General features: G+C 41.8%; 1 protein-coding gene and 2 long non-coding RNA genes across 7 annotated transcripts; 1 reads left to right on the top strand and 2 right to left on the bottom strand.

Annotated features, from left to right (window-relative positions):
- Positions 1-15,391: 15,391 nt before the first annotated feature.
- On the bottom strand, positions 15,392-17,270 carry LOC144588610 (uncharacterized). The gene is made up of 2 exons (XR_013544232.1): positions 17,155-17,270; positions 15,392-16,810 (listed from the first exon to the last, which is right to left on the bottom strand). It is a non-coding gene; the product is annotated as an uncharacterized LOC144588610 (long non-coding RNA).
- A 148,335-nt stretch (positions 17,271-165,605) lies between these two features.
- On the bottom strand, positions 165,606-243,511 carry BASP1 (brain abundant membrane attached signal protein 1). Of its 5 annotated transcripts, XM_078391711.1 has the most exons (3): positions 226,441-235,724; positions 222,383-222,550; positions 165,606-167,431 (listed from the first exon to the last, which is right to left on the bottom strand). In XM_078391711.1, exon 3 carries the CDS (start codon positions 167,420-167,422, stop codon positions 166,676-166,678), a length of 747 nt encoding a protein of 248 aa, XP_078247837.1. In that variant the 5' UTR covers positions 167,423-167,431; positions 222,383-222,550; positions 226,441-235,724; the 3' UTR covers positions 165,606-166,675. The 5 variants fall into 5 exon arrangements, with proteins under 5 accessions (XP_078247837.1, XP_020636955.2, XP_078247836.1 ...); XM_020781296.3 differs by lacking the exons at positions 222,383-222,550; positions 226,441-235,724 and adding an exon at positions 243,215-243,511; XM_078391710.1 differs by lacking the exons at positions 222,383-222,550; positions 226,441-235,724 and adding an exon at positions 241,821-241,892.
- A 212-nt stretch (positions 243,512-243,723) lies between these two features.
- Positions 243,724-286,028, top strand: LOC144588609 (uncharacterized). The gene is made up of 2 exons (XR_013544231.1): positions 243,724-245,345; positions 265,663-286,028. It is a non-coding gene; the product is annotated as an uncharacterized LOC144588609 (long non-coding RNA).
- The last annotated feature ends 2,330 nt before the right edge of the window (positions 286,029-288,358 follow it).

The raw sequence follows: 288,358 nt of genomic DNA, 5'->3' as shown, positions 1-288,358 counted from the left end.
TTTCCATTTTCAAATTGATTTTCCCATGAGGGCTACATTAGAAGAAATGTAACACAATAAATAACAGTACTAAAACTGAAGCATTGAAAACACAGGACGGCACTGAAAAAATGCAGCAGGATACAGTAAAACAGGCAATGATCCTGAATAAAAATGGGGGGAAAATCTAAAAATGAACCAGGAGATTCATCCAAAATCACGAATTCATTGGTTTGGAGCCAAACTGGAGAACACACATTTTCCCAAACCAATAAATTATGGAGCCAACACATGAACCAGCCAGGGGCCATCTGTGCATGTCCCTGCCTTATCAGCTGATATATCGTTAGTTAGTTAGTTAGTTAGTTAGTTAGTTAGTTAGTTAGTTAGTTAGTTAGTTAGTTAGTTAGTTAGTTAGTTAGTTAGTTTACCGGCATGTCAACTGGGTGGGGGCCATCTATGCATGTCCCCACCTCTGGGAGAAAGGAAATTTCCAACTGAACGGAAGCATGTTCTTAAACAACTCAAAGACATGTTAACTGAATTCTTCTTCTGGGACCCTCTTGTCTAGTGGGATGGAAACGGATGGGCGGGGAGTAAAATAAAAACAAAGATTGAGCTGCTAATGCAACAGAAGAAGAAATGACAGCTGAAGTCCCCAATAAATTGCAGGATCTCTCCTGGACACTTCCACCACTGAGACACGACGGAGGGATCAGAGTGAGACCACCACATGCTATATATCTCATGCAGCTGCTCCATCAACCTCTTCAGATAGATGTAGGGAAAGTGAAAAATATGTATCATTGGTGCTAGCTAGGATTCACATTCTAAGATTTTCTTCTCCCTTTCTTATCTAGTTTAATCAGATTGCTGAAGATATTACTACTAGATTTGTGGGTGGGTGTGACTATGAATGAATGCTTATTTTGTGGGAGCTCTAATTGGCTAGGTCAGATTCAGTTGCCCAGGGTCTGGCTTTCCTCCCTTTCACTATTGACTTTTTTTGTTCTTTGACAGGCGCAAGTCCCACTGCCTGCTTGCCTTTACACAATTACTAGAAGGGTGCCTGTGAGTAGAAGGAAACTCCTTCTGTCTATCACGGTGCTGATAGTGTTGTGTACCCCCACTCAACTCCACACAGGTCATGGGCATTTGAGTTTTCAGCATTCATGGGGATGGAAATTAGTTCACAGAGATATGGAAATGCACAAATATTTTACTGATCCAGACAAGAATCAGGCTGGAATGTTGTCAAAAGGGCACAGGGTAGGCCAGCCCCAAGCTATGTGCTTTTTATTTGGGCTTGGACCAGCTCAGGAGACATACACGTATCCCTAATTGCTACTACTGTTCTTATTGTGGTGCTTGTGGATGCATTTTTTATTCTGCCTTTCCACTAAAAATGGTACTCACAGCAGCTGATGACATTACTGGCTTAGGTATCTGGCTGCTGAGCCAGAGATTGGGAGTTCGATTCCCTACGTTGCTTCCTTTACTGAAGCTGGACTTGATGATCTATAGGATCCCTTCTAGCACTTCTAAGATGATGATCATTAGAAAGAATTCAGAACAACAGAACAGTAATGCCATTATAATGTGGTAAACCAGCAGATCTTAACCTTTTCTTTACCACAGACCCCCTTTCAATATATTTTGTTGCCGTGGGTCTCATTGACATATATTCCTCGCTTCCGAAGATGACAGGAAGAAGTTTTGTTTTGCTTTGAACAGGATGCACCCTCACCAACAGCATCAGTTCTTTTCCATTTCAAATTCAGCCAGCGGTAGGTTAGATAAGCCTTTCCAAAGGCAGCAAGAACAGGAAATGAGTGCAAAATAAGGGCATAGTGCTTCACCAACTTGGAGCAACTCATAAATTCTTTATCTGCTACCCTTTGGAGAAATCCCAAATAATCCCCCAAGACCTTTATAGAATACAACCTGCAATCCTCTGCTATACAAATGACAGTATATGGCTCAAGAGAGAAGGTTATGGAGAGTTTTATTTTTGCAATAGAACTCCTGGAATGCTCCAGTCTCAGGCTATCATCCAAATAAAAAGCATGACAGCCCTAGTTCCAATTTCTGCTACCAGGGATGGAAGGGCAGGGGGAGCTCATTCCTAACATTATACCCAAAGACAAGTTTAAAAAGCCACAATTTGACATGGTCATTGCAGTGGCATGGTCTTAGCAGATTGGCCTTTTTCTTGAGAAAGAGGAAAGCAAGGAGTGAGTCAGTAAGAAAACAGAAGGCTAGGGGATTAATGGGACAGAGCCTTTCCGTCACTGCAAGGCAAATTGCCATGATGAGCAAGTGTGCAATGGCCGTCACTGTCTGCTCTTACAGAGCTGATTTAGAACTCCCAGCTGAGAAAGCAGCTGGGCAAAGCAAGTAACTGGTGGGCCCTGCAGGAGGTCATGTACTGCTCAACAAAATTAATGCTTTCTTTCTGCTGTCATTAACCATGCCAGCCATGTGGAGTGTTTTCTTCTGTAGTCGCACAAAGCGGAGATTGGTTTGGCCTTTTAAAGGTTTGGAAAGCCTGGCAGTGCTCCCTGTATATTTATGTGCTCATATATTTATACGCAACCGGCAGGCAGGATCAGGCACCACTTCCAGGCAAACCAAAGGAGAAGGAGCTCTTTTATGAAAAACAGGATTTCATAAAATTGGGAGGTGGTTAAGCTAAAGAGATTGATACGTTGTTTACTTGTGTGACAAGAGAAACTGAAAAGGAGATGTTGAGGACAGATAAAGACTCCCATGGTGTGGCATAGGAGTCTTTATCTTTACTTGCTCTAGTGACTTGCTCTTTTTCCTTGATCTACTTCCCTCTCTACCAAGGACTTGCTCTTGACCCTGCTGAGACACGCTGGCCGCACTGTTGGCAAAATAAAGCTCTTGCCTCAAATGGTAGATGCTGAGAGGCAACAAAGGGGTGGAGGAGAGGGCTTTGTGCTCTGTGGCTTGCCTACACTTCCAAATGTAGCCTGATATTATCCTGCCACCAGTGTTGAAGGAAGATTCACCTGGAAGTCCACTCAGTTTCTAGATATGAAATGGGGAAGGGGGGCATCTTCTCCTCTCCCTCTGGCAACAAAACACCTTGGGCCAGTCCTCTGGAGATGAGGGAGGAAGTATCAGTGTGTTGGTGTGTCAGAGCTGTTCAGCAATAGGATAATCATCATCTCATTATTTATTTATTTATTTATTTATTTATTTATTTATTTATTTATTTATTTATTTATTTATTTATTTAAATTCAACTAAAGCATCAACATCCAAAAAAACAAAACAGAGCAAGAAAGAAGAAAAGAACAGAAAAAAAGGAAAAACCCAAAGGAAAAAAAGGGGGAAAAATCCTTCTGCTAAACTAATCCCTCGCCCCTTTGGATCATCAAGTCCAGCCCTTGTCAGAGAGGTACAGTGTGGGATCGAACTTTCGATTTCTGGCTCCACGTCCAGATACCTTTATAAATTTAAATTATACATTTTTCTTGAACTTGTTATCCTTTATGTTGTAAGCCACCTAGAGTGGTCGAAATGACTAGATAGGCGGGGTATAAATACAATAAATACAATAAATAAAATAAATAATAAATAAAATACCTAAAGCACTTAGGTGAATTGTTTGTGAAAGCTGGCCCAAAATGGAAGGGATTATTTGTGAGAGCTGTTCAACAATGGACTGGCTAGACGAGTGGTCTGCTCCCCTTCATTAGAGTTCATTTTAGCAGAGTTTAGGTAGCCAGTGGTCAGAGATGCTTTAGCTGTAGATGGCCTCCTTCAGCAGGGGGTTGGACTCAATGGTCTTTGGCATCCATTCAAGCTGTACAATTCTATGATTCTGTGGGTGATGTGGGGTTTTTTACTTAATCTTTTCATTTTCATGGAGCAGTGAAAATGTTGTTACAGAGTGCAGCACATAAGAATGAGAATAAAAGAGAATAACAGGGAACAAAAAAAACGAATGGGAAAATTGGAGTCCATTAGTCCAGTTTTCAAGTGCATATCTGCCAAACTTCAGCTCCTCGGTGGGCAGACTGCATGATGGACAAGTCTCTTGGTTAGCATTTATAATAATAAAAGTGTGTGTGTGTTTATCTGTTCATATAGGAGAATGAGCGATTGACTATCTTTTTCTCACCATTTTGTCTATCTCCACCATAGCTGCAAGACCATAAAACCTAGGCACTAAAATTAGGCCTGTGTCCGACCTACAGGGTCCTGAAGCTTTGCATCTGAGAGTTTTTCACTTTTTAAAAATGCATGCAAGGTTTTAAAACTCTTAAAAGTATTCCTTCTTTGTTATCAATGTCAGTCCGTCTCTCACATGCACTACCACACTGAGTCACAAACCAGGCTTATCAGGAGTAAGAGGGTGCTTTTACAAAGTAAGAGGGCTTCCCAAGAGTGGAAAGCCTTGAGATTTGGTCTGAAGCCTTGCAACTGGTTTGGGGTGGATCTCTGGGGGTCCAGAATGCTTAAGACTTCACTTCTGGTTCTTCTACAACTTGAACAACACAGGTGTTACACATGTGTAATCCAGCTGCCTGGTGACCTTGCCTGCTTCTAACTCTTTATGTGATAGTGTTCTTGGGTTACCAGCATCCCATATGACATTTCTTGAGAATGTTTCTTTGAACTGAGCTGTGACTGGCTTAGGCTTAGCCAATGGTGGAATGTAATGGAAACTGCAGTTCAAGAACCTTAGAGGACCATAATTTGCTTCAGACCCCCGTCTTACCTTGTGGAAAAGGTCCATTTTGTTCTCACTAATTATTAAAGAAAATCATGTTGAGATCAGTCTCCTAGACTATTTCCTGGCCATAAGCTGTGCCATAAGCAGTTTCAAATAAGCAAATTGCCATGATGAGCAAGTGTGCAATGGCCGTGGGCGCATCCTATTCTAATGTGACATAGTAGATGTGAGAGATTTTGATTGAGACATCAAGAAGGAAGACAAGACTGTTATAAACCCCTCCACCCCTGGCATCAGCTTAAATCTGCTACATCCTCCCAGCTGTTTTCCTTCCCAGGTTTGACACCACTACACCTTGTTGCTCTTATAGCAACACACTGATGCAACAAGTAATATGCATCAAATGTTTTATCGTTTCTGTAACAATGCTATCCTGTATGTGTCTACTCAGTTGTGTCCCATTGAGTTGAATGGGGATTAAACTAAGGTAAGAGTTTGTGATTGCTGTTTCAGAACAGTATTGGTAGGATACAATACCAGGGAAATATTGGAAGTTCTAAGGGCTACCTCAATCACAATGCTTTCCCTATGTAGCTCTAGAAAGATGTACAGGAATATATATATCACATATAGTCATGTGAGGATAGATATGTGTTTATTGTGTCATATGGGCAAGGATTAAAATGATACATTTGAAAGCAAAGGATGGGTGAGATGGGGTGGGTGTTTGGTACATCCCTACAAAAGAAACGTATGACGTCATGTCTATTTTTAACAACTACTTTTCTTACAAATCATGCATATCCATTATTAAGATTACCAAAAACAAAACAGGTATTTGCCGAAGGGAGCAGCAAGCTAAATTTCAGTAGCTAGGGAACCACCAGAGGCAAAGAGCACAGAAACAAAGCTAAGAATATGCAGAGATGCAGTTATATATAGTAGGATGTTGCTGCTGTAGTTACCATGCAAAAATAAGCTTTCTTTTCTGCTTCGGCACTGAAGCAACAAAAAAGTCATAATCATTTATTTTCAGCCAAGAGATGTATCTTTGCATCTTCACATCTGTTTTGCACAAAAATCAGAATTGTAGTGTTGCATTATATTGACATGACTTCATGAGCAAGAACTAGAGATAATTGGCAATGTCTCAGCTTGGGTTGCAAATCCTCGCTCCTTAGGCCATTAGATTTATTTCACTCATGTGATGCTACGCCCCGAAGCTATACACCCATTGTAAAGAAGCCCATTGTGTTTGTTCTGGAAGCACTGAGGCAAACAGAAACAAAAACAAACCAGTTTGTCAACAATTCAAAGACATATTTGACAAAAGGGTCATTATTCTAGCATTTCACTTGTTCAGAAAAAAAAAATTCATATTGATCTAATATATTCCTGTCAAGGAGAGTTGCAGGTCACAGACTAGTACAAATCAAATCACAGATAACACAATGTGAACTCAGCTCCCCAGTTTTTATGCACTGCACTAGTTTTCCAGCCCCGGTGCTAACTGACATTATTCAAGCCTCAATGGGAACGGGTGAAACCTTTCAATTAGAAACCAGAAAAATTTAGCATATCTAATAAACCTTTATGATGAAAGGAAACTGCCCAGATTGTGGCCTTTTCAGAAAGCAGCGTGGCAATGACTGACAATATTTAATTAGAGAAAAATTATTAACATTAAACTGACATTATTAAATTGAATTAAAACATTACATTAGTGATAACGACCAGCACCCAGTTGATATTGTTAGACGTTAATGCTCCCTTTGCAGAATTTTCTACAACCTCCAGCTTGCTGTTGTGTAGGTTCTTGCGTGAATTAAGGGGATGAGGATTCTGCATATTATGGCCTGCAAAGGAATGCATTTACTCTAACAAATGAAAATTAATGAAGTATTTCCAAACTCTGTTGAGAACTTACCACGTTCCAACAAATGTGAATATAGCTATGTGTGCACATATTTGCCCGTGCTGAACAATTTGGCCTAGGAGCTGGAGGTACACATGATTAGCGCTCACTAGATTAGCTAGTAATTATTTCTTCAGGGGGAGAAGATACAAACAGAAGGTGCATTTGCTCCTGATAACATCCCTCAAACATCTGAGGTCTTGGCTATCTAAGCAGACCAAGCCAGGGCATGCAGCTTCAGCTCCTGAATTAGACATTTTAAACTACAGACAAAGAGAACTTCCCTTATATATTGCTTTTTATATGAAATGTGCTCTAAGTAGTTCACAAGGAAGTCTGACCAAAATAATTACATCACTATGAACAGAAGCCAATTAAAAACAGTAGTAGTAGCAGTAGCAATAGAAGTAGTAGTAGTAGTAGTAGTAGTAGTAGTAGTAGTAGAAGAAGAAGAAGAAGAAGAAGAAGAAGAAGAAGAAGAAGAAGAAGAAGAAGAAGAAGAAGAAGAAGAAATAAAGTGCCATCAAGTCAATTCAAATTAATGGTGACCCTTTTCACAGTTTTCTAGGTAGTGACTACTCAGAAGTGGATTTTCATTTGCGTCCTCTGAGGATGCACAGCTTCTTCAAGGCTACACAGGCTGGTTCTTCTCCAGGGAGACATAGTGGGAATCTAACTCACTGAACTATCCAGCCAGCCCAATTAAAATTAAATTAAATTGAACTAAATTTAAAGTAGTTGCCCATGAGAATATTATGTGCCTACACTTTTTAAAAATTATTAGGTAGTTAATTGGTGTCAGCAGTGACAAATGAATTGATCTTAGCTGAAGCAGCAGAATGAGATATAGAGTGATGTCCCAAGTCACAGGTAGAAACAAGGTGAAATGTCCGCCAGCCTAGCTGGTAAACAGCAGGTCAGAAATATATGTACAGTTTCTCTTTTCACACTTTTGCTCTACTAAACTGGAATGAAAAATACCAATGATGTGTGAATGTTATATCAAAACTGATAATAGCTTGCTTCAGGTAAATAACAGCTAAGAAGCAACAAACAAGCTGTAATTGCATGGAACTCGTCGTCGTCGTTTAGTCGTTTAGTCGTGTCCGACTCTTCATGACCCCATGGACCAGAGCACGCCAGGCCCTCCTATCTTCTACTGCCTTCCGGAGTTGCATGGAACTAGTATGGTGTATAATGCAGAAGCATTGGCAAAAGTTAAGAGCAATGTTAAGTTATTGTACTTTAACAGAAAATAATGCTCCGCAACTGGTCTACAACCCAATTATTAGGTGCTTAGAGACAACTACAAGTGAGCAGATACTTGGGTAGCACTTGGAGCCAAAAAGCAGGTATTTACCTAATAGAACTTGTGACTATTGCTGTAAGAAAACAGGAACAAAGTTTATAATTAAATTGAAATGGGGACAACCTAGAATAAACCATATATTAATAAGTGATCATGAATTGATCAGAACAAGAGTAGGGCACATGTGGTCCTCCAGATATTATTAACTTCCTGGTACTTGCTCCCCAGTAACCTAGACAAGTTTGCAGGGAGCAGGAAAGGAGTTAACTTGGCATAAACATGAAGAAAAAAAAAGAGTTTTGAGACCATTGTCTCATCCTACTTGGCAAGCAGCTCTCCAGGACTGTAGTACCTCGAGGAGCAATATTGCAAGGCGTCACATGAACAAAAGGTAATCAGCTGTATTTGACAAGATATCAATATTTATTCTTAATTTTAACCAAGAGTTAAAACCATGGATCAATGCATAAAGATCATCATCATCAGTATTATCTGAATTGAATCAAGGATTTGAATAAAGGAATCAAACCATTTCACTTAACTTTAGCATCCTATATTGAAAAAATGTATTCAGATGGAATGGCTCTAGGATCTATTCTTGCATGATCATAGCCTCTCTCTTCCTACTCCATTTTTTCAAGTGATTTCACTGACAATTGTATTTGCATGACATCTTCCATACAATATGACACGGTTAGATTAGGCATGTGACTCTTGAGGTCAATATAACAAAAGGCATTCTGCCACATCAGTAACAGTTCAAGGCTAGGGTTCTTAAAGTTCTTCTGTGCTGAGCTGCCATCAGGAGGTAAAAGAAGACAAATTATATGTTGGCAGCTTAGAAAAACATATGTCTGACTAGCAGACTAAGGGGAATCATTTATTACAATGAACACCTGAAAAAGAAATATTAGAAGATACTAATATATCAATACTGAGGGATGAAATAAATGAGGCATGGCATTCATTTGCCTGCCAGCCCAATACATGTGGAGAGTCATACATCCCCACCTTTGAACTAATTGTTTGGCTCTAGATCTGGACCTTTGATAATCATCAAATAGTGAAAAGATGATGACGGTGGGCACATTTTAGAGGGGTAAACTAGCAAGTAAGAACCAGATTACTTAACATTTCCTCAAACTAATGTTTTTCCCCTACGCATTCACCACCAACCGGAGTTGCTGGTTGTAGATTGGTCTCTACTGAAGCAGGTGATTTAGGAAGAAGCAGCATATTAAGGTGAAGAATTAAACTACCTGTCCATTGACTTACTCTTCTCCCCTCCATCTTGCCTCATCCTTTTCCTGCACTTCAGCTGTTTCATGGGACAATGTGCTCCCAGAACCCAAAGCTGCCTCTAAATCCTGCTCAAGCATTCAGAAATAGGATGATTGGAACATATGGGGTGGGTAATGCTAATCCCATTCACTTCTTCTTCTCTCCGCCCCCCCCCCCCCCCGCATCAGTGGAGAGTTGACAATATGAAGAGAAGATCATTTGTTATGTGTGGAAGCTGTCCACATGAACTGAGACTCTGCAAAAGCAGGTTGCATTGAAGAGGCTCCATGTGTAGAGTGGACACTGTTCTTCAGACTTTTAACTTCCTTCCATAGAGGACAACATGGGAGCTGGACTAGAAAAAGATAGGGCTTCAGTGTTTAATGTACTGTAGAGTGTTATATTAAACAGAAAGAAGGAAGTACTTCAGTCTGGAGAAGAATGACTTCACATTTAATTATAGGGAAACTATTAATCTTATTCATAACCTTCTAAAGATATGAAATAAAATTGGCATATGATCAGGAGTCTGATTCCTTTTATTCCTTTTATTATAATTAAGGATGATCTATATCACACTTCTCTAATCTAAAGTACTTTCTTTTCTAGCCAAATATGAAAACAATATACCGCTTCTGAAGTACAGACCGTGATTACAATAAAGTCAAAGAGCTACAGTTTTAACAGTGCACCAGTTGCCGTTAAGATAATCCCATTATAACACACAGCAGTCCTGAGTTTTTTTGATGACATCCTCCCAATTCCCCATTTATGAAATCCCAGTTCTTGCTCATGAGCAGATTTGCCAGTAAATAAGCAAACTCTCATAGGTGTATAGGAATCTATTTTCTATTTTCACCCAGGTTACATAAAACTGTCAGGTTCTTGTGAATGGTTCTATTAATTACCCTTCTCCAGAAAACTTAAATTATGGTCTTAGAGGTAGAAGATAAACTGGATATTTCAGGGACAACATTTTCTCACATACTCATGGGTTGCACTCTTTTCTTATGCTAAATATGCCCATATCTACAGTGGTACCTCGTAAGACGATTACCCCACAAAACAGTTTTTTTGCTCGACATTGACTTTTTGTGATCGCTATAGCGATTCGCAAAATGGTGTTTCCTATGGGGGATTTCGCTGGACAATGACTATTTTCCCCATTGGGACGCATTAAACGGGTTTCAATGCATTCCAATGGGGAAACGCTTTTCGCTAGATGATGTTTTCACAAGACAGCAATTTCAGTGGAATGGATTAACATTGTTTAGTGAGGCACCACTGTATCTGATTTCACTCCTCCTCAATGGAACTTGGAAACAGGTGTGACCTAAAAACTCTCTTCTTATAGGCTTGTGATGTGTTCTTTGAAAGGAAAACATGAATTCAACAATATATGCACATTGAAAAATGCATTAAAACTGGACTTTTTCCCCTAAAAGGCACACAAATACATTTTAGTCAATGGTGACATGCACCAGCCCTAATCCTGTTGTCATTTTATATTACCATAACTTAAACAGCCTAGGTTTTGTTTAATTTGCTTAATTCAGCACACAACAGATAATATATACACCAACTTCATCACTTGCAACAATTTGTGCACAAATATTAGTCTGCTTGCATTATATCGACAGGTATAACATATAAAATTTTTGGTCAATGTCTTTAGTCCTGTCAAATATGAGTTCAGGATTTTAAAACATTTGGAAGCCTAGAGCCATGTGGAGGCACTGTTCTACAAGTATAAAGAAATTCTAACAATTCAGAAAAATCCTGTGCATAATTGTAAAAGCTAAGACATTCTATGCTCGTGTAACATTTAGTTTAAAATTATGATTTTGCATTTAGGTGCCAAGATGATATCACTCTTAACAACCTTGTAACACCAAAACGTAGATCATAGACTTCTGTACAATCTGAATAACACAAGTTCAAGATGTAAAATTTAACACATTTTAAAATAAATGGTCAAAATCCTGTTGAGTGAACTACTTCTGCATAAGGGTGACAGTGTCACCAACAGTGGGAGATTGCTAATAATTAAAGAGTTTCCAGGGGGTTAGGTATCTGGGTGTGGAGCCAGAAGTTAGGAGTTTGATTCTCCACTGTTACTCCTTGACAGGGGCTGGAACAGGGGCTGGACTCAATGATCCATAGGGTCCTTTCCAGTTCTGCAGTTCCAAGATGATAATGATGATGATGATGATCCCTAGGGTCTCCCAACTTGCCTGCAACCTGCCTGCAATGAGTGTCATTGCATGACAGTCAGGTGAGCCCTGAGATCAAAGCAAGAACTCTTTAAATTACCAGCACTCTCCATGTCATGGCAGTGGCAAATTGTCTCCTAATTAAGATGTTCCTGCTTCTTTCTTGGAGCTTGACTGACTTGCCCCCAGTGAGAATGATTATGAGCAAGTTGCGGGTAAGTCAGGTGATCCACAGGATCAGAATTCTTTAATTACCAGCAATATCCCCCTATTGTTGGCATCATTTCATTACACAGGCATAATTGACTCAACAGGATTTTAGCCATTATGACTTTGACACATATGATGGAGAAAAGATTTATTTGTACTGTTTCTTCCTCTGACAATTATGGTTTTAAAATTTCAACTTGTTTCATTTTCACACAAAAAGTGAAATGATTAAAAATAATATATCTTACCATCAGCAACTGGCAGCTAGTCAGCCTTTTGCTGGCTGTGGTCTCAGAAAAACATAGTGTACTTCTGCTAGTATTTTTTTGCACATTTCTTTAAAATGCACATTACTGGAAAATGCAAAAACTGTGGTCTTGTTGCAAAAACTATTAAAAGCAGTAGCATTAGATGGCATGTTGATAACTTTATAAACCACCAGTCCTGTTGTGCTTAGATTGTTAATGCATGTGTGTTAATGTGTGTGCATCCATGCCTACCTTCACAAATGGAGAACACTGTAGTTTCACCAAATGGCAGACATTTTATGCTATGTCTATTATGAACAAATTACATAAAACACAATGGGAGGAAAATCTATTTGGCATCTTACTCACATGTTGGGGACAAGGTTTCTCCAAACAACTGCAGAAACCTTGGGGAGCTCTTCCATTATGCAAAGGTGGCCAGTCTCAATTAAATCTTAGCTCAGTGGTTAGAGCATCTGGCTACAAAGCCGAGGGCTTGCAGTTCAGTTTTTCACTGTGCTTCCTTGACAGAGGCTAGACTCACTGATCCATATTGTTGTTGTTCTTTAGTCATTAAGTTGTGTCCGAGTCTTCGTGACCCCATGGACCAGAGCACGCCAGGCCCTCCTGTCTTCCATTACCTCCCGGAGTTGGGTCAAATTCATGTTGGTAGCTTTGATGACACTGTCCAACCATCTTGTCCTCTGTTGTCCCCTTCGACTCTTGCCTTCACACTTTCCCAACATCAGGGAGTCTTCTCATGAGATGGCCAAAGTATTGGAGCCTCAGTTTCAGGATCTGAACTTCCAGTGAACACTCAGGGTTGATTTCCTTAACTTGCAAATCATATTCTCTATGGCTGGATAGCTCAATGAGTTAGTTTCAAAGCCAGAGGTTAGGCGTTTGATTCCGCACTAGGCCTCCAGGTAGAAGAGCCAGCCTGTGTGGCCTTGGGCAAGCCAAGGACGGCCCCAGAAGAAGGGAATGGTAAACCACTTCTGAGTACTCTCTATCTAGAAAACTCTGAAAAAGGTGAATGTAAGTCTGAATTGAGTTGATGGCACACAATTATTACTGTTATTACCAGACTACACTTAGGGCTCATATAAATGGAAATTTCTCTCAGCAAAGTTAAGATCCATTTTAGCTGAACAGCATGATGCTTTACCTCTGGGCATTGTGGGAAGTTCGCTGGGATTTTAGCATCCTATTTAAAGCTATTTGAATTGAGGATTCTGTAAATATATATACCCTACAGCAGTGGCAGGATTTCAGTTCAATCGGGTGAAATAAATCGTAAATTCCAAGGCTAGATATTCCCTTAAAGCAAGTACCTGTATTTATGCATACTGTATTAATCTTTTGCTAAAACCTTCTCCACTGTGCGTTGCTTGCTTCTCTTCAGTGCCTATATTCAGGCAGGATTAAATGACATATTGTGACACACCATAAAGGAAATTCGGGACTAGATATTATAATCACATTTTTTTTTCCTTTCAGTAAAAGCAGTACTGAGAAAGTCTGATGTGCATGTGTGTGCATGCACGCACACAGACATGTGCGGTTATTCCAACTTGTTTTCCCCTTTTTGGACGCTCCACACGGTGTGGACCTGCCGCCACGGTAGCACTTTGCCTGCCTGCTTGGAACTGCCGAACGCAGGCTTGTGATGTGAGGCTGATGGGAGGGGGAGTCCGGATGAAGAGCCTTTTATCAGGCTGGCTCCCCCTAGCTCTGCCTCTTTGGTGGCATCAGCAGCGCAGAGGACAGAGGGCTGTTTCAAGCTGCCTCGTAGCGCTGTGTTAGAGGCCTGTTTTTTTCATGCCTTGTGCCCACAGTTTTATATTTTATATTTTGGGTGTCCAAGCATGCTTCCCAGATCAGTTGGGTTGTAGTTTGGGTCTGGGAGCCTGGGCTACACTTGAGTGGAAGGGGCAAAGGGGCATGTTTTGAAGTGGTCTCCTTAATTTGGCATCTCAGAGTGATGCAGAAGTGCCCCCGGACATATTATTGGTTCACTTGGGTGGCAACGACCTGACTCAGTGGAAGGGCAAGTCTCTTATTCTACAAGTGATTTTTTTAATTTTATTTTTAACAACTAGGGATAAGGTAAGGAATACAAAAGGTAGAGGGGAATATGGGGGGGAGGGGGAAGGAGAACACAAAATGTACTATCATCCAATCTGTTCATGTTGCAATATCAAGTCGACTTTTTGCCTTTCGGCAAATTGATTGCCCTCCAGGTTTCAACTTACAGTTACATCTTAGTTTAATTCTATGTTATTCAAGCACTATCTGGTGACTCAAGCCATTTATATAATAAATCTCATCATTCAGTTGCCTTTTGTATTGGACAGTCTTTCAACACTTCTAATAGAATATCCATTTCTGCCTCTTCCTGTATCTGCTCAATGAGTCCCTCTTGTTTCGGTATCTCCAATTTCTTTCAATTCTTAGCATAAAGAATTCTGGCTGCAGTGACTATATATATATATAACTAAGCACTTTTTTGTCTTATCTATATTATCTAGTATAATGCTCAGTAAAAACATTGGGGTTAGTGGAACATTACAAAGCAGTGTTTTTTGTAACAGAGTATGTACTGCTATCCAATACTGTTTCACTTCTCAACAAGTCCACGACATACGGTAAAAGCTTCCCTCTTGTGCTTTACACTTCCAACATACCTTTGACACCTCTGTATAAATCTTTGACAATTTTTTGGAGTCACATGCCATCTATAAAACATCTTATATATGTTCTCCTTGAAATCTATTGGATTTGTGAGCTTTATGTTCTTTTTCCATATTTGCAACCATTGCTCAATATCAATTTTATGTCCTATATGTTGTGCCCACCTAATCATACATTTTTCTACCATCTCATCTTGCATTTTTATTTCAAGCAAATAATCATACATTTTCTTAATTACTTTATCATTTGAGCCCAGCAGAAGTTTATTGAATATTGTTTGTTCTGTGTAAAAGCCCTCTATTTTATCTTTTCTATACCTAGATTCCACTTGTGCTCTGGACTACCAGTCTAGATATATGTTTTCTGTTTTTAACTCTTCTTTGGACCTTAACTCACAATCATTTTCAATAGATCCTGATATCCTAAAAGTTTCGCTTCTGTCATGAGGTTAGGTTGTGTAAAGGCCTCTATGGGTGATATCCAGCCTGGTGGTTTTTGGGAAATCTGCTGATGATCTTTTAACAAGTCCCTAGTAGGGCTCTTCTTATCATATGCAAGTTGAAACTTTTCTACTCTTTATCTTTTTTTATACCATAGAAAAGCATGCCAAGCTAACTTTCAAGCATGTCCTTCCAACTTGAGTAGTCTATCCTTATCTAAAGTTATCCATTCCTTTATCCAGACTAATACACAGGCTCTATAATATAATACCCAATCTGGAAGATCACAACCTGCTCTTTGTTTGGCATCTTGCATTGCTTTCATTTTAATTCTTGGTTTTTTACCTTATTCTACAAGTGATTGATGATTTCTGGGCCATTAAGGCTAGGTTCCTGGGAGTAAGTATTATCTGGTTGGACATAATACCAAGATTGATATGGAGGGCTGAGTGTGACCCCCAGATGTATTAACTGCTCTAGGCGTGGAGTCAACCAGGAGGTTAGAAAAGCCATGAAGGCTGACCTGGTATCAGCGGTGTTACACCCAGACATACTGGTGAGACAGCCTGAATTGTACAGAGATGATGGTGTACATTTGTCTGATGCAGGCCTGGATAGAGAGGAAGTTGTCCATACCACCTTGAAAGAGGTGGTAATTTGGCCACTCCTAAAAAAGCCTAACCTGGACTCAAGGCTGGTGGTTAACTACCGACCAGTGGTGAACCTCCTTTATTCGGGCAAAGTGTTGGAGTGGGTTGTGGCCGGGCAACTCTAGGCGCTGCTGGACGAAATGGATTTTCTGGATCCATTTCAATTGGGTTTCAGGCTGGGTTTTGGTATGGAGACTGCCTTGGTTGCCCTGTACGATGACCTTTGCTGGAAAAGAGACAGGGGGAGTGTGACCCTGTTGATAATCCTGGACCTCTCAGCGGCTTTCAACACCATCGACCATGGTGTCCTTTTGGATAGGCTCGCTGGGAGTTGGGGGCACCACTTTATGGTGGTTCCGCTCCTTCCTAGCTGACCGTGTCCAGAGGGTGGTGCTGGAAGACAGTTGCTCTGTCCCTTTGCATTTATGTCATGGGGCTCCTCAGTGCTCGATACTGTCCCCCATGCTGTTTAACATCTACATGAAACCGCTGGGAGAGGTCATCAGGAGGTTGGGGCTGAGGAGTCAGCAATATGCTGATGACACTCAGCTCTACCTCTCATTTTCCACCAATACAGGTGAGGCGGTTTCTGTGCTGAACTCGTGTCTGGACCTGATAATGGACTGGATGAGGGTTAATAAATTGAAACTCAATCCAAACAAGATGGCCACCACCACCATCACTTCCTTGTGGCTACTTTTAGGAAGAATGTTTTTAAAAAGAACTAAAAAAACAACAACACACGGGCAAAGATCTAGTAGTGGATCTGCAAGATAGCATGTAGCTTGGCCCTTAGGGGACTCAAGTCTAATGGACAGGAATATCTCATTTGCTAGTTATCTTCCAAAAATAGATTGGGCTAATTCAATCTCAGCTTCTGTCAAGATTCCTTGAGTTCTAAGATCCCGGACAGGGAACATGATATTGGATGGAATAGTGGGGTAGGAGAGCTTTAAAAAAACAAACTACTTATTTAGCATAGAGTAATGGACAGGATGATGGACTAGGACTCAAGAGCCCTGGGTTTGAATTCCAGCCCAGTCATACATAACCACTGGAGCAGTAGAACTGGTAAAATCAATCCTTAAATAATTCACTTACCTTGAAAACCATAGGAGGGTGTCCATAAGTCAGTTCCAACTTGATGGCACATAGATTTTGCCCTATAAGAGAACCTGTTGTTAGCATCTTTCCCTCAAGATAACAAGCATCCTTCTAAAGTTGAGGAGGAAGCTTGTTGACATGAAAAAGGTACACAGGAAAAGGGCAAACCTCCCCTTCTTATCTCTGTTTTAAAAGAATTAAACCATGATCCTGACAAATATAAGGGGAGGGAGGGAACATGCAGCAGTAGCCATATTGTCTAACTAGGCCCAAAATTTCATGGACACTTCTTAATGAGAATTTTTGTTAAGAATATATATAAATAGGCCAACAATTCACCAAACAATATTCTATAAACGAATAATAGCTACCAATAATTTTGTTCCTAACAGACACTTTTTACCTGGTTTGAGGCCCTCGATCCACCTACAGCCCCATCCAGTGAGAGGGTGAAATTGCCAGCTATCTTCTATGGGGGTACAGATATTAATTCCCAAGAAAAGGCACACTAGACAAACTCTAGAATGCAAATGAAAGTGTGTGTTAGGATCAGGAAATAGAAACCAACCACCACTTTTCTCTTGCTGAAGCTGAAATAAGAAATGCTGATCGAAGTCACCTTAGGCAAGCTTCTTGAACACTGAGTGTCAATCATGGAAGTCACTGTGTGTGAAATCAAATAGAAAAGTCACTTCCCTGTCTCTTGTTTGTCCCTATCAGGAAGCAATTTCTCAAGCAAAAATACTTATGTTGCACTTCTCTGTGCAAAAGTAGCGGCTATTTATAGCATTCAGACTATAGTCTTGGGAAGAGGGTTGACCCTACAGCAGAATGAGGTCTGCTACGTTCTCTGGAAGTCAAAAACAGAAGAGCGGGAGGGGGGAGGCTTACATCCTATCCCGATTTTTTTTAAAATTGTTATTGCCTGTTATCAGCAACAGTGTAGAGACTCCAGAGCTCACAGAGTCAAAGCCACAAGACTTTCTCCATAACTGAGACTACAGCATCATTGACACCTCTGTGCAGTTCACCACTTCCCTTTAACTTTGTTTTCAATCCTCATATTAGCTGGAAGAGAAATGGGCTTTTCCAGGAAGAATATAATGCCACCAATTATCCTAGTTTTAGTGCAAAGTATGTGAAGGCAGTTTGGTTTTGAATGAGCAATTAAGAGCCAATACAAGTGTGCCACTTACAGACCATAGCACTTAAAGCATACTCTGGGTGGTTTACAATTTAATTATGCAGGCTACACATTGCCCCCCACCCACTCATGAACTGGGTACTCAATATATGGACCTCTGAAGGGTGGAAGGCTGAGTCAACCTCAAGCCGGGTAAGGTAAAGTTAAAGGTTCCCCTTGACATTTAGTCCAGTCTTGTCCGACTCTAGGGCATGGTGCTCATCCCCGTCTCCAAGCTGTAGAGCCAGCGTTTGTCCGTAGACAGTTTCTGTGGTCACGTGGCCAGCGCGACTAGATGCGGGACGCTGTTATCTTCTCATTGTGGTGGTACCTATTTATCTACTCACATTTACATGCTTTCAAACTGCTAGGTTGGCAGGAGCTGGGACAAGCGATGGGAGCTCACTCCTTCACGTGGATTCGATCTTATGACTGCTGGTCTTCTGATCTTGCAGCACAGAGGCTTCTGTGGTTTAACCTGCAGCACCACCATGTCCCCTCAAGCTGGGTAACTGAGCCCATCAGGATCAAACTCAGGTTGTGAGCAGCATCTTGGCTGCAGTACTGCAGTTTAATCACTGCACAACAAGGCTCCTTTAACTTTACCGAGTACCTCTTCCTTGTTGATAGGGAGTGATCCAGATGCCTGCATTTCTAGACTGTCCTTGGGGCATGCTGTCTAGGGAGACTGATGAGTGCCAGCACTTCCAAATTTGCCACTTCTTCATTGGTTATGAGTGTCATTAGGCTCCTATGTGTCTAGGTTCCCACATCTGCATGTAGCCATCTGTGATGAAAAATGCTCCTATTTGAAACCATCATCTGCCTTCTTCCCTCCTTTACTTAATATTTACATTTGGAGCTACATGACATAGTCCATCAACCCACAGAGACTGCCTTCCAGCATATTTCAATATTCTCTATATCTATAGTGTCATTGGCCCTTCCAATCCCGTAAGGGCTTTTTTCTCTATGGAACACTAGGGGGTGCTGTAATGCCTATGCTTATTTTCAGAGATTTGGCTTCACGGTTCAATGCCAGCATAAAGAACTCGTGGACATGTGCTGAGTGTTAACGTGTACATATACCTGCAACCCCCATCTCTGAACAAATATACAAGTCCTGCTTTTTTTAGTGACACAGTACTTCTAAACAGCCTTGAATGGTATAGTTGCAACATCAATACGCAATGCAACACTTAAGTAGCTGAAATCAGAAGATGACATAATTTAACCACACTACATTGAGAGGTGAAATAGGCAGCTGCAGTGCCAAATTCTTCTTCTCAGTTAGTGTCGACTGTAGCAGGCTCTGTTCAGACGCTTAGGTAAGCAAACAATCTATTTTATAGTTGTAGAAAGGCCGGCCATACATTCCCGCTCCCCACTCTCATTAGATGATTGGTAAGTACACCACAAATGAGGAGGTCAATACTCCTGCTATTACAGGCATTGCTGATGCTTAGGATTTTCATTCATATCTTCTACTGTCTACCAAATACATGATTCAAAACATGTAGACAGATATCGTGAAATAAGCGCTTTGACTATGTCATACTTTAAAAATTTCAAGTTTATTATTAGCAAATAAACCTACTTTCCCCCTAAACCCATGATAGCAAGGAAGCAGAAATTTTATATATATATAAAATTTTTGCTTCCATGCTATCATGGGTTTAGGGGGAAAGTAGGTTTATTTGCTATGTATACAGTGGGGTCTTGACTTGAGAACTTAATCCGTATTGGAAGGCGGTTCTCAAGTCAAAAAGTCTGTAGGTCACTTCTCCATTGACCTACAGTGCATTGAAAACCGATTAATCCCGTAACAGGCCGTTTTTGTTCCATTTTGGTTTTTTTCTGGTCTGTAAGTCAATTCTCAGGCTGCAAGTCAAACCTAAATTTTGCGGCCAGAGAAGTCTGTAACTCAAAAAGTCTGAAAGTCAAGCCGTCTGTAAGTCAAGGGTCCACTGTATATATACACACACACACACGTTTCTATGGGCTTTTTAATTTCGCTTAGCGATTAAATCGCTTAGCAACGTTTTTTCCAGAATGGATTAACATCGCTAAGCGAGGCACCACTATATTTTTATTTTATTTATAGTTTTATTATTTAAATCAGGTAGTCATACTTGCCTTATACAGATGTAACAAAGATCAATTTTATTTGTTTGTTTGTTCTTTGATTTTTAAGGCAATAGTTTCACTTCCCGTGTCCCACAGAGAGCATGCCAATGATATCCTGGCTGTGGGATTCTGGAGGCAGAGATGGGAAAGCAACATTTCCCATCTTGGGGCTTAACTGTCGGTTTTTATCAGAATGTCAGGATATAAACTACCTTAAATCCAACTTCAAATGAGACTTCGTCAATAAACTGTGACTGCAGTTGAGTGCGTCAGCCCATCCTTTGAAAATCTGAAATGGTTCATTACACCAAAGTTCATGTTTTTTTGCATTTGAGTTTATAAACTGCTCCAGAAGCTGTGTGCTGAGGATTAGCCATACCTGGATATGCGTGGATCCAAACCAGACTTTTACGAATTAAATACTACAAGAATCTGTGAGTTTCAGTGCGACTGGTGAGACTCCAAAAATGGCCTGAGGTTTTGCTTACAGTCCATAGTCTGCATACTGTTAACCCTGGCTTAAAAGTTTCCTCAGCCACATAGGAGCCACTCACAGCAAAAAAACAACAACAGCAAAAAAAAACCTCCAAGTGGCATGGATAGCTTTCCAGATTATGTCAAAATGAAGGCATTAGTCGCCCTTAAAAAAAAGATCTGTCACATAATCGGACAATATTGGTGTTTGTGTAGTTGGGAACATGACACATTGGCTATGTATTACAGGATTATTTGCTGGAAGCAAATGGTGTTAGAAACACAAACTAATATTGACAAAAGGCCAGGCCTAGGAAGAAAGGTGTAGCTACAGGGCTGTTTCTGAATACATAAACCAGAGAGGAACTGTTAATGAGTAAGAATATAGGACAGCAGAGGACTATCCATTAGGGCAAGTGGAGCATTGTTCAGAATGGCTCCAGCCATCATTGGTTGCTACGCCTTCCAGCCCACCAACCACAATGGGCACCCACCACCGCTGATCTAGGAACTGCCCTGTTAAATCAGATCAAGGTCCTTCAAGTTTAGCCTTCTGTTTCCAACACAAGCCAGCTAGGTGCTTCATCAAATTCACAAGCAAGACATAAAGAAGCTTTCCTGTGTGATCTGTCCCATCTGATTTCTGTATATGTGTAATTTATCATATCATCTATGGTAAGAATACAAGCCCTCTAAATCAGACCAAAGGCCATGTAGCCTAATATTCTGCTCTGACAGCGGTCAACCTTATGCCTCTTGGAAGCCCACAAGGACTGGTACAGAGAGTTGTAGTGGCCGTTACTAGAGGTGATATGTAGCCATCATGAATAGGAATCATTGTCAAACCAATTGAATGCACATTTGCACCCTAACCCCGTATGTTACATACAGAACAGCGCTGTTTGCAAAAGTAGCCAGAAACATCCACACTAATTTCTTGAGAGCCATTGTGATCAATTGTGCAGGGGACTCCCAGATATGAAGGGGCACCCACACATGTCCCCTTGATTTTCTCTTATTATTTTACATGTCTGTGATTTTATCATGATTTTACTTGATCATATTTGTATCTCAATCAACTGTGACGGTTTTTAGCCAATACAATACACTTAAACTTAACTTACTTGTGTAGGTCAAGATGGTGAAACAGTGTTTCTCCAGATGTAGTTGGACTGCATTTTTCAGTATTCCTCATCATTGGCTGTCCTCACTAGGGCAATGGGACTTGCAGCCCAGTGACATCTGGAAATTCACACCACCACCATCACCACAACCACCTGAGTTTTGGTGTAACTAAATAACCTTCCAACCCTGGACTGCAACCTAAAGAACAGGTTGATGTTTCAGAATGCAAAAGTTGGCCAACTGTGGTCCTACACATCTGCTTGTCTCCTGTAATGAAGCTTGAAATATTGTGAGCATGATTTTCACATTGTTGAGAACAGAACAGGGTTCCTTCATTTCATGGTCTTCTCCAGTGATGAATCCAGGTCAACAATTCAAGCTGCCTGAAGCCATGCAGTTGACAAAGCAGTGGCAAAACGACTCTGCATCAGAGCATCTCCCTTTTCAGTGATCTCTGCCACCTAGTAGTCTAAGCATTAACCCATACACAAAAGAATGACCATTTGTAGGCTGTGTCACCAGTTGAAGGTCATAGACTGCTTTTCATCAACTAGTCTATCATGCCATTGACAGTGTTTGCCCACTGCATGGACAGGGTCCTGAATATGTATGCAAGGTCCTTTCATGGGGCAGGGCCAAGCAAGAATGGAGGCGGGCATGGTTCTGTTGTGTCTGATTTTTTTCGTAGACTGCACAGCCCTCGGGATTACTCAGCAGTGACTCAGCTGCTTGTAAACAAAAGGGAAAGACACTGGCGAACAAAGAAAAACCACAGGCTCCCATCTTTTTATGATCAAAGGCAGCAGGAAATCTGTGTGAAATATAATAATATTCTATGTGCATGGGGTGATCTTTTCAGGTCTCCCTTACCAGCAAAGCATGGACAGCCCAACACAGAGGAAGCCATCTGGTCAACCACCACCTGGGATATCAAAATATCCAGGGCAAACACCTAGCTCTGCTTATAGAGAGTGCAGCTGTCTGTATTTTTAAAAACAAACAAGCAAACAAACAGAGGCAGACTACCCACTCACTGGCAGTATGCTCCATTGTAAAAAAACAAAACAAAACAAACAAAAAACCCTTCCCCATGCAAAGCAAGTTATCATTATCATCTGGGACATGCCTACTCAGAAATCTGCCTCATCAAATTCAGGTGGGTGTATCCCTAAACCCTTACCCTAAGCACTATGATTAAGACATTACAAATGCAAGTTGGTGTTAAAATGTATGTTGAGTCATAAGTGAGAGAGGTACTAACTCTGCCTCTCTACCATCACTTCCCTCAGCCTACAATGCATGGAAGATGACAAGTCTGAAGCAAAGAGCCGTAAGAGAACTCCATGTGTAACAGAGCCCTGATTTTCAAATGTGTAGCGAGATTCCCACACACACACACAAATTCAGGGGGCTGCCCTCTTCAGAATCATCACCTTCCATGTGTGGAGGGTAACAGGAACCAGGGTTGGAGGTGGTGGGACTACTATTTTGCACATATTGATCCGGCTTGTTTTTAAAATTGTATTTAAGATTGTTGACCAAGTGTCAGGATAAGACTAGCCATTTCATTCCACTTTGTAATTGATTGCAGCCTTCTTACAATCTTATTATGTACTGTCAAGTTGCTCTCAACTCATGGCAACCCTATGAATGGGCAATCTTCAAAATGTCCTGTCTTCAGCTGCCTTGCTCAGCTCCTGCAGACTCAAGCCTATGGCTTCTTTTAGGGAATCAGTTCATCTCATACTCAGTCTTCCTCTTTTCCTGCTGCCTTCCACCTTTCCCAGCATTATTGTCTTTTCCAGGGAATCCCGCCTTCTCATGATGTACCCAACGTAGGACAGCTTCAGTTTCATCATTTTTTTCCTCCAAAAATAGTTGAGGCTTGATTTTGTCTACGACCCATGGGTTTGTTGTTCAGGAAGCCCAGTGTATCTGCAAAGCTCTGCTCCAACATCAAGTATAAGGACACACATCCTTACACTTAATAATCTTTTCTAGTTCCTTCATTACTGCCCTTCTGATTTCTTGGCTACAGTCTCCCTTTGGATTTGAATCAAGGTATACAAAACCTTTAGCAATTTCAATTTCTTCATTGTCAAAATTAAAGATATGAAGTTCTTCTGTAGTCATGGTTTTTGTCTTCTTAATGCTCAACTCTAGTCCTGCTTTGGCACTTTCTTCTTTCACTTCCACCAAATGTCATTCCAAGTCATCGTTGCCAGTAAGATGGGGTCATCTGCTTATCTTAAATTATTAATATTTTGTCCATCAAAAAATATATTTTGTGCCTTTTTAAAATCTAAAGTGGAGGCCATCCGCCGGGAGCTCTCTCCTTTTTTAAATACAATGAGTCGAACAGAGATGTCCAGCGCTCCGTCTTGCCCGGTGATTTTCAACTCCTTTCACCCTGTGATGCCTGATTCTGTGGACAAGGTGCTTGATCGCTGTCGAGCCACCACCTCCTCCCTTGACCCTTGCCCGGTTTGGCTAATCAAAGCAGCCAGGCCGAAAACAACAGAATGGGCCACAGCAATAATAAATGGGTCTTTCCTTGAGGGCAGGTTTCCATCTGACCTCAAGGAGACACTAATTAGGCCCATTAGAAAGAAACTTAATATGGCAGCGGACGAGATTGGCTATTATAGGCCCATCACCAATGTTCCTTTCATGAGCAAAGTGGTCGAGAGGGTGGTTGCTGATCAGCTTCAAGCCCACTTGGATGAGACAGATGCCCTGGATCCATTCCAGTCGGGCTTCAGGACACGCCATGGTACAGAGACAGCATTGGTCACCCTGTACGATGACCTGTTGAGGGAGGCTGACAGGGGTAAAGTGTCTCTGTTGGTTCTCCTCGACATATCGGCGGCCTTTGATACCGTTGACCATGGTAACCTCCTGGGGAGGCTCTCCGAGTTGGGAATAGGTGGCTTGGTGTTAGCCTGGCTCTGTTCCTTCCCGGAGGACCGACCCCAGAGAGTACAGCTTGGGGAGAATGTCTCGGCCCCGTGGAATCTCAATTGTGGGGTCCCACAGGGGTCGATTATCTCCCCAATGCTGTTTAACATCTATATGAGACCGCTGGGTGGGGTCATCAGGGGGTGTGGAGCCTCATGTCATCAGTATGCTGATGACACCCAGCTCTACATCTCCTTTTCACCAACTGCAGGTGATGCCGTTGTCTCTCCAGCGCTGCCTGGGGGCCGTAGTGCAGTGGATGCAGGAAAATAGGCTGAGGCTGAACCCGGACAAGACGGAAGTTCTGAGGGTGGACGCCCTTGGCCTGGGTGGCTCTCTCACATTTGGGGGGGTGACCCTAGCTGCTAAGAGTGGGGTTCACAGCCTGGGGGTACACCTGGATGCGACGCTCACCATGGAAACCCAGGTGGCGTCAGTAGTTCGCACCGCCTTTTTCCACCTTTGGGAGATTGCCTGGCTGCAACCCTACCTTGACATGGGGGCGCTCACTACCTTGGTACATGCGCTCGTCATCTCAAGATTAGACCACTGTAATGTGCTCTACATGGGGCTGCCTTTGAGGCTGATGCGGAAACTTCAAGTGGTGCAGAATGCAGCGGCCAGACTCCTTACTGGAGTGAGAAAACACCAACATATTTCTCCTGTTCCGGCCATGCTGCACTGGCTGCCCATCTGTTTCCACATTGAATTCAAAGTTCTAATGCTTACCTATAAGGCCCTAAACGGTTTAGGACCTCAATACTTGGTGGAGCGCCTGCTCCCACCAAAATCTACTCAGATCATCCGCATAAGTCAGGAGGTAAGGCTGAGGAGCCTGACGCCGAAGGAGGCCCAGAGGGAAAAGACTCGAAGCCGGGCCTTCTCAGCAGTGGCTCCTCACCTTTGGAACAACCTTCCTCCGGAGATTCACAAGGCCCCTACTCTAGGTACTTTCAAATGCCAGCTGAAAACATGGATGTACATCCAGGCCTTTCCTCCTGTCAGCTACAGATTTGTTTTGCTTTGCTATTTATTTATTTTTTATTCCTGCACTATTTGTTATTGTTGTATGCTAATGTTTTTATGTTTTTTAATTGTTTTGATATTCTGTAAGCCGCCCAGAGTGGTAGAATATACCAGATGGGCAGGATATAAATCGAACAAATAATTTAATAAAATCAATCAATCAATCAATTTTCATTCTTCCTTCATCTGAAACAAGTCTGGCTTTCCGTATGATATGTTCTATGTACAGACTGGATAAGGGGATAAAATGCACCCTTGTTTGACACCTTTGCCTGTTGGAAACCATTCTGTTTCTCCATATTCTGTCCTCACGATAGCCTTTTCTCCACAATACAAGTTATGCATCAGGACAATCAAGTAGTGAGGAGCACCTATTTCTTTCAGAACAACCCACAGTTTCACAAATTATTTCCCATCACTTAAGGGAACTCCATTTCTAATTTCTATTTCCCTTCAACAGCATACGTAGCTGAGTTTGAGTGTATCATGCTAATAGGAGCTAGGTTTACATACCAGAAATAATGAATCTAAAGGCACTATTTGTCTATAAAGGAGTCTCTGGAGAATAACAGCTGCATACTGGATCTTCTTGTCTTGCTTTACTCTCTGCTTAGTAAATACTGGAAACCACCAAAGTAAAGTTCCAATGTGAAAGTCTTTAGGACCATACTTATAAACTATCATGGTCGGGCAGGCTGACCTCCTCGAGGTCAATAAAAATCCATTAGTTTGCCTTTTTATTTCAAACCTGCCTATAACATTTGCTTCTTGCTTTCTCTATGACTTTCTGTATGTCTGTTCCTATTATTAGCCATATGAATCTCATTATAACTAGATAAATGTTACATGGCAGCTTTAAAAAACAACTAAAAAAAACCCCTCAATAGCAAAAAAGAAATATTTGTCCATTAGTCTGAGAACATTAATAAGATGGAAAAGGAGAAAGAAATGGGGCCTCATTGCATTGAATTCTAAGTGCATCCCTGGAGCACTGGATCAATGAGACTCCAGTGCATAAGAACATTAAGCCTCCACTTCCTGAAGAAGTATTGCATGAAGCACTATAGAGTAAACACTTGTAATCTGCAGGCATCTTGCTGTTAGCATGGCAAGGTGACTTTGAACAGATTGCAAGTGCTCAGTCTTTAGATTTATATGGGTTTCCCATCCGCCTTTCCTCGTCTTCTCTAAACGTCTCCCCTAGCTGTTTTCATATAATTTGAGTCCAATGCAAATTCTTTGCCTTGAGTTTCAGAATGCCTTACGAGCCAAATGGCAGAACACTGCTTCTGTGCAAAGCAAATATTTTGTAAAAATCAGCCTTCAATGCAAATTCTCTTCCGCTCCCCATCTCCCAAAGGACAAACCCCTGCCTGCCTCTGCTCACTGCTGTTTCGAGATTATCAAGATTTACATGCCATAGCTATTATCTGAATCCACATCTGAAGCACTGCCATCTCTCACTGATGGACATCATACATCCATGCTGACTGAGGCTTAGAAAGAGCTAAACTGTTCCATTGTCTCAGAGGGAAAATGAGAAAAATGTCACACAACAAAAATATTATTTCCCTCTCTTCCCCCCCTCCCCCGTCTCTTTCATACATAAACCCTTACACACCCTTTCGCAGGTCTTCTGGGTTCGTGGTATCAAAAATCATTCCCATAATTACTTTTTACACTGAAATTGTACTGGATGACCTTTACTCTTTTGTATGAACACACCAGGGACTTTCATAGGTCTTTCCTTTCGTTGATCTTTTAGTTGGTCTGTTTTGGTTACAAAAAGAACATGAGAGAGTTTTGTCACTGCATTAAGCAGCCACGATGCAGCTTTCAACTGTACCTTGGTAATGTTGGAATGCAACACTCCTGAGAGCAAGGTTAAATTGTGATGTAGTGTTATTCCCTGAGTCATTTGAGAATAGCACTATCGAAATCTGGTTGCTGGAGGTGCTTTGGGGAGGAGGAGGAGGGGAGGTGGCTGGATAGCTCAGTGGTTTAGGTATGTGGCTGTGGAGCCAGAAGTTGCCGGTTCGATTCCTCACTGTGCTCCCTGTAAGTAGAGACAACTTGTGTGGCCCTGAGAAAGCTAACAGTCCGAGGGTACCCCCAGAAACAGGGAATGGTAAACTACTTCAGAGTGATCTCTACTTGGAAGATCCCAAAAGGGGTTGAGATTAGTCAGAATTGACTTGACGGCACAAGATTATTTATAGATGAGGGAGAATAAATAAATAAAAGGAGAAACCCTTGGTGATACTTCTTGGCTTAGGATACCACGAATAACACAAGATTGATTTAAATTTCAGACTGTATTTTCATTACACCTAAATTCAAGAAATGCCAGAAGAGTTTGGCTCACCACTTCAGTCCAGTTGCCAGCTCACAAGATGCTTGCTAAGGTATAAATTAGAATCCTCTTAACATATGCTTATTCAATGAAAATGGTATGAAAGAGCTAACATTCTCTGAGTCCATGTTCTGGTATTTTTGAGGAGCAAGGATTCTGGCTTTATCTACCTCCTCAGGCATTTTTGCCACGCATAACCTTAGCTGCAGTCCGCACAGTGGCTAATGGGTTTTCCCAGGAATAATATATTTTAGCAAGGTATCCCTGTTGTGTTATAAAGTATTAATTCAAAAAAGTGTAGCCAATAGTCCAGATTGGGTCCCCTCTCCTCCTCCTCACCCAAAACAGAAGAATGGGGAAAAAAACTACCTGTGTGGAGATTCCATGTCCACTCTCCCTCAGCTAAGTCTTAATAGGAGTAGGCAACCACTCCAACTGTGCACTGTGGTGAACTGTTCGCTTTTGAACTTCTGAAGCTAGTTCAGCTTCCTTTTTAACAAATAAATTTAATGTCAACTTCTAAAGTACTATTTTGATAGTAATGTATTCTCAGTATTTTACTATTTCTTTGTTATCTGCTTTTGTTCTTCTATATATTTTAATATTTATTGGAGTTGTTTTAAAAATGTAGATACTTGAGGGTACGGTTTGAGTTGTTAGCCTCCTTGCACCCCCACAGAAATAAACCTGTGGAAAAATTTCCTTGTCTGTTGTTGTTGTTGTTGTTTAGTCGTTTAGTCGTGTCCGACTCTTCGTGAGTAGTAGGTAATACCTACTACTTTCGTGACCCCATGGACCAGAGCATGCCAGCCTCTCCAGTCTTCCACTACCTCCCGGAGTTGGGTCAAATTCATGTTGGTAGTTTCGATGACACTGTCCAACCATCTCATCCTCTGTCGTCCCCTTCTCCTCTTACCCTCACACTTTCCTAACATCAGGGCCTTTTCTAGGGAGTCTTCTCTTCTCATGAGATGGCCAAAGTATTGGAGCCTCAGCTTCAGGATCTGTCCTTCCAATGGGCACACAGGGTTGATTTCTTTCAAAATGGCAACTCATTAACTAGTGGCAATTTGCTGCTTTAGTTTAAAACAAATTAAAAATCCAATCATAAAAGAGATCAAGCCAGAAGAGCATAAGAGAAGGAGAAACCGAAAAGGCTGCCACCCACTAGTAATCTGAAGCTAGCGTAGGCCCATGGAATCATTGGGAGTCTGATGAGTCAACTTTTCTATACATCCCATTGAGTCAATGAGCATACTCTCATTGGATTTCAGCCAAGGAGTGCAAAAGCACACCTCTGCGTCTATAGAATCAACTTTGTTCTCCCCACATACTCAGAGCCAGAAAAGGTAAGAGGGAATAAAAGAAGAAAAATGACCAAATAAGACAAAACATACACATTTTATTGTGGGGCATCTCCTGGGCTAAAGTGATTTCTAATATCCCTCCCCAGCAGAAGATACCATGATTCCTCCCCTCACACAAAAAAAGTTCTGACAACTGTGTGTGTTTTCTGTTGTGCCACGTGGTGTCTTGCCAAAAAACAGCATGGGCTTTTTTCCTTTCTCATACATTTCTTTGCTTCAGAATTTAAAAAAAAAAAAAAAAAGAGCCCAACACTAAAAATCTAGATTTGCTGGAACTTTTTTTTTTGTCCCATACCTCTTCCCCCCCCCCTCTTTTCAATACTAACATTTTGATTGTAGGGGAAGAAATGTATGTGACACATGTCTGAAATTTGAGGATATGAACATTTACAGTTGTCCAGATGGCAAAGCCATATCATCGCCCACAAAGCAGGTCCGCCTCTGTGTACATTCTGCACAATAAATGTACACTTGGGGATGAAAATGTTTCATTGCAATTTATGAGGATGAAGCTCTGAATTACAGTACCAACTGTAATTGCAGAAATAGGTTGAACAAATTCAGTGCAAAACCCTGGGTAAAAAACATGATATCTGTGCAAAACTCTAGGTAAAATATGAAACGTTTAATGAGTGTTGATGTCTGTTCCAGAGCACAACAAGAATTAAAAAGATTCTCAGACTTAGAGAAGGTGTTTACTACTTTCTAAGCTTAATAAGATTCCTTTTCTCTCTCTTACTTATTCATACTTTTCTATGTATTTTGTCATTTTAAAAAATAGTGAAAATAAGAAAAACAGAAAAACAAGTACAGAAAATATCTGCCACAAATCTCCTTGAAAGGGAGAATATGCCATTCATTCACAATTGAATGTAAAGGTGCAATTACCTTTAATTCCAATCTTCATCTTCTTCTTATTTTTGTACCTTCTGTTAAATTAAGCTCTTGCTGATGAGATCAGCCAATCTGACAGCACAGGAAATGAAAATCCTTTATTCATCTATAGCAATAGCTGTGTAAGTACCACTCTGCTTTGTCTGAACACCAATTCAGAACTGACCTTGAGAAACCACAAGTAAGCTAAAAGAATCCTTTAGGGTTTGGTGTCCTTTATGGGTCATCTGGCAGGAATGGGAATGTTGCATAGATTAAAACTGACTAAACTTGCATATGATATAAACTAACAATGGCTAAAATCCTGTTGCTCAGTTTTGTTATAGAAGGCACGCGGGATAACCTCCAGTAAATATTTACAGGCAGTTAATAAATCCCTGCTTCAATCTTTGACCATGTAACTCACCTGCTAACTTCACTTGAGCCAAAAAATCCAAGCAGAGACTTGTTAAGATGTAACTAAGCAACAGGATTTCCCCCAAGACATCTGAAAGAAGGAAACATTTTCTATATACACCCCATGTTACAGGACGCAAATCTGTAAGGGCCAAAATACACATTACAAATGAGAGGTGGGCACAAACCAAATAACCAACCAAATTGGGATGGTTTGTAATTTGTTAGCGCAAAAACGTGGAAGAACAGCAGGTTTAGCAGAGTATTAAACAGTCCAGGTAGTCCAGAATAACTCATGCACACAACAGCAGCTTCTCCTACACCAACGTGTATATACAAGATATTTACAGCAGTTCAGTCTGGCAGCATAACAGGTAGCATTCATCACAAAGCAGAAAGATAGATCAACTGTTCAGTTTTACACATATAAACACATACACATCTGCTTGTGTCCAATCACATTATGTATTGCATCATGCATGAGTCAGCACTGCTGAGTCATCATGACTCAGTTTTTACACATCTGTTCATCATGGCTGCTCATTAATATACTTTATTCTGATCAGACCTGTAAATTTACCTTGACATAATTCGTGCCTACCCATGAACTATGAATTACGAACCACCACAAACCCCGCAAAAAGCAAACTGGCCTATCAGCTGGGCGGCAGGTGCATGTGCAAAGGTGGCAAGTCCAACCTCTGGAAGGGAAGCTGGCCCACTGTCACTGCTGATGGTGTTGGCGGTGTCACCAGCAGCAGGATCTGGTAGGGAAGTGGCAGGAGCAGCAGGACCAGGAAGGGAGCAAGTGGACATCCATTTTGCCAAAGCAAAATAGAATGCCAAAGAGAAAAAAGTTTATAGATTACAGTTTCCGTAATTTCTCAGGCTGCTATACTGGGGAGTCAGAGTCCAAAGACATACATCTCCACGTCTCTTGTAAAGAGGGAAGCCCATGGGTGGAATGGTGTATCCAGCTGTGGAAAGATCTCTGCTGTTGCTATACCCTGGTTTCTCCAACAAACAGCAGAAATGGTGTCTTGTTTGCATTTCTACCCACTCCTTTCTATAATGCAAAGATCACAAGCAGAGCAATCTGAATTCAATGGAGATTCAGAGGCCACTGGAGAACAAGGATAACATAGTGTGGAAACATAGATCTGCTAGCAAAAAGGGGCTCTATCACCAGGGTAGCAGACCCATCATGAGGAGAGAAATACCTCCAAAAAGCCTTGTGAGAATAGAAACCCTTTGTCAGAAAGAGCACCATCAGAGCATTCAAAAGGTATTCTAGAAGCATGTATGGACCAGGTTAGGGTGGACTTTGATTTCTCAGTTCCCAGAGCTCTTCCCCTAGCACAGCCATCAATTAGGATCCCAAACTGTGCTAGACTCATCTAGCACCATAATTTTCCTTCTCATTACACTGCAACATGAGATTGCGGTTTTGGCACCAGCTCTTTGTCTCATGTAGCATGCAGCTTCTCTTTTTATAGGGGAAGCTCTGATACTGTACATGTAGAATGTCAGCACGCAAGGACGATCTTGAGAAAATATAAATTCATCAAATCCTTCCTTGGGGGGAAGCTGATCTTTCTGAATAGCTTTTTTGCCTGCACCTCATCATTAATCACAATTTTGAGAATCATATCCAGATTCTCACTCAAACATGAAACTTACTGGATGAACCTCCATCAAAAGGCATATTTTGAGTACTGCCAGGGTAGTAGCTTATCTTAGATCTTAGAACTGCACATCTGGAAGGGACTCTATGGCTCATCAAGTCCAGCCTCTGCCAAGAAGATGTAGCAGAGAATTGAACTCCCAACCTCTGGTTCAACAATCAGATGCCTTAAACCACTAAGCTATCCTCCCTGCCTTCCCCTTCCACTGTGGAATAAGATGCTCCACTTACTTAGATCATAAGGGCATTCTCAGCCCTGCTGAATCAGCTTCCTTTTTCTGGAGTAATTGTTGTTTAGTTGTTAAGTCGTATCCGACTTTTCGTGATCCCATGGACCATAGCACGCCAGGCCCTCCTGTCTTCCACTGCCTCCCGGAGTTTGGTCAAATGGAGTAATGGAAAGGGAAAACAATTATGGCACCCTTGGCAGCCCTTGAAATACTGCAACAAACTCAAATATATAAGCAAACGAAATTCTATAAGGTACAGTGGACCCTTGACTTACACACAGCTCCACCTGCGGACTTTTCGAGTTACGGACTTCTCCGGTCGCAAAATTTCACTTCGAATTGCAGCTGGAGAATCGATCTGCGGACCAGAAGGTGAGGGGGAAAGTGCCAAATTCAAATTTGGTGCTTTCCCCACCTCCCCCTTCCGGTCCATAGGCCACCGATCATGCCTCCAGATGCCTTCCAGGGCTTCTCTGCCACCATGGGAGGCATCTCGGAGGTCGTCTGCTGCTGCTGCCGCCGGCTTTCCCAGGATACACCCGTCTTACCAGGGGAGGGCTTCCCCTGGTAGGCATGGTTTACCCACCGGGATAGCCTGGTAGACCGGGCCTACCAGGGGAAGCCCTCCCCCGGTTGGCCCGATGTACCCTGGGAAAGCTGCTGCTGGCGGACGACCTCCAAGAAGCCTCTCATAGTGGCAGAGAAGCCCTCAGAGGGTTTTGGCAGCACCAATGGCAGCAGCCGGGGACCCCTGTGAGGCCTCCATCAGTGGCAGGGAAGCCCTTGGAGGGCTTCGGCAGCGGCAATGGCAGCAGCAAGGGACCCCTTTGGACCAGTAAGGTGCTGCTTTTTTTTTCTTACACAGGATTCACCTGAAAAGGACAGAAGAAATACCTAACTGTGCATGATTATCAGAAACACCCATTCCGGCTACTGTGGCCTCTTATCTACATCAAATTCAGCTGAAAGGGCAGAAACACTGCATAACCCTTCCAGATACATTGATTCCTGCATCTGTTTTTGGCAGGATTCACTTGGAAAGAGCAGAAAAGGCATCAAATTATTCATGATATTTTAAAATTCTTCTACAGAATGGCATCTTTCCTCAGAAGATTCTGTAGAAAGGGCATTAAGCTGTACAGAATTTGGCAGCTTCCTGTGGAGAACAAGAGCCAAAATAAAACAAAAGCAAAATGACATCTGGATCTTGTTTTCACAGAAAGATGGGAGATCGCAGTGAAACAGGGGGTAGGAGGTCTGTGTGAGCATGACAAAACTTGGAAAATCACAGTTGTGTTTAAAAAAAACAACAGTTCCGAGTACTCATTAAATCCCTGATTTACAATGACCTTCCCTTCCAAAAGTGATATTTGGAAGACCTGGGAAAGATGCTGAAATCTAAAGAAGGATGTAAGTGTGGGGTCAAAATTTCTCAGAAAACAATTATACTTTTGCTGTTAGTTTTGGTGGCTGGCTTCCCTCTGCCACCACCACAATGCCCTAGAAGGACAATAAGTAGAGGGCATTGAGGATGAAGTACAACAATAGCCAGGCTCTATGTTGGGAGAGAGGGAACAAAGTTTAGGTGTAACTGCCGCTATGGTGAGCCCCACCTCTGAGAAACTGTGGGAGAAATTCCGTGCAATAGTCCTTCTGTTTTCTCTGCCCATGAATATGAGGAAGAATATCTAACTGTCAATTGAACACAACTGTATGAGAAGCTCTTTCATCCTAGAGAAAGATGGTTTGTAAAGATGTGGGTAGGATACATCATTACATCACAACGAATGTTGACGATCATGGAGCTTCTTCCTCAGGGGATATCCTTGTTTCACCTCTGAGGTTACATGAGAGCTTCTCAGCTGAACAAAGATAGTTGCCAAGGCAACAGAATGCCACTGCCTCAATTCACACTTTAGGAGACATTTCCTATATCATTTTTATTTTTACTTCAGCTTCAGAAATGGAGCTACATTATATCTCAGGTCACAAAATCCATTTTAGCTGTTCTTGAATTCAGTTCATGAAAATAATGCTTCTTCCTACACAGTGCAGGAATAATCTCATAGAATGGTTTTGTAATCAAACAAAAAAAAAAGGTCCTTTCTTCTAAACCGTTCTTCATGGCTTGCTTTTCTGATCTTAAAATAATCTTTTAGGGATAAGGGCATGTTGTTTCTCAGTGGTTAACAGCTGTTGCCACTAACCTGATAATTAATGTTTACAGGAGGTATGAGAAGGCAAAACAGTTATCACACCTAAAAAGATGTGAGGAGAACGTTAAAGTAACCTATTTCCTGTTCTAGATTTCCCCTTAATGGGGATCTGTTCTAAATTCTAAATACTGTATAACATCTCGTCAATCACTCATTCTATAAAACTGCAGAAACAAACTACCTCTTTTGTAAACTATTTCAACAAGTTAAATGCATTAGATGTTGTTTAAATACACAAAGCTGACTTTAAAAATAATTAAGCAATTGAAATAAGTAATTTTGCTGTCATTTAAAAGCTCTTTATTGTATTTCAATATACCACGTGCTGTTTCAAGTCAGGCTGACATAGGACACATACAAGAAGATGATTTGGTTAAGAAGCATCACACTTTCTGGGATGAATTCCCCTTTGCCAATATCCTCATTGACACTGCCTTGGAAACAAATGCCCAAAGGGGATGTAGAATGATTTATTTAGGAGCCGAGGAATGCTGCCATGCATCTAGGCTTATGCAGCTGAGCCAATGTGTTTTTCCTGCTCAGATTCAGATCCCAACACCATGGTGATTTTTAACAGACGTAGGCTCTCCAAGCATTTATACTCACTGGATATAATGAATGTGACAACATTACCATATATTTTCCCCATTGAATGAAGATAGCTAGTTTAAACTCACATGGCCAGAGAGACAGAAGGTCTACTCACATTTTTCCTAATTAATACCAGTAAAACAGAGCTAAATAAGTTTGGGTACATGTCAGTCAAGACCAGCACTTATATATCCCCAAGGCAAAACTGTAACATTCTTACACAAGGAACAGTATGAATGCAACAGAAATTTAGGAAAAATTAGATGTAACAAATTCTAGGTTTATACTTATATCAAATGTGACTAGGAAGTGCTAAATATTAGCTTATACAACTATTTGAGCTGAAACACAGATTACTACTAAAATTGGCCTGAACTGAACTTATTTGCATGTGGTTCAGAGGAAAGCATAATTGCCAGATGCAGCAAAAAAAAAGAAAAATTTAAAAATGCCTAGTGCTCAAAGCCCTGAAAGTTGGCATGTACACTCCTGCCTTTAAAACCAGTCATTCTCCCAATATTGGGCACATCTGCTAATGCAAGTCAATGGGAAGCTAGTGATCCAAATTTACAAATCAATTGGCATCTAGGGTGCAATTAGACTCAAATTGGGAATAAATAGTTCTGGACTGAATCAAGATCCATTTCATAGCCTTGAACCAGCCTCCAAATCAAATAATAGGACCTATGCACAGCTCTAATACCAAAATCAGGACAATTATCATGTTTAATGTTACGGTACCTTAAGTAACTTAATGTGCTATAGTCATACACTATCACCAAGAGTTCTGTGTCCTCAGTTTCCAAACATGTGCCACTGAAGAGTTGCCTTTCTTCCCCCCTCTCTCATTCAGACAAAGTACCCATCTATAGCCTAAATCCAGTAGTTTGTTCCAATTACAGTAGATCCACTGGAGGGCATCAAGACAGGAATTTGTCTCTCTGTCCCTTCGAAATCCAGCTGATAGTTCTCGGAGTTCTCAGTCCACATACTGCTGAAGCCTACCTTGCAGGATTTTGAGCATAACCTTGCTAGCGTGTGAAATGAGTGCAATTGTATGGTAGTTGGAGCATTCTTTGGCACTGCCTTTCTTTGGGATTGGGATATAGACTGATCTTTTCCAGTCCTCTGGCCACTGCTGAGTTTTCCAAACTTGCCGGCATATTGAATGTATCACCTTAACAGCGACATCTTTTAAGATTTTAAATAGTTCCACTGGAATGCCCTCACCTCCACTGGCCTTGTTGTTAGCCAGGCTTTCTAAGGCCCACTTGACTTCACTCTCCAGGATGTCTGGCTCAATGTCAGCAACCACACTATCTGGGTTTTCCGGGACATCTAAATCTTTATGATATAATTCCTCTGTGTATTCTTGCCACCTCTTCTTGATGTCTTCTGCTTCTGTTAGGTCCCTCCCATTTTTGTCCTTTATCATGTCCATCTTTGCACAAAATGTTCCTTTAATAGCTCCAATTTTCCTGAACAGATCTCTGGTTTTTCCTTTTATTTTCCTCTATTTCCTTGCACTGTTCATTTAAGAAGGCCCTCTTGTCTCTCCTTGCTATTCTTTGGAAGTCTGCATTCAATTTTCTGTAACTTTCCCTATCTCCCTTGCATTTTGTTTCCCTTCTCTTCTCTGCTATTTGTAAGGCCTCATTGGACAGCCACTTTGCTTTCTTGTATTTCCTTTTCTTTGGGATGGTTTTTGTTGCTGCCTCCTGTACAATGTTACGAGCCTCGATCCATAGTTCTTCAGGCACTCTGTCCACCAAATTGAGTTCCTTAAATCTCTTCCTCACTTCCACTGTGTATTCATAAGGGATTTGGTTTAGATTATACCTGACTAGCCCAGTGGTTTTTACTACTCTCTTCAGTTTAAACTTGAATTTGGCTATGAGAAGCTGATGATCAGAGCCACAATCAGCTCCAGGTCTTGTTTTTGCTGACTGTATAGAGCAGTGGTGTCGAACTGTGACCCTCCAGATGTTCTTGGACTTCAACTCCCAGAAGCCTTCACCACCACCTCTGCTGGCCAGGATTTCTGGGAGTTGAATGCCAAGAACATCTGGAGGGCCACAGTTTGACACCACTGGTATAGAGCTTCTCCATCTTTGGCTGCAGAGAATATAATCAATCTGATTTTGGTATTGCCCATCTGGTGATTTCCATGTGTAGAGTTGCCTCTTGTGTTGTTGGAAAAGAGTGTTTGTGATGACCAGCTTGTTCTCTTGACAAAATTCTATTAGCCTTTGCCCAGCTTCGTTTTGAACTCCAAGGCCAAACTTCATTTTATCTCTTGACTCCCTACTTTAGCATTCCAATCCCCTAGAATGAGAAGAACATCTTTCTTTAGTGTCAGTTCTAGAAGGTGTTGTAAGTCTTCATAGAATTGGTCAGTCTCCTCAGCATTGGTGGTTGGTGCATAAACTTGGATTATTGTGATGTTGAATGGTTTGCCTTGGATTCGTATTGAAATCATTCTGTCATTTTTGAGATTATATCCCATTACAGCTTTTCCCACTCTTTTGTTGACTATGAGGCCTTCTTGCCCACAATAGTAGATATGATAGTAATCTGAATTGAATTCTCCCATTCCTGTCCATTTTAGTTCACTGATGTCCAGGATGTCAATGTTTATTCTTGCCATTTCCTGTTTGACCACATCCAGCTTACCAAGGTTCATAGATCTTACATTCCAGGTTCCTATGCAGTATTTTTCTTTGCAGCATTGGACTTTCCTTTCCCTTCCAGGCACGTCCACAGCTGACCATCCTTTCGGCTTTGGCCCAACCACCTCATTAGCTCTGGAGCTACTTGTACTTGTCCTCTGCACTTCCTCAGTAGCATGTTGGACGCCTTCCGACCTGAGGGTCCCATCTTCCACCATCGTATCTTTTAGCTTTTTGTTTCTGTTCATGGGGTATTCTTGGCAAAGATACTGGATTGGCTTGCCCATTCCTGCTCCGGGTGGATTGCGTTTAGCTGGAACTCTCCACTATGACCTGTCCGTCTTGGGTGTCCCTGCACAGCATAGCCCATAGCTTCTCTGAATTACTCAAGCCCCTTCGCCACGACAAGGCAGCAATCCATGAAGGAGTGTTCACATTAGCCTGGGACAAATATCTATCAATTGCTGAATAGCAAATCTACACCAATGCAGACTCCATTGATTGCCCTTACATGTAAACTGCACTTGAGGAAAGAGGCTACTGCTAAGACAGAATGTGGATGAACATAATGATTTCCAATTGACAAAGATGTCAAAAGCAGTGTAGTTTATCTCCTTAGTTGCTCAATCTTTATGCAAAATACACCACAATAAAAGCTGGTTTAGGTTCACGCAAAGAAAATAGCTCTATATTGCAGTGCTCCCATTAGTGTTGCTGAACTTGTTTATTTGAAGCAGAGATGGAAAAAAAACGTAATTCTGTTCATGCCCCTCTTCACTTTGAGAATAATCCATTGAGGGCCTCATGGCAGTGGTAGATGTGACTGGAGCAAGCAGTAGTGGAAAGTAGAACTCAAAGAGAGCAGAGCCACCCATCTTACCCTCACTTGTTGTCTGCCATGACCACTCTTTCCCTCCCTTCCTCTCTTCTCTTCCTCACACAGTGAGGAGGTACTGCAGGAGGGGACAGACCATTCTTGCCAACAGTATGAACTGCGCTCTGGCAGAGGCTTTTGAAAGTCAGCCGAGGACCATATAAATATAGGCCAAGGGCAGCAAATCATTTGCCTCATACTAAAGATTTACATGCAAGCAAATGGGATTCTTTTACAAAAGAGCATGATGATTTCAGGCGAGGAACAAATTCAAGCGAAAAAGGCTGTCTTGCTGACAGCTGTATTATGCTAGCACCACACATTCCATTGGCAGCAACTTAGTGATATTATTCTCCATATTTGGAAGCAACTTCTCCCATTCAAGCACAGCATACAGTACATTATACAAGGGCATAATCACTAGTTATTGCCTAGTGTTTAATTAAAAGCATAGCTTAAAGTTCAGAATTGCAGGAGGAAGAGATGACTTTCTAATCATGTCAAAAATAGTGGGAACTTCTCACTTTGAAGGAACAATTCATCTCCCAACACCGACACACACACCCCACACATGCCCCTTCATCGACACAGTAAGAGGAACTTGGCCAAGTGACCAAGCAAAACACTGCCAAAGCTTTTGAATGCAAGTTCCTTCCGTGCTGCAGAAATTAAGGGGGGGAAACCTGCCAATAAGACTGAAAAGCAGAAGTAAAACTAAGCCAATGTTATATTTGTAAGTAAGCAAGTCTTGCCGTTTTTATTTCAGCTCTTCTCAGTAAAAAGAAATGAGGGGGGAAACACAGAAGTGATGAAAATGCTGAATTGTCAATATTTACATACCAAGCTTTTTACATGAGGTTCTGCCAGTCTGTGTATTTCAATGTAAGTTTAGTTTGGTCATACATTCAGGAAAAATTGTGCCAATTTCTCCCTGTTACTTTGGCACTCCATAGAGCCCTTTTAAAGTTTGGGAATTGTGGGATACATTATTGTTATTGCTGTCTTATTTGTTTGTAGCCTGCTTTCCCACTAGCAGTGCCCAAAGTGACTCACACACATCAGAAAATAATAATTCTAAACAATTACAAATTACTAATAAATCAGTAGATAAATAAATGACAAATCACAACATGATATTAAACAGAAGGCAAATAAACATAATCCAACATAATCCAACTAAACAGGAGAGAAGTTATAGCCCAAAACAAATATAAAGAAAATGTATGTTAGAAACAAGGCCATAGAGATCATAAAAACACCCAAAGGCAACATGGGGCTGGTCATCATCAATCTACACACTTTGGCAGGCAACTACATCTCTCACTTGTGGCACTCTTCCATCCAGCTCTCACTGGGCCTTCTCTTTCAATCCCGTTCTCATTTCTCACCTGGGAAGGTATATGTTGTCAGTCCTCCTTCCGGTCCCATATTTACTCACAAGTCATATTACCCAGTCTCTCTCAAAGACAGTTTCTCACTGGAGTGAGACACAGACTAGACCTTGTAGATGTTCTTCCACCTTTGCTTAATGTGTAATGATTTTAGACCCGTGCATAGAAAACTTGGGAATGAGGATGGGCATAAATACACAAACATAATTTACAGAAGCAGAAAGCAATTTTTGAAATAGTCACAGGCAGAACTGCCAAGTTTCAAGTGCTACCTGAAGTCTCTGGGAAATGTTCTGCTTCTTCAGGTGGCAGAACAATCTCTGGGAGAACAACACTTGGGGAGGAAAAGGTTTGATTTCTGTTTGTTGGGTGGCTGTAAAACCTCAACACCATATTTGCCCATTCTCAGTGGACGCCAGAGCTCTCTGGCTCTCTGTGAGGGCACCTGTTTGCATGTGGCAATTGCACAACATCAGGTCTCCAAGGGGTGGAGGGAGGAGAGAGGAGCAGGAAGAGAGTTGTTTGGGTGTATGCATTTGGGCCCATCACACCATTTGAAGCAAGGGAGGGAATAGAGTGCCAGAGTTGCAACTCCAAAAGCTGTTGGCATGTAATTCACATTCTCCTTTGCCATTGGCTACACAAAGGAGACCTGATGAGATTTGCAATCTAACAATATTTGGGGGAGCCCATGTTGCCAATCTGTGTTTTAAGTAGTCCCTGTGATTCTTAAATCCTCTTTCTTTTTCTCTCTCTCTCTCTCACACACACACACAGACAGAGGAGAGAGAGAGTTGTTTTAAATATCATAGCTCTGCTCTTGAAATCCTGAATCTTTCATTTGGTGAGGTACTCAAAACTCTCTCCTCCAGTTCAGAGGGTGGGAACTGGAGGTGTCTAGGTCAACATTCTAAGTACCCCACTAAATTAAATTCCAGGATTCTTTAGGTGGATGCTATGGCGGTCAAAGTGGCATCATGCATAACTGCTTAGCATCAATACATCATTAATTATGCCAAGGGTAGAGTGGAACTGCATCTACTGACCCTCTCACATCTCCACCATCTCCACTCACCATCCTCCATGCCTTAGAGAGGGGAAAGTCTAGAGTTCCTGCTCCCATGTGGTTTGCAGTCACAGTTGTGCTGAATTCTAGACTCATATAGAATCCTGCTCCCTCTCATGGAAGCCTAATCACATGAAAGATGAGCACTGTATCTGTATATGTCTTCAGTGTATGAAGCATAGTGGATGGGTGTGGGTGAAGGAAACAGAGAGGAGTTAGACTAATGTGCATTCACTGCTATCAGTCAAGGAGGACAAGGCCATTGAATAAGACCTGCTATCATTTCATTCAGGGCAGCAGATCAGCTTTCACCCAAGATCCTGCATTATCTAACCAAAAGTGAATATCAGAGACCAAAATCCTGTTGAGTGTTTATGTCAGCATAACGTAATTGCAATCAATCTCACTGGTGAATTGCTACAATTCAAGATGTTTATGTAGGCGTTTGGCACTGAGTGCCAACTTGCTCAACTTGATGCTCGACGGCAAACGCCTACACAGTCTTGTTAAGTTACTGCAATTTGCCCACCAGATTTATACCAATTATATTATGTATATGTGGCCAGACTGTACAATAGTTGCATTCTGGGTATACAACATCCAGAACCTCTCAACAGGCATGGCCAAAATTCTAGGATTAGTAATCAAGAAATTTTGACTTTCCAAGCTCTGACTTTACAATATCTTTAAACTGCCACATAAATGGTGGCAAATCATGTGTACTTCACACAAAAAAAGAGCTGTCCCTACTTCCAGCAACATTTTTTTTGTGGAGAGATGCTGGCTTTGTTACAGACAGTGCACTTGACAATCAGCCCACAAGAATGTGTATTTTGCAAGTGCGGTGCAGTTTTGTGATGAACAGTGCAAATATTTTCCATGCCAGTGTTTACTTAGCCGGTAGGCAAATTTAGCAACTTCAGACATGTAATAAGAGCACCTGATAACTAGCACAGTTCGGTCATTGGACCATAGTTTAGGCCATAGAACAGAGAGGCATCACAAATATGGAAGAAAGGAAAGTATTCAGGGAGGTGGAGCAGCCAAAAAAGGCTTTTTATTTGGGGGGCAAAACAGAAAAGACATACATTTCAATCCAAAGTCAAGTTTTATTTCGTTTCTTCCATGTTTGCATCTTAAAGCTTTGCTTTTCTGGGGCCAGTTGCAAACCTTACTGCACAACTTTCATGGACAGATTTAATTTTTTTTAAAAGTGTGCTTGTAGTTTGTTACAAGCATTTTAGCATTCGCTAAGAGTGTTCTTTTAACTGTTTCACACAACAGCATTTAACTGTGATACAGAATTTCCAACAATCAGTTCATTATGTTCTAGCAGTTGTGATGCATAAGGGAATGCCTGAGACATACAAAATCTGGCTGCAAGAGAGGAAAAGGGCAGTGCCTTCCTCATTGCTTAATGAATAGATTTCAGTATCTTCCAGAAGCCTCCTGGTTATGGTTGCTGGGGACTCTGGGAATTGTAGTAAAAGAAGAAGAAGAAACTATTGCAAGTTCTGGAAGAGCTGCTTTCATGATAACTCATTCAGCCCAGAACATTTTGAGTCAGGAGGAACAGAAGGAAGTAGAAGAGACAAAGGGGATGAGGAAGACAAGAGAGAGGAAGGAGATTAGTGGAGATCTAAACTAGGAGCATTGTTGCCATCTTTCTATTCATGAACTTCATGCATACCCACCTAGTTTTGGCCACACCCATCAGCCACATATGGCAGCTTATCAGAGGGTCAGTATATCTCAAGTTTCAATTCTTCCCCATGACTAGAAAGCAGGATGGAGGGTTATGTACCTGAAGAGATGCAGCATTCGATTGGGTGAATTATGTATTGTGTATTCCTGATTTAGTTTCACATGAATACTAGGTCCTTGCGTGTGATAGACACTACAGCTGTCTTCTGTTATGTGTATCATGTAAATCCATGGGTCACACACAGACCCCAAGATATTTAATCTCCAGCACCACTGGGTCCTCAGCACTCTCCTACAACCCCACAAACTTATTAGAAACAAATGGCTCAAAACCCTAGCATGTTCTCTGACAGCATGATTGGTAATACTGTTTTGAAGGGCCAGACACAGTCCCTGGTTCCCTTACTCCCGGTATTAATATAAAATGAAATTAAATAAAATTCTGGGCTATGAGACAGTACAGGGTGGGGAGGATCTCAGTTAGAAGAACTCAACTACTATGAGAAAATATGGGATAAGTGTCACAGGAGTCTTCTAAGGTCCAGGGGTAGTCATGTGTGGCCCCTTGACTTCCACAGGCTGCCCTATGGTGTAAAGGGACACTGAATGCAGAACAGGGCTACATACCTGAGTCTCTGGCCCCACCCCCTTTCCACTGGTTTATGTGGCACCAGTAGGACCAGTGGGGAAGCCTGCAAAGGAAGACCTGGGTGCATATACATCTCTCAGGACCCGAGCACCTCTTTCTGTGTTGAAGAGAGCTTCAGTTTCTCTACTGCCACTTGGTATGCACATATGCAGCTCAAGTGAATTACAGGAATAAGTAAACACATCAATGATTTTGTGTTGTTGTTATTCCACGACCCTCTCCAGTGAGCTGATACTGAACTAATCAATTACACAGAACCATTGCTTCCTTTCAAATGAAACCTGGAAATACAGCTTCACTAATGATATTTTCATGGCAGTGTATATAGCAGCATTCTGGACACTCTGCCAGTCATCCTTTGTAACGGCAGCATAACAGTTTGGCAGTCAGCTTCTAAAACTTGTCTTTAAGAGTAATAGTCCACAATAGGTCGTCCATATGCTGGAGAGAATGTCTTAAACTATGATTAAAAGAGACATTGCCTTGAAACAGATGGGAGTGGTGGCTTGCACCTATTTTTCAAATGAATTGGATTCCACTGTTCATCATGGTAATTCAAGAGAGGTGAATGGAATTCAGCTTTTTGAAAAGAGGTATATATGCAGTCACACATATTTCCAGTTTTCTTATGAGGAACAAGAAAAGCACAAGGGGCACCCTTGCAAGAGTAGGAGAAATTCGGAGAGGGTGGTCGAGCCAATGCAACATACTGGTGGTTGACTGGGATTTAGGAAACTCAGGTTCAGGATCCCACTGAACGACAAAAGTCTTTAACATCTCTCCCCCCACCTCAGCCTAACAGGTTTGGTGTGAGGTTAAAGTGAGAAGCAGAGCCATGTTTGCTACAACTTTGATCTCATTGCAGAAAAGAGGTGTTATATATGTTACATATGTTATACTGGTATTAGTCATCATAAAGTTGTGGTTGATTATGGTTTCTGTTTTATTTCCTTCAAAGACACAAATGGTGGAGACTGTACTTTTTGCAAGATTTTTTTTTATTATGGACGTTATTCGCTGAGGCTACAGTTCTACCTCTTAATCCTGGCTCCTCGTGAAAACTTGAGATCTGTACTTGTGCCCTTTATCTTGAATAACCATGTACAATGGCATTTAGAACAAAAAGGTTATGGTTGAAGCCCTACCCCACTCCAAAGCAATGAAATTCAGAGTGTAGATCAACCCATCTCACTCAAAACATGAGTACTTTGATGCATGTGTTTCATCCTCTAACTTCTACACCAAACAGATAGTCTCCACTCACTGATTTTCTGAAGAGAGAAAGAGAGAAAATTCCTGCCATTATACACAGTGTGATTCCTTTACTCCAAATAAGGATCAACTTGACAGCTCCAGTTAAGATTGTGTAACTACGGGTAGGTCTGTGGTATAAATCTTTTTTTGTAGATGCTGACACTATCAAAGGTTTTGTTTCACTTCAGCTGTGAGTGATTTGACGTTGTGAGTGGAACAGTATATCAGGAATGGAGTGGCTAGTGGGATTCTACTGTAGTGTCCATTTGGAGTAGACGTTAAGGTACCAGAAATGCACCATTATGGCCATTTTTTGAGTAAGTGGAGGTTGATGCTCTGCATCCCTTTGCTGGATGGGGAGGTAACTTCAACAATAACAATTCTTTAATCTAGGGTTTTGGGGTGAGTTGTTTTCTCCCCTTTGGTGGAATAAATAAATAAATTGATTGCACAGCATTCACCAAAATAAGCCACAAATGTTATCAGTATTTCACAGATGAAAATAAAGGATATGTTTTTGCATTTACAGCACAAGTATCCTGATCATTAATCTCTATAGCTCATTACTGACAAGACTGCTTGATCATGGTTATGGCAGGGGAGGGGCAGGTGTTGTTCAGACAGGGTTGTTTCCCAGTTCTATCTGGAGATGGCAGGGACTGAACTTGGGAACAGGCTGTGCACTTTCTCCCTCACACCATATCCTACTGTTACATGTAGATATAGATTCTTATACAATTGTTGATTTCCAAAAATATGAATTTAAATTTCTTATTTTTAATCTTCTGACTATCCTGTAATAGCAGCTGAAAGCTGAGTACATCCATGCAGGAAAACGACCAAAAAATTTTCATGAGGTATGTGAAGAAAGACAGATTTAAGAACAGTAAAATAACTATAAGGCATCAGCACAGATACTGAAAAGGCATACTGAAGCGGTCAATATAGGGCCAATATATTTCCAGGGTCAAAACTCAAAAACGGATGCTGCAAGAGGTAAATATAGCAGAACCTTGCAAGTAATGGCAGGCAGGCTACTGAGCAATGTGAATGTACATGAAGGAAATCTATGAGCGATGAACACTATCGGCTGAGGTGGCTGCAGTATGTGAGGCAGTCACATGAGGCAACAGATACTGGAAAGTAGCAGCAAGTTATTGGAGCAAACAGCCCTGTCAACATGTGATATATCTTGCACCTCATAACTTAGCCTTCATAGCTTAGGATGTTATCCTACTTCCAGTGCTAAAGAAAGATCCAACTACCAGCCCAGTCAATACTGGTACATTAAACTGATGAGGACGCCATGTTGTTCTGTGCCTCAGTCTTGGGCCAGCCATGGCAATGAAGCCTCTGGCAAAGGTTAGCTAATTGCTGCTACGTCAGCAAGGGAAGGAGCAGGTGAAAGTGTTGCTGGCTGTCACTGACTGATAAATAAGAGAGGGCGGTTTGGCAAATGAGTGGGAGGGAAGAATGAGGGGAAGAGAAAGTGGCTAGACTCTGAGAAGAAGAAGAAGTGAGAGTCAAGGTACGAAGGATAAATGCACAGGACCAGAGATACTGAAGGATAGACATCAGTCATCGATTCAAAATAACCAGCCACACCTGCAACTAGAGTCATTCTGTTTTCTTAACCACAGTGGGTCAATTTCCCAAATCTGCATTCTTGAAATTTCTTAGGCAGATACTGCAGATTTATCTTTCCTGTTGTTACACACTGTGAAATCATCTCTGACCCATGGGGATCCCATGAGTGAGCGATCTCCAGAGTGACCTGTCTTCAACAGCACTGCTCAGTTCTTGTAAAGTAAAGGCTGTGGTGATTGTCACAATGGTGACAATCCATCTTGTATTTGGCCTTCCTCTTTTCCTTTTGCCCTCAATGTTTTCCAGCGTTATTGTTTCCCCCCAGTAAATCTTGCCCAAAGTAGGACAGCCTTAGCTTCAACATTTTTGCCTCTAGATGAAGTTCAGTTTTGATTTGCGCTAGTATCCCTTGTTTTCTTTTCTGACAATCCATATCTGCAAATCTCTCCTCCAGCATCATTTCAAACAGATCAATTTTTTTCCTGACAACTTTTATTACTCTCCAGATTTCACACCCATACATAGTACAGTAATTGGGAATACAATAATGTGGATGATCTTAGTTTTGGTCTCCAGCGATACATCCTTATGCTTGATTATCTTTTCTAATTCCTTCATTGCTGCCCCTCCAAATCCCAGTTTTCTTCTGATTTCTTGGCTGCAGTCTCCATTTGGATTGATGATTGAACAAAGGTTTTCACTATTTCAGTTTCTTCTTTGTCACCATTAAAGTTGTGCAGTTTTTTCTAGTCATGATTTCTGTCTTAAAGTTAAACTACAGTTCTACTTTGGTACTCCCTTCTTTTTCATTCACTAAAAATCTTTTCAAGTCATTGTTGCTTTTGGCCAGAAAGAGTGTATCATCTGCATATCTTAAATTAATGATGTTTCTTCTGACAGCTTTCAATCCACGTTCAACTGAATCTAGTATGGTTTTCCATACAATGTGTCCTATGTATAGACTGAACACATAAGGGGATCAAATGCACTCTTTTCTGACACCTTTACCTATAGAAAACCAGTCTGTGTCTCCATATTATGATCTAACAGTAGCTTCTTGTCCACAATACAGGTTATACATCAGGGCAATCAAATGCTAAGGCACACCCATTTCTTTCTGAACAACCTGTAGTTTCTCATGACCCACACAGTCAAAGGCTTTGCTGTTGCCTATAGAGCATAGACTGATTTTTCTGTAATTCTTTGGTGCTCTCCAATAGCCACTGTATATTTGCAATATGATCTTGAGTGCCTCTTCTGTTTCTTAATCCAGCTTGAATATCAGGCATTTCTCGCTCTATATAAGATAAAAGCCTTTGTTGCAGTATCTTGAGCATCACTTTGCAAGGAAATTAAAGCAATGGTCCTACAGTTACTGCACTCCTTGGCATCTCCTTTCTTTGGAATTGAAATGTACATTGAATGTTTCCAGTCTGTGAGCCATTGTTTTGTTTTCCATATTTGTTGGCATATCCTTGTTAGGATTTTGACAAATTTAAAATGGCTTGAAATAGTACTATTGGTATCCCATCTATTCTTGGTGATTTATTTATTTCCAGTGCTTTCAGAGCAGCTTCAGTTTCTAGAACTGCAATCACAGGATTCTTCCTCAAAGGAATGTCATCCTTTTTCTGTATAGGTCTTCAGTTTCTACTTTTCTTTATTTTCTCCAGATCAGATAGAGTGCTTCATTGGTCTTTCAGCATTCCTAATCTAAGCTTAAATATCCCTTTGATCCTTCCTACAGGATCTGCCCATCCTACAAGAACATCTTAAGCAGGCCGACTGAGGTAGCTAACCCTGAGAGAATCCCAGAAGGAGAAGAGAAAAGACCAGGCCTTCTTGGCAGTTGTTCCTCAGCCTTGGAACAAACGTCTTCCTGCAATTCGTCTGGCCCATTTGCTGGCAACTTTCAAAAAGTCATTTAAAACCTCGTTGTGTAGGCAGGCATCCCAAAATGTTATCCTTGCAGATTCAGCTGAGCTTAGCTAGCTTACTTGATCAAGTACGCCCTTTTAACTGTTTTAAATGTTTTTATGCCAATGTATTTTAATGCTTTTGAACGTACTGTTAATTTGTACTTTATTATTTTTATTTTCTGTTCTGTTAAACTGGATTTCAGTTATATCGTCTGTGTTTGTGGTAAGCCGCCCAAATTGGCCTTCAGCCAGATGAGTGGTATAAACATTAAATAAATAAATAAATAAATAAATAAATAAATAAATAAATAAATAAATAAATAAATAAATAAATAAATAAATAAATAAATAAATAAATAACGTCAGCATCTGTAATTGGAGCATAGACTTGAATGATAATTGTGTTAATAGGTTTTCCCAGAGGTATGATATTTATTATTTGATCAGACCTTGTATTATAGCCCCTAACTGTCTGTGCTACATCTTGGCTCAATATTAGAGCCACTCCATTTCTACTGAATTTGTCATTTCTAGAGTAAAATAGTTTGTAGTTATCTGACTGAAAATATTCCAATCCAGTCCACTGTAGTTCACTGACCAAGCACTGTGATGTTTCCATGTCCAATTTCTAGCTTTATTGTTTCCAATTTACCTTGATTCATGCTTCTCGCATTCCATGTTCAAATTGTATGTGCCGTGCAACATCAGACTTTCCTTTGATTTCTGTGCATATCACTAGATATCAACTTTCATCTAGATGTGTCTCGAGCAAGAGTCCTGTTCTTGTCCTTTGCTCCTCCCCAGTTGCTGAGTACTTTATGACCTGAGAGTCTCATTTTCCAGCACTATCTCTTGTTTCATTTTGGACTGTCTCATCATGGGCTTTTCAAGGTAAGAAAAGCACAGTATAGTTTACCATTGTCTTCTTCTGGGCAGTACTAGCAAAAGTTAGCTTTAGTCTTGCTGCCACAGTTTGTGAACAATCTATCAGCATCACCTTTAAATGTTTCTGCTGCCCTGTAGCTGCCGTTCAAAAGTTTCTTCACGCCTATCACCATTGAAACTATCCATTCTCTCCTGCTGATGTGTCCATTACACCTAAACAGGGTGGAGGCATCTGAGTCTGGTGTCTCTCAATTATGGACATTCCAGTTTGGGCCACCCTGCTAGAACTCCAGGATCGTAATGGCGTCTAGCCCCTTGACAGCATTGCTCTCAGCTTCTCTACCCCTCACTACATTAAGATGTGCATCCAAGAAGAGGAGAATTACGTTAGGAAACCATTTTTTAATGCCAAAATATTCCAGTCATCTTTTTCAGTTGCAGGAACTGTGTTCTTTCTTTTTTTTATTATTATTTTTATTTCACCTTTGCAACCACCACTGATTAATAAGAACATGGAGAAAGGCAGCACATTTTAAATTATTTTTAATATCTTGTACGTACTTAAAATAGAACAGGATGGGTCACAAATAAACCTTTTGGAAAATGTATTTTAATTACAGACTGAAGGCAAAAGTCCTTGCCTATGTGTGTGTGTGTGTGTCTGTGTGTGTGTGCGTGCACGTACGCACACATACACCTTTAATTATTAAGCTCCAGTACTAAGCTAAATCTCCAGATACCTGCTTTTATGCTGGTGAGAATGATTTTTTTAAAACAGTGCAGCTAGCTTTCCTTTCAAGACATCCTTCTGTGACATTGCTCCAAGAAAAAGCATGTCATTGTGGCTGATGAATATTACAGAGATCCCCCAGGAAATTGTTCAAGCATCATGCTGTCTAGGGTGCTGGAAGACGTTAAATAAACAGGCTAGCTGCTCTGCATGTATCAACAGAAGCCTGCCCTTTTCCCCTCCTCATTTCCTACAGATAACTGTCAGATCCCACATACATATATTAATAGTTGCATATGCTCTAACATTGGCCACTGAGAAATACACAGTTTAAACCAAGACATCAGGGGAAGAGAATAGAAGAAAGAGGTGCTGGCAGTCTAGAAAGCTTTGTTGTAAACTCTGTAGGGATGACACAGATCAAGAATCCAAAATCTGAGATTTGGAAGGAATTGCAGATTGATCTCCTGGTAAGCTTTGTTTGACTGCCAGCCAAATTTAAATAAGGATTGGCATGTATGAAAGAGCCATCAAATATTACCTCAAAGGCAGTGTTTTTCAAAGCAGTCTGTTCAGGTGTGATCATCAGGTTATCAAGTATGCGGTAATTTAATTTTTTATAATTGTGAACAAGTTTTCAGAGATGGAAATTTGAGGCCAGATCCACAATTCTCTTGTTTTACCACTCCTTCATTTTCTCTTGTGGATGGATTGCATAAGAAAGATTGTAAGCTTTTGCAAGCAAAACTCAAGACAAAAACCAGAATATTATGTATTAATGACCAAAAGTAACCAATTTACCAGCTCACATTTTTTTTCCTCTTTATATATTTGAATATGGAACTCATCCCTTTGTAATCATCCCCTTATGTAAAATCCAAGACCAGTGCTACCCGGAAGAGACTCATTGAAGTCAGACTAAGAGGTCTTACTCAGTTCAAGTCAGTCTACACCAGTGCTTCCCAACCTTGGGTCCTTGGATTTTCTTGGACTACAACTCCCAGAAATCCCAGCCAACACAGGTAGTGGTGAATGTTTGGGGCAGTTTTAGCCCAAGAAATTAGGAGACCCAAGACTGAGAACCGCTGGTCTACACTAAGCTGGGCAGATGCTGGATTTAGCTACTGATATGAGCAGGGAATGCAGCATATAGCAGTGCTCATGTAACCATGCCTTAAATGTCAATGGAGTGAAAACAACTTAGCCATGCTTAGTGGAGATACTCCGGGATCACTGTGTCTGCTTTAAGTATAAGAAAATCTAGATCTGACCAGTTTGCTCCCATAGGGGGCAAATGGCAATCTGGAAAAATTTTGCACGAAACCTTTGTATATGAAATTCACTAACAATCCTGTGGACACATGAGCCGAGCAGCAGCTTTAGGTTTCAAGGCTACATAATAAAACCCTGTGGCACTTTTGAGGTAGGCAAGTTCAGAACAGATGGTATCAGCATGAAGTCAGTAGGGCTAGCTTTTACACACCTGGTTTGAATTTGGAGCATGCTATTCTAAATAGCTTTGTTAGAACCTGGGGAGGAGGGTGGGAGGGGGGGGGTTCATCCATTAACATCAAAAGACAGTGGGATGAGAGATGGTATGAGGGATCACATTTAAACAATTCTAGCAACAGAAACACAAAGACATTATTAAACTCAGGGAAAGCAACTGCTCAGCTAACTTTCTAAAACCAACAGTTAAATGATCATTTAACAGCAAGACCTTGATCTCATCTGGGACCCTAAAGCAATAACAGAATTAAATAATAACATTCAAGCCAGAATGAGTTTTGTGGGATGTTGTTTTTGCCCCCTTTAAAAATTGAAAACTCATTTCTTCACTATCAATCTCACGCTTATGCCTTTCCTTTGACAGACCTTTTAAAAAAATGTATGCTAGCCTGAAAAGTCTCTGAAAAATTATACTTTCATTGCTTCATAAGCTAGCTGCTGTTTAAATAAATACTGCATTTAGGGGGAAAGTTTGATTTTAATAGATGTGGACAAAGCTTTCTAAAAATAATGGAAAATGTTAGGAAGTCGGCAGACATGCTGATTCAGAAAGATAGGAGTTGGGAATGTTCCTGTTTATGCGGTCAGATCAGATCAAGTTTCCACATTCTAAATTAAATACAGATACCTATTTGGAGGGAATCACTCTTGATGTCAAACCAGATACAATATTGCATTTTGCCATCATACATTATGTCGCATCACAATATAAGCTGATGAGACTCAGTGGCATGTGGTGGAGTCCATTCATGGGGCAGGGGGAGAATACTAGCCCTTTTTCTAGACTCTCTTTTAAGCAAAAAAGTTGCTCCCTTTCTCTCTTGTGGTTAATGAAAGGAATAGGACATGGGTGGTTTTATAATTGAAGAGATTGGGAAATACCGAAGGACAGCTACAGGGAAAGGCATGATTGCTGGTGATGGTTCAGGAATTTCCAACGAGAATGAGTACTCTAAATCACTGGTTCTTAACCTTGGGTTACTCAGGAGTTTTGGACTGCAACTCCCAGAAGCCTTCACCACCAACTGTGCTGGCTGGGGTTTCTGGGAGTTGCAGTTCAAAAACAATCCGAGTAACTAAATGTCTGGAACTTCCATTCCCAGAAGCACCAATCAGTACAGTCAATGGTACAGAATTATATGCTGTTGTTTAGTCCGACTCTTCGGGACAGCATAGACCAGAGCACGCCAGGCCCTCCTGTCTTCCACTGCCTCCTGGAGTTGGGTCAAATTCTTGTTGGTAGCTTTGATGACACTGTCCATCCATCTCGTCCTTTGTTGTCCCCTTCTCCTCTTGCCTTCATGCTTTCCCAACATCAGGATCTTTTCCAGGGAGTCTTCTCTTCTCATGAGATGGCCAAAGTATTGGAGCCTCAGCTTCAGGATCTGTCCTTACAGTGAGCACTCAGGGTTGATTTCCTTTAGAATTGATAGGTTTGTTCTCCTTGCAGTCCAGGGGACTCTCAAGAGCCTCTTCCAGCACCACAATTCAAAAGCATCAATTCTTCGGCAGTCAGCTTTCTTTATGGTCCAGCTCTCACTTCCATACATCACTACAGGAGAAACCATAGCTTTGACTATGCAGACTTTTGTTGGCAGGATGATGTCTCTGCTTTTTAAGATGCTGTCACGGTTTGCCAGCTTTCCTCCCAAGAAGCAGGCATCTTTTAATTTTGTGGCTGCTGTCCCCATCTGCAGTGATCATGGAGCCCAAGAAAGTAAAATCTGTCACTGCCTCCATATCTTCCCCTTCTATTTGCCAGGAGGTGATGGGACCAGTGGCCATGATCTTAGTTTTTTTGATGTTAAGCTTCAGACCATTTTTTGCACTCTCCTCTTTCACCATCATTACAAGGTTCCTTAATTCCTCCTCACTTTCTGCCATCAGAGTGGTATCATTTGCATATTGGAGGTTGTTGATATTTCTTCTGGCAATCTTAATTCCGGATTGGGATTCCTCCAGTCCAGCCTTTTGCATGATGTATTCTACACATAAGTTAAATAAGCGGGGGGACAATATACAGCCTTGATGTACTCCTTTCCCAGTTTTGAATCAATCAATTGTTACATATCCTGTTCTAACTGTTGTTTCCTGTCCCAAGTATAGGTTTCTCAGGAGATAGATAAGGTGGTCAGGCACTCCCATTTCTTTAAGGACTTGCCATAGTTTGCTGTGGTCTACACAGTCAAAGGCTTTTGCATAGTCAGTGAAGCAGACGTAGATGTTTTTCTGGAACTCTCTGGCTTTATTTTTCTTTGCAGCATCGGACTTTTCTTTCACTTCCAGGCACATCCACAGCTGAGCGTCCTTTCAGCTTTGGCCCAACCACTTCATTAGCTCTGGAGCTACTTGTACTTGTCATCCACTCTTCCTCACTAGCATGTTTGATGCCTTCCGAGCTGAGGGGCTCACCTTCCAGTGTCATATCTTTTAGCCTTTTGTTTCTGTTCATGGGGTATTCTTGGCAAAGATACTGGAGTGGCTTGCCAATTCCTACTTCAGGTGGATTGCATTTAGTCAGAATTCTCCACTGTGACCTGTCCATCTTGGGTGTTCCTGCACGGCCTAGCCCATAGCTTCTCTGAATTACTCAAGCCTCTTCGCCATGACAAGGCAGCAATCCATGAAAGATATGGAATTATATAGCTTTGAGCTAAAAAAAATAAAGAGAAAGGGGAATGGAATTCTGTGTCTAGGTGACTCAGATTCTTCACAAAATGACCCCTGAATTCTTTAAATTATAAAATTGCATCTCTATTGGTTTATTTTGCATAGCGTGTTCTTCTTCAGCCAGTTGGATAGCTCAGTGGTTTAGGTATCTGGCTGCAGAGCCAGAGGCTGGAGTTACCTCCCAACTATCAGCAACATTCCTGCACTGCCTCACTTGGCTCACAGCAGCAAACTTGTTGAAGGACACTGCAATTCATTTGGTTTTCAGCAATGGGAACTGCCACTTCCTCTCCAACCCAGTATGGGTTGCCAGGAGTAGCCTTATAACTGTGAACCTATCAGGGATTCACCCAACCTGCACTTTTCATCTTGGCATCAAATATAACTGCAGACTTCAGAGCCATGACTGTATCCAGCCCTGTTGAGGAGTTCCAAGTTTCTCCCGCTACCCCTCTAGTTTCTGTACCAGCTAACCTGGTGAACAGGGCTGGAGAGATCAAAAACATGGAAACGTTTATTGAATTTGTGTTAGTTCCTGTAGATTTTAAATTTTGCATTACTCTTATGCACACTGCTGATTTTATGCTGGATCTCACATGCAGTAACAAACTACAGATAAATGGTCTAGACATGTCATGGCATTGCATGGATATGAATTCGCTGCTGGATGGTAAAGTCACAGATGTTCATCATCATCCATAGGTAGGAATGAGACCTCACATCAAGTTGTGACCCTGACATCACCTTTAGAGATGAGCACGTCAGAAATATTGTGATTTGTTTTGATTCATGATTCATTAAGGTCAACAAATCACAAATTATGAATTTATAATTTTTTCTGATGAATCAATGAATCCATTGAATTCTCCTTTTTTTACTTTAAAACCCTATAAAATGCCCTCCTAAGCACCTGGAGACACCAACTTCACAGGAAAGCTTTAGGTGACAGTCCTCTACAACCCATGCAAGTCTGGTAAAGTTTGGGTTTCGGACATCTGAATTATACATCCACAAAGAGGGCCCTCAGGAAAGTTTCTGCCGGGCACCTAGAGACACCAAAATCACAGAGAAGTTTCTACTAATTCCTGTCTACAATCTCTTCAAGATTGGTGAATTGGGTTTTAGTCTTTCTGTACTATCTAGTCCGGTTCTACCAAGATCTACTCTTCACTGCTGTACTGGGGCCTGGTATACTGGTAGCTTCATGGTCTATAGGAAATCAGCCCTGATCTACCACCATCTTCTCCTATAGTGGTAGACCAGGTTGCCCAGTGAATCTTAAATGGTTTGGGGAAGGGGTGAATCCTCTAAATTTGACCCCCTCTAATTTGGGCACTCTGTGGCAAACCCCCAGTTGACCTGCCCTTGTAACAACTCTCTGTTTTCCCTTATAAGATGCTTCCAAGTTGGTGGTAGAATTTTAGAAGAGAATGATATGGATAAATGATTAAACCCTTTCCTCGAAGCACCATGTTTCTCATTGAACTAATCTCTCGTTATTTGTCTCCAGTACTATTGACTTTTTTAAAAAAAACTCAAAAAAACTGATCATGGGACTTCAAGTCCAGTTGCTCCTTGACAGAGTTAGCAGGAGAGTTCTTAGTATTTATTCCTAGCAGGCCAATTATAGTCCTATATCCAGGTGAACATTGGGAAAATAAAAATTTTTATTGAAGAAATAGCTTCCTTTGTTTTTTAAAGCTTACACATTTTTTCCTCACCACATCATTATGCCAGCACATCTTTAATTTATAGCTGTATGATTCTGCTCACCAATTTTGAATCTGCTTGGAGCCAGGCCAAAGTTTACAATACAGTGATGGATTCAATCTGTCTCAGAACTAGCCTCCTTGTGGCCTTATCGCTGACTCCATCACATGAGGAGAAAAAGGGAAGTCTTCTAAGATTCCAGAGAAAGAGGATTCAATTTATCAAATTCACTGCAAGGATTTCTTTTGTATTCATCTTTAAATGAACAAAAAATGTGGTGGACACTGAAGACTTAAAAGGATATTCTTATGTATGCAAAAATATCTGACTTTGCTTTAGAAATCAACGTGGAGACATTGGTAAAAGTAGGGACTGAGATACTGTTGAAGCTCATAAGAACAGGTACAAGCATCTAAGTCCATCCTCAGGAGGCAAGAAAGATTGCAATGTTGGTCCCAAATACAAGTATTCAGAACTGTTCTTCGACCAAGAATATTTATTTATTTATTTAATATGAAGAACACTTTATCAGAACAAGACCCGTGTTTAACTTGAAAGCTTGCACTTATATGGGCGTGATCAGCTGAACCGTTGTGAATCTAGGATACAAACAAAGAGAAAATTCCAAATACAAATACAAATATCTAAAGAAACAAATACCTCAAGAGACAAGATTATTTTCTGTAGTAAGCTGAGTTTTGATTGTGTCCATTGTACAGACTTGCATTTAACCTGGAAGGCAATCACTTACCTAGTCTTGTATTATGTGAATATTTAGATTCAGATTGAAATTCTCCTCCTTCCAGCAAGATTTTCTTGCACAGTGATGCAAATCTCGGATATAGAATGTGCTGTACACTAAACTGAGGATCTGGATAAACAAGTGGAAGCTAATGGCTCCAGTGTCAATAGAACAGTGAATCCCTTTCAGGCTTTAGTCTGAACTTTACAGGCACATTCCAGATTGCTGAATCAATTATAGGGATAGGGTTTGGATTAATACCCAGAGCAGATTCACACACATGCCTCCAAAGAAATCAGAGCCACCAGCCTTCACCTGAAATATGTCATTAGCACAAGGAAGGTAAGTTTTTGTCTATGAATTAAAATATGTAAGAGATTAAAGGCAAGAAAATTTGGAATATTTTTCTTCCCATTAGTCCCCTCTCCTCAGTTGAATTAAAGTGATCAAATGATCTCTGGCGCAATATACGTTTGCTTGGCTATATGCTGGAAATAATTAGAGGCACACCTGAAATAATGATCACTAGCAAAATACCCACCATAATATATAGAGTTCATTGGTAGGGAGAGCATGCCAATATCTGTGATCCCTCCTAGTGGTGTACATCTCTGTCTCCTGCTGGACACTGGCACATGGGCTGCTGGCTAGGAATTCTAGGAAGTGACGTTCTAAAAAGGAATTTTTCCCAAGTTATACACATGCCAGATCACACTTGGTCATGGAGCATGCAGCCAGTTTTGGACCCAAACATAAGTGAGCAGAGTTGAATGCAGGGGGAGAGGTTGCTTACAACAATTAGATACAGTCGTATGCCTCTAAGTTGAACACAGCAGTGTACACAGACTGCCCATGTGATCTCTCTGCATTTTCTTCCATGTGTGCAAATGATGAACCCAGTATTATTTCAAATGGCCGCACAGTCCTTTCAAAATAAATAAACAAACAAATAAATAAAGCAGCTGCAAGTCTACCCACAACAATGTCCTGAATTCCGACAATGTCTTCTTTCTTTTATTTCAGTTTCCTTCTTATGAGACTGATCACTTCTCTTCAGAGAGCACATCTAGCTGCTGTTGGTTTGGTTTTTAATGAGGCATGTAAGAGAGAGGTGAGGGAGAAACCACACCTCCTCTAAGAGCAAAGTTCCTTTTCCTATATTGCTGGGTGGCTTGGTATAGATGTTTCTGCCATTCAAATGGTGATTCATATAGGAATATTATAAAAAATATGCCATTTGCTATGTTTTGCAGCCCTGTCTATCAAGTCCCCAATAAAGATGGTTGTTGTGGGTTTTTCCGGCTCTTTGGCCGTGTTCTGAAAGTTGTTCTTCCTGACGTTTGGCCAGTCTCTGTGGCCGGCATCTTCAGAGGATTGGAGTAGGAACTCTGTCCATGCTCTGTTGCTGTTTGTTGGATAGTTGAGTATTTATAGCTGTGGGAACAGCTTTTGTCTTTTTTCAGGAGATAGGGTGAGCAGCATGTTTTTGTTGTGATAAGGGGTTATCTGTCACTGTGATTGATGGGTGTCGTTGGCTGGTCTTTTTTGTGCAATGATCTCTGGCCCTTGTGGCTGGGTAGAGTTTGTTGACCTTTTGCAGGCTGTATTTTTCAGAATTGGAAACCAGGCTGTGTTTAGTTTTAGGCCTTCTTCCTTTTTGTTGAAGTTCTGTTTATATTTATGGATTTCAATGGCTTCCCTGTGCAGTCTAACATACAGGTTGCTGGTGTTGTCCAGTACTTCAGTATTTTGAAATAGAATTTCATGTCCAGCTTGTTTTAGGGCATGTTCAGCTACTGCTGATTTTTTCCAGTTGTTTTAGTCTGCAGTGTCTCTCATGTTCTTTAATTCTGGTGTGAATGCTGCGTTTTGTGGTTCCAGTATATACCTGGCCACACCTGCAAGGTATCCGGTATACTCCTACAGTGGTGAGAGGGCTCCTTTTGTCCTTTGCTGACCGTAACATTTGTTATATGTTTGTGGTGGGTCTGAATACTGTTTGTAGGTTGTGTTTTTTTTTCAAAAGTTTCCCCATGATGGTGACCCCTTTGATGTATGGCAGAAATACTTTATTTGTGGGTGGTTGTTTTTCCTCTTCAGTTTGGTGTTGTTTTCTTGGTTTTATGGCTCTTTTGATTTCATTCTTGGAATAGCCATTCGCCTGTAGGGCCCAATTCAGATAGTTGAGTTCGGTGCTGAGAAACTGAGCTTCACAGTTCCGATTTGCCCCATCTACCAGTGTTTTGATTATTCCTCTTTTCTGTCATGGGTGATGGTTGGAGTTTTTGTGTAGGTACCCGTCTGTGTGGGTGGGTTTTCTGTAGACCTTGTGTCCCAATAGGAGGTCAGTTTTGCATACGACCATGACATCTAAGAATGGGAGTTGGCCCTCTATTTCTTTTTCCATGATGAATTGAATATTTGGGTGGATGGTGTTTAGATGGTTTAGAAATTCTTCTAGTTTTTCTTCGCCGTGGTTCCAAATTGCAAAGGTGTCATCTACGTATCTGAACCATACTGTGGGTGTGAAGGGTGCCGAAGCCAGGGCCTTTTTTTCAAAATGTTCCATGTAGAAGTTGGCTACAATAAAGACTTACAAATAAAGCTTACTTACTTGCGAATCACAGTAAGAGCTTAGGGTCAAGTTAGACAATGTGCTTAGCAGGGGTTTAGGATAAATTCTTCTCAACTATGTATCTTGCATTTAGCGTGCTTTATTTTTTATTTTATTTTTTATTGGTCACAGAAAGGTCAATACAGGATGAATGTGTAAGTCTGATTTCAAGGGCATATAAACATGAGGATATCCACTTACAGGAGGGGAAATGGCTCAACTGGATGTGAAACACACACTCCTTTACATCTGGTTTGACCATCTGAGTAAATGTGCAATGGAATGAAATTTGTTCCATTCTGCAGCTCTAATCAAGGCCTCAGCCAGGGCTGGATTCCACCAGACATTGATCATGCTGGCTGAGCAGTTCTGGGAGCTCTAGCCAAAAAGTAACTGTTCTACGCTATGGATTTGAAAGTGAGATGGAACTCCTGGGTCAGGGATATGGGCAGTTATTTCACTGGAGCTGACCATGCCCAGTTCCAATTCCTTAATAAAGGTTTGCAGCATAAAACATTTGGTTTAACATAATTTTGCTTATCCAGCCGGAGTCAGCAAATCACCCTAGCTTAGGGAAAGGCAACCAATGACACTCTAGATGTTGGTGGATGACAGCTCCCATCAGCCCCTCTTCAGCCAAGCCAATGGTTGGGACACAATGGAGGCTGAAGTCTAACAACATCTGGAGAGCCACAAATTGCCCTTCCTTCCATCCTAGTTGGGCTGGGAAACTATCCTATCCCATCCATCTCTCCATTCCCACAACTCAAGACAAGAAACATCAAAACCTTTAAGGTTCATAAATATCTTCAGGAGAATTCTCCTACATTTTATTCTACCACTTTTGCTACATCATGGACAACACTTAAAACCAAAATATTTCCTTTAAGCAACAGCAATCTTATATCCACCCAGGAAGGGGAGGGAGAAATAAGTTCTCTTAAAATGAACTCTTCACCCCAGAAAAAAAAAGAAGGAACAAGATTCAAGGGAAATTGTTGCTAGACATTACATCTATGTGTGTCACAATTCATTTTGCTGAGTTAGATTTTAGTAATTGGGTGACTGTCAGCTAGATTTTTTTTTCCTGAAGAAGAACTGACAGAAATGAAACTGTCAAGAATAACAGTTCTAAATGTGGACATCCTACATTTTTTTGGGGGGGGGGGAGAGAGATCCTAAACAAACAGAATTTTACAGAGCATGATGGAAAATATAACCCTTGAAAAAGTCTCCCCAGCCCTTAGTTATTTAGTCAAGTCCATTAGTAGTAGCTTTTGGTCTTTCTAAGCGTAGAATAAATGGAAGTAATTCAACCTGGCAGCTTCAGGCAAATTTGATGGTAAAAATAGGAACTAAGAGCTTGGCGCATTCTGCAAGATCATTTCTTCAGCAGCAAGGCTTGTGCTCAGACAAAACCAAGCAGTGAAGGCTTTAATACAGCAGATAAGACCAGAGCACCCAGCCATTAATTGGAATTGTTCATTAAAGGGCAAGCGGTGCCGTTCAGGGAAAACACGAATACCTCTGTGTGTGCATTCACTTTGTGCTGGTTTTCAGAAGAATGTCAAAACAAGAATTTCAGAAAGAACAAATGACATATATTTTTGGAATCTGAAACTGCGACGGGAAGTATCTTGTGTTTAAAAGTCACATGTGCCTTTGGCTCAGATGCACCACAAAGAACATACAAGGGGTGTATATTCCCATTGTCATTTCAGTGGGATAAAAATACACAACCTTATCTATGGCCAGAATTCTATCGATGTTCACATAAGGACTGTGTAACTTACCTGGGCTAATGGTGGCTAATCGATGACGCACTTCCTGTGTCTTAGTTGCAAGCCTTGTCACACACTCAATTGCACGACTAAGATAGTCCCAGTATCTTGTAATTAGCCACTATTAGGCACAACAAGTTACATAAACCTTATGTGAACACCAGCAGGATTCTGTCCCTTATCTCTTATTGTAGACAGGAGCTGCACTGGATATCTTGCAAGCTCTCAATAGATAACAATATGAGCTAGGGCTGGTGAGAAACTCTAATTTGACCAAATGACTTCGTAATTAGAAATGAAAGCATTCTGTGAAAGTTTGATTAGAGATGTACAGGATTAGCCCATTAATCTTTGATTCCCACCCCAATACCCAAGACTGTGTACAAATTATATTCGTTACCTCAAATAAAAGATGGAGCAGGAGGTTCCAAATGTTCTTATTTCTAAAAATGCAAATGCTGACATGTATTTCTCAGCAACTTGGTCTTAAAAATAAGGTTGTGTGGAACAGCACATTGTAACTTTATATTTTTAACAAGCAGGCTTCAATCTTTGAAAAAAAAAACTAACATTGTTGAAGGAATAATCCATCTGCTCAGCAGAAGTGTAGAAGGCTCTTTCCTGCTGTTCCTGTTTTATTAGACAGTCATCTGTTGTCTGTTTTGACAGCAGTTCCAAGTGAATGGCAAAGAACACAACAGGTTTTATGGTGGCAGCGATTTTAAAGTTACCGTTACTGAAAAATTACTCCAGAACAGGATTTTCTGAGGGGATCAAAATGGTGTCTTCGCCAATTTCTTCGCTTCACCCCCAAAATTTCACTTCACCTGTGGAATATAAAGCTGAAACAGTACAGATAATTGTAAAATGGATGCAATGCACTTTATTTTTCAACCAATATGAATATCTGGACAAAAACTGCTTCCTCTCAAGGATCTCTCACTCTTTCAAGATTGTGTGTTGCATGCCTTATATATTTCAGCTGCTGTGATACAGGAGGCAATTTCAGACTGTATATCAGTTTCAAGGGATTCACAAATGAAGAAAAGCATACTCTTGTGTATTGGTAAAACCTCAACTTTTCACATGATAGAAAACTTGCTGAATGCCACCAGAACATTTTCTGTTTGCAGAGCCCTTCAGATCAAGATGGAGAACTTCTGTCTTCCTGTTGTTACTGTTAGACTGCAATTCCCACCAGATCTAACCAGCACAGTCAATGGTGAGGGACAATGAAAGCTGCAGGCCAGCAATATCAGGAGGGCCACAAGTTGCCCATATCTGCTCCCTATACATTCTGATTCCAATGTATACATAAGTGTAAACAAGCTTATTTAGGCCATAGAGTTAGTCTATAATCCACTAATGATATGAGGATATTGAAAGCAGCTGTAAAACTTAAGCAAAGTTTCATTTTGGTTCAATCCCTGTTTCACATGCACTGGAAACAGACCAAAACAGAGAGATCCTACCCACACCAAAAAAAGCAGTAGCCCCTGACAGGGACACAGAAAGGTCCATGTAGTAATGTTCTGGGGACAGGATGGTTCACTCCAGAAATCACATTGACTGATCACCAGAAAAAAGGAGTGGACCAGCCAATTCCTGCAGTGGACCAAACAGGGGGACAAATGTAATTCTGATTATAGCCTTAGATGGTCTAAGAGAGTGTACATTTTTTAATTGGAACAAGGCTGTTGTGATAAATGTATGGTGTATATATATATTGTAAATACATCCATATATACACTGTACACATGTAAATAGATAAAAATCAGCAGATTTTATTTTAAAAGTGGGTGTTGTTAATCATAATAATAATAATTATCAGTGACCAGGAAGATAAAAATACATTATTTAGATAAAATCACATAATATCAGAGACATTGGTCAAGATGTAACAAAATCAATGCAACCTCTGGCTCTTTAATGACTTTAAAGTTAAAAAGACATTCTGAGTTAGCCAGCAGCACTGAAAGATCTAAACGCTTTTAAAACATCACAGCAGTCACATGATATAGGATGAAATTAGGAGACATACATAATCATCAGTATGCCACCCCAACTCTCCTAGAAAGTAAGTTAAGAAATCTTTAACAAGGGTGGGGGACTGTAAATAGATATAAAAGCTTCTGCCTTGGACCACAGAAAATCCTACAGAACGTCAATTTGGAATAGAGAGGGAAACCCATCCTTAATTAAATCCCATCCCAGATGTGCTGTATGCTGCAAAACTAAAACTTGGAGAAGTCACTGTTTCTGGACTACAGTTCCATGAATCACCTCCCCTACATCCATTCTGGCTGAGGAATTCTGGGAGCTGCAGTCAAAAAACAACTAATTGTCCCAAGCTTGAAGCAAAACAACTGTACCACACCATCATTTATTTCTTGTCACATTCTTTTCCCATAAACAGGACTTGGCACTGCTGAAATAATTCAGATCATTCAAAACAAAAACATAAAGGAATATTCATTCATTCATTCATTTATGTAATAGTGCTAGGCACTATTCTGGGTGGTTAACAAAAATAAAATTAAAAAACAGTTGACACACAGGGGATAACCACAAAATCACAAAACAAAACAAAAAACAGAGACTAGCATAAGTCAGCAGCAGCAGCAGCACAGCATCTACATGAATACATAATAAGACAACAGACATTCGACCAAAAGATAATTATCAGAGGTTACTGCCAGAAGCATCAATGAATATTTGAGTCTTCAGTAGCTTCTTGAAAGTAGGGAGGGAAGAAGCCAGGTGCAGCTCAACCAGGAGCTGGTTCGAGAAGCCTGGGGCCACCACTGAGAAGGCCAGGCTTCTAAGCAGATGTTTTCCAGGCATCCTTCAGCATAGCCTGGGAGAATCCGGTGACATGGGCAGATGATCTAGAGGAAAGTTGCTCCAACAAGAAATAGAGTCGCAAATCATGGATGTACACAGCAAATGCAAAATTGCCAGAAATAAAATTGACAATGCAGCCTTAAAGTACATTGCTGCCTGCACATTTCTTAGCCAACAAATCACCTTACTCAAATTGCTCAGTTTACAAGCTCAATGGGGAAATATTTCAGGAAAGAAGATGAAACTGGCCGCCTTAGTATGTCAGGGGAGAATTCTGCACAGCAGCATCTTTTCAGCACACATTCTACCATGATCCCTCTGGAATAGGCCTGATGTTAGGGTACTCCAGGGAAGGGAAGGCTACAAGCAAGCAAAAGAAGCAATGTGGCCTGTATTGCCATTTGGTCTAAGCTGCAGGGATTCTCAGATAAGCACTTGGTGACTTATAAAGGAAGGATGCCAGGTTATACTGAAAGCCTATTTGAAACCAGATCCTCCCGGCTCAATGCTCTTTAACTCATACCAGATGTATACAAGCCCTGTGGTTTGAGCAGGCAGACCTCCCTTCACCATTGTAGGATGAGGTGCCCTCCATCTCTGCTTATATCACAACCCACTACTAATAGGGGTTTGTGGTGACTATGGTTACCCAGTGTTGAGAAAAATGCTTTCTGCTCTAAAAGCAGATTATTACTTCCCATTGAAACCAGTCTCCATGGCTTAGGTCTCTGGCTGCAGAGCCAGAGGTTGGGAGTTCATTTCCCCCCTGTGCCTCCTTGAGAGAGTCTGGACTCTGTGATCCATAGGATCCCTTCCAGTCCTGCAGTTCAGAGGTTCAAATGTCTCCAGAAGTGGGCCCAGTTTCGAAATGAACTTAGCCTCAGTTAGAAGTATGGCAGTAAAATGTAGTGCACCATGCCCTGGATTTGGCCATGAGGTATTACTGTCTCCCAGTGTTGGTTTAGGCAACAACCCCAGGGTACCCCACAAAAGAAGGGAATGATAGACCACTTCTGAGTACTCTATACCTAGAAAACCATGGCATGGGCTTACATCAAGTATACCTCAGAATATAATTGACAGTACATAATTATCATTATATTATTATTGTATGGCAGCCAATATAGAACCTATAAAACTTGGATTTCCCATTGATGAGCAAAGCAAAGAGCAGCACCGAAGAACGGCAAGACTCAGTAGGCAAGCTCAGTGGCCAAATAACCAAGAGACAAGAAACTGACCAGAAGAATCACTGGACTAGCAAACGAAATATCTTATAGCTATCCCTGCTGTCACAACTCCTCCCAGAACAGCGGACCCCTCTGACTGGGAGACCATTTGTGCTAATTATACCTCCCACAGTGTGGGGCTCAAACAGTAAGGATCAAGAGGCACATGAAGCCTCTTGTTCTAGCCTTCTAGTTTTGAACTCTGTGTCTGGGATATTAATGGTAATAGTGGTGGTGGTGCCCGTTGCCATGTGATGGAGTGCAGCTGAAACTTCAAGGCGCACAGTGTGAAACAAGGGCTCCAGTAAATTGCCCCCCCACTTCCTTCAAGGAGGTTATTTCTAGATCAGACTGTGGTTGGTGAGACATAACCCTCCTCCTTTCTCTACTTATGTTGCAATCTGTTAAATTAAGACATTTCTCTGTCTGAAATCCAGTAATGTAACATTACACCACATATGTCTGATGATGCAATCGAATGCAGGCACTTTGGGGGGATTAAAAATTTCCTCACAAAAGGTTCTTAGGATGCCTTAGGATCCCTCTTTCCTGGGGAAACCTTTGGGGTCAGTGGGACAAAATGTATTCCTTTCACCTGAGGAACTTTTAAATGTCTGACACCACCATTCGTCCCAGCAGCCATGGCAAGACCCACAGCAATGATTTTCAGGCATTTAAGACTTTGTGCCTGCATCCTGCTGTTCCTAAAGGCTTCCCTAGAACCAAAGGGATTCTAAGGGAGCCTCAGAACCTTTGGAAGAGGCAAGAAACTTTAGATTACCAAAATACAGCGGCAGCTGATGACATCATCAGACTTATGCGTTGTAGATTTGCATTACTGGATTTCAGCCATAGAATTGTAAAACGTCTTCAGTTTAACAGGAGAATTCTGTAAAAATTCAAGATCTGTTATTTCCTCATGGCTTCTCCCAAAGAGCCTTTCGAATTCTAGAATCTTCTGTACTCCCTCATAACCTTAAAGATTACCACATCTTTCACAGAATTACAATGCTCAAGATTAGTATGGATAATTTCAGTAACATACATATCCAAGCCAAGCCTATTCAAAAGATTCAGAATTAATTTCATGGATATTCAGGCAAATGTGCTTAGGAATGTAGCCCAAGTAGCATTTCTCACTGTGTAAACCAATGGTTATGTGCATATATATATATTGGAACACATCCTCAAACGGTAGCAGAAAATAAAACCTTCCTTGCTTTTGTATCTGGCTTTATGCCTTTGTGGATATAAGTACTGAAACTATGGGATGGTGGATGACAAACTGGAGTTCAGTGGGAGACCAAGATCTATTTTGCACTTGAGCTCTGAGAGTTTCATCCTCATACTGCAGCTACGTATGTATGGTTGACTTACTAGCAACTTTCAGATCCACATGGTGCATTAAGAAAGGAAGGAATATAGGCATTCCTCCTGTTTGCCAATCATGGGGTTCTGATAGATAGATAGATAGATAGATAGATAGATAGATAGATAGATAGATAGATAGATAGATAGATAGATAGATAGATAGATAGATAGATAGATAGATAGATAGATAGACAGACAGACAGATAGATAGACAGACAGACAGACAGACAGACAGACAGACAGACAGACATAGGAGGTCTAGAGGATGGGGGTCCTTCAGAAACTTGGGAAGAAAGATATATATATTTGTAGGGAGGGGGTAGGGCTAAACAATGCTATCTAATTTTAAGATAGGTTTTTCCCCCAATTGCTTGGGCAGTCCTTTACCTTTTAGACCTCTTTTGCTTTTATTTCTTCATTCTTATCTCCCTCCCCCCAAAAAGGAACTTAAAAGCCATGAACAACTTTACAAAAGCAAAACAGAAAAACGAATGAGTCACCTTGACGGATCTTGCAACAAGTTACATAACAATTTGTGTGTTTTTTTAAAGAAACTTTTCAGTTGCTCTCCCTCTCTCTCACACACACACACACTGCAGACTGAAATTGCACAGAAATATCCTTCTTGAAGTCAGCTTCGTCACTGAATCCCTTCCTGAATCCTGCTGGTCACTGGAACAGCAGTAGCAGTAGAGCTTTTCGTTAGTTCCCTTACTAAAGAGCTCCCCATGATGAAGGTGCTAATTGAGATGCTGGGGACAAAATGGATTCCTTTCACCTGAGCCTTGTAAAAAAAAGGGCCTGGACCTGAGGGATATTTGGTTCTGTCTTGGAATAAGCCATGAGGACAGAAGCAGCAAAAGAATCTAACATGATAGTCTTTGGGTCTGCTCCTAACTGTGGCTCCCTAGCAACCATGTCTTATTTCAGTAATACTCAAGGGTGTCCTATTTTAAAACACCAGAACTATAACAGCTAATGCTCTGGACAAAGTAAAAATAAAAATCCGATCAAGTGAACACTACATCAACGTTTGAGGCTAAGTCTTTTAGTGCCTTGTGTTTCTGAGGAAAGCGTGTTTTAATTATCTCCTTAGGCAAAAGCTGGAGTTAAGGCAAAATCCTAATCGCTCCACTATTTATCATTTAGCGATCACTGCACTAGTAAGAAAGAAAGAGGAGCATCAGAAATTTGAAACAATTCAAAGCCAACTAATTCTTGCTCTGATAGTTTTGTTGTTGTTGTTGCTGCTGCTGCTGCTGGGCCTCCTTTCTCTTTCCTTTAGGGGGAAAACCCTCGGGAAAATCTCCTTCTCCTTTTGCACAAATGGATAGTTAGTTACACAAAAGCATGATGATGCTGTTTATCTCAATGGGGCAGGAATGACCACACTGCCTGGATAATTGCTCCTTTGGGCCTTATTAAAAGAAAGTGTCCATGGGCCAGAGCCTTGATTTACTCCCATGGAGGAAGCCAGTTACTTTTCCAGTCAACATCTCCCAGCATCCTTCACCAAACATGGTTACTAATTCTCCTGGTGTACAGATAACTTCTTTATGGCATGATGTGACTTAAGGAACCCACAAAATTATATTCTCCTTGTACATGCAAACACTAGACATTTAGGTAAGGATATGTGGTAACACAGTTTCGACTCCTTTTTTACCCTTTACAGAATCTCAGAAGTTGACTCTATTCCATGTATTAATTTTTATAATTCATCACAAGGGGGAAAAAAACTATACATTTGCTGGAGGAGACTCTCGAGAGTCCCCTGGACTGCAAAGAAAACAAATCTATCCATTTTGAAAGAAATCAGCCCTGAGTGCTCACTGGAAGGACAGATCCTGAAGCTGAGGCTCCAATACTTTGGCCATCTCATGAGAAGAGAAGACTCCCTGGAAAAGACCTTGATGTTAGGAAAGTGTGATGGCAAGAGGAGAAGGGGACGACAGAGGACGAGATGGCTGGACAGTGTCTGCAAAGCAACCAACATGAATTTGACCCAACTCTAGGAGGCAGTGGAAGACAAGAGGGCCTGACGTGCTCTGGTCCATGGGGTCCCGAAGAGTCAGACACAACATGGCAGCACATTTGGGAATTGTCATAAACTGGAAAGGAATTTGTAACAACTTTACATTCTTAGAGAAATAGAGTGTGGCATATTGCTCTGATAGAAAAATTAACTCACCAGTTCAAATTGCTTAAACAACCATGCTCTCAAGATAATTTTTTTCAACATGTGGTTTCCTTTTATTTATTATGTTAATACGAATGACAAGAGTTATTTTCCACAAGCCACCCATGTCATTCGTTGGTGTGCTATCTGGTGCAGATTACAATGGTGTGAGAGTACTGTATCAGATTACACATTCCTGATGAAAGACCTGTACTATTATTTTGTTGCTTTTTCCATGTTCTCTCAATAAAGTGTTGTAAAACTACTTATTTTTAAAACTGTTTAGGATACAGATGGCCATTATATTTCTTAAATCACTTCTGCTGCCTTTGTGTTATATTACACTGAGTAATGACTGAACAAAACTATCCAAGACCCATTAATTTTCAACAGCGAAAGGTATTTTTGCCATCAATTGGTAAATATGAAGACAAGATAGACACCTCCATGTGCTGTTCGCTATGCCAGTGAAAATATATGCTATTGCCATATGTTATAGTCATAAAGTTGGCAAGGTACAGAAAGGTAATCTAGTCCAACACTCTACTCAGGCAGCAAATCTGCTGCAACAGCATCCTTGTAAGGTGGCCATCTAGCCTTTGCTCTAATGTAGGAAAGTCCATCATCTTCCAAGACAGTCTATTGGACTTTTGACTGGGAAGACAGAGGTCCTGAGGGTGGGTGGCCCTGACATTGGCGGTTTGGGAAACTCCCTCTCCTTTGGGGAGATGACTCTGACCACGAAGAGTGGGGTTTGCAGATTGGGAGTACACCTGGATTGGGTGCTTACCATGGAAACCCAGGTAGCATCAGTGGTCCGCACTGCCTACTTCCATCTTCGGTGGATTGCCTAGCTGTGTTCCTATCTCGATGTGGGTGCCCTCACCACTCTGGTCCATGCGCTTGTAGTCTTGAGATTAGACTACTGTAATGTGCTCTATGTGGGGCTGCCTTTAAGACTGATGTGGAAGCTTCAAATGGTGCAGAACACGGCAGCCAGACTTCTTACTGGGGTGAGAAAATGTCAACGTATCTCCCCTACTCTGGCTGCCTTGCATTGGCTGCCCATTCGTTTCTGCATTGATTTCAAAGTACTAATGATGACATATAAAACTCTAAATGGATTAGGACTTCAATATCTTGCAGAACGCCTCCTTCCTCCTAGATCTACCAGTATCACTCTCTTTAGTCAAGATGGGAGGCTCAGGGGCCTAACGCTGAGGGAAGCCCAAAGAGAAAGAACAAGAAAGTGGGCCTTCTTGGCAGTGGCCCCTCACCTCTGGAACAATCTTCCCCCCCCAAAATTTGTCTGGCTCCCTTGCTGGGTGTTTTTAAGAGCCAACTGAAGACCTGGCTCTTTAGGCAGGCCTTCCCTCCTGTCAATGCCTAATTTATTTTGCCATCTTCAATTGTATTAATGTTGTTGCTTTATTTTATTTTATTATTCTTAATGTTGTTAGCCGCCCAGAGTAGACTTCGGTCTAGATGGGCAGGGTATAAATTAATTGATTAATTAATTAAATAAATAAATAAGAACCATCAGGATGTTCATCCTAAAACATAGTTCAGGTCCCCTGTTTTATAATTTGAACCTGTTGGGCAACAGGAGACAGATTTGCTCCGTCACCTATGAGAACATCCTTCAAATACTTGAAAATAGCTCCCAAGACATCCAGCAAAGGTTGGATACCTTGATTGTATGAACAGACTAATATGGTTACTTTTCTAGAATAGTACCTAAGAATTGCAAAGGCGCTGAGGTCCCTGGTGTGTGTCTTCTGTGTCACTAGAGACTCAAGTCTTCTTCACTCCCCTTTTTGTCCACTGGGGTGTTCATTATTGTATATGATTCCTAGGTGGTCTTGCATCTAGGCAGCTTATAGTGCCCGGAAAACTAGGTAAGCTAGTGTTTAGCAGTAGAACAACAGCGGATGTCTTCAGAGTACTGCCAAAAGCAGAAGTCCTGCTTCAGCAGCATGCACTCTTAGTGACAGTCAAGGAATCAAAGGTAATATGAAATGCTGCTTTTGGCAGCTTGAGTTTGAGTCACTTTCAGCTGACTTAAACCCCACTTGTTCTCCCCTTTTTTTCAGTCTTCCTCCTTCCCTAGGACGCCCTTCTAACTATTTCTCTTCACTGACCAACCCTGGCCAGAGAAGAGCATTTATGTTAGCTCGCCTCAATATCTTCCCTTCGGCGGTTCATGCAGGCCGATTCGCTAAGATCCCCCGTGCAAATAGGCTCTGCTTTTTCTGTCATACCCTCCCAGATTCCCTGGACCATATTTTATTTCATTGCCCGGCGCATTCATCTCTGAGAAAGCTGTTTCTCGAACCGTGGCTTTCTCTTTTGCCCAACTCCCTATCCTTTTTCCTGAATGATTCTTACCCGCGGATTACATCTGCCGTTGCAAGATATCTTTTGGAAATTTCCAATTTAACCCATTACCTACACTGTATTTGTTGAGTGTATCTCCTATTTTATGTTTACTCTGATCATCGCTTGGCTTGTACCCATGTTTTGTTGTTGTCCGTTTATATGCCAATAAAGGTTTCGAAATCGAAATGCTGCTTTAAGAAAGAAGGTACTGAAACTATGTGTGAGAACTGATCTAACCCTTTGACTTGCGAGTTTCTCACCAATGTACTGTTTGTTCAGTACAGTCTAGTTCCTGCTTTAAAATAAACATCGCTGTATACATAGGTTATGTAAATTGTACATAGAAACTTTTCTTCCTGCGAAAAACAAACTTTGAGCTTAATATTTTTCTTTGCGGCATTTCACTTAGCTCTTGAGACCTACTGAACTGTTCATATTCAGCAACTAGGCTCAATTTCTTTCACTCATGCTTCCCTAATATAACAAGGAAAGCAAATAATAATTACTGCTGCATAAGAGTGCACAAATGATCTTGCGCTGGTGAAACAAATCAACATTGCACAAGGAGATTATAAAAAGGGGGACAGCCCAAAACAAAAACAAAAACAACAAAAAAATTAAACTAGACTTCACGTCAGCACCAAATTTGGAATCGTAACAGACAGCTGCCCCTTTACTACATAAAATATGGCATCCTTTTTCCGGCTGACAACAAGGGCATGATATTGTGCAGCAATTTTGGGACATTTCCTGGCATTTGAATTGTGGACACAGAAGCATAATATCCCACATTCATAAACCTGATGAAACTGACTTCAGGTTCATTTTAAAGTTTCCATTCAAAACATCTCACAAGAACCACAGAAAAAGTGGTTGTATTGCATTATTGTTTACAAGTACCATCAAGTTCTATTTGACTTTTATTGGCTAAAATCCAGTAGTAAGTCACAACTAGTTGAATCCATAGAATTTACATAGGTGTTCACTTATCCAATCCTCAATGATTCAATGGTCTTCTCTAGCTATGACTTACTACTGGATTTCAGGCATTGTGACATTGTATATTTTAGTCCCTTTCTAGTATTTGCAGATTATCACATAGTTCTAATATCAAACATGTGCTGAACTTACCCACCAGAGGAGCTTCTTTATGGAAAGAGGAAAAGCAGCTTTAAAAAAAAGGAACATGAGAATGTCTATAGAATTGGAGACAGTATTTTCAGAGCTTGGATGCATGGCCACAGGAAGTTTAACTTATCAGTTTCCAAGCATCCGTCACTCATGCTTTTTGCTCTTAAGAATCTGCTAAAAGATCCAGTTAACATCACTAAGTAGAAAAATACGTAAATCACTAAATCTCACTTAAACAATTATTTGTTTGTGTAGTTTTTGTATACCTAACTGGTAATGCCCATGAGGCAGTTTATAAATATAACATGGAAAAAATGATAAAATCACAAATTGTACAACAAAAGTAAATTGCCTGAACTGGGACCAAGATATCAGAATAATACTGGAGAATATGTTCAGATCACCCACCCTTGAAGTGCTTTGTGCTCAGTGAAGGAATTCAGAAAAATAATTCATAGTAACATGAGAGTACTTTGTAATACCACTTAAGTTTGACTTGTATATTTTTCCTGTTTTCTACAATTAAAAAATATCAGTGGATTGGTCATTGACCAAAGAACAAAGGACACTGTCACATAAATCTTCCCTTGAAAAGATGCTTCTCTTAAATACTGGGATGAAGAGCAGGATATTTTCCACATTGCAATTAGGAAACCAAGAAAAGCTGGATTCTGCTCCCTTTATGGACTGTGAAAATTGAGTAAATTAGAATAATATATTGGGGAGGAGGGGATTTCATTTTCTTTTGCTAGTGATATGTAGTATAATTAAGTTTTATCTGCAACCTCCAAACATGTTATTTAACTATATCTCTCTCTTCCTTGATTTTATTCATTGGCTACACCACAGAAATAAGGGTTTGAAGCCTGATGTGGCTTGTTTTAAAATGAAAGCAGGACTCAGGAAAATGGGCACCATGCCACTGCCATATTGTGTTTCTTTCTCTTCTTCCACACAATCACTGTGTACATACAACACCAATCAGACTTCACTCAGTGATGCTTCAGGAATAAAAGTAGTGTGCCATCATTGTCCAAGGAATGTGGGAATGTATTCACACATTCCTCACATTCTTTGCAGAGATTTCCTCCATGTTCTCACAGACTGAAATTACGGAAACTTTTTCCCCTCAGAACATTTGTGAATCTTGAGGAAATGTCAGAGAATGCCAAGTCTACAATGTGGAAAAATCTACCCACTTCTTAAAAATGAGTGGAACCCTTCATATTGTCTGTTATTGGCAAAAAATTATCTGATAGATTTATGATTATCTGTGGTGCTTCTGACACAAAGAAAGAAAGACCAGTCAAAGTCTAGGGTATATGAAACAGATACCACAAAAATATGAAGAGATCCTTGTTACATACAGCACTGATGTTACCTGTCTGTCATGGGTTTGGAGGGAAAGTTCCATCCTATGGGGAGTGGAAGGCGGGACATCAGGAGGAGGGGCTGTACTGTATATATATGTGGAGCTTGTGTGGAGAAGGAAGAAAAAGCTGGAGAAGAGCTGAGAGAAGAAGCTTGAGTGGGAGTCTGTGTGTCAGACAGGGTACTACTGTGTGTCAGTCAGTACCAACCTGATAGGTTCAGGTGTCTGTATGGGTAGCCAGAACTGATAGGTTCAGGGTCTGTGCTTTAGTTAAATGCGTTCTGTGTGAACCAAACTAGTGTATGTATGATTGAGACTAAGCCACGTTACTGTATCTTATTCACTTGATCATTTTATTTTCCCTGTGTGTGATTTAAATAAACCTTATTCCTTTATTTGTTAAAAATCCATTCCTGGTCTGTGTGACTCCTTACAGGGAATGGTTGGTGGCAGCTTAGTGAAACTGTGGTATATCCCAGTAGGTCTGGGGTTGTCACATTGATTGGTGTCCAGCGTGTGGGATACGACTGGTCCAGTTGTCCAGTGGTCCAGCAAAGCCTTGGCAAGTGTGCCCAGAGCAAGGGGGGTCTAGTCAGGGACAATCTGAGGGCGCGTAGGTAATCTTCTAGGCATACCTCACGGGGAGGTGCGCTAGTGGAAGAACGTGCCAACTGGGGAGACTAGATTAGGGAGCTCTGAGGCAACCTGTTTTGGCGGGAAAAAGCTGAGGCAAAACTGTGTAAAGTAGCAGTGATCTAGCCTGTCTGCTGAGAGGCCTAGCAGAGGGGGGTAGACTCTGGCTGGCTACAGTTGCAAGCTAGTGCTGAAGAACAGCAGCAATCTATGGAAAGCTGGTTCTGAGGCAAAAGAAAAAAAAAGTGGTCGCTTTATTCTGAGGCTTGACTTTTGAAAGCAGCCTGTTCTGGGGGGGGGATTATGCCCTTGACTCGAAGCCAAATGGCAGAAATGGGTGAAGTGAAAGACCCCCAGGTAGACCAAGGTTCTGAGGATGAATTTGGCTCAGTGCAGGGTGACAGCACGGGAGAACAGAACCCAGAACTCAAAAAAATGCTCATAGCCCAACAGCATGAACTGAGGATGAGGCAATTTGAAGTGGAGGAAAGGGAAAGGGAAAGGCAAAGACAATTTGAATTGGAATTGCAGAGAGAGAAAATGGCGTTTGAGTTAAGAAAATTGGAGTTGATGAATCAGAACAATAATAACAATAGAGATTCTGAGGTGGGCCAATTGTCTAAAACTGACCTGAAGAAATTCCCTGTATACCACAAGGGAGATTGCCCTGAGGTGTTCTTTTCCCTCGTGAAAAGAGCGTTTGTGGACTTCTCAGTAAGGGAAACTGAGAAGATGACCATCATGCGATCTTTAATCAGTGGCAGCCTGGCAGAAGTCTATGCAGAGATGCCAGAGGAGCTGTTAAAAGATTTTGCAGAGTTTAAAAAACTGGTGTTTGCCAGACATGGGATAAATGCGGAACAGCTGAGGCAAAGATTCAGGTCACTCACCAAGAAACCAGAGCAGACTTTTACCCAAGTGGGGGCCCAACTGGTGAGGCTGCTAGAGAAATGGCTATCTCAGGAGGGAACAGAGACCTTCCAGCAGCTCAAAGACCTGATAGCGCTGGAACAGTTCTATTCAGTCCTGCATGGGGAACTGAAGTTCCAGGTGAGGGAAAGGAAACCGAAATCTGTGGCCGAAGCAGCAGAGATCGCAGATTTTATTTATCAAATAAGAAAACCCTTAGGTGCTGAGTGGAAATCTGTAGATAAACCTAAAGAAACCTACAGCAAGTACTCTCAGGGACCAGGAAGAAACCAGCAAGTGGGAGGGACCCATGGTGAAGGGAAGCCCTCAGACACGAAACCAAGACCTCAGATTTTGGAGGGAAAACCAAAACAAGATGAGAAAGACTCAAAATACAGCAGAAAATGTTATTTCTGTCAAGGAAAGGGCCATCTAATCTCAGAGTGTGAGAAATTAAAGCAGCTAAAAGGAAATGTGCCTCATGATTCGAGTGGAACCAATCCAAAAGCTGTGTTCTGTGTCCAGAAAGAGCAAAGCTCCTTGTCACTGAGGGAGCCTGTTGCCATGGCTACTCAATCTGGAACAGTTACATCTGCTGATCAGGCTGAGGAAAATGGTCCTCTTGTGGAGGTCAGGCGCTGCTTACTTGTGAGAACAGATTCACAGTTGTTTGAAACAGCAGGGGTGGACGTAGGAATACTTGACCATCAGTATCGGGGGCTGAGGGATACTTGTTCCCAGGTGACCCTGTGCCATCCAGATATTATTCCTAGGGAGTATGTAATCCCAAATGAGAGCATAAAGGTGGCAGGGATTGAGGGGCAGGTGATCTCACTGCCAGTAGCGAAGGTACCTGTGAACTTTCAAGGCTGGAGGGGAGTTTGGCGGCTAGCGATTTCATCGACTCTGCCAGCAGCCGTGCTCGTGGGAAATGACCTGGCTGAACATGTGAAACGGGTGCTAGTGATTACACGCTCACAAGCTACCACGGGGACAGTTCAGGGGGGTACTGAAGGGCCCGAGATGGAAGCAGATGAGGGTAGTTCCGAAGCTGTGGTAGAAACCTTAACCACAGACAGCAAATTTGGCCAAGAGCAAAAGGCAGACGCCACTCTCCAAAAGTGTTTTGAACAGGTGACAGACGCCCAGCTAACACCTGAAACCCCAGTGAGATTTTGTGAGAAAAAGGGAATTTTATATAGAGAGACCCTGAGGAATATCTCAAAAGGGGGAGATGGGATCAGAAGTCAGCTAGTGGTACCTGAAAAGTATCGCCCCATGATCTTACAAAGGGGGCACTCTGACATGTTTGCTGCGCACTTAGGGGTGAACAAGACACAGCAGAGAATCACACAGAATTTTTACTGGCCTGACATAGGGAAGCAGATCAGGGAGTTCTGTAAAAAATGTGATGTGTGTCAGCGGCAGGGGAATAATCGTGACAGGACCAAAGCAAAGTTGTGCCCTTTGCCTGTGATTGACACTCCGTTCAAATGCATAGGGGTGGATATTGTGGGACCTTTGCCCAAGGTCACAAAGAGGGGGAACAGGTTCATTCTCACCATTGTGGACCATGCCACGAGGTACCCTGAAGCCATACCCTTGACTAACATTGAAACTAACACAGTGGCAGATGCCTTGGTGGGGTATATGTCCAGGATGGGATTTGCCTCAGAAATAATCACAGATTTGGGAGCATCATTTACATCGAAGCTCATGAAACGGTTATGGCAAATCTGTGGAATTAAACACAAGGAAACCACTGCCTATCACCCTGAAAGTAATGGGTTAACTGAGAAGTTCAATGGGACTCTAATGCGCATGATTAGGGCTTACTTGGCAGAGAATCCAAACAATTGGGACCAGAAGCTGCAATCCCTTTTGTTTGCTTATCGATCAGTGCCACAAGCCAGTACCGGGTTCAGTCCGTTTGAACTTTTATTTGGGAGAAGGGTGAAAGGGCCCCTTGATTTGATCAAACAAAATTGGGAGCAGATCACCCAGGATGACCCACAAAACGTTGTGACATACATAGACACCTTAAGGAATGACCTAAAGAGAAACCTAGAGCTAGCAGCAGAGACCCTGCAAGCTCAAAAGGTCAGAAAGAAAGCTTGGGATGACCAGAAAGCCAGGGAGAGGCACTTTAACCCAGGGGAGGAAGTGCTTTGGCCTAGGCTCTGTAAAGAGAACAAACTGCAGCTGGGTAGCCCAGAAATAAAATACTTGGGTCACATAGTAGGGGGAGGAGTGATAAAACCCCTAGAGGCCAAGATAGAAGCAGTTCGTGATTGGCCTAGACCCAACACCAAGAAAAAAGTCAAATCATTTCTTGGGTTGGTGGGCTACTACAGAAAGTTCATCCCGAGGTTTAGCGAGATTGCGGCTCCGCTGACCGATCTGACGAGGAAGAAGACTGATGACCGCATCCCGTGGACCAGCGACTGTGAGGAGGCGTTCCAGAGGTTGAAGGAGGCCCTCATCAACTATCCAGTGCTGCGTGCTCCAGACTTCGACCGGGAGTTCATCATCTACACCGATGCGTCTAACAGCGGGGTAGGAGCAGTTCTTTGCCAGGAGGATGAGAATGGGGACCAGCATCCAGTGTCCTACCTGAGTAGGAAACTCCAGAAAGGTGAGAGACATTTGGCAACCGTGGAAAAGGAGTGCCTGGCCATAGTCTACGCGATCCAGAAGGCCAAGCCTTACATCTGGGGAAGACATTTTATTCTGTGCACTGACCATTCACCATTGCAATGGTTAAAGACAATGAAAACCCACAATAGCAAACTTATGAGGTGGGCTTTAAACCTGCAGGACTATGACTTTGAAGTGAAGGTGGTCAGAGGGTCAGTGAACTGTGTTGCTGACGCCTTGTCAAGAAGACCTGAAGAATGAAGACGGCGAAAGAAACATGGACTATGTATATATTTTGATGACAAAAAGTTAAATGTACCTGTTTATTAAACATGATTGATTTGTATGAATAAAGGTAACTTGATGTATTGAAAATGGTAAATGTTTAACTTAGAGTGTAAGTATAAGTAAGTATGATATTGTATGTATAACTGTTTTTGTGTGTTTTAACCAGGTTGTTTTTTGGAGAAAAGCACCTTAGCTTTCCCCCTACAAAACAACTTATAAAGAGGGGAGGTGTTACATACAGCACTGATGTTACCTGTCTGTCATGGGTTTGGAGGGAAAGTTCCATCCTATGGGGAGTGGAAGGCGGGACATCAGGAGGAGGGGCTGTACTGTATATATATGTGGAGCTTGTGTGGAGAAGGAAGAAAAAGCTGGAGAAGAGCTGAGAGAAGAAGCTTGAGTGGGAGTCTGTGTGTCAGACAGGGTACTACTGTGTGTCAGTCAGTACCAACCTGATAGGTTCAGGTGTCTGTATGGGTAGCCAGAACTGATAGGTTCAGGGTCTGTGCTTTAGTTAAATGCGTTCTGTGTGAACCAAACTAGTGTATGTATGGTTGAGACTAAGCCACGTTACTGTATCTTATTCACTTGATCATTTTATTTTCCCTGTGTGTGATTTAAATAAACCTTATTCCTTTATTTGTTAAAAATCCATTCCTGGTCTGTGTGACTCCTTACAGGGAATGGTTGGTGGCAGCTTAGTGAAACTGTGGTATATCCCAGTAGGTCTGGGGTTGTCACAATCCTCACAAAAACTGTCACCAGACAATGAGCCTGTTCACAGACTTCTCAATATGCCTAAGCAAATCCAGAACTTCAAAATCACTTTTTTGGAGTACAACTTGCTGAATTCTGTAGCCAACATAGCCAGTGTCTGAAGCATTCAAGGAGCTGTGGTCCAAAAAAAGTAACTTTTATAAGCTCTGGGCAAACCTACAGTAAACATCATTTTTCAGAGTGAATTCCCCAATCTTCATGGCAAACTGCTGCCTACTAAAACAACTTGCTGCAGAAAGCAGTTGCCATGGGTAACTCTTTTAAGGGAGTTTGCTGCTGGAAGCCATATTGAATGCAGACAAAATTTATCTGCCTCATTAAGTCTTTTATGGAGACAATGTTGTCATCCTACTCACTACCCTTCCATGTCTTCCTGTCACTTCTTCCTGGTTTCTTCATATGATAGAAAATCTGTACAGGGAAAAAACTCAGAATCGTACACCACTAGCCTCCTCAGGAGAACCTAAAAATGTTGAAGTTGGGGGGACAGGGTGTAAAAATTTTATTCAAATCCTTTTGTTCTGCTGAAATAAAATGCAGTTACTTCATGGTACTGTATTTACAGTACATCTCCAAATCAGTCACCAAACACTATAATGCCTATAGATCAAAAAATGGGTAGGACCTACATTCCATATACTGTATCTCCCTTTGACTGCTTCTGGAGAAAAACTGGTCCCTGACTGCTTCCCAGTCGGTACATTCCTCTGCAGTTTGTGGAATTCTCCACGAGAGTTGTAGAAGCCAAATCCTATTTTGGAATGCTTTCTCTCTGGTTATGAACATGCCACAATGTGCTCCTACTTTTCTCAACAGCCACATATTGTGGCAGACCAATAATCACATCAAATGAGACAAGAGTGATGATACGCGCATCCCCAATATTGTCAACAGGCATGGATGGATGCTGTTCTTAATGCCCAAAGCAGAAAGAATCTCCTGGGAGCAGAAATCCAGATATATAAATTGCTCTACAGAACTTGGAGGGAACACACCTAGGCAAATTGAGAAGCAACTAACCACGAATTCTGCAGTCAAAAAAAAAAAGCATATTCAGAGATATTTTCTACTCATGTTCAACATTCCTCATGAGGAGGGCAGAATCTTTCAACCAACTATTTGTGATTAACAGACTTCTGCTTGAAAGAGATCCTCAGTTCAATCTACTATGTCACTGTAGTTAGTAATAAGTCATCACTATTTTTGGACTTCCTGTAACCCAAGATTTTGCAAAGCAAAGTGTGCAAAGCAAGGCTTCTCTTGAAACCGCATTTCCACAATAAAGTTTTCCAGAATTATACATATAATATAAAACACACCCATTCAGCAAGCCATGTTCCTTCATGCCTGTTATTGAAAGGACTATTGGAAGATGAGGAGCCTGTGAACAAAGATCTATTTCATGAGCTCAAATCAATCTGCTCCTTTCTCTACAACCAGAGTGTATACACATTGTGGCAGATCCATCACATTGTCCTCCCAAGTCATACCCACCAATTTTAGGGGGTGAGGTTGATGGAGGTTTGGGGTATTTTTTGTTGTTGGGAGGGTTGTGGGTTTGTTTTTTGAGGGGATTTGTTGCTCCTCTTGTGGAGTCATAATGTTGTAGCTGTAGTAAAAGGGATGAACTGGAAAGATTCTTCTGCAGGGCTTCAGTTTTTGATCTCAAAACTCTCTGCTTTTGGATCATCAGATATTAAAAGGGACAACCTGTGACCTTGGAAAAGTTACTTTTTAGACTACAGCTCCCAAAATTGCATCTAACCTTATGACTTCTAAGAGTTATCGTCCAATAAGGTAGTTTTTCCCAAGTATCCATAACAACCTTGAATGCTCTCCTGTTTTGTAAAGCTCCTCTGCAATGGCTTTAGATGCCTGATGGGTTTTTTCTTCATGAAAATCAGTGGCTGGAAATTATCAGGTATGCTCCAGCAAGACTGTTAAGATTACAAACGTGGATGGATTGCTTCCGTTTATGCTTTCGCTTGTGTGTTTGCAAATAAAGTGATTAATATAAATGAAGAAATTACACCTATCTCTAGTATTTCTCCTCTACGAGAAACTAAAGGCCAGAGAGAAGAGCTTCTCACCACTCAGGAAAGTGGAATACAGGTAACACCAAAATGTAGTTGTCTTTGTGATTTTCTCACTTTGGAATACATTTAAAGGTCTCAATGCCACTCTCATTACAGCTGGCACACAGTTTCCTACTGCTTCCTCAAAGGTGTTGGAATAAACACCACCAATGGTCGTTTTCAGAATTAAGTCCCATCCTGGGGACAGGGTCTCTTGGTTTTTTCTTTCTAAAATGGAGAATGGGAATTCCCCTAGCAGCAACTCCTGCTCATCATGGATAACCAGAACTATGCTCATTTGCAGCTCTGGCACACTGTAGCCACAGGAGAAAATTATAAATGAGTATTTATAATTATAATGAGTGAAGAGGACATGAAGCCTGCTAAAGTCTCCATCCCCCATCTGGCCCTTGGAGATCTTTTTCCTTTATCACCAGTGATCAGAGATAACAATTTATTTCAATCCAAAAAATGTTTTGCATTCAAAATTACCTTTAGTTTGCAGGTAGGAATAGCTTTGCATTGAACACGACCTCCAGTTTCAAGTGTGAAGTCCCGAATTATTCTTTTGTTGGCTGAACACTGTTTCACAAATCAGTACAATCTACCCATGGCCTCACCAATTTTTCATTTACACTGACTCAGTGACCTTAGCTCTGGAACACCACCCTTGAGAAAATTCCCAAAATGGCATTCAGGCCCCATGTTTAGAAGTGTTTCCCACTCCACATTTACAGCTCTTCAACAACCCTGACATCAGTCAGGCAAGATTCACATATTTTGAGGGGATCCTTGAGCTGAATCCTGAATTACAATCCTTAATCCACTTTCCCTCTTGTACTCCCCACATTTAGGTAACAAGCAGAGAAAGGCAAATTCGGAATTAAAGCAACAATGGAAGTTATACTCTGGGAAAACCTCTAGCACCAAATGGGTTGTCTGTGTGTTAGAGGGTGACTTCATATCAACAGCAGAAGTTGTAGTTTCTGTTTGTAAACTTCTGTATTCAGGTTCAGTTCTTTCTTTTCTGCCCGGTGTATTTGTTGTGAAGGAAATTTATGCCTCATTTTTCAATCACATAAGCAAAAATTGTGGAAGCACTTTTAGTGACAGAAACTGGAGGCTTTTGCTCATCTGTAGGGCTTATGTTAGAGATTTGTGCCATCCAAAAAGACATGAGTCACCAATGGCTGAAGGGCATAACAGGCGCCTAACTAAACTGGGTTGCTTTGTCTGGAAATGCGACAAGGGAGACACTTCAGCTTGGGTTAGTATTTCCTTTGTCATCTTCCATAAAAGTTTCTGACAAGAGTTCTCAGTCCCTTAATATCTCTGGGTACAGTCATGTTAGATCAGAGGTATGCCATTTCTTCCATCTACAAGAACAAGAGAAGAAAAGCTTTTTATTTACACATAAGATTGCTTACATATTACACGTAAGATTAGCAGTGCTCTCAATATAATTTCATATCTGAGGTAATTGCATCCACTCCTTATTCTAGATCGTATACAATAGGTGGTCACATTTAAGTGCCTGGCAGTTGTTTCTTGTTCCATCACAAGAACATGACTTGCCCAACACAGAAAAAGTATGCCAAAGAAGGAGGCATTGGTACTTTCCAATTTATGTTTTTGTTTTCAGATAAGCACATGTGGTGAATTGTCTCTTCAAAATGAAACTGAAGACAATGAATGGGGAGTATGGTCTGGAAGAACTAGAGAGTGGGAGGAAAAAGGCAGCATGACCATTGGCTCAGCTGGGACCTCCTGCCACCTGGCTTCCCCTCTGCAAATACTGCTTGTCTTTGTGTCCTCTGCTTGTCACCATTCAACATTGGTTTCCTTCAAATCCCCCTTCCCTCCCCTTTTTAAAAAATATTATAATGGCCATCAGCTTGCAAGCCTCTGAGTTTGGGCTATTACTTTTTAATCTCTGTAGGACAAGAGAGTGTAACTTGGGGGCATCTATATGTTGCTGGGGGGCAACGCCCATCAGGTGTAGTCAGAATGGTCCATGGAAAGGAGGAGGAGGAGGAGGAGGAGGAAGAAGAAGAAGAAGAAGAAGAAGAAGAAGAAGAAGAAGAAGAAGAAGAAGAAGAAGAAGAAGAAGAAGAAGAAGAAGAAGAAGAAGAAGAAAGCAAAGTAAAATGAAAAATAATGTAATAATAGTGCCAATATTGGGCATATCAAGTAGTATCCATCTTCTAAAAATAATAACTAGGCCGGGGGTTCCCAATCTTGTATCCTCAGATATTCCTGGATCAAAACTCCCTGAAGCTTTCACCATTAGCTGTGCTGGCCAGGATTTATGGGAGTTAAAGTCCATGAACATCTGGGAGCAGAAGGTTGGGAACCACTGAACTAGACAGGCCTTCATCCTGAGAGCAGGTGGCAAGGAAGCCAAGACAAAACATGATGCAAGCCATGGGAGAAGACAGCATGAAAAAATCTGGGATCAATTTTCAAGCACATCTGATAGAAGCCTCTAGGTAATTAGTCTAACAAAAATATTTCTTTGCCCCTAGAGCAGCCATTTCAAAGAAGCATCAGAGGACATAAAGCTGTCAGATAACCATATATTTCTTATTACTGAAGTGGCTCACAGGAAATCATCGTCCTGTCCTATTCATGTCTACTCAGAATTTAGTCCCACTAAATTCAATGCAAATTACTCCCCATAAGCTACTGTAAGCATGCAGCCACTAAATAATTGCTTTTCAAATTTCAGCTCAAATGGTTCTTCTATTATTTGTATTGATTCACATGATCATTGTAACTGTAATTTTGTTTAATGAAAAATAATCAACTTTTAAAAAAACACTGTCTCCATGAAGAGAAGGGGGAATCAATGGCCAGCTGTTTTCACGAGTCATTCACTTCCCTCCAGCTGCTGACTGCTTCCAATAATTCAATTCGATGACAATTCCAGAAGCCTCTTGCTGAAGCTGCAACCATTCCCCATAAACTGGAGACCGACTCCATTCCACAGGGCAGCTTTTCATAATCAAATTGGCTTTAGGGAGAGTTTAACAACAGGCAAGTTAGAGCACCATGCTGTAGGCATCTACTGGTCACATCTAATTTAGGAAAGTTCACAGAGTCAGCCAGCTCACACACATCAACTTCCATGCTATATGCACATGAAGGGACTTAATTGTCAAGGGGCTGGCACAAACTTGGATTAGTCATTACTTTGGTTCTTGCTGCCAGTTTCAAAGATTAAGGTGAAGCATTTGAAACTAATGAGACCTCCTAGGCTTGTGAAATCAGCAAATATTGTCCCGCTTCTAACAAAGGAAATCAAGTCCATTAAACCAGGGCTGGCCCTGCCATTAAGCAGAGTAAGGCTGCAAAAATTAAGTGACATGATAGAGAAGTAAATGGTTAGTTACTACTTGTTGTTGTCGTCATCTTATTACAAGGCAGAGGAAGAGGTGCTTGTAATTATTTTCTGCCACTGGTACCCAAATAATGTGACGCTTCAAAGTAGAAGAGGATGTTACCTGTTCACATTTCTGTTCACATTTGCACCACCAAAAAGAGAAATAAGTGGGTATTAGATCCAATCCTAATGTGGTGTAGTGGAGAGAGCGATGCAGTGGATGGAGTGACAGACTAGGATTCTGGAGAACAGGGTTTAAAACCCCACTTACCCCTGGAGACTCACTGGGAGAGTGGAACGGGTAAAATCACTCCTTAATTATCTCCTTGAAAGCCCTATTAGGGTCGCTGTAAGTCGACACAGAACACACACACACACACACACACACACACACACACACACACACAAATCAAAAGACTGAACTCTCTCTCAAAGCAAAATTACTGAACTATGGCTATCATACTTGAAGCTCCTAAGGAGAAAACAAGACTCAGTGGAAAAGACAATAATGCTGAGAAGCAAGGAAAGGAGGAAAATCAAATATGATATGGATTTGGTTTTTAAAAGGGAGCCACAGCCTTAAGGTTGTGTAAGCTGAGCAGGGCTGTTAACAGTGGGATCTTAGAATGACACTCATTCATAGAGTTGGCAGGCATGTAGCAGATGATGAGAGGCAGCTGTGCTTGGGAAGAAGCCCACCCTCTCCACCTAGAGAGAGAGTCAGGCGAAAGGAGCTCTGCTCTGTGCTGAGGGGAATACTCCCACAGCTGACTTCACAGGGCAAAGAATTGATTTGAGACTCCATTAACGTTGTGTGGATCTATTAAACTAATATGAATCAATGGCCAACAAGGCACATATCAGGGTAATCTGAGACTCCATGGACATTCCTTGTAAGAAGTCATATGACTGGTTAAAAAGGGAATAATAAGTATAATATAAAGCCCTGTCCCCTTCATGGATTGCTGGAACAACAGGGAAGTTTGGCCTTGGAGTTCAGAACGAAGCAGGACAAAGGCTAATAGAGTTTTGTCAAGAGAATAAGCTGGTCATCACAAACACTCTTTTCCAACAACACAAGAGGCGACTCTATACATGGAAATCACCAGATGGGCAATATCGAAAACAGATTGATTATATTCTCTGCAGCCAAAGATGGAGAAGCTCTATACAGTCAGCAAAAATAAGACCTGGAGCTGACTGCGGCTCTGATCATCAGCTTCTCATAGCAAAATTCAAGCTTAGACTGAAGAGAGTAGCAAAAACCACTGGGCCACTCAGGTATAATCTAAACCAAATCCCCTATGAGTACACAGTGGAAGTAAAGAACAGATTTAAGGAACTAGATTTGGTGGACAGAGTGCCTGAAGAACTTTGGATAGAGGCTCGTAACATTGTCCAGGAGGCAGCAACAAAAACAATCCCAAAGAAAAAGAAATACAAGAAAGCAAAATGGCTGTCCAACGAGGCCTTAGAAATAGCAGAGAGGAGAAGGGAAGCAAAATGCAAGGGAAATAGGGAAAGTTACAGAAAGCTGAATGCAGACTTCCAAAGAATAGCAAGGAGAGACAAGAGGGCCTTCTTAAATGAACAGTGCAAAGAAATAGAGGAAAATAAAAGGAAAAACCAGAGATCTGTTCAGGAAAATTGGAGATATTAGAGGAACATTTCGCGCAAAGATGGACATGATAAAGGACAAAAATGGGAGGGACCAAACAGAAGCAGAAGACATCAAGAAGAGGTGGCAAGAATACACAGAGGAATTATATCAGAAAGATTTAGATGTCCCGGAAAACCCAGATAGTGTGATTGCTGACATTGAGCCAGACATCCTGGAAAGTGAAGTCAAGTGGGCCTTAGAAAGCCTGGCTAACAACAAGGCCAGTGGAGGTGATGGCATTCCAGTGAAACTATTTAAAATCTTGAAAGATGATGCTGTTAAGGTGCTACATTCAATACGCCAGCAAGTTTGGAAAACCCAACAGTGGCCAGAGGATTGGAAAAGATCAGTCTACATCCCAATCCGAAAGAAAGGCAGTGCCAAAGAATGCTCCAGCTACCGCACAATTGCACTCATTTCACACGCTAGCAAGGTTATGCTCAAAAACCTCCAAGGTAGGCTTCAGCAGTATGTGGACCGAGAACTCCCAGAAGTACAAGCTGGATTCCGAAGAGGCAGAGGCACTCGAGACCAAATTGCTAACTTGCGCTGGATTATGGAGAAAGCCAGAGAGTTCCAGAAAAACATTTACTTCTGCTTCATTGACTAAGCAAAAGCCTTTGACTGTGTGGACCACAACAAACTATGGCAAGTTCTTAAAGAAATGGGAGTGCCTGACCACCTTATCTATCTACTGAGAAACCTATATGTGGGACAGGAAGCAACAGTTACAACTGGATATGGAACAACGGATTGGTTCAAAATTGGGAAAGGAGTACAACAAGGCTGTATATTGTTCCCCAGCTTATTCAACTTACGTATACGCAGAATGCATCATGCGGAAGGCTGGACTGGAGGAATCCCAAGCAGGAATTAAGATTGCCGGAAGAAATATCAACAACCTCCGATATGCAGATGATACCACTCTGATGGCAGAAGGTGAGGAGGAATTAAAGAACCTTGTAATGAGGGTGAAAGAGGAGAGTGCAAAAAATGGTCTGAAACTCGACATCAAAAAAACTAAGATCATGGCCACTGGTCCCATCACCTCCTGGGAAATAGAAGGGGAAGATATGGAGGCAGTGACAGATTTTATTTTCCTGGGCTCCATGATCACTGCAGATGGAGACAGCAGCCACAAAATTAAAAGACGGCTGCTTCTTGGGAGGAAAGCGATGACAAATCTTGACAGCATGTTAAAAAGCAGAGACATCACCTTGCCAAGAAAAGTCCGAATAGTCAAAGCTATGGTTTTTCCTGTCGTGATGTATGGAAGTGAGAGCTGGACCATAAAGAAAGCAGACCACTGAAGAATTGATGCCTTTGAATTGTGGTGCTGGAGGAGACTCTTGAGAATCCCCTGGACTGCAAGGAGAACAAACTTATCAATTCTAAAGGAAATCAACCCTGAGTACTCACTGGAAGGACAGATCCTGAAGCTGAGGCTCCAGTACTTTGGCCATCTAATGAGAAGAAAAGACTCCCTGGAAAAGACCCTGATGTTGGGAAAGTGTGATGGCAAGAGGAGAAGGGGACGACCGAGGATGAGATGGCTGGACAGTGTCTGCGAAGCAACCAACATGAATTTGACACAACTCCGGGAGGCAGTAGAAGACAGGAGGGCCTGGCGTGCTCTGGTCCATGGGGTCACGAAGAGTCGGACACGACTAAACGACTAAACGAAAGCCCTGTACAGTTTGGGTGTAGGATATTCGAAGGACTTTATCTCTCCATGTAAGAGTCTTTAAGATTTTCAGGGAGAGTCCTTCTTTTAGTCCCACCACCATCCCAGACATTAGGCGAGGACTTGAGAAAGGGCATGTTCCCAATTTATGGAATTCCCTACCTCATAAGGTTAGTTGACCCTCTCCTTACAATCCTTCTGCTATCAGGTGAACACTGTGACAACCCCAGACCTACTGGGATATGCCACAGTTTCACTAAGCTGCCACCAACCATTCCCTATAAGAAGTCACACAGACCAGGGATGGATTTTTAACAAATAAAGGAATTAGGTTTATTTAAATAACACACACAGGGAAAATAAAATGATCAAGTGAATAAGGTACAGTAACGTGGCTTAGTCTCAATCATCCATACACCAGTTTGGTTCACACAGAACACCTTTAAATAAAGCACAGACCCTGAACCTATCAGTTCTGGCTAACCATACAGACACCTGAACCTATCAGGTTGGTACTGACTGACACACAGTAGTACCCTGTCTGACACACAGACTCCCACACCAGCTTCTTCTCTCAGCTTCTCCTCCAGCTCTCCCTCAGCTCTTCCCAACTTCTCCACACAAACTCCACATATATATACAGTACAGCCCCTCCTCCTGATGTCCCGCCTTCCACTCCCCATAGGATGGAACTTTCCCTCCAAACCCATGACAGACAGGTAACATCAGTGCTGTATGTAACACCTCCCCTCTTTATAAGTTGTTTTGTAGGGGGAAAGCTAAGGTGCTTTTCTCCAAAAAACAACCTGGATCCAAAACATACCAAAACAGTTATACAATAACATACAATACCATACTTACTTTAGGATAAACATATCAATTAGGCATTTAAACATTTACCATTTACAATACATCAAGTTACCTTTATTCATACAAACCAACATGTTTAATAAACAAGTACATTTAACCTTTGGTCACCAAAATATATACATAGTCCATGTTTCTTTCGCCGTCTTCATTCTTCAGGTCTTCTTGACAAGGCGTCAGCAACACAGTTCACTGACCCTCTGACCACCTTCACTTCAAAGTCATAGTCTTGCAGGTTTAAAGCCCACCTCATAAGTTTGCTATTGTGGGTTTTCATTGTCTAACCATTGCAGTGGTGAATGGTCAGTGCACAGAATAAAATGTCTTCCCCAGATGTAAGGCTTGGCCTTCTGGATCGCGTAGACTATGGCCAGGCACTCCTTTTCCACGGTTGCCAAATGTCTCTCACCTTTCTGGAGTTTCCTACTCAGGTAGGACACTGGATGCTGGTCACCATTCTCATCCTCCTGGCAAAGAACTGCTCCTACCCCGCTGTTAGACGCATCGGTGTAGATGATGAACTCCCGGTCGAAGTCTGGAGCACGCAGCACTGGATAGTTGATGAGGGCCTCCTTCAACCTCTGGAACGCCTCCTCACAGTCGCTGGTCCACAGGATGCGGTCATCAGTCTTCTTCCTCGTCAGATCGGTCAGCGGAGCCGCAATCTCGCTAAACCTTGGAATGAACTTTCTGTAGTAGCCCACCAACCCAAGAAATGATTTGACCTTTTTCTTGGTGTTGGGTCTGGGCCAATCACGAACTGCTTCTATCTTGGCCTCTAGGGGTTTGATCACTCCTCCCCCTACTATGTGACCCAAATATTTTATTTCTGGGCTACCCAGCTGACACTTGCTCGCCTTTACTGTTAGCCCTGCTGCACTTAACCTCTGCAGCACTAACTCCAGGTGTTTCAGGTGATCTTCCCAGGTATTGCTGAAGATCCCTATGTCGTCAATGTAGGCCACAGTAAAGTCACTGAGCCCTGCTAAGGTCTGGTCCATCAGCCTTTGGAATGTGGCTGGTGCATTTCTGAGACCAAAGCTCAGGACTCTAAACTCATAGAGACCAAAAGGGCTGCAAAAGGCGGTCTTTTCTTGATCCCTGGGATCAATTCTTAATTGCCAATATCCCTTTACTAGGTCCAATGACGAAATGAACCGACAACCCCCTATGGTTTCAATCAGGTTGTCTAGCCTGGGCATTGGGTAGGCATCAGGAGTGGTTACGCGGTTTAATTTCCTGTAATCTACACAAAACCTAATGCTCCCATCAGGCTTGTCCACTAGGACTATCGGAGAGGACCAAGGACTAGAAGAGGGGACGATTATGTTCTCCCTAAGCATCTCGTCCAGCTCCTTCCGCACCTTGTCCCTATAGGGTCCCGTCACTCGGTATGGGGATACTGCTTGCGGGGGTGCATCCCCTGTGTGGATCCGATGCATCACTCCCTTCACTATCCCCGGCTTATTGGAAAACACCTTTTGATATTTGATGAGCAGCATTTTTAGTTCTTGCTGCTGGTCTTGGGTGAGTGCAGGACTGATCTTTACCTCATCTGGGTTGTATTTTACTTCCCCTCTACCCTCCCAGAAGGGTAATTCAGCTTCCTCACTCTCAGCTGCCTTTATTGCAAATAAAACCCTCTGTTCCCCTCTGTAGTAGGGTTTTAGGGCATTCACATGTACCACCCTCCTTGCTTGGTTCTCCTCCTGCTCTATAAGGTAGTTCAGGTCTGACATCTTGGAAATGACCCTATATGGTCCTGCCCATTTGAGCTGCAGTTTGTTCTCTCTGCAGGGCCTAAGCCAAAGCACTTCCTCCCCTGGGTCAAAGTGCCTCTCCCTGGCTTTGTGGTCATACCATGTTTTCTGTCTGACCTTCTGAGCTTGCAGGTTTTCTGCTGCTAGCTCTAGGTTTCTCTTTAGGTCATTCATCAAGGTGTCTATATATGTCACCACATCTTGTGGGTCATCCTGGGTGATCTGCTCCCAATTTTGTTTGATCAAATCAAGGGGCCCTTTCACCCTTCTCCCAAACAAGAGTTCAAACGGACTGAACCCGGTACTGGCTTGTGGCACTGATCGATAAGCAAACAAAAGGGATTGCAGCTTCTGGTCCCAATTGTTTGGATTCTCTGCCAAGTAAGCCCTAATCATGCGCATCAGAGTCCCATTGAACTTCTCCGTTAACCCATTACTTTCAGGGTGATAGGCAGTGGTTTCCTTGTGTTTTATTCCACAGATTTGCCATAACCGTTTCATGAGCATCGATGTAAACGATGCGCCCAAATCTGTGATTATTTCTGAGGCGAATCCCATCCTGGACATGTACCCCACCAAGGCATCTGCCACTGTGTTAGTTTCAATGTTAGACAAGGGAATGGCTTCGGGGTACCTCGTGGCATGGTCCACAATGGTGAGAATGAACCTGTTCCCCCTCTTTGTGGCCTTGGGCAAAGGTCCCACAATATCCACCCCTATGCATTTGAATGGAGTGTCAATCACAGGCAAAGGGCACAACTTTGCTTTGGTCCTGTCACGGTTATTCCCCTGCCTCTGACACACATCACATTGTTTACAGAACTCTTTGATCTGCTTCCCTATTTCAGGCCAGTAAAAATTCTGTGTAATTCTCTGTTGTGTTTTGTTCACCCCTAAGTGCGCAGCAAACATGTCAGAGTGCCCCCTTTTTAAGATCATGGGGCGATACTTTTCAGGTACCACCAGCTGACTTCTGATCCCATCTCCCCCTTTTGAGATATTCCTCAGGGTCTCTCTATATAAAATCCCCTTTTTCTCTCAAAATCTCACTGGGGTTTCAGGTGTTAGCTGGGCGTCTGTCACCTGTTCAAAACACTTTTGGAGAGTGGCGTCTGCCTTTTGCTCTTGGCCAAATCGGCTGTCTGTGGTTAAGGTTTCCACCACAGCTTCGGAACTCCCCTCTGCTTCCGTCTCGGGCTCCTCAGTACCCCCCTGAACTGTCCCCGTGGTAGCTTGTGAGCGTGTAATCACTAGCACCCGTTTCACATGTTCAGCCAGGTCATTTCCCACGAGCACGGCTGCTGGCAGAGTCGATGAAATCGCTAGCCGCCAAACTCCCCTCCAGCCTTGGAAGTTCACAGGTACCTCAGCTACTGGTAGCGAGATCACCTGTCCCTCAATCCCTGCCACCTTCATGCTCTCATTCGGGATTATATACTCCCTAGGAATAATATCTGGATGGCACAGGGTCACCTGGGAACAAGTATCCCTCAGCCCCCTATACTGATGGTCAAGTATTCCTACGTCCACCCCTGCGGTTTCAAACAACTGCGAATCTGTTCTCACTAGCAAGCAGCGCTTGACCTCCACAAGAGGACCATTTTCCTCAGCCTGATCAGCAGATGTAACTGTTCCAGATTGAGTAGCCATGGCAACAGGCTCCCTCAGTGACAAGGAGCTTTGCTCTTTCTGGACACAGAACACAGCTTTTGGCTTGGATCCACTCAAATCATGAGGCAAATTTCCCTTTATCTGCTTCCATTTCTCACACCCTGAGATTAGATGGCCCTTTCCTTGACAGAAATAACATTTTCTGCTGTACTTGGAGTCTTTCTCATCTGGTTTTGGTTTTCCCTCCAAAATCTGAGGTCTAGGTGGTTTCATGTCTGAGGGCTTCCCTTCACCATTATTGTTATTCCTATTTCTACTCATTATTTCCTTCTTCTTCAGCTCAAACGCCATTTTCTCTCTCTGCAATCTTTCTTCTCTTTCCATTCTCTCTATTTCAAATTGCCTTCTTTCTCTCTCTAATCTTTCCTCCATTTCCCTCACCCTCAGTTCATGCTGTTGGGCTATGAGCATTTTCCTGAGTTCTGGGTTCTGCTCTCCCGTGCTCTCATCCTGCACTGAGCCAAATTCATCCTCAGAACCTTGGTCCACCTGGGGTTCCCTCACTTCACCCATTTCTGCCATTTGGCTTCGAGTCAAGGGCATAATCCCCCCCCAGAACAGGCTACTTTCAAAAGTCAAGCCTCAAAATAAAGCGACCACTTTTTTTTTTTGCCTCAGAACCAGCCTCCTATAGATTGCTGCTGTTCTTCAGCACTAACTTGCAACTGTTGCCAGCCAGAGTCCACCCCCCTCTGGTAGGCCTCTCAGCAGACAGGCTAGATCACTGCTATTTCACACAGCTTTGCCTCAGCTTTTTCCCGCCAAAACAGGTTGCCTCAGAGCTCCCTAATCTAGTCCCACCAATCTGAGGTCACACGTTCTTCCACTAGCCTACCTCCCCGTGAGGTAAGCCTAGAAGATTACCTACGCGCTCTCAGATTGTCCCTGACTAGACCCCCCTTGCTCTGGGCACACTTGCCAAGGCTTTGCTGTACCACTGGACAACTGGACCAGTCGTATCCCACACGCTGGACATCAATCAATGTGACAACCCCAGACCTACTGGGATATGCCACAGTTTCACTAAGCTGCCACCAACCATTCCCTATAAGAAGTCACACAGACCAGGGATGGATTTTTAACAAATAAAGGAATTAGGTTTATTTAAATAACACACACAGGGAAAATAAAATGATCAAGTGAATAAGGTACAGTAACGTGGCTTAGTCTCAATCATCCATACACCAGTTTGGTTCACACAGAACACCTTTAAATAAAGCACAGACCCTGAACCTATCAGTTCTGGCTAACCATACAGACACCTGAACCTATCAGGTTGGTACTGACTGACACACAGTAGTACCCTGTCTGACACACAGACTCCCACACCAGCTTCTTCTCTCAGCTTCTCCTCCAGCTCTCCCTCAGCTCTTCCCAACTTCTCCACACAAACTCCACATATATATACAGTACAGCCCCTCCTCCTGATGTCCCGCCTTCCACTCCCCATAGGATGGAACTTTCCCTCCAAACCCATGACAGACAGGTAACATCAGTGCTGTATGTAACAAACACCTTCTTTTTCAAGTTAGTTTATGACCTCTAAATGCTCTTGCAGGCTTGCATTTTTTTTAGTAGGAAGACTCAGCATATTTTCTTCAGCATTTTAAATTTGTTTTAACTCCTAACCAAGTATGCTTTTAACACTCTTTTGATTTAATCACATTTTAATGTTTACGTCTTTATTGTGATTTCTTAAAATATTTAATTTTTAGTTGTATGTTGCTTTGTGTTCTTTCTTTGGGAGAAAGGTGAGATGTAAATAAAGTAAGCATATGAATAATAAATAAAATAGTAACTGATGATTTGCTATTCTTTCATGATGCCCATATCTACAGTGTGAAACAGCAATTTTATTCTGCCTCTTATCAAGGCTGGCTAAGGAACTGGATAGTTATGAAAATGGAGAGGCTAATTACCCAGCCCCACTCTTGAACATCTGCCACCAACTGTGATGAAACAGTGGGGTGCATTCACAAACACAACTGAGCCATGCCATCAAGTATATAAACAAAGGAACTACCACATAAAAACTGGCAGATTTTTGTTGCCTTCAACCAGAGGAACTCCCTGATTTACAAGAACTACAATACAGTTATATTAGTTCCAACTACCATAACAAAGTCTTTGCCTCCTTCATAAGTAAAAATCACTGAACGTTTCCAATATTAATATGCATTGGTTATATAAAGGGGTATATGGAAATCAACGTTGTCACACATCATGCCATCTCAGATTTCCAGAAAAGTTTATGGATGAGTTGCAACACATAATTTACAAGACATGTATTATTATAAGGTGAGGGGGGAATAGTATTCCCATGTTAGCTCATTCTGCTATATAGGCAACATTTAAAAAATGTTCCCTTTGCCTAGAAATAAAATATATACCGTATTTTTCGCTCCATAAGACGCACCTTTCCATAAGACGCACCGATTTTTTAGGAGAAGAAAACAGGAAAATATAATCTGTTTTCTTCGCTCCATAAGATGCACAGACTTTCCACCCCCCTGTTTTGTGGGAAAAAATTGAGTCTTATGGTGCAAAAAATACAGTACTTATAAAATATCCCTTGCAGCACAGCTGGAAGCATTTTCTTTCTTAGGAATCCTTACCTCCATCTCACTCCCACCATGCAGCCATGTTTCTAGTGTTAGACCACCAAGATTGATTCAGGTGGTCTATTGGTAAAGGACAGGTCAAGAATCCTGCAGATTCACCTGTGGGCAGTTTATTGACCAACTTTTAAGACAAGGGAAATAAATATTTAAAATAAATAAATAAATGATGCATCACATCTGCGCTACCTCAATAGTCTTTAAAAAAAACTTCCACTGCCTCTCCGACGAGGAGCAAAAGAAGTGTTTAATTTTTTTCAATATCCTGAAGTGGCTTTCTTATTAAGCCACTTCATGATATCAGAAATTTCTTCCAAAGCTTTCTGCTTCCAGTTTTCAGGAGCATGGTTCTTTCAGTGGCTGCAGCAGCAGCACAACCCATAGGGTGGTGGATGAGGGGGGCAGAATTGTTAAAACATTCTGCTATGTTTTAACAATTGAACAACAGGAAAAAAGTTCTTTGGCTCATTGGAAGTTTCATCTGAGAGAAACTGCTGCATTTCAGGGCCATAGAAATGACATAATCATTTCCCCCATACAAGGGAATGCAGCAAACTGTGCCAGTTATGTAATTCAGCTCTGCAATGTGTCTGGTTCAGGATGCAACCTTCCCTAGGGTCCCACGCACAGCTTCTCTTTTGGTATTACGTTTTGCAAGTTCTTTAAAGCCAGAAAGGCTCTCTCACCTGGATTAGTGCCTAACAGTCACAACAGAACTGCTTTTCTCTTGCTGAGTCCTCTTCAAGCAAGTCCTATATCAACCCAGACCCCTGAACTGCTCTTGCAAGAGCAGGCAAGCATGTATGCAACCTTCTCTTTTGCCTATCAAGTAATTATGTTATTCAAAAAGCCCGTTCAGAAACGTGGTTGCTGTTCTTAAAATTCCTGGAGATTCAAGATCTAGCAAGGAGGTTTGGCAGCTTCCTACATACCCATTTCAGTTATTGTAGCAGGGTGAAAAACTAGCTGATTAGGCCCAGAAACAGATGATAGAACACTGGAGATAGGCTGTACTTAGAGCTGAAATCACATTTATTTTGCAGGAAAGGTTGACAGTCTTCCCGTTTGCAAAATTAGACCAAGTATCAAACAAAGTAAGCTATATTTGCATAATCCATGAAGTACGTAAATGAAGTTCTTGCTGTGACACTCAGATGAGTTTGGGATTTCCCTTTTCCAGTCACAGATTATATTTAATGTTTGTTTCTAGCCTTGGAGAGCCAGCCCAGTAATACAAATGTTTATCTTTTGGGGAAGTAGCACTATCAAAGTCCACATAGTTGACAAAATAGAAAGGGAAAAGAAAAGGGAAAAAGGAAGAGGAAAAATATCAGGCGACTTTAAAGACAAACAAATTTGTTTCAGTGTGAGCTTTCATGGATCAAAATCCATTTTTCCAAAATCCAGTCACCAGATCACACTGAAATAAATGTGTTAAAATGGCTCAGTATTTTGCCTCTATATTGTTTCACTGCAATTCCCCCCAGTCCTAGGCAGGAGAGCTAATGGTGAGGACCATGGGAGTTGCAGTCCAGCAACATTCAGAGGGCCACAGTTGCCCATCTCTGACCTAAGGGCAGCTGATGATGTCATAACTGACCCAGGCAGCAGTCCAAAGCCTAAAAAACAAACAAGATATGCATTGTTGATTAAGAATAAAATCATTCCAAGCAAGCGTTGCCCTAGATCAAAGAAACATTCACTCTCAGAATCCACTTTCCCCTTGTGGCGGTGGGAGGTATGCTCAATCCATCTCCTCCAAAGGATTAACATGACCATGCAGAATCTTCAACAGGATGCAATCAGATGGTGAGGCAAGCTCTTCAACTAGCCACCATGTGGAATGTGTACATAATCAGACACAGGTTCAAGTCTCAATCTGACTCAAGCACATATATATCCAAAAAGGGTAGGCATGCAAATCCAAAGAATTGCACAGCTGCATTTTTTTAAAAAGGCTAGACTGTTTTTATCAGAGTGGGCCTGGCCTCCATCATCTACTGATGAGGTTAAAGATGTAATAACCCAATTAAAAGAGGGAAAAGCGGCTGGCCCCAACGCTATTCCACCAGACTTAGTGAAATGTGACCCGGATTGGTGGGCTTCAGTACTTGCCTCCTCTTTTCTGCTATTGACAACATTGGGTCAGTTTCTAAAGCCTGGACCGACACCACTGTGGCCTCAATTTATTAAAAAAGGGGATCCCTCCCTCCCAGAAAATTATAGGCCAATTAGCTTGCTATCAGTAATTGGGAAACTATATGCAAAATACTTACTAAAAAAACTCACCTCCTGGACTGACAATTAATCTATTCTTGGCCCCAAGCAAGCTGGTTTTAGGAAAGGCAGCCCCTAAACAGAGAGTAATGGACATGGAGAGACAGGTAGATCCCACTAGATGCCTCAATTTTAGAGTGACAGACATGCACAAATATCACCTGCTCCCCATGGCCTATCTATCACAGCTTGAGACGCATACATTTAGGAAAGGCTTTACTCTGGCTAGATGTGAGGCTTTTCCTTCTGTGGTGCTGGAAGGTAGATTTAAGAAGATCCTGAGGGAACAGAGACTCTGCCCTTGTGGATCTGACGAGATAGAATCTATTGAACATATGATGCTCAGATGTAATAGGCACAACAAGATCCGAGGAAAATATATTACACCTCTCCTAAAAGATATGGCAGGTCAATCGGACTCAGATTACTGCAACCAATTGTTAATTGATCGAAATTGGACTACTGCGGAACTGGTAGTGAAATTTTGGGCAGCATGCCATAATAGCCAGAAAAGACCGCCAAACCCTTAGACCCTGGTTTTATATTGCTATATTTGTTGTTTCAGATATTTTACTTCTTGTTTGTCCGGTCTGGCTTTTTGCAGTTTATGTCGGTTCTTGAGGTTTTGCATTCAATTTTATCTTATGTACAGTATGGCTTGATGCCGTAACAATAAAGTATGTATGTATGTATGTATGTATGTATGTATGTATGTATGTATGTATGTATGTATGTATGTATGTATGTATGTATGTATGTATGTATGTATGTATGTATGTATGTATGTATGTATGTATGTATTAGAAGTATGGACAACTAAATAGCATATTAAGTAGTACAGTTTCTTTTAACCTGCAGGGAAGGATTTATTCAATTTTGAAAAACGCAATTGTATGGAATTTAAGAAAACACTGAGGGAGTCATAAAGCCACCACTCCCAACTTACAAACATTGAAAGCTTGTGCAAGATGTTGTAGGGCATCCTGGATAACCTGTCTGCCAAGAACATATGTTTTGGTCAGTCGCCACCACCGCAGTGGCCACAGTAGGCTCTGCCATCTTGGGCAGAGATGGGGGCCACCTAAAACATCCTGTAAACTCCTTTTCTAAGTGTGTTCAATGCATTAGGAGGGCCATGAGGACTTCTCTGGATTTTCCGCCAGTGTCCACATGGCAAGAATTAAGCCTTGCCTCCAAAGTCATCTATATTAGCATATTTAATAGCTCTTTACTGATGAGGTAGTTATTTCACAGTCAATCCTTAAAATAAGTTTTCCAGCAAGGAAAAAAAAGTTCTTTTCATGCTGGAAAGCTTTTATAGAAATCAGTGCAAGATGATATTTTTCATTCTGAAGCATAAACTCCCACAGAAACTAGATCTCACAACCATCAGGAAATATGTGACCTCTATTAGTGGAATGGAGAGCAGACGGGGAATATCCAGGAAAAACCCAAGGGTTGTTTGCTATTATAACAATCAGTAGAGACATGATGTAATTTCAATTACTAAATAACAGGGTGTTGGTCAGGATCAGGTGTCCCTGAGCCAACTTCTTAAATGTAATCCTAGCATGCAATTAATTTCAGCATTCATGCATACTGCCCTTTTAGCCAAATGATTTTTCCTGTGACCATCAGCCAACTGCTAGGGAGACCCAAACCTGAATAGCACAAATTATGTCAAGGTCAGGAGAGCAATAGAGCAATGAAAGAAACAGGCCATAGAGTTTCATTCTTCTAATAAGGGATATAGTACAGTGTCATCATGGGACCAGTGATGACCTCCACACAAACCCATACAAGAAGCATTTCAGCCCCAGAATTCGAAACTGGAAATGGTTCAGGGAAGATGGGACAAAAAATTATTGAGTTGACATTTGGAAGAGAAGAGCTAGATCACATATTCTGCAGCGTAGAGAGAGGCTCATTTATAAATATTTTTTGAGGGAAAAGGGAAGGACATTTGCAGAATGTGGGCCTCCAGCTGGAAGCTTACAGAAGCATTTTTAAAAGTCCCACAGAAACCGTCTGAGTTATGAGATCTACTGCCTGCCTAGGAATAAATAACTCCATACAGAGACAAAAAAGTTCTATGAGAGAAACCAAGATCCAGCAGAATCCATTGGTGACTGAATAACACAGCTGCAGTTCACGCATAAAGAGAGCGGAAGTGGCATGCTGCACGATAGAATTCTTGTGGGGTCAAACCCACAAAGATGTGGGTAAAGCTGTTAATAGAAGCCTATTTAATACTAGAAGAGTGGCATCAAAATTGTCAGGGCGTCTGATTCATCTGAAAGATAAAACGAAAGGACTTGAAAACCCCAACCAAACAAAAGATGATGGGCAATATGGGAGCAAAGCTGCAGCTGTACCGCACTCTATGCAGCATGTAATGCCACAACCCTGGACGCCAGCGGAAGGGCAAGATACACATGCTTGCAATACATGTGTTCTGGAGCACCCAAAGTAGCTGTTTGTTCTGCTAAAGGAATATCTTAGATGTTTTGCTAAAGGAATATTTTAGATATTTCAAGATGTGGTAGAACATTCCAGCTCTACCAGGGATGTGGAAGAGGAGTGAACAGGGAACAAAACAGCTTATTTTTTTCCCTTAATTTACCACTGGCACCTATTTCATCACAATGGTAGCACTGCACTTCCGAACAAGTGATGGCAGCCATTTTTTCTAAAGACAGCACAATATGATTCTGAGATAGGTTCAGGCTACGTGAAAGGGGACAACCTGCCCTAAACCCTCAGAATCATCATAACATACTATAGCATTGCTTTCAGGGGGGTGTGAGAGGAAGAAGCAGCCAATGGTCCCTAAAAAGGGGAGTAGCTATCATTGCATTTCATTCTCCCGTGTTTTTCCAATCTCCAAAAGACCACCAGAATGTCTCCCTCTCATTTTTCCAGCCTGCGGATTGAGCAGGGAAAAACACAGGGGACCACTATGGCTTAGCTCTAGGTAGGATATCTGTACTCACGCACAAGGGTAACCAGTTTTGGAGCAGAGACAGAAGGAGGGAGGGAGAGAGGGGTGAGGATTAGCTTTGCTGTTCTCATCCTTTTCCTTCTAGATGTTTTTGATCATCTCCCAGAATCTCTGACCATTGGCCGTGCTGTCTTGCACATCTAGAAGTTAAAGAACTGCTGATTGAGAACCACTGGTTCTTCCTTAGGTGAAGATGGGAAGCATTCTGGGAGGCAGAAACAGCAGAGAGTCTTTTTTCTGGAGAACCGATAAGGGATGCATATCCGTCTGACAGAAGAGAACACACTTCTAGTTTCCCCCCCTTACAGTTTACTTATTGCACGTATTCAAAAGTAAACAAAAATTAGAATAACTGCCCCCTTTCCTCCAACTCAGCCAAACACACGGAATACTTCCTCTAGAATTTCTTACCATACTGGGAAGTAGATCCATACAGCACAGCTGAATGCTCCTGCAGTTCATGGGTTATACACACATACAATATATAATTATGGAAAGGGCAGTCAGGCATTGCTCCTTAGGGAAGGACATTAGAACAGGAGTGTATGGATACAGGACTGCCCTGTTTCTCTCTGTGAAGTGCTGAATGGTATGCTGTTCGCTGATTTTTGTGCACCTACAACCACATTTCCCTTTGCAGAGGACATTCATCCCATTATTAGGACAGAAGGTTTGTCTCTTCTAAGGCTATTTTCAACATATGCTTCAATTCAATTTTATTCAGCCGCTCAGAATTTTGGACTCCTCTCTTATTGCCATCCTCCAGACACATATTTGGCAAGGTCTACCAGTTATTTATTTATTTCCTGAATCTGTTTTTGAGTATGGTTTTACACCTGGATTTTGAGAAAGCCACAACTAGCTTGAAATATCCAGAGTTCATTTTAAGGACTGCCCTCCCAGTTTTCCCACCTCATTTCCCTTTCCCTCTTTCTTCTGAGTTCCATATCATATAGAACAACATGACAACAAGTACAAAAGATACATATTCCAGTGTGAAGGGGTGGAAGGTGGGAGATTTAAGGTAAATACAGCTTATATTTTACATATGCAACAGGGAGAAGAACAGAAGCGCCAACCCCCACATATTCAAAATTGATCTATTCGTATTAGAACCTGCTTTTTACAGACCTCAAGGCATGGATCTCAAGGCAATGAAAAAAAAAACATCAAAAACAAAAGTGTAGACTACCTTTTTTAGAACATTCCCATAATTAAATGACAAGAACAACAAAAATCTGTGCAGTCCATGCATGAATTCCAAAAACAAGGGTATGGAATGCCTTTATTGGACTACTAAAATATTAAAAACAAGCTTGCTTTTGAGTCCAGAATGGGTACTTATGGTAGAAGACGAAGGAATTGAGGGAGAAAAAGAATAGTTCAAAACCTATCATGCCCTGCTGTTGTAGGGGCAGGATCTGAGTTAAATGACCCAAAATGGAGACTGGAAGCTTGTTTGATCAGCCTGAGAAATCTAGTTTCACCTCAGGCAGTGTCAGATGAATTCTCTTTCCCCGTCTTTATAGACAAAGGGTTGCCAACCATCCAGCACATTTCCTACTGCATTCTGTCAAAGCATACAGCTTTTTGTTTGGCTGGGAATAGGGGCACACAGAGATTCTTGATAGCTCCAGCTGATTCAACAAGTTGCAGCCTCCATCTTGGGATAGATCTCAAGAGCAGATCCTGATGCTGCAATGCGTGGTCCACGTGATATTTAGGATTTTTCTCTTCCTCTCCCTGCAATCTACCTCCCTCAGGCTCCGCAACATTCAGCCGACAGAAGGGTTGGGTTGGGCTTGACAGCAAGGCTGTTTTCAATATTTTAGCAATCCAATAAACGAATTATCAATCCTTCCTTTTTGGATTTCAGAACACTGTTACAGGGGCAGCAGTGAATGTGCTCGCCAAAGGCATCTAAATGTACTGTACAACAAGTTTGGAAGTGGTAAAATAAGTCCTTGGACGTTTTCCAAATTGCTGCTGCCTCTTTCTTTCTTTCTTTCTTTCTTTCTTTCTTTCTTTCTTTCTTTCTTTCTTTCTTTCTTTCTTTCTTTCTTTCTTTCTTTCTTTCTTTCTTTCAGGGGGAAAAGAAGTGCTGTTTTCAAGAAAGCAGCTAGAATGGAAGACAGAGATTCTGATCTTTCTGTTTTCCCTCCTGTTTCATTTCCATAATGTTTCCCTGTACTGATTTAATGTCAGTTCAATTTCAATGAGGGTTCATTAGAGGATTAACAGAGAGTTGAGATGAAGCCTAGGGCCATCACAGCAGTGGCCCATGTTCCAAATGGCCACTCAGTAAATCAAAGATGTAAAATGCAGTCAGGATTTTCAATGGCTAGCCAATAAGTAGCAGGTTGCAAATGAGAAGGGCTACCCCCTAACAAGAAATAAAATTATTTTGTTTTGATTGCTGCTGTTTCAACCAACCCAGCTTTCCTAAAACTGGAGCCCTCCAGACATCTTGGATTACAACTTCCATAATTTATGTCCATCTCAAAGAGTGATGATGGCTCAGCAATTATGTATGTTAGACAACATCACCTCACAGGGTTGTTGGCAGTATTAACCAGGATAATCTCTTATATGCTGACAGAATGACTGAGATATTGCTGCAAAAAATTCAAATGGTTTCCTTCAAGCCATATAAAAAGGGATAAAAATCTATAATGATACCATACATAACTAAAAATTGCCTCTCCCCCCCCCACCTGTTCCTTATTGGTTAAGATGGACCTGAAGGGTGTGCTATTCTAATCAAATGGGAAGAGCAATTGGGTATATTAAAAGGGAGCATTTAGCCCACTTCTTGAAATGTTGATAGCTGTTCAATGGTCATGTCCCATGCTGGAATGTGAAGATTGATGAGATAATTAGAATTCTTAGCTGGAGAACTCTAGTGCACTCCCATGAACTATGGCAAAGAATTCAAACTACTTCAGCGAACTACAGATTACAGAATTCCATGAAATAGAGACATGGTCAATAATGTGTTGCCATACTGCTAAAACTGGACAGAGCAGAGAGATATGGCAGCTCAGCAGATGAAGAAAAATAGGATGGGCAAATAACCTGTATCACTGCAGACACACATAACAGTTCAGAGGCATATTATTGAATGTTCCTAGCACAAGAAAAACTGAACTACTCTCCCTTTGATGTTTAGTACTCCATTTGTGCGGGGGGTTGTTCTAAAGACCTGTGGTGGAATTAAAGCATCATTGCATCACACAGAGGTGCCACATTGCTTCCCATAGTGCCCACTTCCTGCCACACATACACACCACATGTCCACACACACACTGGATGCTGTGTCTTATATAACCAGGAAAAAGAAGGAGCAAGAGGTGAGAAGGAAATGGTGATGGCAGCGCAATGAGACTTCATGGCAGAAGTCCAAACCAGATTTTGCAGCACCAGACCCCATTAAAAGAAAGGTCTTCATAGAACCAAGGCATTCTGGTAGAGATGATCTGCAATATCTCAAACAGTGGAGCACTCATGGTCTTGTAGATCATGGTGCCGGATGTACCTTCACTCCAAGGACTACATAGAGCCAGGCTTTCAAGAGAGAGAAAAAAGGTCATCCACTGGAATTTCTGACTCCAGAAATGCAAGTGCAAAAGAACCACCTCTGTAGAGCTGCCCTCAGCAGCTACTCCATTCTGGGGTGGCACCAGGAGAAGGTGCACAGTGCATTTGCCACCCACAGTGACCTACTGCCTGAGTCAAGTGTCTCAGTGTGCCTAAAGATAATGTTGGCCTGAATATAGGGAAGCATTCAGTAATGGCATCCCACAGTGCAGTCTATAGTGATGCGGTGAATTCCCTTTACTGTTTCATTCCCCAAATATTTTTTCCAGATCTCATGCACACAGTCAAAACCCTGCAGTTCTCATTCTCTATCCAACAAACATGCTCATCAGGCATGTGCATGGCTTGACCCAATAGATCTTGTTTACTTGGACCTCCAAAATGTTTTTAACAATGTCTCTCACTCCAGACTCCTGAGCAAATGTAGCAGTCATGGGCCAGGATGTCCTCTTGTGGAACAGAAGTGAAAGAGTAGGAATAATAGGTCATCTCACATAATAGAGGCTCTGTACTGCAACTGGTATCCCATGTGGTGGAGTGGAAAGACTAGGATTCAGGAGGCCTGATTTCAAATCTCCACTTGGCCATGGAAACTCATGGGGGCGGGGGCGGGGGTGGGGTGGCAAAGCCACTCCTTAAAGATCTTACTCACCTTGAAAGCTCTATTAGAGTCGCTATAACCTTAGAACTGCAGAGCTAGAAGGGACTATGAATCATCAAGTCGAGCCCCTGTCTAGGAGGCACAGTGGGGAATTGAACTCCCAACCTCTGAGTTCGCAGCCAAAGAAAGACATAAAGTCATTGAGCTGTGCAGCAGTTCTTTGATTTGTGAATCTTGAAAAACGATGGATGGTTCCATTTGATTGTCTTTACATTCAACCTGCACTCTGGACAAGAGGCTACTGTTAAGATAGAATGTGGAGGGAGAGGATGGGTTCCAATTGACAAAGGTATCAAGCAAGGATTGCAGTTTATCTCCTTAGCTGTTCAATCTATATGCAAAATATACCATACTAAAAGCTGGATTAGGTTAACATGAAGGAGGCAAGAAAAACCAACAATTGGAGAAAGGCAAATTATACCACATTACTTGCAGAAGATAGCAATGACTTGAAACAACTACTGATAAAGGAAACAGAAAAAATACAAAAGCAGGATTATAGCTGAATAGGAAGATAAAAAATATTATCTACAAGGGATTTCCAGGACTTTAATATGGATAATGAAGAAATTGAATTTGCTAAAAATTACCTATATTTTTGTTCAACCATCAGTCAAAATGGAGATGGCAGCCAGGAATCAAAAGAAGGCTTCTGTTTGGTAGGACAGCTGTGAAGCAACTGGAAAAGATCCTGTTCTTGTGTTGCTGGAGACCAAGACCAAGGTTAGCCATACTACGGTAATAAAGGTAAAGGTAAAGGTTCCCATGGACAATTTTTGTCCAGTCATGTTCGACTCTAGGGGGTGGTGCTCATCCCCATTTCCATGCCATAGAGCCAGCGTTTGTCCAAAGACAATCTTCCATGGTCACATGGCCAGTGCGACTTAGACACGGAACGCTGTTACTTTCCGACCAAGGTGGTCCCTATTTACTTGCATTTGCATGCTTTCAAACCGCTACATTGGCGGGAGCTGGGACAAGCAACGGGTGCTCACTCCGTCATGTGGATTCGATCTTATAGCTGAAGATCTACAGACCTTACAGCACAGAGGCTTCTGCAGTTTAACCCACAGCACCACCACATCCCTTTTCATACTACGTATGTATTCCCAATTACTGTGTAAGATTGAAGAATACCCAAAATGCACCAGTCAGCATTAGACTTTTGAGAGCTGTAGCCCAGAAAACCTAAAGTTTTCAAGAGGGGCTCTTGGGCATGTATAATCAATATGTTGCTCACAAAATAATGAATAACAGGTCAGTTAAAAAAGAAAAGAAAGAAATGCAACCACCTTAACTTTAAAAAATAACATTCTGCACTCTGGAGAATAGCGTTACCCACAAACTATATAAAAAAGTGTGGATTCTCAGAAGGTCTAGATGATCCGCAAATCTTTTTCATGTGGGTCACTTCTGAACCAGAGGCTGGGGTGAAAGTAAAGAACAGCTGGGATTTTGTTTTGGTGGGAGATTCAGTGGCACTTCATCATCATTATGCCTTATGCGATCTCTGGGTTTTTTAACTGTTGCAAACCATTCCATGGTTTCAGAATCAGCAGAGATAAGAATAAATATGACCCATTAGAAACACACAAACACTGCTATAAACTCCAGATCTAAACTTTCCCACAGTTCAGAGGAACACAGATCTCAGTTTTGTTTAACTTTCGTAAACAATTGAACACCAGGAATGCAATCCCAGTTCCCCTCTCCCTACCCACCCATCCTTCCCTGTCCATATGCAAGGAGACAACAGGATTTTAATAAAGAAAAGATTCAAAGTGAGATGTGGGAACACTGTCTGGACGTCAGGAGAAATTGTGTTCTGATCAGGGGTGGAGGGGAAGCTTAAAGTTCTAAAACTACAGCATTTGAAAGAAGCTGATGATGACCATGACAACAAAGATGGTTCCTTTTCTATTTGAGATTCTAAACTATCCTGTATCTCTGGAGGCAAAAATGTTGAAGCTGAAGCTGTCCCATTTTGGGCATATCATGAGAAGGCAAGATTCTCCAGAAAAGACAATAATGCTGAGATAGGTGGAAGGCGGCAGGAAAAAAAAAGGAAGACCAAATATGAAACAGGCTGACTCCCTCACAGGCTTGAGTCTGCAGGAACTGCGCAGGGCAATTGAGGACAGGATATTTTGGAAATCATTCATTCATAGGGTTGCTATAGTTGGAGGCGACATGACAGCACACAATGAAAACAAAACTGTATCCTGAAATAGGTCTATCCTGTTGTGTATATATGTGCTTTATATTAACTGAGAAAAGGTAGCCACACCTGTGAAATGATGGTTATTTGTGTATTGAATGATGAGAAAGCTAGGCAGGTGTTTATGTTCATGACTAATTTTGGTCTTAAACTTCAGTGTTTCATACAACAGATAGCCTCACCTATGTGATAACAGAGAACTTCACTGACTCAACTACCATACCATATTTTTATGCTGACAAAACTGAAAGAGAACAAGAAAATAAGGGGGGGGGGTTAAAGGGCAAAATATATGTTAACATATATTTTGCCCTTTAAGGCCTACAGATTTATTTCAGTGTGAGCTTTCATGGTTCAAAATCAGCTTAAGTGCTGCAGAAGTGCTACAGGTTTCAGTTCGCACCTTACAGGCATTATCCCGGGAGCTGAATCTATTCTAAAGATAAGGTTCATCATCTGGCTAGCTCCCAAAAAGTGCAGTCTAAAAGCCAGAGTAGATTCACAGCACCTCCAAGTGCAAACCACTAGCCACCCCTGCCCTAGAGGTCTTTGTGTTGATGGAAGAGGGGGTCTACAAAGCGCCCTTCCTGTTCCCGCTAACTCAGCCTACATCAACTTGAAAGATCATGAAGCATCCCCTCAAGTTTTACCTCGCAGGAGCCCCTCCAATGAGGTGACAAGGGTGTTTGCCAGCCATGAAGCACCCATAACCCTTTCATAAGATAGCGGGATGCTTGCAGGTCCTGAAAGTCAAGTCATTGGGGAAGAAGGAGACAATGACCTCATGGGTAAGACCCAGCCCTTATCTTAAATGCTTGGCTAAAACAATTCTTTCCCAGTCTCCCTCCTTAGCAGATTTATCAAGTCCATTTCCATGAAGTGACTTTCTCATTTTCCTACCATCATATGTCTGATCCATGTGGATTTCATTAAAGAGCATCAATAATGCTTTTAGTGTGGTTTGCTATTTTCCAGTGGACACATTAATGGAAGCTTGTCTCTACTGAGTGATTTTAGTGGTTGGGGTGGTTGGGTACCATTTTTTTAGAATGTGTGTATTTTGTCACATCCATTTCCTTCTTCTGTCACTGGAAGTCTACAGATTTTCAACCATACATTGTTTTTGATTCTCTGCTCTGACCAGGAAGTGCAAAACGGTGTAAATCTCTAGCAAATATAAACTGAGTGAAGTTCCTACAAATCTCTGGATTCCAGAAGGACCTTTTTCTTAGCAGAAAGAAACCAAAGAAATTATGAGATCTCGGTAGCCCCATGTTGGACTACAACCCCCATGAGTCCTAGCTAACAGAGCCAAATGGTGAGAAGGACTACAGTTCCCACCGCCTCCCAATCCAAACATTAAGACCCTGGAATGATGTTGGAAACAGAGGTATGGACCCTGCCTCTCTTAAGGACTATCCCACATTGATGGAAAAAATCTGGAGACAGGCCGTCTGATTGAACATGATTATGGCCTTCTTTCCAGGAGCCTCGTGCAGTCTCGGTTCCAATCACAGACTGACGGCCTTAATCTCATTCATGTATAGTTTGTTGGTTTGTTACAGTTATAACCCATTTTTCCTCCAGTCAACTCAAAGCAACATATGCAGCATTTCTCCCCATAGTTTTATCCTCACAACAAACTGGTGAGATAGATCAGCTTTGAGAAATTGCTTGCACAGTGAGTTTCATGGCTGACTGAGGATTTGAATCCATGACTCACAAGTCCTAGTCCAGTAATTTAACCACTACGCCAATTGGCCAAGCAAGATTGCAGGGTTGTATTAGACCTTCATGAAGAAGGCAAAGGTGAAAGGAGTAGGGCCAGCATGAATGTCCCTATATCAGGGATGCTGGCAAGTCTTCTGGTCCAAATCCCAAGTCCAAGTATGAGTCTTTAGGTCCAAGTTCTGAGTCCGATGCCTTGAGTCTGAGTCTTTAATCATTTTCCCCACCCCCTGGGGGGGGAGCATGCACAGAATGGGCTTGGAAGGGAAATCGGGCCAGCAGATGTGCATGCATAGTGATAGTGGGCTGACTTCCCTTCCTGGAGCCAGCCCCTGCCCCTGTTCATGCACTGGCCTATCAGCTGAGTGCCAGGTGCATGAGTGGCAGTAGTAGCCAGCTGCTGGAAGGAACACCAGACCTGCCACCTCTGAGGATGGTGGTGGCAGCGGCATGAGCAGGTAGGGAGGCCCGTCGCAATAGGGACTTGACAATGCAACTCAGAAAATGGGTCTGAGTAGAGTCTGAGTCTTTTTTAAAAAAAAACAAACAAACCGGAGTCATCTTAATCAAGTCACTGGAGCAATTTCGGTCAGACTCCCCATCCCTGCCCTTAATTGCCTCATATCGTCTTTGGTTTCCTAATGCCTGAATGGGGGCTTTTACATTATTTGACATCCAGAAACAGAACCGATGGGGCAGGAGGATCGGAAATGATTATTTGGCCTTGTAGAAAACGCCTGCAGATTATGAGTTTTCAGAGAGTCATCACTTGCTCATGGAAAGGGAATCTCAATTCTTTTTTTTTCTTATATTAACACTTTTTTTAAAAAAAGGATAGTGGTAGTGGTTGTTTGGTGTGTGTGTGTGTGTGTGTTGGGTGGGTTGTGTGTGTGTGTGTTTTAGAGAGGATCTGAATGGAATTTTTGGCACTCTTTTCATGTGTTTCATAGATTTTGACATTCAAGGAATGCATGGATTGCTTTCATGCACTTTCCCTTGAACTTCTGTCAAACAGTTCCTCATGATTTAAGGCTAGGATTGCTTAGATTAAAATGGAACTCAGTATTTATATCCATACAGTGAAATGCTAAACAGAAAGCAAACTTGTAGGGAAGCATTTGGATTCCAAAGAGAAACAAAACAGGCTCAAGACTGGACAGGACCGTAGCAAAAGGGAAGCAGCTTTGAATGCTCAGAAACAGCTTGGCCTTTTCAAGCCAGCCAAATGTGCTTGTGCAAGTGGAACATCACATATAAACGCTAATTTCTTTTATTTTCTTCTTTCTGGCAATACTTGGGCTTCTTACTGTGACAGGTAACTGTAGCATGTGTGTTCAGATATTCTTGGCAAAGTCCTGGAGCAAGTTGTGGCTTTTCAGCTTCAGGGTTTCTGGATGAGAGAGATTATCTAGATACATTTCAATGTGGTTTCAGGCCTGGTTATGGGACAGAGACTGCTTTGGTCATCTTGGTGGACAACCTATGCCAGGAACTGGACAAGAGGAATATTCCTTGTTGATTTTGTTTGACCTCTCAGCAGCTTTCGAATAATTGACCATAGTATCCTCCTGACCATCTCTCCGGAATGGAACTTGGAGGCATTATTTTAGGGTGGCTCCAGTCTTTCCTGGAGGAGAGAACTCAGAAGGTGATGCTGGGGGGAATCCTGTTTGACACCCTGGCCATTGGCCTACAGGGTCCCTCGGGGTTCTATTTTTTAACATCTACATGAAACTGCTGGGAGAAATGGTCCAGAGTTTGGGGCTTCAGCATCAACAGTACGCAGATGACACCGGACTCTACCTCTCCTTGATCTCTAAATCCAAGGAAGTTGTTGCAGTTCTAGGTCAGTGTCTAGAGTCAGTAATGAGCTGGATGAAAGTAAATAAACTGAAATTTAATCCAGACACAACAAAGGCACTCCTGGTCAGTCAGAAGGCAGATCAAGGAATAGGGATGCAGCCCATGCTGGATGGGGTTGCACTTCTTCTAAAACCAAAGGTGCTCAGTTTGCGGGTGCTCCTGGATTGGTCTCTGACACTGTATGCCCATGCTTTGGCAGTAGCCAGGAGTACATTTGCACAATTCACAGTAGTACATCAGCTGTGCGTGCTCCTGGAGAGGTCTCATCTAGCCGTGGTATACACATGCCTTAGTTACATCAAGGCTGGATTCATGTAATGTGCTCTACGCGGAGCTGCCTCTGGAAATTGTTCCGAACCTTCAACAGGTCCAAAATGCAGCAGCTAGATTGCTAACTGGGGCTGGTCACAGAGATCACAAAGCCCCCCGCCCCCCCCCCCCCCCGTTACAGCAGTTCCACTGGCTGGCAATACATTTCTGGGCACAATTCAAAGTGCTGGTTCTAACCTATAAAGCCCTAAACAGCTTGGGTCCAAGCTACCTCAAAGACTGTCTCTCCCTTTCTCTTTAGGAAAGCTTTCCCTTAGACTGGTTGCCTGAGTGGGGGGTTTTAATGGATGGTTCTGCCTTACTGCTTTGACTGCAAGTTTGGTATTACTTTCATTTACTGTGTTTGGTATGAGGGGATGCTGATAAGTATTGAGCCTTTCCCAGAAAAAAATTGAGCTAGGAAGCTGTAACTGCCACACTATTCTACATATTCCACCAGGAAATCAATGCACTTGCAACATCTGCCCTGCAGCTTCTTAAGTCCCAGCAAATAAAATTTTTCCAACTGCTGATGTAACCACTCATTTGCAGCATTAGTTGCCTCCAGAACACTCCCAAATAACTGTCCTTTCAGGTGTTTTTTTAGTTTGGGAAACAGATAATAGAAGGAGCCAGGTCGGGAGAATAGAGTGGATGGGGCATCACTTGAAAGCCTAAGGATGTCCGTTTTGCCATTGTTTCACCTGCAGTGTGTGATGAGGCATTCTCATGCAACAGGATGACACCTTTGGAGAGCTTTCCTTGACATTTTTCCTTCATGTTTTGCCTCAACTTCGTCAATAAAGCACAGTAATATTGATGGTTGAACCCTGTTGGAGGTAGTCCACCAGCAGAACTCCCTTCTTATCCCAAAAAACTGTTGTCATTTGCTTCTGCACCAACCTTTGTACAGTGGGGTCTCGACTTACGAACTTAATCCGTATTGGAAGGCAGCTTTCAGGTCGAAAAGTTCTTAAGTTGAATCTGCATTTCCCACAGGAATGCATTGAAAACCATTTAATCCGTATCTGCTCTTTTCGTCCATAGAAACTAATGGGAAGCTACTATTCCGCCTTCTGCCACTAGAGGGGGATATTTTTCTTTTTTCCTTTTAACCTAAGATGACTTAGCTTTTAAAAAAAGGGAAAAAAAAGAGTTTGTAACTCGAATCTAAGTTCGTAAGTCGAGTCCATATATTCCTATGAGAGTGGTTCGTAAGTCGAAACGTTCGTATGTCAAGCCGTTCGTAAGTCGAGACCCCACCGTACTCGGAACTTCTTTGGGCTGGGGGAACACTGTGCCTCCATTCCTTAGACTGTTCCTTTGTCTCAGGATCATAACAGTACATCCATGTCTCATCACCAGTTACCAGCTTGCCCAGGAAATCTGACTCATTTCTTGCAAAATGTTCCAAAACAGCCACCAATGACTCCACATGTTTCCTCTTTTGTTCGGTTGTCAAAAGTTTGGGGATCCACTTTGTTGCCAGCTTTCTCATTTCCAAGTCGTTGTGGTTAATGGCACCAACTCTCTCACGTGATATTCTCATATATCTAGGAATGCTTTTGGCTGATATTCGGCAGTCCTTCATGATCATGTCATGGATGGCTTTCACATTTGCAGGCACAGAGACAGAAGCAGGCCTTCCACTGGGTTTCTCACTTTCAACACTGAAATGGCCAGTTTTAAAATTGACAACCCCACGTTTAACTGTTGCATATGAAGGGCCACTGTCACTCATAGTTTGTGACATTTCATCATGGATCTGCTTTGCACCGTTCCCTTGGAGAAACTTGATTATGGTCCTATGCTCTTCCACATTGAACTTTTCTGGAGGTGCTGCCATGTTCACTTTGGACCTGAACATAAAAGATGAGTTAAAATAATAGGCAGCTGATTTTTGCACCATTGAATACAGACAAATTGGCCAATACACCCTGTAATTTATCGCTTCCTAGATCAATTTTTTTCTGGGAAAGACTCTACTTATCAGCACACCCTCGTATGTGCTTGATCCTTTTTAGTGTCTGTATACCTACTGTTTTTAGCTTTAAATATTGCTTTTTAATGGTGTGAGCCACCTTGGATCCTGCTTAAGGAGAAAGGTGGGGTAAAAATATTTTAACTAAATAAATAGTAGATATATAGAGAGATAAGGGACGTGGTGGCGCTGTGGGCTAAACTGCAGAAGCCTGTGCTGCAGGGTCAGAAGACCAGCAGTCGTAAGATTGAATCCATGCGATGGAGTGAGCGCCCGTCGCTTGTGCCAGCTCCCGCCAACCTAGCGGTTCGAAAGCATGCAAATGCGAGTAGATAAATAGGGACCACCTTGGTGGGAAGGTAACAGCGTTCCGTGTCTAAATCACACTGGCCATGTGACCACGAAAGATTGTCTTCGGACAAACGCTGGCTCTATGGCTTGAAGAGCGGGATGAGCGCCGCCCCCTAGAGTCGGACACGACTGGACAAAAATTGTCAAGGGGAACCTTTACCTTTACCTTATATAGAGAGATATATATTTAGAATATATTTTGCTTTCATTACATGCAAAGCTGAGTTATTATCCGCCATCAGTTCACCTCTGACTTATGATGACCCTATGGATGAGTGAACTCTAAAATGCCCTGTCTTCAACAGCCCAGCTCAGCTCTTGCAGACTTAAGCCTATGGTTTCCTTCAGGGAGTGATATTTTTAGAGTACCGGTATATATTTTAATTGTATTTTAATTGCTTTATCTTTTTTATTGTATTTTAATTGTTGTAAGCCACCCAGAGACCTTTGGGTAGAGTGGGTGGCATATAAGTCAAATCAATCAATCAATCCATCAATCAATCAATCAATCTTGTATTTGATCTTCTTTTCTTGCTGCCTTCCATCTTCTCCAGCATTACTGTGTTTTTTCAAAGAATCTTGCACTTCCTTGCAATTTCTTTATTGTCAGTTTTCTTTACTGTCCAGTTTCTACACCTGTACATAGTGATCAGAAATACAAGAGTGTGGATGATCCTGGCATTGATCTCCAATGACTCATCCTTACACTTTATGTTTTTCCCCCCTAATCCCTTTATTGCTGCTCTTCCAGTCTCGGTCTTCTTCTGATTTCTTGGCTGCAATCCCTATTTAGAACGTATACAAAATCTTTAGCAATTCCAATTTCTTCATTGTCAGGATTAAAGTTTTGTAGATCTTCTGTAGTCATGATTCTTGTGTGGATTGGCGCTTTCTTCTTTCACTTTCACTAAAACTTGTTTAAGATCACTGCAGCTTTCTGCCAGTAAAATAGTGTCATCTGCATATCCTAAATTATTGATGTTTCTTCCACCATTTTCACTCCTCCTTCATCTGAATCTACACTGGCTTTCCATATGATATGTTCTGTGTACAAATTGAATAGATAAGGGTGAAAAAGGCACCCCTGTCTGATACCTTTGCCTATTGGAAACCATTCTGTCTCTCCATATTCTGTCTTAACAGTAGCTTCTTGTCCACAGTACAGGTTACACATCAGGACAATCCTGAGGCATACCAATTTCTTTGAGACCAACCCATAGCTTCTCATAATCCTCATAATCAAAGACTTAGGTGTAGACCAGGGGTCTCCAAACTATGGTCCACGGGCCACATCTGGCCTGCCTTGACATTTTATCCACCCCATTCCCTTCAGCCCATGCCCATGGGCAGGGCGGGGGTGCGTGCAGGGGTGCGTGCAGGGGTGAGTGCATGCGTCCAGGCAGGCGAGCGGGCAGGCACACATCTAGGGGGTGTGAGGGCTGGTGGCTGCATGTACACGCATGCACATGTTCCTTTGGCCCTCAAAAATGTGAAAAATATATGATGTGGCCCACAAGCTCAAAGATTTGGAGACCTCTGCTGTGGACTATGAAGCAAAGCTGAGACTTAGTATTTATTGGATAGAAATATGTTGCACGATTACACAAAAATTGTAAGTTTTAGTTGCACATTGCCATCAGTTAAGAAATCTCAGTAGGCATTACCTGTTGCACTCAGCATACAACACATAATGCCTACGGAGATTTCTTAACTTGTGGAAATGCATGGCCAAAAGGCACACACTTTGCATAACTGTGTTACAGGATATCAGCTATTGCTGATGCTGCAGTGCAGGTGTGCATCAGAGCGTAACCTAATGACAAATGCTTAGGGGATTTGTAAACAGCTATGCCCATATTTAAATTGGAAAGAACCAAGGTGAAAAAAACCACCTTCTGGCGTCTGTGTCTGCTCCTAGATTTCATTAGTGCAGAAAGACATTATTTACAGGTTTTACTTGCACTCTGCCCCCCTTCCTTTGGGAAATCCATGGCAACCCCAATGAGGAGACATTTGAGTTCTCTGCCCCCACTGCCCTTGGTGCAAGAGTGTCTTGAACATTCCTTTGTATTTGAGACACATGGATGACATTTTTCTGATCTGGACCCGTGGAAAGGAATCTCTAGAAAAATTCCACCAGAATTGCAATAATTCTCGCCCAAACATCAACCTCACTCTGGAACCATCTATGCGACAGGTGCATTTTCTGGACACCACAGTGAGACTACAACATGGACATCTTAGCACCTTGCTGTACCAAAAACCCACTAATCATGCCTACTTGTTCTCTTCCGGCTTCCATCCTGAACACATAACATCTATCATGTACCGCCAAGCCTTAAGATACAATTGCATCTGCTCCAACCCACAGGATAAAGACTCCAAACTCAGGGATCTACAAAATGCATTCCTCAGACTACAGTACCCATCCCATATGATTGAAGAACGAATCAAGAAAGCAAGACACATTCCCAGAAGTAACTTACTGCAAGACAGACCCAAAAGGCAAAATGAGAGAATACTAGGTCTCATTTACAGTCCACAACTGAGACCATTCACACACATCTTAAGTGATCTCCAGCCGATCCTTGACAAGAACACTTCACTCAGTAAAGCTTTTGGTGGGAGACCTGTATGTGCCTCCAGACAACCCCGCAACCTGAAGCAAATATTAAAATATAATGGAACATAAAAGAGAAAGACAGAAAGAATGACTACAGCCTGTCACAGACCCAGATGTCACACACATCTATTATGGCAACAAAATTCACACATCATATTAAAGGCATCTTCACTTCTTCCTCAGCTAATGTGATCTATGCCATCTTTTGCTAACAATGCTCCTCTGCACTCTACACAGGACAAACAGGACAATCTCTATGGAAATGAATCAATAGCCGCAAATCAGACATCAGAAACCACGATACACAGAAACCTGTTTCCAACCGTTTCAATTTACCAGGTCACTCTGTGGAAGATTTAAAAGGCACTATTTTACAAGAGAATCATTACAAATCAAGAATAAAAAAGGAAAGATCTGAGATAAAATGTATATGCGTGATGAATGGATTTAATATAAGCCTAGGTTTCTTAAGTCGTTACCAAATATAATACTTATGCTGTTATCTACTGCTAGTGTTATTTTCTTCACAACAAACAGGCCCATCTCTCATCACAGGGCTCAAAGGTAAAAACTGTCAATATTTCATAAATTAATACACATGGTTCCTCTGCTATCTTCTTTTGCTTTCATATATACCTCTTCCCCCCCCCTGCCGCCTGCCCGCTCTTCAGTTCTTAACTGAATCCTTATCCTGTACACCACCCCTTCTCCCCACTCCTTTTTGCTCATGCCTGGTATCTGTTTTCTGTCTCCTGTAGGAACGTTTACGATAGAATGTAAGACCAAACATAGGCCATAAATTCCTGCATGTGAGATGTAACCCTGCACTCAAGACTCTTTGAGCCAATAAATATATGAAATGTTTTACTTGTGAAACTGGCATTTCACCCAGTATTTCATTTGTTTTTTCCCCATATGTCTGATGAAGTGGACTTGTCCACGAAAGCTCACATAAAATTATAATAGTCTTTAACATGCCACATGTTTTTATCCTTGTTTTGTTTCTTTGGATTTTGCCTGACATTTCTCAAGAAATCACTCCAGAATGCCTAAGAAATATGTTTCACTTTCACTTCTTCCTCTAACAAGCAGAAATCTAGCCTTTTGCTACTGTGTTTCCCTGAAAATAAGACAGGGTCTTAATTTTTGCTCCAAAAAACTCATTAGAGCTTGTTTTCAAGGGATGTTTTATTTTACAGTCATGTTATCTTCTTCTGGTTGCTGCACAATGGTGGAGGGCGGGGGTTTCACTTAACTGGCGCTCCCCCCCCCATCATCCCAAAGCCCCGCCGATCAGCTGGGCAAAAATGCCAGCTTCGGGATAATGGGGGGAAGGGCTTCCCCCCCATCATCCCGAAGCCCCGGCGATCAGCTGGGTGAAAATGCCGGCGGGGGGCTTTGGGAGGACAGGTGGAGTGCTCCCCCGCGGTCCTCCCAAAGGCTCCATTTTCGCACAGCTGATCGGCAGTTCCAAAATGGCCACCCGCTGTGTTGCCTCACTTTAGAGGCACCAAAAATGGCCACCCCATGGAGGATTTTCACATAAGGTGAGTTTTTAAGTCCATAGGAACGCATTAAACGTGTTTTAATGCATTGCTATGGGCTTTTTTTATTTTGCATGGCGACGAATCCGGATAGTGACGATTTTTCCGGAACGGATTATCATCGCTATGCGGGGCACCACTGTATATAAAACATTTTCTGAAATATCCACATTTTGTCTTAGCTGCTAAAAGAATAAAACTTTGGATCCTGACAAATCTCTCTGATGCCATTTACTGAACATTACCAGGGGATCTTATTCAAAAACAACATCTGGAGTAGTGCCTCAAATGTTGAGGAAAATACACAAAATGGAACCTGTAAAATACAGCAGTCTAAGACATTTCTGTTACTGAAACTTTAATGTAGGAAAATTCACTCTACCTCGAAGATTAACCAAAATCTCAATATCCTCACAAAACTAAATTCCATAGGGTTCCTTAGAAGTGTTTTCAAAATTCAGCCCTAGTTATTTGTTTGTCTGCTCACTTACTTACATACCCACTTAGCTACCTACCAACATTTTGATAACACTTCTCATTTTAAAAATCTTAAAGTGGTTTACAATAAATGTGTGCACATGGGTACAATTTTGGTACAGTTGACACCCCCTTAGGGCTTATTGCTCAGTATGCATGTAGGGAGATTAGGTGTGTTTCCAAGGGTCAAACCTGAAGAGACATTCAGCTTGTATACAGAAGGAGTGTTCCCATAAGTAGCAAAATGCATTTCTTTGTCATGCTTTCTCTTCCTTCCATCTCTTGTAGTCCAATGAACTTTGATATTTGGCTACTGGAAGGTAAACCCAAGCTTGATTTGCAAGTCTGATTCCTCAGATTCATATTTCTGAGGAAACAACATTGCAGGAAGAAAAACTGGCCAACCCCAGGGTAGAGGCATCTCTTTTAATGTAAATTTTGGCCCTCATTGTGGCATATACATTCTCGTCATCTAGTCGTTTAGTCATGTCCGACTCTTCGTGACCCCATGGACCAGAGCACGCCAGGCCCTCCTATCTTCCACTGCCTCCCAGAGTTGTGTCAATTTCATGTTGGTTGCTTCGATGACACTGTCCAGCCACCTCATCCTCTGTCGTCACCTTCTCCTCTTGCCGTCACACTTTCCTAACATCAAGGTCTTTTCCAAGGAGTCTTCTCTTCTCATGAGATGGCCAAAGTATTGAAGACTCAGCTTCAGGATCTGTCCTTCCAGTGAGCACTCAGGGTTGATTTCCTTTAGAATGGATAGGTTTGTTCTCCTTGAAGTCCAGGGGACTCTCAGGAGCCTCCTCCAGCACCACAATTCAAAGGCATCAATTCTTCAGCGGTCTGCTTTCTTTATGGTCCAGCTCTCACTTCCATACATCACGACAGGAAAAACTATAGCTTTGACTATTCGGACTTTTGTTGGCAGGGTGATGTCTCTGCTTTTTAAGATGATGTCAATGTTTGTCATCGCTTTCCTCCCAAGAAGCAAGCGTCTTTTAATTTTGTGGCTGCTGTCTCCATCTGCAGTGATCATGGAGCCCAAGAAAGTAAAATCTGCCACTGCCTCCATATCTTCCCCTTCTATTTCCCAGGAGGTGATGGGACCAGTGGCCATGATCTTAGGTTTTTTTGATGTTGAGTTTCAGGCCATTATGGCGTTGACGCAGTCCCTGCTCGTGTTAGTAGAACAGTGAACAGATGTCTGAAGGCTGTACACTGTTCTGAGGCTGCAGCCAACCCCCAGTATCGAGGCAGCCAGTTCAGCCAGCCTTCCACTCTAACCCTGGTGCTGTTGAATGCCAGGTCTGTATCGAATAAGCCCCAGGTGATTCATGACCTTATCCTGGAGGAGAATGCAGACCTGGCATGCATAACCGAGACGTGGCTCAATGGGGAGGGTGGTCCCCCCCTGGCTCTCATCTGCCCGCCCGGTTATGATGTCCAGCACCAGGGTAGACTGGAAGGACGGGGAGGGGGAGTAGCCATTGTCTATAAATCCAACTTGGAGGTTACCAGGCGCTCCTCGGTGGTAAGGCCGGGTCTAGAGGCACTCCACGTGTCGATAGGGGCCAGGGATGGAATTGGGATTTTGCTGGGCTACCGTGCTCCCTGTGGCCCAGCCACTTCCCTTCCGGAGCTGGCTGACTTTGTCTCCGCGGCATTGTTGGGATCCCCGAGGCTTCTGGTCTTGGGTGATTTCAACGTGCATGCGGAGGCAGAGGTTACTGGGCCAGCTCTTGAGTTCTTGGAAACCATGGCTTCCTTGAACATGTCCCAACATGTCAACGGCCCCACCCACGTGGGTGGCCACACACTAGACCTGGTTTTTTCCTCCAATTGGGGCGAGAGTGGTCTGATGGTGACGGACCTTGTGTCTATTCCCTTGTCATGGTCAGATCACCACCTGATAAAATCTAACCTCACAGTGGCTCTCTCCCCCCTCAGGGAGCAGGGGCCTATTTCCATGGTCCGCCCTCGAAGACTACTGGATCCGATCGGTTTCCAGGAGGCCATGAGAGGGATTACGGCTGACCTGGCTAGCGCTCCTGTTGACGTCCTGGTGGACAGCTGGTCCACCGCTGCCACCCGGGCAGTCGACACGATCGCGCCCAAACGCCCTCTCCGGCGCAGAACTCGTCCGGCGCCCTGGTTCAACCTGGAGCTCCGGGCGATGAAGCGAATTAGGAGAAGGCTAGAGCGTAGATGGAGGAAGAACCCGACGGACAACAACTGGATAGCTGTCAAGGTCGCAACTAACCTTTACCTGAATAAGGTGAAGGCTGCATGTAGATCATTCTTCGCTAACCGGATAAGCGAAGCGTCCAACCAGCAGGCGGAGCTTTTCCGTATAGTGCGCGACCTATCCGGAGTTGGTCCGGGTGATAGGCCTCCCCCTAGTTTTTCACCTGACCAATTTGCGGCATTTTTTAAATCTAAAGTGGAGGCCATCCACCGGGAGCTCTCTCCTTTTTTAAATGCAGTGAATCGAGCTGAGATGTCCAGCGCTCCGTCTTGCCCGGTTATTCTCGACTCTTTCCAGCCAGTAACGCCTGATTCTGTGGCCAGGGTGCTTGACCGCTGTCGGGCCACCACCTCCTCCTTGGACCCTTGCCCGGCCTGGCTAATCAAAGCAGCCAGGCCGAAAACAACTGAATGGGCCACAGCAATAATAAATGGGTCTTTCCTGGAGGGCAGGTTCCCGCCTGCTCTCAAGGAGACACTCATTAGGCCCATACGAAAGAAACCTAGTTTGGCGGCGGACGAAATTGGCAACTATAGGCCCGTCGCCAATATTTCTTTCATGAGCAAAGTGGTGGAGAGGGTGGTGGCAGACCAGCTTCAGGCACTCCTGGATGAAACAGATGGCCTGGATCCGTTCCAGTTGGGCTTCAGGCCGCGTCACGGTACAGAGACGGCATTGGTCGCCCTGTATGATGACCTGCTGAGGGAGGCCAACAGGGGCAAAATGTCTCTGCTGGTCCTCCTCAATATTTCGGCGGCCTTTGATACCGTCGACCACGGTATCCTCCTGGGGAGGCTCTCCGAGTTGGGAATCGGTGGCCTGGTGTTAGCCTGGCTCTGTTCCTTCTTGGAGGACCGCCCCCAGAGAGTTCAGCTTGGGGAGAGTGTCTCGGCCCCGTGGAACTCCAACTGTGGGGTTCCACAGGGGTTGATTATCTCCCCAATGCTATTTAACATCTATATGAGGCCGCTAGCGGGGGTCATCAGGGGGTGTGGAGCGCTGTGTCATCAGTATGCTGCTGACACCCAGCTCTACATCTCCTTTTTACCAACTGCAGGTGATGCCGTCCTGTCCCTTCAGCGCTGCCTGGGGACTGTACTGGAATGGATGCAGGAAAATGGCCTGCGGCTGAACCCGGACAAGATGGAAGTCCTGAGGGTGGGCCCCCCCGTGGTTGGTGGCTTGGTTGGCTCTCTCTCGTTTGGGGGGGCCACCCTGGCTCCGGTGAGTGGGGTCCACAGCTTGGGCATACATTTGGACCCAACGCTCACCATGGAAACACAGGTGGCGTCGGTTGTCCGCTCCGCCTTTTTCCACCTTTGGCGGATTGCCTGGCTGCGGCCCTATCTCAACTCGGGGGCGCTCACCACCTTAGTACACGCGCTCGTAATCTCAAGATTAGATCACTGCAACGCGCTCTACGTGGGGCTACCTTTGAGGCTGATACGGAAACTCCAGATGGTGCAGAATGCAGCAGCCAGACTCCTTACCGGAGGGAGAAAATTCCACCACATTTCTCCTATCCTGGCTAGACTGCATTGGCTGCCCATTCGTTTCCGTATTGACTTCAAAGTTTTAATGCTCACTTATAAGGCCCTAAACGGTTTGGGACCTCGATACTTGGCGGAACGCCTTCACCCACCAAGTTCTACCCGGACCACACGCGCGACCCAGGAGGTGAGGCTGAGGAGCCTGACGCCGAGGGAGGCCCGGAGGGAGAAGACACGAAACCGGGCCTTCTCGGCGGTGGCTCCTCGCCTTTGGAACAATCTCCCTCCCGAGATTCACGCGGCCCCTACGCTGGGTACATTCAAAACTCAACTAAAAACATGGCTCTATGTCAAGGCCTTCCCTCCTGCCAGCACCTAATCTAACTTAATTTATTTTTCTCTTCTTTATCTATTTATTATTTGCGATTATTTATGATTTTTGTCATTTTCTGTTAATTGATTTTTAATTTATTTTATTATAATTGTATATATGTTCCTGTTAGCCGCTCAGAGTGGTATAGATTTACCAGATGAGCGGGATATAAATCAAATAAATAAATAAATAAATAAATAAATTTTTTGCACTCTCCTCTTTCACTCTCATTACAAGGTTCTTTAATTCCTCTTCACTTTCTGCCATCAGAGTGGTATCATCTGCATATCAGAGGTTGTTGATATTTCTTCCGGCAGTCTTAATTCCGGCTTGGGATTCCTCCAGTCCAGCCTTCCGCATGATGTGTTCTGCATATAAATTAAATAAGCCAGGGGACAATATACAGCCTTGTCGTACTCCATTCCCAATTTTGAACCAAATATACATTCTAATGGTGTCTAATGGAGAGTATACATGAAATGGGCATCTCTGGGTTTCCATTTGTCTTTTGAAGGCACCTGCCATTCCAGGGTATTGGGCAATGCCATGCCAGAAACCTTTGCTGCTTCCAATCCAGCTTGCTCCACTATATAACAGAATCTTCTGGGTTAGATTTATCATAATTTTAAGCAGAGCAAGCAACTGCCTTAGACAGGCAGCTACCTTAGACAGAGCTTTAAGGTGCCACCACATTGGATTGCAAAAGGGCCAATCTTTTAAAATTATATGCTTACTACAGTCTAGGGTTGCTTCACACAGCAAAATGTATAGGACCAACTCCAAGACTGTGAAGAATGTTCTTGGTTTTGGCACATGAAGTAGATAATCTTACAGGAATCTCTCCTTATCCTCACCTTAAAAAACAAACACAAACAAAAAAAACACCACAACAATTAAAATTAAATAATTCAATACTTCTTCTTTAACAACACCCCAAATTGGGCTACAGATAGTCCATAATTAGAGCTGGAAACATGTTCATGTTACAGAGAGGTAACTAAGGTGGTCTTTCCATGTTCATGAAATCAGACTTCAAACACATCTCGTACTTAAGTCCTGAAGACCATATATATATGGTGGTATGTTTACAAAATAATCTCTTATTGGGCAAAACACTTATCTGATAGCATTTCTACGTATTGCCGTTTATCCTTGCTTCTAATTACTTAAATGGCTTTCTTTCCCCAGGCCACTTAGAAAAATGAGTTTGTGCCATTCTTTACTGCAGTCAGGCACAGCTCAATAGGATGATCTAGCTGTCTACTCAGTATTGTTGTTGCAGTTCTCTAAATTAAATTTCATGCCTGTTTACCCATCTAGTTTCCTAAGGTAGTGTTTCTGCCTTCATGGAAGTAAGCTGTCATTCGGAATTATTAATTAAAATGTTCTTTTCTTCTTTTCCTCTTCTTTTTAACAATACAGTGGGAACAACTGTATGAATTGCTAGCAAATTCCTCTGTTAATTTGCCATCATCTTTAGTCAGTGCTTTGAAAATATATTTTTTTATGACAGTTCCAAGACTCCACAAGCTAGTATGGCCACTGGGCGACCTAGGGCTCATTACTGTGTCTCCGTCAGCTTAAATTATACCACAAGGTCACTGTGGGAATAAAAACATAGGAAGACCATATACTCTGTCTTTAACACCTTGGAGTGAAGGTGGGATATGAAAAATAAAAGAAAAACAGATGGCTGAACTAGGTTGGATTAGTTAGAGCAGATAAGTGTGCACTTTCCATCAACCCAGTTCCACTGATGGCTTGTGTAGATGTTTTATAGACTATATTTAATTTGATGGTGACAAAAGGCTATGCTTTGTGACTTCAGAAACAGTCCTCTTTTTAAAACCAGTTCCTGCACATCTGCTGCTGAAAGGAGTAATATATCCAAATGTGGGGCTAAATCCAATTTTAAACCCAACTGGTGCAGGTGGGAAAGAAGTACAGCTTCTCTGACAATATCCCTGCTCTAGAGTTATCCCGATGATGGTTTCTCAACTGTGTTTAATTGTGCTCATTACAATTTATTATTTACATGTTTGTTTTGCAACCTGCACTGCAGTCATCAACCCAATTTTTGAAGAAGAAGAAGAAGAAGAAGAAGAAGAAGAAGAAGAAGAAGAAGAAGAAGAAGAAGAAGAAGAAGAAGAAGAAGAAGAAGAAGAAGAAGAAGAAGAAGAAGACCTGGAGAGTTGGAATGGGCTCTAAGCATCATCAAGTCCAGTCCTTGTCAAGGAGGCAAGCTGGGGAATCAATCTCTAAATCTTACACATATTACTAAGCCACTGAGCTATCCAGCAATTCTCAGCTCCTCAGAACACAAAAGAGCATAAATGGATGCCACAAGTGGGTTGAGGATGTTTGGGATATTCCTATCCAAGAGCATGGTCATCTGTCATTCTGTTTGAATTCAGCACAACTGTCTTAGGAGGTGAGCAAGTCATGCCACTAGCATCCCTATCAGTTGTGCAATCTGGTGTGGAAACATCACAGGCTGAGGCCTTCAATTTGCACATAGGCATACATCCACACACTTCAACACATGCAGTGCATTTTAGGTGGACCTGAGAGGTTGCACTCTGGAGGATGTGTGTGTTGAAGATAAGATGCGTCGAAATTAAAGGGGAAAGTTGGCTTGATAAAAATGTAATGAGAATGGAAAGGCAAGCAGTTACATGGCATCAGCTGGAAGAGAAAAGAGGCTGTTCGTTCATGCTAGAAAGACTTTGTAGAGACTAGACATGAGGACAAATAAAAAATGAATCACAATATTTGTGAAATATCATTGATTTGTGGGATATTCATTCATATTCATCAGAACTGGAGCCCCTGATGAACACAGAAGGGCCAATATGTGCACATTTTATTCGTCCCTTTGTGCAGGCTGGTTGTGGATCAGAAATGGGATTTTTGCCTTCCCCCAGCAAGCAGTGTAGACATTGACAAGCAGGCTGACTGTCGGATGGCAAACCCCAGTTTCCTGTGGGAAGGCAAACCCCGGGTTCAGCTCCAAAAGCCAGCCTGCTTGTCAATGTCCTACCAATCAGCTGTTCAGCTGGACATTGTGTTTTATCGATGAATATTTATCAATTCGTTGCTAGCATTTGGTGCTTTGTCTCTTTGTCCATTTGTCAGCTTTGACAAATGGCAAATCCTGATGAAACACATTTTTTTTCCAATTCATCTCCATCTCAACAGCAGGCTTTGAGGAGGGAGTTAAAGTGCCAGAGGGAATCCCAACAGGATATCCCCAATGGGATGTCTTTCAAGGGAGTGGTTTGTGGCTTGCTCTGTAAATTGTTAATGTCTTCTCCCGAGTGTGTAAAAGTGGATAATATTTGCCATCAGTGCCGGTCATTTTATTGCTGCAGATCTGTTGAAGGTCCTGAGTGAAATTTATCACACTATTTTTTATGCTCCAAGAATATATGAGCGTTTTGGAGTTCTCCTTCCTCTTTTCTGTGACATCTGATGACTTGCGTCGTTTGATGAAACATGTAATAGATATAATGTTTCAGATGCTTTTTTGTATCATAGGACCCATATTGAATGAGCTGCTTAAAAATTGCCTGTAATTTACCTTGGAGAATGTTAATTTTCTGGAACATTTTTATATGGAGCATGTGTGCGTATGTCACTCCTTTTACAGCTCCCACACACTGTTTGTCCTAATGTTTGAAGGGACATTTGATAGCTGCTAGCAGCGCTGGCTTTTATAGGGACAAAGTGAGTAAAGTGATATAGCCTTTATTAGGCGACCGTCTGTTAGAGAAAGCCAGTTCCCTTCTGCCATTTCAGTAGGACTAGCCGATATGAGTGGGCAGGTATCAAGTATCTAGATCGAGGCAACAAAGGAGTTTTGCTTTAACCCTTTGCATTTCTATACCTTTGGAAAGTGATGGCACAAGCTAAGAGACAGTGCCAGTCATCTCTCATCATTTTGCTTCACCTCTGTGTCAAATCACTGCATCGATCTCGCCTTGCCCTCCAGAATGCTGATGGTCACGTGATTCTGACAGTAGATGGCTATGGTCATTTAGCATCTGTAACATGCATGATGCCTTAATCTTGCCAGGGAATGTAGAGGGCTGTAATAGTCCCAGCATAAGTGGAATGCTGCATTGGATTCTTTCATTGTCTTTTGTCTGCATCTATGGTTAATGAATCATTTTTGCTTGCAGTTCCTACTTTAACCATTTCTAGGTGAGATCCTGAATCTAGTTACAAACTGGTTTTTATCACTACAAGTTGCCTTGAATGCCATCACTGGGCAGAAAGGTAGTATAAAAATTAAATTAAATTAAATAATCCTCTCTCCTTTTTTCTTACTTTTTATGTCATTTGATGAAATATTAAATCTACTTGGGAAACTAAGCTGGCTTGGCTGGAGGCACTGCTAGTTGCTCCACCATGCAGCAAATGTCTTTGCCTGGTCCTATTTAAAGGCGATTTTTCAAATTTCAAACCAAACACTATGTCAGTCTGGACTGACAAAGCCTTCCTAGCTACAGGCCCTTGACTAGTTATTTTTTCCTTGCTCTTTTCTTTTATAATGGTTTCTATTGTCCACTGCTCATTCCTTGATTAGTTGTTCCGTTAAGCCTCTTCTCCCCCCAATCTGCGGGCCTCCAGATGTGGGTACCAAGATCAAAATAGTCCAGTCCAAAATTCAAAAAGAATAACGCTTGGGCTGCCTAGCTGTTAACAGCAGTAATTTTTTCTTTTCGTATGGAGTTTGCTTTTGAATATCACCTTCACTTGATCAGAGTACTTGTTCTCAAATAATGACTTAGGTTTCTTGTGGTTTATAGTGCAATTTTCATGAATGCCTAAATATTTGTAGGTTATTTGCCCCTCTAAACATTGAATATCAACACCAAAATTCAGTTTGATATCTATATTGTAAGACGGAACAACGTTCAAGCTACAATTAAGTTTATCAGGTGAGCTGGCAAATAACTTTATATCAACCTTGTACATTAAGAGTGAAACATCAAGATCATTTCTCTCATAATCGAAAATGCTTGTAGTCTTTTTTTAAAAAAAGGTTTTATTCATTTTCAATAAGGGTAAGGGTTGGGGTGTGGGTACAAGGGAATAAGGAAGGAAGGAATAAGGATGGGGAAAGGGTAAAATTCCAGAGAGAAAGAGTATTCTTACATCCACTTAATTATGTTAAAAAATGGAAATCACATAAGTATACAATCTAACAATTTTTTTCCAGACTATCTATCGTTGCTACTCTCTCCATTCCTTTGGACCTTCTCATACTTCCATACTTTCCAGTCCCTATTTTGGATCAAATTATAAAACCTTTCCCATTACAGTATATTGCATTTCTTATTTTTCAGCATTGCTGGCGTAGGGGGGAGCCTAGGGTCAACCCTATAAATTAGGAAACAAGTCCTACAAATTTACAGGTGAAGTGACATGTTTTCAATAGCACTGATTTTTAAGTTTCATGAAGCAAATTGGCAGCTATTGGTAATGGTTTCAAATAGTCAACCAAAGATTTTAGAATTACTCTGGTTGCTGAAATTAGTGGGGGTGGGGAGAGTATAACCTGATATTGCTTCCATATTCTTTTCCCTTAATCTTTCATACTTCAGCTATCTGGATAGCTCAGGCAGTTGCGCATCTGGCTGTGGAGCCCCACTGTCACTCCCGGAAGCAAAGCCATCCTCTGTAGCCTTGAGTAAGCTGCAGTCTTAGGACACCCACCGAATAAGGGAATGCTAAACCATTTCTGAAAGGGGCCACTATAAGTCAGAATTTACTTGATGGCACAAAATTATGATTGTTTATTATTTGTACTTTACCATTTTTGCTTTTTTTGTACTTTTGCAGTTGCTTGTTGATGGAACTCCAACTTCTATAGGACATATTTTTCTTTCTTGCTTATCCAGGAGTATTATTAAAATCAACTGCTTTATATATGATAACTTGTTTCTTCCAATATAGAATTGTGGTTTCATTTTCTAATACTGAAGGCGGCTAGAATTTATACTATGAAGGAAAATTCTGAGCAATCCATACATTTTTTAAATTACTACTGCTTTCACCACCATTACCAGTGTTACTATTATTATTATTTGTTGTTGTTGTTTGTTCTGCAGGGAGGAAAAACATTTTCCCTCTTTTGTTTCTGCTTTCAGACACACAGGGAATAAGCAGACACAAAGGGACACACCAATATTTACATATACTACGGTACATGTGTGCTCATATATAATTTCAGTCATGCAGGCCTCTTTCGAGTATGGGAAATCTGAAATAGCCTTTGTAGGTTTAGCTTCTTTCAGGGAGACAGTGTACTAAAGTTTTCATGAACTGCTATTGGCTGGGACATTTGAGAAACCGTCATCCAAAAAGTGACTTTTCTGACTTGTACCATAGAGTTATTCCAGAACAATACTCCTGGGAGCACAAGCAACATTTCATTTTGAGGGAAAGAAGGTTTCATTTGCTACAGTTTTGTACTGCTAAAGTCTATTCCCATTTTGGAGACCTGTACCTTCTCTGCAGTGATAAACGCATGGCCTTTTATACACTGCCCAACCACAGGAAATGCTGATATGCCCTTTATTTCTGCTCATTTCAGCTCTTACTCAGCTGACTGGAGAACACTCTCGTGCTTTAATGTATTAAAAAGTATGCAGCAATATAAGCCCTCCGCTCTCTCAACTGCTCACGTGTCAATGTGAATTCACTAGGACAAATCGAGCCTTCAGGGAGTCCTACCAGCTTGCATGGAATCTAAATTCACAGTTGCTTAAAACCATGAAGAAGAAAAAAAACATTTACTGGTTTGCAAAATATACGTACCTGTATTAATCAACCCTTGATGTGAATGGGCCCGTGATATCAGGACTTAGCGGGCATTTTTTTAAAAAACAACATTTTACTGCTTGTTCCACTTCACCTCTGCTGGACACAAAGACTGAGGGATTCTTCTCACCCACCCCTGACACAGGGGCCACTTTTCTTTTTAGTTATATTCATATCCTGTCAACCTGTGTGGGCCTTGACAAGCATACTTAAACAACAAGAAAAAGGTAAAAAGCCAACAGTTAACACCCAGTTGATCCCAATGAAAGCTGAAACATCAGACAGCTTCAAAGAGAGAAAAAAATTGCCATCAGTCCTGCATTATATTACTATAGATCCACACTGGAATGCCAACATCTGTGCAGAGAAATGAAGAATGACTCAGATTTAACTGGAATCTGCTATGACAGGTGCATTTTTTCATTAGCACCCCTTACTTCACCAAATTCCTCACACTTCCTGTGGGATAATTGCCTTCGTGTGAGCATAATTCAGCCACAACTCCTCAGTACGTTGTTAAATATATCTGATTTCCAAAAAGAATCTATGGGTATTGGTGTCAATCAAGCTTTCCAGGGGTCAGTCTCCTGGGGCAACAGAATTGCCTGCATGTTGCAAAGGTGAAGTTTTGACAAAGTGGAATGCAAGGGACTTGATTCAATGCCAGAGTTGTCAACTTTTGAATGCAAAATATTGGCCCTTTGGGTAAAGAAGGAGCAGAGGTTGAAGGAATAAATAACATTTTACTAAAACCAAAAACCAGCTTAGAAATGTACAATGAAATGCAAATAAATGGCCAGGATCCCATCAGTGTAAGATTTGCATAACTTGCTGAAGCTAATGGTTGAGATGCTGGGATGCATTTGGGTTTAACAATCAAGTGTGTGACTGGGCATGCAATTGAGACACACTCCAGCACCTCTGTCAATTAGCCACTATTAGTGGTGGCGCTGTGGGCTAAACCGCAGAAGCCTGTGCTGCAGGGTCAGAAGATCCGGCAGTCGTAAGATCAGCAGTCGTAAGATCGAATCCACGCAACAGAATGAGTACCTGTCGCTTGTCCCAGCTCCCGCCAACCTAGCGGTTCGAAAGCATGCAAATGCAAGTAGATAAATAGGGACCACCTCGGTGGGAAGGTAAACAGCGTTCCATGTCTAAATCACACTGGCCATGTGACCATGGAAAGATTGTCTTCGGACAAAACGCTGGCTCTATGGCTTGAAGAGCGGGATGAGCGCCGCCCCCTAGAGTCGGACACGACTGGACAAAAAATTGTCAAGGGGAACCTTTACCTTTACCTTTACCTAGCCACATAAAGTTATACAAACCTCATGCCAACACCACTAGGATTTGTGTTTGTACCTTACAATGCTAATGACCATCAAATAAGATGCATTATATCTGATTAGCAAAGACTAAAACATATACTAACAGCTGGACAAAATATGACTACTTTATCAGTAACCAGATGACATGATCAGAAAAGAGAAAAGAAAGAAAAAAGTCTTTGGTCCACCTGAAATATTTTTTTAAGAGTAGCTGTAATAATAATAATAATAATAATAATAATAATAATAATAATAATAATAATAATAATAATAATAATAATAATAATAATAATAATAATAATAATAATAATAATAATAATAATAATAATAATACAGATGAGTTGATACAAATCAGTTAATAACAATCAGCAGTATAATAGAAGCTGGCCAAAAGTGTCCACATCCCTATCAGAACAGAACACGACATGTTCCGATCTCACTGTATCTCCCACCTAAAAGCACAGAAGTCAGGACAGAAAATTGAAAATTAATATATTCAGTGTTAGGGGGAAAGCATGGCTTCAAAAAAGTGACATTTTGGTCACCAACACAAAGAGACCTTCCGTCAACATGAAAGGAGGGAGTCCAAAGAAGTAGTTTATTCCAGTTCTCAGTGACAAGATGTTTTGCTATCTGAGGCAGAGCCACAAATGTCACCACATATACATGCAAGTGAACCTTCACAGTACCTAAAGCCAGCCATATTGTTTTAACACACAAGGCAGAATATTTCACACATACCTTTTCCACACCCTGGCAATTAAAAATACAAAGATGTCAAAGTACGGTAAGTAGCTCTTACTGCCCTCTCATGGCTCTCCAAATCTGCTGCCAGGGGCAGCCACGTTACATTCTGTAATGGCACAGCTGATAAGGATCAGACAAGACAGAACCTAACGGACTGGCCACAATCTAGTGATGCCTCACTTTTACTTCTAGAGAAGAATTTAGCTCCTTCCCACAAGTTCTCCTTTCTTGCCGTTTCTGCCAACATAGGCTCTTACCTGAAGATGGCAAAGAAAACTGTGGAAGAAAATTATAAGCTGATACCAAGGAACAAGGGGGTGGGGATGCAGCAGCTATGTAATTGTGGACTTAACAGTGTCACTAACCCTCATTTGAGATGGCCTCCTTTCACTTCATCTCTGAACTACACAACTAATATTTCTTTTTTCTTTCTTTCTTCTTCTTTTTTGGTCCCTTCTATCTTTAATAACTGGTTCAAAATTCTTATACATACTAAATTCTAATAGTCAAACTCATACTAGTTACTTAATATGGGCCTTAAGTTCAATGGTGTAAACCATTGTCGCAAATTGCTGCTGATTAACAAATTGCCATTTGTATCTCTTCTCACGCATCAGTTATGTGATGGTAACATGACAAGGGATAAAGCAGCAATTTGTTATCTAGCAGCAATTCACCACTACGGCTTATGCCATTGTAGTTATACAGGTGTAACTAACTAATAAGATTTGACTTATTATTTCATTGAATGTGTCTGAGGAAGTAGAACTATAATCCACAAAAGCTCACACTAAAATAAATCTATTTGTTGGTAAAGTTCCACAATATTTTGATTTTTTTATTTTGAGGGTGTTTTTATACTTGCTGAAACAAACATACAGTGGTGCCCCGCATGATGACGATAATCTGCCTCCAGGTTCCTGCCCTAGCTACACCATATGGGTAGTTACTTCTTGGTTCTCTCCATGTGGGCAGCAACCAGAGTTAGAATCTTCTTACCGGAAACACATACATATGGAACTCCCTTTCTAGACCTTTCCAATTGGTGCCTAGTTTTTTTCCTTCCTGTGCCATGCTATGGTCTCCCCTTGTCCCACACCTTAAATCACACCTTAACCCTCATCTGGGAACTTGGGACATTTGGGTATTGCAGAGTCACATTTCATTGCAGAATTCACACAAAATTAGATTAAGGTAGCCATTTTGTGACATTGGCTGAAGTTCGGTAATAAGTCACAAGTAGAGTGCGCCTATAGAACTAGTGAGGATTTGGTGAGTCAGTTCCTCCATAAGTTCCATGATTCAGTGGTCCTACTCTAGTTGTGACACAGGATTTCAGCCATTGTTAAACAACATCCCCAGTTCCAGCTGCTTACCATCTACAGGTCTGTGTTTTTATTTCAAGTAAAAAGGGAGGGATTTTGCATACCACAGATAAATTAATAGAGCTGGGATTAAAACACACCTAACTAATTTTGCCACTGGAGTACTGTCTGATCGCAGATAATCTAATGTACTGTATTTGACCATACTGATTTTTCATGGGTCCTGAGGCCAAGAAACAGAAGTGGCATATTTTGGTTGTTAGTAGGTTCACTGGGTGAGGGCTAAGGTCCAACTTGCCTTTTCATCTGATGCTGTTTTGATAACACAGTGGGGGTTTCCAGTTGTTGTATGCTACTCTATGTCTGCTTTTATGGTTTTATGACTGTAGTTTTATATCAGCATTTGATCATTTTATTGTAAGCCAGTTTTATCTGGCAGTAAACATGAGATAGGAATCTTCTTTATTTAGAGGCTAACCTGTGAACACAATCTTGGAGTTCTAACTAAGAAATGTTGACAGCCCATATATTATCAGTTTAAGAAGACTGCTTAAGAAAACCTGGTCTTCCTGTGCAGAAGATTCCTTCTGGAGAAAGCCAGCATCTTGTGCCAGCCCAGAGTGGTCGACCAGACCAGATGGGCGGGACATAAATCAAATAAATAATAAATCTCCCTCCGTTTTCCAGGACTAGGCCCTGCGACTCCTGATTGCCTCACCCCCCCCCCAACATCAGCCACCTGGCTTAGGGTGAGTGAAGGCTTTTAAGCCGAAGGTGTTCTCAGGGCCTCACCGGACCAACATTCCTGCCTTTGGGGGAGCGGAAGATCTTCTGCCTGCCACAATCTCACTGGGTGAGAGACAGTAAGAACTGTGGCTGGGCTGTTGTCAACTGCCATCCGGAGTTTGGCTCTATCTCCCTCCGTTTTCCAGGACCAGGCCCTGCTACCCCTGATTGCCTCACCCCCCCCCAACATCAGCCACCTGGCTTAGGGGGAGTGAAGACTTTTAAGTGTGGAAGGCTGTGGGGGGGGAATATTGGGTGTCGGTTAGTGAGAGTGAGTTGTTTGTCCCGCTCCCTGGCTGGCTGGTCGCCATGTTGGATCTCCAGGGGACGGGACTTTTTTTAAGACTGCTTGACTCACTCTCCCTTTCTTGGACCATCTGCAAAGACGCTCTGCCCCCACACAAAGGCCAGCGACTGAAACAACTTGGCTCACCTCCACGAGTAATACTCTTACTCCTCCTTCAACATCATCTTTAACACCAATATTCAAAATAACATTGAAACAGACATTGTTGAATGGACAAGGTTGTGTAGAGGAGGAGGGAGGATCAGGATTATATATGGGGCTTTAGTATGTGATTTTTCAATAATTTATTTTAATGTTACACAGGGTGTTCATAATTTTGGGATTTTTATTTTTATTTTTTGTAATTTTCCTGTTTTATTGCATATATTTGATTCATGTACCTGCTTTGTATCTAAGTTTGTTTGGTTTATTAATTTAGGTTAATTGGTCTCTATTTTTCTTTTTCTTTCTCTTGGATATGGAGTGGAAGGCCTGTTCACCCAGCAGGGGGTCTTTTAACATCCCTGTGATCACGGGTAGAGGGAGATATGGCGTTGACACAGTCCCTACTCGTGTCAGAAGAACGATGGACAGATGTTTGAAAGCTGTTCATTGTTCTGAGACTGTGACCAAACCCCAATATCGAGGTAGCCGGATCAGCCAGCCCTCCACTCTAAATCTGGTACTGTTGAATGCCAGGTCTGTAGCCAACAAAACCCAGGTGATTTACGACCTTATCCTGGAGGAGGATGCAGACCTGGCATGCATAACCGAGACGTGGATTAATGGGGAGGGAGGTCCTCCTCTGGCTCTCATCTGCCCACCTGGTTATGCTGTCCAGCACCAGGGTAGACTGGAGGGGCGGGGCGGGGGAGTAGCCATTGTCTACAAATCCAACTTAGAGGTTACTAGGCGCTCCTCGGTGGTAAAGCCAGGTCTAGAGGCACTCCACGTGTCGATAGGGGCTAGGGATGGTATTGGGATTTTGCTGGGTTACCGCGCTCCCTGCGACCCAGCCACTTCCCTACCGGAGCTGGCCGACTTTGTCTCCGCGGCATTGTTGGGATCCCCGAGGCTTTTGGTCTTGGGTGATTTCAACGTGCATGCGGGGGCAGAGACCACAGGGCCAGCTCTTGAGTTCTTGGAAACCATGGCTTCCTTGAACATGTCCCAACATGTTATCAGCCCCACCCACGTGGGTGGCCATACGTTAGACCTGGTTTTTTCCACCAACTGGAGCGAGTGTGGTCTGGTGGTGACTGACCTCGTGTCGGTCCCATTGTCATGGTCAGATCACCACCTAATAAAATGCAACCTCTCAGTGGCACTCCCCCCTCGCAGGGAGCAAGGACCTATTTCTATGGTCCGACCTCGAAGGCTACTGGATCCTGTTGGATTCCAGGAGGCCATGAGAGGTGTTCCGGCTGACCTGGCTGGCGCTCCTGTCGAGGCTCTGGTTGACAGCTGGTCCATCGCTGCCACTAGGGCTATAGACACGATCGCACCTAAACGCCCTCTCCGGCTCAGAGCTCGGCCTGCGCCCTGGTTTAACCAGGAGCTCCGAGCGATGAAGCGACATAGGAGAAGGCTAGAGCGTAGGTGGAGGAAGAACCCGACGGATTACAATTGGACAGCTGTCAGGGTCGCAACTAACCTTTACCTGACTAAGGTAAAGGCTGCATGTAGATCATTCTTCGCTAACCGGATAAGCGAAGCGTCCAACCAGCAGGCGGAGTTATTCCGTATAGTGCGCGACCTATCTGGAACTGGTTCAGGTGATAGGCCTCCCCCTAGTTTTTCCCCTGACCAGTTTCCATCCGCCCTCAAGGAGACACTCATTAGGCCCATAAGAAAGAAACCTAGTTTGGCGGCGGACGAAATTGGCAATTATAGGCCTGTCGCCAATGTTTCTTTCATGAGCAAAGTGGTTGAGAGGGTGGTGGCCGATCAGCTCCAGGCTCACCTGGACGAAACGGATGCCCTGGATCCATTTCAGTCGGGCTTCAGGCCGCGCCACGGTACTGAGACGGCATTGGTCGCCCTGTACAATGACCTGCTGAGGGAGGCCGACAGTGGCAAAATCTCCCTGCTGGTCCTCCTCGACATCTCGGCGGCCTTTGATACCGTCAACCACGGTATCCTCCTAGGGAGGCTCTCTGAGTTGGGAATTGGTGGCTTGGCACTTGCCTGGCTCCGTTCCTTCTTGGGGGACCGTCCCCAGAGAGTTCAGCTTGGGGAGAGCGTTTCGGCCCCGTGGAGTCTCAATTGTGGGGTTCCACAGGGGTCGATTATCTCCCCAATGCTGTTTAACATCTATATGAGGCCGCTGGGTGGGGTCATTAGGGGATGTGGGGCTTTGTGTCATCAATATGCCGATGACACCCAGCTCTACATCTCCTTTTCACCAACTGCAGGTGATGCTGTCCTTTCCCTTCAGCGTTGCCTGGGGGCCGTACTGCAATGGATGCAGGAGAACGGACTGAGGCTGAATCCGGATAAGACGGAAGTTCTGAGGGTGGGTGCCCCCATGGTAGGTGGCTTGGGTGGCTCTCTCACATTTGGGGGGACCACCTTGGCCGCGAAGAGTGGGGTCCGCAGCCTCGGCATATATTTGGACCCGACGCTCACCATGGAAACTCAGGTGGCATTGGTAGTCCGCACCGCATTTTTCCATCTTTGGCGGATTGCCCGGCTGCGACCCTATCTTGACATGGGGGCGCTCACTACCTTGGTACATGCGCTCGTAATCTCAAGATTAGATCACTGTAACGCGCTCTACGTGGGGCTGCCTTTGAGGCTGACACGGAAACTTCAGGTGGTGCAGAATGCGGCGGCCAGGCTCCTTACAGGAGTGAGAAAATATCAACACATCTCTCCAACGCTGGCCGCATTGCATTGGCTGCCCATCTGTTTCCGTGTCAACTTCAAAGTTTTAATGCTTACGTATAAGGCCCTAAACGGTTTAGGACCTCGATATTTGGCGGAACGCCTCCTCCCACCAAGGTCTACCCGGATCACCCGCGCGAGTCAGGAGGTGAGGCTGAGGAGCCTGACGCTGAGAGAGGCCCGGAAGGAGAAGACACGAAACCGGGCCTTCTCGGCGGTGGCTCCTCGCCTCTGGAACAATCTCCCTCCGGCGATTCGCGCGGCCCCCACGCTGGGCACCTTTAAAACCCAATTAAAAACATGGCTGTTTATTCAGGCCTTCCCTCCAGCCAACTCTTGATTTTTTCTTACTTTTCCTTTTTATCTTTACTGCTGTTCTTGTTTGATTATTATGTATTTGTCTATGTTTTATTATTTGATTTTATATTTGGAAGCCGCCTAGAGTGGTCCGGTGGGCCAGATAGGCGGGGTATAAATTAAATAAATAAATAAATAAATAAATAAATAAATATTTGTCTGGTAATTTGTGCCACCAAGTGCTGACTGCTGGCAGTAATTTGGGTGTCCCAAGAACTATAATTCAAAAGTAGCAGAGGTGATACCTTTATTTAGACCACTAAAAAAAATCAAACAGTATCACAAGCTTTTGTGAAAAGAATTCACTTCCTCACGCTTAGAGTAGAAAAATTATGAATGAAAGTCCCAAGATGGTTATGACAGAGATGATTCTGCAGGCACGTTGCTTAAGATGAGTCAAGAGCTGGTTTCAACCAGTTCAGGGGAGGGTGTTTTTAAATACCTCACACCTGGTGCCATTTGGTTGTAATTTTCTGCTGAGCCTCCTGGATAGGAGGTACTGCCTAAATATACGCTCTCCTCACCCCCACCCCTCCACTCATGTTGCCTGTTTGGAAATCAGGTTTCCTTATTGTATAATGTTCTTCTCTCCTGAAGCCAGGTCTGGGAGCATTCATAGTGGTGATGAATAACTCAGTGCCTCTAAGCCCCTCTCAGGAGCTGTCGCAAGTGCCGGGAAGCTGAGCCACAGAAAAATGTGCCTCATGACTGGATTGGGCTGCTTTTATGAGTCATCTGACCTCCATACGACTGCCTGCCAAAGTTGGATTATTATTATTTTAAACGAAAAGAGAGAAAGAGAGAAATCTGGCTTTATTGTTCCTCAGGTTTTACATTGCTGAGCTACCATTCTGGAAAAGGGACCATGCAACTGACAAACATCATCTTCTGGCAGGGAGCAGGACATGATTGCCAGCAGGCTTTTTCTGTGCTCACAGATAAAGTTGGCGTAAATGCCTTTGTGGCTAAATAAGCAAGGCATCAACATGGTAACCATTTACAGAGCTTTGTAAGGAGTCATTAGATGAATCGACAGCCTTTGTTTTCACACGTAATCCCTAAAACCACTTATTTTATCACACACAGCAACACTAGTCGAAGCCAGAGTGAATGAATCAATAACCTTGAGCTGAATTATGACGGTAAAAATTCCACCGCTATCAGGAAATGGCTTCGTTCCAGCCCAACAGGTTATTAGCAGCCCTGAATCACTTGTGTTAATGGGAGCAGCCGGATGACAGTCACACAGCCATTTGAAGGATGTGATAGGATGGCTGGATTGTCTTCCGGGAAAGAGAAACATTGCTGCAGCATTACCTGTCAACTCTTACTCATGGAGAAGCACCAAAAAAAAAAAGTGCTGTTAGAACGATGCTCATTTTTCCCCTAAGTGTGGCCACTAAAATCATTAATATTGGGATTTGGGGCAAACATACAGAGCTTCCAACTTTTCTAAATATTAAAGTTCAGTTTCTGGCTCTCTTACCAAAATCCTTCAGAGCTTCTGCACACAGTCCAGATATTTAGGACGTTACCTAATACCACTCATATTTTAGGAGGCTAATCAAATTCGGTGCACAAATTGATTTCCCCATAGCAACCAAGAATACACACAGAGAGAGACACAGACACAGACACACACCTCATTTTTTATCATATTTGGTTGGTTGTTAAGTAAACAGATATGCCCACCCTACCCCTGTATTCCCAGTTTTTGTTGCCCTCCTACCTATGCAAGGCAACAGGTATGAAACAGAAATGCTTCCTGTTCATATATACTCTGAATGTAACTTGGGATTAGTGATGTGCCAGTTGGATTTGTTGGCTTTCTAACACTGGGGAAGTTTCCTTTTTTTTAACAGTAAATCAGGCTGGCGCTAGGCTATGATGCCTGGCCATGACGCCTTCCAACTAGCCCTTTCTCCAGGTGAGCAAAATTTAGAGTCTGTGGGTGTAGGGCTGTCAGGTGGAACTCCCAGAATGGAGAATTCTAAGAGTCAGAATAAAAAACTTAATATGGCACAACCATATTTGGAACCTTGAATTTCCAAGGTGCCAGTTAATGTAGAGAAAACTCATAAGTAAAGGTACCCCACTCTATCACCAGTCAGTATTGTCATTTTTATATGGCATTGAGTCATTTCAGACTTGTAGTGACCCTAATTGAGTTTTCAAGGTAAATGAAATATTTGAGTGGTTCATCACTGCCCCCACCATCCCAGTGAGTTTCCATGGCCAAGCAGGGATTTGAACCCAGGTCATCTGAGTCCTGCTATGACATACTATCTACTGCACCGCACTATTTGCTTAGATAACAAATGAACAGGGCTTCTAGCATTTAGAATATAACTGTCCATAGATACCACTTTATTTTGTTCTTCATGAATTTGATACAACTCTGAAATCATGTTCCTGGATGACTCCACCAGAAGGGGTTGCTCAATGTAGCTTAAATTGAGCAAGCAATTCATGCTGCTTGTTTGAAAAAGATAAAATTTGTGTGTTCTATATAAAGAAAAGCTGAATTACTCCCTTCTTATGTACCCTGCACAAACAATATTGCACTAAGATACCAAAACATCTAATCTTGTTCAGTCCTTGTAAAATTTATTTGCAAGCTAGAGCCAACACACACAATCAAAAATCCACCCTTAGCACACAGTGGCCTGAAGAGAATGCAGTGTGTGTATTATAGTTAGCAACTCAGCAAAGCAAACATTTGAACATTCAGTCATGAGTAGAAGCTTCAAGAACTTTAACACGAGAATTATTCCCTCTCACTGCCCAATCCAAAGCATGGCAATAACAACACTACCTATGTAGTTGCCTACAAGTTCCTTCTTTTCTTTTTTCTTTGAATCCATGATGTGTGTTTCAAGAGTGTTCCAAGCAAGTTAAAACAACAACAACAATATGCATAACATGAAGTGGGCCATAGGCTGTAGGCCCTGAAATCTTATGCCAAATGAAAACATGTGACTCAGATTCCTTACTGGTTTTGCTGCAACAAAATAATTTGGCTACTTCTATGAAATCTTTAAATTTTGTGGTTCTAGTCACTTTTATAAGGCTTTCTTGGCCATTTTGGGTGGCATTTTTCAAGCCAAAGTGGTTTTCTTAATGAGAAAGTACAGTACTGAAAAAGTAATTTAGAAATAACTGGTCAAGGAACTTACTTTCTCAATGCTATAATGAGTGAGAACAATGGATTACTATAAAAATCAATACTTTATTGCTTTTTAAAAATAACTTTCTAGGATCTGGCCCAATTTATGCTAGTCAGATTGCACCAAGAATAGGCCAACCCAATAAGAAACTCAGGCTGTGCCACAGCAATCTCCTCCCTGCAGGATGAAGAGGGTTCAAAATGGGCTCATAGCCATAATGCCATGGCAAGGATTCAGAGCCCTGGCCATAGTTTCCTTCCCAGTAGATAAACAATCTGGAGTGCCATAGTTCTACTTTTAAGATTTCCAGCTGGCATGAGACAAATTAATCCAGTTCCTTTGGAGTAAACCTGGGTGGGTCCCCTCTTTGTTAGTCATGGGGCTGGTGACTTTCACCCAGTCCTCATTGTGTGTTGAAAAAAAAGGGAATTAGGGTGAGATCAGGGATGTGGTGGCGCTGTGGGCTAAACCACAGAAGCCTGTGCTGCAGGGTTAGAAGTCCAGCAGTCGTAAGATCGAATCCACGCGATGGAGTGAGCTCCCGTCGCTTGTCGCAGCTCCCGCCAACCTAGCAGTTCGAAAGCATGCAAATGCAAGTAGATTAATAGGGACTACCTAGGTGGGAAGGTAACAGCGTTCCATGTCTAAGTCGCACTGGCCATGTGACCACAGAAGATTGTCTTCGGACAAAATGCTAGCTCTATGGCTTGGAAATGGGGATGAGCACCGCCCCCTAGAGTCGAACACAACTGGACAAAAATTGTCAAGGGGAACCTTTACCTTTACCAGACAGACAATGAGCAATCAGAGGATTCCATGCTACAATCTATGCCCCCTTTGGCAAGCATCCTAAGTTCCAACAGAGCAGCCATTGTAAACTTCTGTTTGAGGGGAGGAACTAGAAGAAGGCAGTAGTGTTCTCCACTTGCCTAGGACACTCCACTTGCCTCCTCTCGGCTGTCAGAATCTGTGTGTTGTTCAGATGAAAGCTGCCTTAAGAACTACAAGCAACCTTTGGACTATAGTATTATTCAGTCTTTAAATAATAACAATAACAACAACAATAACAACAATAACGATGATAATAATAACAACAACAACTCCAGTTTAAAAATGCGGGATATTGCTTCTCTATCCACAATACAAAATGCTAGATAATGGCCAAAATTGCCTTACAATACCATGCCTGTGTTACCAGCAAGGAAAAGGCTGTCAGACTTTACATAGTAAGGATCAGCCTGAATGGTGATAACACAATCACTTGTCAAGACGATCGATAGAATCTGCTCTTGTGCTTGCTACAGTTCACAAACCGTCACCAAGCAAAAAATAAAAATCCCAAAACTCAGCTCATTTTTTCCTAACTTGCCCAGAAGAAAGGTTCTTTAACCTCAGTGAGATTCGTTCATTTCTTAAAGTACTGGAATAGCTACAGACTATTTCAGTGAGATCTACTTGATACGTAGCTCAGTGGAAGGCATCTGGCTGCCAGAGTTTGGGAGTTCGATTCCTCACTGTGCCTCCTTGACAGGAGCTGGACCTGATGATCCCTAGGGTCCCTTCCAGCTCTGCAGCTCTAAGGCTGTTGTTCAAAAACACCAGGCACAGTCAATCAAAATGATAAAAAACATTGACTGGTATTAAATAACAGATACAAGTTTTAACCAAAAACCTAAGTATCTGTTAAATATTGGTGCAGTATGTATGCTGTTCCTAATATTGCCATTTGTTCTAGCTCTGACTGTGTGATTTCTGAGATCTCCAACTGCTCATAGTACTGGGTGAGGTTTCTTGGTGCTGTTCTCAAACCCCCCATGACTACGGGGACCACTGAAGTGTGTTTCATCCACAAGCAAGATGTTTCAATTACCAGGTCTCTGTATTTTGGTAGTTTTTCCAATTCTTTATTTTCAACTCTGGCATTCCCTGGAATTGCAATGTCAATGATCCAGACGTTTCTTCGTTCTATTACTACTATGTCTGTTGTGTTGTGTTCGAGGTGTCTATCAGTTCAGATCTAGAAATCCCACAAGATCATTACTTCCTCATTTTCTGACACCTTCTCTGTCTGATGTTCCCATGGGTTTTTGGAGACTGGCAAATTTTTACATAATAACCAACACACTAACGTTGTCACTTTATGACTTCTCATTTTGTATTCTGTTTGTGCAATCTTTGGAAATTCGCTGATGCGGTGTGACACAGTTTCACCTTTTTCTTGGCAGGGTCAGCACTTGCTGTTAGCACTAATTCCTTGGATCTTAACTTTCATCGCATTGGTTTGGAGAACTTGTTCTGGTGCAGCAAAAATCAAGCCTCTGGTTTCTTTCTTAAGATTCCCAGTTTTAGCCATGCCCATGTTGAATTACGATCATGCTTTCCATCCATATTTCTCAGGTGTTGTCCATGTAGTGGTTTATTTTTCCAGCTGTTTAATTTATTTTCAGATTGTAGGCGGCGGTGCTCATCTCCGTTTCCAACCCATAGAGCTAGCATTTGTCCGCAATCGTCCGTGGTCACATGGCCAGTTTGACTAGACACAGAATGCCGTTTACCTTCCCACCAAGGTGGTACCTATTTATCTAGTTGCATTTTTGCATTTTGCATGCTTTTGAACCACTAGGTTGGTGGGAGCTGGGACAAGCAACGGGGGCTCACTCCATCACCTGGTTTTGATCTTTCAACTGCAGGTCTTCTGACCTTGCAGCACAGAGGCTTCAGCGATTTAACCCACAGCTCCACCACATCCCTAAAAAACATTTTTAGGCAAGTGTTAATCCAGCTGTGTGGCAATGAGTCAAACACCTTTTTATAGTCTATCCACGCCATGTTAAGGTTTGTTTTTCATCTTTTTGCATTCTTCAGTATCATTTATCTTTCCTGCCTCTTGACTTTTTTAAAGTTCCCTTTCTATTCAGATGGGTAAAGGGAGTTTTCAGGTAAGTAATTATATATTGATTTTGCAAGTACTCTTGTACGGAGTTTGAACATTGTTGGAAGGCATGTAATTGGTCGATAATTACTGGGTTCATTGCCCTTTTGATGATCTTTTATTATCAGAAATGTGCTGCCTGTTGTCATCCAATCTTCAGTTTTAGAATTTTGAAAAGTGATTAAATTGCACTGCTATACGTTGGTGGAGACTCGTTAAATGCTTTAACCAAAATCCATGCAGTTCATCTGTACCAGGTAGACTCCAATTTTTCACAGGGTTTACTTATCTCTTAACTATTTCAGTTGTTATTGCAATATTATCCATATCTTTTCCTTGAGTTTCTTTACAAACATCTTTAATCCATGAGGCATCTTTGCTGTGTCTGGTTGGACTTTCCCAAATTTCTTTCCAACATTTTAGAGCATCATTTTTACATGGGCCTTGTTGTTGTTTTTGCTGCTGGTGGTAGTGTTTTGTATGGAATCATTCCAATGAAAAACATTATAGTAGGGGTGTGTGTATTAACAGATTACTTTCTTCTCTACAAATCTGAAGAACTTTCAAGAGAAATTTTAAATAAATATGTGATGCATTTTAGGGGTTTGTTTGGTTATTCTAAGGATTCATTTTCTTCCTTAAAAATATCTTCCTTCTTATCATACAGAAATAAATTCATGGTTATGTATGTTTCCCTGGAGTATCTGCCTAACCATGTGGCTGACTTGTTCTTTAGTCTAGTGCAATGCGGGATTTCATATGAAAGTAAGGTATGCCCAAGGCAGTTAGCTGACCACTCAATGAATGCCACACTTTGAGACATTTCTTGTGGTGTGTGGCAGTTGACTGTAAACTGATTATCATGACTCATATGTTGCTTCAATGGTGTTGCTACATTATCAGTTTGGATTTATAATCTCAGAGCTTTCAGATTTTGTTTAGCATGCTGGCATAGCTGGAAGAAAAGCAGGCATTCGCTTCAGCCCACACTCCTCTTTCTCGCATACCACCCCAAAAGCAGTCCTGACTCTTAATTTGAAGGGGTTTAAGGCTCCTCCCCAACTCTCTACACATCTCTTCCCCCATCTGGTTCCATGTAAAGGGACCTCAACCTTCCAGGTTTCTAGTTACATGAAAGAAGAAAACAACCAGCCAAAGGTCACTTACACAAACTGAGAAAGAAGAATCTCCTTCCCCACAAATTTTGCTCTTCTAGTGGCTATTACTAACAGGCATCAAGGACAATGGGCACATGACTCAAACCCTTCTTTACTCAGCAAACTATGCCTAGCTGAGAATAATTGCAGCCAGGGAAAGGAACACACTCTCACCAAATATCTGGCCCACTCCCACTCCAGCTCAAGAGCTGTGCCACACCCTGTGATTTGCCATCGTGTTGCCCAAGTAACTGGTGCACCAACAAAGCAAGAATTCCTCATGTTTGCAGAGGAGAGTAGAAAAGATCTCATGCCTCACACAGAGACCCTTGGTTCTCTAGTATGTATGAGAATTCTCATCTGTCTGGCAGCACAGAGCAACTGCAGCAGACCAGGAACTGTAGCCATGACAACTCCTCTTTTCCAACAATACTGGCACTCCTTTTTCATTGAGCAATGTGTCCCTATTTTTATTTTGTTTCATTTTTTGATCCTCAGATTTGGTCAGCAAATACTTCCCAGGATCTACTTCCTTTTATAAGAGTAATACACAGTCCCAAAACGCTGAACAAAAGGGATAGAGGTCTGGGCCATTTCAGCTTTCTTGTTCACAACATTATTTCTATGGAATATTTGTTCCACTAAGGAAGGTTAGTGCTTCAGTGAGGGAGAAAAAAGCTAGTATGCTATGAATACCCCAATTAAACAAACAAACAAAAGTGCAAATTGAGTAGCACATCGGAGACACTTGTGGCAAGCTTTTCCATATTCCAAATACATAGTGCTGGTTCAAGATATTTGGCTGCCAGAATACACATGCACATGCAGAGCTAAATTAGTACAGTTTGAAGCAGTTGGTTCACTCTATTGCATTGCAAACCTGGCCCTGCAAATACTTGCTAAGTGAACTGAAATTAGCCTTACAGCCACATTCTTTTTAATCCCTGAATGAAAAAAAAACAGAAAATCCCCATCAGAGCAATGGAAGGAGAGGCACAATTGTTTGAATAGCTTTGAAGTAAAGACGAGTGTGGGTGCCATGAAATTGCTGCAAAGGGGTGCACCAGATCACACCAGAAAGGGCTGCTTTAACAGGACCAATCTCCCTCAAGGTGATCCATCTGCCTGCTGCGGAACTGCTCCCGCCTGGTCAACAAAAGTAGAATCTCTACAGCTGGACACAAAAGGTCCAGCTTGAGTGCAGGATCAGGGTCAATTTGCAGCTCATTTTCCCATGCATAATGTGATTGCCAGGAAACAGATCACACCAGGCTGGTGCACAAGGGGTCCAAATTGCAATCTATTTCCCCATGTGATTTTATACCCTGTATTACTGGGTAATGCAGCCTACTTTTACCAGCCTCCTTTGGCACACAAACTTCTCTGTGAGGTAAAACCACCAAGTAATAGCTTCTTAGGGCCATCAACCCTGGCCTTCTTCAAGCGAAGTGTACATGAAAGCACAATATTGATTTGTGACTGTAAATGGAGAATAGCCTTTAATCTGGGTATATTTGCTCCACAGATACAGGAAGTACAGCTGTCTTGAAACTGGCAGTTCAGGTCTGTTTACTTCTTGCTATTTCCTTAGAGATTTCCCTCTTCTAGAGAAAATTCCCTTCTCTCATAATCTCTCTATGTTGAAGGAAATTCTCCTCAGTTTATAAGCGCTGATAGTGAAACCATGAATACGTGTTCAGCCACACCCCACTACTCAGTGGTAAAGCCTCCCCCAGATCACAGATTCACTGACCCCCCCCTCCATCACTTGAGTATCTCTTAGTACAGCCTGTCTTTGCTGAATAGCCAGACACCAAATAACTATCCTAACCACTAACTTTGAGTGGTGTAGGAAGGGGAAATCTTGCACTTTCTATTATAACCGGTAAGCCCGCCAGTCATATTTTGATTATGATCATTTAGCACACCTTCCTACCTTTGGTGGCCATGGCTGTTCTTTAAATAAACAATGAATATTAAATAAGAAATAAAACTGCTTCTAAGTGTGGCGCAAAGTGATAATAACATAATATTGAGCCACTGGAGCTTGGTCCTGCAAAATGTAGATTAAAGAGTGGGGCTTGTTTGCTTTCTAGGCACATAATTTATTGCCAATGATATTCTCTAAGGCTGACCTTCCACGGAGGTGGGAATGAAGTGGGGAGAACTAGTTGGATAGCTCAGTGAGTGATTTAGCTATCTGGCTGCAGAGTCAGAGGTTGGGAATTCGAATGCCTGCTGCCCTCCTGGGAGAAAAACCAGCCTGTGTGGCTTTGGGCAAGTTGGAAGGTCCCAGGATTGCCCCAGGAGTGTTCTCTACCTGAAAAACCCTGAAAAGGTGCACCATAAATCAGAATTGGCTTGACCACACACCGTTATTATTATTAAATTGGAAAGGGAAAGCAATATGTTTGACACCTTGAGCTTATCAGGCCCATTTCCCAGTGAGACCTGTCCTCTGCTTCCCCAATGCTGCTGATATCCCCATTGTTCAGTACGCCCCTTACAGTCTTTCCTAATACAGTACGTTGGCACTGCTGGCTGTTGGTGTGTACTTATTTTGTTTGATACAGTCACTGGAAAGGTGTCAGAGGACACAGGGAAACCCTTTCAGAATGTTTTGCCTGTTTGTGTTTTTTAAGGGGAAATGATGACTACATAGTATTCCTACTGACTGTAACAGAGTTCTGGATATCTGGAAATTCTGAATTTTTAAAAATCCATATCCAAAAAGCTCTAAGTCCACAACCTGAATCTGAATTCCAAATCTGAATTTTGTTCCTAGTGTGCATCCCTAAATGTAACAAATGTCACAACAGTCACTACTTGCCTCAGGCTTGTATCTGTAAACTAAAAACTTCAGAGACCTTTCAAATTAGGAGGATCAAATATACTATCTGCCACACTCTCAAGCTTCGTTGTTCCTTCTGAGTTTAGCTGTAATCCCGATGGGGCATGAAAATAGTTTGTCCCCTCCCATATGTCTTTTTTTCTGGGATAAGAAGTAGGAATGCTATGTTTGAGAACATAGTTCGATTATTTTTTCCCTTGAAGATTTAAAAAACGTTGGCATTTATGGTGTATTTGCGATGATATCACTAACTTCATGTCAGTACCATATACCTGGCTATATTTGCTCCTCTTTCAACCCTATTAGTGTACTTCACTAATCCCATTTATAAACCCATATGTTAAATACATTTTCAAAGCTGTTGCAGTAATTTTATGATTCAGGAAATTCCAAAAGTTGCAGAAAGGGTATTATTGCAGGGTTATTGGAAATGTCTTTCAACTTGGCCCAAATTTCTTGATTCAGAAGGGAAATCAAGGGAATTTTTTTTATAAATTTGGATACAGTACCTGAGTTTCAAAAATTAACTAGAAAATTCCCAATCAAAAAATAGATTCCTTTGGCTCAGTTTGAAAAATATGTATGTGTTTATTTGTAAAGCTTTGCATAGGGCTTTATTGGCACATTTTATTGGTATTGCCAACTCAGATAAAATGCTTTCATGATTTTTTCGTACAATGTATTTTTGCTGTCTTGATTGGAGTAACCGTCATCTAAATTCAGTTAAAAGCATTGTACTGTAAGTGCAGTTTTGACTGTGCTTGTTTTAATGTGAGGATATGAAGTGTGCCGGGTATGCCTTTTCTATCTGTCAACTCCCCTGACCCAAAGAGTACAAAACAAATAGCACACACAGCACAGATTGCTCAGCAGTCAGCAGTGTAGAGAAGAAAGGAATTTTCCAGGGCATTTTTACACCGTCGCTCATTGTGGCAAGTTGGCAAATGGATGCACCCATTCTGCCCACTCAGCACATGTGCTTCTTTTAAAAGTGTCTTCCCCCATTATTGCACAGCCTTGCATTGTGAACGTCCAGCTCCCCATGCCACTCTGCATTATCCCAACATTTGTCTTGCCCCTAGCCACTGCTAATGGGCATGTTAAAAATGGTCTTAAAATAGTAATTACTTCTGGAAAGATGTAAAAGTAATCATAGTGATCAAAGTTCCTTACCTGGAATTTCGTCAGCGTGAGGTGCGAGGCAAAAAAATTGGATCTTTACTACATGGGGAGAAATGTTTTGCTCATATGCAAACACCTCTGTCAACTTTTCATCACTTCATTACTCTTAATCTACTCAGAGGTCTTATTTTTTAAATTTTTATTGCATTTTTATACTGCCCTACTAGTGATGAACACAACTCTGGGTGGTGTACATAATGAAACAAGAAAACCACAATCACTCCACTCACAACAATACAGTCTAGCACGACCAACCAAAACAAAATCAACAACAAAAAAATCTCATATGAAAGACTGACAAAATATTAGCCATCTGGCTACAAACAAGAAAGAATTATTTAGCATTATAAAGCAATTTCTTTATCACATTTCTACTGTGTCTTTCCTGTAATAAGCAGTGGGTGGTATATGTAGGGAAAACTTCACAACAGCCTAGAAATAGAGATAACAATAAGGTTTGAACTGTCCAGTCAGCATAATACGAGCATAATAATCATAGCTGAGCGAAAACATTAAGCCAGGCTTCCCTGGCACAAGATTATTTATGACTAAGCAAGGATGGGGATTCACGACTCACTGTTAAATCCAATTTAAGTCACACCAGCGATTCAACTCGAACTTGATTTGGATTTAAAAAAAAAAAAAAAGGCTCAAGCTCAACTTGTGACTTGGGCCCATTTTTCTGAATCGTGTTCTCGAGTTCCTATTATTTTTATGGAGACTTGCAAGGCTGGTTGGGAGAAAGAGACGTAAAGTTTGGCCTGCAAACTAAGAAGCTTTTTAATTTTTTTAAAAAAAAAACATTAAAAGCTTTTAAATAGGGATTTGGAATTTGGACTCGAGGCTTGGGACTCAGGACTTGGATGGACCCAAAGACTCGGACTCAGATTTGCAACTTGAACCCAAAGACTTCCCAACATCCCTGTCACTAACCACCTTGAAGACCATATATTGCCTCCAGAATCAGACCAAATAGCTGGCATGGCTCAGTGGGCTGGAGGGCCTGGATGAAGATCCAGAACCAGGAGTTTAAATTGCCACTGTGCCTCCTAGGAGAGGAATCAGCTGATTTCAGATATAGCATATGTGGCTAATGGGGTTACTTGCCTTGCCACCTATGCGGCTTTGCACAGGCTGTGAGATTCCAGAGCATTACCAGAAGGAGGGAATGGCAAACTACGGGAGCATAATTTATATCTAGAAAACTGTGGGAGGATTCTGTAAATGGAATCAACAGCACATAAATATTAATGATCGGAGACAGTATACATCTCAATTGCTTGGGAACAGTAGTGGGAGAAATATGTTATTTGTGCCAGGCTTGTGAACTTCCCAGAGGCATCTGGTTAGCCAACGTGATGCTCTGCTAGAAAGACATCATCTAATCTACCATGGGTTTCCTTATGTGCAACTAACTCTTAACTTCTGTCAAACACATTGCACTGTTCACTTGTCACAAAAGCCCTGTTTGTGGGAATTAACCTATGATGACTGTGGCATTCACCCTTGTGGCCCTGCTTGTCTTTCCCTCACAACGGCTCACATCGCATTTTCCTCTTGCTGCCACCAGTGAATTACCTCAATCCACAATATAAATGACATTTGTCTGAACACTTGACTTGTGAACCAAAACAGAACTTATTTATTGAAGTGAAGCATATTGAACAGTAACAGAAGTTTCTCAGATAGACATTATGCACAAGCAAATTGTCAACAGTTCTCTCAGTGCATCTTCTTTTCTTTTGCTATATCATTTCCACTTTCTCTACTTCTTTTCCTAACCAGCTTTATCTCTCAGTATCTGTTCCCTCTCTGACTAACCATCCCTATCTGACTCCTCCTTCTCCTGCCAAACCTCATGTAGCTGCTGACTCTGCCTCGCCAGTCCTCTCGTAAGTTCATGCGAATCAGCTCATGAATATGAATAGCATGAGTGATGTGGGTGATCGTCACATTGACATATGCTCATATGCATATCATCATTTGAATGAATATGAAATGAACTGAAATGAATAATGATCCCATGAAGCTGAACCATTCTAAAGGAATGGAGCCATGCATAGAGTCAAGATAGGAAGGAAAGGATTTGGACCTTGGAACCAATGTCCAGGGATACAAGTTAAGACAGGACTTGTTATTTGCATGACCTTGCCTGTTGCCTTTCACCTAGTTCCCTCAGTCTCATCCTGAACTACATCATAGATCCTATACCATATATATATAGGATCTTATACTCATCATAGAACCTATACTCATTATTCTTGCTAGCATGCAATGTGTTTAACATATTCCCTTCCCAGCATTCCTTCTATTTTCTGGACTGCCAATGACTAAAATGCATAGATGATTGTTTTTTACATGTATATATTACTTTTCCTCCAGTGAGTTGAAGGCACCATACATGACTCACCTCCTCCCTCCTTCGTGAGCAAGTGCAATATTAACTCAGGTCTCCCAAGTCTTAGTCCAACAGTAGCCACTGTTATCTTGCTGGTTCTGGATGTGTGCGCTGCGAACTCCCTGATCTAAATATTTTGCACAGTCATGTCTGCCTGCAGCAGAGGATTTGCATTCATAGGGCACTGAAGACAAAACATCCTGATTTCCCACAATCTCATTCTACTTTCTCATAATATAATTATATGGCAGGTCAGGGAGAATGCCTACTTCAGACATTGGAAGAATGAGCATTACCAACTTTATTGCGATTTATCTTTTGCGATAGCAGCTTAAACTTAAGTTGAAAGGAAGCTGATGATACACCAAATAATACAAATGTCAGAGGTTTGCAGGGCTGTGGGCAAAGGTAACGAAACAATAAGTGGGAAGCATAAGGCAGAAGAGGAGCTCTTGGTGCACAAAGACTTGTGGGGAATCAATCACTTTGACATTTTTTGCTTGCCATGCAATTTAACACAGTTTAGCTGAGGAGGATGTATTTCCATGACTGGAGGGCTTTGTTTCAAGTGGTAAAGTCATGAGAGTGAAGGTGCTTCCTTGATGAACAGCAGCCATTTTTATTCATGTAATTGAAATTTAGGAGACCTAGCAGGAAGAGCCTTCTGTATCCAGCACCTGACAATTTCTTTTTAGTATGATAGGAATCTTTTCAGTTTTGAGGACCCACTCTAATGTTATGGCTGATAGCTACTAGCTATGGCCAAATCAGAAGTGCTGGATTAGTGACAGAGCTTAACCATATGACTGGACCCAAGGAAATAAAATGCCCGACAACTCTATCCTATCAGTGTGCTTTCACAATTCCCACTGAGTTCAGTGAGACACACCCCTAACTTCAGAAATACAAAATTGCATCCCAAACGTTGCATGGATTGGCAGGGATAAATAACTGGCATGGGCAAGGTAGGATGATTTTCTATAGGCCACCCCTGCTGCCATTTGCCCTCAAGAGGAAACAGAAGACACCGAAGCCTTTCCTAATTTTTCCTGTAGCTCCAAGATGTGGACAGCCACAAAGCATGTTTCTGTACATCCTGAAAATCCTGCTTAGAACCTAACCAGGAAGTAAAAAGTTCCTCAAACATGCTCTTCTTTAAAAATTTTGCCTCGTCTGCATATTGGTAATTTCTACTCAAGCTTCAGCACGCAATAATGATAACATACTGAAATAACAGATTTAGAAGGCAAAGCCCCGTGAAAGGTTACTTGGGTTTAATGGAAGCTTAAATTGCTCTTTTATACCCTATTCATGGAGAGCTACTGTAGTTCATTTTTGTTCAAACAAGAAAACGCTAGCTTGGTAATATATCCTTTTATTTCAGGAAGGGAAAAAGAAAGAGGTGCAGCTGACAAAGTTGTGATAGTCTGATAGAGCAGCAGGGCTTAAAACAACAATGTGTTTAGCTCACGGGACATGTGATATCTTTTGAAATCTCTCTCCATGGCCTTGTCAGTTGGTCCTAAGCCATTTTGGGAGTCCAGGGTTATCAGAAAATGAAAGCATTGCTCTTTTAACCTCATGCTGATACACATCAGCATAAATGTCTTTAACCTCTGCCGCATGCACTAGAGTAACATCTGACTTGCCTGTGTGCACAGCAAGCAAAGCTTCTCTGGTTGCACCCCTTAGCAGCTCTGAAGCTCAAGCGTACTGCAAAGGCAGGAAATGAAATACAAATGATGAAAAAAAAAATCCACCAATTTGAGTGGTGTTCTGTCTCTGAGCAACTCCTGCAATGTTTATAAAAGTTGTGCAAGGGCAGGAGTGGAGAACCATTTTGCAGCATTAGGCTGTATCCCTTGTGACCTCCCCAACGGGGTGCATGGCATTAGAGAGTGTGGCCCTGCCCCCTCACATCACAGGGTCCCCAGCAGAAGTGTTAGCTGTGGGAGACAAAGTCAAGCTCAATCCACCAGTAATTTGCAAGGTGACTGAACCCTGAGGTCAGGATTCAGCCAGCTCTCAAACTAACAGCTTACTGCCCTTCCTTCTCCATTTGTCTTCCTAGCACAGGGAAGCCAAGTGGGGAGTGAAGCTTGCTCTCCAGTACCTAGGTCTTACGTTGCCAACTGTGAGTACTTCGCTGCTCCCTCATTTTCCCTGCCTGAGCAAAGCTGGCCTCTGACCAACAGGTTACCCACCTGTAATTGTAGTTCTTCAAATGGACCTCTGTGACTCACAACCTGGGTAATTTGCACCTGCACAAAGCCTCATCGGAAGACTCTAGAGCTTTTGCGGTAGCAATAAACACATTAGAATATGCCCCTCCCCACCCGTATAAGTACCTTGGTGCCGAGTGTCCCCTTTCAGTTGTGTCAACTGCCGCTTAATAGTAAGCAAACAATGGTGTGACAGAGGACGAACGGGATGTGTGAATCACAGAGGTCCACTTGAAGAACTACAATTACAGGTGGCTAACCTGTTGTTCTTTTTGTGGCCTCTGTAAATCACACCCTGGGTGACTAATAAGCTGTTTTACCCAGAGACAGGGTGTCACGCCAAGGTAGAGACTAAAACAGCAGGTCCAAATGGCGCATCAGATGTTTGCCGGAGATCGAGTCTATAATAACAGATAAATGTGGACAGAGGTGCAGACATCTGGAAGAGGTACGCTGCGGAGAAAGGCTGTAGAGGCTGCCACTGCCCTGGTGGAGTGAGGGCAAACCACTCTAGGGGCTGGTTGTGGGGCAAGCTGATAAGCCAAATGAATGGTAGAGGCGACCCATCTGGAGATAGTTTGGGAAGTCACCTGACAGCCTTTTGTAGGTAGCTGATGGCTTATGAAGAGATGTGATGACTATCTAAAAGGTCGGGTGCGTTGGAGATAAAAAGCAAGAGCTCTTCTGACATCCAACATATGCAGTATTTTTTTCTTGGTTTGAAAAAGTTGACGGAAAAAATGAAGGAAGGACAATCAGCTGGGAAAGATGAACCTAAGAGACAATTTTGGGGAGGAAGGAAATGTCCATTAATAACTTCACCTTATCAGGGGAAAAATTGTAGATAAGGGTAGTCATAGCGTAAAGCTGCCAATTCACTGGCTGAGGTGATGGCTTCAAGAAAAGCTGTTTTAAAAGTGAGGAGTCTTAAGTCATTTGTAGCTAATGGCTCAAAAGGAGCTTTGGTAAGCTGTTTCAAAACAAGAGTTAGCAACCATTGTGGAGAGGGAGGTAGATAGGAGAGAGACCTTTCAGAAAATGTTTCGTTGTTGGATGTTTGAAGAAGTTTGCTGTTACAGAATTTGGAGGTTGGTACAATATTATTGTGGATAGGTAGACTCTCAAGGATGAGATGGAGAGGCCCTTGGATTTGAGATGTAGAAGGAAGCAGAGAACAGTGGAAAGTGATGGATTGATGGAGGAGGATGAGGAAGATTTGGTAAAGGATTGAAGTTTCTTCCATTTGTACAGGTAGGCTTTTCTTGTGGGTGGTTTTTTGGCATGATGAAGAACCAAAAGGTGCAGAACAGGTAAGTCCAGGTGTAGGACTTGGGAGTTGTTCTGTGTGAGAAGGTGTGGCAGGCGGGGAAAATAGTGGATGTCTGATGAGAAACTGTGGAGAACTAGGAACCAAGTCTGTCTCGACCACCAAGGGCATTGGTTTTGTCTTGTTGTATTTGGATGACAACTTTGTGGAGGAGAGGGAACAGCAGAAAAAGGTAGGCAAGAGTCTTAGGCCAATGGCTGACAACAGGTCTCCCTGAGAATGTTTTCCTATTCCTGCTCAGGAGCAACAGAGTTGGCATTTCTGATTCACTCGGGAGGCAAAGAGATTGAGAGTCAGTGTGCCCCATTTCCGGCAGAGTTGATGGAATACTGATTGATCTAGTTCCCACTTACGATCGCAAAATGATGGTTTGAATGGGGTTTTTCCATTTTGCAATGATCGGTTCCCTGCTTCGGGAACCGATTTTCACTTTATGACGATCAGCAAACAGCTGATCGTTGGGTTTCAAAATGGCCACTGGTTGAAGAAAATGGCCCCCCACTGTGCTTAGGGACGGATTCCTCGCTGCACAGGCATGGAAAATGGCCGCCCCTATGGAGGATCTTTGCTGGACGGTGAGTTTTCAGCCCAGTGGAACGCATTGAGCAGTTTTCAATGCGTCTCAATGGGTTTTTTTATTTCATTTGACGACATTTTCGCTCTACAGCGATTTCGCTGGAACGAATTAATGTCGTCAAGCGAGGCACCACTGTAGTAGCTAAATAGCTCATCGGGTAACTCTTTATCCCATCTATGTTACCTGGTATCGTACTCAATAAAAGCAGTTCTCGAGTTAGTGCAGCTTCATTTATCCGTTGTTTAACATCTGATAACTTCTCTTTCATCAGATATTCTATCTGGCTAATACGTTCATTTACTTGCTGAGATCCTGCATGGTAGTCTGCCATTCTTTATCTGACTTTTGTCCCACTGTTCCCAAATTTTGAGATTGGGCAAACAAAATCCCCAACATTTGTATTTTAATTTTTCGGAGGCCATTTCGATCTTTCCAGTGAGTAGAGTCTGTATAAATAATACTATATCCTTGACCAAAGTGGCCAATCTTTAAATATATTTTCGAAGTTTCCACTATTTTGTCAACAAACCAAACCCACAATCATAAACCTCCCCTAGGTTCTTCCTCCCATCCTTGTACAGATATTATAATATATAAATCAACGTTTAGCCCAACAATTTAAAAAACAACCGTGGCAAAAATATCGCTTTTTCTCCAGAAACCTCACAAAATTCTATTATCAGAGTCCCACACAGTCCAGCCAAAAAACATCCAGACTAAACAGCAGTCACGGGGGGTCAGTCTCTCCAGTAGATATCCTTATAATCCGTCTAATATTCTTTCCATTAATCCAAAGATTAAATTTAAAAATTAAATTAAATTAAATTTTTAAAACTCCAGTCCATTTCTAGAGGGACCCCAGACCAGGTGGTTCCAGCTTTTTCCGGGAGCTGCTCCTGGGAGCAGCTGGCAGCACCATGACAAAGCCCCGCCTCTCCCGGGACCACTGCTTAAAGGAATACCATGCATAGATGACTTGTAACCAGGCAAAGAATGTTCCCCAAATGTTGAGGTGGGGCACTCTCCAGCTCAGTCCTATGAGCTGCCCTGATGCTATATGATATTTAGAAGAGATAGAAAATATATTGGCATAACTCTGCACTAATATTGTGCCCACATTGCTCCAGACAAGAAAATTAAGAGAGATTGTTTGGGGATACACAAAGCAAAATGGGTCCATATCACCATGCAAATCAAAATAGAAGCCCATCACTTATCAGAGGAGATGTGTTTTCAGATGGGATTGTCTTAGTAGTGGGTTCCCATTTCAAGGTATCCATAAGCACCCATTTTACAAGGTCATGGCAACTATCTTCATCTGTGGAAGGAGCTTGCCATACATGGATGGTACACCCTTGTCAAAGTACCGGTACATGCTGTTATGTTCTCTTTGCTATAGTCTCTGTGACTGGAAGGCAGCAGTGTCTAGACTTATCAGTTTAACACCTTTCAGTTTGCTAACTTCATATGAAGTGCACCTCTAAAAAAAATTACAAGATGCACTGGACTCAAGCTTAAGTTCCAGAATGCTAATAGATTTAGACCAAGGTTTTTGTAGACAACAAATCTTTAAATTTTTGCCACTGCAATTCATCCTTCAAGGTCTTCTGATTTTTAATATGAGTAACCAGCACTTCTAGACATTTCTGGGAATTCAACATGGATTGTTGTGAAGGATCTTCCCCTCCCCTGGCCTGGAATTACTTGTCTTTCTTCTTCAATGCTTGGTACTGAAGGTGTCAAAGGTGAGGGATTGAAAGGTAGCCTGATGACCTGGGTATCTTGTCCTTCCTTTTTATTGATTCAGTTCAACTCCTCCTTTCCCTGTTAAAATAAATTGTTGTTCTTCAGCCTTTTGTTCTCTCTCCCTTCTCTTGCACTGCAGGATGAGCCATAGGGTCTCTTCCATACTGTTCTCCAACATAGTCACACATAGATGCCAGTTGTAGTCTAATGTTTATGCTGTCTTTACTGCAACAATGAGGGCTGCTTCCCTGTTTTTCTTTATACCTTACCATGGGTATTCAGGGTGATTACTCCTAATCAGCCATATGTTCACCTCACTATCCTGCTGTACTCTGCTAAATGTTTATTTCTTCATTTAAAAATATGGCAAAATAGGAAGTTGTTCTAGAGTAGGCCTGTTGAAACAGTGGGCATCTGGTGAGTCAACTTCTGTAAATTCAGTCGATCCAAACAGGACAACTCTAGTTGCAACTTACTGCACTAAAGTAAGCTACAATTAGAGTAGATCCATTTGAATCATTTGAACCTATGGAAGAGTTGACTCACCAAACCATCACTCATTCAACAGGTCTACTCTAGCTGTGACTTACTATGTTAAACAATAGGATTTCAGCCAATGAGTCATACATGTGCCAGAGAAAGCACTCCACACACCTAGAAAAAAATGCAAGGTAAACTCCCTCACTATTCGGACTATAAGCTGCTAGTGCTGAGCTGGACAGACCAGTGATTGCACTAAGACAACATCCCCATGTTACTAAGATCATACTCTGTCTCCTCATGCTCTGAGCAATTGTAAGCGGATATAAATGCTTCTTTGCAAGAAACCACCTTATGTGAAATGACAATAAAATATTAGGGTGTTAGAAACAGAAGAACTTGAACTAGGTGCCTGAGAGATCAAACAATGGAGCTCTGTTCCATGGGCTTGTCTGAAATACAGAATTGCAGGCTGTTTGAACTTGGTCTAAATGACCACAGCACATGATCAGTGTTGGCAAGCAAATGTGATTTCCCAAAACAGCCAGTCCAATCCCACCATGTGGGGGGTGTTTGAGATAAATCCCCCAGTTTTGCTTTGTTCTCTCATTGTGAGTATGGTATCTGTAAAGACCTTAAGGTTATCTGTCAGTGCCAGGCAGAAATATTGGCCTGTCTTTAGACTTAAATACAGTGGTGCTCTGCATGATGACGATAATCCGTTCCAGGAAAATCGCTTTTAAGCGAAATCGTCGTCATGTGAAAAAGAATTTCCCATTGGAATACATTGAAACTCATTTAATGCATTCCAATGGGGAAATTACCTTGTCGTCCAGTGAAGATCGCCCATAGGGGAAGTCATTTTCCAAGTGCCGATCAGCTGTTAAAATGTCTGCCCTGCGAAGCATGGGTCCGGAAAAGACAGGGCAGCCATTTTGCGGAGCCGGAAAAATCATCGTTTTGCGAACAAACGGTTCGCGAAGCAAGCACCTAATCTATGTCCAGCCAAAAAACTCATAGGAAACATCATTTTACAATCACTATAGCAATCACAAAAAAGTCATCCTCATGCGATTTCGTCATTCTGCAGGGTCGTCGTAATGCAGGGCACCACTGTACTGAATACACATGGTGTAGCATCTTGTTGAGGTTCTCTGGCTGGCTGGCTGGCAGACAACCTGAGTGGTTTGAACAAAGCTGACAAGATGACATCAGTTTTTTTCATTAACTATGTTATATCGGTCACACAAGTAAAACACCAAGGGGAAAGTCACAATTATCTTGATTGTGTGATTGCCTGCATATTGACAAGCATTCTTGTGTTAGCTAATGAAGACAAGTTATTTCACTAGGGAAGTGCCCCACACAGAGCATGATCAAGAACACGCGTGCGCACACACACACACACACACTTTTTATAGGCAGCCTTTTTCCCCCCCATAGAGGACCCAAGGTGGCTCACAACAATAAAACTAAATTTATGTTGTCATCTGCAACAAAGTCACATGTGATTTAAGGAACCTGGATTGGGGTTTCAAACTATGTGACATATTTATATAGTTTTTTTTATTGTTGCCACACCCGAGGGAGTTTCTATGATCAAGCAGAAATTTCAACCCAACTGAGTCCTAGTCTTTCGCCCTATCCACTAGACACGTGATTCTGACTTTGAAACTTATTCAGATTCCAGAGTGAAGCAGAAGTATTTGCCTATTTCCAAAGTGAAGCAAAGAACCTGAAACAGGGCTGAAATCCAAGCAGCGATCCCCAATGCACCAAATATTGTTCAGTGCTTCAGAGATGGAAAAGGGGGTTGGAGGGAGAGACACTGACTGGGAAGACAAAATTAATACTGTATCAGAACCAGGAAACCCAGAGCAGAAAGAGATTGACAGCTCAAGCACTAATGAAAAGTCCAAGCTCTTCTGGAAACCTCAGTCTTGGAACTTCTGGGAGAGGAATCCTCTGGTCATGTGATCAGCAACCATTTTGTGAGAACAGCATGTTGGAGAATAGAGAAATATTGCTATTGGCTTCATTTTCATATTCAGGAATAATAATAATAATGTGTGCTGCCAAGTCAATTATAAGTTATGGCAACACTTTGCAGAGCTTTGTTAGTAGAGAGTACTTAGAAGTGGTTCAAGTTTCCCTTCCTCTGAGTTAACTCTGGGACTGTGCAGCTTGCCCAAGGCTACATTGCCTGGCTCGTATTCCAGGAGGCACAGTGGGGAATTGAACTCCCAAGCTTTGGCTCAGCAGCCAGACACTTGACTCTGAAACAGAGTGGCTGATTAGTGATGTCATGGGCATAATCTTATACAGTGGAACCTCTACTTAAGAATGTCCCTACTTAAGAACTATCCAACTTAAGAACAGCTCCATTAGCTAAATTTTGCTTCTATTTGAGAACGGAGCTCCAAGATAAGAACGGGGAAAAAAACTTTCCTGCCCTTTTTTAACCTTAGGTCATCTTAGGTTAAAAAAAATGTTCTCCCCCTAGTGGTAGAGTATGGATTAACCCCAACCCAGCTGAAAAAGTTGAAGTCCCTGGCAGTGAAGTCCAACACCGAAGTGTGGCTCTATAGCTAGAAAGAAAAGCACATGACAAGTAGGACTTAAAGGCTCCAGCAGAAAATGGAGAAGCCAGTGGATGTCTGTGTTTTCTTTGATGGCAGAGAGCACTTTAAATGTGGAGTTTTCCTTGTGGTTTGAAAAGAGACTTAGATTGTTGGTCAATTTTTTAAAAAAAGGTGATGGGTAAAGCTATATATATGTGATTTCGAGAAAAGTGGGGAATAGTTTTGTATTTAATATTTGTAAAATGTTTGATTATCTTTTCATTCTTTAGAAATAAATAAATTTTAAAAAAAGAGTTTTCCTTGCAGTACTCTGACATCATATAAATTGATAGCACTTAGCCAAAGACAGCTGCCAGCCCATCTGGGGAACTGAATGACTGACAATCACAACTATCATTCCAAGAGACCAAAGAAGACTTAAGAGTTATAGTGGCCCTCCAGATGGTACACTGCAAGTCCCATCATCCCCAACCAGGATAGCCAATGTTGTGCCAGCGATGAAGAATGCTAGGAGCTGCAGTACAACAATATGGCCAGGGGCTGAGGGAGAGGTTACACTTTGCCCACCCTTAATCTACAGTAACAAGATTTGGTTGGCAGTAGAGGTTCTTGAGATATATGGGGTAAACTCCACACTCGCTTTTCAAACTCAGCCTTCACCAAAACTAGTTCCTGGCCAAAATTACTTACTTACTTACTTACTTACTTACTTACTTACTTACTTACTTACTTACTTACTTACTTAATTAATTAATTAATTAATTAATTAATTAATTAATTAATTAATTAATTAATTAAAATCCAAATTAATTAAAATCCAAGCTCAGCAAAAGCACAAGGTGGCCTTCAAAGCTGTGCCAAAAGTGAAACAGCTCTTCATGGGAATATATAGCACTTCATGCCCTACTGCACCTGCCTTATTGTAAAGAAAGCCCAAAGTCGATGCCTGTAATATCCACAGGCCCATGACATTCTCCAGAAGATTACTTAAGAGCTACCTTGTATGTAATCAGTGAAACTCTCCTGGCAACAGTTCTAAACAAAACACGTAGGCCTAACGATTGATTCCCATTAGTTAACCCCTTTTTACATATTTGGTTGTTTGCTTCCTTAAAAGGTGTCGATTCTTCCCTGGGTGTTTATCCAAAGGGTGTCACTGAAGAATGAGCATCATGCTTAACAGTTTCGTGCCCTACTAAGTTTCAAACTATTGGTGCATGCTGAAAAGGAGCTTTTGGTTTGGGTTTTGAGCTGCTGAAAACATATTAGCTCAGCCTTCAAAGATTGCCTAAAGAAATGGTGGGTCATTCTCAAGGTCACAGGACTTTTATGTAATTTTTATTACAACTCTGAGGACTATTGAGCAAAATGTAATGGAAAACAGTGGATGAATCTTTGAGCACAGTTTTACAAATGAAGAACAAGGTGCCTTTGTACACACACTCGGCCCTGTAATATGCCTTCTGTCTCAGAAGTGAGTCTACAGTGTCTTGAAGGAAAGCCTATTCAAGGTGCAAATCTGCTGATTCACTAGATGAAATCTTGCCCTGCACTGCTGGTGTTACTGCTGAATTATGAAAGATGCATCCCTTTTTTTTGTGGGATATTATCAAGAAACAAGACAAGGTGCAAATAACCAGAGGAAGCACCAAGGCTATGCAGAAGGCAGGGTTCGATTCCTGTGGATCCCATTAAGCACGGGAGGCTCACTTCCAATTTCCAGGTGGTAACTAACCTGCCCCATCACAAGCCGTCCATGCCATTAAATTCTACGCAACAACATGAATAGTTTGTAATCAAATAGGCTTGACATAGTCCTTAGCTGAGCTTCATGTCAATCCATGGCTAGTACTAACCCTTGGGCTTAGTGAGATCATGAGTTGTTTTTAATCTGTTGAATTGAAGGTTTTATTTTCTTTGTACTAGATTGTCTTAAATTGTTTAAATCGTTCTAAAACAAATTCACGTTTGTTTGTTTGTTTGTTTGTTTGTTTATATCCCACCGAAGTCTACTCTGGGAGGGTAACAGCACTCAAGAATAATGGAATAAAATAAAACAACAACATTAATACAATTGAAAATAGCAAATAAATTAGGTATTGACAGGAAGGAAGGCCTGCCTAAAGAGCCAGGCCTTGAGCTGGCTCTTAAAAACACCCAGCGAGGGAGCCAGACAAATTTCTGGAGAGAGATTGTTCCAGAGCCACTGCCAAGAAGGGCCGCTTTCATGTTCTTTCTCTTTGGGCCTCCCTCAGCGACAGGCCCCTCAGCCGCCCATCTTGACTAAAGCAAGTAAATTAAAACACAGTGTTAAAATTAATATTGCTAAACTCGGTGCTTGTCAACACAAGCTCAATTGGAGCATGCTGGAGTAGGCCAAATAAGGTAACTTAAAGTCAGGTAGAGGTCCAGTATGTCCTTTGGTGGAATCCTTCCATCAAAATGGCATATGTATCTCAAGCAACCCTATTTGATCTGGCTCTTCTAAGAAAGCAAAGATGGAGGGGGGGGGGAATCTCCATCGTTGCCCCAACTATATTCTGAAATCTATTGCTTAAAACTGGGGCATAACAGAAACATCTTAAGAATGAGAAATCATATAATCAGCACCACTATTAAGGGAAGGTCAGAATGTGTTTTCTGGAATGAAAATGGTATGGCCCTCGGGGTTTACATTGGTCATATTCCCGGGAACAGGGGGTCACCTCTTCCAGAGTCCTGGAGGTCTTTCTTTTCCTCTTTAGGATGGCTGATAGTTAGCCCATACCATCCTTCTCTGTTGGCCTGGCTATGACTAAGAGAATAAAGTGAGTTCTGCAGCTGTGCCAGGCATTCTCAATGTAGAGAACTCAACACATAGCTGCTTCCTTCATTCAAATTACCGTACTTGAACGGCTATTTATTTTAGTTCCCAGGCCTTATTTGATTTTTATGTCTCTCAGAGGAGACATTGTACTGCATTCACTTGAATAGAATTACCAAGAAATATTTGGTTGACACAGACTCATAAGTGTCTTTCATTTTCAAGAATTCTCTTTTAAATGTATATGGGTTGCCCCAGGGTATTCAAATACTGCATCCACCATCCTTGTATAATTGCCCAGTCTACCCATGAGATGCCTCAATGATTTCATGGCCAGTTAAGCAAAGCAGGGTCTGTAGAAAGCTGGTCTAAATCTGATGTACTTTTTAAGTTTTAAATAGTTCTTCACACCAGTTGTTTTCAGACTACTATGAGACTGAAAACGAAAACTTAGTAATGGCAGGTTACCCAAGTCCAAGGTCAGAGAACCTTTGCCTTTCCAAATATGTTTGATGTCATCTCCCAGAATCCCTTATCAGTGCCACTCTAGGTGGGGCTGGTAGGCCAAAATTGTAAGCCAGAACATGTAGAGGACTGAAAGTTCCCTACATCCATCCTAATTCTTGCTGAGTCATTCATACCCTGATGTGGTTTGGTCTCAAATGTCTTTACTATCAAGAATAATGCATCCATCATTTTAAATTCAGCTTTCCACTGCAGACAGGTGTTAATCATAGGGCACGAAGTTAAAGAATCATAGAACAATGGAGTTGGAAAAAGCCTAAAAGGCCATCAAGTCCGACCTCAAGAGATATGCCTCTCTTCACAACATTAAATTAGGAACTTAATGATAGCATGTCTACTCAACTATTCACTCCTCTTGCTCACAACAGCCCAGAACGAGAGTTAGCCAGGACAGCCAACGGGAAAGTCAGCTCTTGTTTTAAGTGTGGATTGGTACTTGTCACCTAGAAATAAACCACAGTTCAGACCCTATGAAAGAAACATCTTTAGGAGACAATGATCTCAGCAATCATAGGCCAGCCTCAGATTTACCTTTAGCGGTCAAGATGCTCAAAAGAGCAATGACTGGACTATTCAAGATGTGGTTGAGTTATACCCTTCTCAATCTACTCTTAGGCCCATTTTGGGCAAGCCACTGCTTTGGCTGCATTTGTTGACAACCTGTATGGGACAGCAGTGGGAGGCACATATATCATTTTGGGAGGTCATTAAGTTTTTAAGAATAATCTATGACAGTATCTTTGGGGTTTGGAATTTTAAATAATGACCTAGGAAGAGTTACCTGGGAATACTAGACTATACTTACTTTCTATGGGAATGATAACAAGGGATCCACGAAGTTGTTTTCTCTCCCATACTTTTTTGTAGGAGTATGAAATTGTTGGGAGAGGTCATTTGATGGCATGGAATGAGATGTCATTATATGTTGATGAGTTTCTTCTTTTCATCCAAGCCAGGTGTGGCAATCACTTGTCTGGAGAGACCATAAAAGCAGTAGTGGGCTGTTATATGAGTGAAGAAACTGAAACTCAGTCTAGATAACTAAGAGGGCTCCTTGCATGAGCTACATGGAGTACTTATTTCAGATAGAATCACACTTTATTTTATAGAGCAGTCTCATTGTTAACAGGTATTGTTGGTCTCATCACATTGCCACTAGGTTCTCAGATAGCAACTCTGGTCCAGAGCACTGTTGGTTAGGTTCAGTTGATTCCACTGTCAGAAGATGAGAGATGTGGTTGCTGTTAGTCATGCCCTGGTAACATTTAGATTGGATAACCCTATGTCAGACAGCTTAAACAAATAATCCAAAATTTTCAACTGTCTTCCTCCTCTGTTGGTGTGGTTTAGGGGCTGTCCATGAAGCTGTGCTCCAAATGCAGTCTTTCTAGATGTCAAAATTGGCAACCAGAAGTAGGTTGTTTGGGACTGTAACTCTGAAGAGCCTCGTGGCGCAGTGGTTAAACCGCTGTACTGCAGCTAAAACTGTGCTCACGACCTGGGGTTCAAATCCCAGGTAGCCGGCTCAAGGTTGACTCAGCCTTCTATCCTTCCGAGGTCGGTAAAATGAGTACCCAGCTCGCTGGGGGGGGGGCAATGTGTAGCCTGCATAATTAAATTGTAAACCGCCCAGAGAGTGCTTGAAGCGCTATGGGGCGGTATATAAGCAGCACGCTTTGCTTTTGCTTTTGAACATGAATTTGAGCCCAAATTTGGATAAGTCATTAACCCAGTGCTTGAAAGAGACAGTATGTTTGTATCTGATTACTAAAGATTTAGGGCGTAGCTTAAAGTGGTCTGGTTATTTGCCTTATATATTGTTCAAGTCTCAAGATCCAAGGAATATTTGTATTGAAAGGCAATAGTGATATGTACTAATAAAAAGAATTGTCAAATCACAGGACTATAAATCTGGAATGGACCTACAGGTCATTAAATCCAACCTCATGACAAATTATAATCAAAGCATCCTTGACAGCCATCTAACTTCTGTTTAAAGATTTCCAATGATAGCCTACCACTGAGTTAGTCAATTCCACTGCCAAACAACTCCTACTGTCAGGAAGTTCTTTCTAATGTTTAGTCAAAACCTCTTTTCTTGTTATTAGAAATGACTGCTTATGATCCTACTTATTGGAGCCACAGAATACAAGTGCCTTTTACTATGTGACAGCTTTTCACATATTTAAAGATGGTTATTGTAACACCTCTCAGCCTTCTGTTTTCCAAGCTAATATACCCAGCTACCTCAACCATTTTCTCTCCCTCCAAAAAGAAAAAAGGAAAAAAAAGAGGAAAAGATTAATGCAGGGGTAAGTAATCTTTGGCCTTCCAGATGTTGCAGGCTCCGACTCCCATCAACCCGCCCCCACAAAACAATTGTAAAGAGTTAGGTGAGCTAGTAGTCCAAAACATCTGGAATGCCCGCCATTTCTCACCCTGGATTAAAAGAAAGCAATGCTTGGGTAACCCAACTGGAATCCTATAGGAAGCCATATCTAGAAAAGGTCCATTGAATTGGCAGGAGTTTGGTGAACTAACTCCTCTGCAAGTTCCAGTGGGTCTACTCTAGTTGCAGCTTACTACTGGATTTTAATCAATACGTCTGACTTTGCCAAAATCTAAATATAATCCTCACATTTTATGCCACTATACTCATGTTTCTACCTCCCAAGGATATGTCATGATGAATGTTTCCCTACAATCTCATCATAGATCTGCATAGAGAAACCATCTCTCTTATGCAGCGATTCAGGAAAGCTTGCTACTGAATGTCCATGACGCAGTTCATGCTGTGCCCTGAAGTTATGTGTAATGTCTTGTGATTGAGCTGACTCTCATGGAAAGCAATCTGAAGCTAATTCAGTTGCACCCATTGACTAGAGCACATTTCTCCACATCTCAATGGGAGACACTGCCAATGTCAGTGAGAGAAACGGTACATTAAAATCAATATGCTGCCTTGTGAAATCAACCAAGCAGGCTTCTCAAGGAGGCTCCCAAACAGGGTGATGATGGTCAGTTCTGGATGTTAACCAATGAGAGCGCTATAAGGCATATGTGGAATGGAAATATGGACCTGGGCTGGAACTTGACCCAGGCTGTTGCTTGATTCACTCATGTCACTTCCTCAGAAAGCCATTAAGCATCACTGGGACCAAATAGCTTTTACTGAACAGATTGTGTGAGAGGAACTGAGGTTGTTATTTTCTGTCCCTGCAGACTGCCCTGAAGCCTCAAAAACTGGACTGTTGCTGAGGTGGGAAATCAGGCCTTGGAGTCGGGAAAACGGAAGAAAGCCCTGCTGCCCTAGCACTTGACTGCTAATGTGATGGTGGGTTCAAACCTGTTTCTGCAAAAGTCTGCCCCACCTGTTCCTGCCTTACTTTCTGATTTCTTTTAATACTTCTTTCACCTCACAAATTCTACCAAATCGTCTCTCAATACCCACCCAGCCTGTTCTGTGAGGACTGGCTTCAGCTTGCCCTTCTGCTTTTGCTTCACCGCTTGATTAGATGCCTCAGTCTCATCAATATCCTGTGGGGGGAAACCTAAAACTGGGAAGAGCCACATCCTTCTGTTCCCCCCCCCAAGAAGCCTCGGGGGCCTCTCTTGTACACAGCACCCCCAAATCTGGGAGCCACCGGCTTACTGTCTCCAAAAAAATGTAGCTGTTCCCTTTCTGAAAGTGAAAACCCTAGGAACCATTTTTCTCTACATATAAAAAAAGAAAAGGTCATCTCAAGAAATGTTCCACCACTAACACCTCAGATGTTTTTTTTAAATTATTTAACTTTTATTACTGTTGCACCATTTATACAATTACATATAATTTCAATGCATCCATTGTACATTTTGCTTTGCTTTTCATTTGTTTGTTTTCCCAATGAGTGGTGTATTGGTGTCTGTGACACAGAATGGAAGAGAAACTGCAACTGCAAGAACGCAGACTTTTTTTTTTTTCATTTTCACTGACCAATAAACAGAACTACAGGTGCACCCAACCACGGACATGCATTAAACTCGTCATGAGAAATCTAGGTAGGCTAAGTAGGATGAGAATGCTTTCTTTAAATATTTCTCTCTTTTTTTTTTAACTCCCAAAAATATTTGGAGAGGAAGAAGAATCAGAGGATTGGCGTTGAGGAAAAAATGTGGACAGCTACGTGAGTTTTGTCTGAAGGTTGTCATTCATCCACTGCATAAAAAATACAAAATGATAGAAGGCTGTAAATTAATTTTTTTAAAAAAAGAAGAACACCCAGAGGAAATACTGTTTTCATAAAGATCTGATCTGTGTGGCACAGGCCCAGAGGGCAGAATCAATTACAATATCACTCCCAAACCCCTGTTAGAGGAAAAAAAGAAGGAAAGCTCAAAAAGTGGGTGGAGTGCATTTACAGCAGTTTGGGTACAAAAGAAAGAGGTACTGCACTTTCAGACATCTGGGTTGTCGTCTGACTTTAATTACTGATTGAAATACAGGACTCTGTAAAGTTGGCAGAAAGTATATTAGATATTTTCCCCACAAAAATACTATTTGGATTCCCCTGCCACAGCCACCACTCTATCCCCCCACCCCACTCCCTCTTCCCCACCCCAAACTTAATGGGACAATCCATTTGTTTTTGTTTTTGTTTTATTTCTTTCCTTTCTTTCTTTCTTTTTTTAAAATTTTTCCTGGGCAATACATACTGTTATTTCAGATCTGAAACGAGTTAGTAGAGCTGGGGTGGGGGGTGGGGGGAAAGAGAAGATAATTAAAAAAAAAAAAGACACAGGTTGTTTTAAGTGGTTAATTTTTTGTTTGTTTGTTTGTTTTGTTTCCCAACAGGCTGTCCAATTTAATCCTTCACTGCTATGGTTTGATCGGAATTAGTTGCTGGAGCGTCAGATGCTTTTGCTTCCTCTGGTGGGGCTGCAGGTTCTGAGGCCTTCTGAGTAGAACTAGGTGCTTCTGTTGTGGCCGGGGTCTCCTTGGAAGATGGGGTCGCCTCGCTGCTGCTGCTAGGTTTTGAGTCTGAAGCTGGGGCTGCTTCACTTTTAGTTTCCTGGGGCGCAGGGACTGCAGGAGCCTCAGTCTTTTTGGCGTCCCCTTCCTCTTTGCCCTTGTCATCTCCTTTACTAGGTGCTGTGGCTTCTGAAAGCTGGGAAGCTTTGGCATCGCCACTGGGCTCCGAGGGCTGTTTTGGCACATCGCCGGAGGCCAGAGGAGGAGCAGAGGCCGAAGTGGGCTCCTCTGGCTTGGCTGTCTGCTGCTCGTTGTTCTTCGGAGGCTCCACCTTGGCATCGACCACAGTCTCCGCCTTCTCCGGTTCAGGTTTCTTAGGTTCTTCTGGGCTCACTGCTTTTTCTTTCTCCCCTTCTTTTTCTTCTGTCTTGTTAGCAGACACCTGGGCTTCCTGCTCGCCACCCTTCTCTTCTTTGCTGTTCTCCTTCACTTCCGCAGCCTCCGTTGCCACTTGTTGCTCGCCCTCTTTCAGAGCCTCCCCTTCCTCAGCAGTTGCCCCCTCAGCCTTCTTGTCCTTTTCTTTGGCCTTTTCATCATTCACATTATAGCCCTTCTTCTTCTTGCTCAGTTTGCCTCCCATTTTGGAGCCCTGGAAACGAGAAAGAGAAGAGGGTTATTCCCTGAAATAATAACGCTCTGTTTAACCAGGAAAACAAGCCCTATGTAAAGTATATCTGCTCAGAAGCAACACAGGAAACCAAAGGTTATCTATTCAACAACAGATTACGGGGGACTGACATAAAAAGGGAAATGTATGCATCAAATGTGAGTATGCTGTAACAAGCATACTAAATTATATTTAAATGGTTTTCCTTTATCAGTTATATGAATCATGAGAAGGGTGATTATGCCCTCACCTCACAAATGGTCACCAGTGTCAGGGCATTTTAGGGTAAAACTGAAATGAGTCTTTTGAGTCTATCACTTTTCTGTACACTGTCCTATGTATGCTGCTTGCTCTATTCGATTTTGGGCTCAAATGATATGCGCTTTTAAAAACATTTCACTTATTCCCTGCTAAGTAAGTAGAAGATTGCAACCTGAGTCTCATATTCTCACACAATATGAGGAACTATACTTGCATTCAGTATGGTAAGGGACAGAAGTAATTGGGTCCTATTTATGCATTCGTCCTGTTGGGAGCAATGGGGGACATTAGTCACAGATAATTTAAGACTCATTGATTTCAATTTAGTCTAACAAATTTGAGATCCAACCCAGTGATTTTTACAGTTGAAAAGTTAGGTCTCATCTACATGATAAACAGCTGTAGTTCCTCTACTTGTTTCACCCTCAGAACTTGCCTTCAGAAAGTCAGTATTTAAGAAGGGTTCCTGTCACTTATCTGTTAAAGTTCCCTAGCCCCCACCCCACCCCAAGCTATAGTCCTTAGGATTTTTTTTCCAGTGAGAAAATAAGGGTTCAAACAATTTAAGCCTATAAGAATAGACAAATCTGAAAGTTTTGCTTTGTCCCACATACAAATTTTGCAAGTTTTGATAAATTCTGATCAAAACCAAACTGAAATTCCCATTCGTGACTAAGGTATGTATGCCCACATGAAACTTTCACTATCTACCTGAGAGATAAAATATCCACTAGGACACCTCATCTGCTCTTTGTGTAGGCTTCCCTCTTATCCTCCACAAGCCAGCCAAGCCTCCACACTACAGCACAACCTGGGTGTAATATGTGGCCCTTCAGACATGGTTGAGACAACAGTTCCCATCATGCCTCATAACTGCTTATGCTGACTAATATGCATGGGAATGGCAGTCCAACAACATCTGAAAAGCCACATGATCCTTACCCCCTACTAAAACAAAACTATTATTTCTTTCTATATGTTATCAAGAGGAGTAAGGTAGGTTACCCATTTTTATTTTGATATTAATACAAAGACATTGGGCTAAAACTGCACAATAATTACACTCCCAGGAAATGTAATTCAGCCTATCCACCTTTGTTTAATTACCTTTAAAACTTCTATATGGATTCAGAAAATGGAACTCTCCATACATATTACAGACGTCACAAAACCCCACTATACCCCAATGCTTCCTTTATGCTACATCCTATGGCAGTATTTGAACAATCATTCAAAGCCCACAAACTATGATTTATCAGGTCATGGCTACATATAGACTTCTTCCCACAATTCCTGTCACATGCAAGTTACAGCACAAAGTTCTTAACTTGCATTCATGCATGCTTGTTCTCTACTCAACAGACACACCCCCTTGCCACATATATTCATTACCATTAAATGCTTAATGGATTTATGTCTATGACCCATGGTGAGATTTGGGAGCCCCAGGTAATTTCAGGAGCTCATAGTTCTCACTATGACAGGGTTTATTAAGTAGCAGTGGCCTTGAGCTGTTGTTTCATGCAGTGATCCTCAAAACACCCAGGGCTAAATCACATTGTTAATCCCAGCTGGAGTGGACCAGTGAATCAAGGGTACTCAAGAGGGCTCCTCCAGAGAACAAGGGTGAGGGCAACAGTTTTCATGAAAGCTTCAGAATAGCATGTTCACTGGAGTCAATATGTGCTGCACACACACAACAAAGAAGGGCACTATCCTCACTTTGGTCAGGAACATAATCGCTGATGCCTAACATTAGAGCCACCCCATTTCTCACAACTTGCCCATGTAGGTCACTATGTGCCTATTATATAAAGAAAGCAGTATTTTTATGCCCATCCAGTCACACTGCACTTTAGAGCAGTTTTGCAAATCAGCAGGAACAAAGATTTTAAACAATGGCGAGAGCTATATTTGCTTCCAGATAGCCAATCCTCAATTAAGCCTCTATTTGTTTGCCTGGCAATGCTGGGATAACACAAGCATGCTTTTGTTTGATCTGCCTCTTCCACTTTTTCAATTTTTTTTTTTTTTTTTTTTTTGCATTTGACATGACCAGCAAAATGCCCATCATTATGATGGGGAAAGAAGCCGGCCAAGTATTATTATTTGCTTGTTTTTTTACTCTGCCCACAAGAGACAACTCGCCCCGACATTGGGCCATTGTCAACCAGGGCTGGCAAATTGTCAAGTGTCAAAGGATCAGACATTGCCACCCCTACAATGATGCTCCCAGTAAAGTGCAGCACTTGAGTCTTCTCTATAGGTGTGAGAAGAAGTCAGGTATTTATTTGATCAGGGAAAAAGCAAATGGACCATATGAAGGCCCTACTGTGCAGCAGCCCAGCCTATTTCTGCTTCATTTTGCTGACCACAAGGTTTAGGGTTAGGGTAAATTATATCCCAATTCAAGGTTATTTGTTGTAGAAATAGTCATTCTATTTTAAAAAGCCTCCTGAGGCTTCGTAGCAAAAGCCTGAATTACCGTATTTGCCGGCGTATAAGACAACCCCAACATTTCCACTCAAAATCTAGCATTCGTTATATACTCGCCATATAAGACTACCCCCTCCCTCTGCTTTTTAATCCTGCCGAAGGGGCCAAAGAGGGAGGAGAAGGAAAGCAAGTTTCTGGGGCGGGCTACCAGCTGGCCCGAGGCAGAGGCCAGTGCCTGCTCGCTCACCCAGCCTCCGGAAATCTCCTCAGGAGCCTGGCGCAGCAGCGGGGTGGCGCTGGCTTGTCGCAGGCGCTGTTTGCTTGCCAGCTTCTCTATGCCCAGGTAACATGGTGGTAGGTCAAGGGGAAGAAGGAGATGGCACTGCTGCTGCTGCTGCTGCTTTCTGCGAGGGCAACGCGAGGAAGTGACTGAGCCGGTGGGGACCGAGCTCCGCCTTTCCATGCTGCTTCCTGCTGGGCCATACGGCGCCTGAGAGCTGGAGCCACCCACTGCCTCCTTGGGAGAAGAGGCGCCACCTCCGCCACCTCCTCTTCTTCCTCCTCCTCTTCCTTGTTCACCTCTCCTCTTTCCTCCTTGCGCTACATGCTGCCCGCTCCGGGTGCACCCGGCATATAAGACAACCCCTCCACTTGGAGGCATGTTTTTCAGTGCAAAAAAGTTGTCTTATACTCCGGCAAATATGGTACTTAATGGATTTCATGGAGGTGGACTGGTCAAAGCGAAAAGGTTGATACTAAAGGATACATCTGAGCAATAAGACAAAACCTAAAGTTGATTTCCTATCAGAGCGTGCTTGCCAAGTCAGAACTGTCATGTGGTGTGTGCACCTCTAGCTCCTTTAAGAACACGACTTGTGAAATGCTTCCTCTTCTAAGTGAAAAGGCTGAAAAAAAAGGAGAAAAAACTATGGAGCAAGGTTTAGAGCCTATGTTGCTTTCATTACAAGGATGCATCCCTAAATGTGACCCTTTCCCCTTTAACTTATGGAAGCCGGTTTGGGGGCAGCATCAGCCATCACAAGCTGGGGAGATGAAAGAAGGGCATTAAGACTTGCAACATGATGGCCTCACTCTGTGTGGTAACTACTCTCTCAAGAAATACAATGCGGTGGGACCTACCATGTTAGAATATTGTCATGCCTGAAGTAATGCAAGTCTCTTCCATGAATCCTATTAATTTGCAGAAACTACAGATATGAAATCCATATGAATGTTAAAAGCTGGCTTTACTTTGTCTGACAGCTTTTCCGTCTAGCCCAGTACTCTCTGCTCTGACTGGTAGCAGCTCATGAACATCTCCAAGATGAGTGTCACTGAGGTACACAGGTGTCAGCTGACTAGCAAACAGGTTGCTTATTGTTTGGTCAGAGTCAAATGTTGTCAGATTTGGCTGGAGTCAAATTATATTTCTGAAAGACTCTTTTTTTTCTGTCATGTTTGAGTTCTCTCGTTATTAGTGGCATAAGCATGAAAAGTGATTGTTGCCGCTGTTGTTGACCACAAATCCCTGAAAGCCTCCCATAATAAGATGTTCTATCCTGCCAGGGATTCTATGAATTGAAGTCCAAAAAATTAATTTCCCCATGCTCATGGCAAGATCGAGGACCTTTTGTGTCCAAGTGCAGCATGAGACAGGATATCATATGCACACAAACCTCCATTATGAGGTAAGTCCTTTCCCACTTCTGTAACTCTTCTTTCTTTAAAAAAAAAAAAGTTACCCTCCCCTTGCCCATTGAACCACATCGACCAGTTTCAGAACAGGAACACAACAGACAGAAGAAGGAAGTGAGAAGCAAACACACACATGAAGACTTCTGATTGACAGAGGGGACCATCACAGGTCATGACACTGGTGAGAAGAAGCTGTCACATGATCTGACACAATGCTACATCAGGGACTGGACTGTTTTCCAAACACCATTGCTTGGCCAAAAATATCAAGCCCTGAACCTGGGATTCTGAATTAACAAAGCAAATGTTCTGCTTATCAGCAGGTACATGTGTCTGGAGCTTGGAAATGTTACATTTTGAGAACTACCAGAATTCCAGAAGCAGCATATGCACTGCTTATGCCATTGTTGCTCTTGAAGAGGGCTATCTCTGTTGAACACTCTAATCTCATCGAAGGACAGAGTAACTTTCCACAAATCTCCAACATTCTGATGTGTTCAAAAGAACATGTTCTAGGATTTTTATTTTTATGGTACAACTCTCTTTGTCCCCACAGCACCCCACCATGGGTGAAACTATCATCCATTTCAAACACCCTTCACCAGAGAAGTACATCTGGGCTAGAAGAAATTTATCCAAAGCTGGTTAATATATCTGAAGATTATGACCATGGAAAATAACATAAGGGTCCACTAACTTTTGAACATCCTGGGAGGGCTCAATTTTCATTATGCCTACAGCAAAGCTGCATTCACACTGAATTAATAACAGTGAATAAAACTAGCTTGTCCAACACTATTGTGACTCAGCTTCTTCAAACACATATTTGTAAAACTAAATTTTCTCTGCAGGTATCTCGATATGTATTGGTGGCATTTTCAGAAACAGTAAAAATGAAGAGCTCAAGTAAATGAAAGAATTCTTCATTCAATAAATATTATAATCCCCAAATGAAAGTTCCCCTGATAATTATAATGCAACAGTAATATAATAACTTCATTGGGTCAAATGAAAATATCTCTAATTAAGTGTTCAGGTTCATCACAGCAGTGCCTCAGGTCAAATGTAAAGCAAAAATGAGAGGCAGGAAAAACAGCTGGCCATAATTTTAAAAAGGAAGACAATTTGCTACAATCAGATGTGAATATCTGTATTTTGTTCTCTAGGGAAAACAGCATCTTAAAAGGGGTGATCCATTGGAAAATGTTGTGGGAGGAGAAATTTAACATCCTTCCCACTGTGCCATGTTCCCCTGGCTAAACTGGGAGCCATTAATCCTTTCAAATGCAGGTGATATTCAGGGAGCTTGTAAGAAAGCCATACACAATCTTGGGCTGTAATCTTATACATAATCACAAGGGATTAAGTCTGACTGAACTCAAAAGGACTTACCTCTGAGTACATATTTACAGGATTGAAGTGTTCATTGAACTGGTATACCATGCTGGGTGCAAAAAAGTTCTGAAGAACTAAGAAAAAATGGCTGCTGTTTAGCTCAGTGGCTTAGGCATCTGACTTCAGAGGCAGAGGCTGGGAGTTCGAATTCCCGCTGTGCCTTCTTGACAGGAGCTGGAATTCTTGACAGGGTTCCTTTCAGTCTGCAGTTCTCAGTTCTAAGATTATTATTACTATTAAAATGCCAGCCATTATTTTCCAGCACTAACTACGTTACATACAGTAAAGAAGTTTGAAAAAAATTAATTAAAAAATTACAGTATGTGATTTTTTTTTTTACCCCAGTGCTTGTAAAACACATAAAGACTACGGCAAATGTGATTGCCTAAAAACCAGCAACTAAGGATTACTTTCTGGGTGTGTATTATGTGCAGAATCAATAGAAACTAAATGCCTACTTCCTCAGTTTTATTAATCTGCATTAACTCTAGGTAAGGTAAGGTTTCAACCCCAGGCAAAGCGGTCTGCCAATTCAGAGAAAGCCCCTGGCCATTGTTTCACCTCAGAAACCAGGGACCTTAAGCAAAGGATCATCTGAGAAGAATCACTGTCCATGTTTAAAAGAGAAACACAGTTGCACTTGTGTACTCCTAACTTAAAAGTCTTTGATGCAGCCCCATTCCCCAAATATAGACAGTGGGATTATTTGGCACATGATAGCCCAAGGATACACTTGTCTTGTCAACCAGTCAGCCACACAAATACTGTCCCGCCCTAGAGTACTGATAGGAAGGAAAGATCCAACTGTGCTAGTAGAACAACGAAGTAAGCTAAACGTTCTGTCAGCAACTCCTCTGTCTGAAACTGAAAAATTAAGAAATACTTTCTTCCCCATTGGCAATTCCCCAACTTCCTTACCCCCCCCCCTTGTTCACTGCCTCATCATGGGTCTGTCAGGCCACATTTCTCCACATCCTCTTCCATTGTTTCAGTACAAATTACACTGGACTTCTTGCTTTTCCCCTGCTTGTCTTCTTTTATTTGACTTCCAAACTAATTGGAGCCACTGTGCTCCATGCACGGAACACCCCTCCAGGTTTTTTTTCATCTTCCATTTTACACACACACACACACACACACACACACACACACACACACACATTCTTCAGAAGACACCATCCTGTTGAATCTCCTCTTTCCTTGTTCTGCCCCAGTTTTTGCAGCTGCTAACATGGAATATTTGACGGAAGGAATCAGATTCACTTGTTTTGTTGTAAATGAACCATGCGGTACTAAGCGCACGCTTGGTGGCACAGAGCTGTAACAAGGCCAAGACAAGTCAGGCACTTGCTTCAGGCATGCAAAGTTGACGGGCACAGGAAAAAAAAAGGCACAAGGCATGCATCTGCTATCCCAAGCACGTTCTTGACAGTAGGAAAAGGGCCATTTCTACTGCCCAATTCAGTTATGCTTAGAGGAGAGCAGCTGGCCCCTCCCACTTCCATTGTTATTTTCTACACATGGAAAGCAATGAATCTACAAGGGAGATGTTTCTATATGTGCTGTAACTCTACAGATGAACTAGAACCCTGAGGCCTCTGCACACTAGCAGGAACATCTTCCCTGAAGACTTATTGCTTTCCACATGTAGAAATCAGTGCTGGGCAGATGAGAGCCCATTTTGCAAATTTTAACCTTCATGTGATATTGTGTGTGGTCATAGTTCCCCACTGCCTGCTCCACCTGTTTCTCCACCCTTTTGAAAAAACAGCAGTTCCTTTGTGGCATCAGAGAAAGTATGGGAAGGACACAATATTATATTTGCTCTTTAGTCATGAAATTATCTACATAATGGCTTTGCAGTGACATAACCTATGATAGAATAAATTTTGTAATATCAACTGCAAATTTCTGGTCAGCATTCAAGTTATTTATTAGGAAATCACTGTAAGAAAGGGACAGAGCATGAGCAAAGGGTCCAACCCAAAATGGTTCCTGCTAAATCACACTTATGTCAAGATTTTTATTCATCCTCTGAAATGGCAAAGCTAGGCTGAATCCTTGGAAGAGCTGGAGATCTACAAAAGCATCATCATATCTAAACAAGACTACTGTGTCCTTAAACCTGCATAGCATCAGTATACAGTGGTGCCCCGCATGACAACGATAATCCGTTCTGTCAAAATCGCTGTTGAAATCGTCATGCGAAATCGTCGTCATGTGAAAATAAAATCCCCATTGGAATGCATTGAAAACCAGTTAATGTGTTCCAATGGGGAAAATACCTGCTCGTCCAGCGAAGATCCTCCGTAGGGCGGCCATTTTGTGGTCGCCTATCAGCTGTTTTTAATGCCTTTCTTCCGAAACAAGGGTCGGAAAACAGCGGGAGGCCATTTTAGAAACCCGACGATCAGCTGGGAAAAACATCATCCAGCAAAAAACGGGTTCTGGAAGCAGGGACCTAATCATCGTTAAGCGAAAAAAATCCATAGGAACCATTGTTTTGTGATCGCTATAGCGATTGCAAAAAAGTCATCGTCAATCGATTTCGTCATGCGGGGTCATTGTAATGCAGGGCACCACTGTACCGGAATGACATATGCTTTATATATATGACTGTTGTAACAATCCTATGTGAATATCAATATTCTAATTGTTCTACTTGAAGTCTGTGTCTATATATATAAGCAACTGAACTATAGATATAGGTAAAGGTAAAGGTTCCCCTTGACATTTTAGTCAGTCATGTTTGACTCTAGGGGGCAGTGCTCATCCCCATTTCCAAGCCGTGGAGCCAGTGTTTGTCCGAAGACAGTTTCCGTTGTCACGTGGCCAGCGCGACTTAGATTCGGAACGCTGTTTACCTTCCCATCGAGATGGTACCTATTTATCTACTCGCATTTGCATGCTTTCAAACTGCTAGGTTGGCGAGGAGCTGGGACAAAGTGATGGGAGCTCACTTCGTCACGTGTATTCAATCTTACAACTGCTGGTCTTCTGACTCTGCAGCACACAAAGGCTTCTGCGGTTTAGCCCGCAGCGCCACCACGTCCCTAACTAGAGATATAAAAATGCGCAAACAATGCATGTAAAACAGGGTGGATAAAAAGCAATGATTTTTTAAAATCAAATTGATTTAAATTATAATTAAAATCAAGATTTAAATAAAAATATTTAAATGAAATATCATTTGTATTTCAATTAATAATGATGATGATAATGATCAGCAGCAGCATCTGATTTTTAAAATTTAAATTGTGGTTTAAATCAAATTAATTCCAGTGTTAAACATAACTTGTGAAAATAGCTCTGCCATATATTCCTATGGAGGTTTATTAGGAAGTAGATCCCATTGAGTTCAATGGCACTTACTGCCAAATAAGCAGGTTTAGGATTGTATCTTAATAAAACTTATTAGAGAGTAAACCCCCTTGGAGAGAATACAATGTACTTTCAAGTAAACATGTAGATATTACTTTTAAAATCATCATGTAATGCATGAGCTTTCGTGGATCAGGACCATTTCGTCAGGAGTGTACCAGTGTGAGGAACCTAAAGTCCAACAGTTCATGCCTGATTATATGATGATGGAATCAATTACCTTGAGAGGTGGTGAGGGCGCCAACACTGGAGGCATTCAAGAGAAACCTAGACAGCCACGTGGCAGATATCCTTTGATTTGTATTTCTGCATTGAACAGCGGGGTTAGACTCGATGGCCTTACATTACTCTATGATTCTATGATTTCTTTTTTTAAAAAGTGGTCTATAAAGGTGTTGCCTACTCTTGCATTTTTATTTTGTATTGACCATATGGCTGGCTCCCTTTTATTTCAATGTAGACATTAGTCCCTCTTCCCCATGACACACGGAAGTTATTCAGCATCACAGGAGATTTTAGAGTAGGGATGGCAATTGAAGATGCAAAACCAAATCTAGGCCTGAAGTTTTATAAAGAAAGGTAGAGGACTCTTATTAACCACCTCAGCTACCTTCCTCCAATTCAAGGCAAAACAAAACTCTCTGTAAACTCATTTCCTGCAGACTAGACTTTCACACATCGCTCTCCCTTTCATACGTCCATTAGTTGCTCATTACTGTACGCAGGCCATAGCACATGGAGGTAGTATTGAACAGCTACGGCAACCAGTCTCTAAAATAAGCTCTGTCGCCTCCATGTTAAGCGAAGGGAGCTTCAGAGCCCTTTCCCTGTCTTTTGGATTGTTTGGGAGTGAGTCAGTGGTCTGAGCTAATATTGCTAACTTTTCAGCTCTTACTCAGTGAGCTGCTGTATAATGGTAGATGACCATCTAGAAACTTTGGGAATGACTTCAAACAAAGCTGGTGCAATGTTGGCAGAAAACCCAACACTTGTAAGAAATGAAAATACTGCTTTACTCCTGCAAACACCTAGATGGGGGTGGGGGTGGGAGAGGGAGGATCTTTGGTTTTGAAAATGTTCAGAAACATTTTTAACTACTCCACTCCCACCCCTTTAAAACCTCACATTTGCTTTTGGCTTAGGCAACTGTTCCTTCTACTTTCCTCAGCAGCAAAGAGATTCATTAGGCAGTCTGTTTTATTTAATTGTTCCACAGATTGTCTTCTGCAGCTGCTCTGTTCACCCTCTGTCACACCTCAGTACATGCATCCTGCTGTTTCATATTATTATAGTGTGCTGAGACAGTAAACACCTTTTCCCTGATTCTGTTTAAAATAAAAATTATTCATCCTCAAACTAAACACAAGATCCAGTACTATACCAAGCTGCCCCCCCTCTCTGTGACAGATGGTGTAGAAGAAGGAGAGGATCTTGCCATGCAGCTTAAAGGGAAAGATGGTCTGTCTTCCCCCCTCTTTCCCCTTCCCCTTCTGCCTTGCTGTTTCTATAACACAAGGCCTAGTCAGCTCGGTTTTATTCCTTGTTTCTTTAAATCAGCAAGATTTGTGTACGGTACAGTAGAGCCACTATAAATAAGATGGCTGAGTGGTGGGAAGGCTATTCCTCAAATAAGCCATCTTCCTGCCTTGTTACTCCTTACAGACAATGCATATCCAGCACTCTTATGAAGATTAGCCAATGATGTTGTGCCTGCTATTGTGTATAGCAACTAGAGTTTCAAATGCATCACAACAAAGACATTCAAACATAAAACCAACAAAGATATAAGATGTGAGCTTGCCTACTGTTTCCTTCACACATAAGAGCAAGAGGATAGAAGATTCTTCCTCCAGTTATTGGTAAACCACAGTCTGCCTATAAACTAGGGTAACAAATCACACTCCAGTCCTAATTTGCAGACAAACTGTTGTTTAACAATGCTGCAACTCATGGAGCAGAGCGCCATTCTTTAATCTTTTTCCAGTGACGGGGGGGGGGGAGCCTTTTGGACTGAACCATTGAAGTTCTTTGAACACCACAAGTAAATCTGCAGGTAAAAAAGGAGGGGGAGAAAAAATAAACTAACACTAAATATCATTGTGATAAAATTCATTGTTATTATAGTCCTGCTGGTAACAATGTGTCATCTTGGAGAACTGTGAACCAAGAGGTCCTTTGAATCATTTGAACTCACATGCTTTGCAGAAAGTATTTCAGAGCATTAAGCTATTTTACGAAAAGGTCTGGGACTTCAACACAGAGTTTACAATTACAGGAAGTCCCCCAAGATTAGTGTTTGCTTCCCACAGCCATTTAAATTAGAGCATGTGTGGCATTTACAGTTCAGCTGTTGAATGCAATAAAGCTTTGCATCAATAGGTGTTGGCATTTATGGGCCACACTTTCCCGTAAGTGTCGGGGTCCCCCCTGTTACAACAGCCTGAAATATAAAATAGGTGCATATAGCTCTTCTACATAGTATCAAGGATGCTCAAATGAGTAACAGGCTTATTGTAAATCTCTTTTATCATGCATTCCAGTCAGATATTTACATGACTGGAAAAACGAATTTCAACCCTAAAATGAACAGAGTTGATTATGCCACATATTAGTCCATCATGCTACCTGTCTGAGTAAGACACTCAGTGTAACTTTAAATGTGCGACAACTGCAGCATGCAAATACATGAATAGGGCAAAAGAGAGCCAAATCTCACATACACGTCTATAGGGTTTCTTCTTCTTTAGCATTATTTAAAAGGCAGATTTCTAGCCCATAAGTGAACTATGTGAAGACTACCTGGTAAAAATTTTCAAATGTCAGAATTTCTAAGGATCAGAGCCCTGCAGAGCATTCAGATCCTACCTCTGCTCCAGAAAAATAGAAATGTGTGTTTGTATGTACTTGTATGAGAGAGGGAATGTTTATTTATTTTTATCACTGCATTTTTATTTATTCAGGGCTCAGGCTAAGCATAAGAGTAGGCCTTAAGCACAGAATATATCCACATTAATTATTGCAGCTTTAAGTGCCCTCTTTCAACTTGGTTCTCATGCATATTTTAGAGCAACAATAATACTGGGTGATAAGGAAATGATTTGAAATCATGAAGCTGTGATTATTGCTGAGAAAAGGTAAGGGAACAGTGTTACAACAACAGACACATTTGGTGGGCACTGGATGGAACAAGACTGCAGTGCCAACAGCTCTATTCCCTCATGAGACACCTTCAATGATGATCAACTCTTCAACCACTAAAACGTAACTGGTGGCAAAATTAAAGGGTGAGGAAACCCTTTTGGAACAGAACAAGTGTGACAGTAGTCTGGTTCTCAAATTTTAAAGTAAAACAATGTGAGCAATCTGACCAATCTCTCCTATTCCAATTGTTCCATGGTGATATATTCACAAGGTATCAATTTATTCTGATAAGAGGGAAACTGAGGAGTAAATAAATTTAATTTTATAGCATAAGCACTCATCATAACTGGAATTCATAGGAATAGACTAGACCTCTTTAATAGAGAATCCAAAGTACCTCACTAAACTAAAATTGCCAGGATTCCTGAGATGAACCTGATCTTGTTATCCTCAGTAGAAACTGAAATATGAGGCAAAACCTACAGTTGCTATTCTGCCGTTTTGCAAGACACAAACCTCCTGCTGCCTTTCAGTGTGTTTAGCCAATAACTGAGGTAAGTTATAACTGTCATTATATTTATGGACCTCAGAGACGTAAAGTGGTACAGTGACCTACTGATGCAAGGGTTAAAGTGCTGGCAAAGTTATTTCATGCATGTGCAGTATCCTTCTGAAACTAGAATCCTGCCAGTAGAGAAGTGTTTTCATAAAGGTTTTATGTAGAAGGTGAAATCTAGTGAAATGTATGTGCAATACCTGTTGCTTCAAAGTATGTGAACATGAAAAATCAATATTGTATGCACACTGCTATATGGATCAGGATCCTAGCAGGAAAGCTTTAATTGTTCCCCTCTGCAGAATCCCTTGATCAAAGCCTTTTCCTCTCAGCAACCAAAGAATGCCATGGAACTGATGCCAGTATTTTCTCACAGCTCCTGAGGCAGCTTTGAAGCTGTGGAAAATGTTAGCCCTACAACTGCATTTTAACCCATGGCTCTACAGCAGCAGAAAGGATGAGACCCTAACCTCTCACTAATTACTCATTTACTGAATTCTAATTGACCCTATTATGGTTCTGCTTTGTTCAGACTTGCCTTAAATTATATAGTTTCTCTCCCTTTCACACTGCCATTAAATAAACTTTTACCAGCAATTTTTTAAAAAAAACAAACAAACACATTTTACTGCCATTTTCATTCCGTTTCAAAGTTTCATAGTGCTGGTTCTTGTGCGCACATAATTTTAAAAAGAAGATTGAACCACCTTCATTTGTAATGGTTTAGGCAAAATAAGTAATTTTTCCACAGAGCGGAGTCCTATGAGAGCCCCACTGAACATACTAGTTCTTCTGTGTAAATAAACTGCACCAGTGCTTTTATGTGCAACTGTTTGAACTTAAAAATGACACATTTACTCAAGTCCCCCAAATTTCACATTTTCACCCTCTGTTAATTAAGAAGATTGAATGCAGCAATGCTGCAAGGGTTACAGTATTCTGTCATTTGTTTTCCCTATGAAGAAATGCCCTCCAACAGAAAAAGCATAGCTAATGTCCAGAAACTCCTGTGAATAAATAGGTGAATAAAACTGTACTCATATATATCTGTAATTTGTAAAGACACAGAAACAGTGTGTATAAATAGCAGATACTGTGCATTAATGTTCAGTTCAAAAACTAAATAAAACCTACAAAACTGACTATGTAAAAATCTGGGCAGCAGACAAATACTTAAGACAATAAGTAACACATGTAAATATCCTTTCCCCTTCATCTCTCAACCACAAGTTGCTGTAGAAATAGACCTGGAAGGCACAGGAAACATGTAAGCCACCTCTATGGGTTTCCGTAAGGAAGAACGGTGGGACAACACTGTCATTACGAGCAAGAGATTAATGTGAGGATAACTGGAACATTTATTTTTGCCCTCTGCTCATATTTACCAGTGCTGCTTATATACCGCCCCATAGCGCTTCAAGCACTCTCTGGGCGGTTTACAATTTAATTATGCAGGCTACACATTGACCCCCCCCCCCCCCAGCGAGCTGGGTACTCATTTTACCGACCTCGGAAGGATAGAAGGCTGAGTCAACCTTGAGCCGGCTACCTGGGATTTGAACCCCAGGTCATGAGCACAGTTTTGGCTGCAGTACAACGGTTTAACCACTGCGCCACGAGGCTCTTACCAGTCAGTTGTAAATCTGAGTAATGTTTGCCTTGTGCTTTTCCTCATGTTTCACTGAAATGCATGGCAATATACTTTTAGTTTCAGGCTATGGTTGATTTCTAGTTGTGTACTTCAAATTCCTTCCCACTTGAATAAAGAGAGGAGTGAAAGTTGATGTTACACAGAAAATGAAAATATTAGTATTAACGGCTGGTCTCAATAGGAGATACAACAAATAATTTGGTAAAACATGACAAAAATGAGTGAGCACGACTCACACTAAAGTCTCCCAGATTTTCTTGGAAAAATTCTACTTGTGCATGACTTTTTTCTATGAAAATCAAAAGAACATTAAAGGAATTTATTTTGACTGGCTGATGGTTAGTATTTTGGGAAGACACATAAAAAACCTTACTTTGTTTAAGATTTGGGGTTCAAGTCCTGAACATGGATAACCAGCTGCGCAGTAAGCATGTTTACATGCTAACAAAATAAATGCTATTTAGAAGAAACCTGTTTACTGAGAACATTTGAATAGGCATGGTTGAACAACAGGAAATTCAAAGCAGCCAGAGTTAATGCAGTTACATGAGTTAGGAAATGAACTAAGGGTCCATCATGAACTCACATTTCTATATTGTGTGTACATAGGACCAGCCTGCCCTCCCCATATAATGTACTAGTAAGTTTATGCAATCATTCTTCCAAGTTTACTTTGAAACCCAAAAAGTTTCAGCTTCACAGACTGAATTACTAAATTCTTAGTAGTTCAAAGCAATGATGCTGTAAACATGCCATGGGGGATTTAGCTTTGTTTGAAGTTGCATTCCCATTGCAGCTGCAAAACAAAAGGCTCCTTCTTAAGCTACAAGGAGCCATGGTAAAATCCGTGCACAACTTCCCATACTTCCAGTATGAGTGATACCTCATTTCAACCAGTCCTATCTCTTCTTTAGGTGGGCAAGCAGGAGTTAATACATCACAGCATTTACTCAAGAAACTGAGTGTTAATTTATTTTATTAATATATTATCTTGCTTCCTCAAACTGTTTGAGATGCCTTGACTTCACAGCAGATTAATGTAATCGTCAAGTGGCACTGCTTTGAGGCAAATTTCAGAAGAGTGTAGCACCACAGTCCTACCTATTAAGGATGAAGAACAGTTGGCCCTCCAGACTACACTGGACTCCACATTCAATTTCATGCATGCCACAAATCATGCATGGCAACCAGCTGTTCCACTGTAAGGTGGCACTTCTTTAAAATTGTAGCAGGCCTCCTGTAGTTTTCCAGAGTGCATGACATACAGTAATATAACAGGCATAAGCATTAACCAGCATGTCAATGCAGCAGTGGTATCGACTTAAGATTTTTTTTGTAACTGATTTTCATGCCACTTTCAAAGGCACTGAGTTCTGCACAAGGTATACAATACCATCAGATGCTGTTAAATAAAGATGCACTTTTAATGTGTGCTTCAGTTGTGCTAATTCTTGCCAGATAGCCTCTCCCCCTCAACTATCTTCATGATTTACTGGATAGCCCATTGGTTTGAGGTTCTGGCTTGGGAGCCTGAGATTGGGAATTCAGTTCTGCACAAGATAGTGACCGTGCACTCATTTGAAAGAAAATGCAAGACAAGACATGTGTGGGTAGGATGAAGGCATGTGGGCAGTAAGTCAAGATATTAGCCACTATGAACAGGTCTGATAATTTCTCAACTGAGACTAGTCGGACAGTGAGCTAATCAATTTAATTGGCTGTCACACTGCATTCCTAAGTATATGTATCTCTCTCTCTCTCTCCATGAGAGGTTTAAGGCAAGAATCAAACTTAAGACATCTTGCAAGTGAAGTCTGTTGCTCTCCGTTGAGCTATGGCTCCACATGGGTTGCTATCATCAGTGGGATAATTTTTGCTAACATATTTTATATTTAAAGTCTATTACTTCAGCAGTCTACAAAATTCTCTCAAAAACTCCCTACACATTTAAAATGTTCTTTTTCTCCAACTAATTATGTTTAGCCTAGCAGTGTCCATCAGTTAACAGTGCAATCCTGTTGTTATTTTCTTGGACTTGTAGCCCACTATGTTCAATTGAGATTACTTCCTGGTAAATATATTTAAGGATAGCAATCTGATAATAATTTCAAGGTCACATATCCCAGTTTCCCCCCTCAGATCATACAGAAAGAGGCTATAAGGATTCATGATGATTTTGTAATTCATCATATCATTCCTAAACCAATTTCTGGTTAATAAACTAAGAGCCTATGTATGTAAATGAAAATAAATGTCCACATCAAGGGATATAAACAAAGCACTATTTTCTTATCTTGGCAGCTTAATTTCTGTAAGTTTTAATTTCCAAAAATCATGTAAAGTTAGTTAAGAAACGTTATAGCAGGAATAGTTGCTGCATTCTCACCATCTCCAACTGTAGCTGCGGCTACACTGTCACTGACTACACTGTAATTTCATTCACAGCCTGTATTACAGCTGAACTCACACTCTGTGATCACACAGGGGCTGCGGATTAATTTGAGAGTTCAATATTCACACTCAGTATGATGTGTTTCTCATCTCAGTCCACAACCCCCTTCCTAATTTCCTTCCTTCCTCTGGTCCTGCCTCTGTCAATCCTTTTATAGCTCTCTGTCAAGCTGCTTGGTTTTGAAGGGGTTGGGCAGTGATTTGGAAAAGATTACAGCCTTCCAAGTTCTTCTTAATGTGCACAGAAAAAAATCACACACCACAGAGTCACCTTTTCATTAATTTGTGTTGTTTCTCAGCTGTTTGCGAAGTGATCTAGAGCTAAACTAGCATATCAACACTAGCTATACAGTAATCCAGCAGAAAAATTAAAACAGGAGGATTATCCAGTGGAAAGGACATGGGAGTGAGAGTTCTTGTGGTCCTGTATATCATGCCCCGACTGCCTATGTCACTGAAACACCACCCACAGACACACATCCCATCTTTACAAGAACAAATCAACTGATTACATGGGAAAATGTCTCTCCCAATCATTCCAGCTGAAAAAAAAATGAAACCCCCAGAGGCAGCCACACCGGGAGTAAAAAAGAAGCCATATTGGGAGTAAAAAAGACTGGATCAATTCAAATCAGCCTTTACACTGTGTGATCAGAAAAAAATGCTTTGAAACAGCCTGTACTACAGCAGCAGCAAATCCCACAGTATTTCATCATGTAGTCACAGCCTGTCTCAACAAGAAGACCCTGGGGAATTCACATTCCCCTGAGAATGCTACAAGGAGCTCTCCCTCACCCTATCATGGCTACAACCTGAATAAAATGACAGTACTGTCCTTTTCCTTTAAAAAGTGGAGCACACACAGAGAAAGCACAAAAGAATAAGCTGATTTTTAAGAAAGATGCAAACTACCCACCTAGAGACCCATATTCTCAAATAAAGCAGCAGGCAGCCAGTTTTGGCAATTCTGCACTTCAGTAAAGGTCTTCCCCCACCAGGAAATATTCTCACCAATGGTAGCACTGTATTGAGAATGCTATGGAAATTCCTCACTATCCTCGTCAGTGAAGAGAATAATATTTTAATTCTTCATCGTTGCCTGAGAGGACAAGAGAAGTCCAAAATTATATCCCAAGTGTGGAGGGATCTAAAGCGAGAGAGCCGATTTCTAGCCGTTGTGAAGTCAGTCATAGGAGCTTAGAATGCACAACAGTGATCCTTAAGGAGGACAAATAGCTGCTAGTGTCTTATTCACAATTGTCTGGATAGCAGACACAACACTAGAGAGATGGAATATTCTGCAGTACTCTCATCTCCTCAGCCCTTTCAAAAGTAAAAGGCAGCAAAATCAGAGGAAGGCCTTTTTATGATTGCTCAGTGGTTTAAGTACCTGGATGCAGAATCAGAAGTTGTGAGTTCAATTCCCCACTGTGCTTCCTTTACAGACGCTGGACTCCATAATCTATAGGATCTCTTCCAGCTCTGCAGTTCTAAGATAATTCAGCCAGCTGTGCTAATGAGACAACCATAGTACAAATCCTCTTAGCTTACACAAGACTTAGTTGGTTTTAGCACCTAACTACCATTTCCCCCCCCCAAAAAAAAATAAGACAGGATCTTATATTAATTTTTGCTGCAAATAACACATTAGGGCTTATTTTCAGGGAATGTTTTATTTTTTCATGTACAACAATCTACATTTATTCAAATACAGTCATGTCATCTTCTTCTGGTTGCAGCACAACACTGCAGAATGGTGGAGGGTGGGGTTTCACTTAAATGGAATTTATTTGGGGGGTAGGGCTTATATCACGAGCATCCTGAATAATCATACTAGGGTTTATTTTCAAGTTAGGTCTTAATTTCAGATAAACAGGGTAGGACAACATCTTCCTACAGGTCATTAGAAGAGTGTTCATCAGCTAGCAAGGCTCACTTGGAGCTATCCAAGGTTCTGTTTACATCTACCCTCCCTGACTTGGCTTTGTCCCTCTTCCCTGGATATTAAAAAGCAAAGCATTCTCTTAGCATACCATGAGTCAACCTTGCTACCTGGGTTAGACTTTTAATTTCTAGACTTCATAAGATATTACTCTTTTCTAGACTTAAGATAGCAGTGAACACCCATAGGCCATGAAACTGGCAAAAAGAGCTAATATTTAAGATAGGGAAGAAAGGGACAGGTGAGTCCAGCCTCTGTTCAGGAATCCTAGCCAATCCTGACTTGGCAAACAGTTTGCTAACAGGACCTGTCATGAATGATACCACAGTCACCAAGGTATTTGTACACAGCTCCCATCCAACTGTACCACAAGGTCAGAAGACCAGCAGTTGTAAGATCAAACTCACGTGACGGAGTGAGCTCCCATTGCTTGTCCGAGCTCCTGCCAACCTAGCAGTTCGAAAGCATGTACAAATGCAAGTAGATAAACAGGTACCACCATGGTGGGAAGGAAACGGTGTTCCATGTCTAGTTGCGCTGGCCACGTGACCACAGAAACTGTCTTCGGACAAACGCTGGCTCTATGGTTTGGAAATGGGGATGAGCACTGCCCCCTAGAGTCGGACACAGCTGGACTAAATGTCAAGGGGAACCTTTACCTTTACTCATCCAACTTAAATGATGGGACTGAAGTCAAAATAAAGGAAGATGGGATGAATAAACCTCCTATGATAGTTAACTATTTTTCAAAAAACTCGTATACCATCCCATAATGTATGCACTCTTTGGGCAGTGGGCAACACATTAAAGTCATATATAATAAATGAAACAAAATGCCATATAAAATACTATAAAGCCCTGTTCCGAGCTAAAACCTATCCTTAAACAGAATTAAACAAATTAAAACATATCTGAACACCTCGAGTAGTAAAAGCACTTAAAAAAGTGGTTTTCAATAATACTGTTTTTATTAATTTCTTAAAAACTATAAGGGAAAGTGCCTGATGAACCTTTAGAAAACTTGTTCCAAATGGAAGAGGCCACAAGTGAAAAAGCATGGTTCCCAGTACAGTATTAGCTCTTTTGGCCTCCTTTCCAAGCGGGTGAGATGGGTAGATATTTTGTGTGAGAGATGTTCTGAGAAATATTGAGGACCTAAACCATTAAGGGCTTTATAGGTCATGACTAGCACCATAAAATGGGAATGAAAACTAAGAGGGAATCAATAAAGGTGTGCCGAGACTGGGGATATGTGTAAACACTGATGCTTCTATTGCAATTAATATGACTTTGGCTCAGTGTGGACTACTAACCTGTATCCTACTTTTTCTCCCAGAAAAGATTTTTTAAAAAAATAGAAAACATTGACTAAACCAGGCACTAAATAGTATTATCTAGGCATGTAAATCCTGATTTGTTTTCTTCTTGTGCATGAGAACAAGAAATTGCTTTCCTTCTCCTCCCCATCTGTGAAAGGGATACTTTCTGCCATACTTGACAAGAGGTCCTTCATTTGCAAGCATGTTTTTGATGCAAACAGCATGTATTCTGCAAACTGCATGAAACACTAGCTGCTGGGCTTATTATTTAGTTCTGCCTGATGCTTTTCTTGCTTTTATAGTGCGAGATTACGCTCTGAGACTGGTGAGCCATTTTGAGGAAAGTGTGGGCTTGTTGCAATGTGTTCCTCATACAAGGACTGGACTGTGTGGGCAAGTCATTCCTTAATGAATCACCACAGAGGGAAAGTAAAAACTCATGGGTTGGAGTTCAGCCCACTGTGACAAATGAATATCTTAGAGAGAGACTTTCAGCTTTATCCCAAGTTCCTGTCCACACCTATCATCACATTGTATTTAAGTCTCTCTTGATCCTTGCACACATTCCATGTGCACATTCTTGACTACCCAGAATTACACCCTCAGATCAGCTCACTGCTTTGGGATTTTAAAAAAAATCAGCAACAAATGCAAGATTTGCATGATTCTGCCTAAAAATCCTCCAAAACATTTTGTGGAGCCCACTGAAAAAAAGAAGCCAGGGTGGGGCAATAAGCACTAAATGCATTTTTGGAAAATTTATGTATTCCTTACTAAAATGTGCATGACCTTGAGCACATTTACTGTACAAGAACACACAGAAATTAATTTTCTCAGCTTCCTCACAATGAATTAGTTTGGTGACATCACTCCTAATCCTCCAAATCCAAGCTCCTTTACAGATGATGAGATTCCCTGGCAAGAGGAAACATCTAAGAGAACAGTCTGGCTCTTGATGTCAATGTGCCATTTCTGAAAGAAATCAAGGAAGCAGAGCTCAAAGTGTGACAGACTATAGGATGTGGGACATGCCTACAGCTCACAGGAATAAGAGAAACACGTTTGCACAAGAAAATGCCAGCTCTCCTCAGACAAAGACAGGAATTTGCTGTGCCAGTTCTCCTCATGTTCCTATAAACAAAGTGATAGAGATAAACACCATCCATAGCTACACACTGCACCTCAAGATTCAAAGGCAAATGTTTCTGCTAGGGAACAACAGCAGGAGAAGGCTATTGCGTTCGTCCCCTGCTTGTGGGCTTGCTAAAGATATGTGTTGGCTGCTGTGGGAAACAGGATGCTGGGCGAGACAGGTCTTGAGTCTGACTCAGCTGGGCTCATCTGGCCTCCTTATCTCAACAGGCTTGGAATGGATTGCATTAACAGGCCTGCCATTCCAAGTGCATCAAGGACAACAAAGCTATGTTCTCAAGTTAAGCAGACCTTTCCCTTAGATGTGCTTTTTCACAGCCAAAAAAACAAAAAACAAAAGTATACTTTCTTCCCCTGAATGTCAGATAACTGATGTTATCTTATGCAAGTTAAGTACAGCTTGAACCAGTACAGCTTTCATTTTTAAGCAGATGCAATGATGTCCACAGTTGCTGAAGGGATCAGGTTACACTACTGCTGTTTGAACTGGGTAGCTAAATACTTCAACACGGTTTAGAACGAAATGCATTTGCTAAGAAGTGTATCACTTTGTTTTGTTTCCATCCACTTTGGTTTTGCTTCCATCCATAAAACATGGTATAGTATTTCTAGTAGTGTAGATATAGAAATGCACTCACTTAAGACAGAAGTCACAACTTTATACCACAACAACACATACAGCTTTGCCTTTAATACAATTCAGTCTCAAAGACTACAATCTGCAAAATAACTAGAACAGATATAGCACATGACTAGAAAACAACAGAGAATGATTCCAACACATACGGAGATACATGGAGTATGAGAAACTGTGATATTAGACACATTAACCAGAAAAGATAACACTAAAGAGGATCATCAGATAGAGATGACTTCTATAAGACACTGTATCCTTTCATACAATTCTTGACTTCTTCAAAAGAAAAGAAGAAGCACCGATTACAAAGATAACATCAAATAATTTGGAAAACCATTTTATAGAATAAAAATACAGAAACACTTATTAGGGGCACACACACAACCTGAAATTGAACCAAGTTTAATAATACTTTTTATTTTTCAAAAAATGGTTTTTAAACTTAGTATCACACTGTATAATCTGAAAAAGAAAACATATTCTTAAAAAGACTACAATTGAAAGAGAGGTACAACTGCTTTAACCTCATAGTCAGAATGGTTTGTACCCCCAAAAAGAGCACTTACATTTCATTTATTTATTTTTGAGTGACCTTTAAATTACGTATTTTATTTCATTTCATTCGCATAGTGGTGATTTAGATCCAAAGGACTACATTCTTGTGGTTGTTGTGGGTTTTTCGGGCTCTTTGGTCGTGTTCTGAAGGTTGTTCTTCCTGACGTTTAGTCAGTCTCTGTGGCCGGCATCTTCAGAGGAACAGGAGTAGGAACTCTGTCCATGCTCTGTTGCTGTTTGTTGGGTGGTTGAGTTCCTACTCCTGTTCCTCTGAAGCTGCCGGCCACAGAGACTGGTGAAACATCAAGAAGAACAACCTTCAGAACGCGGCCAAAGAGCCTGAAAAACCCACAACAACCATCAGATACCGGCCGTGAAAGCCTTCAAGAATGACTACATTCTTGTCTTTAATAATTATTAAAGACAAGATATTAAGTAGGTCCAATGGATTTTACTGGAATTTACTAAACTTGAAATATTAATTCAAGTTTAGTAAATTCCAGTAAAATCCATTGGACCTACTTAATATTTTAAAAATCCCAAATGCATATCATGAGTTAAAGTGATTTGCCCCCAGGATAAACATAGGAATGCATTCCATGTATTCAGAATTAGAGTGTATGCTAGAAAAAAAATCTTAGTTGTGAATAATTGTGTGGGGATACAAATTACTCCTTTTTTTTAAAAAAAGGAAACTGTTCTGTTTAAAGCAAATATATATCTATGTATCTATTCCTATCTATCTGCCTATATATGTATTTATTTTCTATACACTAGGTTGAGTTGAAGACATAATTACTTTTCTATGCAACATAAAGTATAGAAGAATGTAAAGTAGGTAGGCAGAAAGCAAAAGACCCTTCCCCATTAAATTAATTGCTATAGTGACATTTAAGGATCTCAAATGTGAATGAATGTCAGTCATTTTTTAAACTCTGAATTCATGTCGATCATCACTCATTCAACTGGAACACCCAGTTCCCCAATACTCTTGTCAGCTTTCAGAACACATATGATTGACATATAATGGTAGAACTGCTAGAATTGTTGCACTCTCACATATTGCCCTGAAGAGATTTTGGGTGGGAGGGACCTTTCTGGACTAGAGTGAATGTCGCTCAATCCAGTAGCAACCAATTGTTCCCTCTCTGCCTCAGAATTTTGAAGAGAACTATGCCCCTCTACTCAAGTCTTCTTTTCCTGCTCTTTTTCTGTCAAGCTAGTCAGATAGTCTGAAGAGCGCAATGTACTTAGTTGGAGTCTAGACGTGTAGTGAGTCAGTATGTAGCTAGTGAATCAATTAAGCTCTGTTCATGTAACCAGTTACTGTAATATTTTTCCACAGAATGCTATTTGAACTGTGAGTGAAGGAAACATTTTTATTCTTTTCTCTTGCCAGTGCCTCTGAATCAGTTGTTGAGACAGTAAGTGCCAGCTGAGAAGACCAAACAAGAAGGAGTGGTCTACTTTGAGATGCTAATTCTGCTTTGTAGGTCTCTGATTTTTTTTTCTGCTTAATAGCTATAAGTTTTGTAAGCCGTACATTTTCCTGTCTGCCAATAAGTACTGCAGAGCTGGAAGGGATCCTATGAGTCATCAAGTCCAGCACTTTTATATGAACATTATGGTCATGAAAAGCCCCTACCTGCACTTTATCTTGTACCATTCATCCTCAATGGTTAGGGTGATGGGAACTGTATAGTGGTGCCTCGCTAGACAATGATAATCTCGTTCTACTGAAATCGCTGTTTACCAAAATCATTGTCTAGCGAAAAGCATTTCCCCATTGGAATGCATTGAAATCTGTTTGATGCGTTCCAATGGGGAAGAATCGTCATTGTTTAGCGAAGATCGGCCATAGGAAAGCCGCTTTGCGAACCACCAATCAGCTGTTTAAATCGCTGTCTTGCGAAGCTTATGTCCCGAAAACACCTGTTTGCGAGCGCGGAGGGAGCTGTCAAAATCGTTGTCTAGCGAAAATCGGTTTGCGAAGCAGGGACCAAACACTGTCCAGCGAAATTCCCCCATAGGAATCACTGTTTTGTGAATCGCTATAGCGATGTCATGCGGGGTAAATGTCTAGCGAGACACCACTGTATTCCAATTAAATCTCAAGAGCCATAAGCTCCCAATCTCTGGTAGATCATATCCAGAGGCCAATTACATTGTAGTTGAACTTTTTGATACAATTGCAATCCAGAACTTTTGCAGATAACACAAACACCACTTTCAGTACATTAAGAACCTTCAGTAACACCAGACAGATGGAGATGTTGAAAAAACAGAGATGCAAAAATCCCAGCTTTTAAAAATGTTGCTTCCTTGTATTTCTCCAAATCCCTCCTTTGATATAGTGGACTGTGAGGCTTTGGCCAGTGTTCTACAGAGCTTATGCCGAGTGGGAGGTCCCCCCCAAACACAGCAACGTGGAACTGTGTCAGTTCTGAAAGCACTGCCACTACAGAAGTGTTGATTTCCTAGAAGAAAATCCAGGCTCTGTTTGCAAAAGTGGCACAATCCTGCATTACTAAACTGGCAGGACTTCCTGCTCCTTCCCACACAATAAAGTTTCTGCGTATTTTATTTATTCTTCCAAATATGCACATTTATTCAGCCATTTTCCTCTCTTCGCCCTGTTTTTCCTTGCTGACCAAAGCATTCTTATGCATTTTTCCAACTGCGCGTATTTTAGTCATTCATGTTTAAAATTATGTACATTTGGGATCAAGTAACATGGTTTGGGAAATGTGAACATGTTACACCTATTGATACTATGCATTTTCTTTCCATCCCTCCCTAAAACGGACCCTTCCTATGAAAACAAGAGTGTTACAAGTACACAAGAACGCTTCAGTGTCTGCCTCTAAACTGTTGGGGAGATAAGCACCATTTGTTCAATTGCAACAAAGAGAGTTACCCATGCCAAAATAATAATAATAATAATAATAATAATAATAATAATAATAATAATAATAATAATAATAATAATAATAATAATAATAATAATAATAATAATAATAATAATGGCATTTTAATGTCTCATTGTTGTGATTTTATACATTTTATGAGCTACTGGTCAGAATTCTGATTCCAATTTATGTCTGTTTAAGGAAAGTCACGCAAGTCTTGGTCGCAAATTGTCACTCTTTTTATAAAGGTACTAGTTGCATTCCTGAATGTGGACCTGATCACCCAGTCAGGTACACAGCCAACAACTCATTAAAGAGTGGCAATTGTGCCATCATTTCTAATGTGATTTCCCTTTCCCTTACTGCAATATAAGTTGGCAACAGGTTCTGGCCCCTTTCTGCAAGCCCAGAGAGTGCACAGTGACAAATAATATTCGGTGGCTTTAGGCTGCATCACAACTCCTTAATATTCAGTGGCTTTAGACTACATCATGACTCCTTGCTTGAAAATCACCTCCATAACATTCCATTTGCAGATTGGCTCAGGAGAGATGAAATGAGAAATTAAGTTTTGTTATGTTACACAATACGTTTGCCACTAAAATCCACATTTCATATACCTCCAGTCAACATGAAAAGGCATTTGTGCAGAGTCATCCTCTGACAATCTTAATAACGGCAAAATGGCGCAAACAACAGGAGTTATTGACACAGTCAGAATCACTTCAACAGGGCACTTCACACAAATGGCCTTTCACACCTTCATTTGTTTTATCGGTATTTGCTTTAGAGGCCTACATTCTACCTCTCCTAGCAACACGAGGCTTTTTGCTCCCCCCCCCATACTGCAGTGTCACCAATATACATGCAAAAATGCCCTGCCCTGAGAACAATCTCTAAATTGACCTAACTCCACTGCTTAAGTTTCCTTTGGCAATGGGTTTGTTCCAAGGGTCCCAGACACAGGGTCTTCAACAAGGGAATGACACCAACAAGCAAACACAACCAAGATATGCCCCAGGGTGTTTTTCTTTACCTTTTGCTCATGCCATTCATCTGTTTTCTGCCTCCTTTACTACTTAACACCAAACACAGGCTCTAAATCACTGCATGTGAGATGTAATCAAACACCCAAGACTCTTAGAGCCAATGAATATTTAGTACGTTTTGTTTGTGTAATTGATATTTCATCCAGCATTTCATTTTCCCCCCTATGTCTGACAAGGAGGACCTGTCCATGAAAGCTCCCATTAAAATATAATGGCTAGTCTTTAAGGCGCCAGATGTTTTTCTCTTTTTTGCTTTGTTTTGTTTCTTTGAATTTTGCCTCATATTCTTTGCCAATGGGCTTCTTTTCACTTTTTCCTTCCTGCCTTCTCCCCAACTGACTCCACATCTGTTCTTTCCCTCTTGCTGTCTTTTGGTCTATCTTCTCCTTGATTGATAAGCTGCTCTATTCTTGCCCATCTTGCCTCCCTATTATTCTATTCTGCCATGCTTTCCTTTTCCTCACTTCGCTGTTACTTATGCACCCCCCTCCCCATGCACTGTTCTTAAAGATGTTCACTGGAGCTCCATTTCCTCAAATGATGTGAAGCCAGATGACTACTGTATACCAGCTCTAACCTAAACACCATTTCCAGTCAATAATCTCTTGTCTGAACCTTTCCTAATGACAGATAATGGCAGGTGGATAATATATTATCTTAATTTTGTAATTGGGTTCTGGCCAAGTCCAATCAAATCTGTCTGGGAACTGGGAGCCCTCAGTGATCATTTCAGAGTAAACCAATGGATTTAAATACCATGAATAAAGAACTCTGAAAGCAGAATAAAATGCAGCTTGCATTTTCATTTGGTCTTTGCTGATCTGGGAAAAAGCTACTAAGAGAACATTATGTTCAGCTCTTTTCCAACTTCCAGACTTCATGTGTCTATTCAAAAGGAATTATATTTGCTATAACTTATCATTTGTCTGTAGTAGAAACTGGAAGATATTCTTTTTAGAACTTGGTTTTGGCTTAGATACAGTAAGTCACTTCCTCTTTCACTGGTGTAGCCAATTTTTTACTTGGTAGGCTGAAAGACACATCCATGTTGAACAACTTAAATCATAGTAACACACCCCTATATTCTGAGACAGTTCAATATATCCTAATATGTAGCCACTTAGATTTTCACACCTCTGCAATTAAGCTTAACTAACCATGTCGTTGAAGTTTTTTCTTCTAAATAAATCTTCATGATTAATCCCCCCTTCCTTTTAACAATACCTAACTTAATTAGAATCACCTACCTCATTTGACATGGACATTCAGTTTTCAGAGAGGGAACAGAAGTCTAAATGGTATTTCTCCAACTGGCTGGCTAAACTGCTAGCATAAAAAATGGCACTTTTGTCAATATGGGACAGGTCACCATCTGTCTCATTTACTAATGGGGAAGAAGATATTAGAAACACTGAAAACCAAACAGACAAGGAGAAAAGGGGGGAAGGATCAAATATTGTGGCATCTTACAGACTTAACTGATGTCTTTCTATATTAGCTTTCGTAAGTCAAAATCCACTTCCTGAAGACAACAAATGGATTTTGATCCATAAACACTAACACAGAAACAAATCTTTTTCTCTTGAGGATGCCACAATATTTGGTTCCCCCTAAAAACATGCACACCCCATGTTGAAACAGAATAACATAGCTATCTCTTTGAACAATGTGTCAAGATGCTGAACCCAACTGGCAATAAATCTTTCCAGAAATATCCACAAAAGAACAATACATGCCAATAAACAAAGTTCTCCTTTTTTCAGATCCCTAACAAGAGTAAACCTGAGCATTTTCCATTTATGCTGAGTTTTTGTATGCCCACAAAACCCACAACACACCCAGGTCCTTTATCATCAGTTTTCAGTTACGCATATTCTCTCATTACCACATAGCCCCACACGCCAAGCTTTCTTTTGAATTGTGGCCAAAACTACTGCTGTCTGCTTATAACCATGGAAGAAAAGAACAAGTTCTTCTCAGGATGAAGGAAGCTAGCTAGGATTTCATGCTTGCATTAAAAGCAGGTGACATTTTCTTTATTTCCTTATGTTTTGTTCAGCCGCTACCAACAGAGTATCAAATTCGTCTATTCTATTCTTCTTCTTCACATTTGTTTACAGCAGGTTAAACTTCAGCATTTCAGGCACTAGGATATTAAGCGTATTAAGCTGATCACAAGCACACATGAACAGTAGGATACCTTGGGGTGTGTGGGGAATGGTGTGTTTCAGAGATTATTCTGAGCAAAATGATGGTTAAATGGAATGGTATCTTGTATCTTGGATGGCATACTAGGTAGTGCAGATGGGCCGTGGGTGGTGGCCACAAATGCAGCATGTGCATGATACACAGTTCCCCTTAGCAACCACAAAGCCTCATGCTGCTGCGACTTGAACACAGACTCCCCCCCCCTTTTCTAGTCCAAACAAACGTAGTTCTCAACCCATTTCTGAAGCTCCTAATGGTCACCATGTCTCAAGTTCCTTCTTCTCCATGCCAATTTGAATGATCTTTTTGCCAGCTCCAAAGCACAACAAAATGCTCACATCAATACATTACGCAGCACGATGTCAAATGAAGAGACTTACAAGACGCGTCAGGAACAACTGCCAGATGAGGCAGAACTAGAGATTTGGAAAACTCCACTTACATAGGCTGCTGCTATGTAGGTAACCTTATAAAACAGAGGTGGGCAAAGTGTACCCCTCCAGATGCTTTTTGACTGTAACTTCCATCATCCTCAGTCTGCATAGCCAATGGTGAGGAATAGTAGGAGCAGCAGTTCAACAAAATGTGGAGGCTGCACGTTGCCTGTCTCTATTGTATAGTATTATATCTTACATACAAGTAGACCTAAAGTATGAGCAGTGCATGTAAAACAAGCAGAAGTATTTTATCACCGCATAAGAATGCAATGATGTTATTGTGCAACAGAGTAAATCGATATTCTACAAGGCAATTCTAAAACCGGGGGCAGCTACAACAAAGAACATTCCCTCTAAGCAGAGCTCCCTCGGCATGACAAAGTGGCAGCCAGTCCGAAGCCCATTTACTTCTGGATTGCGGATGAAACCCCACCCTCCACACATACATGAGGTGAGGCTCCTGTGCAACAGGATCGAAAATTAAAGAGAACATTGCCCCCAAATTGTGATTTTTGAACTGGACTCCAGATCAACATACAATTTGCACAAACATAGCAAACAGTATATTCTTGCTCTGTGCAAAGCTTGGGGGTCGTTTGGGCAAAGGCCTTTCAAGAAGGGTAAAACAGTGAGTCTGTCATAAACTGAGCAATGTGTGGAACATGTTGACCAACAAGCACATTCCAAAGTACATACACTGTTGCAGCTTCATAAGCTGAGAAGGGAGATGTTTGGAGGGCAATGAAAAGTCACAGAAACAGTCAAAAGACAGGTTTCCTTTGAAGAATCAGAAAAAACAGACTTGCTTTATAAACAAACTAATGGAGTGACAATCCTCCATGAAAGGGGACATTTTGCCATGTATCTCCTGGAAATTGGCATGCAATTTTGTGAGGCATATTCAAAGTATATCTGCATTACAGAACCACAGAGCAGTTCTGTCTGTTCCAGCCCTGAGCGTTTGCTGTAAACATTCTCTCAAGATTTCTAAGACCAAGCTCCTGACACAAGGGGAAATCAGCTTCAGGTCTGAGGCAATCTGAACTTTTGATCGTATAAGTCAGGACCCAGTTAGCTGACTCTGAGGAGGATAACTTGTTGACTCCTTCTGGACAAACAGGCATTCACACTTGTTGAAAAACAGTCTTCACAACAGCTTTGTGTTTGATTGAAAAGTGGCTGAAAAAAGGAGACAGATTCTAGGATCTTCCTTTGCTTGGTATCACTTTGTGAACTGTAGTGAGCAGAAAAGAGTATCCTGTAGACCAGTGGTCCCCAACCTTGGGCCTCCAGATGTTCTTGGACTTCAACTCCCAGAAATCCTGGCCAGCAGTGGTGGTGGACGAGGCTTCTGGGAGTTGTAGTCCAAGAACATCTGGAGGCCCAAGGTTGGGGATCACTGCTGTAGACCATCTTGACTGCTACCACTGGTGTTGTCAACATTCAGGCTGCCCTTTGTTATGTATGCCTGGCATCTTTTTTCCTGCTGGCAATGTGGGCACAATCTTGTGCAGGAATATCAGGCCTTTTCCTGGCATTTTCAATAATGGATAGAGAATCACAATATTCCACATTCATAAACCAGAGGTTTTTGAAAACAAGAATGATATACGTTTTCAAGAAAAAAGTCAGACAAAGCAATTGAAGGCACTAGCCACCTGACTACTCAATGGAGGAGACAAGCATAATAAATTATAATAAACACAATAAACAAGCATAACAAATTATACTGTCCAATGGCTATTGGCTGCTTCCTGTGACATATGGCTGGCCAGCTGTAAAAACAGTTCTAGATTACTGTAGAAGGATTCTAGATTTAATTCAGCATAGCTTCCCCAATGGTCTTAATAACTAGCCATCAAGAGGCTATGTATGGGCTTGAGTATACAAAGAGTATACAGCTAGCAGAATCAAAGGTTAGCTATCCCTTACTAGTGTCACCAGTTATGAAATGGCAGAATGAGAGGCCAGGTAAGCAAGTCTCTACACTCTACTACAGGCAAGCTGATATTATCATTGGAAAGCCATCTTTGCAATGCCAAGAATTCCCAAATTCCAGCATCGGGAAAGCATGTTAACATTCCCTTAAAGGCCCATGTAAGGGGGAAAAGTTGTTAGTTTGCTCAGAGAACTTCTCTTCTATCTGAGAAATCAGTCAGACCCCAATATATAAAACTAAGCCCATCTTGCTGGCAATCTAGCCGTGATCTCAACTGCAGAAAGCAACACATGGATTTCTGAGAGCATTTGTTTTATCAGTGTTGACAGCAATAAATACATTAATTCATTCCTTGTTCTTGTAAAGTGGTTGTCCTATTAACTTTAATGGTCAGATGGAGACATAAATCTAATGAAACAGAACAAGTATCAGATTATAGACAATCAGGTACACATTTTAAAACTGGATCTGGCAAGACGGGGTAGGGAGAAGATAAGGAGCTGACAATTTACTGCCCCCTCACCGAGTGCAGGAAGAATAATCTGAAGAGGCCCTGAACCAAGGAAGAACTTTAATTTTTCAGTTAGTTTTCCTTTCTCCTAAAAAATACTCTAACTGTGTAGGTAAATTTCTACTTAATTACTCTCTATCAAAAAAAATTGAGGCATTTTCTCTTAGTGCCCCCCCACTTCTTTCATTACCTTCTTGAACATATGATGGTGCCTTATACTGAGATTATGGGTTGTTCTGCCCACTAGTAACTGCCCCAACTAAGCTACCTATGCAGAGCACTTCTAAAAAAGACCACGTGCCAACCTAGAGCAGCTTCTTTCTTTCCAGAATGGCCAGTCAGATGCCGTGGGAAACTTACAAGCTCAATGCAAGGCAACAAGCTACCGGGGGGGTGGGGTGGGGTTTTTTCTTGGAACTATAATCCAAAAATGAACTTTCCCAAGATTTTTTCGCAAGCCTGACATCTTGTCTTGGAGGAACCTGATAGTCATCATAACACTAGCCATAGATAAGGAGTGCTCTTCTCCTCCATGAAAAAGTTTAAAGTTACCTAAGCTCCCCTGGATAGCACAGTGGTTTAGGCATCTGGCTGTGGAGCCAGAGATTGAGAGTTCGATTCCCCACTGTAACCCCTGCAAGTAGAGTCAGCCTTCGGTGGCCTTGGACAAGATGCAAAATACCCAGATGTCCCCAGAAGAAGGTAACGGAAGACCACTTCTGTGTATTCTCTACCTCGAAAACCCTGGAAAGGGTTGCCGTAAGTCAGAATCAACTTGACTGTACACAATGCATACACAACTTCGCCAAAATGTCAAACAAAGGTTCCTTTCCCAGCATGACTATGTGAGATTCCTGCAACTGGAAATACCAGGGGCTGATGCTGAATGGGATCCCTCTACCTGCAAAGAAAATATGCACTCTGCAAAGGAGCTAAACTCCCTTTATCTTGTTTTGCCCTTGCCTGCTGCTTCACATTCACAAAACCATCCTTCAGAAATCATCGGAGGCACTTTCCTCCGGCAAATTCAACAGTGGGCAGGAGAATTCCCACCTTCCTCCCCCAGCTTCCTCCTTCTCTGACTGGAAAGGAAATGGGGTGGGTAGGTGGGAAAGAAAGAAAGACAGCAATGGCCCAATCAGACTCCCACTCCCTCTCAGAATTCCAACTCCTCTGAGCCAGGCCAACGCGTTGCCCCAATCTGTCATGTTCAGAAACCACAAGAATGTCATTCCAATCTTAGTGCTTCCCTTCTCACTTCCTTATCTGATTTTTGAGGGCTTACTTTAATGTGTTTACTGCCATTTCAGAGAGGAAACTATAAATCTTGCCTTGGCATTGGTACAGTTTTTCTACAGGACTTTGAAAAAGGCAGCCCATAGTTGCCTTGTGAGATTAGAAGGTTTACGCACTCCTGTTGTTTTTAATAAGAAGACTTGGGTAGAAAGAGGATTAACTTTAAATTTAGAAATCAGGCACAGATTTGGGCTGAAAGACTGAAGTTGTGAAAGGTCTTCATTTTGGGCTGATTTGCTGATAAGAACAGCTTAATTCTTGCACTGATTTCAACAACCACATGAGCACAATTCATTGGGAAAAAATTGAGTTGCTTTCTATGTTGTTATGTACTCTTAGGCCAGAAACAACTTATAGAAAACACAATAGGACGTTCAAGGTAACCAAGATATTTAAGGAGTGTTTTTACCTGTTCTGCACCCCTGATGAGCTTCCGTGACTAAACAGGAATTCAAACTTAGGCCTCTTGAGTCCTAGTCTGTCATTCTGTCCACTAAACCACACTAGATATATCACTGCTTTTCAAGCTAGGCCTCATTATTATTTCATTTTTCTATCGCACTTTTCAAACGTAATATATAACTTATTTATATTTGCACTAGAGTAGTGTAGGTGATCTTAGTGGGGCCAAGGACCCTTTTTCAGATTTTCTGACAGCCTGACTGTATAGTTAAAAGGGGAGTGGTGTGCCCATGGAGGATAATTTGCATATTTAATTTGATATTATTTTTAAAAATAATATTTTTTAAAAATGCAGCTGATATACCACAAAGGTTGCATGTAGTAACATATTCAGAGCTGAAACTCAGGAAGACTAGTATGGCCAAGATTAGATCATTCTGTAAAACTAGGGCAGGGTATATGTAGGGTGGATCCCTTTTGTCTGGCTTGCTGTGCCTTCAAATACCCTAAAATATCTAGACCTTCAGTAGATTTACAAATTATTACAACATTTCTAGTCCCTTCATACCATGTGAAGAAAGGTTTCATCACAATGCATCTATTAGCTAACTGAGACAGAGTGACTCCATAAAAGAGATAAAGCCTTGGGTTTCCAAGAGCTGTTAATCATAGGAAATTTTGCAAGTCACTCATTCACAGCGTTACCGTCCTCGTCGTTCAGTCATGTCCGACTCTTCGTGACACCATGGACCAGAGCACACCAGGCCCTCCTATCCTCCACTGCCTCCCGGAGTTGTTTCAAATTCATGTTGGTTGCTTCGATGACACTGTCCAACCATCTCATCCTCTGTCGTTCCCTTCTACTCTTGCCTTCACACTTTCCTAACATCAGGGTCTTTCCCAGGGAGTCTTCTCTTCTCATGAGATGGCCAAAGTATTGGAGCCTCAGCTTCAGGATCTGTCCTTCCAGGGAGCACTCAGGATTGATTTCCTTTAGAACTGATAGGTTTGTTCTCCGTGCAGTCCAGGGGACTCTCAAGAGCTTCCTCCAGCACCACAATTCAAAAGCATCAGTAGCAACATTAAAACAAAATTGTTAGAGGCATAGGAGACCTAACATGGCCTAACACATGTCCATCTGAGTGGAGATCTGTTACATCCGAGGCCATCTTCCGCTTGTCTGTTCAGTCAATTCAAGTTTTGTCCTAGCCGGGACAAAAATGAACTCCAGTGGTGACATGTAAAAGTGATCAGGGGGCAGAGCTGCAAAGTTCTTTCTTCTGTGGTCCTCAGACAGTTCCACCACTCCTGCTTGTTACTTCCCTGTGTTATTCCTAAAGAACAAACATGTTGGCTCTAAAGCCTTAAGCTGTGCAGCAATCTTGGCCAGGCAGTTTATTTTACTAAACTCATATTATAATTTTTTTTTCCAGCAGGATAGCTTACACATAGCCCCTAGACAGCCTTTTGTCCTGACTTACCTGCTTAACTTCAGCCACAGATAGCACCCTTCACCCCACTGCCCTGCCCTTCCTATCAGCCCTGAGCTAGAAAACGAGAGAGATGTTTGCTTGTTCATCTTTATTTCCTACGTCGCACTTTGCTCTAGTTATTGCCCTGTGCTGCAATAAGGAGGCATAAGACAGAATGTGGATTCTAGTGTCTACCCTGTCCTCACAGCAAAGAATAGTGTATCTTGGGAGGAAAGGGCATTTCTTGTATGCTGACCTTTCACCTTGGTCCGAAAATTATAGCATGAAGGCCATCTGTAGTTGTCCTGTTCTGGCTATAAAATCCTTGCCAGGAGGCTGGAATGAATGGAATGCCTTCCAAAAGGCAGGACCTGAGGGAGCAACCTCTAGATGAAACCACTATTCCTGGTAGATGGTTAAGAAGAGATGGCAGGCTCACTCACATTCCCAGCATTCTGATGCCAGAGCATTCACTTTTAGGCCACATTAAGGATCCGCCTTAGGCAAAGAACCTTCAAGGAACTTAACACAGGAAGAGAATGATCAAAGAGAAGGGAATTCTTAACAAAAGATAAAAATCCTAGCTATTTTGAGCAGTATAAATGGAGGACTCTATTACAAGGGCTGTGATTTTGACTGGTAGCTTCTTCTGGACTAAATAAATACCGCTTCCCCCCCCACACACACACACACCCAAGAAAGAGATCATTTCAGCTTCTAATGGTTCGGGTTTCTCATTTGTAGATAATTTCCATCTTCTTTTGGACTGACAGGCTGCTATCAACCAACTGTTCTATGACAGAAAGAGAGATGTTCAGACCAACCAAATGGATCCAGCCAGATCATCATAACTGGCATTAACTCTTTTCCTGATCTCTGAAGTAATTCCCAGGCTTTGCTCAAATCATTCTCCAGAATCCTGCTAGTGCTTTTAGAAAGCAAGTAAAGCAGGTGATAGAATCAGGCAGATTCTGCAGAGCTCAATTTTTTAAAACTTTTATGGCACACTACTGGAAATGTTCTAACAATGAAATTAGCAAGAAACACCATTCCATTTAGTCCCATGGTAAGGGCAAAGGTGAAATTTCCTCTTCCTAGACATCTGTGGCCCAATTTTCACTGAAACAGCAACAATATTTTAGGATGCATTCCTCTATACACTAACCTATGACAAAAGTTCCAACAAACTCAGTAGGAGTTACTTCTAATGGATGTTCTCCTTGCATCATTTTAAATCTCTTACGAAGCACCTGTGCATTGAGAACCTCAACTCATTTTAACAAAAGCTCTGCAGGCAAGTCCTAGTCTGTGTATTCTGTGGTAGCAATACACAATTGGGTGGCCCACACGCAGAAGAATGGCTTTGGGTGCAGAAGATAGTAGAGTCAATCCCTGATAGCTCCAGTTATAGCAGGGCTAGAGAACACTTGGCCACCAGATGTTGTAGAGCAGTGGTCCCCAACATTCCCTTCCCACTGACCAGACTGGCTTGGGCTTCTGGGAAGCTACAGCCCAAAATATCTGGACAAGCAACCTTTCTTTTCTATACTATTGAATTAAAGGATTGTTATAGCAGGCTGAGAAATATTACTGGAAAATCAGGATAGACACTACTAAACAGATGGACGGCAGATCTAGCTAAATAGGACCTCTTGTACTTAATTACCTGGTGTTAAGCACCACCGACACAAATATAGGCTTACAGTTTCTATATTTTTCTTTTCTAGATGCTTTTAAATAGAATTCAGTGGGTTTCACATCATATTAAGACTCTGACATAAAAAAAAGGACTTTGAACCTCTCCCTCACAGATGTGCATCAGGGAAACTGAATGGTTACAATGCAGGAAAGAAAACAATAGAGATTTGTCTTTAAATATAACACATCAGCTGAAACCCAGTAGTAAATCACAATTAGAGTAAGCTGGTTGAATTAATGGAACTTAAAAGAGAAGCTGAGTTGCCAAATCTCTACTGATTCAATGGGACTACGCTAGTTGTGACTTACTACAGTGGTGCCTCGCTTTACAATTGCTCTATTTAACGACGAAACCGGCATTACGACGAACTTTTTGCAATCACTTTTGTGATCGCTTTATGATGTTTCTTATGGGGGAATTTCGCTTTGCGATGATTCTTCTCAAAACGATGATTTTCGGACAGCTGATTGGTGGTTTCAAAATGGCCACCGGGTAAACAAAATGGCCCCCCGCTGTTTTCTGGGATGGATTCCTTGCTGCACAGGCAGTGAAAATGGCCGTCCTATAGAGGATCTTTGCTGGACAGTGAGTTTCCAGCCCATCGGAATGCATTAAACAGGTTTTAATGCGTTTCTATGGGCTTTTTAATTTCGCTTTACGACGTTTTCGTTCTACAGCGATTTCACTGGAACGAATTAACGTCGTAATGCGAGGCACCACTGTACTTGATTTCAGCCAGTGTCTGGTCAATGTTGCCAATTGATTTAAACAGAATATGGTGTAAATCTTACATACAAACACTTGCAGGATGAACTAAAAACAAAGAAATAATGCTATGTTACCATGAACTTTTTAAAAACACTCCCTCATCAGTTCAAACATCTCAGCACTCCCTGTTCGCAAGACACAGAAGTTAAAACAGTTGCATGATAAAACAAAGCATTTTCAGTATATTAGCCAGTGAACTAAAATTAAATATATGAAGCTTCTGCTGTGCAAATGTAAAGGGGGTCAAATAAGCGTAAAAAATAAACTTCAACTGAACTTCACACATCATAGAGAAAGAAATAAAAACGAAAGCGTTCTTCCTAAATGGATATTTTATTGAACAAACCCTTTGACTGTCCTCCCCCACATAATCTCTCAGGCAGCCAGACTCTGCCCTAAAACAGAAGTTTTAGGCTGCATGTGAATTCCCCCAGGGTACTTTTATGACCTCTGGAGCACGCACACGTGAGCACACACACGAAGTAAGTGTTCTTCATTTTTTATTGTTTAAATATGGGTTAATCGTGCTTCCAGAGACCCTGTTTCTCCTCTAAAAGAAGGTGTGCTTCTAAATGTTGCACTGCAACCCTGAAGTGATAGGAAGCTGCTATAAGGGACAACTTCATAGAGAACACAGTGCACTGTAAATGGTCCTATGGGGTGGCATCTGGCAGTGGCTGAAACATATGGATTAGTGACTAAATCTGAATATCAAGCTGTGCCTATGTTCATTTCTACCTTATCAGAGTTTCATGCAGCAATGCGTTGAGAGACAGCTTAAATGAAGCTCCATTTCCATTCTTTTTATGCCTGAATAATTTTATTTGTCCAATTAAATGAACTTCAGATGCCCTATTTGAAAATGAATTCATTAAAAAAATAGATTTAGTAGAATAAAAAACTTGCATATGTCATTGTTTAATGGTTACTCTCTGGCATTCTGTTTGCTGCCAAACCTCATTTACTATCTCTGCTAAGTCAATTTTTACAGATCTGATGCATCCATAAAACACAAGCTCTGTGTATCCTCACACAGTAGAGTGCAAAATCATAATTACACCACAATACAGTTTTGTTTTTGGTAAACATTTAAACATCCATTTGATAGGCTGTGCCAATTTTATATTTCTGTGTGAATAGGGTAAAGGTTTCACACTGCAATAGAGCTGCTAAGGATGAGCCCAAATATTTGAAAGGAGAAGAGCTCAAAAATCCTGCCTTCTTGTATAACAACACAATCAACCTGACCATCAGCAATGTTGGCTCAAGGATCTTGGGAGGTATATTCCCCCAAAATATAACTTTTCCAAGCCCTGGTCAGAGGCCAGGCCAGGCCTACAATTTGATCACCTGACCAAAGTACCAGAATGGGCCAGGGTACTTGAGATGCATCTGTTTGGAGGTACCTACTTACACCACCATTGTGGCCATCAAATGGATCCTTACATAAAACTCCCAGAAATCATCCTACTTGCCACTTCCCAGACTGCCATATTTATTGATCATCAGCAATGGAATAAAGAAAAATATAACCTCAACAAACAATAAATTCCTCATCTTACAGATGCCGCAACATGCACAGCTGTACTTAATCTGGAACCAACATGTATGAAAATGTCACAGCCCATCATCCTGCAGCACGGAATGTCCAGCCAGGAAGGAGCCCTGCCTTAGCCAGAAAAAGAACAAGGAGAGGCCCCAGTACAGTCACAACATTGCTTGCTTGCCTACTTGCTTGCTTCTGAAATGTATATACCACCCCCATTATTGAACGGCACTATTCTGGTTAGTATACATATAAAAGCCTGGGCAGAAAAACAAAACGACATAATCAGATACAGTGGGGTCTTGACTTGCGAACTTAATCCGTATTGGAAGGCGGTTCTCAAGTCAAAAAGTTCTCAGGTCAAATCTGCATTTCCCATAGGAATGCATTCAAAACCATTTGATCCGTATCTGCTCTTTTCCGTCCATAGAAACTAATGGGAAGCTGCTATTCCGGGATGTGCATTCACATTCAGAAATGTTCATACTCAAGGAAGGATTTTGCTCCAGCCCCCATTCCCAGAAAATCTCCCCTGTGCAAAGCAGCATTGGAGTTGGTGGGAAGTCTTCTTTGAGTTCAGAAACATCTGACATGTGGAGGAAGAAACTGAGGAGACTGAGGTGGGCACTATTTCAGAAGCATGAGACACTGAAATCACCCCTGCCACTCCAGCTGAACTTGCCCCAGCAGTTACAGGAACTACCCTGTTTCCCTAAAAATAAGACCTAGCCCGAAAATAAGCCCTAGTATGATTTTTCAGGATGCTTGTAATAAAAGCCCAACCCAAAAATAAGACCCAGTTAAGTGAAACCCCGCCTTCCACCATTCTGCAGCAACCAGATAACATGACTGTATTTGAATAAATGTGGACTGTTGTACAAAAAAAGAAACATCCCCTGAAAATAAGCCCTAATGCATTTTTGGAGCAAACATTAATATAAGACCCTGTCTTATTTTTGGGGAAACACAGTAGTTGTGATGACAAATTACCAGTTCTCTATTAGGAACATGCAGTCAAAAACAGGAGCACCCAAGAAGTTCATAATCTGGAAGCATTTTCAATTGTGTGCAATAAATGCTTGCATGGTGAGTGCATGCACCGCAAGATGCTCAGGTGTGGACAGGAACCACCTCTCCAATAGTAGCACGCTCAGCCACCTGAAGACCTAGCACAGAGCATTACTGATGGCAAATGAAGTGGGTACTGTAAGGGCAATTGGTTTCCTTAGTGTAAAAAGCAAGATTCACTAGAAGACTGGTTGAGCCACCAGCTCAGGGAGGTAGATGGGCAAATACCAAGAGGTGGGAGGCACCAGATGCTAGACACTTATCTGAATAACAAGTTCCAGGTAACTCTGGAGGAGTTTGAAGGGGTGCAGGAACAGGCCTTCTGTAAAGGTTAAAATGCCAGGATTAACTGTAATCTAGGGGGTGATGAGAGCCCTAAATAACCAGACATTCCCTCTGGTGGAGAATAATGGTTTCCATAAGTCTGGGGCATCGTGAACTACCCTTAGCTGCAGAGTGGTGCCAGATTTATATTGGAGTGTCAGGCAACTGGTTCAGAAGCAGTTGGCTAAGACACTGGTGGTACATTCAGCAAGTGATATCTAGAGCAGCCAGGGTGCAAAATATTTCTATCTCTCACCGAGGACGCTGATGGGAAGTAGAGGCATCAAGCACAGGGCAACAAAGAAGAATAGGATACAGGCAGGCCTGGCTGAACGTGTCTATGATGGAGGGCAGCCACACAACTGACAACATTCAGGAGGCCGCTGAGGAACATGTTACAGCAGTGGAATCTGACTTATAAAAGGCAGGCGAGTATAGTGGCAGCACTGCAGACTGGGATGATGAAAGGGGTGCAGTACATGGCCCACACTTTCAGCCTAGGACTTCTATGTGCTTTGCAGGATATGGAAAAAGTATGCATACCTAATATAATTAAGTGGACCAGAAACGTGGCAGGGAATTTTCACCACAGTGTCTGGGGCAGTAGGCTGTTGCTAGAGGCAAGAAAAATTTGGATTGCCACCCCACCACCTAATCCAGGATGTGGCAACTCAATGGAACTCTGCTTTCTACCTGCTGGAGCAGCAAAGGACACTCCATGGTATGGTACCAAGACTTCCCTGGGTGAGGCTGTTCCCCCTGGACAGAGAAGAGGCGGACATTATGGGTCAAGTGGTCTATGTCCTCTGAAGCTTGGAGAGTACAACACAAGCCCTTAGTGGAGAGACAACCATGCTTAGCCAGGTGACCCCAGTGTTCCAGGGCTTGGGTGGCATGAGGGATGACATAATGAGGGGCAGTCTAAATAGACGTGGGATTCTGTAGAAGGAGAACATCATTTTTTTTTCTGGCCTAAAGTGGTAATCCTGACCAACAAGCTGAATGACCTGCTCCACTATACAATTTCATTCTTGTATACAGGAGTATGTTTTAGCAACTCCCTTGAACCTCCCAACTGAAAAGCAGGCAGTGAATATTAAACAGCAGCAAGAAGTTTCGCTGTCATACTGGATTTCAAGATGCTATCTTGGCTCTTCATTCCTTGTGTCCCCTCTTTTCCAATCCTATTGACAGCCGTTCCTTTTTTCATCAGAGTGCTAAAGAACTCCATAAGCAATTTTGCATTCTGCTTTCTCAAGCTTGAGACATGGTCTCCTCCTGCTCTTCCTGTTCTATGTCTCTCATTTCCTTTCCTTTTGATGCTGTTAACCCATGAGGAACGGATGCCAACCAGCTTTGGCAAATAGATGTTACTCATATTCCTACTCTTGTGCCTCTTTCTTATGTTCATCTACTATTGATACTCATTCAGGATACATCTGGGCTACCCCTCTTCATGACGAAACCTCTTGCCATGTCATACATCATTGTTTACATAATTTGCAATTATGGGCTGGCCTCAAGCCTTAAAAACAGACAATGGCCCTGCCTATACCTCTCGTGCCTTTACCACTTTCTGCAATGAATGGGACATTCAACTTTCCCATGGTATTCCTTATAACTGCACAGGACAGGCTACTGTAGAACGAGCACACCATTCTTTTAAATTTCTCCTTTCAAAACAAACAAAAAACGGAGGGATTAAGCCCCAAGATGTTCCAGATGTAGTATCAATAACATTATTCACATTAAATCATTTAACTGTATCCGCAGGTCAGTATAAGTTGTCGCCAGTAGAGAAACCCTTTCATAAAGAAATCCCCATGGAACGGCCACTGGTGACTTATAAGCAACCTCCCAAACCTCAATGGGAGGGTCCAACCCCTTTACTAAAATGGGGTCACGGCTATGCTGCTGTGCTTACTCCCACAGGTCCCTAGTGGATCCTGGCTCAGTGTGTGAGGTCATATTGTGGGAAGAATGAGTTAGCATCACAACCTGCAGAACCCGATTCTGGAATTCAACCCAGCAATGGCTCTGGAGCAGGACCAGATGACTGTGCGTCACCGGAAGCGGCCGGCTTGACCTGAAGGCATTCAGCCCAAAGTTATTTGGGGGATGATAAAGACACTGAGTGATGATGCAAAAAGAACTCTAAATCAGCAGCAGATCCCAAAAACTCCTGAAACTTTTCTAGCAGCCATTCTCTCGCAGCTGAATGCCATCTCTGTGACGCTGTTGTGTTGTGTTCTCATTCTTGGAGCAGTTCCAATAGGTGTCGCAGAGGCTCAAGAGGATGCCCATCTGCAATTTAACATATGGGAAAGGTTGGCAGAAATTGTGAACGTCTCTCACTTCTGTCTGCAGGAGGCATATGCTATGCAGGGATTACAGTGGTGCCCCGCTTGATGATTACCTCATTACATGAGGAAATCACTTAACTATGAAGTTTTAAATGGGAAAAATGATGTTTTAAATGGGAAAAATCACTTCACGATGATCGGTTCCCTGCTTCGGGAACCAATTTTTTGCTTTACGACGATCAGAAAACAGCTGATCATCTGGGTTCAAAATGGCCACCCACTGTTGAAAATGGCTCCCCACTGTGCTTAGGATGGATTCCTTGCATTACAGGCACCAGAAAATGGCCGCCCTATGGAGGATCTTTGCTGGACGCTGAGGTATTTCACCCATTGGAACGCATTGAGCGGTTTTCAATGTGTTTCAATGGGCTTTTTCATTTCGCTTGACGAGGATTTTGCTTAACAGCGATTTGAACAGAACAGATTATCCTTGTCAAGCGAGGCACCACTGTACTAGAACTTGCTTAATTCCTATTTGTAAAAAACCCTGCGACATTACTAATGACACTTGGTTAAGACAGTGGTTGAATGCCACTGTCATTAAGTACACTAATTCTCCTGACTGGGGGCAAACAACAAAAATGCTACCTATTGATGCCTTTTCCCTCTACACCTCTTTTCTATCAACTAATGAAAACACTTCATGTGCCAGTCATCAACTGTTCCTCTGACACGTGCATTTCTACAACCAAAGCCACATGGAATTGTACGCATGCTGCCAACAATTCTTATAATTTGGCACATATCATCCTACCTACTGGGTGTTTTTACATGCGGTCAATTTACAGTGGTACATAGACTTGTGAATGTCTCTACTTATGAACATTTCGAGTCACGAATGGCTCCGTTCGCAAAATTTTGCTTTGACCTGCGAACGGAGCTTTGATTACAAACGGAAAAAACCTTTCCTGCCCCTTTTTTGACCTAAGTTCATCTTAGGTCAAAACAAGACCGGCTTTGCATTAGTTCCTATGGGAACTAATGCCTCTACTTGCAGACAGCGCCTTGACATAAGAACGAAAAACAGCCGGAACAGATTAAATGGTTTTCAATGCATTCCTATCCAAAATTTTGCCTCAACTTAACTCCCCGACTCAGCTGAGACGAGATAGCTGTCTCTTGATAGTACTTGTGATGGTAATGTTACTTCATTATCCAAAGCAGAATATGTTTTGCTGGCTATAGCGCTTGTTGATGCTCCTGGCCTTGCTGTTTGTAATTCTCACACTCTTGCCAATATTGCATGCTCCTTAGCTAGAGCCACTAACTGCACTTCCACTGCTATTGCCCTGCTAAATCAGGAACAATGACAACTAGTGACATTATTTTAGACAACTGTGCAGCATTGGATTATCTCGTGTTGAGTAATCACATCAGTTGTGAGTCTTTTGCCAATCTCTGTTGCTTTAACTTATTTGATAATAGTCATGCAGTAAATAATCGTCTTGCTCAGCTTAGACAGCTTACCAATAACATATGATAGGACATACTTCCTTCCTGGTGGGACAGTTTGTAGTCATGGATACCCCACTTTGGATGGCTTCGCAGTGTATTAATATATGGAATTATGCTCCTCATACTCTTTATAAGTTCCTGTTGCTTTATTCAATGTATACCAACCTTCTTTTCCATGATAAATACCTGTCTCAAACCTTCACCCTCAGGCCTTTGCCGAAAAGATTTATTATGTGATTTGCAAATATATGAAAGAATATGTGCCTTTGCATGACAAACAAAAAAGGGGGAAAATGTGGGAAACTTCTGCTTAAAGGCTGTAGCTGCATTCTGCTTCAGTGGTATGCATACACTCCTGGAAGGATGTGGCAGCTGCCCTTTTGCTTAGAGGTAGATCATAAGAGAAATCTATATGTAGGACAGGAAGCAACAGTTAGAACGGGATTGGAACAACTGATTGGTTCAAAATTGGGAAAGGAGTACAACAAGACTGTATATTGCCTCCGTGCTTATTTAACTTATATGCAGAATACATCACGTGAAAGGCTGGACTGGAGAAATCCTAAACCAGAATTAAGATTGCTGGAAGAAATACCAACAACCTCCTATATGCAGATGATACCACTCTGATGGCAGAAAGTGAGGAGGAATTAAAGAACCTCTTAATGAGGGTGAAAGAGGAGAATGCAAAAAATGGTCTGAAGCTCAACATCAAAAAAACTAAGATCATGGCCACTGGTCCCATCAGCTCTTGGCAAAAAGAAGGGGAAGAGATGGAGATAGTGACAGATTTTATTTTCTTGGCCTCTATGATCTCTGCAGATGGTGACAGCAGCCACGAAATTAAAAGACACCTGCTACTTGGGAGGAAAGCGATGAGGAACCAAGACAGCATCTTAAAAAGTAGAGATATCACGTTGTTGACAAAGGTCCGCATCGTCAAAGCTATGGTTTTTCCAGTAGCGATGTATGGAAGTGAGAGCTGGACCATAAAGAAGGCTGACCGCCAAAGAATTGATGCTTTTGAACTGTGGTGTTGGAGGAGGCTCTTGAGAGTCCCTGGACTGCAAGGAGAGCAAACTTATCCATTTTGAAGGAAATCAACCGAGTGCTCACTGGAAGGACAGATCCTGAAGCTGAGGCTCCAATACTTTGGCGATCTCATGAGAAGAGAAATCTCCCCGGAAAAGACCCTGATGTTGGGACAGTGTGAGGGCAAGAGGAAAAGGGGACAACAGAGGACAAGATGGTTGGACAGTGTCATTGAATTTGACCCATCTCCGGGAGGCAGTGGAAGACAGGAGGGCCTGGCATGCTCTGGTCCATGGGGTCACGAAGAGTCGGAAACAACTTAACAGCTAAACAACAAAACAGCATAAGATCAAAAGGTTATTTTAGCCAATCCTAGTTAGGTAACTAGTGTCCTAACTGTTTTTCTCATAACATACTGTGTAATCATTCTAAGTCAATAAAAGAGCCCTCAGGGCATTGCCAGTTGGCTCCGGTGGCTCCGACTTTCGCTGTCCACTCCTTTGTTCTCTCTCTAAGGCAATTAGCCTTCCTTTGTTCCATGATCACCCACAGGCATGAACCACTCTGTCACACTTTGCGCCACACACTCCTTCCTCCCACCCACCCCGGCCAGCTGGCCCACCCACACATCCTGGCACACCACCAAGGTCCTCCTTCTGTGATAGTGGCCCAGTGTGGGCAGGAGCTCAGGCTGTCTTTCCCCACCTCCTCCAGCAGCTGACCAATCAACAGCTGCACAGGGAGGTTCTCTGTCCCACCTCTTTTTCTGAATGGTCAGCTGCTGGAGGAGGTGAGGAAGGACAGCCCAAACTCCTGCCTGCTCTGCCCTGCTGCCACAGAAGGAGGACCCTAGCAGCACATCAGGATGTGTGAGAGGGCTGACTAGCCAGGCGGGTGGGAGGAGGGAATGCATGGCACATATGAAACACCACGAAGCATGACAAAACACTTTCTGCGTATCTCTGTCTTTGACCCTTCTAGTTCTTTTACACACGTACATACACACCGCTTCGTAAATACTGGAAATTGAAGTGACCACCTGTTAGCTGTTTCTACTGAAGGTCTCTACAACCTGGAAGGCTTTTAGTGTTTTAGTTCCTGTTCCCATTTTTACAGCCCTGGGAAGACAGCAAAACAGGAGCTATGCTGCATCTTTTCCTATTTCAGTGTTCAGATCAAAAGCAATATTTGGGAGTAGACACAAACTTTCTGAAATAACTCTTAAATTTTGAGAGTGCCCACTTCTTCTCAGTTCCCCTTGCCAACATTATTTCAGGTATCTGCCACTATTCTGACACATTTCAGTCCTTCTAATTACTGCATCTTCTTGCTGTAGTAGTCAGGCATTATCTCAAACAGCAGGGAATCATATGCATTATGATGTCATGTAAAACAAATCAGCTTTGATTACACGACAACATCACCGAAAATAATAATAACTGATGATGCCAGCAACAATTCCTAGATCCATCATATTGATGATTCTATCCAAATTGGAAATGATATCAGATATTACAGAGTCAATCAAAGTAGGCTGCATTCTGACATAAAAGGTCAAATGTCGGTTCAGACTTGAGGTGATGCTACCTGAATAGGTTAAGATTTAGGAAGGAATCACGTATTTTAAATATCAGGACAGAGATACTTCTTAATCTTGCAAGGTACTGCCCTATAAAAGCAAAGGCTCACTTTTGGCTCGGCCCTGAGATATTTATCAAAACAGTGATAGAGATTATTTGGATTCAGCTTGGTAGGCAAGAAATCATGCAGGCATTCCCTACAGATTTTGAAATTAGCAGTTTGACTTGAAATATTTCATTTCACAACTGTACCACATTGTGTTTTGACTACTACTATTGATTATTCCGTCTCCCTGTAAAAAATATAATTAGCTAGAAAGGTAAGTTAATGTTTTAAAAAAAACACATTGATCTTTTAATACAAATACACACTAGCTCGAGGCCTGGCATGCCGAGGTGCTTGGCAACTGCACCAACTGCCAGAGAGCTGCTGATATATTGGGAAACACACAAGGCAGGGACATAAAACAGACCCCTACTGTTTAGCATTCTGGATTGCCTGCTACTGAATTTGCAGAATAGGTCAATGACCTACAACCGTATGCACAAAGTGAGCACAAACAAAGGAGCCCTATTCAGGCATTACTGAATCTGGCACTCTGAACATATTTCAAGGTAACCGTCTAACCCCACCCCCTCCGCCATTGCTTTCTGCATGCTTTCACTGCTAAGCTGGAGCACAGGTAGCTGCTCATAAGCAGGCCCTGCATGTCAATAAGAACCCAGATTTTCTGGGATTCTCACTAGCATGGAACGTCTATACAGAAGCAGGAACATTTTTTTCAGACTGAATGGGGCTACTAAGTTACAAGGCATGTGTGAATAATGCATTCCTCATCATGTGCCATCAAGATAATTCTGATTTACAGCAACCCTTTACAGGATTTTCCAGGTAAAGAATACTCAAAAATAATTTACCATTCCCTTCTTCTAGGGCACCCTGGAACAGTGCAGCTTGATCAAGGTTACACAGGCTGGCTCTACTCAGGAGGAACAGTGGGGAATCACACTCCCAACCTCTGCAGCCAGATACCTAAACTACAATATAAAACATAGCAGTTCATTTCTGAATTAAGAAGCTGGCTGATGCAAAGTGAGACAGTAGCCTTTAGAAACTCCATAGCTTTAAAGACGTGTTGCTAAACTTCAGCTAACCAGCATGCTTTGGAAATGTCCACTATAACTACTTTCTTTCAAACACTTGTTTCTATCGTGTTGCTATCATGCTGCTGCAGGAGGAGCACAACTTGTGCAAATGAGGGTAGGAGACACTGCTGAAAATTGAGACACGGGGAGTGTTAATCATTTTAACAATATGGTCACTATAACCATGGTTAGGGCTAACAGGATGGCTTCAGATGAGAAGGGAGAGACCTAATTCTTCTTGCCTTGACTGAGATTAAAGATTACATCTGTAGTGGCCCTAAGAATAAAGGCTATTAAGACTGCATTTATAGTATGAAGCTTAGAAAAACATGGTCATAATTCTGGAGAAGAATGCAGTATAATAACTGGCTTCTTTCCACTGTAATATTTACTTCAAACAAAGCACTGTCAACCACATAAACTGGTCAGGCCAGGTAACCTGGCAATATTTTTCATACACAGAATAGCTCCTCGTTACTGCCATGATGCCGGATGTCAATGTCAGCAATAGGTTCTTCAAACAATGCTTAGCACAGTTTTTAAGGAAAGCTAAGCAACTCAAATGAATCAAGACAGAGATTTACATGAGAAAAAAATTGTCTCTTTATGCCCCTTTAATTGGGCAAAGACATCAGGCCTTGTTAAGAGCACTTCATTGAATCATTTGTTGTTTACTGAGGCAAGATTTTATTGACACGCTTTCAGGGGTAACGGAGGAATCTTTTCTATTGAAATCTGAAATCAGCTTGTCTTTGAAGGGCCTTATTTGGATAAACACCATTTGCATTTAAGCTATGTTAATTGCCTGTCATTTTTCTTTCCAGAAAGCTGACATTTGTTCTTCATACCTTTGAACAGTAAGAATCTTTCTGTAGACAGAGCAGGGTGAAGGGCCTTAGCCTCAAATTTGGAGGGAGGGCACATTCTGCTCCTGCCATGCACCACTTGGGCTTTCACTTTGTTATTCACTTTGGATAAACAGGTAATACCCAATGTTAAAGCTGGCCAGCTGTTTTGTAGCTAGCATTTCTAGCAAGAGGCCCGACCTTTCTATCAATGTCCTTAAAGACACAAGGCCAGAACAGGGTACATTTTCTAATCATTTTTTTCAAGCTCATGCTTGTGGCTCTGTCTTCACCCACAACTCTTTGTCCTGTCCTGCCAAGTGAGATTTATGGGTGAATAGGCCTGACTCAAAAGTGTCTTAAAATTTTCTGTCAACTTGAGGTGTTATTCAATCTAGCCACCGGCCCTTCATACTATATATACTTGACACCAAGATAGCAACTCAACAGCAGACATTTTGAGCTCCTCATCTGTCTTCTCAAGCATCCCCAGAGCTGGATGATTAATTCAAACTTTGAATCAGCTGACAGAATATACTTCATTGTGTTACTGGATCAGCTACTGGAAAGATGCTAATAGGGGTGTGATCATTAATATTATCAATCAGTCAGGCAGGGTGAATGGTATGGCCATGTTTAATCAACCTTTGGGCCAGCTGTAAGATTTGTTATATTCATATTTGTCAAATATTTGGAGTTCAAGTTACCATCACCATTTTTTCACTGAGAGCATGCTTCAGCACAGTAACTGTTCCAATGTTCACCTGTATTTGTGCAGCTCTTCATAAACAAAAACAAAAAACCCGCATACTGTATTCCAATCACAACAGCAAAGCAGCAAAATTGTGCCCTAAAATCTCTTGAAATCTAGTACGCCTTACATCCCACACCTCATCCAGACAACAAAACTTTGAATTTGTGCATTCTATTTCAATGGGATTTTGAATATCAGTTACATGTATGAAATCAAGAGTTGATTACTCAAGTAATCATTCACCTGTTGAGATTCTCACATCTCTTAATTCAGTTTCTTCCCTTCGGGCATCAGGTGTCCTTCCCTCAGGTATCACCCTGAATAATTTAGATGAATAAGATCAGTAGCTTAGCAGATCTTTTGGAAGCCCCTGAAAGGATGTTCTATGTAAAACTAACATTACACTTTTAGTGACTAGTGCTGGAAGGGTTTGGTCAGATTTCCACATATACATCCCATTCTAATGAAACATTTGCAGTACACAAGATTAGTTTTTAGGGCATGGGCCTTTGCGTTAAGGAGCCCAAGACCCACTGTAAAAGAATTACTGCAATAGGCTACTGCCATGAATAAAAGCAAGATTTCGTCTCTGTAGATTCTGTTTTCCCCATGATTAAATGCTTTAGGCTGTAAGATGAAGTAGATGGCTGTTTCTCAAAGACTAAGCTAAGCATCTTAAAAAAAACAACAGGCAGACGATGAAAAACAGAGTTCCCACCAGATGCTTGCGCAACAAATGCTGCAGCTGGATCCTATACACACATAGACACTCCACTTAAGACATTCACTATGAAGCACATATTCAAACTATGAAAAAGCCAGCCTGTTCAGAAATTTAAGTCCTGATATCTGCACTGCTACAAAAATTATTGCAACTGAACAGATGAAGAGGAACCAGAATATAGTGAATAAACTGTAAAAAAAAACTCAACATATCACAGCCATTTCAGGGACCATGAAATTTGTAAAGAGTACACTGCAAATTACCAATATCTAAGGAAGGGAAGACATGAAAGTTAAATAAATGCCACAACTACTTCAAGGATAAATTGAGTAGCACTAGTTGTATAGCACTACATATCTGAGGATAATTCTGAAGCTATTCTTTCAACAATCCAGCATAGATCATGGATCACACAGAGGTGTTTGAATTGACAAGCAGTCAGCTTATTCAAATAACCTAAATACAACACACACAATTTCCTACTTACACAAAGTTCAGGCTCCCTTACAACGATGGCCCCTAAGTGAACCAGCCTTGTGTTCCAAATGTTTGTATGAGAGAGGGGCATGAACCAGTTCATCTTGGTTAGTCCCAGTTCATAAAGGCGGCAGCACAGATGCTACTGCTCTCCTCCCTGCTTCCTCTGGCTCAAACAACCAGTCACTAGGCCCAGCTTGCTTGTTTTTTCCATCCTCCTTGGGTAATCTCCCAGTCACAATCAAGAGCGCAAGACTTCTCTGTCCTACCCTTTTTTCTGAGTGGGAGATCAGTCAGGAAGGCAGGGCAGCGAAGCCTGAGCTGTTGCCAGGACTGGAAGATCAGATGAGGTGGTGGTGTTAAAAACCAAGCTGGAGGAGGTGGGGGAGGGGAGCATCAGCACCTGTGCTGCTACATTTGTGAACCAAGACGAACTGGTTCATGCCCATCTGTAGTCTGTATGTAACTTCATTTTCAATAACCTTGTTTCTCCATAGTCTTCTTTTGTTACATTGCTTCTCTCAATGACTAATATATTCTGTTGCTCTCATTTTACATCAAATAATGCACCCAACCAATTAACACCCCCGAATGTAGACTTAGGTCAAATTATATTTATATCTTATTCCAGTAAAAGGTTTGTGAATAAACATTAAGGTTTCAGAAACCATACTGTCTGTCTGATCATCCCTCCATCTGTTTCTCTCTGTCCGTCTGTAATAATGTTGGGTTTTGAGTATCTTCTCATGGTAGCAATTCTTTTCTTATTGTTTTGTTATTTATTTACAGTATCTGATACTGGTAAAATATGGCAACCATTTATCATCACTGTCCATAGTGAGATGCACAGAGCCTTGACAAGGTTTTAGGAACCATATTATTATGGTTTTAGATTTTTATGGACTGCAACTACCAAGATTAGGGAGGAGGATTGAAAAGTACAATTCCAAGAAGTAGTTTTTTACAGACTGTGGATACAGGCTTCCCTGAAGAGTTACAAACTCTGAGCTTCCATCTTGTCCTTCCCTAGCTACTATGTTTAGAAAACACAAGATCAACTTTCTGCCCCACAGTCAATTGCTATTGAACCCTATAATTCTGTTGAGAGGTTCCTTTTATCCACATAGCTTTTTTTTCACTGGTTCCTCTCCTTGTCATGAAAACTTCAAACATATTAGAATGTCCACGACATCAACCACTTCCTTTTTCTTTTGATTTGTTTATCCCAAAGGCTGAGTGTTGATTCCCAGTCTTCACCCGCAGAGTCTATGGCATCACTGTTGCTCAAGGAGGCATTGTATGGAACAGCCCTCAGGTGGATACAATGGAAATAACCATGACAGTGAAAAAAATTGTTGAAATGGCCTTACAGCTTCTACCACAGAGGCTTACAATTCCATACAAACACATTAAAATGATGATGTAAAGCCATCTTGCTGCATGAAAGTGTACACACAAACACACACCTGCACAGGTGTGTGCACACAAACACACACCTGCACAGCTTTCATTCTTGAAAGCTAAGATATTTCAAAACTCAGTATCCACCAGGTTATGGTGGTCTCAGATCCTGTAGATCGCAGAACTACAGGAGAGAATTCTACGTATGTCCCCAAACTACAGATCCCATGATTCCACAGAATGGTGTCATAACAGATGAAATGGACTCAAACTGTGTAGTACAGATACATACTTACTCCCATCCTCCAAAGGGGAGACAAGCAGGGAAAACATGTTGCTGTTAAGTACAGTTCAGCACATAAGACTGCAGAATATAATAGCCCAGCATAGACATGATGAAAAAGCAGGTAATTTATGTAACAATGTGAGCATGTTATGTGCTGTCAGGTTGGGACTGACTTATAACAACTCTAGAAGGGCTTTCAAGGTAAGTAAGCTATTTACGGCATGGTTTCACCAGTTCCACACCTTCCCAAGTGAGTTTCCATGGCCTGGTGGAAATTCAAACCCAAGTCTCCTGAATCCTAGTGTTACTCCACTCTGCTCCACTGAGTATCCTCAGATATAACAGTACTAACAGAAATACAGAGACCAGAGAATATGTGTTTTCACCAGAAGGCACACACCTTTTCACTTTGGTGACTGAGTCAATATGTAGCTGAAGCAGGTTTTCATCTGAGGGACACTGATCCTTCCTTTCAACTGATATGCCTTAATTCAATAGAGTTTAATGTTTAAAGTATAATTATTTTATTTTGGTTTGATTTCACTGCTAGGTGCCCCGAACACTAATTTTGTTGGAAAACAGGGTAATAATTTAACTTATAAATAAAACAAAATAAACAAGAGAACATACATAGAGTCTTGTGGCACCATAATGACAACATTTATCTGGCATAAGTAGTCATCCACTATAGTCCACTTCTTCAGATACATCAGGGGGGACGGCGGGGGGATGGGCTACCACCCACCAAAGCTTATGGCAAATACAACCACTTAGTCATTAAGCTGCCTCAAGATTTCCTGGCTTTGCAGCAATAAACTAATACAACTACCCTCCAGCCACTCCCCAGAAATATATACCAAGAAAATATGCATCTTTAACTATGAACGGTGTAGCTAACAATCTGAGTATCTGCTGTTTCTGCCATTCATAAAATATCATAAAATAACAATCCCCACCCCATCCCCCATGCTCTTCGGTGAATGAATGTAACAGGATTCCTACTGGATTAGGCCAAAGACCAATCTAGCCTGTTTCTTACAGTGGCCAACCAGATGCTTGCAAGAAGACCATAAGCAGAACCCAAAAGTAACAGGGTCTTCTTCTTTTGTTTCCGAGCAACTGATATTTAGAGGACCACTGTCTCTGACACTGGAGGTAGTCACAATGACATTCTCCATGGCAAAACCATGTTAACCAGAAGATGTTTAATCCATCTGGAAGAAGAGCACTAATGGTTGGATGCAGTGCAATGAAATCACCAAAAACTGCTACAGTTTGTTAAAAGATTTGAAATATAACCCATCCTACAACTTCCAAAAGGAAAAGTTGCTAGTGTGGTGCAGTTAAAAGAACAAAGAAGCTTGGGACACCTTAAAAGCCAACACATTTCTTATAGTGGGTGATTCTGTGGACTATAGCTCACTTCATCAGATGGAGGAAGAAGGCAGTATTATTGCACAGCTCTGTCTGTACAGTGAGAAGGATATCACCAACTGCAGATTGCTGATAAAGGAATACTTTCTGGATCTTAGCGTATGTGTGACTCACATACAATGATATGAAATCCCATGTGCCCTAAAATAATAATAATTTTAAAAGAACCATTTTAATTATTGGCAATCTGCTGTTGGCGACAACACTCCTGTCTTGCAGGTGTAGCTATGCAACAGGATACTGGACAAAGTTATACAGAATTTCTGATATATTTTCTTTCTGCAACTGCATTTGTGTATGGTACATTGGCACGGTGCTTAGAGGTAATGAGTTACAAGTACTGTAGCTATCTGTAACTAGTTTTGGAATAATGTACATGTCACAAAGTTATATGTCAGACGTGACATAGCAAGTAGAAACAAAGGAATTTTATTGGTGTAACAGCTAATGTTCTGTAGTTACTTTCAACAGTTACTTCTCAAGGGCACCTCAAGAAATTTTAGTGGCACTTTGATAGAAATGTTTCAAGTTTTACATCTTCCTCTTATCAATCCTACCATTCTAAACAAAACAAAACAAAGGTAACAAGCCACATAAAACAAAATATAATGCAATAGTCTTTCAATAATGAAACAAGTACAGTGGACCCTCGACTTACAGACTTTTCAAGTTACAGACTTCTCTGGCTGCAAAATTTAGGTTCAACTTGCAGCCGGAGAATCGACATACAGACCAGAAAAAAAACCAAAATAGAACAAAAATGGAACAAAAATGGAACAAAAATGGCCGGTTACGGATTAATTGGTTTTCAATGCATTGTAGGTCAATGGAGACTCGACCTACAGACTTTTTGACCTGCAGCCACTGTTCCAATACGGATTAATTCCGTAAGTAGAGGGTCCACTGTAACGACAAGGCTTCTTGCCAGACACTGCAACACTTAACAGGAACAAACTACTTTGGACAGGCAGAGCTCTGGATATGCATGGTATACCCCTTCCCCCAACAAGGCACAAAACTTCACATCCTGTGCTACACCAATTCTTTGCAGACTACATGCTGGAGGGGGTCCCATTTCCATTTTAACTGCCCAAGAACATCCCTGTGCACAGCTTCCATAAAGTTCAGAAGAGTTCCCACAGGCAAATTTTCCAAGGAACCACAGCTTCCACTGCCAAGTGATCAACTTGGGGAGCACTCCAAGTGCAGCAAATACGATTACATGCCTGCTCTTACCTGGCGACAAGATTGATCCCTCCTTCCTTTGGGTTGTTTCTTTCCACCTCTGAGAAGCAGAAAGGGAAACGTTCACTGAAAGACATGGTGATTACCCTGCCGCCCCATCAAGAGCAGGGAATATATCCTAATTGTGCCTGATGGAAGTGTCAAGCATTTCGAGAGAACCTGGAATAAGAATGAGGCTGCCTGAACTTGGGCTATTAAAATCCAAGCCAGCAAAGCATCCAAAAAAGACATTAATGGATGTGCAGTCTTGCAAAACCATTGCCTTGCAAAATATTCACTCCGGACTCTAATGTGATGGCTGCTTCTGCTAAGGTAGGCAGTTTAAGCGATGCTTTGACAGTCACTGTAGTATGTTTAATTTGCAATTGTTCAACTACTGGTTCGATACATTGCATGAATTGCACGAGTGTATATTGTTCTGGAACAGAATACCCCAGGCTCTCTCAATGTCCACATGACAAAAGGGCCCGCTCTGCCCCTTACTCAAATGGTTATTTGCCCCCAAATAAAGCAAAGCATGCTGCTTAGATATCGCCCCATAGTGCTTAAAGCACTCTCTGGGCAGTTAAAAAAATAATAATTATGCAGGCTACACATTGCCCCCACTCCTACCCCAGTGAAGAAATTGTGATGCAAAACTCCAATAACTGCAGTGTTCTTATTCTCCAGTTTTAATTCATTAAAACATAAAATTTGCCTTGAGTTTTAAGAAATAAACCTTACCAGTAACTTGACACCTCCCCAACCCCCATAAACCCTCTTTATCTTCAAGTAACTTACTATGGCAAGAACAAAGCAGACAATTACAGAAGTTCAGAAAGCAGCATAACACGGGAGAGTATTTGCTTTACTAGAATGGAACTCCTAGAATCCTCCAACTAATAAAGCCACTGGCTAATGTTGGGGCAATGTTGACTAGAGGATTCTGGGAGCTGTAGTCCAAAAAAATAACTTCCCAAGCTCCAAAAACCAGTACTTTCCCACCAAAGCTATTTCAGATTTAGCACTATAAATCTATGCCAGTCCTTCAAATTGGGTCTGTGTCAATGCTGGATCTGATAATAAAATTTGGACTAACAAGGATCAACATGGAGATCAGCTAAGGCCTTGAGTTATGTATTTGGGGGATTAGGTAGTTGCTCTTGGTGAATGAACAGGACCCTAAAATATCTCCCATCTGAAAGTGTTGATAGGGTCAGGCAACTTCTTTCATTTATCCCAAGTGGGGTTTGAATAAGGCATCTTAAGACGCCATATCAAAATATACCGTCTACAGACCCTGTTCATTTCACATGCCAAGGCTGCAGCAGCACAAGAAGCTGACAAAGTTAAATCATCTTGCAATTTTAATGAAAGTGGACAGAACATATTTCCAGAATTCAAGCTAACCTTGGGATTGTCCAATGAAGGTAGAATTACTGTTCATTTGTGGGAGAGAGAAAAATCCGTAAAGATGTCTTGGCCTTATGTTTCTTTAGTTATTCTCATTTTGTGAGTGTTATTATGTGCCATCAAGTTGCATTCACCTTACATCAACAGTAATGGCGTTTTCAAGGTATGTGAGATATTTAAGGAGTGGTTTTCCCATGCCCTCTTCCACCCATGACATTCTATGGCTGCAAAGAGCTTCAGAGATGTATTTATTTATTTAAAATATTTCTATCCCACCTTCCTCCTTAATTAAAAAGACAATATTTAAAAGCTAAAGCAGTAATTATACAAATATTTTAAAGTTTAAGAAAGAATTAAACAAGTATTATATTAAAAATAGTAAGTAAAATCAAGACCAAAACACATTTAAAAGATGAGATGGGCAGGAACCTTGATTTGGAGGTCTCCCCAGCTGAATCCCCCCACTCACCAGCTGATGTGTGCTTCTCTCCACCTCCTCTTCGGCTGTTTGACCAGTCTCTGCCTGGAGCACAGGCTTCCCTGTCCCGCCTTCTTGGCTGATTGCCCACTCAGACAAGGAGGCAAGAAAGACAAACACTTGCTTCTGCCAAGGACTGGTCAAACAGCCGAAGAGGAGGAGGAGGACAGCGTGCTCAGACTTTTGTGTGGGTCATTGGCCAGGGAGGCAGATGAAGGTTCGTGTCCATCTCTACTTCAGACACAGGTCCTTAAGTCCCCGTCTGTCACTCAAGTCTTCTATACCACAATCTCATTTTACATGTCAATTTTTCACTGAGTGCAACTGACTAATTTTGGACTGTGTTCACTGATGAATGGTTGAGATCCTTAGATTTCCAATCTAGCTGCTGCTGGCAATATTATAATCAAGATCTGAAAGCAAAGATCACTCCACCCCACTTTTTAAAATTCTCGAAAGGGTCACCACTCTAGAAATACAGGGTTTCAAGCTGAGAAGCAAGTGAAAAGAAGTCTTAAATCATAAATTAAATTTAAAGGCTTCCAAAGGAACTGATCAATTCCTGCTTGTTAACTAAAACCTGTCCATCTGGAAATCCTGGCCATGCACGCTGGTGAAGCATTAGTACAAAAGGGGGAAATGGTAGTACATAGTTCTCTCTCTCTCTCTCTCTCTCTCTCTCTCTCTCTCTGTGTGTGTGTGTGTGTGTGTGTGAGAGAGAGAGAGAGAGAGAGAGAGAGCAGTAACAACAAAGCAAAATAGTTATGTCAACTTTGATGAACATTTTGGACCTATAGTGGTGAAGCAGGTTCCAAAGCGACAGATTTATTGGACAGGAGAAAAGCTGATAAGACCAAAGAGGACTGGAAAAAAGTCTCTGCCTTTCCATTTATCACATGGATATCCTTGGCTCTCAGAAATTGTTCATATTTTGACAGGACTGTACTACAGCCAAAACTAAACATCTCAATGTTGATTGCACTTCTTTCCTGTGTGCTGTTTAGCATTATATCTATCAGTTTCAACAAATGTTGGGGAGGAGTAAAACAGAATATTAACCCCCATCTGTGTTATCTATTAACTGTGACAGTTTGTTTTAATCCACCCAGGAAGTCCTTTAAGCTAAAGATGTAAAACAGAAGTGCTTAAAGAAATAATCACTCGATTGTTGAAATCAAGGCAACCAAGTGTTTAAAATGGACTGGTTTATGCCAAGTACGAGCATAACCTTCCAAAACTTTGCATGTTCCAATCACTTTCCATGGATTTCTGAGTGAAATGCAGACTTAAAAACTTAACACTTAAAAAGTATGTCTCGTGAACATTAAGCGATAGTCGAAATTTCAGGGCAGTGTTGGCTGAACTGTGGCAACCACCAAAATAGTTGGTAGAAGCAGTTCAAACTGAGACCAAATAACTTACAGTATGTGTAATAAAAATTAACCCATATTTCAAGACCATTCCAATTCTTTGTACTGCCCAATTTGACTGCTTCAGTGATTAAACAAAAACAATCGCCTGTCAAGGTTAACAGATGATGCATGCATAGTTTGCCTGGCGCAGGAAGCCTAATAGGGACTTGGCTTCACATCAGTATGCCCTGAAGGCCATTCCTCCCCTCAAAAAGCTATCTGACACTGAGAGCCAAGAAACATCCAGAGACTGTTACTAACTATTTAGACCTACAGCTTGTATAAAACAGATTGAATTCTGATTAGTCGCTGTATCAGTTCCCAGCCTAGCCTGGTTTATCAGTTTCCAGTGCAACAAACCACACCTTTTATTGTTGGGGTTGCTATTTTGTCTTGATCTGCCTAATCTTTAAAATCAGATGTACATAAGTCGGAGGAACTGATTTCAAGAGTGGTTCACCCACATGGAAACCCACCTGAAATCTCCTCAAATCACAAAGCAAGCTCATATGGAGATATCTGTGTGTATAATCACATAGACTTCCGTAATTCTACTCATCCTTTTTTCACTTTTTAATTTCCTTTTTTTAAAAAAATAATTACTGCAATGGTAAGAAACTTTTAGGGGAAGTGAAAGAAGAAAGTGCCAAAGCAGGACTGCAGCTGAATGTTAAGAAGGCCAAAATCATGACTGCAGTAGAACTACACAACCCATTGTCAACCCATTGACAATGAATACACTGAAATTGTTAAGAGATTTTGTATACCTTCGTTCAATCATCAATCCAAATGGATCCTGCAGCCAGGGAATCAGAAGACTTGAGTCTTGGAAGAGCAGCAATGAAAAAATTAGAAGAGATCATCAAGTGTAAGGATGTATCACTGGAGACTGAGATCAGGTTCATCCACACTCTTACATTTCTCATCACTATGTATAGGTGTGAAAGCTGGACAGTAAAAGAAGCAGACAGGAAACAAACTGATTTGTTTGAAACGCGTTGCTTGAGAAGAGCTTTGCAAATACCCTGGACTGCCAGAAAAATAAACAAGTGGTACTAGACCAAATCAAACCTGAACTATCTTTGGAAGCAAAAATGTTGAAACTGAGGTTGTCCTACTTTGGGCATGTCATGAGAAAGCAGGATTCACTGGAAAAGACAATAATGCTGGGAAAGGTGGAAGGCAGCAGGAAAAAAAGGAAGACCAAATACAAAATGGACTAACTTCCTAAAGGGACCAAAGGTGTAAGTTTAAAAGACCTGAGCAGGGCAGTTGAAGAAAGGCCATTTTAGAGATCATTCATTCATAGGGTCACCATGAGTCAGAGGTGACTTGGTGGCACATAAGAACAAATGGTAAGAAAATGAGTATCCGAGCATATATCACCATGACAGTGTTCATATAGGAGTCTGCCTCATCCCTGAACTGACTGCAAACTTTACTCACTTACCGTTGAATGAAGATCACCATTGTGTGATTCAGCCCTCTGGGTCAAAGTTAAGTGAAATGTCTAGACCCATTCCATTCTGAGGATTTGCTATAATGTTTACAGAATCAAGAATGTGTCAATCAGTATACCAGGTTTTCTGAGCCAGATGAAATCCAGGTAACAATACTTTTAGGAAAGAGGCTGAAACAAAGAAGTATCAATATTGTTCTGCAAAGTTTAAACACTTTTAAGACAATTGCTGTCAACCATGGAGACCAGACTTCAACACAAGTCTCAAAAGGACACTATGTCTTAAGAGCCATTGTCAATACCACACATTGTTTTGGCAAACTTCTGAGTTGCCACAAGAAGCCCCACAGTTGAGTTGCCATCACTATCTATAATTTGTTTAGAAATCAGTTTGTGAGAGAGACTGACTCATCTGCAGAAGTACATGACAGCTGAACTCTCAGTGACCTGGTAATTATTCAAGTGCCTGTGAAAAGCTACTGTGCCTCATATATTCTGGAGACTCGCTGGAGTCTTTATTCAAGGTTCTATGAATAGAATTCCCAAAGCAGACTGGAGCAAACCACAGCACATTTCCGTCTCTGCCAAGCCCCATGGTCACCACTTCCAAAATCATATTCATGTTCATGCTGAAGTGGAGCTTTTGGTTTTAGGCAAGGCATCCTATAATTTTTTTTTCTTGATGTGCTTCTTATTCCATCTTCTGTCTTCAACAGTTACGCAGAAGCTCCACAAAAGCTCCTTTCCTTGATCTAAGGGGGATCATGTCAATGGCAAGATCACTTTTTCCTTTCTTTCAGGTTTTTTAATGAACATGAAGTCCATTTGTACTTGTTCAAGATTCAAGTGATTTTACTGAAAATTTCTGCCTGACACAGTGCACTTTATTTTAAGTGGAAGCAGTCCTTTTCTGCTGGAGGGGAGAAAGAGTGTGGTCTGGAAAAGTAACAAAGCTGCTGAGGCACCTCCAGGAAGCCCTAACTCAATGATTAAGACATTCCCCTAAGGAGATGAAAACTCCCCCCAAATGCTTAAGCCATCCCAGGAAATCAATACATTATAGAGGTGACCAACATTTTTAACAAGTGTTCCCAAAGTCACATCTATAGCAAGTGAATGCCTCTCAGGCATCTGACAATATATAGGCAGCCTCCTGTGTCTTGTGGTAGGTTTTTGCCCTGGCCAGCAGCCACACTTGTTGGGGAATTATAGCCCAAACATTACTTTTCCATGTTCTGGCATTTTCAGTCTAACATACTGGAAATTACATAGCTAGAAATACACGCAAGGTTTGACCTGCTAGAGCAATGTTTTCCAACCTGGGGGTTGTGACCCACAAGGGGGGGTCACAAAGTGTTTTATGGGGGATCGTGGGTCACTTTGTATACGTTATAGCCCTCGCTAAATGAATTTCTTCCTTGACCTTTCAGAGTGGAATCTTAAAGTTAGTGTGTATGTATATGCATGCATATATGAGAAACAGGCCCTTTAGAGGAGAAAGAAGCCTACATTTTCTGAGAAGGGATGACTTTATCCTATTAAAAATGCTTTTTATGCAAATATGGTGAAGGGGTCACAGGTTACTTAGCTATTCTAAAAGGGGATTGCAACTTGAAAAAGGTTGAGAAGCATTGTTCTAGAGCTACCATCCTGCTACCATCTCAGCATACAACATGCTCCTTTATATTTGACACTTGTGTTGCTTGTACTACACACATACAAGCAACAGTACAGAACATTGTACCCCAAAGTGCCCCTTTCTCTGATGTAGAACAGATGTGTTCTAATGCATGCCAAGAGGGAAGAGTACATCTCTTCCCACACTCCAGCCTGAATAATGCCAAAATGCATTAATTCAACATTTATTGAAATTGTACAAACCATTGTGAAGACCCTGTCCAGAACAAATCATTCTGAGTCAAATATGGAAATGGATCCGATTATGTTACCTGTCATTTTTATTTAATCTTCCATAGACCATAGCAAGAATATGTAAAAAGATGTTTCAATATTTAACTTGAGAACCATGTTTAATGGTCTTTCCAAAAAGTGTCAGATCATGGTTTAGGAATACAATACTGGTGTTTACCTGCCATACCTTTGAAGATAGGCGAAAAGTAATAAGACATCATGGTTCTGTTCGTATTTCAAACTCAGAAACCAATGTGACAATAATCAACATCGGGATCTTCATTCTGATGTCATGAAATGAATCTAACCCGTGGCTTTTATGCTTTGTGCTGCAATTGTCAGCCTTCCATTTCTAGTCTTCTCTGGATGTGCAACTGAATCACAAAGAAAAGGCTGACTGTAATTGTCATGTTCATCACAGACACTAGAAATACTCCGCACAGAAAACACTAGGGGTGTGTTCATTGCAGATCGGGTGAATGCAGACAAAAAATTGTGAGTCAGGAGTGGCCAACAGAAAAGACCAGTAACTTCAAAATGCTGAGGTTCAGCAGAACAGAGTAATTCTATTATTTCCCTAGAGCAAAGCTTACACAATATGTGACCTATGCAGCCAAATTTGACAACTCTTTGGTGACTGGGGCAGCCATGTCCCACATTCCAGTAGGACAGAAGACAAAAAGAAAGTGTAGACCTTAAAAGGATGCTTACCCACTCCCTCTCTTTCTTTCACTGTGTCAAACAACCCGTCCGTTCCTTGTTATGGCTGTTTTATGTTTATTGATGCAGGCTTTATTTCTTATTTCCATATAAGACAGAAGGCACAACAAAATGCTTCTTCTCCTCAGAGTATTAGTTAATCTTTAGGGTACTAGCTTCCTGGATTTCAACAGGGTATCCTTCCTGCTCTCTGCCTCTGGTTTAATCATGAGGTCCATTTTTCTATTATGTAAGCTGATCTACAGGGCTGTTTTGAGTACAGTGTTTCCTGCATCTGCCCAGGTTTGCTGAGATAAATGACCCAAGAGGCCACCTCAAGTTATAATTCTCTACATGTGCAGGAACCAGAGAGACAAAAAGAAATCATTTACGTTCCTGGAAGAATCCTGCTGCATTACTTCAGCTAGATACATGCACACACTACAAATCTATTCTTTTCCAACATTTTCTCCTTCAGCTTTCCAATCCAAAGGATGGGGAAGTCGCCATATCTATATTATTATCCTTTTCACGTACAAAGAATAAAACAGCATTCTCACAAGAAGGATAAAGTTCTCCTATGAAACTGCCATGAAAAGAAACCTAGGATATATACAGTACGTTTAAACACAAGAGTATTTTTCCAGAGCAGGATCCACCGTAGTGACTTCATTCGTGTCCATTTGCACTGTTGTGTGTTTTAAAACAGCAGCATGTGCAAGATTTTTCCCAAATTGTCAGCTACTATAACAATTAATTGGGAAAACCCAGGGCAGAAACAAATTGGATTAGAAGAAAGAAAATACATACAATTGAATTTTTTTTTTCTGGTTTATTGGTCCTTCAGTGCCCAGAATTATGGGGCTGCAGAGAAAAATATGCAGGTCCAACTACCTTCTGGGTTGCACGCTAAATATACAAAGGACACTGCTGGCCATCTTGCTATTTGTAAGGTCCAGGTTCCACCGGGCTTCTCTCTATCCCTACTTTATTTCCAGAAAGCACTGAACTAAAATGACTCTTCCACTCAATTATATGGGAGTGAAATTTCTGCCAGCCCCTCCATTCGCAACACCCCACACCACACAGTACACCATGCCCAAGGCTCTCCTCAGTCCCAAAAGCAGAGGAAGCTACAGAAGGAAAGAGAAATTATAAAAATTCTTTCTGTCCATGTGAACTGTGTTCTGTGAGGAAGTGAGAAATTTATACTACAGAGGTATACCCTCCCAATAATCATGGCTTCTCCCAAAGAGTCTTGGGAATTAAATTCTGATGAGATGAGACACAGAAAATGCCAAGTGATCACAAAGAAAACATCACCTGCCCGAAATACAGTTCCCACCACTCTCAGGGGACGAGGGAGTGAGTATTAAATCATGTTAAGCAGGTTGTCTGGATATGCCATTTAGTGGAAGAATGCAGAGCTTGGGACACAAGGCAGTGCAGAGATGTAAACGGATACTGATATATTTAGGCCAAGCATTATGTACAGAATGAAGATGAAAGGCCAGAAGACTAGCAAAGAGAAAACTACATTCGTCAGGACATGAGAAAGAACTTTATTACAGGAGAGAGAAAAATGAAATGGGAGATGGCTTAGGCACTGGTTTTATTTTTCAAGACATGACGAAGGAACCAGCACAAGCCTTGTCAAGGGTCTGAAAGTGTTTGGAATGGAAACAAAGGAGCTGGAAATTTCACTTCAGATCCATGTACTATCAGGACAAGGGGGGGGGGTAAATAAAGGATGAAGTGCTTCCTGTTCTCCTGGGTTTGAAGCACAACATCCAGAAAGAAAAGGAAGAAAAGAGCTGCAAGATGGTAAAAGCAGGATGAGGTGGAAGAGCTCATGGAAGATGATGGTAGTTGGGTTCTTTTTCTCCCTGAACAACCAAAGAGAATGGTAAGAATCTAGAGAGGTTTAAAGTGTCAGTCAAATGGAAAAAGTGATCCTGAGAATTCACTCAAATGGACCTTTCTGTTGAAATGACAGCTGAAACGCAGCATGGACTGCAGAAGGAGGCTGTGTATGAGAATAAAGAAGCAGAGGAAGGAAAAAGTCAGGGGGTGGGGAGGAGAGAACGAGACTTTCTCAAGTTTCCTAGACAGGTTGCCCTGCCTTCTTCTCAACCCTACAGCAATGATTTCTTAAGGTTGCTGGTGTCCAATGTATTCGCGAAGGCTTTCACAGCCGGGATCTAATGGTTGTTGTGGGTTTTTCGGGCTCTTTGGCCGTGTTCTGAAAGTTGTTCTTCCTAACGTTTCGCCAGTCTCTGTGGCCGGCATCTTCAGAGGACAGCACTCTGTGCTCTGGTGTAGTTGCATTCCCAAGCCAACTACACCAGAGCACAGAGTGCTGTCCTCTGAAGATGCCAACCACAGAGACTGGCGAAACGTTAGGAAGAACAACCTTCAGAACACGGCGAAAGAGCCCGAAAAACCCACAACAACCATTGCTGGTGTCCCTTCTTCTCATGCTCTCAGTCTCTTAGAGAACAGAGCTCTTGGCTGTGAGCTTGAGCGCTAAGGGACAACCATGATTCTCTATATCTCTACCTTAGACAGAACCAGGATTCCTATCTTCTCTCCTACCACAATGTGTTTCCTTTTATAAACATTGCCTGTATTCTTTTCCCAAATAAAGAGTTTGGATCCGATTACTTTCCAGGGCTAAGAAGTATACTCTAATCACACTGATGTTTCAGAGGTCTGAATGCACGTGAGACAACTGGCAGTTCACTCTGCTAATGTATCCATGTTATTTATTTAGAACACAACACAAGGAATGAGTTACTAGATTTTCTGCTAGAGGAAGCCTCTAGCTTCCATTTAATTTATTGGTGCCATATGACAGTCCCTTACAGGAAATTCATCATGGCTACTTAGTCTGAAGCAGTAGCCTACAACTGTGCACCACTGAAGCATCACACCATAGAGGACATTTGACAAAAGAAGGTCTGGCTGCTTTTGATGCTGGCATATTACTGAAATCTATTCTATCTTTTATCACATGAAACATGGATGAGAGGCATGGAATGAAACTTCCTTATGGTGTTAGGTTTATTTATCTAAACCACTATTGCTGCTGAGCCTTACATAAAAGCACAGGAAGATGACTAGGACAGAAATGGGCACGTACAGTTGTGAATAGTTTGGCCAAATAAGCAGCAGGGAATCTGGCATCTGATGCAACTATCTGGAGAATCTTCATTGCTCTCCTTAGTGAGTCTTTCCTTCCAGGCTTTATGGCTCACGAGTATGAAAAAACATACATGCAGTGCAAAGAAATTGGTGAAAACATGTACAATAGTGTGGTGGTGGTTGTTTAGACTTGTATACTACCCCACAGTGCTAAATCAGTCTCTACACAGTTTACTAATTAATTACACAAGGAACTCTTCCCCCCCCCCCCCGAGCTGGGTACTCATTTTACCGACCTTGTAAGGATGGAAAGCTGACTCAACCGTGAGCCAGTTATCTTAATTGGGACTGAATTGAGCAGAGGCTTGACTGAAGTACTGCAATTTAACCACTGTGTTAATGGGGCTCAAAAGTGAGTAAGAGTTTCTATACCCTGTGCAATTTTTCCCCAGAAGGTATAAAACACATAACATTTTACATGATGTACTTATAATGGGAAGGGGCCACAGTTATTCCTAACTCCCCTGGCTATTCTACTTTGCTGGGGGACAGACCTATGTGTGGCACATAGCATATCCTCCCACTCCCGAACTACCTCACTCTCACCAGAAGTTGGAGACAGATTCAACTACCAGTCCAATTTGTGTATGTGCAATGGTGGTCCAACACCTGACTGTCTTTTGTCTTTCTACAGACCCCTGATATATGGGATATGCAAAGTCCTGTTACGTGTGTTAGGTACACATCCAGACAAGGATCAATACATAAAATGACATCTCTTGCTCCATTCATCATGACTTTCAGATCAAAACAACATCACACAATGAATTAAATACTGTACAAATGGTTTTAATTGACCTGCACATTATTTCCCCTTTGAAGCTTCTCTGGGCACACATTTTACTTTTTCTCCCCCAGACAAAGTACATTTAGCTCCATGCACGCTCCCAGACCCAATGATGTCTCTTAAAATGTTGACCAAGTTAGAAAAATTATGATAGATTTGTTTTCTCTTGGTAAATGGCTCAGTTATAGTTTGCAATCAATCAATAAGATGAAGAAAGCGGTCATTATAGTGGTGTATAAAATGGTGCGCTGTGTGAAGTGGATAGGGAGACGTTGCTAATATTTTTCTCATAATACTTCTATAACACAGGGTCAACCTCTAAAAGAGAATGGTGGGAGAGTCAAGAAAGTACACACAGCACATAGTCAAACAGTAGAATATTTGACTACATGTAAATGTAATGGTTGTCTTGTCACCAATGTGTACAACTTTAAGGAAGGACTAGACAAATTCATCCTGGATAAATTGTCAATAAATAATTGTCATAAGGGATATGCACACCCTCCAGTGACAATGAAACAAAGAGGGGGCACTGGTGAACACTTTCTGCTTTTGGATTTTCACGACTGGGTAAGCAGTGTACAAACAAATTGCCTGAATAGGGTGGCTTTTGGTCTGTTCCAGTGCGGCTTTTCTAATCTTCTTACATTCCTTCCTTGGGGTTAATAAAAAGCTAATGAAGGAGCTGTGGAGGAGAAATGCAGGCCCAGTCTGAGTAGCTAGCACCCTAGGGCATACGCCAGAGCATCGAACATGCTCCACCACCATTGGTGCCTGATAGCTGGGTCTGAGGACTAGTATCTTCTGTATTGCCCTGGAGTGAGAAAACTGTGAATCTGCCATGGCATCGTGGTAAGTTTAACTGCCAGTTTCTAGGCAACCATGGAGCATTCCTACCACCACCATTGCCAGGTATGCTCAAAAGGGCCCATCTAAGGAGGATTTTACAAATTTCAAAGTGACCATGGTGTCCTGTAAGGTTGTTTTAAAGAAACCACCACACCATATAAGTAACTGCCCTTCTGTCAGACCACTGAGTCAGTAAAATCTATTATTAGCAGCTTGCCCACTATTTGACCATGATTCAAAACACCATCAAAACAAGAATATATAAGAGCTTGGGAACAGGGTAGATTTGCTTTAAATCAAATTGATTTAAGTCACGATTTAAATTTTAAAAAATGGATTTTTGACAATTTAAATAAAAATTTGATTTTTAAATCAGGATTTAAATCAATTTCATTCAAATAGATCACTGATTTTTATCCACCCTGCTCGAGAGACTTATTGGTTTTGACTACAACTCCTCACATCCCCCACAAACATGGTTGGTAGCCATGCAGGCTAGGGATTCTGAGATTTGCAGCCTGAAACAGTAACTTTTCCCTGCTCTAATTTCTGTAAGTGGTAACAGCCTGCATCTTGTACCATGGGGACCCTAAGGTAAGAAGCAGCAATGCAAAGAATATTTTGCTCTGCAGCCACAGAACAGTCAGCAGTGCACACACTCTGATTTAGAAGTATATCCCACTTCTTTTCTGGCTGCTTATTCCAGGCAGTCTCTGCTTTATCAACTCCCAGTTGCACCATATGGACTCACGCCATCTGTTGCCTGAACACTGTAGCTAGAAGCATCCCACTCAAAGGGGACACAGTCTTCAGAAGGAAGCAAAGTGGTCCCACTTTTTATATAGCAAAGGATACAGAATGAAATCAAACTGCAGGATGCAGTGGACAACATAGGGTCCTCCAGATGCAACACCCAGCAGCCCTAGCCAGCCTGGACAATGTGAAAAATAATCTGAACATCTGGAAGGCGACACGTATTCCCCCATCTGTACTGTAGGATCTGTAGTTAGAAAATGCTACATTTGCTCCTCTGCAGGAGAGTAGTAGGGCATTTTATAAAAGAAAGGCACAAAGGATCCAAACAGAATTTCTGATAACATCCTATTTAAGATGTCAGGAACCTTGCAAATAGGATTGGATTGTGACCACTCACAGTAACTGTATATTTTCACTTATCTGCAGGCTCTGGGATATCCCACATGTTGGAAGCTAGGGTTTTCTCGTGTATCCTTATGAGCTGTCAGGAAAAATTGAAGCAAAATTTTATTTTTCATTATTCCGCAGAACTGAACAGTTTCCCATGTTTTTGTTTGATCGGTTTCATTTTACCAGCTGGAAATAATCTGCAGCTATTCAAACACGTCTCTCTTTAAGCAGGATGTTCAGATGCCATCGAATTTTAAAATTCAAGAAATTGTGACCTGTGGGATATTAAAATGCTGCAGGGATCATAACATCGTTTCTTAGTGTGCTAATCCTCCATTACATTGTAGACGGTATCTGAATCTCTGGTGCTTCCAAGAATGTGTCCCTTGAATTCATTCACTGCTACATTGATGGGGAAGAAAAAGGCCAGCTGGTTCTCTCTTCCCACCCCCCATCACCCTCTCCACAAAATAAAATTTAAAAAAATTCCCAAATCAGCTGAAAACTTATTCCAAAATATTCAGGCTTTGGAAAGGATTGCTATCTAGGAGGAAGACATCTTCTCTAGCCCTTTCCTGTTCTGCATACTGTATTTTGTTTTCCCTCAAGATGGAGACAAAATATGAGAGGAAAGGAAAGTATCAGACACATGTGATGGCTGCACAAAAGCATCTTATTTTATTATGTGAGATAACTTAATAATTTAGTAGGTTACAAACCTACTGTTTGTGTGTGATAAGGTAACATTACAAAAATATATTAGTGTGTTGTTGTTTTCCATGTGTTGCTTTTGCACCAGAAAAATGTAGATTATTTCCATGCATTATTTCCATGCCTGTGCAATAAATTCTACACAACCCAGCAAATCCAATATGGGAAACAATTGGGGGCAATAGTCCCCATGGCAATAATCCCCATACGCTCGTGTGCAAAAACAAAATTGTAAAGGTGCTGCAAGGAATCAATTAATGTAATACTAAAAGAGTTCTGGAAATACCCAAAGTCTCTACCAGGCTTGGCATCAGCACTTGGCATCCTAAGGCAGTTAGTAGGGCCTCACTCTTTCAGCATAGCCCACCAAGGCTGATACCTGCTCCAGGCCCAGCATGCTGGATATCTGGGACTCCATCTTAATCACCCACAACACCCCAAAGCAAGGTTCCCACTAAGCTGGGCACACGCACGCACACAAGGGTGAAGCCATGAGAGAGAGGTGGAGCCCCTGAAAATGAAAGTGTATGTTGCCCCAAAGTGACACTCCATTAAGCAACCTTGCAGTCCCATTCCTGCCATTGTCAGAAAGATCTAAGTAAGCCCATCCATGCAACAGTGCCAGAAGATTACCTTTGCTTGGGAAAATAGTCTTTAGCCCTACCCAGCTTCCACCTCACTACACAATATACTGCCCTCATATCTAAGTCAACATTTAGCATGACTGACTATACCCATCAGAATATCTGTGGGATTCTGATATCTACAGTCCAAAGAAGAAACTTCTCATAGATCTAGTAGACATCCAAGTCTTGAACTCTCATCCAGAGAGAATCATACTTGGGACCTATTTTTCAAAGTCTGAATGAGAGACAGCCATCTTGAAACAAACTAGGGGATATTTTTTATCTTCCCTTATTCTACTACACCCTCCCTTCTGCTGCACAGTAACATCTGATGTCTAAAAAATGGGCCTTTTAAGGCTCAAAAGAGACCTAGAGGTGAGACTATGTCCCAAATGCAGACAGCTCCCAACAGAGGGTCCCAGCTTATAGAAATTGTTCTAAAATATTGGGGTTAGGGCTACTAGATACTTACTCCATGGCATTTGTGACCAAAAAAATGGTACAATGCATGGTAACGTAAGATCCCATTGACCGCAGCGGGAGATTTCAGAGGCAACAGTAAGGATATAACAGTTGGTTGGACTTTTGTTTTGCATTTTTATGCAACAATTGCATCACCTTCTACCAATTCCTAAGGAGTACAACTGTTAGGTCCTGTCCTTTGTGTCCAAGATATTAACTTAAAGATCAAAACTGCAAACAAAAACATGTAACATTGTCATTTTCACTGGACATTCATTTGGTTTCTTGCACCAAGTGGAAATCCCAACTTTATATCTTAAAGCTAGCTGTGAATCGTGGGAGGTATGAAAGGGGCAGAGGTGTGTTTCTTAGCCTATCTCACTTCCAGATGCTTAATACACTAAAAAAAGGTGCATATTAGCACAACAGCAACCTGACACTGAAGCAGTCAAGTTACTAGTGTATCATGGACAGTCACAACTGGCTTGTCATCAATCAATACTAGACTTCTAAAAACCCCACTCTCTGCTTTCCCAGCCAGATCACGCACATCTTTCAAATGACAGGACATTCTTGACCTAGGCAACACAATCTGATTGCAATACAGAATAGATTTTATGTGAGGGGCAGAGAACCAGAAAGGAAGGTAGACACAGCATATGTGAAAGGCAAAAGGAGCATGGGGGGAACAGGTACTGCCCCCTACCTTCAAGTCCCCATTTAGTTTCTGAGCTCGCAAGTGACATCATTTGCACACAAGCTCCTTGGAAACTGTGTGAGCTAGAAATGTGATCTTTTCAAGCAAAAGAAAGCAAAGACAGACCTTCACTAGGTAAAATATTAAGATCGCACATGTAGAATTATTAGAGCATGACAGCACAGCAGCTCAACCCCAACCATGTTTATCTGAAAACAGCTCCCACTGATTTCTATGGGATCTGTTTCTAAATACCCTTAGAAGCCTTTATTTTAGAAATCTGGAAACAAAACCCTTCGAATTCTCTGGGACTTGCATCTGCTCTGGTGACATCTGACTACATGACTACTACAAAGCCCATTTACTAGGAATTAACCCCTTCCAAACTCAAAGAGTGCTACTTCTCAGTAAACATACTTCAGATCTGACTGTTAGTTGTCAACAACAAAGACGGATTGGCTTCATGAGTCATCCGATCCTAAGCATGTTATATGGAAGGAAGCACCATCAATTTCAAGGAGATGTAGTTCTGGTGGCTGTATAAAGGATGTGACTGCCAGTAACTTACTCAACAGTGAGACTGTTGATGCACTAAGGAGAAGTTATGATGAAAGAGTACAGTTTCCACTTTACATGGCATTTTTCATCAAATTTTTATGGCATGTTTTTAGAATTATTCCACTTTCTGCATGATAGATGTTTTTCTAAGTGCTACTGCACACTGCAGAGAGTGCTAGTTAACAAACAGATCATGTCAGCCTTAGCAAGGGACTGCAGGCTAGAAAAACACAGGACTCTTTTTAAAAAAGCCTCATATATTGTAATTTGTAGCTTCCCACTGCAGTTAATACTGCTGTCCCCTTTACAGATGGCAGTGATTTCAGAGAACACACAGTCTTGGTGTCACTTAGGAAGGGCTCTTAAAACTTCATTGCAGGAGTCTCTTTAACCAGAATGAGGAGCAGTCTAATCTTGGGAGTCTTTTTAAAAAATGCAACATACTCAAAAGGGAAGGGGGAAGTAGGCTAGAATATAAACATTATTTTAGACAGAGTGTTGGATCCGTTTTAGAGCATTTGAGCAAGATCTTTGAGCAAGGCAGTAGAGGAGCAGCTTTGGGGCGGGATTAGTTCTGCAGAGCAGCAGTGCTGTCTGATGTGGCCCCCCACCTCCTGCCCTGCAGTTACTTCACTATCACATTTCCTGGGTTACCCAATCAGCTGTTTTTGCATGTTAGTACAGGCCAAACCAAGTGAGGAAGGGAAGAGTTTGGTAGTGGGGTTGACACAGTGGTTTCCTGTGTGCTGCTTCATGTGACTGTAGAATGTTGCCTGGTACACCTGAAAGCAAGCTTGTATATGACTGAATGCACATATCTTTATTCAGTAATAAAATTGGGAACTCATCAATATGCAGAATTTCTAACTGGCAGTCTTAGCAAGTGTGAGAGGGGGGCCTTTTTTTCCTTCAAGCTTACCTTCTTCCTTCTGAAATTTCATTTCAGACAAAACAGGTCAAGAGAGCAACCCCCTCACTTGGAAAAGCCTAGAAAAAGTTCTAAATATATAGCTAAATGCATGGTACCAATAGTAACTATTAGGCGCATGTTCTAGGTAGGCCAAAAACAGGGATCCTTTTGTTCTGGTACTGGATATTTTTTTAAGACAACTGCTTCCTTTCTATTGAGACTGATCCCACAATTACCATGAGAATTAAAAAAAAAAACCCACAAAAATGCTCTCAAAACACTCTATGTACTGCCAACACCAGGCTTTTAAAACCGAAGGGAATCTTGTCCACTGCTCAGTCCAGTATTTGTTTTGTTCCCCAGACTAAAATCTGCTGGCCTTCTGTCACTACTTTGTTATGTCCTGTGGCCAAGGCAATAAACTGTTGACTGATTGTTTCTGAGGCCTATAGATAGAGGTTACACAATCAGCTTTCTGAGATACAGTGTTCAGTTGACCCAACCACAGATACAGATAAGTGTATTTGTATCTATCTATTTGTCCATCCATCCACATAGCGTGCCTCGAAATGATAATTATCTTCAAATATAGCAGTTTTTCTCCTTTGGCAAATCTTTAAATAGATCCATGCCAAGCAGACCTTGAAAATGTGGGGTCAGTTTATTGCTCTGTCTGCCTCTAGCATGACTATGACAATACAGACAACCCAACTAACTAATCCAGGGTGAGCGCAATCATTTTTTTTCCCAACCTGAATGTAGAAATCTTCCTTCTACCTCTCAAGTTGTCGCCCTTAAGCAAATATTACTGCTCAAAAGCTTCCCAGTGACCCTTACATTTTTTTAAAGTACCCTACCAGAAATAACTAGGATGCCAAATGTTTCACCAGGAACTAAACCGCGAGCCCATGCCAAGGACCCAGCTAGACTGAGATAAACCTGGCTATCAGCATCATCCTGCCAAGTGCTACAGGTTTGTGTGGGTTTTTTTAAAAAAAATATCTCGCCTCTGTTGCGAATGTGAGGGGAAATGGTCACTGCACCCCCTTGATAAACTATACTTTGAAATGCGTGGAGACAAAGGTGGGGAAAAGAGATACGGGTCTCAAGGGGAAATCACTGCAAAATGGAATTCGGAGTCCTCTTTCCATCCCACCTGACACACACATACATGACAGGAGAAAACCCAGGAGAACAGAAACAGCCTTCTTCTAAGCAGAGAAATCTGGCAAGCTGTGTCTCTGCCTGAATGCCTCCTGGAGCGACATCTTCTTCACAATATCATTAGACGTGGGATTTAATTGTATGCAGTGCACTGAAGTTGCCTAATTGTCCCCTTCTAATGGATTGGCCTAATTAGTGCCGCTCATCCAGTATCCTTCGTGTTGGCAGACAAAATGGCCAGCCTGGCAGGGAGACTCGTTGGGGGAGCGGAGGAAATGGTCGCCCCCGCTTCTCAGCACAGTTGCTGGGAAGGCCATTTTGCACAACACTGGACAGCAAAAAAATTAAAAAAAATCGACTCAAGCCTCTGCCTATCTTGTTCCTTTCTTTTTTTTAAATCTGTCTTTTCTCCTCATAAACTTGAAGGGCTGATTTAAAAAACATTGATTTTCCTACCCAGGAGGAAAAGGAGCTGCGATGGTATTGTTAGGATGCGGTTAGCCCAAGCCATTGGGATTTTCTTCCCCAGCTAGTCTTAAAGGCACTGCCATTCACTCATTCACGTGGCGTTGCGAATCTGATGCTGAGACTCAAATCTGCCTCTTTCCTCTCTGCCTCCCTCCCCCCCACCCTGGCCACTGCCCTGGTTTAAAACCCACGCAATGTCGAACAATGAAGCATCTCCGGGCAAATGGCTTTCCTCAAATGCCGCCCTCCGGGCACGGAATGATTACGATCTCAAGATGCCTGCCTTTGTTCCACCACCGTTGATCGGAGCCTGCCGAAGGGATGCAAGCAGCCTGGCCATGTCCCTTTTTTCCCCACCCTGCTCTCCTACGCATGCGCGGGACGAAGACAAAGGAATAGGTAATTACAGGAGTGAGTTTCATTCATTTCCCTGCAGTACTACTGCAAAATAAGAGGGAGAGGGTTGTTTCCCCCCCCTCCTTTCCTTCTTACCCACCCAGCATGGCAGAAGGGGCATGTGGGCACGGCTCATCCCTGGGAGCATCCCTTTGAATGCCGCGTAGGAATCTGGGCACCGCATTTCGCGGGAGCCACCCTTTTCTTTGGGGGGGGGGGGAGAAAGGCGCGCGAGTGGATCCCGCCGCTCCGGAGCAGGGCGTGGAGCCGGCAGCAAAAAAAAACCTGCAGAGGCGCCGATTTACACGCGCCCCCACCCCACCCCACCCCATCTGCTCGGGGAGGGGAAGCAGAGTGGTGGGGATGCCGGCGGAGGGGAAGCTCTCCAGAACCACGCGGGGGGGGGGGGTTCAGCCAAGGAGCCCTCTGCCGCATTCCCTCTCCCTTCAGAAAGGCTTCCACAAAGCAGCCGGGCTCGCATTCTCTCGCCTTGCAGGGTCCGCCCGGCCGTCACAAATTTGGATTTCACTCGGGTGGGGGAGGCTGAAATCGCTACGGGTTTTCCTTCCCTTCTTTCTCTTAAGATCGCACTCGCGCGGGCTCATAAGGCGGCAAGCCCTTTTTTTTTTCTTTAGGATCGCTTCAGCGGGAGCCATCATCACACGGGTTACACGCCAGAAGGGTTTATTACTGGCCCGTTTTATAAAGGGGCTCTCGCCCCTCTCCCCCGCCGTTTTCCGAACACAACCCCGGAGGGGGGGGGGTCCCGTTTTGAATGGCTGATCACCATACACGCGCAGATCGGCTGGAGTTTGGTGCCAACGTGTGCCACAGGTAATGCCGTGGAAAAACCATCCTTGCCCCCCAAAAATAATAAATAATAATAATAAAGGCGATGAGTCTGGCTTCATCTTATCTCGCCATGAGCTTCCCCCTCCTCCTCTCGCCCCCTTCCTCCGTGCGATCTTAACATGGATGTATCTTCTCTCCCCCCCCCACTCCATAAGTATTACACATTAGCGGAGTGTGCGCTTCTCAAGCGCCCTCCGCCCCGATTTCCCCATGCACGCTCTCCATCACGCCATCGCTCCGCTCGAGAGACATATATGTCTACATATACAGTATAGAGATATATCTATAGCTTAAGACGAATCATCCATTCTTCTGGCTTTCGCAAAAACCCCTCCTCGAGGCACACGGGTTCTACGGGCTGGGAATCCCAAGTTCTCGTTCTCCTGTAGCTCACTCTTCTTTTAATACATATATATTAAAAGACGATATATATATATTAAAAGGAGAGCCTATCACGGGGTGCATATCGTCTGGGAAATCTTCTAAGCCAGGCACGTACCCCCGATCCACCCGCACGCCTTCAAGGCGGAGAGACCACGGTGTGGCCAAGGCTCGGGCGACCCGGGTGGGGGGTGAGGAAGAGTCCGAAAGGCTGCGGGATCGACCCCAAGGTTCGGAGGGCGACGAAGCTGCGGCTCTTACCTTCTTCTCTCTTTTTTTTCCGCTCCTCTCTTTTTGCCCCCAGGGGTGGGGTGGGGTGTTTGGGCGAGCCGGAGGGGGGGCCCACAACGAGAGAGAGGGAGAGAAAGAGAGAGAGAGAGATTTAGAGAGAGAGAAAGAGAAAGAGAGTCCGGGCTTAGCCCTGTTGCCCAAAGGAGTCGCCGACGCTCTCGCTCGCTCGGTCGCTGAGAGTGGAGTGGCGGCTCGGTGGAGCTCGGGCTGATGGGAGCAGCGCCGCTGCTGCTGCTACTGCCGCCGCCGCCGCTGCTGCCGCTGCTGCTGCCTCTGCATTTCTCTCTCCCGCCCGCTCCTCGCCGTGACAGTCGGTGGGCAGTTCAAAAGCCACACGTGCGCGCGCCCGCGCACGCACACACACACTCACACACACACACATATACACAAAGAGAGAGAGAGTTCTACGTGCGCCCAGGCGGCGAGGGTTGAGCCGTGCGCGCCTCTGCGTGTGCGTATTTTTTTTCTCCCCCTCCCCCTCTTCCTTTTTTTAATACTGTATGTATAGAATATATATATATATATACAGTACAGTATCTTTCTTGCCCCTCCAACCCACCCATTCCCCAAGCTTATCACTGCCGGAGATGCTCTCGCTCGCCCTTAGGGGGCGTCGTGAGCCAAGCTCTTAAATATAAGCTTTGCCCATTCCAAGAGGAGTATCGTTTAGGATGGTGCGTAAACATAATCTTGGGAGCTTCCAATCCCTACGTGAAGGGAATCCAGAGGGGGGAAAAATGATGATACTAATAAAGACGGATCGCTCCTGGTAGATTTCGGCTCCTTTCTTAAAAGCACTTGTCAAAGCCTTCAGAGAGGTTTTTATTTTATTTTATTTTATTTAACCGCCCCCTATTTCTAACCCCGTTTGGTTGGTTGGTTTTTAAAGTGTGGGGTTGTTCTGGAAGCGCTCCTGGCACGGCCTTTTGTTGCTGGAAGGGGGAATGAGACCCACAGACCCGCCTCCCCCCCCCCACGCACCCCACACCGCTCTCCTGGTGTGGCTGAAGGAGCGACAACTCAGGGACAGGAACGGAAAAGGCGGATCGCCCAAGCCCATCCCAGCCGGCGGAGGATCCGCGCAAGAAAGCGCAGCGGGGTCGGCAACCAGCGGCCGAACGTCTCCGTCTCCTAAGCCAAGCCGGGGGGAGGCTCGCCTGCCAGCTCGGTCTTCGTGGGCACGTTTGAAGTCAAGGCGTTCTCCTTCTGGGGACCGAGGAGCTCTTGAGACGCGGAACGACGTGGCCCTGCTGCGTTACTTTTGGGAACTAGGGGAGGCAAGGCTTCTTTTTTTCCAAGACAAGAAAGCGCCCGAGCTGGATGCTTCGATTCTTTGCCATACCCGAGAGGCTGCCTAGGCTGCTGCGCCAGCCGCGCCCCTCTCCTGCACCCGTGGCTTGCTATTAAATAAAGGTGCCAGATGTTCTACAACCCTGTGATTTCTTTCCCCAGCCTAAATTCCCTCAGAAGAGGCAATCGCTATCTTTTTTTCAGACCTGGCTAAGATGACTTGGGTTTAGTATTTTACTGAATTAAAAGAGGGAGGGAGCGACCGAAATGGACAGGCGTCTCCTTTCCGATAGTGTTATTTGTAGTTCTGGGGCGCCCTCTGCTCTGTTTCGGGACGTATAACAAGGTCATGGTTTTTATGAATTGAAAGTGGCGCTAAAATGTACCAATATGTTGCTGCTAGGGGAAAAAAAATCTGTATATTATTACGCAACATTATGCTACTACGTGAAAGCGCAGGCTGTTGCGCAAACATGCTTAATTTATCCTAAAACTGATCAAGCAGGTTCTTCTAAGGAATCAATTTAGAACCGTCGTTTCACATATCTGGTGGCTGTCACATGTACGGCACTCAAGCAGTCTAAGGCTAAAACTGCTTCTGTTTCTTATATCTGTGCTGTAGATTTAAAATTGTCTACAATGTAGACTCGTTTTCTAAACCGAGGTGTTCTGCTTGCTGTCCTGCATTAAGTAGTTTCACACATGTGCACACAAAGAATATGAGAGGCTGAAGGAGGATTTTAAAAAACAAAACTCAACATGTTTGCTAAGAAGTAACTTTCCACTTTGGTCAATGGGCATGTACTTCCTGGTAAGTATACTTGAGTACTGTATACTTATTTACTTAAAAATCCCACTGTATTCATTAGGGATTACTGCGGGGGAGGAGTGGGCATAGATAAAAAAATATTCGGCTGAAATCATGGGGATTTGTTCCAGTGGTTTCTGTCAGCAGGCTGGGGGAAAGTTTGCCACTTTATATACAGGAGATAAGGCACTTACACAGGAAACAAAATACCTCTTCATCTCAGAATGGAGAGGATTCATAGCAAGGCTGAAACAAACAAGGTCTCACACAGTAAAATTCCTTCACTCAGAAATATATTCAGGCTTATGGGCATGTATAAACTCTCAGATTTGAATAGTTCCACAAAGATTTACTCGAGCTTCAATAAAAAGATCAATGCAAATAATAATAATAATAATAATAATAATAATAATAATAATAATAATAATAATAATAATAATAATAATAATAATAATAATAATAAAGTCAATGTTTTTTATAAATTTGATTGTGCCTGTTGTTTTTGAATGATGATGATGATGATGATGATGATGATGATGATGATGATGATGATGATGATGATGATGATGATACTGTGCTGTCAAGTCAATTCTGACTTATGGAGACCTTTTTTAGGGTTTTCCAAGTACAAAATACTCAGAAGTCATTTACCATTCCCTTCTTCTGGGGTCATCCTGGGACTGTGCAGCGTATCCAGAAACACACAGGATGGCTCTTCTCCCCAGAGGCACAGTGGGCAATAAAACTCCCAATCGTGGGCTCCACAGCCAGAGACCTAAACCACCGAGTTTTTCAGCCAGGTGTGGAAAATAATAAGCAGTCAAAAATACATGATATTAGGCTTCCTTCCAAAGATGTGTTATACAAAACCCATTGCCTTAGTGTTCAGTGATATAGAGGCTGCATTAGGAAGATACCTATTTGGTTTACTTTTAATTACAGTATTACTGTTTAAAATACATTCATATGTAAATGCAGCAACACTGCCAAACAAATCGTTTCTATTGGAGTGGGTAAACTGTAGGCAAAAAAAAAAAAGAGTGCAATTTAGTTTTATCATAGAAAATAAAAATATGAGGCCAGAATCCTTTTGTTGATTTCTGTGTGTCTAGGTTAAATAGTGTAACTCCCCACAACAGATTGCTGTCAGTCACATTACTAGGCACACTTTTTGCACAATTAATCCTGTGCCGTGTAATATGAGCAATGATTTGCTGTGCTGATTTACACTATTTCACTTGCATCCGCATGAATCACGGTGAGGATTTTGCTATTGGTCATGAGCTATGTCAATAAAGCAGCCTGGTATCTAACAATTTCTTCTGTTACACCGAAGTCCTGCTTGTTCAAATGTATTCCTTCATTTTTATATTTAGCTTATTTCAGAATCCGCCCTGCTACAGTATTCTCCAAAACTCACACATACATAAGTAACTGGCTCTGTTCTCCCAGTGGAGACAACAAGCCCGGCCGGCAGCGTGATTGGAATATAGATCCACTCATTGCTATGGAAACAAGAGACAAAGCCTGCACCAGGATTAAGAAATGCAAATCCACCAGAATGTGATTTGTGCATTCCTATTAATCTGTTCCTACATAGGCTATAAAAGAGCCATCATACACTTATGTAAGACTATATGGCCAGTATGAATTCATAAGATGTTAACTGCAGTATTCAAATGACTGTAAATCAGTGATTTAATTGCATTTATTTATTTATTTTTAGTTGGTACCAGAGGATGGTTAACTGCCTTGTAAAATCTCTTCAGAAGAGTACTAACATGCATTGTATTGACCTCCTGGACTCATTTTGGAGAGTGTTTATTGCCGAACCCAACTGCTACTTTCCTGCTAATCCATCACACTTTCCCTTTGAAATGTAACCAGTTTCTTGAGCTTGGGCTCAGCTACATCTTTTTTCCATATTGTCTGGGGTCGACGGGGGCGGGGGGGAGTCTAAAATTAGGAGCTAAATCTGAGGTGAGCCCTACCATTAGGCAGAGTGTGGCAGCCAGCTTGGGCAGCAGCATTTGACTAACAAACAGTTGAGAAATTGTTGCTAATTTTATTGTTACTCTATTTTTGCAGCCAGGGTGGGAAGCCTATGAGGTTCTTCAGCCTCAAATGCCAAAATTACTTGACTGACCTTGATGCCATCTACCTTGATATGAGGGGAGGCATCTTCTTGCTTTTCCTCACACAGCAAAATGGTTGGTGCAGCTCTCAGTGGATTGCAGTTATTCAGAACTTTATGTAATCATCTACATATTCCAAGGGATGGCCTGGTCAGCAGATCATTTTTAACAGAGATTATATTTTCAGCACCCTTCACAGATTGCTGCCTTGTTGTGGCAAAGGGGCTTGAGTAATTCAGACACCCAAGACAAACAGGTCATAGCCACTCCAATATCTTTGCCAAGAAAACCCCATGAATAGAAATAAAAGGCTAAAAGATATGACACTGGAAGATGAGCCCCTCAGGTCGGAAGGCGTCCAACATGCTACTGAGGAAGAGTGGGGGACAAGTAGCTCCAGAGCTAATGAAGTGGTTGGGCCACAGCCAAAAGGACTCTCAACTGTGGACACGCCTGGAAGTGAAAGGAAAGTCCGATGCTGCAAAGAAAAATGCTGCATAGGAACCTGGAATGTAAGATCTATGAACCTTGGGAAGCTGGAGGTGGTCAAACAAGAGATGGCAAGAATAAACATCAACATCATCAGCGTCAGTGAACTAAAATGGATGTGAAGGGGTGAATTCAGTTCAGACAATTATCATATCTATTATTGTGGGCAAGAATCCCGTAGAAGAAATGAAGTAGCCCTCATAGTCAACAAGAAGAGTGGGAAAAGCTGTACTGGGATACAATCTCAAAAATGATAGAATGATTTCAATATGAATCCAAGACAGACCTTTCAACATCACAGCAATCCAAGTTGATGCACCAACCACTGACCAATTCTAAGAAGACTTACAACACCTTCTAGAACTGACACCAAAGAAAGATGTTCTTCTCATTATAGGGGAATGGAATGCTAAAGAAGGGAATCAAGAGATAAAAGGAACAACAGGCGAGTTTGGCCTTGGAGTTCAAAACTAAGCAGGGCAAAGGCTAATAGAGTTTTGTCAAGAGAACAAGCTGCTCATCACAAACACTCTTTTCCAATAACACAAGGAGCAACTTATAGATGGGCAATACCAAAATCAGATTGATTATATTCTCTGCAGCCAAAGATGGAGAAGCTCTATACAGTCAGCAAAAACAAACCTGGAGCTGATTGTGGCTCTGATCATCAGCTTCTTATAGCAAAACTCAATCTTAAACTGAAGAAAGTAAGAAAAACCCTGGGCTAGTCAGGTATAATCTAGACCAAATCTCTTATGAATACACAGTGGAAGTGAAGAACAGATTTGCTTCTCTCTTGTTAGTTCTTGTTTCATGTTAGATAGCTGGGGAAACAAATCACACAACAAGCCAGAATTCATAAGACAACAATGACCAATGGGAAACAATGAATGAGTTCAAATTCATAAGCCATGAACAAATTAGATTGTGGGTGAATTAGGAAATCATGGCTTGCTAGTAGATGCAGATTAGTACATTGTAACTAGTCATACAGTATCTTAACAAAACACCTTATGGTGATATGCAACATGGAATATGCAAAGTGTCTAGTTCACTGTAGTATCTAGTCCTTCTGTTTCCCAGAAGTCATACATTAAACAAACAAGCGGATGAACACACTGGTATGCTGAATCCATTATAATTTGTTCTTCCCATGGAAACATAAATGCTGGCTTCCATTCCATAATTTATACCAGGGAACAGCAGGCCATCACCAGCTTCTAGGAGCTAGTTTTGCTCTCCCCTGGATTTTGTTAGGTCACACCCAATTCTTTTGCAAAACCAGTAATGCTTGGAAGATCACTTTCTTCTTTCTTAAAAGACAGTTTTAGGCTTAAAACAAGCTTGTCCCCATTCAGAGAGCCTTTAAAAAACTAATCACGTCACTGGAGATGTGCTGCAGGTGTGAAAGTTCATTTTCATGGGTATGCTTTTTTGTTTGTTTTTGTGAGGGAAGACATGGCCCATCTGCATAGAAGCGGGGGCGGGGGGGGGGACTCCATCTGATCAGAGACCATGCATGACTGGGAGTCCCAACTCTATGAAAAGCCTACAAACACATGTGTCCCTTCTGTAGGTTAACTGCTCGTAGACGAGCACCCACCAACAGTGGTACAAGCTCATCATTTTGGACATTTTCTCCAATATATGGAAGCAAAACAAAACAGAGCTCTCCCAAGTATTTCCATCTTTGCATCTCAGCCGCTCACTCTTGGACAAGCTACATGGGAGTAATCAGTTGTGATCCGTAAATGGGAGATATTTATGAAGCTCCTGTTGCCTTCAAATGGTAAAGAGTGGAAGATTCATGAACACTTTGGCTCTTGTCTTCTCTGGGAGGACGTCAGTGGGCAGGATCCGTGTGGCTCAGCCCTGCTGAAAATATTGTTGTTGTTTAGTCATTGTGTTCGACTCTTCATGACCCCATGGACCAGAGCACGCCAGGCCCTCCTATCTTCCACTGCCTCCCGGAGTTTTGTCAAATTCATGTTAGTAGCTTCCATGACACTGTCCAACCATCTCATCCTCTGTCGTCCCCTTCTCCTCCTGCCCTCACACTTTCCCAACATCAGGGTCTTTTCCAGGGAGTCTTCTCTTCTCATGAAATGGCCAAAGTATTGGAGCCTCAGCTTCAGGATCTGTCCTTCCGGTGAGCACTCAGGGTTGATTTCCTTCAGAATGGATAAATTTGTTCTCCTTGTAGTCCAGGGGAATCTCAAGAGCCTCCTTAAGCACCACAATTCTAAAGCATCAATTCTTCAGCGGTCAGCTTTCTTTATGGTCCAGCTCTCACTTCCATACATCACTACAGGAAAAACCATAGCTTTGACTATCGGACTTTTGTTGGCAAGGTGATGTCTCTGCTTTTTAAGATGCTGTTGAGGTTTGTCATTGTGACAGCCTCCTCTCACGTCACAAAGGAGGTGTCACGTCACTCTTACATACACACACTTTATTCACGCTGCCACCAACCACTCCTTCATAAGACTCTTCAGACAAATGTATGATTTTAAAAATAAAAACTTGTATTTTATTGATAACAACAGAAGGAATGGTAAATCACTTTATCAACTAAATTAAAAAGGCATTCAGTAATAATAAAGTATCCCCTCATACACACTCTCTCTCAGACCTTCACTAACACAGTACTTCATAACATATACAAGCCCTAACTCCCTAAGTCCCTACCAGACCCTATCCAAGCCCTATCTCAACCCTATCTGACTCACACCTCATTCACTCCCCCCTTAAATACCATGGCTCCACCCTCTGAAGTCCCACCTCCCGTCATGCTATAGGCAGATGAACTCCAGCCACAGCAATGACAGGCAGATGACATCATCGCTACCGTCACAGTCATCACTTTCCTCCCAAGAAGGAGGCGTATTTTAATTTCGTGGCTGCTGTCACAATCTGCAGTGATTGTGGAGCCCAAGAAAGTCACGGCCTCCATCTCTTTCCCCTTCTATTTGCCAGGAGGTGATGGGACCAATACCATGATCTTAGGTTTTGTTTTTTGTTTTTTATGTTGAGTTTCAGACCATTTTTGCGCTCTCCTCTTTCACCCTCATTAAGAGGTTTTTTAAATTCCTCCTCACTTTCTGCCATCAGAGTGGTATCATCTGCATATCGGAGGTTGTTGATATTTCTTCTGGCAATCTCAATTCCAGTTTGGGATTCCTCCAGTCCAGCCTTTCACATGATGTATTCTGCATATAAGATAAATAAGCAGAGAGACAATATACAGCCTTGTTGTACTTCTTTCCCAATTTTGAACCAATCAGTTGTTCCATATCCAGTTCTCACAGTTGCTTCAGGTCCCACATATAGGTTTCTCAGGAGAAGGATATGGTGGTCAGGCACTCCCATTTCTTTAAGGACTTGCCATAGTTTGCTGTGGTCCACACTGTCAAAGGCTTTTGCGTAGTCAATGAAGCAGAAGTAGATGTTTTTCTGGAACTCTCTGGCTTTCTCCATAATCTAGCACATGTTAGCAATTTGGTCTCTAGTTCCTCTGTCCCTTCGGAATCCTGCTTGTACTTCTGGGAGTTCTCGGTCCACATACTGCTGAAGCCTACCTTGTAGGATTTTGAGCATAACCTTGCTAGCGTGTGAAATGAATGCAATTTTATGGTAGTTGGAGCATTCTTTGGCACTGCCCTTCTTTGGGATTGGGATGTAGACTGATCTTTTCCAATCCTCTGGCCACTGTTGAGTTTTCCAAACTTGCTGGCATATTGAGTGTAGCACCTTAACAGCGTCATCTTTTAAAATTTTAAATAGTTTGACTGGAATGCCATCACCTCCACTAGCCTTGTTGTTAGCCAGGCTTTCTAAGGCCCACTTGACTTCACTCTCCAGGATGTCTGGCTCTAGGTCAGCAACCACACTATCTGGGTTGTCCAGAACATCCAAATCTTTCTGGTATAGCTCCTCTGTGTATTCTTGCCACCTCTTCTTGATGTCTTCTGCTTCTGTGAGGTTCCTACCTTTTTTGTCCTTTATCATGTCCATCTTTGCACAAAATGTTCCTTTAATATCTCCAATTTTCTTGAACAGATCTCTGGTTTTTTCCCTTTCTATTATTTTTCTCTATTTGCAGTGTTCATTTAAGAAGGCCCTCCTGTCTCTCCTTGCTATTCTTTGGAAATCTGCAAACAATTTTCTGTAACTTTCCCTATCTCTCTTGCGTTTTGTTTCCCTTCTCCTCTCTGCTATTTGTAAGGCCTCGTTGGACAGCCACTTTGCTTTCTTTCATTTCCTTTTCTTTGGGATGGTTTTTGTTGCTGCCTCCTGTACAATGTTATGAGCCTCCAGCCATAGTTCTTCAGGCACTCTGTCCACTAAATCGAGTTCCTTAAATCTGTTGTTCACTTCCACTGTGTATTCATAAGGGATTTGGTCTAGATTATACCTGACTAGCCCAGTGGTTTTTCCTACTTTCTTCAGTTTAAGCTTGAGTTTTGCTATAAGAAGCTGATGATCAGAGCCATAATCGGCTCCAGGTCTTGTTGACTATGAGGGCTACTTCATTACTTCTATGGGATTCTTGCCCACAATAATAGATATGATAATCGTCTGAACTGAATTCGCCTCTTCCCATCCATTTTAGTTCAGTGACGCCCAGGATGTCAATGTTTATTCTTGCCATCTCCTGTTTTACCATAGCCATCTTAGCAAGATTCATAGATCTTACATTCCAGGTTCCTAGGCAGTATTTTTCTTTGGAGCATCAGACTTTCCTTTCACTTGTATAGTTTGTAAAACATGTGTAGCCTGAGTTAAAGAAATGACAGTGATTTTATAATTATAGAACAATATTGTAGTTATATAAAAACAACAATAATTTTGTAAATTAAAAACAATGAAAACATTCTTTGTAAATGCAAAATGGACACTAGACATGAAAACAGTAAAGGGGCGGGATGTAATTTAAATGGCAATCTGAAGGGGCGTGTGCGGGAACCAAACCCTTTCCCAAGCCCATGTTTACCTCATCCCCTAAGAGATCTTCTCCCCTGCAGTTCTCTTGATGAGAAAGCGATTGAGGAAATGGCCAGTGGAATTGGCTTTGGGGGGAGGGATGCACTGAAGGTGCAGGAACAGCTCCTGTCCCCACATGGTGTTTAGAATTACCCCATCCCCTCATTTATACAAAACTGGTGGCAACTCAGTTCTGACACGTAGGTCTGCTGATGCAACACCCAGTTTGCTGCGAAGCAAGTGAATTCTCACCCCATCAAATACTGTATACTATCCCATTTTATTTCTAATTGTCCAGCTCTGGTCTTCCAAGCACAATTCAGAATTTCATAAAACTGTCCGGACACGCCATGGAAATCAACATAGGTGTTTTCCCACAGAGAACCTTAAGAGGGCACTGTCCGCTTACTGTCGAAGTTAAGCACAAGAGAGTAGTTAGTTGTGGAAATGTGGAGTTCAGCACGTACAAACATATAGTAAAGCAGGAAATTTACAATGGGCTTTTCATACTGGAAGTCGTCTCCATGCACGTAAAAGGAGCAGGGAGAAAAGATATACCCCTTTCCCATGAACAATAATGCATAAAAAGGCAACGCGCAGCAACTATGAAGACAGGGAAGGGGTGTACAGTTGCCAAGATCTGTACTGCCCTTCTTTTGTTTAGCCACAGACCCCTGACATAGAAACATTTAGTAAATGTCACTTGTCCTTCTTGTGTGCCTGGTAGTTCTTTTTCCTTATTGGGCATAAGCTTCCTTGTTTGGGTGTAAACAAGGAAGACTAAACATCAGAGATGTAGAATGTGCACTAGCCCTATTTCATTATACATTTCCATCTCCCTGTAGGTGTGGCAGGTGACTTCCTGAAGTGCCTGCATTCTTCTGAGCATGGAGGCTCTTCATGGGATTTAGAATGCCAGAGTTTTCCAGAGGTTTGAATGACATGGACTAATGCCCAGGGACAGGAGAAGCTCTCCTCTTCAGAACGTTGTCCTCCTCCTGAGGGAAATTTGTGTGAAGGCAGCAAAATTGGCACTCTGCAGATATAGTAAAAAGAAAAAAGAAAAAAAAAGGCAGGGTTGAAATGAAAGGTTCTTTTCCAACTAGAAAATGACGATAATGCCTCTGGTGAGTTCATGTGGAGAATTGGGACATGTTCCTGACAGATCTTGTTAGAGCAGCTTCTCTGAAAATGCGGGCTCTAGAGAATGTCCTTCCCCCCCCCCCCGATTTTTAAATGAAATGTAAATAACTGAAGAAGTCTACACCCATACTTTTGCTTCTAACTAAAAAGCATAAGATCTTTTTGACTTTTTTTTCTTTCCTAAGCCTAACATGAAAGTCATCCCCTCATGGCCTTAGGCAACGTTCCCTCTAATTTTCAGCCCTGCAGGGTGACACTCTGCCCCTCACATGTGCACCTCCACCCCATGTGACTCCCCCCCCACCGTGGATTTCCATTACGACCGGAACCAAAGGGGATGGAAATTGTTGCTTTTTGTGAGCAGAGGAGAAGGAGTCCTGAGCAGAGGGGGGTGAAGTCATACGTACTCATGCAGCTACACACTTTAGAGGGAACCTTGGTCTTAGGCCATCTAGAAACACAGGCCCCACAAACAATAATACCAGTGTTCAGTTTCTGGAAATGGCTTAATTGCTCCTAGAAATTTTGTTTTATTTTCTCATTGTGTTTAATTTTTAAAATTTTAATATTTTACCAGCCAAAAGCCCAGGAATTGCTGTGGGAAATGTTAAATATAGCATCTAAACTTTCAGTGCTGTTATACTTGTATATAACACCACTGAAAATGTACACAGAAAAAGTAGGAATCCATATCATTATATTTTTATATCTGAACACCTTTGGGGTTGCATTGGCCAGCATTTTGTTTGTTTGTTTATCACATAATGCTGTGAAAGTTACAAACAAATAAATATATAGAAGCATGTACATATATGGATGACAATATTATTTTATCTCCACTATTCTTCTATTATCACTTTATTTCTCATTATGAAAGTCTGGAGATTTTCACCAAATAGGATGTCTCTTTAAGCCACATTTCTCAGCCCTACATGAAGACACCCTTCAAAAACCACAGCATTTAAAATAGACTTCTTTCATCCCATACTGCTCTTTGTGTGGAGACTGTACACAGTATGAAGTGTGGGTGTGGTAGAAGAACTAGGCACTGGGGGAAGGCTGCAGGAATGCAGCCTGCACCCACTGCAGCAGTTTCTACTGAGAGAAGAGGGAGAGGAAAAAGATAACCTACAACTGATATTATGAGCCCCCCACCCCAAAACAAACTCTGCCACTCAGCTGCCTTTTTCAGTTCAGACACCATGGAAGAGCAGCAGGCATCAGTATAGGGCATGTGTGTCTCTACCAAGGAGGTAACAGAGAAACCTCCAGTTCAAGGTGGGACACATATGAGTCAACCTCAGACATGTTCCAGTTACGTCTTTGTGAAATTCGGCCAGGGCAAGAAGTCAGAGAAGGTGAGGGATGGCATCAGCACTCAGACCAACTGACATTGCCAGCTTGGGAAGCAATAGGGTTGTTACTCTTATGGTTGGGAAAGAGATTTATGAAGAGTACCAGACTCTGCCTTCCATTTCCATAAGAGGCAGATCCATCTTATTCAAGGAAATATTTAGCCCCCATTCCCAGCAAATCTCTCCTGTGCAAAGCAGCACTGTGGTAGGTGGGAACTCCCTTTTAAGTACATACAAATTTGATCTGGGGGAGAATATGTATATTGGAAGTCAGGCATCTGGTACAGCAACAGGTGGCCATGGCATAAGTAGCACAATTTATAAGTGACAACTTGAGCAGCCAGGGTGCAAATGCATGCCTATATCTCCCTGATAGAACACAGGGAGGAGGACAACACAAGAGCAGGATACGGGAGGGGGATTGAATATGGCTGTGATGGAAAGCAGCCATACAGCTCAAAACATTCACAAGGCTGTTGAGAGAGATGCTGCAGTAGTGGAGTCCAGCTACAAAAAAATAAGATCTGTTTCTCACTGATGATGGAGAGAACACTGCAGGCTGAGAAGATGACAGGGATTCAGTGTTTGGCCCACACTCTCAACCTAGGAGTTTTGGGTGCTTTATTGTATATGGAAGACACAAGCGTACTCAATATAAATGAGTGGGCCAGAAAGGTGGTAGGGCATTTTTCACCACATTGTCCGGGGCAGTGAGCTGTTGCAGCAGAGGCAAGAAAACCTGAGACTGTATCACCAAATCCAGGATGTGACAACTTGATGAAATTTCACTTTCTACCTGCTTGAAAGAGTGCTGGAGTAGCAAAAGACACTCCATGGTTTGGCACCAGAGACATCCCTGAATGTGGCTGTTCCTCTGGACAAAGAAGACGGGACTTTATGGGTCAAGTGATCTACACCAGTGGTTCTTAACCTGGGCGATAATGCCCCCCAGGGGGCGATTTCATTTTTCAGGGGGGCGGTAGAACGAAAATGGGCGGCATGGGGGCGCTGGAGCAGAAGGGGGGCGGTAGGGGGGCGCTGGAGCAAGCCAAACCTGTTAAGATGGCTGCAACCTTTTTACAGTGTGCATGAATATATATTTTCCTCCAATCTTAATTTAGTTTCAGAGTTTTTGTCTTGAAATTTTAGTTCCTGTATTGTGGTTTGTTTTTATGCCCTTTTTATATTTCTTTTTGCGTCTTAAAATTCGCTTGCAACTAAATCATTAAATGTTACTTTTTGGGGCCTTTCATTTTCTTGGAATTGAATTTTGTTTTCAGGGGTCATTGGATTTAAGTGTAATAAATAAATAAATAAATAAATAGATAGATAGATAGATAGATAGATAGATAGATAGATAGATAGATAGATAGATAGATAGATAGATAGATAGATAGATAGATAGATAGATAGATAGACAGACAGATAGACAGACAGACAGACAGACAGACAGACAGACAGACAGATAGATAGATAGATAGATAGATAGATAGATAGATAGATAGATAGATAGATAGATAGATAGATAGATAGATAGATAGATAGATAGATAGATAGATAGATAGATAAATAGATAAATAGATAAATAGATAAATAAGATATCATCACCGCGGGGAGGGGGGCGATGATAACTTCCTCAATGGCTCAAGGGGGCGTTTCTTTCAAAAAGGTTAAGAACCACTGATCTACACTACAGGATGTCATCTGAAGCTTGGAGTGTCCAACACAGGTCCTTAGTGGGGAGATGGCCATTCTTAGCCAGGGGATTCCAATGTTCCCAGGCTTGGTTGCCATGGAAGGCATAATTTAAAAAAAGGCAGTACAGTACTGTACTGTAAAAAAAGGCAATCTAGGCAGATGGGGGATTCCATAAAAGGGAAAACAACATTTTTTTTCAGTCTCCAGTGGTGACCTTGCCAGCAAGCTAAGTGACCAGCTCCACTATAGATTTCTTTCCTTGTGGAAGAAGGAGTACCATCTGCTAACAACCCACTTGGACTCCATCCCCATTAAACAGCAGGCAACAAATATCAAGCAACAGCAGGAGGGGCAATACCAGCGAATTTCCCATCACATTCAGCACCACCTAATGAAGGAGATCTGGCTTACCAGGCCTCCCCAGAATATTTGCCCATTCCCCAGCATGACCTTTCTCTGATTCCCTAATGCTGCTGGCATTTCCATTGTTCAGGGTTCAGTCTATGTGCCCATTACAGTCATTTCCTAATGCCTAGGCACTGCTGGCTGTTGATGTGCACTCCTTTTGTTCAGCACAACCCCTGGGGGGGGGTGTCAGGGGACACAGGAAAATCCTTTAAAAATCATTGGCCTGTTTGTGTGTGTTTTTTAAAGGGCAAAATAATATCGATGCAGTACCCATATTGAGTGTAATGGAGTTCTGGATATCGGGAAATTCAAAATGTTTAAAATTCCAAATCTGAATTTTGGCTACTGCACATCCCAAATCTCTTCTGTCAATAAAACTATCTCTCCATGAAAGGTTAGCTTCAGAAAAGACAGAGGGATACCATTGTTGTCTGGCATTCCATAGCCCTAATCATCTCTTCTACCACTATCAGATCAAATATGAGAGAAGTTTAGAAGGCCTGGCAGCAGGATGAAGTGGCTTCTATGACTGGGGAGCCACTAGTGGGTGACCAATTACCATTCATTCATCCATCCATTCATAGCATTTTACTGCTTTCCATTTGAAATTTTCAAAGCAGTTTACAATTCAGTGGAAAAAAATGTGAAAACCAGTAAAACAGCAACAAGAGAAGAATGCATATGAACAACTGATTATAAAAGCAAGAGCAAACTGATATGCATTAACAGTCAGGAAAATGCCTACATACACTGCTAAATCTTCAGTTGGTGGTAGAAGCAACCAAGACTACAACTCCATTTCATATCATTCAGTGTTTGGTGACATATATGTCTCTTTAAAAAGAAGGACAGGGATACTGTCCTCCTTCTAACCCGTGTCCTGGCTGTGAAATAACAAACTGCATGTTGTAGGATGAACTAAATGTGCATGGCAGCTCTTTGATTGGACTTTTATTTTACAAGTTTTTTGTTGCCATTTTTTTACAAAACATATAGTAACTTGGATCAGTGTTGTACAGTATGTGTTGTGCTGCACAGCCCCTCACCCAATCCACTCTGTGCCCGAATAAAGAGCACACAGATTGGGGCCGACCCACCTTGTACCCTTTTGAAGGCAGTCCAACCTGATCCTTGTCTGGATGTCTCATAGTATTTGTGAGTTTAAACAAACTAACACTTCTACATTTTCTCTCCTTTACCAATCCCTCTCTTTCTGCCCTCTAGATTTGAAATTAGTCATGCCTCAGCTGTTACACTTTGACAATTTAATCAACGACTACAACAGAAAAGGCAAGGAAGGTTGATTCCCAAGATTTTTTTAACCCTCTTCATAATCTTCCTTTGTTTTTCTTTCTCATTCTCCACTTTAATCATGATGTGTGAACCCTCGGATTTAACAGGAGGGATCCAAGGGGATGTCATTGCACCTTATTAATTCCTCTTGGCACTGCTCTTTGATCACCCTGAAAAAGCACCAATACCCTTCATTTGGCTCATTTTTACACTACGTATATCTAAAGGCAGTGGACATCCCTAGGATTAAATGTTTTCCCCTGCTGATTGTGTGATCTAGAACAGCTATTAGTCGTGAATGGAATACATGCAGTCACAATATATTTTCAGTGTTGCTTTTCAACCAAAAACCAAAACAAAACAAAACTCAGCCCCAGCCCCCAACATTGCTCTGTGTCCTTGATGATGTCAAACACACCATGAGAGTCCATCTGTCACAGGGTCCATCAGAAAAAAGATAATTGGATATACATAAGATCCATTCAAGTCTACTTAGCAGCTTGAAGGAAAATTAGACATTTCCCTCTCTTCCTCTTTCCTTTATCTACACGGGACATTCTGGAACTCCATGGTCAAGATGGTAGGGGGAGCAGAATGTTAGTAACTTTAGTTACAGGGAAACAGTTCCTAAATTTATCATATAACATTATTCAAGCTTGAAACACTTTCATATCTCCTTGAACTATCCTGTTGGTTAAACTGTTCCATAATACAGTCATGAGACATATTTTGAATGTTTAGTTTGAGCAGTGTCTAACAACTCTCATCAGCAAAAACGTGTGTGTGTGTGTGTGTGTGTGTGTGTGTGTGTGTGTGTGTGTGTGTGTGTGTGTGTGTGTGTGTGTGTGTGTGTGTGTGTGTGTGTGTGTGTGTTCACCCTTTTAAATTAGTACATTCTTACCAAACCATCACTGATAATTCAAGGCTGTACAGCTCTTAACTCAATTATAGGTTAACATTTATTCCTTCCTCTCTTTTTTCTCCCATAATTTCTTGAGTTAAACCCAATGCAGTCCCACCCATTCCTCCTTTAATATCAATATTTCAGGCTACTTTGTGTCCTTTAGAAGGAAGGAAGGAAGTCAAACTTCAACACTATTCTGCATTATTCTCCTCTCTTTGCCACAAGCTTTGCCTCACCATATTTCATTAGGCACCCTTTCAGTACAGTTACCTCAATATACTTCTTACCATTTTCTACATCTGCTTTTCAGTGACATTTCATCTTGTATCATCATTTTAGCATCTTTTCCCTCCACTTCTGAGGTGGGGGCAAGACAACCTAGAAGATCTAAGCTCAACTGTCACTAAGTGTGTGACTATGCAGCAAGGGAAATGTGAATAAACTCACCTTCTCTCACTGCAAAGACACCCTGGGGCATTTGGTTTTCTTTGATATAAGTGACCACACAAGCAGGGGAAGGAAAAAGACTTCTAATTGCAGTTCAGTTTGAAGTGGTTATAGGTGGCACATTCAACGGAATTGCTTCAAGAAGGCTTCCCATCCTCAGTCACCCTATTTTCTCATCTTGTCCTGCTGACCCAGATAGTTCAGATAGCTTGTTGAGCTGTAAAAAAAATAAACAAGAGGTCTGCCCAAGAGGAGCCATTATAAAAATGAGGTACATCTTAGGAGAGACGCTTTGTAGAGAAAGATGAGTGCTACGGCTACTTTTGTGTTTGTGTGAGAGTGTACAGTTGTGTGTTCTCCCTCATGAGGCAGGAGGCAAAGCACCACTTTGCGTGTGTACTTAGTTGGTATTTCTTTTCTGCATTGGAGATTTGATTTTTATTTTCATTTTATTTTGTTTTTTTAAGTAGAAGAGTTGGTGGACAGCAAAAACTACAGAATGGGGTGTGGAACTTTGGGCTGATTTTTCTCTCTCTCTCTCTTTCTGCCAAGTTGATCTAGCACTAAACTACTACAGTATATCAATGCAACAGCTCAGCTAAACGTGTTTCTTCAAAATAAATAAATAAAATTCTGGAACACTCAAGGGACAGATTGTGAGGCCAGGTGTGCCTCCAGTCCCTAAAAACCATGTCCCAATTGTTGGCTAGTTAGCAATCTTGATGTAAATTTCAAGATATGGAAGGAAGGGCCTCCATCACAGACTAACTTGTTTGCTTGTTTGTTTGCATGCTAACTAATCAGAAGGGTTTGTTGTTGCTGGGCTAGATAAACTCTGCCCTTTTTTTCTTCCCTTCTCCTCCTCAAACGTTTTGAGAGACTCCATTTTGTCTCAGACCATTTTTCACCTTGGAAGATACTAGATCTCCAGGATGGATCTCCAAATCCTAGAGATCCTCCCAGCCACATGGGCTGAGGAAACAAACCTTATTTTACTATTTTCTTTCTATCAACCTTAAGCCTAATGAGTGCCTATTTTAGAAATGGACATTTAAGTGAGTAAAATACACAAACCTTTTTTACTTAAAGATCGCCTCCTGAGTCTTATTTTCTAAAGTGCTAGGCTTTGGTGAGGGTGGATACCAAAAACAGTTGGGTAAAGAAGGGGACTTCTACAGCTAATTCTAATCTTAAGGAGCTGGCCTTCCGCTGTGCATTTTACTGGAACTTAAGTTCCCAGAACTCTCAACATCAGCTGCCTATGTCACCACCATACCACCCACAAACACACACCCGCCATTTTGCAGAATGAAACTACTGCTCATGGAAGTCCTTTCAAATCATTCTGGCTTGAAAAAAGTAGGAGCCCCTAGGGGCAGAGAAAAACCTCTTCATTAAGAGCAAAAAAGGCTGGGCTGATTCAAATTAGCCTTTCTGTCATATGATCAGTAAAAAAAAATTGAATTCATCAATTTTATACCTGCAGCAAATCCTATGGTACTTGACCATGTAGTTGTAGCCTCAGAGACTCCAGATGTTAAACTAAACATAAATATTTCTGAAGCTCCTTTTATATTTCTTGGTCTCCATGGAAATCCAAACTGAGGCATTATGACCTAAGAAGCAGGCAAGATGCTATATACTTCCCGTGCAGAAAGATATTCATGAATGCTGAGGAAGCCACTGCATGTAGGAAGGACTTCCCAAGGTAGCAGCAATGGAGAGAAAAGATGGCTGCCTGTGGCCAGGACTTTTATGGCAGACATTCTTCATCTCATATGGTGATCAATTAACCAAAATACAAAGAAAAGCTTCATTCATTATGTGTCTTGTTCTATCCAGTTTTGACTTTTAATTATTTACTTTAAAAAAGTAAATAAGCATTTCCTTTTTAAAAAAAGAAATGTTCCCAAATGCTACTGAGATTCAGTGGTCTTAAATGCCTCCAAACACGTAGCCACTAACCCAGTGAACAGTAGAGTTAAGGTCAAGCATTTGTTATGAGAGGAAAAAAAAGGGAGACTCAGTTTCCTCAAACCGAAGTTGGCTCTTGGCCGGTGGTGTATTTGGACTGCTGCCTTCTCCACACAAAGCACCCTCTTTGCACTGCTGGTGGCCTTACGGCAACCTCAGAATGGGGGGTGAGGCTGCTGCTATCTTGAACCTCAAGACAGGGAAACTGACTAGGCCAGTGGGTTAAATTTTCCCTCAAAAAACTGACAGTGCTATAATGGAACTACAGAAATTGAAGGCTGGAATGGCAGTAAAGATAAAGCGGATGTGAGGCAAGTTAGGTTGCAGGAAAGCTATAGGTATGTAAACACCCTGAAAGAAAACATGCAAAAGCCATTCTTGCAAGCACTACTGAGGAACAAAACAGACAGTAATGTTGTACACAAATTTTAGGCAAATGAACCTTCCAAGTATACGTTGCAACTGCCTCTGAAAAAAACAACAAATACATCTAAAACTTATTAATTCTCCTCAAAATAATGAGAAGGGAAATATTTCCATGTTTTCTGTTGTAAAAATAAGTTACATATAAGGATGCTTGTCTTTTCTGCAATCCAACTTCATACAGAATTGTTGCTAAACGTCCACATGATGGCGCTCTCATGTAATCAAAATAACTTTGATGCCTTCCTTCCTTGGAGGTGAACCCCTGGTAAGACTTGCCTTTAAGATTTCTCCTCTGCCATTCATATCAAATCATTATTTCTTTCACTGCTAGATTAGCTCCCAAATCAGAAAGCAAAATTTATAATAAAATGTTCCACTGTCCTGATATTGTACTATATATTTCTAAATTAGCAAATGCCCATGTATTCATCTAGTAAATTTTTGGAAATGATTCTTTTCCCCCCCCCCCCCCCAAGTCTGAAATGAATCAGTTTGAAACCTAGACATAGCCAGTCATCACTCAAAGCTCCCAATTTGCTTTCCTTTGTGCTCCATCAGCTGCTGCCTGGAATAAGAATCTAAAACAGAAGAAAAATAAAGAAAAGAGCAGCTTCAGATTGATTCACATTTCCTGTTCTCTTTAAAAAGGGGGGGTTCAGAGTGCACCCCACATTTGGACAGAGTTTTGAAAAGTTCTGGTTCTTAGACTATAACTATCTCAATTCTATTGGCAGAGTGTGAACTTCCAGTGGCTTAAAAGTCTCTAACTAAACAGCGAAAAGTTCAGAGATCTACAGAGCAGAATCACTCAACAGGATTTGGTCCCATGAAAACTGCCGGCTAGACGAACAACCAAATTACATTTGACGTTTGGTTCATATGGTCCAATGGCCCTGAAAATATTCATAAGAGAACCTTGCCTGTTTCCTAACCGTCACTGTTTCCAGCAGCTGATAGAGCAGGAAGAAAATGAGCATTTCCAAAGCTCTGATGCTGAAGATACCTACACCTTACCCAGACCCTGGATGAACATGGGAACGTATCCAGTAGGCCTGAGGGACTGAACTTGTATGTGACTAGGTTATCTTCTATCTTATGTCCGCAAAAGCTTTCCATGCTTCTGGCAAGGAACTATCTGTCTTTATGATAAATGCACAGTGGAAAACCATAGGTCAGTAATCAAAGGCAAAGGCGCAAATTGTTGAGCTGTTTTTTTAAAGTTACAAAATGCATTGAAAATCCTATTGACTGTTTTATGCCTGCATTAACACAGTGGATGTACAGTGGTGCCTTGCTTAATGACGATAATCCGTTCCAGGAAAATCGCTGTTAAGCGAAAACATCGTAAAGCAAAATTTAAAAGCCCATTGAAACACATTGAAAACCTCTCAGTGCATTCCAATGGGCTAAAAACTCACTGTCCAGCAAAAATCCTCCATACGGCGACCATTTTCAGTGCTTGTATAGCGAGGAATCCATCCCTAAGCACAGCGGGGAGCCATTTTAAGCACCCAGCGGCCATTTTGAAACCCCCACAATTACCTATTTTTGATCGTCATAAAGCGAAAATTGGTTCCCAAAGCTAAGCGAAATTCCCCCATTTAGACCATCATTTACTGTTACATGCCAAGTCACACACAACTTGGTGCCCAACAGCAAATGCCTATGTTAACTTCTTAATGTGTGGCAGTTCACCAACAGGATTTATGCCAATTATGTTGTTACACTAGTGGGTGTCACTAATATAGCTTTGACCATTCAGTTTTCCTTATATGTCTATTTAGCATTGGCCTTCAAGAGTCTTCTTTCTGATAAGGTTTATATTAGAAATCCAAAACAAGAGTCTTTCTCTGTATCCATGCATTCACATATCTTTATTTATATAGTCCTAAACATGGCCTAGCTGTTTCATTTGTTTCAGACCTCTGCACGTGATCTATAATTGCCGGCATGTCTGCCATTTGCCTTATATAGGTCCAAAGTGTAGCTATAAGATGCTCCTTACTTTGATGAAAGCAGACAGCTGGTGGCACATATGCCATTCACTTCAGGACTGAAGTACTTTTCTTGATAACCCCTCTCTAACTCTTCACCTAAAAATATCAGATGACATGAAATCTGCCTGGTGAAATGGGGTAAAATTTCAAAGCAAGGCACAGGAATTAAGGTGTGACTCTCCATTTCAAAAATCTTCTGGTTAAGAGCTTGTCATCGTGTGTCACTCCACAACAATTTCTCTTTCCAGGAGTTGGTTTTCAGCTGCTGTGCTGCTCCTTGCAAAGGCGTCCAGCCGCAGGCATTTGACCGTTCTGGGGGAACTGCTTAGCGCTTCAGATAGCAGCTCTGTTAATGCAGAGATTATGAAAAGGTCCCTAACAGGGTGCTTGCTTTTCAGGCATATTTTTATCGCTTCAAAAGAAAGTGCTTACATTTTATTGGTGGTTATATTAATCTGGGAATCAATGAAACCGAGGTTTTAAAAAAAAGCAGTGACTTCACAGTTACTACATGATATGGGAGGAAGAATAAGCAACACGTCTTTTCTCTTCTCCCTTCTGTTTGAAGCTGGTTTTCTGCACTCTCTCCTGTCAAATGCAACAGCTCCCCAGCCCAGAATTTGAAAAAGTTCCTTTTGGGGGAATCACGATTCTCTGAATTTTTCACCTAGTACAGCCATATTGGCAGGGAAATTTGTTGGATTTATTGCACCCTTGTATATGGCCTTTAAGAAGTTTTGGCTGGGACAGACACTTCTGGACTGGGGTCAGTGTCAATCTATCTAGTAGCAGCCAATTGTTCCCTCTCTGACTCAGAATTTTGAAGAGAGTAATGCCTCTCTACTCAAGTCTCCTTTTCCGGTCAGATAGTCTGTGGACAGTTAGAGGTATGTAGTCTGTCAGGAGTCAGTGTTCAGTCAGAAGTCTGCTGTTAGTCATGAAGATACTTATTCAGTTAAGCGGTATTTGTGTAATCAGTCATTATTTTTCTATGAAATACTGTTTGTTTTAATCTATGAAGACCTGTAAGTAAACGGAAGCCTTTTTTTTCCTCTTTTTCCGTACCAGTGTCTCTGAGTAAATTATTGAGACAGTAAGTGCCAGTTCAAAAGAACAAAGCAATAAGGGCTGATCTACTCTGAGAATACTATTGGGAGAGACTGCCAGTAATTAAAGAATTTCTTCTTTGAGCTCAAGACTTGCTGAATTTGCCTGCAATTTTTCTATAATCAGTTTCATTGTCGGTAAGTCAGGTGACCACCACACCCAGGATCAAAGGAGGAACAGTTTGAAGTAGTGGTAACCATTCCTTTGAATCACATACACAGGAGCTCCAGATTTATTCAAGGGCTTTCAAGAGGACAGGGCCAGTGTTATTGTTATTCAGAATGATGCAGCCACCTCAGGCAGCAAATGTTATGCAGCAAAGAGTACTAATCATATGCCACATAGCTTGTCCTGCTGCCCCAGCCAGTCTAGCAGTCTGAGGTACAGTGGAAGATGGTTTCCTGCCCCTACTATAAAAGTAAGATTCAACTGCCAGCTTCTGCACTTGGAAAAGAAGAAGGTGCCATCCTTTCCTTTGTCTTAAAAAGCAGATTCCTTTGCCCAGTCTTGGATAAAGAAGATTACACCCGAGGGCACTGGGGAGGCCTTAGCAGCTCATGACTCAGACTCCTGGATGCTTATGCCTTTATCTGTCCTTCAGGAAGGATCCCCCAGCAAAAATGATATGGAAAGAATGTGAGAAACTAAAATTATTCCTGACTCTGTGGTGGAAGCTTATATACTCTCAGTTTAGAGGGATGATGATTCTGTGGATAGGTCAGTGGTTTAGGTATCTGGTTGTGGAGCCAGAGGTTGGGACTTTGATGCCACAGTGTGCGTCCTTGATAGAGGCTGGATCCATAGGGTCCCTTCCGACACAGCAGTTCTGAGATTATTATTATTCTATCATGTATGTTACTGAGCTAGCAGTGAGAAAACACCCCCATAAAAGCACTCTTCCACATCTGATCAAAATGCAACATGTAAAGTAAGAGGATCGTTGCTGGATATGTAAATATCTCTCTCTCTGTGTGTTCATTCTAAGTGTTTAAACTGAGCACATACTTCAAAGTGATAAGCAGTTCTTTTCTGGAGACAGACCAATATCATTTTAGACCCTGAAACAAAAGAAAGAAAAATCCATGTGCATCATTGCTTATTTATATAAATTGTTGGCCTTTTAAATATTCTGACATTAATTACAGAAGTTCATTAAAATCATACAAGACCTGTATACTTTAGGAATGAAATGAAATGAAAAATGTCTGTACAGTAAGACCACAGTACCTGCGGGGGATCAATTGCAAGTCCCCTCCCACTGTGGATGCCACAAAGTGCCGATATAGAAACCCTATACAGTGGTGCCTCGCTTAACAGGTGCCCCGTTTAACGACGAAATCGCATAGCGATTAACTTATTGTAATCGCTTTTGCGATCGCATTGCGATGTTTTAAATGGGGGGAAATCGCTTTACGATGATTGGTACCCTGTTTCGCTTACCGATCATCGCAAAGTGATGATTTTTTAACAGCTGATCGGTGGTTCCAAAATGGCCGCCAGGTTAAAAAAATGGCTGCCTGCTGTTTCCTGGGATGGATTCCTCGCTTACCGGGCAGCGAAAATGGCCACCGTATGGAGGATTTTCGCTTAAAGGTGAGTCTGAAGCCCATAGGAATGCATTGAAGGGGTTTCAATGCATTCATATGGGCTTTTTAATATTGCATAGCGACGAAATCGCTTTGCAGCGATTTTTGTTGCACCGATTATCGTCGCTATGCGAGGCACCACTGTACATATATAGCATTGTCTCTGGTTCCCTCTAGTGGTCAGTTCTGGTAATACACCATGGAAACATGTATTTCTGGGGATTTTAATTTAAGCTTTTCAGGCAGCAAAGAAGTGAAACTGTGGGTTTCACAGATATAGTGATCCTACCGTATCAGACTCAAACTACTGTAGCCCCCTTACACTGCGTCTTAAGAATGTCTGTTTCAAAGCCCTACTGAACTCAATAGACCAGATTCCCAATACAACCAGCCCAGCCATTAGGCAAAACCAGATGATAGCCTCAGACGGGGGGGGGGTGCAAGACAAAATGCTAGCTAGTCACATGTGTTTAAATGCAGTTCAGATGCCTGTTCAGTTGGTTCTGTGTATGGAAAGGAAGAGGTGCTGTTCTATCCTTCGCTTCAGGCAGCAAAAGTTTCGGGACGAATCCTGTTTTCCAGGTATGTTCATGTAGGATTGCAGCCTTCATTCTCCCTTCTGATACCTCAAAAATAAACAAAGCTAATTACCACAATCTCATGGTCAGCTCTACCAACCTGTACAATTTAGCTCATTTCTATGATTGTAAGACACAGGGCACAACATCAAGCAAAATTACCAAACTGTGTTATATAGTTAAAACACATGCAATATATGTCAAATAATCTGGAAGGATTTGTTAAAATAACTGAAAAGCAGTTATAGTTATACCATAACAGGAGTAAAGTTATCAATTGCAATACTGTATAACTTAGTTACTGTGAAGAAGAAGAAGGAGGAGGAGGAGGAGGAGGAGGAGGAGGAGGAGGAGGAGGAGGAGGAGGAGGAGAGTCAGGTTAACAGCCAGGCACCTCTTTAAAATTGTTTTCTTCTACTAGAAAACAGAATGAAATATCATTGTCCTTCTGTATTTGCTGCTTAGTCTCCAAAGAGAATACATAGTAACTGCATGGATAGGGCATACCTATAAAGAGAAACGGTGTTGTTGTTTTTTGTTTGTTTGTTTGTTTTATTTTTTTGGCAGAAAAAGTGTTACAGTGTCATGCAAAGGATAGGAAGAGCATAGCAACAAGGGGTACTAACCAACCAGATAAGCCTCAGCATTCATCCATCATCTGGGATTTAAACTGCAATACATACTTTTTATAAAAAGTTAGAGGTGATCAATCTTAGCTTAGTTCTGAGTTCTTTTAGTGGCTTCAGCAAGGGGAGGTCCAGATGTTGTTACAGTATCTGCATAGTCAACAGATCAAGTTGAGATGGGCTAATCCTAATTTCTGATGTTGCTTCATGAACAGAGTTTGAAAAGTAACTCATTACAAATAACAAGTGACCTGTAATTATGGTGGTTCTCATTCTGTCTCTCACATTTTATTTTCAGCAACTAAGTTATAGTGCAATTATAAATTCCTGAAAGATGACTTCATTCCTATTATGGTATAACTATATCTGCTTTTCAGTTATTTTAATAGTTATAGGGTGTTTATGGTATCACTACTCAGGCCTGTTTGCTAAAGCAGACAAGCTTAGAGCAATCATTAGTCTGTTTTAAAGGAAATAAAAAGTAGCTTCAGAGTAGTTTTTAAAAACTATAATTGTCATGTTAACTCAATATTTTGGGGATGGCTTGGAACTGTAACTTCAAGTAACTACTTTTTAAAAAGTAACTTTTCCAATTCTATTAGTGAATATTTTATTAGCTTAAACACATGACTACAAGCACAAACAATATGAAGAGTAACTATTGTCCAATTAAACATGTCCTACTCCTATGCTCAGAGTGGTACTACCTTGTACATATTTTCTCTCCAAGAGAGCTAAACAGGAGGGCCGCTGCAGTTTTCTCAGAAGGAAAGGGGAAGGACATCTGGGATCAGTCCCTCTTCATCCTCTCATTTCCTAGGTCTTTTGTGATCATTTCTTCAAGAAGAACCGCTGCTATTCAGCCAACCCTGGCTCTCAAAAGTGTCTTGAACTTGAAATCCAGCTAAAAATATCTTTAGAGAAAGCAAGTTACAAAGCAAAAAGGTCTTTCTATGTATTATGTTACAGTCCCACCAGGAACAACTGTTATAGCAGCTGCTTATGGTAACATCGATACAGAGACTAAGAGTACAAAAACTCTGTCTTGTTAATGGGGAGACAATAAATCTTTTGGAAGCACTGAAAGATCTGACTGGTGGACTGGATATATCATGTTGGCTTCTGTGTCATTTTCTACCCGTTCTAGTTGCTGACCATAGTAGCTAATCACTAGCAGCTTAGGTCTCCATCCATCTGATTCTACCACATGCTGCGTTTTTGAGTGTTGACATGAGGCAATGAGACAAGTTGGACAAAATTGTATTTTGCACCAAGATATGCAGCTTGTAGCATGCACAATGTAATATTAGTTACTTCTGAGAAATATGCAAGGAAAGTTACTTTTTAAGCACTGCAACTAATATTAACAAACACTTTGGGGGCCTAAGAAGTGTTTTCAAGAACAACAACGACATCGATGATAACAATAAGTTAAAAATGCTATATTAGTTCTTATTGGACAGTAATTAAAATGGATGAAGGGAATCTTTTAAAAAAATTGTAACTGCCTACTTCTTAAATGTAGCTTTCTAGACCCTGTGGAGGCTGTTAAATCTTGTTTGGAGCATTGCTTCTCCAGTAGAAATGTCTTCCTTGTCCCTCTCTCAGGGCAAAAACAGACATTATAGATAGTCATTGGTTCAATAAGGAAAAATCCTTAACAAATGAAGGCATTTGGGTGTCACAGCAGGACACTCTCTCATCTCCCAGAGCTGGTAAAGAAGCTTCCTGTGTCTGATGATATGTCTTCAGGACTTAAGCATGGTTTTCCTTACAAGTCTGATTTTCAAACCCAAATGACTGCATCTGTCCAACATTAACATGCTTTCAGCTCGTTACAAGCTACCTATAAGGTTTGCTTCTGTCCTGAAATTGTAAATAGTGCCCCTCTCCTCAAGGAGGAGGAAGGTAAATATATCTATATATATAGTTTGGAAAATAAATACTGTGTGAATTGAAATCTCCCTTGTTTCACGAAAAATATTAAAACATAATACCTCAACAAAGCTTGTTGACATCTGTTGTTCTCTTGGTGAGCAATAAGGCCAGAAAATGTATTAACAGGAAATTCCATTCAACAGATAAGCAGCTGCTTCGTTCAGACCTTTCAGTTGATTGGGCAGCCAAGATGCATCATTTGTATAGCTACCAGTTTTGTGAATAGTCAGCATTCCTTGTATTCCCAAAGGAAATGCCCTTAAGATTGCATGGGCTTGTGAAAGAGCAAGCTACACCTACCACAATTATGAGAACGTTTTGGAGGTTTATGGTTCAGAATTTATCACACAAATGCTCATGTTGTAAACATTGTGACACATTTGTAACATGCACAGTTTTATATTCCACACAAGAAATACCCACTCATTTGTATGTCATATTTTAAACATTTTATACAAAATATTAAAAAATATATAACCTCCTTAAAATGTGATGTGGTGTCAATGATCCTTTCTTGCTTGGAATATCGTTACGTGTGTAGATGACCCCTCCTATATATAAAACAAACAAACAAGAACACATTCACAAAGTTATTCTAGTTTTAAGGCTTGGGGGGGGAAGTGCTAAATCATATTCCGGCCATCGCTCCCCAAGTCCAAATTTGTTTGCCAGTCTATGAAGTGCCACAAGACTCATCCATGCCAGAGCTGAGCAGCCATTTATGGCAGTGGAACATTCTGTGGACCCCTGCTATGCAAGGGTCGATACTGAATGGAGATTAGAGCTCAGGATTAACTCTCCTGACATACTGGATGAGCTCCTCCCAAACATTCCCCCTCTGCATGTCAATTATATTATTTTAAAAGAAACATCCACTAGAGCCAGGGGAGAGATTCCTCTCCCCCCCCCCCCCAGCAGTGTTTCCCAAACTGTGTGCTGTGGTGCTCTGGAGCACAACAAAACCCTCTCAGGGTGCCATGGAATCCTCTCAACCTCCACACCCACCGACCCAAAATATTATACAGCACTTGCAATTTCTCTGGTGTCAGTGCAGGGAGGCAGGAGAGGGAACCCTGGCCCAGTCTTGCCAAAAGACTGGGTTTCCTGCCCTCCTGTTCACAAGAGAGCATTCCCTACCCCACCCCACAAAAATAATACACCTTATTTCCTTCCACTCCAGAAGCACCACTGGATTGCTTCTTACATAGAAGAAGAAGAAGAAGAAGAAGAAGAAGAAGAAGAAGAAGAAGAAGAAGAAGAAGAAGAAGAAGAAGAAGAAGAAGAAGAAGAAGAAGAAGAAGAAGAAGAAGAAGAAGAAGAAGAAGAAGAAGACTAGACTAAGAGAAATTAGCTGAATCACATCATAACTTCTCACAAACAGCTACAGCTATGGAGTAAGCAGAGAGGAGCCTTCCCACACCATTTTGAGATAAAACCACCACCTGATCAGACCATGGCTGCAATTGACTTGAACAAAACATTTGACATACTCAATGTGAAGCAATAATAGCATGTAACTTGGTTTATTTCTCAATGGAAAACACAAAATGTCTTAATTCAATATAATATATGCAGTCCATAGACTCTGGGTGGCCACCTCACGGGTTCAGCTGTGGCATTTGCCACAGGATACCTGAAAACATGGTGCATCACAGCTAAAAATTCTTTCAGTTCCTGGGGAGATCTTTATTGCCTAGCTCAAGATCAGCTTCTCCCCAGCTATAAAAGCGCACATGAGCGCTCAAAATCATGTACTGTTACTGCAGTTGTCAGATGCCACAACAAAAGCAGTCTTAACTTGTGGCCATTATACAGGTTTAAGACAAAAATAGAATGGTTCTAGAGGGCTGTGAATTCTATTTGTAACTGAGCAAAGAAACACTAGAGCCCCAAATTCCTATTAATGGAAATAGTCTGTAAGGAGCCTGGTATTTACACATTCTTAATCCAGGAATGTCATAGGATTAGTAAACCATGCTTTCAGGAGGAAGTTGGGCATGAGGAGTAATTATTTAAGACTAAGCAATCTTTTAAATCCAAATGATGAAGAATGCAACTGAATTTTTTACAGGCATTCTGCTAATATTCTCTTATTAAAACATTACTGGGCACATTCTGGATTTCACATCACTAGGCTTGCAGTAATATGTAGCAAATTCCTATTGCTCTTAGCAACAGCTGCTCAAAACTGCTTTTTAAAAGGCCAGTTTGCAGAAGGTAAATATACCTGCAATTGTGAAGGCTTCTGTTGAGCATAGTCCATTCCCGTTTTCTTTCATTTCCTTGCCAGTTCACAAAAGGCAAACAGTGCACCCGGGTTTGTTACACTGCTGTTGTACAGTTATTCCATCACAGACTCTGTTGGATTCACTTGTTACAAAGAATACAGTGTAAATCAACTGCAAATCTTCCTAATTTTTTGGTAAGAAGCTTTTTCTGTGAATTAGGCTGAATTCCAAGCTGGCTTACATGGAGGGAGTCCCACTGAACAGAAGGGGATTCATCTCAGAGTAAAGATATACAGGATTGTCAACAACAAAGGTAATTTTCCTTTCTCTTTGCAGGTCAATTTGGTGCTACAAAGCAGAAGATGTGAGAGGTTCAAGTTTGAATTTCAGCAGCCTAAAGGAGAGATGCGGAACTCTCATTTTGCCTGCTGCTCTTTTTCTTGCAAGCCACCCCGTTGCCTATTATTTCTGGCTGGATTGATTTTCAGTCTGAAAACTTGGGCTGGGGGATAGTAGCCTACGAAATGAACTTAATGGGGGAAAGCTATGGAGGGGAAGGGTGGATTCAGCACACTCACCCACTAAATCTCTGATTAAATTCACACATTGGCATCTCCATCCACACATGACTCAATCTGCCATTTGAAAGAACAAGACTCTCAGGGTCACCTGTAAATGTCTATCTATACCATTGAGTTATAGCAGTTTGATCCCATTATAACCGTCATGGCGCCATCCTACAGAATGGTAGGAATTGGTGGTTTGGTAGTTCAAAAATATACTGCTCCAGTGTACTCCTCTGAACTACAGTAAAGGAACCTTAGTACCTCACTGAACTGGTTTGTAGAACTGAGCCATGGTAGTTAAAGTGAGAGCAGACCGCAATAACTACATCGGAGTAATGCACAGTTCTATCCTAAATTGCCTACATCACAGCCTATAATTAGATAGATAGTGCAATTAAAGATGATCTCTGTATCAAATAAAAAGTGTGTGTTTGTATGTGTCTGTAAATGTGTATAGAAATCACTCATCCCATTTCCTATTTTAAAAAAAACCTCAGTGATTACTTAATTTACTTTCAAAGACCAAAATCACTTTACTAGACTCCTGTAACTAATTCAGCAAATTCTAATAGATCAGTTTTTGGTGACCCGATGCTCTGCTTACAGTTGCCTGGAGGCTATTTCTTCAGACTTCAACCACTACAGACAGTCATTGGGTTAACTGGCTCATTGGAATTGATTTTGAGCTCTTTATTTTTGTGTTAGTTATCAAACAGGCTGAAAAAAAATCCCTCATGTTGTGCCTCTCAGACTACTGTAACAAGCTCTATTTTTTTTTCTATTTCTTTTTTTTTTTCAAGGATGTCCTTGGAAAAAAAATATTCAAAAGCTGTACCAGTGTTTTCTGGCCTGTGTTTCAGAGAAAATATGTTACTATAATGTGTTCAGTTTCTTCCTGAGTTCAATTCAAGGTACTAGTTTTGTCTTACGAAGCCCAGAAGAGATTGCAGCGAGGATATTTGAAAGACTGCCACCTCCACTGTAATCCTGCCTGGAATTTGAAATCTCCAGCAGATACCTTGCTGTGTCACAACAACAGGAGGCTAGTTTAGGGAGTAGATAAGACAAAGCATTCTCCATAGCTGTGTTACAATGGTGGAACTTTTTTTGCAAGCAGAATAAGACTGGGTGCATCCCTGTTCAGCTTCTGGTCGATGGTCAATCTGCTTTATTTCATGTAGCCTTTGGGTTGTTAAAAGAAGCTTCTAAAACTAACATGCCTTTCAAGAATGCATTTTTATTTTTGATGCACATCAGCTTGGGAGACTTGGTGGGGAGCATAGCTTTCAACAGAGACTATGCATAAATACATACATATAAAAATATTAGCCCATGCATTAAGATAATGAGAAGAGTCTCTTATCAATTTAAGAGAAATGCATCATTAGATCTACAAAAGAGAGGGCTTTTGTGTTGATTCTGCAATTTCAGAAGGTTCCCTTGTAGGAAGTATATCTGGCAATGCATTGTTTTGGTGCCAAATGTGGCCATCAAGTTGCTTTTGCCTTATGGAGGCAATAGGATTTTTCAGTAGATGAGATGTTCAACGTCTCCTGAGTCTTAGTCAAGCACTTTATTTCCTATATTACACAATGTGAATATATACATATACATATACAGTACATGAACCAGAGTTAACTCATTTGCAACCTCCACCATGCTTTCTTTATCTTAATTTAATGTTCTATTGATTTTGTCTTATCTGTTGATTTTATGTAGATTATTTTATTTTATTGTCTGCTTTGTATTGTTTGTCTTTATAATTTGTTTTATGGTATTTTGTAAACCACCCAAAGTGGCCTGGCTTGCCAGATGGACAGTACAAACAAACATTTGCTGCTGTAGTATGCCATCAAGTTGCATCCAACTTATGGTGACCTTATGAAAGAGTGATCTCCAAAATGTCCTCTCCGCAACAGCCCTGCTCAGCTGTTGTAAGCTCAAGCCTGTGGGTTCCTTTAGGGAATTAATCCATCTCATATTCGGTCTTCCTTTTTTTTCCTGCTGCCTTCACATTTTCCTAGCTTTATTGCCTTTTCCACAGAATCTTGCCTTCTCATAATGTGCTCAAAATATGACAGCCTCAATTTTGTCATTTTTGCCTCCAGAGATAGTTCAGGCTTGATTTGCTCTAAGACTCCCTTGGTCCTCTTTGTGGCAGTCCAGGGTGTCTGCAAAGCTCTTCTCCATCACCATGTTCCAAATGAACAGGTTCCCCCCTCTGCAACCTTCTTCACTGTTCAACTTCAACACCATACATGGTGATGAGGAGTACAAGAGTATGGATGCTCTTGGCCGTGTTCTCCATTCCTTACACTTACAATTGATGATCTTCTCCAATTCCTTCATTGCTGTACTTCCAAGTCTCAGCCTCCTTCTGATTTTCTGGCTGCAGTCTACATGTGGACTGAGTCAAAGTATACAGAAACTTTCACTATTTTAATTTCTTCAGTGTCAACTTTAAAGTATAGTTGCTGTGTAGTCATGATTTTGGTCTTCTTAGCATTCACTTGCAGTCCTGATTTGGCACTTTCTTTTTGCTGCTTTCTGCCCGTAAAGTTATGTCATCTGCATATCTTAAATTATTGATGTTTCTTTCATCAATTTTCACTCCTTCACCTCAATCCAGTCTGGCTTTCTGTATGATATATTCTACATACAGATTAAACAGATGGGGATAAAATGCATCCTTATCTGACGCCTTTACTTATAGGAAACCATTCTGTCTCTCTATATTCTGTCCTAATGGTAGCTTCTTGTCCACAATACTATGTATCTTTCAGAACAACCCATAATTTCTCATGATCTACACAGTCAAAGACTTTGCTGAAGTCTATAAAAGCATAGACAAATCTTCTTCTGAAATTCTTTGGTGCTCTCCAGTAGCCAGAAGATATTTGCAATATGATCTGGAGTGCCACTTCCTTTTCTGAATCTAACTTGAACATCTAGCACTTCTTGTACCACACAAGGTAAAATCCTTTGTTGCAACACCTTGAGCATCACTCTTCTTGCATGGGAATTTAAAGCAATGATCCTATAGTTACCACATTCCTTGGTATCTCCTTTCTTGGGGATTGGGATGTATTCAGACCATTGTTTTGTTTTCTATATTTGTTGGTATATTCTTGTTAGGATTAGACAGATTCGGTCTCTGTGGCTTGAAATAGTCCTATTGATATTCCATCTACCTCAGTTACTTATTTCTTCCCAGTGCTTTCAGAGCTGCTTTCACTTCATTCTGGAACTACAGTTCTTCACCAGAGGATTCCTCTTCAGAAGAACACATACACAATGTTTAAAACTTTGCTCAGTTTAGAGAATGGCATATACTATCTCATGTTGGTTCATATGCTACAAAGTTGAAAAACTGGAAGCTAAGGCTAATGCCATAAACAACATGCGCCATGATATTGTGCAATGTCACAAGCTGAGCTTGCTTGCAACACCCTTCAGGAAGCCACATCTTGCCTTGGTTTTTAAGCTCCAAATGGCAAGAGTGGAGTACTCATGCTCATTAAATGTTTGATGTAACAGATGATGGACATTGTCTCATTAATTCCTTTTTCTTTCTGCCCTTATCGCTAGTCGATGATGAGAGATCAGAGATAAGGAATTCTTTTTAAAGCTTGAGAAGCTTTTCCAATAGTATGCAGCCTATGAAGGTTTTGCATAGACTGGCAAGATTTTGTATAAAAAATTATTGGTGTCAAGACTGCTTACAGCTTCTTTAAAAAGGAATAATCCATGGAACAATTAATGGAACAATTTCAAGATTCTTTTCACTACTAATGTTAACAATTATAAAATAAACTATTCATTTTGGGAGCTCACTACCGATAACAACAAAAAGTGTAAAGTTATTGAGCAAGTTCTCTGGGAAGTCAGCCAGGCTCAGGAAGACTTGCATGGAAATAGGCTGCTTCTGCTGAGCATCTGGTTCTGAGTATCACAGGTACCAAAGAGGGATCTCCTGTCATTCTGTAGCAGGTGCAGGACTGTGTCTAGGGTGGAACATTTGGGGCTTTGTTCCAGGGCACCAAAATCTAGAAGGCACTAAAATCTAGAAGTAAACACATGAATCGGTGTTAGGAAAATAATCAGCAACACCTGCTGCAGTAAATTTCATTCCTTTTAAAAGTATGAATTCTCCCCATCTTCATCTTTTTTTGTTTTTTAACAGAGAGCTAGTGCTTATGCCTTAAGACAGGATGAGTGGGAGACAGAGCCACTTGCCCTGCATGCCAGAATAGCTAGTTACAGCTCTGAGCAGGTGGGGCCAGCTTGGATGTATAAAAGCTTCACTATCTGGCATACAAGGCAGTAGAGTACAGCCCAGCCACAAGTAGCATTAGTAACTTGTGTAAACAATTTACTTAGTCAAAGTGCTTTGATTTCTGATGGAGGTATGCTTTGATTTATTTGCTTCTATTTATTGCAAACATACACACCTTCCTTTTCGCACTTCAGATGTTCAAAGGTTATGGCAGAACTTACCCCCACCAACTCTCCTTCAGAAGAAATCCAAAATCTCCCCTATGGATACCAAGTATGCCATCAGGTCTCTGCCAACAGTACTTCAAAGACAGGAGTTGTCAGCTGCCAGACTGGGGTGAATGCCTGTGGTAATCCCCTTGCAGTTAAATGATCTGGTGATCATAACCCTAGTCCTGGAGGGTCGTCATTCTACAGGATGGTCAAAGAGCAGGAGATGCATCTCAGTCATTCTTCTAACAAAAGACTCTTATGTTCTCTGTCATAGGGTGAATTGGGGAATGACCATGTGCTTGCCTTGTTAAAGAGGCCTTACAAATCAAGCTTGTGTTACTTTAGGATATTTTTTTCATTTCTGGACTGTAGTTTGGGTTAGCACAGATTTTTGGCTCCCATGTGGAAACCAAACCTATTTCCAGAGGGCAACCACATGTTCCCATCACAGAAAACCCGAACCAGCTCTGATCTCTATGTGTTCCTAATGTGTCGGAGCCACTCTCATTTCCCTTGCAATGCCTGTTGAATCAGATTCTCATCCTGCCTATTCCACCACATGCCTTTCTACCCTACCCTTTCTCTGTTGCGAAAAGCCCATTAACTGTGGCCACGTGGCCACACTGAGGGGCCCAGCAGAATGGTGGTGCTCTGTCATTACCAGTACCCTTAAATCCATATCCTTACCTATCGACAAACACTGTTTGAACATCTCACACACCCAAGATGAACAAAACATAGAACTGAAGACAGAAAAACCCAACAATTAAAAAAAAACCCTAAAGCAACTAAAACTGTAAAAAAAAAATCTTCCAGTACGGACAGAATAAGCCAACTGGCAACTTCTATCAAGAGTCCAGGACCGGCTTAACAATACAAATATGAAAAGTATCCATTATTAGAAATAAAGTTCTGGATTGGGCTGTACCTTTCACGGATCCCTAAAAACAGACAATAAATATGAGATTGTCAGTTCTCCAGCATTCACCATGCCAAGATAGCATAAAACTTTGGGTTAAGGCAAATACTGGCCTCAACCAAAGTCTGGCTCAGATGGGATGCCCATGCCTGCTGATGCCAGACTGTTAGTATTAAACCCAAGGGACTTGATTTTTTTAATTATTATTATTATTTATAACCTGGAGAAGGATATGGTGAAGTTGCTCTGTGATTAAATCCACAGCCTGAGCTGTTTGGCTGCCCAGCTAGGGAGGGCTACGCATACTGCCAGTCATTGTAACATTCCCGATCATACTTGTTGTATGGATTTATTATAGATAGTTGGCATGTCTCCCATGGTCATATTGGCTATGATCCACAAAAGTGACTTTTCCAAGCTCCATCAAGCCCAGGCTTAATAATGACACAAATGACCATGCCTGTTAATCACCCTTCATCTCATTTTGAATCAGCTACACTTTTAATATCATTTTAAAGGCAGCCCCACTTTAAATCCCAGCCTCCTGCTATTGATGGGTAGTGATAAATGAGGAGCTTCCAAAACATGGGCAATTAGGGCCGAGCTATCTTCATCCAGGTAGGGATGCAACAGCTAGCACAAGAGTCAAAGTTCATGAAAAGCATTTTAAATGTTACCCAGGAACATCAAAGTAATGAAGTCTGATGGGCCAGGTGCAATCCCTGAAGGTGGACTGGCATCCTGATTCCTGTCACATGCCCACTCCCGCCGCCCCCCCATGTACATTGGCTACTTTTTTCCACACTTATACATCACACACAAAGGGTTCATCGATCCCCTCTCCTGCAATATGAACAGCAACAGCAGCACCGGTATAGAATATGGTTCCCCTTTTGCTGACCCAGCAGAAACCAGATTCTAGATGTTTATCAAATTCCACCTATGGTCCCCCGAGCTTGCCACTGCTTCTTGTCATCTTCATTGTATTCCACAATTCCTGAACCATTCAATACATAATAGGGATGTGGTGGTGCTGCGGGCTAAACCGCAGAAGCCTGTGCTGCAGGGTCAAAAGACCAAGCAGTTGTAAGATCAAATCCACGCAACGGAGTGAGATCCCGTCGCTTGTCCCAGCTCCCGCCAACCTAGTGGTTCGAAAGCATGTAAATGCGAGTAGATCAATAGGAACCACTTCGGTGGGAAGGTAACAGTGTTCCGTGTCTAAGTCGCACTGGCCATGTGACCACGGAAGATTGTCTTTGGACAAACGCTGGCTCTATGGCTTGGAAACGTGGATGAGCACCGCCCCCTAGAGTCGATCACGACTGGGCAAAAATTGTCAAGGGGAACCTTTACCTTCAATACATAATAATTCTCTAGATTACCGTTCTCCAGCCTCCAGATATTTTAGACTATATCTCTCAGCATTCTTGCCCATTGGCTGATGGGAGTTAAGGTACAGAACATTCTGAGGGAGGTAGACTCTACGTTGGGAAAGGCTGCTGTAAATATGCTAATTTCCACAGTTTCCATTTTTCTTCTCATATTCTCCCAGAGACCACTCTATTCCTCCCTCAATAACACTCTCCAGCACTATCCTAATTCTACCCCTCCATTCACGGCTCTATTACAGCTGATGCAGAAATGATTATGGACTAAAGTTAACAGGCTGGCAATCAGAGATTCATTTTTAGTCTTTAAATCTGTATTCAGCATCCACATGTTATTCAATCTGTTTTATTCCTTGTATACCAGGAATCTTGCTTATTATAGCAGGCAGGAGATCTAGAGTTAAAAGTTGACAGGACGGCAAGAGAAGACAAAGCTGATGACTTTGCAAGTTTAGGAGCACATAATGCAAAATATTTGCAGCTGACAACTTTCTTAGGAATAACTGCTGTGCAAAATTCATGGCATCCATAGAACAAGTAGTTCCAGGGAGGCGGCCAACTTTTCAACAAAGGGTGTAATCAGATGGTGAGAAAGGATCACATCTGATTGAGCTAGAGAGGTCATTTTACTGGGACTGGTCTCCCTCAAAGCAACATTTCCATCCATGTGAAAATTGCTCCAATCCAGCTTGAAAAAAGAGTAGGCCTACCACGAGAACAAAATGACCCAACTTTTGGGGGTCAGATTGGATTGCTACTGTCTGTACACTGTGTGATCACTGCAAAATAGCTCTCATCGGACACACCATTAGTGGTCCAAAATGCAAGCTATTTCTCCATTTGAACACACATTTCAGCCTGCTACCACAGGACTGCTTCTTAGTGCTCCTTTATAAATCAGATATAAACTGTGATAACTAATAAAATTAGTAATAGTATTTGGAATCCAATAAGAGATTTGTTTTATGGTACTCCGAACCATAATCTGGACAGCTGCAGCCTAGTGCTTCTGGATTTGAAATTAATTAAAGGACTCTCTGGATTAGGTACTGCAGAAGGAGGCACAGTCGATAGAATGCAAATCAATCACAACCAGGAGAAAACCAGAGGCAATACAGTTCAAAGGGAACCAGACAGTGAAATTAAGTTCAGCTTCTCCAATAGCTTTAATCCCATCTCCCTAAGACTATGTCTGATTTCCTAATTATATTTTGTAGCTTTGGGGGGGGGGGGGGGTTCAATTGTGACAGCGTATTTTGCTCTTTGCATGGCATCCTCCTCACATCTTCCTATAAAACAACAGAAAAATTTCAAGGACAGACGTTTTTGGCAGGACCTCAGTTTTCTGCCGAATAACTAAGGATTAAACCAGACATTAAGGAGAATGTACATTTCCTGCATCTAATTTATGCTCCACATCCAGTTACTGGCTGTCCTCAAAGATGTGTTCCTCGTCAATCAGATTTTCAGAGGACCTTTCTGTTTAACTTCCAATGGCCAGTCACAGAACAAAGGATAGCTAAATGCAAGACATGCATTTAAGGAGGAGCATGCGCTTGGATAGCCATCTTTCACTACAGTGGACCCTCTACTTATGAAATTAATCCGTATTGGAACGGTGGCTGTAGGTCGAAAAGTCTGTAGGTCGAGTCTCTATTGACCTACAATGCATTGAAAGCCAATTAATCTGTAACCGGCCATTTTTGTTCCGTTTTTGTTCCATTTTGGTGTTTTTTCTGGTTGTAAGTCGATTCTCCGGCTGCAAGTTGAACCTAAATTTTGCGGCCAGAGAAGTCTGTAACTCGAAAAGTCTGTAAGTCGAGTCGTCTGTAAGTCGAGGGTCCACTGTACTTGAGCAATCACCACTTCTAATTACATGCTGAGTAATTGTTTAATTTGACTATGGCAATACTTAATTTTTTTTCAAGTTGTAAGCACAGTACATTTGAGAAATCATCTGCTCTCAAGTTTCCTGCACATAAGTCAAACTATACTTCTCTTACCACAGGATAGTTAGCTCAAGTCTAGCCCTGCCCATTCCATTGCCCCAAATCCCTACATTCCCAAGCTTCGTTGCCCATAAGAATGCCTTTCCTGACAGACTTGAATATATTATTGTGGGGAAAATGGGAAAGGGGAAGGAACCCTCAACAAGATCATCATTGGCATCATTTATGTTATGGAACAATATAATGTCCCTGTCAGAACTTTAAAAATTCCTTTTTGTGACTATAACTCCCTGAATCCCTTAGACAGTATGACTACTTGCTGCTGATAAATTGTGGAAGCTGTAGCAGAAAGGCAAAAAAAAAAAAAAAACACCTAGGTGGATGAGTAGTTCAGTGAACCATGGGCATTGCTTCTTATATCAGCCTTTAGCCATTCCCTCTGAGAGGATTTGGCTAAAACTCGTTGCAATAGCTTGAGGATATTGGAAAGCACTGAGTAATAGTCATTATGGGTTTTGTTAACCTGGGAAGGGATTCAAACATCTGCAGAAGACATGCAACATGAAGTCCTACATGAAGGAGCCACCACAGATCTAACTTCCACAAACAGAACTTCCATTTTCACCTCATACTATCTCATCTTGGCTACACAACTCTCCCCAGTGAAATTCTTTCCCACATGCAGCTATGAGTCATTAAGTGTAGAGTTATACTGCTCTCTCTCTCTCTCTCTCTCTCTCTCTCTCTCTCTCTCTCTGTGTGTGTGTGTGTGTGTGTGTGTGTGTGTGTGTGTAGCAGTCATCAGAGGAAATAAAAGTCCATCCAGTCTCAGCCCTTGTTCCATGGCAGAACCTCATCACCACAGATCAATTAACACCATTCAGAGGATGATATGTCACAAACATAGCAGGTAAACTGGAATTGGGGGGGGACTGTCAGTTGAAAGGAAAGCCATATTACTTGAACCATTGTTTGGACATGGTGACTGTCAAACTATTTGAGTAAGGCTGCCAAAGGTTATTTAAATGGGCTTGTGCAGTGTCCACATTTCAGAAGGCAGTATTTCACATTTTGAAATGGGGATTTAGTTCAAAGAGGTGCTTTGCTAGCTCACTGAGCAATCAAAACAAGCTCAGTTATTTGTTCTTGAATCCCAATAATAGAATAATAAGCAAAGAGATGCAATTAAAAGAACTCATACAGCTGTAATTTGAAATCTGCTGTGCCATCAAATAAAAGTTTAGCACGAGTTCTCACTCTTAGGGCTTGGGTCATATCTTCACATGGTTGTGTCAGACAATTCTTGTTATAAGACAGTGGAGCTCACAAGCCTGATTAGCTAAATCCAGAGTCAACAAGCTTGATCATCAGCCTGAGGGGTTATTTGTTTTGTTCCTTACTCAAAGACAAATGAAGAACAAAATAATGTACAGTATATCACAGAAGTGAGTTCACCCCTTCACATTTCACAAATATTTTAGTATACCTTTTCATGTGACAACTCTGAAGAAATGATACTGTACTTGGTTACAATGTAAAGCAGTGAGTATACAGCTTGTATAACAGTGTAAATGTGCTGTCCCCTCAAAATAACACAACACACAGCCATTAATGTCTAAACCACTGGCAACAAAAGTGAGTACACCCCTAAGTGACAATGTCCAAATTGGGCCCAAGTAGCGGCTTTCCTTCCCTGGTGTCATGAGACCCATTAGTGTCACAAGTCCCAGGTGTGAAGGGGGAGCAGTTGTTATCGTTCTCACTCTCTCAGACTGGTCACTGAAAGTTCCACATGGCACCTCATCGTAATGAATTATCTGAGGATCTGAAAAAATGAATTGTTGCTATACATAAAGATGGCTTAGGCTATAAGAAGATTGCCAAAACCCTGAAACTGAGCTGCAGCACGGTGGCCAAAACCATACAGTGGTTTGACAGGACAGATTCCACTCAGAACAGGCCTCGCCTTGGCCAACGAAAGACGTTGAGTGCCCATGCTCAGCATCATGTATAGAGGTTGGCTTTGGGAAATAGATGTATGAGTGCTGCCAGCATTGCTGCAGAGGTTGAAGGGGTGGGGGTGGGGGTCAGCCTGTCACTGCTCAGACCATACACCGCACACTGCATCAAATTGGTCTCTGGGGCTGTCATCCCAGAAGGAAGCCTCTTCTAAAGATGATGCACAAGAAAGTCCGCATACGGTTTTGTGCAGACAAGCAAACTAAGGACATGGATTTCTGGAATCATGTCCTGTGGTCCAATGAAACCAAGATAAACTTATTTGGTTCAGATGGTGTCAAGCGTGGGTGGTGGCAACCAGGTGAGGAGTACAAAGACAAGTGTGTCCTGCCTACAGTCAAGCATGGTGGTGGGAGTGTCATGGTTTGGGGCTGCATGAGTGCTGCCGGCACTGGGGAGCTACAGTTCATTGAGGGAATCATGAATGCCAACATGTCCTGTGACATACTGAAGCAGAGCATGATCTCCTCCCTTCAGAGACTGGGACGCAGGGCAATATTCCAACATGATAACGACCACTGCCTTGCTAACGAAGCTGAGGGTAAAGGGGATGGACTGAACAAGCATGTCTCCAGACTTCAACCCTATTGAGCACCTGTGGGGCATCCTGAAACGGAAGGTGGAGGTGCACAAGGTATCTAACATCCACCAGCTCTGTGATGTCATCATGGGGGAGTGGAAGAGGACTCCAGTGGCAACCTGTGAAGCTCTAGTGAACTCTATGCCCAAGAGGGTTTAGGCAGTACTGGAAAATAATGGTGGCCCCACAAAATATTGACACTCATTCCTTTTGTTATCCATAACTGATCTGTCACCCATCCTACTCAAGACAAAATGGCACATTCATATCCAGCGGCTTGGAAGAGGTAGATTGGGCAGTGAATTCCAAATATCATAAGCCCTGAAACAGAGGCAACAGTCAGATAACAGAGGATACAAAAGAGGTTCTAACTAACACCCACTGCCAGTCAGAGAAGACAATATGAGGCTGGACTCAGTGCTGGTAGAAAGACATATGGTTGGACTCAGTACTGGTAGAAAACACTAACCAGTGCTGTAGACTGCCAGTGACTGAAACATGTTTGTATCTGCTTTCGGCAGACTTTGTTATCAAAGACCAGAGAAGAGCATGAACTACTTTCTCTCCTTCTTCTGCCCTTTCTCTTTCTTTGCAATTAGGAAAAGAAAAGCCACACTCATGGTTGAGGAAAAATGTTTTCACAGCTGTAAAGCTAAAGGGTGCAGTTCGTGTCCCCATTAGAGCAGGTTGAAGCTAGTCTGTTTGGACATCAAGGCAACACAGCTAGCATGGTGCCCACATGGAAAACATTTTGCAAAGGCATGCTTAAGATTTTTCAACCAAATCCCTTGTAAGAGCTTCCAGAACACTGTGATGCCTTTCTCCTTTCTAATCAGAGGCCCTCTTCTCACATAATAGTTTGCCTCCAGAGAAACAATCAGGGTTGTGTGTATTGAAGAATTCCAAAACAGCAGAATAAAAAATGCAACCCGAAGAATGTGGCACAAAATGTTGGTTCCCTCAAAACCTCCTTGCTCATTTTAGAATGCCCCTTCTTGCTGCAAAAGATGCTTGGGAGTATGTGGATAATGCTGACTGAAACTGCAGACATCTGAAGGATCATAATACAGTGGTGCCTCGCTTAACGAGTGCCTCGCTCAATGATGAATTCGCATAACGATGGCCTTTGCTGGAAATTTTGCCGCCTCACCTAACGATGTTTCCTATGGGGGATTTTCGCATAACGATGTTTGGGACCTTGCTTCACTTAACGATGACAGTTTTAGGTCCTCTGTTTCGCTTAACTTTTTTTTGACAGCCCTGTTTTCGCTATTTTAAAAATATTCTAAAATGTTTAAAAAAATGTTTAAAATGCTTGGAATCGTTAGTGCACCTAATAAAACCTTCGTTAAAGTAATTTGGCTTCATTCTGAGTCTTTTTGAATTTTTGGTGATTTTTTTTCACCATTGAAATGTATTGAATAGGCTCCTATTGGAACGGATTAACCGGTTTTCAATGCATTCCTATGGGAAATGGTGTTTCACTTAACGATGTTTTCACATAACGATGTTTTTAATGGAACCAATTAACATCGTTATGCGAGGCACCACTGTATTTTTAATAAGTGAGAGGCTTCTGTGATCTGCGTGGTTCCTATCCAAGGGTTGACCAAAACCAGAATTAATAATGGAAACAGAGCAAACAAAGCAAAACAAACAAAAAAGACAAAATAAATTATGCATATCACTGAAAGTGTAGAAATTAAGTGTTTGTTCACAACTTATCCATACTTCACAATTAAATTTTCAGAAACAGTAATGGAAAAGTAATAAAAGGCAAGCAATACTGGTGGTGAATAATGTAACAAGCTACTAAACTTTGTGCTGTCAATGATATTAAATCACTTGGGAATTCATAACATCACAAATTACTTTTCAAAATCAACTTTCCAATCTCTGTGCATGGGATTGCAGCCTTCTTTTCCGAATGAGTTGTTGAGAATGTCTACAGCTTTTGATGTATATAAAACATGACTCCCTCAACCCTGATTCTGATTTCCTACTACATTCCCTGTAGGTTTAAATTCCATATCAAACATTGCTCTAATCTGCTGACTACCAGACCTCTGAGCACTGAAGCAATCTACTTTCTGCTGTACACACATGAAGTTATCTTACAACGAGACAGACTATTGATCCACATAGCTCAGTACTGTCTACACTGACTGGCAGCAGTTCTCCAAGGTTACAGACAAGTGATCCCTCCCAGCTCAAATGCCACAGACCGAACTAGGGCCCGTTTGCATACAAACTTGGAAGCTGAGCCATGGCAACTGGACTTCTTTCTTGTTAGGTTGAAATGTTTTGCTGCCCATCCAAGCAGCTTCTTCAGTTGGTGTTCTGAGAGCTCTTACATGGGATTTGGTTGAAAAATCTGACTGAAGAAGCTGTTCGGATGGGTAGCGAAATCTTTCAACCTAACAAGAAAGAAATCCAGTTGCCATTACTCAACTTCCAGATAACCTCACCTGGATGACTGAGAATCTTTACAGTTATTTTGCATACAAAGTACATGCTTTACTATTGAGCCAAAGCCTTTTTCCATGACATCTGTGGTTATCTGATTTTCTGTGAATATCACCAAAATCCTAGCATCACTGAACTGTAGAGTTGGAAGGGATTCAAGACTCATGTAGTCCAACCCCATGACAGATGAGGAAATCCACAGTTAAATAATCCATAATTGGTGGTCATCCAACCTCTGTATAAAAAAATCCAACATTGTAGAGCTCATCGAGGCTTCTCAAGGAAATTCATTCTGCTGTTGAACACTTTTGTTGTCAGGACATTCTTCATAAAGTTTAGTCATGCTTGTTGAAAACATAAAATCTAATGAGCTAAGGGCAATTTTAAGGACTAAAGGAAATTCATCAAAATAAACACTAATATAATTCTGATTGATTACAATGAGTTTGTTCACTGTTATAATTTAATTGGGAACCAGTACTCTAAGGCAAAAAGGTCAAGATCCTCAAAAGCAAAAGGCAGGGATGCAAGATGACGATTTACTAGAAGCGACAGCCAAAAATATGAGTGGTGGGTAAGTACAGCTGGAATGCATAGGTTTTTATATGAGAGTGATGATGCTTGTGTATCTGCATCACAGATCACTTTAAAGGACATTTTGTATTAAAGCTAGCAGAGTGCAACAGGCTAGTTCTGAGCTTATGGCAATTGAGTAGAAGTACATAGACGTACTGGAACTGGCCAAAAATTAGAACTCTTTTAAGTGATAGAGGGTGAGCTAAAATTCATTGCAGAAGCCACTAAAGCTGGAAAGCCAAGGATCCCACATGACAGGTTCAGGTCCTTGCCAGCAAAGCCCAGGGAATAGTGGAACTATCCCAGGACACTATATCCAAAGCCTAAGGCCCTGGATGCAAAGGCCAGAGCCATGCCAGCAAAAGCCAGGGCACCATACGACAAGCCCAGAGCCACATACTTGAAGCCGAAGGCACCAGGTATGAAGTCTGGAGTGAGGCACTATGGGAGAAGTCCAGATTGCAGTGGGGAAACCTCAGAGCCTTAAGGGTGAAGCCCATGGCCACGTCAACAAACCACAAGGTGTCATGGGACAAGCTAGAGGTCCATATTCAAAGTCAAAGGCCCTGGGTGTGAAATCCATAGCCACACCAGGAAAAAACTGGGCACTATGGGAGAAGCCCAGGGCATCATGGTACACACTCAGAGTGCAGTGGGCAAACCAGAAGGCCCCTTGTGTGAAGCCCAGTCCATGGCCATCTAAGTCCAGAAACCCAGATGCCTAGCCCATGTGTCAAGCCGACAGCC

The sequence above is a fragment of the Pogona vitticeps genome, chromosome 4, assembly GCF_051106095.1.
Source record: "Pogona vitticeps strain Pit_001003342236 chromosome 4, PviZW2.1, whole genome shotgun sequence".
Classification (NCBI taxonomy): Eukaryota; Metazoa; Chordata; class Lepidosauria; order Squamata; family Agamidae; genus Pogona; species Pogona vitticeps.
The sequence above is the reverse complement of the archived record's forward strand: the minus strand, read 5'-3'. Positions and strand labels throughout refer to the sequence as shown.

Coding starts and splice junctions, on each gene's coding strand:
- BASP1 (XM_078391710.1), bottom strand. CDS start 241,868: ATGCTCCCAGGGATGAGCCGTGCCCACATGCCCCTTCTGCCATGCTGG. Junction 167,432..241,820: donor TGCCCCTTCTGCCATGCTGG/GTGGGTAAGAAG, acceptor TCTCGTTTCCAG/GGCTCCAAAATGGGAGGCAA.